General features: G+C 51.0%; 1 protein-coding gene across 7 annotated transcripts; it reads right to left on the bottom strand.

The window, feature by feature from the left end:
* Positions 1-134,325: 134,325 nt before the first annotated feature.
* SEPTIN9 (septin 9) lies at positions 134,326-268,420 on the bottom strand. Of its 7 annotated transcripts, none has more exons than XM_039562214.1 (12): positions 268,345-268,420; positions 240,804-240,860; positions 188,019-188,675; positions 152,562-152,753; positions 148,640-148,768; positions 148,184-148,265; positions 147,348-147,485; positions 142,159-142,276; positions 139,734-139,829; positions 138,815-138,911; positions 137,254-137,305; positions 134,326-136,466 (listed from the first exon to the last, which is right to left on the bottom strand). In XM_039562214.1, the coding sequence occupies exons 1-12, from the start codon at positions 268,403-268,405 to the stop codon at positions 136,331-136,333; spliced, it is 1,815 nt and encodes a 604-aa protein (XP_039418148.1). In that variant the 5' UTR covers positions 268,406-268,420; the 3' UTR covers positions 134,326-136,330. The 7 variants fall into 7 exon arrangements, with proteins under 7 accessions (XP_039418148.1, XP_039418150.1, XP_039418152.1 ...); XM_039562216.1 differs by lacking the exon at positions 268,345-268,420 and adding an exon at positions 264,113-264,530; XM_039562218.1 differs by lacking the exons at positions 240,804-240,860; positions 268,345-268,420 and adding an exon at positions 229,845-230,865.
* Between the last annotated feature and the right edge of the window lie 19,334 nt (positions 268,421-287,754).

The following is a 287,754-nucleotide window of genomic DNA, read 5'->3' as shown; positions in this document are numbered from 1 at the left end:
ACACACAAACATGGGATGGAGCATCTTTCCCTGCCCAGTAACTCCCCTAACAGCATCCAAAAAAAGGGAAGAAAATAAACCTGAGGCTGCAAGCTGCTCTGCCAGCCCTGGTGCCATGTGTGATCCCTTATGGCACAGTGGAGCTGGCTGAGGGCTCTGCACTGGCTTTGGCTGAACCACAACCAAGCCAGGCCAGCCCATCTCCTCCCAGGCAGGTCCTGCACAGCTCAGCATCAAACACACAAGCAAATATTTCTCGTGGCTGTCATCTGAAGGAAAATCCCTACCTGCTCTTGACTCCTTCAAGGGCTGCGTCCTGGTGAGGGCTTAGCTGGTGGTTTGTCCTTTGCTGGAAGATATCAAAAACAAAGAACAAGGGCTTGCCAAACTGCTTTTGAGCTAGAAAGGATGAAACGCTCCTACAGGGGAGAAAAGATGCATTTTGTGGTTAATTTCATGACTCTCTCATTCATTTCATTTTCTCCTTTCACTCATTGCACGCCATACACACTTAAAAACTTGCAAAATTCTCTCCACCCAGTTTATTTGATTTTGCCAATCATCAAACTCTTCCCTCTCCATGAGCAAATGTACTGCTAATTAGGACAGAGGAACAGATTAAGTTCAAATGAGTAGGTCTCCCTGTTGGTGTTGTTGCTTTCCCTACCTCTCTGCATCCCAAAAATCAATGCAAATCTTTTGGGGAATTCAAGCAAATTTTCATTAACATAGATAAAAACATGCTTCTGAAAAAAGATATATCAGAATTAGAAACTGTGTGAGAAAAGGAGATTGGCACAACGAGAGACACAGAAAGTGGGGATGCAAAACACGTGTGCGTGTTATCCAAACTCTGAATTTCCTGGCCAAACTTGTTTTGGCTAGTGAAGGGCAGAGGTGTGTGAGGTTGGTTTGTGTGTCCTTTCAGCTACAGATGCTTCCAGAGAACGTCCACTCAGTGCAGAGAGGCTTAGGAGAGTTCATGGTGATGTAAAATGATGCTGCATCAAATTGTTTTTATTTAAAGGAGTTTCAAGGGAACCTGGAGGATAAAACCACAAAACCTTCGCTGAGCTCACGCTGTGCTTTATTTGCCCCACTTCTAAAACTGAGCACTGCCATCAGGTGTGATCCTATTATTTAGGGGAAAAGCCACTGTGCACTTGTCCAAGCATGGGACACATGCAGGAAACCCCCTCTGACTTCTGGCTGAGGACCCTGGTCACCATCCCCTCAACACATTGAGAAATGTGCCAGTGGTCAGTACAACCAACCTGCTGCCCAAAGGAGATATCCAGACTTAAACCCTGCCATGGAACAAATACCTTGGCATAGGAGTGAGCTTTTTGCACCAGATGGACCCCCTGGTCTCTTGGTAAATCCAGTTCTTAGGCTTTGCCACAAAGAGGCTTAAAATTAATTAGCAGATTTCTTTTTTTTTTTTTCTTAAACAGTTCTGCATACAAGGGGTGTGTGAGAAAGGACATTCATTAGGAGCTTTCCAGTGCTTGCAGGCCAAGATGAGGATTGGTAGTTTGCAAGAGAGTTACTTTCAAAACTGGCAATTTCAGAGTGTTAAAGGCTTGCAGACAAAAACATTCCCAACTTTCCCAGAAAGACAGTCAGGAAGGGGGAGGATTTCTGATTTTTCAAAGGTGACCACTCTTAGAAAAATCATCTGTCCCCTTTGGTCTTCCAAGGAGCAAACCACCACAACCTCCAGCTACTGAGAGCCGACTCAGCTGCTGCTGACCCTGTCCAGCTCCTGAGATTGTTCTGGAACAGCACCTGCCACAGCTGCTCCACAAACATGGGGAGATGGTGAGAAATCTGCTCAGTCAAGCAAATCACTCAAAAAAATACCCTTTGAACACTTGCTCCCGTATTGATTCATTTCTTAGCCTTGACAGAATTATTTTCAAATGGTAAATTGTTGGTGAGGCTTTGCTTAGAGTGGGGTTTTGAACTTGTGGTTTCCAGAAGCTGCGAATTTTCCCCCAAAAAATAACCCCACACGAGGTGCATACAGGTGATGGAAACCCTGCCAGCACAGCCCACCTTCCAGAGTGCTCACCCTCGCCACAACCTCATCAGGGGCCAACCAGAACCACCACCAACCCACAGCCTTAATTCACAATAATTTTGTAGTTAATGTTTCACAATTCACATTAATTTGCTAATAATTTTGAAAAAAAAAAAGCAGACACAGCACTTGGGAGGACAAGTTAAAGTTTTTCATCCACTCCCTAGGGCAAGAGAAGAGCCATCACTGTTGGACGTGAGCACCACAATGCTATTTAAAGTTATTTATCATCTCAGCCCTGTGCTGCCTCCCAGGAGCTTACAGTACCTGCCAGCACCTGGAAGAGGAGGAAATGCATTAAAAAACACGGATGAGCAAATACTGTGCCATGCATGGTGGCACTCCTTGGTCTTCTTCAGCGTTTCTACAAGAAGGAAGCCTGGTTCTGTCAGGCTGCTGCACTGCAGCCAAAGGAGTGTTTTCCCAGGAAAAAAAATCACCAGTCTGTGCTGCATTAGCAACCCTACCCTTGACTTCTTTAGCCTTTAGTAACTCCTACAAGTACTAATTGATTTACAAACCCCTGGTGACCAAACCCAAACCAAACAACTTTTTCCTTGTTGTAAACCCACCCTGCACATACAGGACAAGCAGCAAAATCCCTGAATTTGCTAGAAGACACTCTAAACTTAGTCTTGCTTTTATTATGTGCTTTTCCTCTCTGCTTTACTACTTGATATTTCTGGGGAGATTTCCTCTGGAAGGAGGCTCTTGTCAGTGTTTTGCTGATGGTGTTTTGGATCTGCTCTGAGTGGCTCTGTGTTTAAAGCTCTGTCAGTCTGCCCGCTCAGCCATGCTCTCCCCTGTCTAGCTGCTCATGCAGCACCAAAAAGGAGAAATTTAAGGGGAGCTAAACTAGTTAGAATTTGAAATGTTGTTTTGAGGACTCAAGGAACTGGAAACACAGGAAAACCTAAGCAAAAGAGGACATAATTTGTAAAAGAAGAAATCATCCGAGGTCGGTAAAGCGGATTGCAGACCTCCTCCTGCTCCGGGTTTGGTCTGAGATGGCAGAGCAATTTAAATCTCATCCTTTAAAACATCAGGCAGGGAAACCCTGTCTTTACAGGATATGAGATTGCACCAATATTTGGAAAGAGAAGTTCACGTGAAAAAGGTGAGTTCCCACGGCAGAAATCATTCCCCATTCCTGCCAAGGCCCTAAGAAAAATATCAGGAATGCCTACAGCAACCTGCAGCACCAATGTTACTCCACTGACCCAGCTCTTAACCTCAATTTTCTATTCTGTCCTAACAAAGGTGGATTTCCTGTACAATAACCTGAGGATAGGAGAGATGGGGGTATTTGCTCTAAGGAAAGCATAAAGAAGATAATATTACCAGGCTAGACTACATCCAACTATAACTGTTCAAGTATTAAACCCATTTTTCACCAGCAGGAGTGTTATCCAACAACGTGAGAAATACAAGCAGGAGGAAATATTCTCAAGTGAAGGAATAGATGGCCAAAGCCTCAAAGTTTGGTAAAATGCTTTTCCACTTCATGTCCTACAAGCTGTCAGCACTAGGATGGAAAAGCACAGAGAGGTAATTGCAAAGGACACTTCTTCTTTCTTACACTGTCTCTGTCTGTAAGGCAAGAGGATGGCAAGTTAATTAATTATCTCCAGCATCAGTTTACTTGAAGATCTTTTTTTCCAGCAGCGCATCAAAGGAGACTGATAGAAGCCTTGATTAGAGGGATAATGAAGGAAATCTCTAATAGATTATATCATTTCTTGCCCGTCTGCAGCCATTCGCTGCTTCACAGGGCTGGGATTCATGTCTGGAAAATATCACAAGCATGTAAATCCACCTCCGATGCAAAATTTATGGAAAAATTCGAGTAATTGCATGTTTACCATATTTCTGTCAAAGGTCTGGGAAAAAAGATATCAGATCATCTGACTTGCTATAGAGCAGAGATTTTCCATGTGTCCTGTTAGGGTCTCTGACTCCTTGAGGATAAATCCATAGTTTGAAGTCACATCAGACATGGAGAGAGAAAATTTATTAGATAATACAGAGCAGGAGGAGAGCAGAGAAGCAGGAGGAGAGCACACATTGATGTGTGGGTACGAGGGACAGTTTGATGTCCACCTTGTTATCTGTCCCCAGAAGCCTTTTCCTAACAATGACCATTAGCAAGGGTCACAGGTGAAGTGTTTTATCCCTTTTTTTTTCTCTTTCTAATCTTGTTTTCACCTGCAACACCACATCTCACCCAGTCCTTGCTTCAGACCACCAGGAGCCTTCGGAGGGCAGAGCTGGTTCCCACCGCAGAGCAGGAAACTTCGGTACTGCTGAGTCCCAGCTCTCCATCCCTGCCACACCAGTGCCCCCCAGTTTCCCTCTGCATTTGCAGTCCCTGGGGGATTTTGATGCCGTTTCCCTCTTCCCCAGGCTGTGCACGCACTGCCAGAGCTAACAGCGAGGGGAAATGAAGTGTCAGGTTCTGATGCACCGACACACCGAGCTGATTCCTATCTCACACTGATAAACCCCAAGCCATTCCCAACGAGTCCCAGTGGCACGTTTAAGCAATCCATTTCTTTTAAGATGAGACTGAAGATTCTCCCCAGGTGCTGTTTGAAGCTTAATAAACTATTGGTGGCAGCAGTTTCTCTGACCTCTGGATGCTCAGGCACCCCAGCACCAACACCTCGAGTGAGGGGTTGGACAAAGCACTGTGGTAACAAAGGGATTATTAATTCCAGCAAAGAGCCACCCATCAGAGCCATCCTGCCCTCTCACCTGCATCTCCACCACCCTGCTCTTGTCCTGGCCAACAGGTGTCACAGAGAGATGCTCCAGCCCTTGCCCTGAGCCTCTCCTGTCCCCCACAGCCAAGGGCCAGGGTAAATGGTGCCATGCAAGTGAGCCGAGGCAACAGCAGAGGGGGACCAGAAAGTGTTTTATGGGGTTAAACATCCCAGTCTGGAGTAAAGCAATTTCCTTCGGTCTCCTGCCATTTCCTTGTGGGGGCTTATCATCTCCAGCTGGGACAATATAAAGGCCCATTTAATCGAGATCCATTTAACACTGAATCACGCTAACAAGATTACTTAGCCAGGGCTAATTCTGCATTTGCTGAAGTGCAGTATCCAGGGTGAGTAATCTCTGTGTGCTGGTGGCAGGTTCAGAGACAGGTTAGCCACTGGCTTAGCATCCCAGACAAAACATGGAAAGCACATGGGGGACCATGACAATGAAATCGCAGCCCCTTTAGCCCATCGGGCTCTTTCCTTTCCCCTACTCGGTGTGATCAGTGTGGAGAGGGTTTCCTCATTACCCCATAGGATCCTAAGAGGGGAATTATTTTCTTTGTCCTCACAAGCAGCTGAGCAGGCAATACAGCAAAATCCTCTTCAGTCATTATCTGTTAAGTGCATGGCATCCTTTTGTGAGTTAAATGACACAGTATTTCTTGCATGGGACTGAATTCAAAAGGTTTTGCCTTCCATCAGGAGATAACTCAAGATTTGAGTGCTAATTGAATACATTTATATGCACACAAGTGATAGGCATTCATACAATTTTTTAAAGTAGATTCTCACCATTCAGTCATTTAAAAATATAGCACTAAGGACTCTATTATTTATGATTATTAAATCACAAATCGGAGCAGCAAAATACTTCACTCAGGGAAAATGTGAAGAGGTTGTTTCAGAGGAAAAATCTCCTTTCCAGAGCTCACAGCACATCATCACAGGAGGATGCTGATAACCAATATTGTTTTACAGCTAGGGCTCTCCAAGTGACTTGCTCAGGTAAATGGATTAATCCTAATCACCCTTTCCAATGTTCCCAAATCCTCCAGCTGGTCAAAGCTGAGGCTGACATGTTCTGGGGAGCTATCCACTTTTTTGAACACCCTGACTCATTATGTCGTCAGAGCAGGGTTTGGGACGTCCCTATCATTCCCTCCTTGCTTTCAGAAGATGGGTCTTGTTGTCACTTCAGGGGGGATTCATCTCACCTGGTGTCAGAGGTCCACAAGACAAGTGTCTGTACCGGAGAGAGCCTCTTAAATGTGTAAGTGGAGAGAAATTGCAGTGATTTGTCTGACCTATTTTAGGCAACCACCTCCAGATGAGAGCAATTGCCTGCTGGAGGTGCCCATTTCTCTCCATTGATGGTAAATGAGCTCTGAGTGCTCAGTACAGATGCCGAGACCTAGGTGCCATCAGGTGAGATGGATCCTATCCACAGTAATTGCAGCCTTTCAGAAGGAGAGACACTTCTTCTTTTTATTTATTTTTTTCTTATTTTTCCCTAAGGAGTTTATTTTTACCGTTTGAGGAATTGCCCAAGTTTTCACTTCTCTTCTTTTTGTCTTTTGGTCTTTCTCTCCCTTTGGGCAGGCAGTCCTCAAGCTGTGTCAGCTGGGCTGTTAAAGGTGGTGCTGTGCGAGCCCTGGGTCTCTCCTCCCACAGAACAGAGCAGGGCTCATGGTTTTATTTTGCAACCCAGCCCAGAACATCTTTTGTTCAGGGCTCAGCATGTCAGAAATGGTTCTCCATAGGCTGGGTGCAAGTCCTTCTCTGGTGTGAAGGACACAAGCTCACGCAGGATGAAAGGACAAGGCCAGAGATGACAAGATGACCTCCAAAGGTCCTGTCCAACCTTGTGGGATAACCCTGCTGGTTTCATGGTTCTGTGAAAAAGGAAAAGCCCTCCAGAGCAATATCTTCCCACCAGGTATGGAGATCTCCATGCTCAGGGTGCTGGTGGGGACATGTTTATCTCCTGGAAACACCCAGCCCCTCAGCACTGGTAGCCAGGTGCCTCCAGGAAGTTTTAATGTATAAAAAAATCACCCATGGAGCTGGGGGCCTTTAGGGTATGGAAGGAGCTGGGCAAAAGTTGTCAGTATCATCATTTATATTCAGATTTCTGGGTTCACTTGAATGCAGCCCACATCCCCTTCTCAAGAAGTGACTTAGACCCTCAGAAAACTGAACGTCCCTTGACAGGGGCTCTCAGCCCCAGGTGGGCACAAACCTGCAAGTGTGTGGTGCCTCTTCATGTGCCCCATGCCCACCAGTTCCAGGAGGAGACAAAATCCTGACATCAGAGCTGGATCCCAGCCAGGTGCTGAGGTCACTTGTGAAGCTGGGGTTTCTGCTGTGACTTTTTGTTTTGTTTTTTAATCACAGTCTAGAGCTCAGACCAGACATTTGCACCCCTTCTCCCTCCCTCCCGTCACACTCAGGTACTAAACCATGCCCGTGGTCTCTGCACACTGGGAAGGGGGTTGGCTGGTCAGCTCTGCACAGGGAATTCTCATGTTTGGCATCCACCTCAGTGCCTGGGAAATGACCAAATGGATTTTGAAGTCCTGTAAGTGAAACAGGCAGGCATGAGGAGAAACATGAGAGTCTGAGGTTTATTCCCTTGAAAAACAGAGTGCTCAGTCAAAACATTCAGCTGCCCTCATGACTTCGTCCTCAACATCTGAAAGCAGCAACATGTTAAAATATACCTCAAAAGTATGTTCAAGTCACACTGGAAATTCAAGGGACTACCTTTAGCAAGTGCTCAGGTTTTCTCCAGCTTTACAAAAGCAAAACCTATCTCACTTATATTCCTTCAGAGAGCAGTCTGCTAACCAAGGGGTTGGATTATGCAAACAGCCCTGTGCCTTGGACATTTTGGAAGGACCTGAGAGTCTTGAACTTGATTTCCAAGAAAGAATTTCCAAGTGCTTTCCAACTTTAATGGTGCCTAAAACAAGTACACATAAAGTAAAGGCACAGACTGGCACGCCGCAAGTTTGAACCCAAAGCTTTCTTTCCTCAAGTTACCTTTTCTGAACCTCTCAAAAATAATCTGCTGGCTGCAGGTTGCTCCATTACTTGTCTTGTTTTGATATCATGCCATTATCTCTAATTGCTGGGGTTTGAAAGGCTTCAAGTCCTGCCTCCATGTGTGCCATGGTGTGACTACCGCCCCTTGATGTCACTGCTTGGGCAGCAGTGCCTGACCACGGAGGCAAAGCATTTTCCTCCCAGCAATAGGACCGAGCAGACTCCATGGGAATCGTTATTAACTTGCCTTTAATTACCAGCTAATTTCCTCCTGCACAGCCAGCAATTTCAAGCTCTGTGGAAAGTACAAGGAAACAATAACAAGGCATTTCCCAGCAAAAGGAGCATAAACAAACGGGCTAAAAGCAGAGATTCAAAGGAGAGCAGCGTATTTAAACAGTCCAAATACAACAATCTGAGAAATTTTCCTGCAGAAGAAAAGCAGAAACCTTTCTTTTTTTTTTTTTTTTTTTTTTTTTACTTCCCAGCTAAATATTTCATTTTTAAGACCATCCAATTTTGCTAAGTTATAGGGAATACCTCATGAGTGTTTCTAATAGGAACTGCCTGCACCTAAAATATGCAGAGCTTACCACCTCTCCGTAATAAGCTGGTGCTGGAGGTTGTTCAGCACCTCCTGTGCTGCTCAAACTGTACTTAGCAGCTGACAGACAGCAAGGAGAGCTGGAGGAGCGTGAAGCCTTGTTAGTAGCAAGGTTTTCCCAGCTGAGGCTCATCCACGCACTGATTGGCAATTCCGAGCACGGAGTTTGTCCCGGTGGAGCCTCCATATGTTTCTTCCCCTGGAGGAGCGATGAATGTCAATTCACCCCTTGGGGTGCGTCAGGCGAAAACCCTCCCGAGGGTGAAACGAGAACTGACAGCAACCAGCCACAGGTGCCCCGACCAACTTCCACCCACCGGCCGGCTTTGCCAAGGCTCTGGGAGAAAACGGGGCTGCGCCTGTTTGTGTTTGCGTGCACAGCACTGGTGAGTACATGCCCCTCTCAAAATCAGCTGTATGGAAATGAGAATGAAGGTAACACACTCATAAAACTGGGAAGTGAATGCTCATGCTGGTTGCTCATCAGAGGGGATCTCCCCAGAGTTCACGGCAATGCCCTGACAAGGTGACAGCCGCGGTGAATCGACGGCTCCGTCCCGTTCTGTTCACCCAAACACAGTGCAACACATTTCCCTCCCTCGTGTCCATTTCTCATCTCAGCCACTTCCTCAGAGCATTCTGCCAGCGGCTCTTGACGGGCTTTCCAGAACTTAATTAAGCTTCAAGACACCTCAGTGAAGTTCACTAATGTAATTAAGTGAATCTCGCAGATGAGTAAGCTGAGGAGAGGTGAGATCAAACAGCAGAATGATGGAGGAGCTGTTATCCGATGGCAAAGTTGGTCACAGGGCACAGAGACCTCACCCCTGACATCCTACAAAAATCACCACCTTTCCCTTCCCACGTCTGTAGCTGATTATGCCATGATTTTCTCCTGGAAAGGGTAGTTTGGACCATTGTCTTAACAAGAAAAGCAATTTCTTTTGACAGGAAGGCATCAAGGTAGAGCTGCTGCCTCTGTGTCACACAGGGGTGTTTCTTGCAAGTATCAAGTCCCCAGTTATTATTTTATTAAACTGAGTTCCGAGTTTATATATAATATTCCTGGAAAAGTTCAAGGCCAGGTTGGATGGGGTCCTGAGCCACCTGAAACAGCAGGGAGTTGGAATGAGCTGAGCTTTAAGTTCCCTTCCAACCCAAACCATCTATGGATTCTATGATAATTCTGCCTGTACACGAAATGATATGTTTTATTATTAATTAAGGTCACAGGAAGATGTAGTTCAGTGGCTTCTATCAAATAAACTCTTTGAAATTATAGTAACTGTATAGATTGTATTCAAATCATTCTCAGATTGTCTGCGTGTGTCCTAAAACCAGTCTCTGGCGAGATTTCTTTCTTTAATTTCAAAGTAACCTGGACGAATGATTAAAAGGAAAACCTGAATCTTGCTACAACCTGAAGCATGACTTGTGTCATAAGTTTACAAGGATTAATATGGACTTGAAGAAGAACATGCACCTAAATCCCTCCATGACTGGAGCCTTACTAAGCTGGACCATTCACTTGGGGTTTTTGTCCTGTAAGCTGAAGTCTACAATGACATATTGGGGTGTACTTCATTAGAACGAAGTATTAGGGTGTAAAAAGGAACAAGATGGAAAATTTCCCAGCTTGGACTCGAGATGGATCTGTGATGCATCACCTTCCTACAGGGACTGTCCTTCAAAACAGCCTTTCCCAGGAAGTTCAGCATATTCCCAGTGACTAAAGATCTCTTGCAAAGGGTTTTCTTCCTCTGTGCCTGTGTCCAGATGAGATTATGCTGCCGTGTCCTAAGCATGGTGGCCACTCATCACACCGGGAGCTCAGCCCTGACAGGCAGCACTTCCAACACCCTCTCCCATTCCAAAACGTGCAGAAGCCCACAAGAAGAAATCACTGCTGTCACAGCTGTCAATGAGCTTTCAGCACCTGCAGGGCTCTTGCTTGGCTCTGTGCTTGGCTCTGGCCTCCTGACACAAGCACTGGGACTGTCTGGGAGCAGCCCAGAGGCCACTGGTTCTGGCAGATCACACCAGTGACTTCTCTTCCCACCCAGGCACTGGTGACAGCATCACCTGACACTCTTCCTAAATCTGCCAGAGGGGAATAAACCCACATGACTGTTAGAAAATTCAGGTGACACCACTTTCCTTTAAAACCCTTGTTTCCCAGTGCTGGGACTCCATGGAAAACTACGAAGTGATGGCAGCTCTTGGGACCTAAGCCACGCTGATTTTTTTTCTGTTTTGCCTCATCTATTTCTTTATACTTCTCCGTGTCCCGAGTGACTCTGACACAGGAATTCCTGCTTTTCATTTTTCTGCTGTACAAGATGTCAGCAGATAACAATCCATGCTTCGCTGGTGCCATTCCATAATTGAAAGAGCCAGCCATACATCAGGCTCAGAGCCTGCAAACCCCATCAATAAGTACTCTATTACTTGGGCATAATTTTCCACCAAGCCCTGGATGAGACTTCACAGGCAGTAGGGTGATATCGCTGAACCCACACTTTGCTGCAAACTGGTTAAGATAATGTCTACTAAACTACAGTCTATTGTCACAAATTAGTTTCTCAGACAACCAGCGTCTAGCAAAAAATGTACTTAATATGCAAAGCTGTCTGTTCAGATCTATCTGTTTTCCAGGGAAGCCACCTCAGGGAAAAGAGAGCTGAAGTCCAAAATAACAGCACACATTTATTTCCAAGTCAACATAGGCAGATCTACACCTTTCTTCAGGAACAAATTTTTCCTGTGTCACCAAGAGGGTTGGTTTTTTTTTCCTTGCTTGACTTATCCTGCATTTTCAGCATGTAAGAGAGACCTTCACAGCTTCTGCAGCCTCACAGATTGTGTGAGGGCACTGTGAAACTAGCTTGGCCTCTCTTTTTAGATTTAATTCTCTGAGCTTTTCCGTGGCACGTTAAGAATCAGCTTCCTGGTCCATTTCAACAAAATCCTATCAAGTCCCAAGAGTTCCCCCTTTAAATAAATACCAGGGGCTTGAGTTTTAATTACTTTCTGCAGAATCCCCTTATCAGCAGTAGCTTTGACAGGCACAGGCTATACATTATCTGGAAACACAACTGAGATCCCTAACTCCTTCCATGTCTTTAGCCCTTGAAGCTCATCTCATACCTATTACGTATCATGCCCAGGAGTGCTGCCAGAGTGGAGGCTCTGATACCTGGATAGGCAGCTCTTCTCCCCCATAGCTTCTTATCCCAGAGGCTCCTTGCACCCTTCCCTTGTTGCCAGCACAGATAAATTGCTGATAGTAAAGCTGTGCTGGCTATCTGTCCGCACACCAGGCACCTTCCAAAGGTGTTTTTTTCTGGCACAGAACATAATTTTCGTTCCAGTTTGGTCCATAATCTTTGGGGCTCCGCTGGCGTCTAGAGTAAGGGGTTGCCTGTGCAGGTTGTGAACTCCCTGCACCAGCAAAGGTGTGTGGCAGCAGGAGAGCAGCTGGGGAAGTGGTGCCTTGTTGAGGTTCAGTGCAGCCACATCTCTTTGTTTCCCAGAGTAATTGCAAGAACCAGTATAAATGATTAAAACAGAAGAGCTAATCGTAAGGTGATTTTGAGTTCTGCATGGAAGTTCAGGTCCTTTAATACATTATCTCAACAGGATCAACCATCCTGTAGTCCAGGAACTGCCTCGTAAAACCCAGAGGCAGCATGTCTCGCCCTAAAATCACCAAAATCTGTCTGCTGCAGTGCAGGCATGATGATTTATTGAAGTATCTTCATTATAGATCTATTTGAATGCATTCTCACTTTTATCCTTGCAACCCCCAGTGAGAAGCTCTGCACTGCCCAGTGAGAATTATGTTTGGCTCTTTCACCTCCTGCACTGTTCCCTTGTCCCTTCCATCCCTCACCTGCACAGCTGGAGTCTTGTCTGATTTCCAGCCTCCAGAAATCGCTGGAGACAGGAGCTGTAACCTAAAGCACCTGTATCTATGATCAGCTATTTTCAAAGGCTCAAAGGGCTCTGTTCCTGAGCAGGACAATGCCTAAACTCTGGCTGCAGTGCACACTTGCTGCTTTTATGCGTGGCAGAGCTGTACCTGCCCCGGAGGGCACCCACCTACTGCCTTTTTACCATATTAATAGTCCTCCTTTCCTTCAGTTCACCTTCATGCAGGAAATGAAGTAGCCAAACTCACAAAAGCAGGCAGCAGAGCAGCCTCAAAGCAAAAGTAGACATAAAACCCCATTAAACCTCATGGTTCAACACAGAAACGGAGCGAAGGGGGGACCTCCCAGAGTCCTGTGCTTGATTCCAATAACCATCCATAACTACCCCTAAGGATAGTTTCTAAAGAGGGGAGAGCAATAAACAGCACTTCCCCTCTTCGTTACACAACTCCAGCAATAACTATGATGAATGGCAACGAACAACTGGGTTTCATTGCTGGATTTCCAGGCTGCGGTGTCCAACAATAGGAGCATAATAAAGACAGATGGCAGTGGATTAACTCTTCTCGCAATGCGGCCAGCGCTGGTTGTTCAGCCGTGCTCATCCCAATCCAACAACAGCCCCAGCCCTGTCCAGCAGCAGGAAAATGCTCCTTGTTTTTGTGCAGTGTTAGGTGCAATGGGGATGGTGAAAGACAGAGGGATTGCTCTGACCAGAGAGCGGAGCTGAGCAATACACAGCAATCCTGGTGTTGTGCTCTAAATAAGCAGAAAAATCAAAGGAAATCCAAGTGGATTTTCCACAGAATATTTCTGCTCTCTTTCAACTGATGGTAATAATTTCTTGGCTTATTTTTAGTTTGGAAACCTCAAAAAGAAAAAAAAAAGCAACTAAACAAACCACTATGAAATTGTTGCTGCTTAGATGCAAAAGGGATTGTTTTTTAAAAGTTGCTATATTCCCCCTGCTCAGTTTTGCCCATTTGGAATCATAGAATCATTTGGTTTGGAAAAAATCCCTAAGATCATCAAGTCCAACCATTAATTAGCATAAATAATGGATAGATAAATAAATAAATAGATAAATAAATAAATAGATAAATAAACAGTAATTATTCAATTATAATACTATAATAGACAATATTAAAATAGCGTATTTTGCACTCTTTTTCAGTAGGCTTAATACGGTGCTAATAGGTGCGTACTGGATATAATTTTAAGATTCCCATGAAGTTTTGTGTCAGTTCAAGCAACAGAGAAGAAATAGGGCCTAGGAGGGCTGAGGAGGGAGGAGAGCTGGGCTGTGCCCACAGCCCCAGCAGCGCTTTGCTGGGTGCAAACGTATGAAATTCACTCTAATATTCAGCATTAAACGGGTGCATGCACTGCCAAAATTAGCAGGGGAGGGGTCTCACCGCAACTAATTAATTGAGTTTGTAAAGCACTTGGAGACCTTCAGATGGAAGGTGCTAAACAAAGTGAAAATTATCATAATTTCTGCTTAAGTGAAACTGCCAAGCAATGCTGCTTCCATCACTCACTGCAAAGCCAGGTCCTGCTGCTGCTTGCAAGTCCACTGCAGCTAAATTCCTGCAGATGTATTTGTTATTCAGGAGCATTCGCTGGGCTGAATCATTTTCAGATGGAGTTTTTGGGCAGCATGTTTGATTTGCCCATTCATTATCTGTTGCTCCGGATGTGTGACGGGCTCCACAAAGCAGCGTGTTGCTGTTTCCGCCTGCTGCCTGAACGGCAGAAAGTTTATTAGATGGGGGAATAATGAATAACCAATAATGAGTACTCCTGTTTACATGTGAGTACAGATGAGCGTGTGAAAAGCAGTGTCTCTCCCCACTTCCCTGCCAACAGATCCCCATTGATGATGATGTTTTCCAACAGGGAATAGCAAGCAGACTCAGCCAAATATCTGGTCATTCACAAAATCTCGTTTGACTCTCTCACCAGAATCACTACATGCCTGCCTGGCACGTGGAGGCGGCTGCTCTGGGGTTGACCTGTTGTCTTTGCAAACACAAGATGATAAAAGATTTAATGTCTTTGTCTTTTAGATGTGTGTTAACCAGTCATGTGGCGCTCTGGGTTTTGTGGTGTCTCTTGGGCACCAGCAATTTCTTCCTACAGTACAGGACAACTTCTGCTTCTCTGCAGCACCTCATCTCAGCAAACAGGACTCCTGCAAACCTCATCTCTGCTCTGCTGCAAGCCTCAAACTCCTGGCAGCGAGTCAGGCCGAAGTCCAGCTGCACCAAGCACCCCAAACCCACATCCCCCCGGAGCTCTCCTCCCTGCTGAGAGCTGGAAAGCTCAAATTTACACAGAGCCACTTCCTCGTTTCACTTTTTGCTGACCGTGTGACTCCCGGTTGCATGTAATTATTTTGGTATGCTGGTGTTAATGATGTGTCCAGTTCACTTAGCCTGTTCATCAGTATTGCTGGTCATTTGCTGTTTCTTTGTTTCTTGCCTCCCAAAAGGTCACTACATCATCAGCAAAACCAAGCACAATTCATCCATTATTTATCAAGCCAGGTTTACTGCTCACCTGTCCCTGATTTCAAGGCCACGCTCCATCCTCCGTCTCAGACCTACACACACCTCACAGCCCACGCCTGGGCCATGAGACACCTACTGGCATGAAACACCTATTAAAGAGAAATTGTGACTCCTTGGAAGTGAATCTTCTAGTGCTGCAGACAGGGATTTGGTATAATTTTAAGCCATTCTGCCTTTCTCAACCTCAGGCCCCCAACCCCACTCCTGCTTTGCCTTCTATTGACTGGAAAACGATTTATAAGTGACTCTATGCAATAAAGGACCTGCCTTTTGCTATTTGGCCTGAGTTGTGACCTGCTTTAACCCTCCATCAGTGAGGGCTGCCTACATCTGTTCCTCCCCCAGCCTAACTGGCTGCTGAGTGCTCACCATGGCTTCCTGCACCGCGTTATTGACATCTTCCTCTGGAGCAATGTCATGGAATGGCATCCCTGAGAGAAGCTTACAGATAGTGTGAGAGGCCCTGTGAAAAAAAAACCAGGGATGCCCATCACAGCTCTGCCCCGGACCACCAGCACCTTCCCAAGGTGAGTGCCCCGTGGCCCTGCAAGAGGGATCTGCAGCCTCACAGCCTCTCCAGGACACCAGGGTACAGGTGATGCAGAATATTATCAAAGCTCCATCTGCCTCCGGGGAGTCTTTTAAATCCCAGCCCCTGAGAAGAGCAATAACCTTCAAAAAAACCCAAAAAACAAAAACCAAAACCAAAACAAACAAAAAAACCCAACAAAACCCACACGGGACTTATTACAAAGGGGAAATTCTAACCTACAAATAAAGGCAACAAAGAGGCAGACCTCTGCATCCCGATGGCACCTAGCGGGCTCAGAGGAAGGGCTGAAGGCGATGCCAGCGCTCCGAGCTCCGCGGGAGAAGCCCCGGCGAGGTCACCCCGGGGCAGCGCGGCTCTCCTGTCCCCTGCCCTGTCCTGGCTGATGGCATTTGTCACCTCTCCTGCTGCCACCGAGAGCCGAGCCAGCAGAGGGAACGGGGAGGAGAGCAACGCCACTCTCTGCTCGCCCCTATTTGTCCTGGTTATCAGACTGGAAAAGATCACCAATTACCCTCTTCCCAACCACCACCGCTCCTGCCAACAAAAGATGAAAAGCACATTTATTTCTCTTAAGTGAGATCTTTTTGTGACACATAAGGACCCTTGTATACATGACAATTACTTGTAAAAAATGTCTCTCTGTCTACAGCACATCTGTAAATGGATTTAAGCCCATATAAAGGATGTAAAAATGGCAATAACCGCCCCAGTGCAGCTCCCTGGAAGCTCTCAATGGTTTTTTTTTCACATATATAAAAGCCAACACAGAACAAAAAGGCCTGCCAGCAAAGACAGGTAGGCTCGCCTTTCCACACCTAACTAGGGAAACTTAATTTTATTTATTTTTATTGACAATTTCAACAACTATTTCTCAATCATAAAAGTAAAAAGCACAGGCTCAGCTAGTCAGCCCATCATTTCTATTTAGCTTTTTATTTGTGCGAGGAACTCTTTGGAGATGCAATATCTTGTTTGCAGAGACACCCTAGTGGCAACACGACATTACTCAAACCACCACATTGTGCACACACCGCAGCCTCCTCCTTCAGCACCTCCAGCACTGTGTGCATCTCACCCTGCACCCTGGGGCTCCTCTGCTCCCCCCACGTCCCCAGCCTCCCCCATTACTGCCAGCTCCTGGCCGTGACAGTTGGGGAAGATGAGCAAAACTTCGTTTAAAAACAAATGCTCTCATTGCCTAGCAGGTAATTATTGACCATTATATATTATATTATATTATATTATATTATATTATATTATATTATATTATACTATATTATATATTATATTGTATTATATTATATTATATTGTATTACATTATATTATATTTTTCTATTTTATTTTATTTTATTTTATTTATTTTATTTATTTTATTTTATTTTTAAATTGTATTATATTTCATTTTTTCTACTTTATTTTATTTTATTTTTTCTATTTTATTTTATTTTATTTTATTCTACTTCATTTTATTTTATTTATTTTATTTTAAAATTTTATTTTATTTTGTTTTATTTTATTTATTTTATTTTAAAATTTTATTTTATTTTATTTTATTTTATTTTGTTTTATTTTGTTTTATTTTATTTTATTTACAGATGCCCCCTGGCTGTTCTGTCTGCCTCCCTGACCATCACAAAGAGCGCTGGGGGATTTATTCATGCCCGAATTACAGACAGGACACTCATCCTTCCCTGGCCCAGGGGTTTCTGAATCCCAGGTTTCACAAGCAGCCAAAGGACGCATATAGGAATGAGATGAATCCACTGGGATTTGCCAGCTGAGCAATCTGGCTCCTAGATCCCAGCAGAGCTGTTGGGAGGTGGGCACCTGCCGTGGAAATCGATGGGATCACTGTGGCTTTGGGTGTCGTGGTCCCGTTGCAAGGCCGGTGATGCGCTTGGTCCCTCGGTGCCCCTGCATGGCTGGGGGTCAGCAGTGACCCCAGGCAGTGCCCGTGGCCCAGGGCAAGGGAGCAGAGCAGGGGGATCCCTGTCCCGGGCCATCACATCCAATGCTTTCACTCGGTTTCCATCCCTAATTTAAAAGCAGGGACGTGGGATCTGGCAGGGCCACGCTGCTTGTGGGCAAGGCTTGTGCTGCCTCCCCGGGGCGAGCACTTTGGGCCATGGGGGATAACAAAACCTGCTCCCTTGGCCTCACATGGAAACCACCCAGCCCCGGCTCCTGTTTGCTCTCCCAGCCCAGCAGCAGCTCTGGGTGTCAGGTGTCTGTGAGCCAAAGGCTCCCCTCTCCGTGGCACGCTGTTAAAAGCATATGCAATGAGCCTGCACCTTCTGTTCACACTCTGTCAGTAATCCCGGGCAGGCAGGTTTGCTGTTAACCTTCCTAATGGAAACCCTGCTCAATGGCTTGCTGGCTTTGCCTCAGTTCAGTATTATCTGCAAAGATGCAGACTGTTGATTTGTGGGCATCTTCTAAAGTGAGAGCTGCAGAGGCTCAAAAGGGATGATGCAGCCCAGAGCTGCAGAAGGAAGGTGGTTTTTTGCCCAAACACAGGCCAAGGCAGTTATATATAATTCCTACAGAAGAAATAATTCGCTTTAGCTGGTTTGGGGAGAGGGGAAAAAAAAGAACTTGTCTCAGCTTAATTACAAATTTACTTCTTTCTCTTTCCTCTCTTGCCATCCCTGCCCCTCACCCCCTGATAAAATGAGGGTAAAAAGCCCTGCAAATGGCAATATCCAATATTCATTAGTGGCTTGTGAGAGAGACAGAGAGACACAACTCATTACTGGGTTCTTCACCTTTACCCTTGACAATGGTTATTTACATAATAACCTGACCCTTAGGTTACTCTTCATTAACAAACACATGTGCAAACATAGAAGCAGCTGGCTACAACTCATAAATATATATTGTTAACCTTGGCTTAGAAGACTTACTTTCACTTACTAAAGAAAAAAAAAAAGAGAAAAGGAGACATTATTTTGCATAGCCATTATGTTATAACCTCAGTAAATGGTACAATGAGCCAGAGGCTGCTGTGTTTGAGCTTGCAGGACACGGCACCGGCGCTCCTGCTGCTCCCACATCCACTCTCCAGCAGATTTGCAAACCAGCTCGTGTCTTGTCCCTGTCTGGAGCACTTCCCCCTGCCCTGTGGGCATTGTCCCAGCTAGGGGATGAAGCAGAGACCACTGGCACTGGGAGGGGAATTAATCTGACTCTTCCATTCCCCAAATCATCTGATGATGTCCCCTGAGCTAGGCCGTGGTGGGGTAGAGTGCAAAGCTGGGATGAAGTAGGGCAGGACCTCTCCCGAGTGAGTTCAGCCAAGACGAGCAGTGCCATTTAACCCTCTGAGCGAGAGTTTCACACTCCACATGGAGATATTCCCATGCAAGATCTTGCAGACCAGGATTTAGAGCTTTGCTTCATCTCTCTGAAGGCATCTAGAAGCTTCTGAGCCTTCCTTTCCATCATCTGGCTCTGGGAGCCAACCTCCAGAACTTGGGGGTCCTGTACCATATTCCCAAAACGCTGGCCCCATGACTTTGGTTCAGGCAGAGGTTTATGATTTTCCAGGAAATACTTCAGTGGCCACATATCAGACAGTCACCCCCAGAAAAACAAAGCACCACCAACACCACACATGGAGAGCAGCTTTCATTTTGGCCATGGCTTCATGCACATCCGGCCAGGTGGTGCCACACACAGGACTTGTCCCTTTTCCGAGCATCCTTGTCTGCGAGCTGGCTGCTGACAGCAGGAACCTGGTGCTCAAGCTCTACCAGTGGGCCAAGAATTAAGCATTTTCAGAAGGGCTTATATTTGTTTTCAGCAGCAGAAGTTGCTCAGAGGAGCACATCCTCACCACCCTGCACGTGGAGATGTCACAGCAGATCTGTAGGACCGTGGGTGCTCACTGTCTGCTCCTGACAGAGGCCAGCTGGGATCCCAGCACCACCAGCTCCCAGCAGATGTGGGATGGGCTCCCTGGGCCCCACTGGGGCCACCCTGAGTTTCAGCTCCTCTCAGCCGTGATAGTCACTCTCTCCAAGCCTTGCCCAGCCCCAGCTCAGATGCCAGAAGGACACACTTCAGAGGCTGTGAGTGGAGAGAGCAGCAGCTGTGGGTCTGCCTCGAGTTTGACATTTGGGAAACAAAGGAACTGCTTACTGAGAACTTAAATGAGGATGAGGTGCAGTCGGAACAGAACTACATCTACTGCTTACAGAGTACAAATGTTAATTGTGTTTACATATCCAAACCTGAAATTAACAATTAAGCGTTTGCAAAATCTCCCAGGAAAGGCAAGCCCTGCTGTTCCAGGCACTCTGTATTATCCAGCACAAATCATTCCGAAGCCTCTTTACCTATGCACTCAGTATTTCCAAACCAATTACTAGCTCAGAGTTTGCAAAGCAGCCTGACACTTGGGGTTTCAGACAGGGACTTCCTTCAGTCCCACTACCAATCCAACTATGTTTTAATTTAGTGAAGAGGGAAAGCATATAATTTTTTAGCTCCAGGGAAGCCAGAGGCAATCACAAATATCCCTTGAGCTGAGTCAAATTCTTCAGTTTAAAGAAGCAGCCCATTCTATTGCAATAATTGGACTTTAGTGTCCCTTTCGTTTAAAGGAACAATGGCTGATCTGGAGAGCTGGTGGCTTGGACAGCGGGCACCTCACCTCTGGGACCCGAGCCACGGCCCTGACTGTAATTGGATGAACCCAGAATAGCAAATGCCCCACTTGCATGGCAATAATAATAATAATAATAATAATAATAATAAACCACCACCACCAATAATAATAGTAAGAAGCAGATGAACACACCAGAGATGCCCCCACATCCGACATCTGGGTGATGCTGGGTGCAGTTTGTTAGCAGCCAGCATTTGGGTGGTGCCACACCAATTCAGACCTTGGAGAAACACAGCCTGAGGCTGATGAAGAAGAGGTGGATGAAAGCTGGAGTCTTTGGGAAGGCCGTGACACCAGCCAGGCCAGACACTTAACCCCACACAACACCTCTGCACCGCTTCAGAGCCAAAAGGAAAACATCTCCAGCTGGAAGGAGTGGCCAAGAGAGATGTCCTTGGAGATTGAACGAGCAGAGGGGAACTACTGTTCTGAGAAAAGGCTGAGAACTCCTATTAGGGTGGAAACTCAAGAAATTAAGGCCCTCTTGCAATACCAGGCTGATCTCCAGAGTGAAGAACTCGCCTCAAGCACCCTGCCAAGCAACACCAGCACACCCCACCTCCCACAGCAGAGGCTTTAATTGCTCCAAGAACCGTGATTGGAGCGGTCTGGTCCCATCCCTGCTGGCGCACCAGGGACATGAAGTGCCCGGGTTGGGGTCCCATGGGGAGACCCTGCAGTGCCAAGGGAGGGGGTGGCAGCTCTGCCCAGCCTGCACCAACAAACCACACTTCCCCCTGCGCCCAGCAAACGTCAGCCCAAGATTAGATGCGGCAGTGGCACTTATAAATCCAAGTTAGAAAGTGCCATCATGTATTTTTAATCCAATCGCCTCGTCACCGCATAATAAAATGAAAGGATTGCCGAGTTTGACTGGCATTTGTAAGTAGCATGTGAAAGGGGCTAATAGAGGGAGAAAATTAGCTGCATTTATCATCTTAACTACATTCGTATTACACTCACGAGCCAATTGTTTAAAAATTGGGCTTTTAGAGCAGGTCCTTTTGAAAGTTTAAGCATTCCAAACAACCGCGATTTATTCTCAGAACAAACATTACCTTAGAAAAGATCTATTCTGTAGCTTTTGTGAATTGTAAAAGGGATGGACTTTGTTCCGTGGGTTTCTGGTAAGTGCAGTCAGCACCAAAGACAGTCAAAACACAGGATTTGTGTTCTTCACCGAGTGCTGATATTTGGAGAAAAAAGTGTAATTGGAACCCATTTAGTGTTTGAAAAAAATCCCACAAAATCTTCGCTCTGAAACAGCCCTGAATTTAAAATTTTCCAAAACATTCAGAAGTTGAGGGGAGATTTTTTAAAATTTTGTTTTACCATTTTTTTTAGTACAATTTTACATTACTGCTTAACATTTTAGTGGCAGCGAGTGGTTTTAATGACATTACAATATAAGGCTTGAAACCCTGTAGTATTTTTGCTTTTAAATCAGCCAGATCATCTGTTACTCAGCCCTGATTGAAATATATGATCTAATTCTTTGAAATTCCCATTTGCGATGTAATCAAAAGTGATAATTGAAGGAAAACAACGTGAAAATCAGGAGAATGAAAGCACTCACCAAACTCACTGTCACAACTGAGCAAACCTGACCTAGGCATGTAGATATTTCAAATGGTACTAAATATGTCTATCTCACAATTGACTAAACAATTAAAAACATTAACAAAATATCTAGTTTTAGCTCATATTGTGATAACTCAGAAGTTGTTCAGCATGCTGTCATGATATAAATATGTATTAAAAAATGTCATGGCTCTGTGTAAAGTTAACGACCACAAAATATCAGGATTATCTAAAATTATGCTTTGTTTCACAGAATTTTTGCACACTGAAAAAAAGCAAAAATGTTTCTTTACTAGTTTTTGACTATACCAAAACAATGCAAACTTGAGATTAAGGGAACAAAAGTTTCCCCAAGATTTATTGCAGGTGTTTGTGCAAAGCTCCTGCAGCCTGTACTGGGCTCCATGTGCAGCTGCAGGACCCGGATCCCACAGCTGAGTTACCTGTGGCCCAGCCATAGCATGAACATACAGAAAATCTCCTGCTTCCACCGAAAATTTCCACTTCTGGAGCCCTGCCTGCTGTTCTCCCACCACAGTCCCCAGGGCAGTTTCCTCCCCGGTTAGTTTTTATCAGCCCTTTGGATCCCAGGGTGACCTGAGAATTTATTCTGTGGCTGTCTCTGCACGTTGGCAGCAAGAGCATCAGGAACCAAAGTTTCCTTGGCTGCTCTGCTGATGTGAACTCTGGGGAGGTGGGGGTTGATGGCATCCAGGAATGGTCCTGGCAAATCTGCCGTTTCAGGTTTCAGCCAGCTGACAGGCGGGTGCACCCTGACACGGATCTGGGTGCTTGAGAAGAGGTCACAGACTCCTTTGCAGAATTTGGGGTCTCACCAGTGCGATGGCACCTGAGGGTGTGCAGACAAAATCCTGCAGGAGTTACAGCGTGGCTGACACAGGGTCACCCTCCTGAGATGCTGTCACGTCCGCCTACCTTCCTCTGATGTCCACCTCCCCTCTGGTGTCCACCTATTCCCCCCCTCTGATGTCCACTTCCCTCCCCTCTGATGCTGTGGGTCACTCGCTCCCTCTGTGACCAGCAGCCCCTTTTCTCGCAGAGATGTGGAGCAGAGGAATGCACTGAAGGTGTCAAGAGAGTGTAAAGGAGGGTAAATACCAAGAAAAATTCAGGAAATAAGCCACGGGTCTCAGGACCAAAGCCCTACAGACACCGTGAGGTCTGCAGGGCCCTGGTCAGACAGGGCTGGCCCTTCCTATTGGAGAAGATGGCAAAGAGCCGTGTTCTTCCCGCTGCTCAGCGCTGGTGGAACACCGAACCCCAAATGCAAACTGCTGCCTCTCTTTCCAGCCTGACCACCTCGACCTCTGCCGCTGCAGCTCCCCTTCACTCTCTCCCTTGTCCCCGTCCCAAACACTGCTCTCGCAGCCTCTCATTCCCACTCGGAGGCTGGGTGTTCTCATTAAGCCACCGGCGGCACTGGAAGTGTGCAATTAGCCCTGAGTCATCGCCCGCATTCATCTCCCTCGCAGCCGCCGCCGTGCTCCAGCGATAGAGATGTCGCTGGCAAGGCACAGCATTTCAGAGCGGCTTGCTGGGAGGAGTCCCTGACCCGCTCGGTAATTACTCATGCTAACAGCTTAACTAACATGCAAATTCCTCTGCTGACTGACAGGTAAACAGTGAGCTGGCCTGCCCGGCTTTGGGGGGAGCGGAGGGGGCAGAGTGACATAGATGTAAAAGCTTGTGTCAAATTCCACATCTAACGTGGCTTCAAAGTGCGACATGATTCATTAGCCTTATTTCATGCCTAGGATAACAAAGTTGTGGTTGCTGTGTTAATTGAGGAGGGAGGAGCGGGAGGGACTCGCTGGCACAGCAGCTCCGGGGCCACCCCTGTCACAGGGATGTTGGGCACCGTGACTGGCACCTGGGTGGGCGTTTCTCTGGCTTTGAAGGAAAGGGACCTCTCTCATCTCCTGCCAGATCCAAGCAGCGTGCTGGAGAGGCTGGAAGATGCTCCAGGGGCTGTTTCTCCTCCAGAATCCTCCACCCCTCCCTGCAGCCACCGCTCACTGCAGCTCCCAGCAGCAGCAAACGCTGCTCTGCTGCTCGAAAGCAGCAAAAAGAGGAGGCAGGTTTTGAGCAAAAAAATCTATAACTCTTGCCATGCTGATCCTTGCAGCTCTGCTTACCCCTCCCTGTGGCCATCAGCTCTCCGCTCCCTCTCTCTTTTAACACCCCGAGCACTGTGGCCAGCCCCAGGCTCGTGAAACGAGCCCAGCTCTGGATTAGATGAAGAGGCTGATGCAGCACTGGGGCTTATGGCAGAGGAGGTGAAAGGGAGGAAATTGCAAACCTGAATTTAAGTTATGCTTTAGAGTGATCTAACACAGCCACTAAGCCCGACAGCTCCCTCATTTCCTGCTCCTCGCAGAGTTTCTGCCCTGATGTTTGTTGACGCTGGCTCGTGTCCAAGAACCTGAAGAAATTGTACAAATCCTCCTGTGCCACAGTGCAGCACAGCCTCTGAAGGCTAACAGGGTTGGGAAGGAGTCAGACAGGCGAGAGCACTTCAATCAGCATCCTTAAAATGTGGGGGGAACCCAGAGCAGGACAGGACCTCACACACAGTACCCAGCAGTGGTGCCTGGCTGCCCAGCACCAGCTCAGGTCTGTGGAGGGAGAGGAGGATGAGGATGATTTTATTCTTGCTGACATTGTGCAGGGGCTGGAGATAGCACAGGTCAGGTGCTGTGGATCTGAGTGACCCCAGCAACAGAGCCAAAGGCTGCTGTCCCCCTTCCTTGAGCCTTCCCCAACCTTCCCACCGACATGGTGAGCCCAGGCTTTAACAGAGGAGCGAAAATAAGGGGCTTGCTCAGGGCAGCACAGCTCAATGCCCCATTTCCCAGCCCAGTGAGACCCTGAGCTAACAAACTGCAACTTAAACATGACTTAAAGAAGGAGAAAATATCTGAGAACAGAACAGCCCTAAAGCAATCCCAAACTTCACCTGCTGCCTGCAGAGGAAAGGGGCACCCAAGCAGCAGCCGCTGGGATGGAGCCAGGGCATTCCCACTCCATGGGGGCTGTGGAGGAGCTCTCCAGAGGGGCTGGTGGGCTCGGGGGCTGCATGGCACTGTCACAACCACCACTGTCACCTACCCACACTGGACAGATTTAAAAAATGTGTGGGTATGGCACCTGGGGACATGGGTTAATGAAGGGCTTGGCAGGGCTGGCTGAGTGGTTGGACTCGATGACCTTATGGGGCTTTTCCAACCTGAACTACGATTCCATGCACTGCCAGCCTGGTGCCAGAAGCCTCTGCCACTGGGCTGGATCATCCCTCCCTACAGCCCTCTCCCTGTGTATTTATTTCTTTCGAGTGGCTGTCAAAAACATCTGCCATAGGTGGGGATTTGAGGGGGATGGGGAGAGGGGAGCGAGCTGCCCCGCTCTCGAGGCTCCTTGCCACAGCCACCGTCTTCATTTTAATTTTTTTTATTTATTTATTTTGGTGCAAACCTCCGGCGTCAGCGCTCTGCGCAGAGCCTGCTTACAGCTCCAAAAAGCACCTCTATTATTCTCAGGCCATTTGGTAGCAGTTGCCATGGAGATCAAAAGCAAAATGGCATGCAAATCAACACGGCCCCGCGCTCGATAACAACGGGAAAAGGGCAGCCGGATGAAAAAAAAAATCCACTTGAAATGCTTCAACCTACATTGCTGGCTGTGATTAGATCTAGAAGGCAAGAAAAATACCCCAATGGTTACAGCAAAGGACTCGAAAACACAACTCAGCCCCGTGGCCTGCGCGGCGGTGTCAGCGGGGACCCCCCCACGCACGCACATGCCCCACGTCCGCACACATTAAAGCCCAGCAAGTTCTTTGTGATGAGAAATTTATGCAATGATTTGCCCCGCTCCCCTTTTGCCTTCCGTGCCATCCGTGCACAGCCACCAGGTTCCCGGTGTTTATCAGGAACCTTTGGCACCACTGGATTTTAACTGAGTGCCTCTCCGGGGATGGGTGACAAACGCTGCGATTCCAAGCTCTGCTGGCCCTTGCAAGTCCACTTCTGCCCAGCTGAAATGTTGCCTCCTGCCAGCAATTCTCCCCTGCTCGGGAAAACAAGCTCCAGGCAGGCTGGGAGAATGCACCAAATGTTAAAATCTAGCACCACCCTCCTGTTTGATTCACAACTTCTACCCCGAGGTGTTGCAAGCAGTGAGAGGAATGGAGGGGTGTGAATGCAAGCCTTCAGAAATCAGATTTTTGGGTACCCTGGGGCTGGCTACCTTCTGATGTGGGCCGGGCATCATCATGAAACCCTCACTCCAGGAGCACGCAGGACCCCAGCCCTGCCGTGCGCAGGGGGAGGATGCTCATTTAACAAGCAGCTCCTCAGTATTTTGTTTTCTCCTCATTGTTATGGGCAAACTCATGCCTTCACACAAATCAACCCTGCTTTGAAGACAGAATTACTCATTTTTCACAGGCCTGCCCACAGCATTACAACTCCGCTACTTAGTGCTTCAGAAATATGAATGAATTTATTATCCGCCACAACAGGCAGCACTCACACCACAGCCCTTGTTTGTACAGGCACAGAACAAAGGCTCAGGAGAGAAAAGCATCAGGGATTTGGGATGAGGATATTCGGGGTTTTTTCCAGGTATGGAGCAGCATTAGACAGCAGTACACGTGCCCAGGGGACACGTCCTGCCAGCTTCATCCCCAAGCCAAGAGCCCAGCAACCCAAGCCGAAAAAAAGGGAACACATAACTGAGTGCCCAGCGGTGGAGTTTGGCCAAGGGACTTCAAATGTGTCATGTGAATTTTGATTTTCCAAAGGCTCCAACTTAGAGCAGGCAAGGCTTTTCCACAAAAGTCAGCTCCTGCCCTGTTCCAGGAAACCTTTCTAAAATATTTTGGGTGCATTTATGCCCAAGGACCTCAAAGACTGCTGGATGTGACTGAGCTCCAGCAAAGCAGCTTGCGAAGGGAAGGCTGATTCCTCCTGTCCAGCTGCAAGGTTTGTTTTCTGGAAGAAAACGGTGCGAAGGAGAGGGAAGGATTATGGACACACAGGATCCTAGGGGAGACTGAAACCAAAACAAGAGGAGAGGAGGTGCCCTTAGCTCAAGGAAGAATTTCTGCGTACAAAGGGCCACAGGTGCTTGTTGTTCAAGGGGGACACATCACCATCTCCTGCTGGTTACCTGAACTTTGCCAAGTGCCATAAATTCCTGCTCTATTTCAGCCAGCTCTTTATCAAACCCACATGCTCCTCTGGCCTGTGAAAACTATCCTGGGAGAAGTCAAACATGCAAAAGCTGCTGCCTTGAAGGCTGGTTGGTTGATTGCTTTCTTTTTTTTTTAATACTTTTTTTTTATTTAAAGCCAGACTCACTCCTAGCAGGATTCAGACTCAGACTGTTTTCAAACTCTCTTTCCATCCTGCCTTTGGGCCATTCATTTTCAGGCTGTTAAAGCTTTTACAGCAGGGTGTGAGTTTGTTCCAAACAGCACATTTGGAGCAATTCAGAACTGCATGATTCTAATGCAAAAATCCCATTCCTCCATTTTACAATGGCCAGAGAACTTCTCTGAGCAGTGTTGAAAACAAATTTTTTCATGGACTCACAGAAGGGCACTTCAGGATCATCTCATTGATGACGTCCTGCAGGGACACCTTCTACTAGACCAGGTTGCTCCAAGTCCTGTCCAGCCCAGCCTTAAACACTTCCAGGGAAAGTATTTCTGGGATAAAGCTTTCACCCTCAGTCACTTTTTCCTCCCCTCTGGAGCTCCCCACTGCCACGAAGCTCTGCTGCTTCCCAGATCCATCTTGTGCCTCCTTGCACCACCCCTCCAGGGCCCTTTCCACCTCCTCAAGGGCATTCTAAAACCCAAGCCAAGCCTTCACTTGCCACTGCCTTTGCACTACAGAAGGAGCTAATTGGGAACCATCTCCTCAGCCTGCCCTGAAGCGTCGTGGTGTGAGGAACAGGCACCTTCCTAATTACATTTATTCGCAGAAATCAAAAGGAGAGGGAAACAGTTGAGTAAAGGTCACATTGATAACACAGGCTGAGAGTCTGTGGATGTGTATTTTTCATTAGAGACACATTTGACTGAAGGGGACGGTTCATTTTTGGAGTGACAGAGTTTCTCTGGGAAGCCATCAATACCGCTGGACAAATTTAGCTATTTTTCTTGTCACAGCTTGCTGCCTGCTGGAAATCTGCCTCCTTACCCAAAAATGTCAGTACTACTGCATGCACTCAAGCTTCTTACGTGACCAAGGTATCAGAGAAGAGGCATTTCTGCCTCCATCACAGCTATGAAATTCCTGCCAGACCCTATTTCTGCATCCAGTGGGAACTCCCACAGCATCCCACACCCACGCCCCAGCCACTCCAGGGCTGCTGCAGCTCCAGGAAGAGCCTTCAGTGGATAAAACTGACACTCTTTGGGATCACTGCCACCAAAATAATCACCTGGGGATAATCTCTCAAGGTGCTGGGTCCGTGCCCAAACACTGGAACCTTCTTTGTTGTCACTTTTGGGACCAGCCAGCCCTCTAAACCAGAGGTGAGCTGAAGGGACCTGGGCTACAAAAGACCACTGCAGCTCCATTTTTCTAAGCACAAAAATGACAGTAAGATGAGGTTTAGGAACCTATTTATTGGATTTGGACAGCTGCTAATACCAACAGGAATACGATGACCAGTTCTGCAGCACCCCTCCAAATCCCCTGTGCCACACACTCTGAGTTTTCCCACACATCTCAAACTTGCAGCTTCCTCGACATCTTCTTTTTCCATTTATTCCCATTTTTTCCCTTTTCTTCAAGCCCACAGTGCAGTACCCTTTAAACCCAGTTCAAAGCTGGGTGACCCTGAACTGGTGGGGAGGTGCCCAAACACCACAAGAGGTACCAGAAAGCTTCTGGGGGCTGCTTAACCCAGGGGCTACTGCAGGCAGGCAGCTCTGCCACAGCTGTCTGAGCAACACATTTGCCAATTAAGTTAATAAACTCAAATCCCTCCTATCCACCAGAAAGGGCAGAGCAAATCCAGGTGAGAGAGAGTGGAGTCTTACAAGTCTCCTACGTGTCACACGGCGGAAGAACAAAGGAATAGGAAAGAAATAAATGGGAAAAAGCTGTGAAATCCACTACTAATTACCACGAGGTACCAGGGGGCTCGTTTATACCTTGGCCTGCTGCTCTGTGAGGAGGAAGGGGGAGGTACACCCAGCAGTGGGTACACGCTGTGGCTTCCTGCGAGGAACTTTTGGGAGCTGCTCTGCAGTTATTCTGGAGGACACACAGCTAAAATTCCACCATGGACCCACCTGGCCCTGCTGGGGCCTGGCTGTGCAAGGAGCTGAGCTTGGGTGCTGTGGGTATGAAATTAGTCTTTAGGAGTTAAAGCTGGTCCTGGAGACCCCCAGAAGGAAGATATTCGAGAGAAACTGGCCCTTAGAGTGGAATATTTGAGAGTGGAGGAGCAGCTGATGTGACTAAACCCTTTGCTTTTTCCAGCTGAGTTAATTGAAAAACCAAAAAAAAAAAACCCAGCTAGACAACAAAAACCAACCAACCAACCAAAACACTTCAAAAAATTAAAAAGGGAGAATTTTTTCTTGTTCTTATGCATCCAGGCTCTGCCATGGGCTGAGCTGGGTTGAGCTCATAGCTCCTGACCCACACAGAAACCACAGAGGCAGCTCCAAGAGCCTCTGGCTGCTCGTGAGCATCGTCCGTGCCCAGGGCTGTGGGGTTGGTTTGGGTCCCCATCACACCTGGGTTTGGCACATGGTGATGTCTGGTGATGCCCCTGCTGTCCCCCACTGAAGGAAGCACCATCCTCCTGGAGAAGCCACCAAGAAAGAGCAGCTGTCTGGGGACAGGGACATCCCTGGGGTGGACAAATAAGAGCTGCACAAACACGACCCACCTGCAGACAAAGGCTGAATGAGCTGGGTTTGGTCTACAAAAGGCTGAGAGGGGATGGGATAATCCAGGCTCTATAATGAAGCCAGCAGGCAATTGTTTCTCATGTCCTTAGGGGCATCACAAAGTCATCAGCTTAATTTGCAGGAAGGACTTAAAGGAATTAAAAAATATATACAGTACAGATTTGCACCTATATGTTAAATATATATATACTTAGTGCCTTTTCACCTGTACATATTAACTGTATAATTAATAAACATAAAGTACCTTAATACCTCAGGATGAATAATAAATACATTTAATAAATGTATAATTAATGCATCTTCACATGCACGCACACATACACATAAAGGAAAGCCCTTTCTGTCTGGTGGCCCTGACTAAGTCCCAGAAGCTGCTGGGGAGGGAGAACTGTGGGAGCTGCTTTGAAGGTTTTTAAGAGCAGGTGGGACAAAACCATCTCAGCAGTGCCCCTTCTGAGGGCTGAGAGCATCTCTGGAGAACAATTCTGCTTATGCAAATTGCAGAGCCCTGCCCCATCCCAATTTGTGGTCCAGAGTCATTTTTTTTTCCATTTTAAAATTTTTTTCTTAGAAAGAAAAAAAATCCAAACCCTAACAAACCTCAGCAAAGGGCAGCAGTGCCAAATACCATCTGCAGCCAGGTCACCAGGGTTGGACTGGGCAGGGAAAAGCTGTGTATGGACAGGGCAAACACCCGCCTCAGGTGTAGTGGGGAGAGAAACAGCGAGCCAGGGAGAGATGAGATCATAGCCCAGAGAAAAGGTTTTCCTGCAGAGAGCCTTTAGCCAAGGGCATGCAGTGATAGGACAAGGGGTGATGGATTCACACTGGCAGAGGGAAGGTTTAGTGGGATAGTGGGAAGGAATTTTTCCCTGTGAGGCTGGAGAGGCCCTGACAGAGGTTGTCCTGAGAAGCTGTGGCTACTCCGTCCCTGGAAGTGTCCAAGGCCAGGTTGGATGGGGCTTGGAGCAACCTGGGATAGTGGAAAGGAGTGAAATCAGATGATCTGTAAGTTCTCTTCCAACTCAAATTATCTATGATTCTTTGATCTACTGCTGTGGAGCAGCACTGGACATATTCCCTTCCCCAGGCTTCTCCACAGGGTGAGGAGGAGGAAAACGGGGATGCTGGGGAGATACAACCTTACATCACCCCAAGGCAGGACCAAATCCAGCCGCAGGGCAGGGGAGGGGCTGGTGACAGAGGCACCAACAGGGAAGGGGTTACCACCAACCACCAAACCCCAAGAAGAGGATGCTTTGTGGACAGAAATGGGATCAGGAATGGGCTGGAAGTGAGGAAAATGCTGCCCTGGAGTGGGTTGACCCCATAATCCCAGGAAGGGCAGAGAGAATCAGAGACAGCAGCTCTCTGCTTTAGGGAGTCATCCTCAGGGTGAGACCAGTCTGCCTCCCTTCCTGAGCCACAGGCAAAGGACCTAATAAAGACTGTCAGCACCTGATGGGTGACTGAAATAGAGAACAAGATACTGTAAATAATGGCAGAAAAACACTTCCACACAGGGCAGCGGGGGGGGGGGGCGGGGAGCGGGGAGAAAATTTCAGTAAAATATCTCCAACCTATTGGCAAACCGAACTGAAATGAGTCAGGAGGATGGCTAAAGCATGGGGCTCATATATAACAGCAGAAAGTCCCATATTTATCAGGAGATGTGAGCGATTTGCAGCATGAAGCAGGGACATCTGTCAGCTCTATGAGCTGCAATTAGCTGCTACTCTGCTACCCAAAAGAGGTCACCCAAAACTACGGGTTCTCCTTCCTAACAGAAAAACTCCTGGGCTCTGCATTTCCATTAAGAGCAATTGCAAGTTTGGTCTTCAGCGTGATTGAATGATCTGGAGGAGTGATGGCCTTTGTGGGTCCTGCAGTTTGTCTCGTGGAATACCAATTACAGTCATTTTAGAGATACGACACAGCCCCGGCAGCTCAAGGATGCTGGGCTCTGCCCGAGGGGGCCGTGCTGGGCTTCGGGGGGTGTGCAGGACTGGGGGGAGATTTTTTAAATTTACCTTTCGTTAATTAGTTCCACGGCTTACAGCACCACTGTGGGGAGCAGGTGCTGTGGGAGGTGTACAGCTCCAGCCCATCCCCTGTGCTACCCATGGGGCCTCCAGTCCCAGCACATCCCTGATCTCTGGGGACATCCTCTCATGCCAGGTCCCATCCCTGCCAGCACCGTCTGGGTTTTACAACCTAAACAGTATCTGCAGCTTGATTTTCTGATCATTTTTATTTTCTGATCATTGGGGCCCCTTTTCCCCAACAACCCAGGCAGCTTCCGTGCCACAACCAGCAAGCAAATCTCTGACAAATAATTCACACCACAGGTTTCACTTCTGCTCGGGAGGAGCCTGTGAGCTGCAGATTTCTCAAGCTGAGCTGAATTTTCCCTCTAATAATTTATGCAAATATTGCTCAGCCTGGCAGCAGCTCACAAACTACGTGTTGCAAGATTCTGAGCGCAGGCAGGGGCCCTGGGATGTTCCCCTGCCTGACACTCAGGAGCTGGTTTCCTGTGCTGATATTTGTGATCAGACTTTAACCCTCACATCCCACAGGTGTTCTGGAGGAGCTGAGGGCTTTTGCTGCCTTCCTGCACAAAGTGGGTGTGGAGAATTCTCAGCAAACTCTCAGAGGGACCCCAAACCAGGAAAAAGGGCTTCTCTCCTGTTCTGAACCGCTAATTTATAGAACCACAGAGTGGTTTGGGTTGGAAGAGACCTCGAAGACCACCTAGTTCCAACCTCCCTGCCGTGGGCAGGAACACCTTCCACTACATCAGGTTGTTCCAACCTGACTTTGAGTGTTTCCAGGAATGAGGCCACCACAGCTTCTCTGGGCAGTCCGTGCCAGGGCCTCCCCACCCTCACAGGGAAGAATTGTTGCTCTCTGCTCCCTCCCTTCTTGCTCTGTTTCCCTGCCTTTTGCTCCTTGTGGGCACCGGGTTCCTGCCCCACCTGCAGATGGGACTGCATCATCTTCTTCCTTCTCTCCTTTCAGGTTACCCACATATCAGCCTCACACTTTACCTGCCCTCAGCAGGAGTCTCCGCAGCATTAGGATGCTCCTAACTGCAGCAGGGGATAAAGTCATGAGCAGACCACAGAGGGAGGGGAAGGGGGTGGGGGATAAAAAGGTCTCTTGGCTCCTGTGCTGCATCAGGTGGTGCAAACAGATGTGCCAGGGCTGCTGCAGAGCCCAACCCCCCTCCCACTCCCATCAACCCAGCCCTTGTCTGCAACACCTTTTAAAAGCAGCTCTCGCCACAAATCTTCACTGCCTACATCAGTTATATCAAATTAATTCAATTGAATTAATAACAGTAATTAATTCATGCATATTAGCATAACACCATGCATCATAGATGGAGGCTAATAAATGCAATACTGATTTTCTTAATCGACTTCTTCAGCTGCCATGTGTCATAGTCAAAGGGATGCTGTGGGGTCTTCCCCTCTTTTCCATATGCAGGAGAGAAAAAAAAAGCAACCAACAAACCACCAAAGGTATTTCTGATTCAGACTGTACATCTACAACAACAACAACAACAAGTGTGGGGTTTGTGCTCTTACCTCCCTGCAGCCCATCCAGGCCACAGGCTGCAATCTGGGGCTATTTCAAGGCTACCCTGCAAGTGTAAGGCTCTGTAAGGAGCACTGCCCCAAAAGCAGGGAGAGGAGCAGCAGCGGCCAACGACCACTGTAATAATCATATATCTGGATATTATTTTCTTCCCTCGCACATGGTTATTAAGAGACGATGCGGGTCTTAAAGCTAGAACCTTTTGCTCTGGGAAAATTATATGTGACACTTTACATACGGATTAGATAATTAATGTATGTCCTGATTTCTTCCACCATAACATAAAAAGGGCGAGAGCAGCGCTATAATTCCAGATAATTAAGGAGCGATGGAGTTGCAGTGGCCTCCACGGCAGTGGGAGTGCTGCCCTCTGTCATTAGCGCTGGAGAATCCCTCTCTGTTCTCCACACCTCGCTGCCGGCTGTGTCCTCCTCTCCAGGGGCCACCCAGCTATGGCCCCTGCTGTCCCTGACCACCGCCACCAAATGCAGCCCCGTCGCTCTCCTGCCATCTGAAGGTGCTAGGAAGAGGCAGGACCCTGAGCTCGCAGGAGCCAAACTGCAAAACAACGGAGCTGGTTTGTGCGTCAGCAGATGAGCCCATCCCATGGAGCGTGGGCAGCTCCTCACAGCTGGGCACACGGGGTTTGGAGCGAGGGCAGCACCTGGGCGTAGCTTCCAAACCTCCGGTGTCCTCAGCAAAGAGCCCAACCAGTTCATCTCCTACTTCTCCCATTATCAAAGGACACCAGGAAGGACAGGTGTAAACCTGGGCTGGCCACGCCAGAGAAATGAGTGCCACACCAGTGCTGAAGGGAGCTGCAAGCTCCCAAAATTGGGCTAGCAGGCGGTCCTGATGGGACCCCAGTCTGGCAGAGGGCAGCTGTCACCCGTGTACCTCGGTGGGGACTGCAGGGCCCTGCACCCCTGCGCTGGCACTGGAGTTCTGGTGCCTCTGTAGCACTGGTGGACAGAGTCTTTGGAGACACAGCAGAGCAGGGCAGATCCCTCCCAATGCAAAAATGCTCGTACAGAGCCCAATTTGCATTAAGCCCAAACTAGTTTTTCCAGCGAGGTAGGCGAGACGCACTCATTTAATGTAAAGAAAACGCAAGTCGGTGCATGGGGACAGAGTATCTTTTGAAATCCCTGCAGGACCTCCCTGCCTGCTGTGATCAAACATTAAAATCTAGAGCTGTCACTAAGCAAAACAAACACAAACTGTCTGTGCTTTCATCTGCACAGCATCCTGCATCCTGCCCCGCCGACTGCTCCTGCCGGCCCCAGGGCTCCTGCAGCCCGCGACCGTGCCAGGCTGGGGGGACAGCACCCGAGGCACGCCACAGTGTGATGTTAATGTGCTCTGAACAGCCAGGTGTTTCCCAGTTTGTTCTTTCAGCAGGAAGCTGCTGGCCTGGTTTTGGCTCGGTGCAGCCTCTGAGGGCTGTGGGTGCAGCCTGGCTGCCTGCTGTCCCCAAGGAGGAGCAAATATAAACAGCCAAGGGACAAGAGGGGCAGCCGCAGGTGAGAGATGAAGGTGCAGGGCTGTGTCCCCCTGCACTGGTCGTGCCAAACCTCCCCTTTTCCTGCGCAGCTAAGCTCCGCTCCCAGAATGAAACAAACCGAAAAAACTACAGGCGAAACCCACCCGCCCCAACTGCAGAGCTCTCAGACAGGCTGCTCTCATTTCCTGGGGCTTGAGCACACGCTGAGGAGTGAAAAGCTCGGGCCTCAGGTGAGTAATTGTCTCTTTCGGGCTCCTCGCTCGATCTCTGCCACAGCCTTTGTTTACCCGCGCGGCTGCTCCTCAGCACATCACTCAGCGCGTCTCAAGTGCTCGCCGCTCTCCCTGCTCCCCAGCATCCTGACAATTCTGTATTTAAAACACTAATAATAATCAAGCCGTGTTATTTTTTCCTCCTTCTGCAGCATCTCCTAAGGCTGCGAAGGTCTCAAACGTTTGACCGCGAGCCTGATAAATGCTTGCCTTCAGCGATGCACTTTCTTGTAGCGCCTCTGAAATATGTATGCACATGTTATGCGGTGTGGATGCATATCAATGCCATATCTACCTTTGCATATTAAATCATCGCCACATCTTCTCTGGCAGTAAAATATGCAGAGCATATGCTAAAGACAGCATCTCCCCTGCCTAAGCACTGCAGCCCTCCCCCTGCGCACTCTCCCCCAGCACGGGCTGAGATCCCAGGTATTTCAGCCCCTCTCTTTTGTTCTCCTAGGAGAGGTATTTATTTTTATTTCCACCCCACACGCTGCTTTCGCTGTTTTAAGGACTCCTGTAACTGCCTCCTTACAAATATATTCCAGCTAGAGCTGTACCCTAACTTCTCTCCCCCTTCAGAGGGAAGACAAATAAGAGACACTGTGGAAAAGCTGCCTGAAATAACAAGCCAGCAGGAGCATGGGATTGCCTTCCCTGTATTTACCCTCTCCCACTGCACAGTCCTGCGGAGGCAGTCAGGGATTTCAGACAAACCTCAAACCCTGCCATCACTGCAGCCCCATCTCCTGCTTTTACACCTGAGCAGTCAAACCTGGCTGACATCAGATTTGAGTCACAAAAAAGGCACTGAGAGATTTTTGATGAAGAGTGGGAATATTCGCTTTGATGATCACTGGGATAAGAGCCAGAAATAAGAATAATCTTTTGGGAGGCATAAGCCAGCTGCTAGATGCTGGGATTAGGCAGAAATCGCTTGTCAAGATCTGCTCCTTGCAAGGAGCCTTGGTCCTGCTCTTGGCAGCCATGGAATTGTGCTATGTAGTGACTCCAGAGCCTCTCCCACTATGGGGTTTCCCATTCTGCTGATTTTATAAAAATGTTAAAATTTACAGTTGGGCCATTCAAATTCACAAACAAAACATGCTCACTTCCCCTTTGGAGTCACGAGAAGTGGTTTCCCCAAAATAATCCCATGGGCATCTAGATCCTTGTGTGCAGGGGTGCCCGACCTGGAAGCAGGAACTGTGCACCATGGAAGTAAATGGGGCCTAAGTGGCTATTCTATTTTTACAGATGTTATAAAGCAATTTATTATTGTTAGTAATATCCCAGGCACCCAAGCCAACAAATCCTGCAGCCCAGTCCTGGGGTGAGGCAGGGAGCTGTCATCTTTGTTCACACCAAAGCTCCCGGGGTCCTGGGGCCGTGGCCAAGCAGAGGGACTGGCTGCTCTGCCCTGCACACAGCTCTGAAATCCTCCCCTACTTCCCTCTCTCTGCAAACTAGGCCAAGGATCCAGGCTCTCCTGTGCCACCCCACAGCTGAGCTGGCTGGTGATCAGCCCTCCTGCTTTCTCACCTGCTAATTCTCCTCTCCTTCCTGGGGGCTTCTGTCAGGCATTCCTCTTTCACACTAACTTGGCTCTCTCCTCCTCCCCCCACCTTTCACTCACCTTAATTTTGCAGATTTCAGAGAAGAAGTGAGGAAAGCTGTCACTGGTAAAGGGAACTCTATTAGAGCAGAACAGCATGAGCCCTTTTGTTTTTGCAGGGGATGTCAGAAGGAGCAGGATTAGTGAGAACCGTTTCCCCCTCAGCTCCCAGGTGGCTGCTTTCTCCTGCAGGTACTGACCTGCTCACCTTTCCCTGCTCTGCAGCAAGAGCCCCTGGATGACACCTGCAGGGACCTCCCAAACCTGGCCCATCCCCACCAGAGAGCAGAGATGCTGTGCTCAGTAGTCCCACGTCTCGTCCCCATCACGCAGCGCAGCGCTGGGGTCATGAGCTGTGCAAGGCATCAGCCTCTCAACTCTCCCTCCTGGCTGTCACCACTGTCATTTTCCAGGAACAGAGGGACCAGGCTGATTGTGTCACCATGTCACTGGGCTCATTTCTACCCACAGCTGCCTGCTTTTCAATTACCACCTGCCCCAGGTCAAAAAGAGCTTGACCTGTCTCACCCAGTGAGAACATGCTCAGCTCTGACCTGCGGCACAGGAACAATTCCTGCAGCACAGATTAACAGCACAGGGAGTGCTTTCTCTCCTGCACTTCTGTAGAAAGGAAAGTCCTGTTAAACTCTTTCAAGAGATCAAGGAAAGTCCAGAAAGGCTCAAGCCTGAAGCCCCCAAGCCCTCCAGTGGCACTCTGTCCTACAGAAACCACAACATGGAATAAAAGCTCCCTGACATCATTTTGGAGCCTCGATCCTCAGTTCTGGCACAAGTCAGGTCAGCCAGAGCAGGAGGTGGAGCTGCTGGAGAGAGTCCAGAGGAGGGAGGCCACGGAGATGCTCCAAGGGTGGGAGCCCCTCTGCTCTGGAGCCAGGCTGGGAGAGCTGGGGGTGTTCAGCCTGGAGAAGGGAAGGCTCCAGGGAGAGCTCAGAGCCCCTTGCAGGGCCTAAAGGGGCTCCAGGAGAGCTGCAGAGGGACTTTGAGCAAGGGATGGAGTGACAAGACAAGGGGGAATGGCTTCAAACTCAGAGAAGGCAAAGTTAGATGGGATATTGGGAAGGAATTCTTGCCTGTGAGTGGAGTGAGGCTCTGGCACAGGTTGCCCAGAGCAGCTGTGGCTTCCCCATCCCTGGAAGTGTCCAAGGCCAGGCTGGATGGGGCTTTGAGTAACCTGGGTTAGTGGAAGGTGTCCCTGCCCATGGCAGGGGGTGGAAAGAGCTGATCTTTGAAGTTCCTTCCAACCCAACGCATTCTGTGATTCCACAACTTCAGTGCTGCCCACCCAGCCAGGTGTCCCCGAGCTGTGGGGTCAGTACCAGGCTTGTGGCAGACCCTGGGGATGTCAAGCTGAACCAAAGCCAGGAAAAATGCAATCAGGTACATTTAAAAGCAAGGTGTGATGCCACCTTTTCATTTGCTGGAACTGCACCACACAGAGCTAAACTGGGGTACCCAGGCGTGCTGAGGACAGTGGCAGCCCAATGACAGCCAGCTCTGGATCCAACAAGGACAGGGCAACCATCGGCTAAACCCATGCTGCTGGCACAGAGCTTCAGAAAATCAAACCTAGGGACAAGCAGAGATGAGAAACAGACACTTCACAGCACTGCTGCAACAAATTTTAGGAGGAGATGGGCCAGCTTCATACAACTGTCTGTCTTTACAGGAGGCTAAATTAAGAACTGCCATAGAAGAAAACACAAGTAATTGAAACTGCGAAATCTCTGCCAGTGTGGCCAGTGATCTTCATCTGCTGTGGCACCACGAGGATGGGCCTCACCCAGAAGGCTGCCTCTTCACACAGGCTCTGCCAGGAGAGCAGCAGTTTCCCCTGGGCATCGCCAGCACAGCCAGGACTGTCCCTGCTGCAGCAGCAGATCACAACCTGGGGTGTGGGAGGATGCAATGTCCAAACCTGTGGTGGGCTCCATCCCTCTCCTGCCTGTTGCTGCAGCTCCTCACAGCCAGCTCTGCCTGCCCTCCCTCCCCAGCCACCCTCTGAGCTCTGAGCATCGGATTTGTGCCCCTTTCACCAGGAGAGAGATTTTTCTCTAGCGCTGGTGCTCCTCTCCATCTTTCAGGATGAATCATTGCTGGTTTAAGCACACAGCAAAGATTTATGCAGTAATAGATGTGGGGAATAGCTGTGGCTCCGGGGTCTCAGAACAATAATACATAATTCAGAAATTAATACAGGGTAGCAAAGACAATGGGATTTGAAATGAACATTATCGGCCAAAGCAAAAGGAAAACTCCACAGGCTCGTCGTGTGTAGATGCTTCCACGATCCACACACCCAATTATAACTTTAGCTCTTACAAAGGGAACTGACTTAAACCATTAAATCTTTATTATTTTTTTCCCCGTGGTGGGAGGGGGAGTGGGAGTGCAGATTCCTTAAAGATAGAGAGTTTAAATTAAGCTTTAAAACTGTGACTGAGCAAGATTTAATACTGACAATTAGCCTGGACAAACAGTTAATCGTCCTGCAGGCATAATTTATATATTCTCTGTGCAACAGGGAGAGAATGTCAGCACATTGCACTGCAAATTAGTGCAATAAAAGAATCTCATAACCTCTAACAGCTCTGCTGTCTGACAAAGAGAGATCATTCCTCCTCTCCCCATGCTGTTGCCTAGCCGCACTCCCATCACCCTGGGCTGCTGCTCTTGCATTTTAGACCCTATTTCCCAGCTATACCCCACTGCCCAGACCTTCCTGCCAGCCACACCACTGGTGGAGAGCTTTGCCAGGGCCCCTGGAACGAGCCGGGTTGGAGGTTTGGTGAGAAGTAGGTAAAAAGCTAAACAAGCATCTTACAGGATGTGGTGATGATTCCAGTCCCGAATTTAAAAAAGCAGTTAAACACGAGCCTAAAGGCAAAGATAGGCCTGGGCTGCAGCTTGGGGCTTGACTGAGCAGAGCCAGACCCAAATTCAGACAACATCTTTCCAAGGTGGGCATTAGGCAGCTTGGATGTATGCCAGGGTGGTGGTGGTGAGGAGCCTGTGTGCTTCCAAGTCAGGCATTTCAGGTAAAATTTACAACTGAGACCAACAAACAGCACACTTTTTTTCCAGAGAGCATTGCCAGTGTCTGGACCACTGTGATAAGTAAGAAAAATCCCCAGTAAGGATCTCTCCAGATGTTTTTATTTGGTAAGGACACATGGGCTGCAACACTTTTTAGCAGACCACGGTGTATCTCATTTTTTATATTCTCATGCTAAATCCCCTTTAGAAAAAGTTAAATATGCTCTCAGTGTTCCCCATAGGTCCAGTGGCTATGGCTGCAACCCATATGTCGTATCACCACAGAAAGAAAGCAGGAACTCATCATGAAGGAGAAAAGAAAAAGAAAGAACCCTTTAACAATATAGCCCACATCCCATATTATTATTTCAAGAGTGTTATTTCAGTGGAGGCTTTCATAATGACTTACTGACCTAAACTATTAAAAACCATCCCCATGTCTGCAGTGGAACAGATGAAGTACTCCAGAAATAGCTACAATTCAGTGATACATATATTATACACTCTGCAAATTTGTTGAGGAACTTTTATAAGAGGGCTATAGAAAATTAAATTAATTATTAATACAGATCAGCAATATCTTTTCGCTCATCTGCTCCTGTAATACCATACAGGTGGCCTGTGCTGTCCTATTCTTCCATGCAGAATTTTCCCTGCTAAAATTCTTTTGCCTTTCTGTGCTAAAAGAGCCTGTGGGAGGCTGCTGTACGCAAAGAATTTGTTTTAAGAAAGGCAAAATGTTAGATCCCTCAAAATCAGCTCCTAACCAGTGGGAGACACAGAGATATTGGCCAAAAAAAAAAAAAAAAAAAAGTCTTGTCTTATTCAAGTATATCCTTATTTCCTGTGAAATTAAATTTGCATTTCTTTGGGGGTAGAAGAAAAAGGAAGCGGGGAATTAAAGTCCAGAGAAAGCCAGTGCAGTGCAGGGATAAAATATAAAACTCTACTGGGACTTCCAGCTTTTAGGCACAGCAGGAAACTCAATACAGATTTACTTAAAATAGGTTAACAAGGCAGTTTGCCATCATCTTCTTTTAGCACTAGAGGACTCTGCTTTCGAAGGACACAATTAAGGGAAAGAGGGAAGAATCAGGGCTCGGTGGTGCATTGCCAGCGTTCCCTTCCACTGCAGTTGGAGCAAATAAAGTCTTTCTGCTTCATTTTAGTATCAGAAATATGAGAGAACAGGCAAATAGGGCAAACCAGCACAGGCCTGTGCTCCACACTTCCCAAAGATCTGGTCCAGTGTCTGCTCTTGAAGGCCTGAGGATGCTTGAATAGGAACCACAGGCAAACACAGACCATAGCATCATCACAGGCTTCAAAGCCAGCCCAATTTCACATCCCTCTGTTCCCTCTGAGAACATGCACCAGTGCTGAGCAGCTAAAAACCCAACACCACTGGTTAGCTACCAATGATGTCCCAGAAAAAAGCTTTCTGGGTGCCTGAGGAGCATGGCAGCTCCCAGATTTGCACTCTGTGACATCTGTGCAAGGCAACGTGTTTGCACAAAATGCTGAAAACACAACAGGTTCTCAATGCCATTTCTCTAAAGACACCAACAGCTCACCCTGAGGAGCACACACACACACCCCCAAATGCTCACATGAACCCAGTACCAGCTCAGCCGTGTGGCTGTATGAAAAACATGCCAAAACACATTTTTAATAGGCAGTTTAAATAATCTTAACTGGAGGAAAAGACCCAAACACACAAAACACTTCTTGAGCAGTCATTGCTATTTCTTAGTGCCGTGGTGAACTGTTTTTTCACTGCAACCAAAATCTCATTATTGCTGCAAGCTCAACCCAAACACTGACCTCACATGTCTGTGCTGACAGCTGTTGATACCAATGAGAAAAAAGAAATTTTGTTTGCATTTGTTTGAATCTTTGACCTAAATGAAAACAGCAAATATTCTTCAGAAACAGCTAGATGGCTTTGTAAGGTCATTTGTTTCCCCCCGCAGCTCAGTCACCTTCCTCTCTGGGATCACAGGCAGGGCAGGCTCAGTCCTAGGGCTGTTCCTCATGGGAAGCCTGGCCACTGCACTGCCTTGCCCTTGCCCATGTCAGGGCCTGCTGGGAAAGGAAAAGTCCCCAAAACAGCCCTAATATCCTGGAATAAGAGGAATACAGGAGGAGCTGGAGTCACTCAGTGTCTCTGCTGCTGAGGGACTGGGTGAATGTCTGTGCAATGAGAGCAACTCCCTCATCCCAGCGCTGCCATCCCATTCCATCCATGCGGGCTGTCCCTGTCCCTGGGCAGCAGGGCTCGGGCCACTGAGCAAACTGCAGCAGCTGATGAGGCTGAGGGAGCTCATGTGAGGACACAGCTCCTCTAGCACCTGCCCAGTGGAGGTTTCCACTCAATGCCAAAGCCAAATCAATCCCTTTCACACGGAGCTAGAACTGCACAAACAAGTCCAGGACATTACAGAAGAGTTTCCTCCCCTGTGGTGCACAGGTTGTCCATAAAACCATGCCAAACAACCCACCCAGCAGTGGGTCAATAGCTAGATGGGGCATTGTGGAAATGCAGAGCCCCTGGGCACAGTGCCTTTCAGAGGCACAAGGGAAGGGCAGTGAGAGGGGCTGACATGGTCCTCTGCACCTCTGACCCGGTCACCTGCACCTCTGACCCAGTCACCTGCACCTCTGACCTGGCCACCTGCACCTCTGACATGGTCATCAGCATCTCTGACACGGTCACCAGCACCTCTGACATGGTGATCAGCATCTCTGACCAGCTGGGCTGGGCTCAGGACTGCTCTGGGAAAAGTCCAGAGCTCAGCCCCACACAGCCGGGTTTGTAACAGCCTCAGGGTTGGAGCATGACCCAGAGCCCATGACCCCACAGCTGTGGGATGGCAGCAAGCTTTTACTAAAGATAAACTGTTCTGGTATGTCAACAGCTCTGCAACCCAGCAGGAACAAAGAGGTCTGCAGCAACCACCAGAGAGACACAGGCACCAGAGATCAGCTCTGCAGGACCCCACAAGCTCACTTGCATCCCAGACTGCCTCCAGGTTTATGGGAGAAACAAATATGGAGGAGTTCTTGTAAGGAAAACAGTCACTGAAAATTATTGCTGATTTATTTCCCCGTGAAAAGATGGCATTTTGTAAAGCCTTCTGTTCAAGAACAGCCCAAAATGTCAATGAAACACATTTAATTCTCTCACTTACGATAATTATGCGTCAGTTTGTCTGTTGTGACTAGAGTGAACCTACCAAAACAGTAGGTGAATAGTAGGTGAAACGCTGCTGTTTTTAGAAGTAATGGCATCTACTAACTACTGATCAAAACAACTTATTGTCTTCTGCAAAGAGTTACACCTTCTGTAACAGACATCTGCCAGTTTGATGACATGAAATGAAACATGGAGATATGGGAGATGGATAATAAAAGCATAAGGAAGACAAATTGAATATTCAGAATGCCAGAATTTCATTTTCAATTTTGAAACAAATTTCTCAGAATTGAATAATTCTGAGGAGCTTAATTAAAAAAAAAAAGAAGTGCTTTTTCAGTGAAGAAATGAACAGAGTTATTTCTGGAAATAGCTCCATTTCTGATGAGATACAAAGTCAAAGTTTTAGCCAGACTAAGGTGAATTGTTGGATGTTAACTGGGGCAACCTCAGGGGAGAAAAGGAGGCTGAGGAGAGACTTTATGGGTCTCTACAACCACCTGATAGGAGGTTGTGGCCAGGTGAGGGCCAGGCTCTTCTCCCAGGTAACAGGACAAGGGGAAATAATCTCAAGTTGCACCAGGGGAGGTTTAGGCTGGACATCAGGAAAGACTTCTTCTCCAAAACACTGTCGAGCACCAGCAGAGGCTGCCCAGGGAAGAGGTGGAGTCACCATGATTTAAAAACTGTGTAAATGTGGTTCTCAGGGACATGGTTTATTGGTGGCCTTGGCAGTGCTGGCTCAGCGGCTTGACTCATGGCCTGAAAGGTCTTTTCCAACCTAAATGATTCTGTGATCATGTAGTTAAAAGCACCTGATTACCACAAATGAGCTGAAGGCCTGGCGAGCACCAGCTCCTCGGGATGGCTGCAGGTGCTGCTAATTAAAGTCCAGGAGCTCAGCCTGGATGTGCAAAGTGGCTTGCACAGAAGAAGTGCCTTTCACACCTCGTCACTGTGCATTATAGACCTGTTCCAACAAAATTATCCCTTCAGCATCCACTGTGTTGAACGAGGATTCACATTAGTCATCCCCGAAATAGACAGCAGTGAATGGTCTTTATCCGCTTAATGAGGGTGGTAATCACTTTATTCCAGTGGGTACAGTCTGTAGCCCACATGCACAGTTCGTAGTACTAAAAGGATCCTTCTCACCCTTCCAACTTCCAGTGTTGGTTTCAGAAAATGCAAGTAATTTTTAATAAAAACTGGGCTGCTTCAACCACAACTGCTTTTCTTACAGTTTATTGCAGCTCTCTGCAAGTTTAGTAAAATTAAAATCTGTTGGATAAACACACCTCCTGTCCTTGATACCTGCTGCTGGTTTATTGTGAAGCATTTTACTGCAAAGATGCTCTTTGATGGTCCCAAATTGTGACACCAGAGAGCAGACAGACCTCAGAAGAAGGCTGAGCTCCTCTTTGTGTCCCTCTGCCACCAGTTCCTTCGTTATTAAATGAAATATATTCTGAAAGGTTTCAATTTGGCTGCAACACAGCATTTGGACCCATTTTAGGGCAGGTTTTTTTTATTTTGCTCACAAGACTTCTGATCTTTCAGGAGGTGTAGAAGGATGAGAGTACACACAGCTTAACGACAGGGAATTTGCAAGGAGCTAAAAGAGAGGAGGGGGAAATAGGTCACATTTTTAGGCTTAGTAACATTAAAGGTGCCCCTTTAAGGAGTTAGTGCTAATGAGCCAGCAAATTATTGCGCTGGAGTCAGAACTGGCCTTCTGGTTTTGCAGATCCGGAGAACCAATCTGGAGGTGCCCAAGTGGAAAATGATGTGGTTTGTGGAGGTCACTATTTCAGGTCAGTGTTTGTGAGGGCTGCCTGCAACCGCCGGGGCTGCCCACAAATATATCACAGCTGAAGTCACTCATGGCGAGCGGCTGCGACCTTTGCAGAGATTGCAGAGCAGCTGCAATTGCAAGGAAATAGGCTGGGAAATGGGCTGGGAACGGCAGCCGGGTTTATGCGGGGCTCTGTCGGCACAGCAGGGTCCTTCCAGCAAATATTGCCCTGCCCAGGTTCAAGGTGGAGGGGAAACCACCACCCCCCTCTCCCGAAAGGCTGTTGCCCCCACAGGTAAAGCAGCAAATGGACAGGCAGAGGGAAAAATGGGATCTTACATGAAGGGGTTTTTCTTCTCTGAGCATCTCTAAGGGCAGAGCTGGGAAAGGAGCCTCCTGCCAGAATAAAGGCACTGGAGGCAGTGTTGCTTTGCAAGCTCCAGTCTGGTTTGCTTCTCATTAGAGCACATACATCTCAGTGTTTTTACTCATTAGTGTTTTACATCCCTCAGAAAATCCATATTTTGCACTAGCTGTCTCAGTGTTTAGTCTCTTACATTTCCCTGCCTGAGTTTTCTGCCTGTTCCCCGTCTTGTTAATTCTCTTCTCTGTTTTCCCATCTGCCCTGATGCATGAAGCACCTCTGAATGTAGCAAAACCTGCCAGGAGGGAGGCAAAGCAGCCCTTAAGAGCAAGGCAAATCCGTGAATGGCTTGGAGTCATAGAATCACAGAGTGGTTTGGGTTGGAAGGGATTTTTAAAGGCCAACTGAGTCCACTCCCTGCCCTGGGCAGGGACACCTTCCATGAGACCAGGTAGCTCAGAGCCCATCCAACGTGGCCTTGGACACTTCCAGGGACAGGGCAGCCACAGCTTCTGTGGACAACATTTTCCAGGGCCTCACCACCCTCACTGTAAAATCTTCTTCCTGATATCTATGGGATATAGGAAAGGAAACAAAACCAGTTTCATCCCAGCTGCAGGATCATGCCTGCAAATCAATGCCTTCTGCAATAGGGACAGGGGCAGCTCTCCCAGGCCCACCTCGAGCTCCCCAAGCCCTTCAGAGGAGCCTTAGAAAAAGAGGAGCAAGGAGAAGCCCCTCCTTCCCCAACACGGGAGGCCACTGAACATTTACATCATTTCTTGTAACAGGGGGGGAATTACAGTGGAAACTGAGACACAATTAATTACCTGTTAACTGGAATGAAGGACCTTCTGCTCCCAGTATCTAACCCGGTTTAATTATAGGTGTCTGGAGCTGGGGAGCTTGTGTGTGTTCACAGGTGGGGTAGGAGGTGGTAATAGGGAGCTCACCCCCCCACTCCGTAATCCTGCCTCCAACCTCTCCCTGTACCTGTTTCTGATATGTGCAATAAGCATGAAGAAGGGCTTTAGATTACGAAGAGGGACCTCCCCCTCACCTTGTAATTACCAAATTAACACATTCTAATGGGTGAAGTACTCCAGCAGCAGACTATGATTAATGCACAAGTCCAATTAGCCGCAGATTCTTTCCCTCTAATTTTAGCCCACTTAAATAGCATGAGACAATCTGTAATGTCTCTGGGGTGAGCCTCCCCTCTACACAAGCTCCCTCCTCTGCCATTTAATGAAATCTCTGGTGTTTAATGCGAGAGGCAGCTCAACTCTGCCACTCTGCTGGAAGCCTTGTTCTGGCGCAGCACCGGCTCGGCTGAGGCGCGGGCGGGGGAAGCTGTCTCCATCGAAGACAAAAAGAATACCTCGCCTCAAAAACATCACCTGATGGCAGCTTCTCTGCTGTCACACCAGGTGGAGAGGCGGGGACAGCTAAAGAGAGACCGAATTTAAGCTCCCTAAGAATGCTGCTGCTGTCCCCAAGCCTTACACCCACCAGGAGCCTTGCTGGCAGCAACCCAGGTATTTCTGAAAATGACTACTCAGTCACATGGGTTCCCAATCTGGCCCCTATCTAAACACAAGTTCCTTACTCCAGCAGCACTATAGATATACCAATTGTTAAAGCTCTCATTTCTTTAAGAAAACACTTGGATTCTTTTCCCTTCAAAGAAAAACAGGACAAATTCCTCAGAAATGGCCTTTGCTGAGCCCCATTTTTGGTGTCAGAGGGGTTTTCAGTTGACCCCATGATGGTTTCACTGGTTTAATAGAGAAGGAATCCAAGGACAGAGGAAGAGAAGGAAAATCAACAAGAAGCTCAAAATACTGTGGATGGCGTGACTGAGCCCAGGAAGGAAAGGGAAAAATGGTTCTTTGTGCCAAAGCTGGAGAAAACTCAACCCAACACTGGATGGCAAAGCAACCATTTCTAGTAAGAATCCTTGCCCAGTGAGGAAGCCTCAGGAAGGTGGGACACTGGTGCACCCCCACTTCTGGCATCTGAATGCAGCCCTCCGAGGAGCAGCCACGGAACCCTGGGCGGGAGGCAGGGTCTGCTCCAAGGGGAACAGTCCAGTGGCTGCTTGGAGAGGATCCCGTGTGCCCCTTCTCCAGTCAGGGAAGCACAAATGTCAGCTGCTGCTAAGAATTGAACAGACTCATCAGGGGAATGGCTTCAAACTGCCAGAGGGCAGGGTTAGATGGGATATTGGGAAGGAATTCTTCCCTGTGAAGGTGGTGAGGCCCTGGCACAGGGTGCCCAGAGAAGCTGTGGCTGCCCCTGGATCCCTGGAAGTGTCCAGGGCCAGGTTGGATGGGGCTTGGAGCAACCTGGGCTACTGGAAGGTGTCCCTGCCCATGGCAGGGAGTGGAATGAGATAATCCTAAAAGTCCTTTCCAACACAGGCCCCTCTGGGATTCTAGGAACTGCCTGCTGCTCCTAAGCCATTACCTGACAAAGGGGATCTGCAGTGCCTGGGAAAGACCAACACCTGTGAAAGGAGCAATGGCACAAAGTTTCTGAGCTATTTGCAATATCCCCCCATAAGGGAAACATTAAAATATGAGAAATATTCAAGGAATTTCTCTCTCCCAAATGGCAAAAAGAACAGGTTTCTGTCAGGCTGCTCATCACTGGTGCTCCCCAGTTTGGTTGGGTTTTCGCTCGATGTTCACCAACGACGTAATTTGAGTGGGAAACAACAGCAAACATTTCCCACCAGCCCTGTGGACACCCAGAAATGTGCAGAGTCTCCAAACTGGGGGATCCATAACATTTGAAGCTGTTTCATGAACTTCACCCGCCGTGACAGGGAAAGGAGGACGGGGCTTCTGCAGAAGGAAAATGCAGGTGACACTTGGCAAGGTCACACGGCGAGTCTGTGCCAGAGAGAATCTCCCCCCAGCTGCCCTCCTGATGCTCCTCTCTCCACCCAGCATGGAACAAATCTTGCCACCATGAACAGACACATCTCTGTCTCCTGCATCAACCTTCTTAATTTAATCAAACACAGCCTCCTGTTTTTATTAATAAAATCCACTACAGTAGCAGCAGCAGGTTCTCTGCTAAGCCACTCCCAGCACTGCCCTTTTTGGCCATCTTTTTCTAAGACATAAAGAAATCTAGTAAAGCTTTCTAAGCAGATGATGTTGTGTACAAAATATTAATGCTGCTTATCCCTAAATTGATATTTCTTTGAAGACTTCTAATAAAGCCCAGTTCCTCCAGAGCCTTAACCATGACAAACGTCAATAAATGTTATGAGTCCCTGAGGCTGAATTTTAAAGGAGCATTAAAGATTAAAGAATGCACAGGTCAATTACTGAAACAAGCAAACGACTTTAGGAGTAATTACATATAATTTTGCCTTGTTTATTTTGCATTAGTTATAAGTGTCCATAATCCTGTGTCCCCCCCCAGGGTCTCTTATGATTTGGGTTGAAAAATTCCTTCATCTCTCATTTGATTTTAAGCGCAGTTGCTGGGGCCAAAAAGTGGTTTTAAAATGAGTTTTCAGTGCTATATATATCTATGTATATATACACACACACCCCCATCCCCTCTGCTCCCTCATCTATCCAGCCCACGAGTTCCTGCCTGTCCCAAGGTCCCTGGGGCTGTGTCCCCGTGTCCCTGCTGGCACAGCCCATTTGGCTGTAGTAGACCAAGCATTTCTCCCTTTCAATACCTGCAGAAATGGCTAAAGATACTAAGCAGTGTTTTTTAAGCTGGATTATTCATCCATGAAGCACTGGCACCTCCGTGTAAAATGGGTTTGATGAGAGAGGGCTCAGAGCCAGAGCTGCTCCCCCATCCCTGGGTTCCTCTGTCCCCTCCAGCTCTGTGCGCACACATTACACTGAACTGCTTTAACTGGAGTTTTAATGCTCTGAGATCTGGTGGCTCCCAAAGAAAACCCTCACCTGCCCATGCTCTGCCGGTTGCCATCATCTCCATTAAAGCCTTGCCCAGGTACCAGCTGTTGGCCAACCCCAGGCTCCCCCAAACCCCAGAGCAGGGCAGGGTGGGCCCTGGAGAACCCAGAGGGGCTGGGAGGGGACCAGCAGGAGATAAGAAGTGCTTGCACAGGGCTTTTGCCCACTTTTCATTTCTTCTGTGACTCTTAGATGGCACTAGATTAGCAAAGTATTTACATAGCCCTTATGAAGTACATTTGGTGTTCGGGGCAGAGTCAGCATCTCTCATGTGGCTGCTCTGCCTCTAATGTCATTTTATAGCGTGCCTGCCCATAACAAGGGTAATAAAATAAATTTGGGAGGGGAGGCGGAGGTTGAGGAACACATTATGGAGGAATGTGGCCCTCTCTGCAGCCAGCAGGAAGAGGAAGCTCAGTAATGGACATGTCAAAATCCTTCTGTGCCAGTTAATATACGTCCAGAGTTACACTGATGTTTTATTGCACTCCCCACATTCAGCAGAAGCCCATTTCTTTTAAGTGATTTTGATAAGCTGATTGATGCAGTCCCTGTTTTTCTCATATGTGTGTGTTTGTAAGAACCCGTCTGCCTGATGCCATGGGCTTCTATCTAATAAAGGACCTATAATGTACTTATTTTCCTCGACCATGACTTTCCTCCACTTTCCCCTGCAATTTACTACTTTAGAGAAATTTAATCTGCTGCTGAAATTTACTGTATTATTAATGGAGAGTCAGCGCACAGCCTCACTGTAATTAAACTATGCACCAAAAAAAAAAAAAAAAGAAAAAAAAATCTCAACCCAGCCGGTGTTCAAATAGCATCGAGGGTTTCACTGGAACTACATGAAGCCAAGAAATGCAAAGCCAGGCAGGATATCTTTGCTGGTTATGGAGCTCTCAGCTACTTTTTTGCAGAGCTGAGATGGGAGGCAGGTTGCCAGCCTTCCCAGCTTCCAGGGGAGTAGAGAAAACTCCTCATTGCAGGTGCCACTCATGCAAATTCTGGGCTGAAAGAGGGACAGGCTCTCTCCTTTTGCTTAACAAAACACCTTGGCCCCTGGCACATAAGTTTTGGAAAATGCTGCCCCAGGAGGCTGCAGAGGGAAGAAGAACAGTAAAAATGGGCAAATTCACACTGAAGGAGTTTATTGGCGGCTTAGATGATCCCGATGCAATCCCTGCTGCAGGAATCTCTTCAGCTGCCGGCAGAGCAGACAGGACAGGAGCACTCTGCTGGGACCAGCACCTCCAGACTCACAGCATTCACAGGTGGCTGCAGGACCTGCAGAGTTGCTTTTCCAGGCTTGCTCTGAGCCCGAGGCCAGGAATGATCCTCTGTCTCTGCCCAGGGATGCCGAGGCTCAAGAGTTCAACTCTGAGGCACAAAACTTCCCTTCAGCAGGAGAGACAGACTGCCCCTTTGCCACCACCCTGACACAGGGAAGGGCTTCACCTGTGCCTCTGAGACTCCATCCTGACACAGGGAACCTCACGTACCTCATGTTCCCGTGCAGCACGGCCAAAACTGAGGTAAAGCGATGCCAAACTACCTGAGAGGAGCTCATGGAAGCTCGTTCAGATCTCAGCTAATTAAAGGATGGCAATAAACCCCCAGGAGTGGCTGGTCCGTGCCTCGGGGTGGCACCCAGGGAAAGCTGACCTGTGCCAGGTCCTGGATCACAGCCACGGGCAGCAGGAGAGGGCTCACTTTAGACCTTGACACATCAGGGGCTGCTGGGCTGAAAAGGGCAGGATATGACATATTTTCCTTGGTTTTGGTGGGAGTCAGGAGCCCCAGAAGATCACCAGACCACTGTTTGAAGCTCTCTCAATTTAATGAATAAGAGAAAACAGGGCTGCACCGATTTTCTTAATTTCTTTTTTTTTTCTGGGTGTCTCTTCTCATTTGTCAAACCTCCAGAGCAGGATTAAGCCATAAAGAGAATATTTGGCAGGAGACATGCAGAGGTAGGGACAGAATTTCTTGGGAAGAATGGGAAGGGTGAGGAATGCAGCAGGAAAACAAAGCAATGTTATCTCTGCTCCTTTCACCGCGGGTTTGTTCTCTTCTGGTTTGTTCCCTCGGACTCTGCACTCCAGCCCAACACACCTGTGAAAACAGCAGCTGGGCAGCCCAGAGCTCAGATGTGCCCTGGCTGCTGGGAAGGCTGACCACGAGTGAACAAAAGAAAGGAGAGAAAGGAATGCCCGGAATTGCTTTTATGCAGGAGCTCCAAAGTGCTGGGAAAAAGTGCCAGCGTTGAAAACCTGCAAAACACTCGAAATTCCCAGGGAAAAAAGGTACCCCTGATGCCTTGTTTTATACAACTTGCTGAGCAATTTACGTGTGGTGTAACCCAAAAGTTGGAAGGGTACAAATCTGGGGGTTTGAACAAAACTAGACTCAATTCCTCAGCAAAAGAGCCCCTTTTGTGTCAATTTTAGGGGTATACACATGTCCATGAATACTCAGAGCACCCCGAAACTCAGTTAGAAACAAGACACAAAGCTCAAGCATGTTTGGCAAGGACAGAATCTCCACAGATTTCAGATGTTCAGTGCTAATATTTCCCTGTGAAGATTGCAAAATGGGTTATTTCAAAACTATAAAAAGCTGCAATTACAAGTGGTTTCCTCAGTGGAGAATCAGAGCTGCATCCCAAGCTGAAGGATCACCTCTCCCTTGGCCAGGCTTGGGTTCTGCTCTGTGTTGTAGATGGACAGGAGATTTTCAGAGGCATTGGACACCACAGTGTTCTGCCTTTTCTTGTTTTCTTTGGGGTTTTTTTTCTCTGTTTTTTTTTCCTCACTGTCTAGAACAAAGTTTCCTCCCCTCCCCAAGTCTCCTGAAAGGTAATTGAACTATTTTGCCCCATCTAAAAGAAAGCCACACATCTGATAAGAGCTGAACTAGAGCCTGTACAACTGCAGGCCAAGATTTTATACTCCAAATTGGGAACTGTTAGACAATCTTAATTTTATCTTGTTCTGACCAGCTCTGCCCACAAGACACCGCTGCATGCAGCATGCAGGTACTAAGGAAAGGCACTTTGTAGATATTTTTTTTAGCAGAAAACTCATCAATGTGATCTTCTTGAAAACATGATGCTATGCAATGGCAGTGGACACACGGAGAGGAGGAACACAAGAAACATCCCAAAAGCTGAAAGACTCTCTACATCCCTTCCAGAAAGATTTTCAATTCCCTATCTGAAAGCAGGTGGAAGCTGAAAGGGCAAATATATAAAATAATAATAATTTTAAAAATTCCTTGTTTGTCTCCCTTAGGGTTGAAAAGAGAAGGAAATTTGATGACTGAAAGCAGCCTCTGGACTTGGTAGTGAAGCTCCTTATTGGTATTTATTTGCCAGGCTGCAGTCCCCACGTTTCCCTCACTCATTTGGGAAGGTTTAGCACAGTGTATTTGTGCAGGATGATTGACTACAGGGAGTCTTTGTTGTACTATCTGCTGTAATTATTTTAATTCAAACACATTCCCTTATAGGACTGACATCATAAACGCTGTTTTCTATAACAAATAGCTGTCAAGGCTGTCAAGCAGATCTGCTTACTGTTTTATATCATTACGATATTTAATTTCAACTCCGCGTTCTTTGTCAAATGTTCTCAAGAATTCCTTTCCCCACTAGCAGATCAGACAGACGCCTTCGGTTCCCAGCAGATCATTCTTTAGCGTGAGGTCAGGGAAAGAGGGACAGGGAATTTGCAGGGATATGCCCACACCCCAGTGGGAACTCCTGGCCAGTTTTAACTTCCCACGTTGGTGTGCATGGGGTGTTATCAACCACCAGGCTGGTTGGGGTTTTTATGGCGTGCTCAGACTCAAACCTTCTTCGTAACAGGATCACAGAGAAGCCTTTCTATTATCAGGTTATAAACAGGCCCAGGAGCTGATAGGAACAGGCAGCACTTCATTCCCAGCTTCTTCCTGCGTTTCTCATCGATCTGACTTCCAGCCTTCCTCATTAAATGAAAAGCTGTGGCTCAGAAATAAACACTTCATAGCCCTCAAAGGAGAGGGGCAGTGGTGTGGACCAGAACTACCACCAGAGCCCGGTGTGTTTGGCTTAGAAAAAGTCCAGTTTCTGTGTCTGTTGCTGCTGTAGCTGCTCTGCCCTGACCCCCAAACTGGCCTGGCCAGCACCTGCTCTGCCTGAGCCACCTCTGAGCTTGTTCCTGCCACAGAACCCAATGGGGAGAGGCACCAAGAGCCCCGAACACCGCATTTTTATCGCGGTTCATTGAAACGCAAATAATTTTGCAAAATAACAAAGCCAGGAGCTGCTCTGTCCCAGGAGAGGTTTGGGACAGTGTGTCCTCTCCCACAGGTAGCTTTCCTCATTTATTTGGAAGGGAAAGCACACAGGGAGGTGCCAAATGGAAATGCAAGGAGTGCAAAGCAAATCTGACCTCACCATCACTGCAGACAGACACGGAACCTGTTCTCTGTGGGCTGGGGGTGATATCTGACATGGGTGTTACATCCTGGATGCTCTGCAAAGCCATTTCCAGGAGCTCCTGGAAAACACACCTGAAACGAGGCTTCCAGAGGCTGCCTGGGTGTCTCAGTGCCCTTTGCACCTGCAGGTCCATGCAGAGAGGGGCACAGATGCCCATCCTCCTGCTCACAGCCTTTCAGGGCAGGAGGAGAATGAAGCAGAGAATTCCTGGGGTGCAGGACCAGCCCAGAGGGAAGGAAGATACCTGAAGAGAGGGTGTTCCAAAGGGGGCTGAGCACAGCCCTCCCTGCCCACAGCAGGCTGCCCAGACACCAGAGAACTCCAGACCATCCCAGCTGCCCTCAGCTCTGCTGGCAAATGTCCCTGTGTGTCCAGAGGGCTCCCAGCTCTCCAAGACAGAAGCCACCTTCATTCTGATTATTCCTACACGGTGCAATGCAATCCTAATTTTAGGCTACTGACAGAAATCAGAATTAATGAGAAGTGAGAGGCAGACATGGCTCAACCACTCTTTCCATGCAGAATACGACTTCCCCACACAAACACCAGTGCACACAGAGCCATAAACACAAACCCTGCTCCCTCTGAAGGACTCAGCACCAGCTCAGCAAACACATCATTTGCTCAGCTGCTGGGATGTGAGACTGCAGCCTGTTAGGGGCCCTGCACATGCTCTGCTACTTGGAGCTTATCATTTAATTAAAAATAACCCACAGGTTTGGGGGACCAAGGCAGTGATGTACACTGAGCTGCTCTCCTCTCCCTCCCCTGTCTCCCTCCAGCCCTCCCTGCCTGCCAAGTGCAGGTGTATAACACTGTAACCTTGCTTTCCAGCACACAAGTGCCATAAACCATCAATAAATTTTACTGACTTTCCTGTGACCTTCATGAGGACTGGACGAGCCACATCTCACACCAAAGATGGAGCTGTAAATATTTTATCTGTGCAGTAAACACAGTGCCGACAGCAGCAACTCACTCATGTCCCGGGGACTGCTCTGCGAGCATTCCCGCTGTGCCGAGATGGAGATTTATCTGCTGCTTCAGGAAGAACCTGGGCACAAAGGCAGAGCAGCTCTCAGAAAGCCATCCTTATTCCCAGCAGTTTCATGTCACCAGCAGCGGCTGCTGCCTCATTACGGAGCCATTCCCCGGCTTCGTGGGAAAGGCAGGGAACAGGAGCCAGGCTGGCAGGGAGGCAGGAGTGCTAAATGCTCCTTCAGCAAGGCCCTGAGCCAGAAAAACCCTAAAATATGCTGGAGTTTGACAACATGAGGTGCTATCGGGTTTATATCACCTGGGCTTTCCTCTGGTGTTAAGGTTTGAGCGGAGGGTTCCTCGTTGAAAATGAACTCACGTTTCCCCCAGCCACGGAGATCTCTTACAAGTTCAAAGAGTATTCCCACACAACCAGGTTTCTCATTGCTGCAGGTCAGCACAAGCTGACCCATCACCAGCAGGAGATTGGACTGCCCTCACCCTGCTTTGGGGGAAAGCTGCATCCTGGAGGTGCAGCACCTGCAGCCTGCACTGCTGCCATCCATCCCTTGGATCAGCTGCTCCCGGACTCGTGCTGGTGGGAATCAGAGTGATGCTGCAGGACACAATAACTGCCTCAGAACTGTCCCCCCAGGGCAGCACCGGGGCTCTGGGATGCTCTTAGTTGGGGATCCCCAGCACGTGTAACAGAGAAATGGGGTGCTGTGGTCCCAATGAGCTCTGTGGCTGCCCTCCAGTAGAAGGTGGCCAAGCTCTACTTAGCCCTGAGGATCCCAGCAGCTGGAGCCACCCACCCGCAGTGAGCAGCCATTCAGGAGAAAACCTTGTTTTATAAGAGATTTTTGTTAAGGAAACAAAAAAGCTCCTTTCTGCCAAGCCCAAGGGCTGTGGGAGGTGAGGAAGAGGAGGGCAGTGAGCCTGTTACCAACCAGCTCCCCTGCAAGGGTGAAAAGCAGCTCACATGGGACACAATCCACCTCCTTGCACCTTGCTCAGGGTTTAAAGCTGTCCCATGAAATGGTCTGTTCTGTCCAATTTTAAAGGCTCCCAAGGACACGCTCCTTCGAGGCATTCCCACTTCTCTGGCTCCCCAACCAGTAATTCAGCACCGTGGTGCCCAGACTACTGAGTTACTCTTCAAAAAGCCCAACACTCCTCAAGATCTTTGTTCTCCCCCACCACCATGTGCCCTCTGAGCCTCTGGCACACACACCCACCCTCCTGCTCGCCACCCACCCTCGGCATGCTCATGCCAGCCCGGCCGCGTTGTTATTCTCTAATATTTCTTAAGGCAAAACCACATCTACAAGACAATCCCCAAGGATACATCCCTTTGTTTTGCAGCACACGCTGCCAGGAGACATGCACATGAAATGCCTGCTGCTATAATTGAGCCAGGAACAAGCAAAGCCTCCGAGGGTTTCACTGACAGCCTCTGCTCCGGCTAGCCCGGCTCCACCGCTCCTGCTGCTGGCAAGGGATGGCACTACTGGGGTGGGAGGCTAAGATGGGCTACTGGCCTGGCTCCCATCTCTCCTGTCTGTCCTCAAGATGTCCTTCCTGATCCTGCTGGCTGCATCAGGTCCTAAATCTTCCTCTTTCTCCCCAGGTGAAACAGCCCAGCTTGCCCTGGCATGGCCTGCTCCTTTGAATCATCCTCATCCCTTCCCTGTGGAAAGGGGGAAGTAGAAGTCCTCCTGCTGAGTAGAATCTCACTGCAGCAGCTTCAGAGGTCAGGGGCAGCCCAACCTGTCCTGCAGCAGCTTGGCTGGGCTCATTTGTCCCCCGCAGGCCCCTCTGCGAACACACACACAAAGGCACAGCGCTCGCACCAAGCCAGGCTGCTCAGTTTGCAAAGGGTTACCTCGAGAGAGTAAAGGGTTCGTTTTGTCTGGCAAAGGCTCCCAAGCACCACCACCCCCCTCCCGATTTATTTCTGCAATTGTAATTAAGGCCCTGACAAAGTGGTTTAGCTGCCTGAGTCTTTTGTTCAATTTATTGATTAGCTATTTCTCAGAAGTTCATTACCATCCAGAGGCTGGGAATTGGGAATTGGGTCTATGTGGTTTTTCAAGGCTTCATCTCTGCTTCAGATGATTAAATGCAGCCACAACACATCCATCCTGCACTGAACAGCTCTGCCCAAGGTCAAACATTCATGCAAAACAGGAGTGCATATCTGCATGTCTAAATATCATCTGCATGAATTTCCGAGTGGATGTTTTTAAAGCCTTCCCAGCAAGTAGGGGGGGAAAAAAGTATTTATGGAGGTAAGGCAGGTCATATCTTAATGCTCTTAATACAATATCCTTTAATTATAAACTAGTATATTAAAAAATATCTCAAGATCAACTCCCTCAAAGGAGGAATGGGGGAGGTGGGAAATTGCTATTGGCACAAATTGGCAGCTCCTGCTCAGGAGCAGAGGGCTGAACGACTGGGTGGACAATTCTGCAGGACAGAAATACTGAGGAAATACTGGATACCACCATCCATCTTATACTGGGGGAAACAAAGGGCTTCAGCACACAATTCTGTCCATCAGCAATCTTCATTAAGTTCACTATTTATCACAAGCACAACACACCACACCCCCCCAACCTGCTGTCTTTCCTTGAGAGATTTTCTAGGCAAATGAGATGCAGCAGGTTTCATCCAGATTTCCATAGAGCATTTGTCATTAGCTAAGCTTGAGAAGACAGGATTTAGTAGAATCTGTGACATGGGTGAAAGTCTCAACAGAAAGTGAAGGGCACAGCATGAGGAGGAAGGAAATTATTGGTGGAGAAACCGAATAACTCTTCTTATTCAATGTTTTTTAGTGTATTGACCACAGCGTGGTTAAAATAAACACATACAAAGAAAGGTGCAGAGGGGCACAGGGCAGGGGCCAGGCAGGAGAGAGCTGGAAGGGGCACAGGTCACACAGGGACAGCTCAGGAGCAGGGTCAGAGCTGGGTAAGTGCCCAGTCAGGTGGCCAAGCAGGCCAATGGCATCTTATCTTGCACCAGCACTGATGTGGCCACAGGACCAGGGCAGTGACTGTCCCACCGTGCTTGGTACTGGTGAGGCCACACCTCAGACCCTGGGTAGTTTTGGGTCCCAGCAAGAAGGACATTGAGGGGCTGGAGCGTGTCCAGAGAAGAGAATGGAGCTGGGGAAGGGGCTGGAGCACAAGTTTCAAGACTGTGCTACCCTTTCCTGAGCCTCCTATATCCAAGGGACATGGTCTCCCTCCTCCTCCAGGCACTTACTCTCCCACCTCCCAGGGTTAAGACCAGACACAGAGAGGATGCACTGGGGATAAACAGGGATTTCTGCTTCTAACTGGGGATTTCACCACTTGGAAGAGCTGGAGACATCATTTAGCATTTCCAGTAGAGAAACGTACCTCTGGCAACTCTCATCCCTTCCGTCCAAGAAAGTCACTTGAAGAGGCACAGGCTGTGAAGGAGGGAGGGAGATTAAAGCAGTTTAAAGTGATGCAGCCATTTAAATGACAGAAGAAACTGCTAATAAATGTACTGAGGGTGTAAACCTTTGGGTGAGGAGCTCAGGAGCAATGCTGAGTGCCTTAGATGGGCATGGAGATAACACAGCTCCAGTGCAGAAAATAAATACAAAGCTGGACCCTGCACATCTCTGCTCCACAGTGAGAGGGAAGCCCAGCAGCCTCTGCCATTTGGAAATATTACCGGGTTCTTTTTCTGGAACATTAAGAAGTTTGAGCCTGGCATACATCTGGGACAAAGTTTTAAACTATATTGGGTCTGCAGCAGCATCCAGCTCTTCAACACCTGGCACAGGCTCCTTTTCCTGCACATTAGCAAGGAAGGTTCCTGCTTTAGTGCTCCCTCAATATCTGCTCTGCCTTTCACAGGCCAGCTCTGTGACGTGGTGAGAGGCGCTGAAAATAAAAGCAACCTCACTGAAAAAAACCAAGCCAACTCAATCACTAAGAGAGAAGGGGAAATAGTAAAAACTTTTTTAAAAGTTGCCAAAGAAACAACTTCTCATCTCAGCACTCTGCTCTTTGAAACTGTGCTCTCCCTTTTCCAAGCTTGTCCCAGCTCAGGAAGCCTTTAAAAAAAAAAAATCATTTTCAGCTCAAGGACAGGAGATGAGTAGTTTGATCAGTTCCTTTTTTTAAAAAAAAGATGCTTTGTTTTCTTCTCTGACAATTGAATTTCTCTAAAATAAATACCATTTATATTCAGACAAGACCATTTCCTGCTCCCCTTTTGAGTCAGCACCTGTGTGTGCAGCACTGTGATTATTATTTCCTCAGTGACACACTTGTCGCCAGAGTTGCTCTGTCTTGGGTGCCAGCTGGAGCACCAGGAAGCTCAGCAGGCTTTTACATAGGGATAAGGTGCTGGTTATGGGTAATGAGTAAGGAGAAAATAGGGGAGAGGATGCTTCTCCCCTCTACCTCCTGCATATCCTCCTTTCTGAAGATTTTTGTCTCCAATTTTCTCCCCTTGCCTTGGGGTCCCTTTCAAGGGATGTAATTGATATAGTCACTGAAAATAATGGAATTTATAGCCCAGGCTCAACACTATAAATTTAGCTATTACATTCCTGATGGGAAAATGAAGAACAAAATGAATTGAGACAGAATATTTGTCTTAATAATTGTCTCTTTTCTGTGCCGTATGTGTTTAATACATCTGTGCCTATATATGTGTGAATATATACATGCACACAACAGAACTCTACTTAGAAAAGGGGTTTTTTATTTGATTTTTGAGGGGTTCTCAGGTTTTTTTAATTCTTAAATGACCACATCAGCACATCCTGTGGCCAGGCAAGCGCAGTAAGAAGCCATCTGTAATTGAACAACAAGGTGAATTTCCATCCATTTTAAACAAGAGCTGTTTAAATGGGGGAAGAGCCGAACTTTGCATAATCCAGGCACAGCAGCAACCACTCACTCTGCACTGCAAAAACTACACAGCCTCTTCTTGGGGCTTTTTGGCTGTTTTTCAGATTTACTTCATTTTTAGCCAGGAAAGTCAGAGCTGAGCCAGCACTCCACTGCTCAAAGCCATTGCCCTGAGACTCTGACCAAAGGTTTCTCAGCAAAACCTTCCCTCTTCTCCACTCTTCCCTTCCCATCCCTGCTCCAGCTTCGGGAGTTTTGGGTAGGGTTATCCCAACCTTATCTCCATCCCACTGCAAATGCACCACCACCAAAAAAAAAGAGTGCATGTCCAGGCTGTGATCATTTGTCATTTAGATAGAGTCTATGATATGAACCATGGCAAACACTGTAATGACTAATTTCAAACATTTATTACAACACTTGAGAGACTTGAAAGCTCTCCCTGCTCTTGATTTTAATAAATGCAGTCTTGAAGCAGCCGCTTATCAAAGTGACACAAATTGTGTGGTAAATAGATTATGGCACAGCTGAAATACTGGAAAATGAGATCAGAAATGCTACTATCTCCCATTTAAGGCTTTGTAAGATGCTCCGATCGGGCGGATTCCAGAAAAGTGGCACGGGCAGAGCTGGCGGAAGCGGGAAGAAGCCAAAATGCCAGGGGATCAACGCGGGGCCGGCCGGCTGCTTATCACCCCCCACCATTTGCATATGTACAATTTCTTGCACATTAAGGGGTTTGTACACCAAAGGCAAGAGATACCAACAGGCCTCAAAGTCAACATTTCAGTGCCAAACCAAGACAGAGGAGCGGCTTCTTCTGGGAAGGAGTTATCACACCAACAGCCAGACTTCCTCATGCTGTTCCCTGCTCATTGTCCTCATGGAAGAAATAGAACTCTCATCAGCACTTGCCACAGTACTGAAAAGGGAAACATTTTGACTTCTTGTCAAATTGCCGCAGATTTCTGCCTGTAGATAAACTAAAAGCTGAGCTGGTGTTTGTTTTCATAAAGTTCTGAGAGGAGTGTTTTGATTTTGGAATATGCTTTGACCAGAAAAATTGGTGAAAGTCTGGAAAAGAGTTGCTTTGCTTTAAAAGAGCATTCCCAAAGGGCACAGAGAAGGGAAGTGTAACTAGACACATTTTTCAGCCAGCCACACAGGGACCCTGCAAGGCCAGCTGGTAAAGGAACATAAACACAAGAGACAGGAAAATTACCTCAGAAATGTAAGAACTTTCTCACCAAAATAGGATTCATTTACAGAATCAGCTGCTGCCAAATGTTTCTAGGTTTCAAAGAGAAAGAAAAAAGCATTAGGTATCTGGTATTATGGGATTTCTCATTCAATAGCAAACATTGTGGGTCAGATTATTTTTATATTTAGAGCTCTCTTCTACTGAAGCTGCCAGGCCAGATTGCTTGGGAGGGAAATGCACCCAGTTTGAGTGAAATGGGAAGTACCAGAATTTGGGGGCTCAGCTCAACTCAAGATGAACAGCAGAGTTACCCTCGAGGGTACCCCCAACAGCAGAGACCCTTCATCCCAACCAAAGGTTGTTTAAAGCTAAATTTTGAAGATCCCTCTGATCACTGAGCATTGAACTGGGAGCAGAGCTGAGCACAGAGACACCACTGGCCACCAGCAGTGGCACCTGGGCTACAAATCCAGGTATCTAACTTGGGTATTTTAAATCTGATGGAGAGAACAGCCCCCCACTGTGTTAATTTTGGAGGCTCTTTGCCTAAATCCCCCCAGCAATGCATCTTTGCCTCTTTATGGCTCATTCCTTTGAAAAGACGCTGCCTAAGAATAAGGCTGCAAGTTTTGAATATGCAAAGCAGGAATATTCCCTATCAGATATTCTTTTGCTCTATTCATATGATTGAAACTCCTGCTATGGCTCTTGCAAATCCAAGGAAATGTGTTTACAGTCTCATCAACTGAAAAGAATTGGATTCCCACGTTGTGGTTCAGGGGATTTTCTGGGGTTTCTATTAAACACAGCAACTCCGGCAGCACACGGCGACTTTAATAAGCGCCTGTATTGCAGTTCCTTATTAAAATACACAATTAAAACTAGACAAGGAAGAAAACACACATCCTTTCTACCTCCCCTCAGGAGAAACTCCAGAAATCTGGGGAGTGGCAGGAAACAGATTCAACCCAGACACCCGAAGTGCTCACCTGTATTTCTTTTGTCCTTGGTGCTGGGGAACTTTCATCCCCAGCCGTGAAACACTGGTTGTGCACAGCAAGGTGGAGGAGATGCTGGCAGAGAAGCATCTCTCATGGCACCTCCACTGCCACCACTGCTCTGTCACTGCCATCACTGCACCCTCACTGCCACCACTGCTCTGTCACTGCCATCACTGCACCCTCACTGCCACCACTGCATCTCCACCGCCATCACTGCACCTTCACTGCCATCACTGCACCTTCACTGCCATCACTGCACCTTCACTGCCACCACTGCTCTGTCACTGCCACCACTGCACCTCCACTGCCACCACTGCTCTGTCACTGCCATCACTGCACCTCCACTGCCACCACTGCACCTCCACTGCCACCACTGCTCTGTCACTGCAATCACTGCACCCTCACTGCCATCACTGCGTCTCCACCGCCATCACTGCACCTTCACTGCCATCACTGCTCTGTCACTGCCATCACTGCACCCTCACTGCCACCACTGCACCTCCACTGCCACCACTGCTCCGTCACTGCCATCACTGCACCCTCACTGCCATCACTGCATCTCCACCGCCATCACTGCACCTTCACTGCCACCACTGCTCTGTCACTGCCACCACTGCTCTGTCACTGCCACCACTGCACCTCCACTGCCACCACTGCTCTGTCACTGCCATCACTGCACCCTCACTGCCACCACTGCACCTCCACTGCCACCACTGCTCCGTCACTGCCATCACTGCACCCTCACTGCCATCACTGCATCTCCACCGCCATCACTGCACCTTCACTGCCACCACTGCTCTGTCACTGCAATCACTGCACCCTCACTGCCATCACTGCACCTCCACTGCCACCACTGCTCTGTCACTGCCATCACTGCACCTCCACTGCCACCACTGCTCTGTCACTGCCATCACTGCTCCGTCACTGCCATCACTGCACCTTCACTGCCACCACTGCTCTGTCACTGCCACCACTGCTCTGTCACTGCCACCACTGCTCTGTCACTGACACCACTGCAGCCACAATCATTGCTCCTACTGAGCCAAAAGAGGAGAGGAGCCATCTCTGGTTCTCCAGCCCCCATAGATCAGGGTTACAGACACCTTCCTGGGGGGCATTTATGCCCAAAGCAAATTCTTGAAGCACAGATTCCCCATGCAGAGCCTTTCCCCTCCTGCTGCAGCACGAGCAGGGCACACATTGGAGAGTTGGCTGGTGCGGGGCAAAAGCCATGAGCTTTCCCTAGAACTGAGAGAAGCTGCCTGGCAAAATATGGGCAGCTGGTGGCACATCCAGCATGGATGAGGCACGTGTGGCACAGGACTGGGCAGTTTAAAATGTGGTCAGCAGGGTTTAACCAAGGGCAGCCTGATTTTCCCCCCATTCCTTTGGCTAACAAATGTACTCATTTCTCATTCCTATCCAATGTCCCCAAATGAGATAACACATGTTCAGTGGGGATGGCTTGGAAAAATACAAATCCTAGAACCAAATAGGGGCCAACCTGGCACTGTAAACACCCCATGAAGATGCTGAGTTTTGTTTCCAGTTCTCTTAAGCAAAACAGTGGGAACCCCACACCCTCCTCCCAGTACAGCACTGGGGGCTCTTGTTCTCCCCAGCCAGGAACCACCCTGGGCTTTCCAACCCTGACATCCATGCTCTGGGTCCCATGGCCTTAGAGAAGGTTTTCATGCTCAGTCAAGGAACTCAGGCCCCCCAGTAGTGACATCCCCCAAACACCCCCCATTACTCTGGCAGCGTTTATATTTCTGCTTTACAGCCTGTAAACACATCCAGGGGTATTTTTGTGACAGAGCCCCACAACCACTGCTGCATGATAGAGGAGCAGCTCTCAGACAAGTGCAACAGCCCCAAATGTACTTTCAGTGGCTTTCATCTCTAAATCTCGAGCTGCCTTTAGGTGGCAGGTAGCTGTCACCCCTCTGGTGCAGGGGACTGCAGCAGGCAGAGGAGCACCAGGAAGGGCAGAGCTGGAGCTCAGCTTTCCCAGCTCCCCACTCAACCACCTCCCTTCTGCTTTTCACTGTCTCTCTCCTCAAGTCATAAACACAAGCAGCATTTCTGACAGGTGTTTCAAGCCCTTGCTGTGCTCGTTTTTTCCGCTTAAGGACTCGCAGGCAACAATTCACCCAGCGCAGATTCAGACGTGGGGTGAGTTTGTGACCCACTCCCCACTGCCCCTGTGCTGCTGCTGTGCCCAGCCCAGCACTGCCCATGGCAGGGTGGGCTTTGAGCACAGGCAGAGACCCTGGCAGAAGAAAAGACTTTGGGATAAGGAGAGAGATGCTCACACTGAGAGGTAGCCATGGCAACATACTTCTGCAGAGCAGGAGGCATATCTGCCAAGGCTCAGAGATTTGCCATTTGATCGCATGGATTTCCATGCTCTGGATGTGATCACATCACACAAAATCCAGGTCAGACTTGATGCCTTGAATAATTCTTTACCCTCAGGGGCACAGAACTGATGTAGGAAGCTGCGTCTCATGGAGGATATGGTAGGATTAAATAGATTATCTTTTTGGCCAAAAAAAAGAGGTGAGCTGCGCAAATGAAGAGACACCCAGTTCTGCTTTTATTGCCCAGGAGGCAGCAGGAAAGAGGCAGAACCTCAGAGCTGTGCCTGGAATCTGTGTTTCCTGGGGAGGAGACAAAGCAAAAGTCTCTAGAAGCAGGGTATAATCTTTCTAGCTAAAAATCCCATCCCCTCCTCCTCTTCACCTTCTCAGTGTTATCCAAAGATAGGAAGTGACCACATTTCCAAACTCACGGCAGTCCCAGCACCAGCTTCCAGCTTTTCACCCAGCGCTGCCTCTGAGCCCATCTGGGCTGGGCAGGCATCTGTCAAACCAGGGGTTCAGACCTTCCCCTGGCCCCAGCAATCGCCAGCAGCCATGGATGTGATGGACAGTGCCCACCCAGCAGCAAGCCCTCTTTGGGGAGCCAGCTCCTCTCCCTGCAGCCCTCTGCAAGCACAGGCACCAGCAAAGAGCAGAGCCACGAGGTGCCAGAGGAACCACCTGCACCAGCATGTGTTGGGGGGCAGGAAGGATGTGAAACCCTAAGGGGCAAAGGCAAGGAGAGAGACACAGAAACCACAGACTCTTCAGGGCTTCAGGAGATTTGTGGCACAGCCTGGATTGCAAATATTTTCCCTGGGGTTCTGCCACTGAAGCAGACCTGTAAGACTGGCAAGGGCTGTGTTTGCTCTGATCTGTGCCTGTGCAAATCATGAAAGCCAGGTCTGAAGCCCAGAAAGAAGAGGCAGCTTGAGAGCAAACAGCACGGAGGAAGATGTGACAAGTGTCTTGATCCGAGCAAGAGCTGCTACAAGCTCCACACTCCTCTCTGGGGAAGGAAGAGGCAGAGTTCCATGTCCCACTAAACCTCCTTTAGTTCCGTGTCCCACTGCTCAACCCCCTTTGCTCTGAAGCAATCTCCATCACCTGACCTGGGACAGGACTGGGGTAGCAGAAGCCACGGCTCCATGGAGTTGCTTTACCCCAGCTCAGCCATGTGTGCATTCAGATCTTCATAGCTGGGAGGAAGGCAGGAGCCTCATCTGAGTCAGAACTCAGCTGTGTTTAAAAAGAAAGGAAAAAAAGAAAAAAAAATAAAGGAAAGGGGGGGGGAAAAGAACCAAAGGTTTATTTCACATTTGGAATCTATTTTTTCCCTTTTATACTAGCAAACCTGAAACCCCTAGAAATCTAGATGTTCTCCACCTGGCATCTTTTAAAGCGTGTTCCCTTCCCTCAGTAGCTTGAGGGCTTTAACCTTTTGAAAACAACAGGTCCTGAGACCTTGAAAAGAAAAGCCAGCAAGGCAGAGCTCATCCTCTATTAGAGCAGAAACAGGGAGGGAGGGGGGATTTATCCCAATGATCCGAGTCTTTCAGAGAAGTTTAATTCACTCCCTTGTCAGGTCCTTTCTCTCTTGCCCTCCCCACTCCCAGCTCCCTCTGAAGCAGCCTTCCCGTCCCTTGCTTTTCACCTCTGCAGGCTTGAGCATGAGATAAACATGCCCTAATTATTTTCCTCTTGCACAGCTGAGCCCTGCAGCCCTTCATTTCCTTACCTGAATGCTCTCGCTTCAAGTGGGTTATATACGACAAAGCCTCTCGAGTGTATTTGTTGTGCAGCAGAACTCGGGTGTCACACAAGCAACTCAAACCCCTCTTTTCCCTGGCATGGACTAATAAAGGACATGAATTACTGGGGCCTTCTTACAGTCTAGGAGCCAAAAGACTGAGGGAGGGGAGGAATAAGGTCACAGATCCTCTTGGCTTCAGACAAATAGTGCAGATCCCGCTCTGGCTGATAGAGATTAAAAATTGCCTTCGTTTTTGTGCTCAGTTTTGCAGAGGGTCACGAAGAGCTCGGTGACATTGCAGCTGCCAGAACATAAACATAATGTGCTTCATCTCAGCAGGCATCTTGTTGGGAGGTTCTGCAGAGGACAGGGAGCAGTGGGAACAGGCACTGCACCTCCTGTCCCCCAGGGTGACACTGGGAGAGGCTGCACCTGCTCTGAGCACAGGCAGGTCAGCACAGGGCTGGGCAGTGCAGGCGTGTTGGTGCTTTGGCTGCATTCACTGCACCATTCTCAGCACACTTTCACAAGTGCTCAGTTCCAGAGCCTCCTGTCACAAGTGCCTCCAGGCACAGACCCCCAGCACAAAGCCCCTCCCTACAGACACCACCCCTGCTTCCACACACCAACACTGAGCGCAGGATGGGCATAGGAAGGGGCAGGGAGGGTCAGCAGGCATCCAAACCTTGCTTTATGCAACTAAACTAGAGGAGGAAAAACCACCACAATATCCACTTGAATACAGGTCCTTGAAATGCTTCTAATGTCACAGAATCATGGAATGGTTTCAGTGGGAAGGGACTGTAAAGATCATCTCATTCCACATGGGCAGGGATGTGTTCTGCTAGCCCAGGTAGCTCCAAGCCCTGTCCAACCCAGCCTTGGACAATTCCGGGGATGGGGCTTCACACCTGTGTCAACACCAGTACAAGGCACAAAAGGACAGGACACACTGGTCAGCACAAAGTAACCCTTTTTCTAATTTTTCTGACCCCCCTGGAGCCCCCTGAGTGTCAGGGAACTGCCTCGCCTGTTTTACACCACATAGGAACATGGAAACCTCTCCCAGTGAAGCCCCAAGTCCTCTCTTTCCTTGTAGAGTCCTGTGGCAAGGTGACCCCTTCAGGAGGTCGAGGAAGACACCTCCAAAAAGCACAGAAGCTGCAGAGCTCCTGCATTACTGATGCCAATAAAAGCAGTATCACTCCAGAGACGCTATCAACAGATATCTGTGACACAGACCGAGTGACAGAGGCCACCAGCACTTCTGGCTGTCAGATACCTCAACCATACCCCCAGTCTGGGAGCACACCGGTGTAGAGCTGTGCTGGCAGGTTGGCTGGGGGGCCATGAACTCCCCACTGCTGGAGGGAGCTGCTCAGCAGAGCCTGTGGGAGTTTGCTGGCAGCTGGTCCCACAGCCCAGCCCGGCTTTATCTGCTCCCCATCCTGTAACACAGCAGAGTGGAAACCTGGCAGCCCCCAGCTCTGCTTCCAGAGCTCACATTCCACGGCCTGCTTCTCCCAATTCCATGTGGATTTGGCAGTGTGGCTTGTAAGATCAAAAAGGTTGGCTGGGCTTTGCCCTAGCCCCCCTCTCTGCTTTGAACTTCTAATTATTTTGCTAATTCTGAGCCTAGTGCTAAGATGCTCTGAGCACACCTAAAACCTTCCCACAAAATCAAGCTGCAAAACGTCTCCCAGGATCTAATCCCCAGTGAGAAATACTCTAACCTTTCCCAATAACCACAAGCAGAGCTTGTCTAGTCATTTGCAATTAAGCTCCTGAGCTAATGAAGCTGCTTTGAAAAGAAAAAAAAATAGAAAAAGAAAAAGAAAAAACCCAACAACCTCAGGTCAGTCTAATTAAGAAATGTTGTACCTTGCAGTCCCAGTGTATCTTGTGGCACACAGCTGTGCATGCTTTCAGCTTTGACAGCAGAAAAGGTGTGATTATTTATTTATTACATGAATGCAGGGAAGCTTCAGGAGCAGGAGACGCTTGTGCTGTGAGGGAGCTGAAGTAGAGAGAAAAGAAATGACATTCAGCTGGAACCTGTAATTATAAGAGGGGATGTTGACCATAGAAAAATGCAATTGTGTAATGAATACTTATGCATTAGCTTTTCTTTGAGATTAAAAGTACACAATCGAATCAAGGCCAAAGTGGAGCTTGCCCTCAAGGAAAGGCAGTTTGGAAGACAAATGTAATTATGCCTCTGTCATTTGCAATGCTACAGAAAGTGGCTGAGGAAACTTCATGAGAAAGAAGTCTTAGGAAAAAAAAAAAACCTATTTTGAAAGAATTCTGCTCCTGATTTGAGTCTCTCTCTTTCCCTCAGCAAGGGAACGGATCTGTTCTGCTGGCTGCACATGCACGAGATCCCCCCAGCCAGCATCTGCTCCCAGCACACATTACTGATCTTGGATCTGCAAACAACCATCTTCCCTCTGCTTTTCCTGTGACTGAGTAACATTTGCACAGCAAGAACCAGATCTGATCTGCAAGAGCAAAATTTTAATTAAGTGCCTCGCTAGAAAAAAACCCCAAACCGAATTTTAGGAACTGGTCCAACACACTATTATTGCCTGACATTCCCCTGTCCCTCTGCACTGCATTAGCCCAGAGCCCTTCAGGACTGTGCCTGCACTGCATGACAGGATCCCAAAATTCCCAAGCATCCATCAAGGCAGTGGTATGTGTCACCGGTGCCTGAAACACTGATTCTCTGAGCTTGGTTGCTCTCTGCTCAACAAGAAGGAATGACAAGGTGTTAAGTAGCAGAAGTTGCAGTTAAGCCTATCTTTCTTTTTTAGCCAATTAGATAATTTTTACTATCTGCAGAAGACACTGGGGTTAGAGGGGAGCTGCCAGCACTGCTCGGGTACAGCTCATCTTGATCAGTTTTTAAAATTCTGGTTGTTAGCTGGTGAGAAGAGACACATCCAGAGTGACCTCACATTGCTGAGACACCCACTGAATTATCCCCATGGCTCAGTGAAGCGTTTGCACAGAGTCTCCCCACCCAAACAGCAACAAAAAGAACCCCCAAAACCCAAAAAACCAAAATGCTCATCCAAAATCAAACCATCCTAGAGAAACCCTCAGATCTTTTCTGGATTGTGCTACAGATTATACTTGGCCATAGGGAGCAGAGGGGCACTGCTGGGTTCACAGCTGCAGCTTTTGAACTTCTAGCCCCAGGTCCTCAACCCAAGGCTGAGTTTGCTGAGCCCCCACTGCCTGGCTGAGCAAGGGCTCCAGCACAACTCATGCAGTGCCCAGTTCCAGTGATCCTCCCCCAAAAAGGAGGCACACACCGCCCTGGAAAAACAGCCCCAAGAGCAGACTGCACCCGTCAGACCCACACCATGGACTGACACACCATCGAAATGCACTCCAGTAGTGAGGGAAACCCTCTTCTGATAATCATAACCTTCATCTCTGGGCTATCCTACAGCCAGAGAGCTCAGCAAAAGCCCTAAATCGGTGGGGGTGCACAAAGGGGCTCGAGGGGGAGGGAGGGGAGAAATGACAGGGAGAAGACAGACTCCTCAAACCAGCACATGGGGATTGAGGGGTGGAAGGAAAGGTAGAATTCAGACAGAAGAGATGCAGCCAAGTGTGGGAAAAAGGAGGGAAGAGTGGGGGAAATAAAAGATCTCAAGAGCATCCACTTAAGCTTTGAATTGCCTGGCTTTGTCTCTGCTTCACACAATGGAAACATACAGTAGCAACAGACAGATGCTGAGAGCTGGTTTGCTTCTCATCTGCAATTCCAAACACCCTGTCAGGAACAAATATTTGAAAAGACATCTATCCAACCATTAATGTATCTAGTGGGGCAAATTTTTTTTTTCTTTTTTTTCTTCTCTTTTCTTTTTTTTTTTTTTTTTTTTTGGAAAGAAAAATAATTCTGCATTCATCACAAAGATGATCACGCAGAGAGATGCCAACAGAAGCACCGGAGGGATAAGCAAAGTTTCAGGTCTTTCTTCAGGGCTGAAGACAGCTCACTATTGAGCTGAGAAGGTGCAGCTGGGTAAGTATTTGCAGTACAGGGAAAGGGAAAAAAAATAATCAGACAGCTGTATTTTTAACTGATCATGTGCTTGCTTCTGTTTCGTAAGATTTATTCCCTCATTAATCACTGCCCTCCCTTCATTCATGTTAAATATAAAAATGATTAGGAAAGATCCTCATCATGGTTAAAAAAATAATTAGCTGCTACATCATGTTGCACACATTCAGACAGAAAGGAGTGATTAAATTAGGAATATTAAAACCCCATTAATCTGTGTTCAACTTAAGCTCTGCTTGTTCATCTCACTGTGGCACTTATTATTTCTGACACTGAAAGATATTTGAATTACTAGCTGAAACAAGGTCACTATCAGAAAGATGTCAGGTCAGCAATTAGTCAAAGGTGGGAGAAGCTACCAGAACTGAGCTGTGCTTGACATGCCACAAATGTGTGGAGAAGTCTCCCCTTCCCAGGATCCCCCCGATGAGCAGGTCAGTGCTGGGACCCCGACGGCTCATGGGTGTGGATCAGCCCTGCCAAATCCTTCCTGCAGCTTCTGAGCTCCTAAGGCTGCCCCAAATTGCTGTGTCCCAGATTTTGGGAGGAGGGTTGGGCAAAGGGAACAGCCTGGAACTCATCCCTGGAGCTGTGCAGGGCTCCCCACTGGCAAACCTCAGCACAGCAGGGCTGGCAGGGCTTAAGGACAGAGCAAGAGGCACTGCCAGGAGAACAGAGCTTTAAATCTAACCCAGAGCTCTGATTCCAGCACCACGAACCACCTTATTCCCACCTGTGGGCAGCAGCATCTCTTGGTCACCTGGCCACACTCTGAGATGTTTTCTCCCTTTCAAGAAGGTAAAACTTCGCTTCTATTTTGGCCCACAAAGCAAAACAGCGAGTCCAGCATGAGAAAGATGATGAGAGGTGCAACAGAAAAACCCAGAAAAAATTCTTTTCTCTGGGGGAACATGAGCAAGCGCGGGAGCATTTGATGGCAACGAGAGAAGGTAGCCATGGATTCGTGTGTTTTGTGGACTTGGACTTGAAGAGTGGTCTGGAGGGAAGGGTACAACACAGGGCATTCACCACCACGTTGTGATCACCATTGCTGCTGTGGAGCTGGGAGCATTGCATGAGCAAAATGCCCCACGGGCAGCTGGCATTGGCCCCAGGGTGAGGATCTCCAGGGCTTCCAGTGTCCCATTCCAAGAGCAAAGAACCGTGTCAGCAAAGAGCTATGAAAACAATAATTGCCAATTTAACCTTCAGCTTCAAAAATGAAAATTTTAAAAATATATATTTTCTATAGAACTACCGGCTAGACTTCTTGGAGATCCCCAGAACTGTCACATAGGAACATTTAGGGTACAACAGGAGGGCTTTGTTGTTGCTGCAAGCCCCATTCACCATTTCCACCATGCTGGGCAGAGCCCTTTGAGATTTGTCCCTGGGAGCCAGGCATTCCCTGCCACCAGGCACAGATGAGGGAGGATGCAAGCACAGGAGGACAAAAGGAAAGCTGACAAGTCAGTCACATCTTACAGATGAGTTCCTAGGCTGTTTTTTCCAGCCACAGGTGGACTCAGTGCTTGGTGGTTGACACCTTTGTTATGTTTGCTATGCTTGCCCTCATTAAAGGGGGGAAAAAAAAGCAGCACACGAGACATTTTCATCCCCGGATCTCCCAAAGTCTTTCCTAAGCACAGTGCTCCAGTATACAAACTATTTACTCTGTACTTCATTCAGTGCTGACAAAACCACCTCTGAGCCTCTTTAGAAAGGAAACAGATAATAAATCAGCTAACAAGCCTGCTCTCTAATTGACAACACAGGAAGGAGGGAACGATGCCGCGTCTCCTTGTAACCGCAGGAAGAACTTTAGGGAGGCAGGATATAATTAATCGAGTTGGGATTTCACCAAGATCCCCTGGTCTTATGAAAAATGCCATAAGACATTTAATGGCCACAGGTGAGGAGAATCTTCGGTTTACATCTCATTTGAAGCTGAGCACACAGAATATAAAGCAATTTGATGCCACCCCCAAGCCCCGCACGAATTATGCTCTCCACTTTTCCATTTGCCTTTGGACGTCCCACAGTGCTCTCTCCACGAGCTGTGGGACCTCTCTTTGAATGAGGTGAACAGGACTGCTCCTTGTGACCACTCCAGTAGCTGCTCAGGGGAAAAATTAGCTGAATATGGATCTCTCTGCCATTTTGCTGCTACTTCATTTTACAAGAATGCAGCAGGGATGGGGGGAGAAAAAAAAAGTCGAAGCAGCAAAAATGCCCTTGCTAAAATATTTATTTACTATCAATAGTTCAGGATGTGTTTTGTTTAGGCAACAGCCACAACACAGCAGCAGGACACCCTGACTTGACCCAGGAGGGGTGGGATTTTCAGCTAGACACAATAGCAGCTCATTGATAGCCCCGAGGGTGAGCAGCGGTTTGCCATTGACTTCTCCAAGGGAAGAACTGAGCCAGCAAAGCACTTCCAAAACCCTCCTACAAATAGCACTGGCACCATGGGGCAGCCAAGTGTTGAACAGGCAAGATCTGCTCTCTTTTACTTTGTTTGAAATGACTTTGAGGTTCACCTACATGAAAAAACCCGATCATATATTGGCTATTACAGACCCACAGCAATCCTTAATCATCAACATCCGGGAGCTTTATTTAAGAAGTGAGGAAAACCATGAGGAAAGCTTGGGAACTCTCATGAAATTTGCTGCCTGGTGGGCAGCAGAAGCAGAGGTTTGCTTTGTGACTGAACTGACTGTGCCAGCCTCTCCCTACCCCTTTGATCAACGAAGTCTTGTTGGCAGAGCCATAGCTATGCTTAAAAGCTGGAATTATATTAGTATTTTATCCTAAATGCTGTTTGGAGGTGAGGGAATGGGACAGAGTGACTCTGCAGGGGTCTTCATTCATGTGGGACGTCTGTGTTTGGTAATTTGGGTGCAGCGTTGTGTGCACAATGTTGCTTCTTTTGCAAGACTAATTAAAAAAAAAAAAATCCTGAAGACCAATAGCTGGAAAAACTAAGAACACATCCAAAACCAGGAGTCATTTTGGCCACCAAGAAGCAGGCAAGCACTCCCCTGCCTCAAGTACTGTGGAATTAAGACACTCATAAATCCTTGCCCAGCGAGCCCTGGAGAAATAAAAGAGGCTTTAAATATAATCTATCCTACCACCTCATAGAGCAAGGGGAGCAGCAGAACGGAGCGTTAGCTGCGAGGAAAGGACAAACATAATTGCTGGAGTCAAACAGAGGAAATTGCAGGTAAATACCAGCTGGGTGAGACTCCAAAAACTGCCCCAAAGCCTGAGGTGGCTTGGGGGTGCCACGGCGTGGGGTGAAGGAAGGGGCCTGCTGCCACAGGGGTCAAGCAGAGCTGCGAAAGGCACTGCTAAACACACGACAGCTCGTTAATCAGAGCTGTGCCATTGAGACTGCAGTGCTGGATGGGCTTTTATACAGCTTTGACACTTAAAAATGGTGTGAGGAAATGCAGAGCTTGCCAGCTCTTCGGGCCTCCAGCCAGCACAATGAGTGGCATCTGCAGGGCCTCTTCCAACGTGCTGGCACAACGTTTTGGCACACGTTTGGCACGTGTGTCCCATGGCAGGGACCTGGAGGAGAGAGGGCTCAAAATGACAGGTCTGGCAGGGAGGAGGAACTGAGCAGAGCTGGATGCATAAAAGGAAAAATAATTATGAAAACTTTTTAAAAATCCACCAACAGCTGCACCAGCTCATCCTTTTGCTTCCCAGCCCAGGCCTGTACCAACCACGGTGTTTCCCGTGGCCTCTGGGCAGCACTCACCCTCTCAGCAGCTCAGGGAGGGCATTCCAGGGCAGGGAAGGGCAATCCAAGAGCAGCCACATCGTAAGAACTTTGTGTTGCCAGGGAAACAGCTCGCTTGGTAATGGAAGCATCATTCTGGGGTTATTTTCTGCTCCTCATTGCTTTGTGTCCCCACAGCCTCAGGTAACTAAATCAAGCCCCAGAACACAAACCACAGGTTATAAAGCAAAATGCAGCAGAGCCAACGCAGAGCAGGCAAGAGGGTGAGGGTGCACAGCAGTGCCAAGGCACCAGGCAGGGATGGGCAAAGTTTTGTCTTTAACACCTGGAGAACTTCCAGGGATGGGCAAGATTTTGTCTTTAATACCTGGAGAACTGCTCATTGCTATTAAATGAATCCTCATTCAGCAATAAATGAAACCAGGCTGTGAATGACCAAGCCACCAACTCCCTACAACCAAGTTGGTCTCATGCCTTCTTCTCCTGGTTTAATAATCGAAACAAAATTAATTATTCTAATAATATTGACTATAGAAACAACAATAACAATTGTAATGAAAAGGGGGGGGAGGAATAAGACCCAAGAGGAACAAGTGATGCCCAACAGAGTTGCTCACCCCCCCCTGAATGATGCCCAGCCTGTCCCTGAGCAGCAGCTGGGAGCTCCCAGCCAGCTCCCCCCAGTTTATGCACTGGGCATGACTTTCTGTGGTCTGGAATATCCCTTTGGCCAGTTTGGGTCAGTTGTCTTGGCCAGGTCCCTCCCAGCTTTTTGTGCAACTCCTCACTGGCAAAGCACAGGACACAGGTAAGTTCTTGAATTAGGGTAAGCACTACTGTGCAACCACTAAAAGAGCAGTGTGTTATCAACACTCTTCTCATGTTAAATTCAAAACACAGCACTGCACCAGCTAAGAAGAAAATCAACTTTATCCCAGCTGAAACCAGGACACACATGATCAAGAAGTAACCAACAGGTAAAATTCACCAATGCTTTCTGATGCCTTCCCTGGTGGGAGAGCATCTCCCAATTAGCATGACACACAGCAAGAGGAAAGATAATCCTCCAGGGGATCCCTTCCAAAGCAACCTCCATGCTCTGTGCTGCTGGCCTCATTCCCAGCACAGGGACTGAGTGGGGAGAGCACTGCAGTCAGAAACTTTCAACTTTAGTGATTCTGAAATTGTCAGTCTGGGGGTTGTTTGAACTGCAGCGACTTTTCATGTCGGTCAAGGTTTGGGGGATTTCCAGAGCGTGTCATTTGAGGCTCCTCTAAGCAAATTCATCTTGTCACTCCTACACGTGTGGGTAAACGGGCCCAGAGTGGTACTTGGCCTAATTTAGACCCAAACCACCCCAGCCAGCCCCTGTTCCCCTCTGACCCTGCAGAGGGGGAGCTGGGTGTGACCCCACACAGCAGCAGGGCTGCAGCTCCTGAAGGCTGGCAGAGCTGGGGGTCTGCAGGCAGTGGCCCAAGGCTGTGTCATCCACTGTCCTCAGATGTTTTCAGGTCACCAAATAGCTCCAGTTTCCTTGGAGGGAGGAGGAGAAGACAGGCAGGGATGTAGGAGGAAATTTGGGATTTTCTTATTACGTTTAAGTTATGTAAAATAATTTGTCATGGCTGATTTTAACCCCATCAGCTCCTCCAGTGAAGTGGCTCTGACCACGAGAAGCTGCACCAGAGGGGTTATTACAGCCCTCCTTTCAATTTTGGGGGCATCTCAGGACTACCAAAGCCACAAACCTTCGGTGTTTCCATTCCCCCAGGCACAGCACAGAGAGCTCAGCTCGCTGGAGGAGGGTGACCACATCCTGGGGTGCAGAGCCTGAGTGTCACCAGCGTCACTCAGAGCTGTGACAACAGGAAAGGAACGTGGGCACGAGGCCAAGTCACCCCAGCACCATGGGGTGGGACGGGGCAGGGACAGGATGGAGAGTTAGAACCACAGAGCAGGGGTTGGAAAGGACTTTTAAAGCTCCTCTTGTCCAACCTCCTGCCACGGGCAGGGACACCTTCCACTAGACCACGCTGCTCAAGAGCCCCATCCAGCCTGGATTTCAATGTTTCCAGGGATGGAGCATCCACAGCTTCTCTGGGCATCCTGTGCCAGGTTTTGAAGAGGCCTTTCTTAGTCCTTTCAGCCCCAGCAGGGACAGGCTCAGGCCACTCCTCACCAGCTCTGGTCCTTTGTGCCACCACACACAGAATTTGTGCTGCTGACGTGGCTCAGGTCCCTCCCTGGGCTCCCACCAGTGTCCCAGCAAAGCCCAAACAGTGCAAATCTGCCCTGCCATGACAACAAAATAATTTCTCCTCCCTGATGCAGTCTATTACCCAACAGGCAGAAACCCGTATTTTTGGAAATTGAATTGCAGTTTCTTGAATATTAAGAGAAAAAGTTATTCCCTTCGTTGAGCTGCGTTAATAACACCCCTGGTTTACAACTCACAGGGAGGGAACAGACTAAATCCTCTCATGGTGGCTTTCAGCCCTTGAGTTGAGACCCAGAGGGCTGATCTCCTCCTTGAGCTGTTCAAGGAGGCTGCATCAAACACCCAGAGAGGAGGCACCTGGCGATGGGAAAGGGTCTGGTTTTTAGAGGCAGGACAGACACTGGAGGACAACTTTTGAACCAGTAGCATCAGCTCACTGGCACCCAAAGACTGATCACAAAAGCAACTTTTAAGGAAACAAGGAAACAAAAAGAAAAACCCACTTTATCGTCCCAATATAATTTTGATTTCTGCCAAGGGACAACGGTCTGGCTTTACTTGTTGTAAGAACTTTTACAACACACAGGGGTTGTGTAAAAAGGATATTCCTTGAACAAGGACCAAAAAAAACCCCCAAACATACAGATATTTGAATGGGTTATCCTAACCCAAATCATGTCCCAGGATTTCAACTTGATTTTAAGGATCTCATACCTCTGTCACTTGGCAGAGGAGGACACTCACCATGTCTTGGCAATTTGGGCCTTTGGACAGAGGTGTTTATCTCTTTTCCTCTCTTTTTTTTAGCTTTTTTTTTTTCCCCAAGGCCCAAATTTCTTAAATCACGACTTTTATTAAACCCCAGCATGGTGCAGATCACAGTCATAATTCTTTTTCCCCCACCTTCCCACCACAAATCCATTCAAAGTGAGTGACATTTGCAAAGTGTATTTTCACGGCCCTCCGTAATCCCTTCAGAATATTAAGACTGCATTACTTTGTCTTTGGTTACATTAACTTCAATTTTCCTTATGAGTAAGTATTTGGCTAAAAATTAATATAGTGAAGTTGAAAAGAATCTTATGATAGGAAAAAGACTAATTTCATCTCTGGCTGCTCAGATACCAGAGTACACTGGGGTTAATGTAATTAACTTACAATTTTAGCCTAGGTTGTGTACATACACTGAATCTCCCTGCTGGAAACAAGATTAGATTTTATTACACTATATATCCTGGTTATCTTCACCATGCCTCCAATATTACTTCCCTCAATGACTTCAAGGCTCTCTGCTGCAATGAAAATGCAGAACCATCTGGTATTGAGCCCATGCAGTTTATTTAAGGATTTAATTAAATGCTCTAAATGGAGAGCTTCTTTGAATTAACATTTTAAATGTGACTTATTGCAGGTTTAATATTGTCTTAATGCCAACCTGGGAAACTCCATAGCCAAGTTGTTGACGTTTAAATTGAATTCATTTGGGTGGCTCCAGGGGGACTCATTAATTAATCTAAACAACTAATGGGGATTGGTTCTGACTTTTGATGAAGATTATTTACAGAGACAATTTGCAGTGAATAAAGAGTCACAGTAGGCAAATGTTTAATTGAATTTAAAAAAAAAAAAAGGACATCTCATTGTGTTCAATATCAAGGATGCATCTTGTGAGTAAGCTTTGAAATACCAAGAAAGGGACGATTGCTTGAAGCTTCCAACTGCACACTAATAACAAAGAGAATGGGTAATTACATTTGCCTGTGTAATTTGCAGCTTGTAAGAGGACAACAGGTCTGTCTGGCTTACAGTACACAGAGAAAGACCCTAATAGGGAAATATTCTGCTTCATGAAGACCAAGTTGCCCCACTCACTTTTACTCACGCACCAGGAAACGGCATTTTCCAACCAATCACTGCTGGAAAAACACAGTCAACTCCTCTCACTTACATTTGCAATAACCCAGAACAACTGCAATGAGCCCAGCAGAGCTGCTTTAATTTACAGCAGCTTAACCTATAACACCCAATCTTCCTTTATTCTCTGATTATATCAACTTTGGAATCAGTTATTTGCGCCTCCGAGCGCACCACGAGCCCTGCGAGCACCGACAGCTCCTTATGTGGTTCTTCTTCAGCAAGCCACAAGACCAAAACAGTTCCTGCTTCCCTGGGTAGCTGCACTCATTAAAGCAAACCTTCCCTTAGCATTTTCCCACTGTTGTTATCATTATCCCATCTCATCTGGAAGTTTCCAGGAATGCCAGAGGTTACCACCAAAGCAAAAAGCCCACAGTGGGCTAAATGCTGTGCACAATTGCACTGCCAGGGAAACACAGCTCCGGCCCTGCCACCCCAGCTCGTGAGGCCACCAACACCTCTAAAAACCTGTGATTTCAGACATTTGGAATTTTGCAGCTGTGTGTTTAACACAAAACTCCTGTGTTACCAGTGAGCATCGCAGGTGAGCACAGCAGAACAAGGTGAAGGTGTCAGCAGCAGGCTGGGGCTCCCCTGCCCAACACAGCCTCTCCCGTGTGATTTCTGCTCTTGCATGTTATGGATTGTCCTTAACCTACAGCCAGATTGATTTAAGACTTAAAAGTACAGCACTGAAAGGCAGGAGAGGTGAAGGACAGGAGAAATGAAGGCCAGGAGAAAAAGGGGTTGAGAAGAAAGCGCAACATCAAGTGCCACAAGTGCTACTACGATTTTTTAATGTGGTCTTTAACCACGCAGAGGAGTTTGAGGGAGAAATTACCCAGCCCCCAAACAGAATTATGTGAGCTCCAAATCACACAGCTGGGAAGCACAGCAACCACCAAAGATGAGGAACAGGGGTTGGCGCAGCACACACAGACTCTGCCTCTCCCACAAAGTTACTTGGGAGACTCACATCTCTTGCTCTGCTTTAATCCAGCCATAAAGGACCTCAGCAGTGGCTGGGACAGTCAGGGAACCTCATTCACACCCAACAGGCCAGATGGCACAGTGAGCACCTGAAAGCTTTTAGCTTTTAGCAGGTTGTGGGCACTGAGCACTACTGAGACTATCACGCACAAGAGTCAATCCAATGCTTTGAGCTCCACTGTCCCAAGTCCAGCTGCAACAACCAATTGAAAAATAGAATCTTGGTTGGAAAACAACTCTCAGAGCACTGAGTCCAACTGTTGACCCAAAACTGCCCAGTCCATCACTGAACTGTGTCCCCAGGTGCTCTCCCTTTCTCCACCACTGTGCATGACAGGAGTCCTGCTTCACACTAGCAGTGCCCAGGGGGTTAAACCAGCCCCAAAGGCTGTTAATGGGGTTCAAACCAGATAAAACCATTGTGGACACGCTTCCCCTCAGGAGAGGCAGAGCCCAGGCTGGGCTCACAGTGCCAAGCAGGGTTATCCTATTGTTTTCCCCACACACCCCAGTCTGTGCTGCCCGAGCCCAGGGCCGATCATTCTCTGACCTCTCCCTGTCAGAGTTGCATTTTATTTCCAGTAATACCACAACCTGTCTTGCCTGGATCCAAGAGGTTCCAAACTTCTTTTCTTTCCGAGGCTGGACACGTTCTGCATGCTAATTTGGGAGGCAATTGAGGGGGAGGGCACATTAAGGAACGGCACGTAGCCATTAAGCCAGGGAGACTAAAGCATCCTGCCTCGCTCAGCACGGCTGGAGACTGTCTAGAGCATCGCCAGCTGCTCTCAGATACCTATAGTGGGGCTCTTTTATGCAAACACCTCCAGTAACAGCTTTTGTGGATCTGACAGACAGAGTGGTTAAAAATTAGGCATTCGGTGGGTATCCAGTGGAGAGACATTGTACAGCACATCTGAAGAGGGGAGTCGCACTCGGAAGGGAAATTCTGAATTGTCTGAAGGGGAAAGGCTGCTCAGGCAGGCGGGACAGATCCTGATGGCAAATCAAACCGTGCTGTATCACCCATGTTATCCCTCCCCATCTTCCCAGGGATCCAGCTCCATCAGTGTGGATTCACAGACAGAAGGCGGTCACATCCCCCAAAAAAGCAACCAAGGCAGATATTCACTGCAAATGCATGGAGGGATATGGTATTTTCCCCATCAACTCTCAAAATTTCCTACAGAACCTCTCCTGCTTTTTTTTTTTTTTTTAAATCACTGACCTCAGGGCTCTCTCAAGGTGGTGTAGCTGTTTAATGCATTTTATTTTCCCCAGGATTGCTTGCTCTCAGTGTGAAGAGTGTCAGTTATTTTGGGAAACCTGAAATCAAGTGGGCGAGTGGTGGAATTATTCATGAGGACACCATGAGGAGGGAGGTTACCTCCTTCACCCCGACGGGAGGCCGAGAGCTCAGCCATTGTTTCAGGCTCAAAATGAAAAGGCAAAAGTTTGTGCCCCCTTGAACCTGGACAAGGCATTAGGAGCTGAAATTATAGGGAAAAGCACAGCTGGTCCATCACTGGAGGAGGGAGCCGAGCTCTGGCAATGCTTGAGGCTCCTTCCAGCCCTGTGCAGCAGAGGCTGAGGTAAAAATCAAGCACACACCACAATATCCTTTAGGTTTGAGCAACCCACCCAAAGCTGGGGTTTGCTTAGTCTGAAGAGTTGTGTCCTGCTTTAAATACCTGCTCTCCCTTCCCAGAGCATCCACCCTCCCATTTCACCTCTGGGCATTGAGGTTTTTCCTCGTGCTGATGTGACTTAAGAGTAATACCTGCCTTCTGAAGCTTCTCTTAGGTGTGATGCTGTTTTCCCACTTTTTCTACTTTTCTGTTTTTCTGATTTCTCCAGGTCTGCACCTGCCTGTGCAAAAGGTACACCCCACACGTACCCTTGTCAATGAACCACGTGTGACGCACACAGGACAGGGGCCAAAGCTTCAATGAACAGCTTCTCTCTCCAAGGCCTTTAGGAAAACAGTCCTTTAGCAGCACTGACTCACCTCAACCCTTCTAAATTTAAATCAAGAGCCATTTCTGCCTTGCAACTCTGCCAGACCAGAGGGTTTGGCTCAGCCCACGGCAGGAAGGACCGTGAGTGGCAGAACCATCCACCCAGTGGAGACTGGTGGCTGCGGGGGGGTCACTGGAGCAAAGGAAACATTCTCTGAGCAAGAATGGTGGGGGGGTTGTGTTTCTGTGTTTTGTTGTTTGTTTTGTTTTGTTTTGTTTTGTTTTGTTTTTTAAGCAAAACCCTGTAGTTGCCCCTTATTCCAGTAATGATTTCTGATATTCACTGCATTTCCTTTTGAACCATCTTGTTGCTGTAGGGAACACCAGATGCTCTGGCTGTGCTGCTGTTGCCTAGGGACAGCCTTCAGATATCTTGTTTGATTTTTCTGCTTCATTTATCATCAAATCAAAATCTCTTATCCAAACTTCCACGGACTCCTGTGGGCTTTGGTACCAACAATTAGCAGCATCTGCTGAGGGGTAAACCACACTGTTCCTGTCCAGGATGGGAATGGAATGGATGGGATGGAGAGCTGACAGATTAGGGACTGACATTTAGGTTACTGCAAAATACGCATCGAAATAATATACATCTGTGTTTTGTATTTTGTATGTGTAAATACATCAAACATATAAATGCACATAAACACTTCTTAAAACCCCTAAAATCTCGCCAAGTGATGCTCTGAGAAGCCTTGGAGTGCAGCCCATTTTAACTGGAGGCTGGTCAGACACAGATGCATGGGTAGAGGCAAAGTTTGACAGGAGAGCTAAAGGGCCTTCTAGGCAAGAAGGACTGATTTAAAGGAGCAAACTAAATTTGGAAGTGAAGTAATAGAAACTGGCACAGGAAAATGCATTCTCTTTCTTACTCCCATTTACACTCTTCTGTTATAAATAAGGTTATTTTAAGCAAAAGAAAAGTTCGAGTTGTCACATTGAAATATTAGATGGCGAAGCCTTCCCTTTTGTCCCCGTTTGGATTAAAATGTGTCTTTCCACATCCCACACGGAACAGAAACAGTAAATCCGGAACATTTAAACAAATATTTGCAAGGTGAGGGTGGTATTTTTTTTTAAATACTTGTCCTACTCCAGACAGGACCCACAGACCACACAGAGTGTCATAAAACACCATTTCTTTGCTCCTTCTCCAAAAAAAGGAGCAGAAATGTGTGTTACCAAGGGAGATTTGGGTAAGTCAAGGAGAACAGGAAAGATTTACACTCCCAGATGCAAAAACCAGACCAAGATACCTGTACCCATTTCCACATATTGCACCAAAGAGCTGCACGAAGAGCCTGTCACGAGGTATGACCTTAAATTTGAGTTTCAAGCAAAGCTGAAATCTGTTTTGGACACACAACAAAAACATCACCTCAGTCTGGCTGCCTCCAGATCATCCCAGTGGTGGTAAAGACTCATTTTTGTCAAGCAGGGCACAAAGCTTTGTTTGTAAAGCAGAAGGCATCAATGCAATCGTTAAGAGGCAAGATTTAGTCTGGGAATAAACAAAGCTAAAGGACTGACCTTCTGTCTCTCACCGAGATCCTGACTGTCTTTGGTATTAAATTCACAGGCAGAATCTTCCGTGTCCTGGAAAAAATATATAAAAAGGGCCTGAGTTTGTGTTACTCCTAAATTTGATACCTGTTTGTGTGCCTGTGTAGTGTAAATATTGTTGGAACAAAGAGAGTTTCAGCTTTGTGCTCAGAGTTTCTGGTAACTCAAGTGTGGGTGAGACCAGAAATGATTAAATAAAAGTTTCCAGGTTCTCAGCATTGATACGAGTACACAACAAAAGACATTCAGCCCATTCTTGGGGGACTAAGTGGTTAGAAACACATAGAAAAAGCCTTAAAAACCAGAATAAAATAAAAACATTTTCCTCTCTAAACTTTCTCTTAAAAAAGACAAAACCGAAAAATGTGAGATACCTGCCACTTTCTGCAGCAAGGAGTGGGACAATTTTTCCAAAAACTTTTCTAGTCTGTCGTTTCATCAAAACCTGAGCAGCCATTAACACCTGAGGATGCTCTGCAGTTCTGCAACCTCTGCTCTCCCCAAAAGCTTCCTCCTCACCCCTGTTGTGTCAATATCTCTATTTCAGAGATGCAAACTGTGAAAAAGGAGGTTCACTCTCCTGTGAGAATTTAAAGGGTTTAATATAAAGAGACACATTAAATAAAGCAAAGAGGTACCAGCCGGGTGCCTTGGCGCTCTGCCAGGAGCACCCTTGATGCTCAAGCTGAGTCCTTTTTATACCATTTTTACTGTCTGTTCTCTATTCATATTCAAACTTTTCCCGGAGCTGTTCTGCATGGCCACTCCTTGGGTCCGCCTTTTTAGAGCATGCGTGTTCTTCTGCCTTGCGGTTTTATTTCTTTTGATTCTTGGGGTTGGGCTCGCTAGGTAAGAGTCGATGGTAGGGTGGATCTCTTAATTCCTCAGACAGTCAGGGCTGATTGCAGCTTTGGCCTCTTTGCCCCCCGGGCAGAGCGGTGACAGCGGCTCTGGGCTCTCCTGGCCGCCCGTTCTCCGGGCAGAGCAGCCTTTGGGCCCTTTTGTTCCCTGGACAAAGTGTTGATCCGCAGCTTCTTGGGCCTCATCCTCTGCTCGCTTGGAGGTTCTCTTACTTGCTCACACTTGCTAACATTCTTGCTAAAAAGAGAGAAAACTACATCCACAGAGCAAAAAGCATTTCTAACATTATGTAATATCTACCTCTATACTTGCGAGAAGCCAATATTATATGTTTGTAACACAAACACAGATAGAAAGAGCTACTTTCTCCAAATACCCCCCCTGGCAGGTAAGGACTGCCTCGAGAGCAGAGCCTGGAGCCGCAGTAAAGCAGCTCCAGAAAATCCTTGGATCTTTGAGGAATAGCCGGAGGTGACAGCGGGAAGGCTCCAGAGAAGTCCTGGGGAATGGAGCCCGCTGTGGCAAGGATAGCTCCTCAAATCACTCTCCCGATGGAAAGCCAGCGTGGTGCTAAAAACCCGAGTTTTACACTGCTACCTGGAGCATGAAATAACGTCCCCGTGGAGGGCAGCAGGTTCGCACAGCGTGACGGAGAGTCGTGAACGGGATTGCCAAAGGTGCTTCTCCGTAAGGCTGAACTCCTAAAAATTACTGAGGTGCTTTAGAGAGATCCCACTTCACAGGAACGATTCCGCAAGATATCAGTGTTCCCCTCGGTCCTCGTGGACTTCGTGGTGACAGAATAAACAGCCTAAGAAAGCATCGGCTGGTAAATTGTTGTGTGATTGCCGGTGCCTGAGGATAACGTCAGGACAGTGGCCAGACTCTCCTCGCTCAATTCTTCATTTGTCTCAGAAAATATTCACAAGCTGCTCCGGAGTGAGCCCAGATTCCTCAGGATTTGTGAAATGCTGGTGTTATTTGTTAGACATGCTCCTCAGGCAAGCAAGGGAAGCTGCTAAGGGAACATGAGGTAGGCTTTAAAAAAAAAAATAAAAAATGCATCCAAAATATTGTTTCTACAGTGTGCACTAATTTTTCTTCACTGTGGCTATGTTTGGACATGCTGCCCTAGGCACCTGTACACGCTGGGGTTTGCACAGGGGTTTTCCCCTTGATCTCCTGGCAAATAAAGTTTAATACGATGGAAGATATCTGCCGGCTGTTTGCATTCTGAATACCCAGCAGCGAAAGAATTACTCCGTGCCAAGCGAGACACCTTAAATACTACATTAACGAGTAGTAAAAACTCTGAATCTGATGTCGGGAGATGGGGCTGGCTCTGTTGTCCCTGGGCCGAAAGCTCGGAAATTCAGCCCAGGAAGTCCTGCTTCATTCGTGCGAGAACTGGTCTGTACTTATGTTCTTTAGGAACTCGATTATCACCCACTCCCTTTTCATCCTTCTCTGCTGAACTACCCAGGGCGGCGGATTACGGGAAAGGGAAGATGCAAAGCGGGAAGTCATCAGCATTTGTTTCTGGAGAAGACAACTGAAAGCTGGCAAGGCAGAAGGAGAAAGACGCAGCGCCGAGACACAAAGCATTCCAAGACAAATGCCCATTACCCAGCACAATGTGCTACTACTTTCTTAGCAACACGCGTCACTTGAGTTAATTTTCTGAAAGCAAACAGACTGTCTCAACAGCAGCCTGATGGTCTCAGCAATTCGCTTTACAATTACTCACTAAACTACCTTGATTTAATTATTCAAGAAGAATCTCACTGCCACTGAAAACTACTTAATTAAAAACACAACTTTAGAGCAATAAGAGAGTCACATTATATTGCATTTGAAATAGATTTCTTGCTGTAAACATGCGCAGTTCATTTTAACCAGCTTAATGTGCCAATATATTTGGAGTCCCAAGGATTTCAAGAACGGCTCGAGCACCAGTCATCATCCAGGGGCTGCAAACAACACTCATGAGCTTGTTCTTGCTTGGAGCAATTCCACTAAGATCAAATTAAGAAAAGCAGCGCTGCGACAGAGATGGTGTAGAGCATAAAACTTGATGCTCGGAAAAGTCAGAAGCTGAGAAATGAGGACAAATTCTTATCCCGCTCCATTGTTCCTGTTGGAAACGACACAACTTCTAATTTTTTTTTTTTTTTAACTAACTTTAGTCAGGGGTTTTGTTTGTCTTCGCCCAGGAGAAAGGGAACGGAGATTTCTTTTTAAAAGACTCTGTTCCCTGGCCGAAGCCTGATGAGTTTAACATCTACAGATTGAGGGTATCACAGAAGAGACACAGGAGATAAGCGACCATTAACGAACATCAGCGCTCGAACCCCTGGTGGGTCGGAGGCACCTGGTCTGGGAAAAGATCGATAAGAGAACCAAGGACGAGGACCTAATTAGCACCGAAGGCGAAGGGATCAATGACCAATAGGAAACCAAATAGTGAGAATTGTGTAACTTGGGACCAACGAACACCGAACCGACGAATCTCTCTGGGTTTTGGCTGTATGAGTATGTGGGAAATCTGGTAAAGAACCGTGTGTGATGGAACGATTTTCTCTGCACCAACCCAGGCTCTGTGCAGATCAAATGATTTCTGTCGCATGTCCCGGCCAGAACAACATCCTGGACGGAATAAAGTAATGCCTTGATTCTGTAACACCAATAAATGTTGCTGGAGAGTGATATGTGGAAAAGACTCCACTACTGGAATAAGCGGTAAAGTAGGTATGTTTATTCCAGCGCTGGGACACACGGGGGATAGCTCCTCCAAAGCCGTGCGTGCTGACAGCTGCATTCAGCTTAGTATTTATCGGGTTACAAGTTCCATATTTCACGGAGTTTCCCAATACGCCTATACATATTCATCACCCAGCCCCGCCCAACCTCGCCTCGTATTATAATGAGCCCAAAAATCATTTACATCCGCGTTGCGCCTGCAGCAGTGTCATCCCGCGGTCCTGGGCAGGGGTCTCTGGGATGAAGTAAGAGTCCTCCTCAGATGAAATAAAGGGTCTTCCTCCTCCTGAACTTTTCACCTTGCTTCCCTGCGCATGCACTTTATGTCCCTGGCCCAAGTCCAAACTTCAAGGCCGGTTTGAGTTAGTTTTAGGTTAAAAACAGGATCTTTGGTCAAGATTCCTTTCCTTTATCAATGGTCTTCTATCTTCTCATCCTGCTTTGGTAGGCACAATAAGTGTTGAGGCTTTGGTAGGCACAGTAAGTGTTGAGCAAGCTGTATGCATTGCTTTTAACAAAGCTTCTTAGCAAATCATTTAACCTCTGCTTCCCCCTCCTCCCCCTGATTCAGAGAGTTTTTGTTTTTCCACGCAGTTCCGGTGACATCCCCAAGCACCCCCACTGTGCTCTCCTGCCCTCTTAGTGCTTCGAGAGCTCCACAGGTGAAGGTGCAAAACTGTGTCTGGGGCCACCCACTCCATCCCCACCAGCAGAGGAGGCCCTGCCCTGGTCCCAGCTGGGGCAAATGCTGGTGATGTGACCCTGTCCCCCACGCTGTGACCCCCCTGTGCTCACTGGTGTCTCTCTGTTACACGACAATGTTGGGACACTTGTGATTGCTCTGTAAAAGTGCCCGTGTCCCCAACAGCTCCTCAGGACTACCTTGGGCTGAAAGCATCAATGTCCAGACTTGTTTCTGCGCCTAAATCTCAGCCCTGAGAGTCCCCAGGATCTTCTCAACAGCTGGGGGGGACATCCAGCCCCCATGTCAGCTGCTGGGAGCAGCTCACGCCCTCCAGAGTGGAGATCTCTGACTGAGGGCAACTGACTGAGAGCAGCTCCCATTTTTTATGAATTTAGCATTTTAATGGGTATCATTAGACACTTGCAGGAGTCAAGAGCAGTCTTTGAAAATTTGGTGGTTTTTAACCTGTGACAGAAGGGGTTGTGAATTAATTGGCTCAATTTCCATTGGGATGGAGATGGATAAAGCTTTGAGGGAAGGAGCTGTTAGCTGCCTGTAGCCAGAGGGACCAGGGGCAAGCAGGGGTGGCTGCAGACACCAGCCTGACTCATGAGGACCTTCCTGAGAGCACTGGCTGGATTTAGGCTGTGCCAAGCAATGTAGGAAAGCCTCCGAAATCACCAGCATTCCATCTCCTGTTTAGTTATTCAAAACATTTCTTCTTCCCCCTAACTAAGAGGTAGCGACTCCTTTGGTTTTAATGTGTTTCCAGTGCAGCTGAAACTATAGATGTATTTATATATGAAAAAATTAAATGACTGCCTTCTTGAATATTATCTCCCCGTTTATTGTGTGCCCTCTCTCCCCTTCTCTTCCCAGAGAGACCAACCATCACATGAAAATGCTTTTCATCATCTGCAAAATTTGATGCCCAAAATAGCCCCATGGTTGCCCTAGCAACAAGCATTTATTCCCCCTCCCCCCAGCATCCCCCCCTTTGCATATTGCTGCATATTTCTATCATCTCTTTCCAGGCACAGTTCATAAACACGGCTGCATAATAAAGAATGTTATCACCAATGACTTACAGCCCAGCTGCTGCAAATAAGATATGAAGTGGCAAGGAAATACAATTTCATGCAGCTAGGACAACAGATTGATTGGGTGCCCTTCAAATTTGATGCCACTTCTTTAAGTCTGTCCAAATTCAAAAAAAAAAAAAAAAAAAGTTAGTTTCCCCACCTCCCCATCTTTCCATGGTAGCAACAGACAATAAAAGTGGGAGATAATTCACTAGGACACTCATTATGTCTGCAGCAACCTTGCCCTGAGAGATTGACAATTTAAAGAGATGTGCTTCTTTTGCCTGCCACCTCCTCTACTTTTCCCCCAGCTGCCCTTGTTCATCAAAAGTCTCATTCCTCCAGTTTGGTTGCCTGCTTAATTCAATTATCTTCCCTTTCAAATTATTATTTCTGTTCAGATTATGAGCCAGAAGGTTGTTACTGATAGAGACAAGCAGCCCCCTTAAATTCATTACCACCATCTCCAAAATTTTGTCCTTGTTTTTATTTGGTTTTGGTAGCACAAGAGGAAAAGCCGCTGTCCCACAGCAATCCCATCAAAGAACACCCCGCCAAGGACAAAAAGAGGTGGGCTTGTAAATTCCTCCTCACTCCTGTCAGTTCTGATGGGTTTGCTTTCAAGGGTGTGGAGATCTGCTTTGGAGGCTGATGTGGATGTGCAGGGAGCACCTCGTGATGTCGTGGTGCCAACGTGTACCAGAGCAGGGTGAGCACCTGCACAGAGGAACTGTGCTGATGGACCTGGGTGCTCCTGCTCACAGGACAGAGAACACCTCTGCACGCAGAGAACTCCCCATGCAGGGTTTCTCCCACATTCACCTCTCCTTTCTGTCCCCTGCCTCCCCTCTCCTGTACTAACAGGGCTGCATGGAATTCTTCTTCACCCCTGAGTGTGAAGGTTGTGGTGCCCGTCTCTGAGCCACTGTTCCTTCCTTCCTCCCCCTCGTGGCATCCCACAGGAGCTCTTCCTCTGCATGGAAGGTGTGCCTGGAGCAGTGCTGGCAAGGATGGGGTCACTCTTTAGCGGGGACCTTGGCACTGATCCCAATTGTAGGGGGAAGAGCAAGACTTTGAGGTGTGTCATGGGTGCACAGAGACCTCTCTGCTTGGAAATGTTCAGTGAAAGGAAATCTGGTTTATTCCCACTTAGCAAAGAGAAGAGAGAGCCCCATTGTACATGTTGTGCAGCCTCTGGCTCCAAATTATCTCTAGGATTAGTTAACGCTAATCAATCTCCATCAATCAAATAAACCACAGAGGAGGAAACTGTTCCTTGCAGAAGCCATTCTCTCAGTGCTCAACAGCAGCACCAACTGCTCCCAAACTCTCCCAGGGAGCCCTGGAGTAACTCACGTGCATGTGGAGACAACACGAAGGCTGAAGGGAGCATTTCTCACAGCCAGGCTGACCTGCAAACAGTGCTCCCTGCCCAGGAGCACAGAGATACGGAGATGCTCCCTCATTTTTTCATGGATTTTTTACATTTTTTTTTCCCCAGAAAGGGTGGTAAAGCATTTGAATGGACTGTGCAGGGAAGCAGTGGAGTTACCTTCCTCAGAAGTGTTCAGAACCTACATGGATGTGGCCCTTGAGGCCATGGTTTAATGCTGAATGTGGTGGTGGTACTGGGTTGACAGCTGGACTTAAAGATTTTAAAGGTTTTGCCCAACTTTAATGATCCTGTGGCTCTCTGGCTGTATCCAGTGTAGGATCCCATTGCCTCTCAGTTCCCCCTTCCCCAGCAGAGCATTGCAATAATGAGTCTAGAACAAGGTTTCAAGCACAAACAGCTGATTTGTGCAGTGAGCTGGATCGGAATCCTGGCAGCTTGCACTCACTGGCCCTTAGGATGTTGTGCTGCTTAAATGAGTAGGACATTTGCCAGCTCTTCAGATGGAAAACATGAAAGCATCTCAGAACAGGATTATTACTATTATTAAAATGAGAGATGAGGTTTTAAACCCAGAACTGCAGATGAGGAAAGTTAAAACCATTTTCCATCTTGAAATACGTTCAACGATGGAAGGCTGAAGTCAGCATGAAAGCAGCGTTCATGGGTCACACAGAAGAGTGTGCTGGGAAATGGCACTGGAAGAGAGCACAGCAAAGTTGGTGGATTTTTGTAAGTTTTAAAGCAGAGATGAAGAAAAGCAGAAAATGTGTAATACGAGAAGGAGAGATTTTTACAAACTAATTTCTACCGCCTCCTTTGAGGCGTGAGCAGTTCTTTAATCTAAGAAGGGTCATTTCTGTGTCATTTTTCTGCCCTAAGTGGAGGCCAAGTTCAAGAGAACTGTGTTTCTTTTAATTTCCTTTGGATACAAGTACTCGGATCCAAACACCCATTTATCTTTCTTGACTCGAGTAAATAAATTGGAAAAAAAACAACTTAGTGTGTCCCATAAATACCCCATAATACAGCGGCATCCAACATCACCTTTTTTTTTTTTACACCTCGAACCTTAAACCCTTCTGACACCATAAAACACCGGCGTCCCCCATCCCATGATTGTTTCCCATAATCTAGGGGAACATTAAAGAGAGAAAAATCGTGCTGAAAAATGACATCTTATCTATTTCCTTCCTTCCTGCCGCCACTCCGTGCTTTTGTCATCGCAGGTCAGACACCTGCTCCCCACATTACAGTCTGAGGAGGTGATAAATGCTCCTCGGAGGCGATTACGAGTGGCCGTATTCACCGGGTGTCAATCTGGAACAGACATCTCCGCTCAGTTGCCATTCTTTGTCCTGCCAACAAGCCCTAAAAGCGGGAGAAACAGGTAAAAAAAGAAAGGAAGTGACAATTTTTCTCTCCCTGGAGGGGAGAGCCACTGCCAGGGCCTTACGGGAACCTCGGGGTCGGAGCGGGGATGCTGCAACCAGCACCACTCTTACAAACTCTTGTGAGACTGGGGGCTAAGGAGCATAATTCGCATGAGGTTGGGTCTCCTGGATTTGGCCATGACCCCCACTTGGCTCTGGATATATTTACCCTGGCAGGACAGCCAGGCAGGGAGCCAAATTGCACCCCAACCTGACTGGCAGAGCCCAGTTTAACCATGGGGGCACCAGCGACGGGCAGGCCTCTGATTGCTGACCTTCCCCACCTTGGGACTGGATCACATCCTCATTTAGGCAGACCTTGGGCCACCCCAGCAGGGTTGAACAGGTCAAGGAAGGAGAGTTTGGTTTTTCCCTGCCCCATCTGAGCAGGCTGTGCTCATATCCTGCTTCCAAAGGAGTGGCCGCAACACTGAGCATTCCCCCTGGAACAGGCACAGCTCTGACATTCTGCACATTCCAGGCTTGCCACAGGTCTTCATCCTTTCTTTTGGGGCTGCTTTTGGTGCTTGGATCTGTCCGTGCCCATTGAAACGTGTGCTACACCACAAGGGCTCTACCCTGCACGTCCCTGTGAAGATGTCCAGCTAAAAAAACACCTGGAGGTACCTGGTGAACCTCAACACTGAAAAATACAGGAACTCAGGAGTGCTGATGGCCACCCCTGTTCACAACCACCCCTCTGCCCTCCAGCCTAGAGATGGACAGCGTCATCTCCACGTGGATTTGCTTCAGACACTCGGGAGTGGCATCACATCCCTGAGCACAGGCTGAGCAGAGCCTCTGCTGGGCCAACAAACCTCCAGGACATCCTTTTTACGTTTGAATCACTCAGGTGGGAGTGATGCCCTCAGCACAGCACCTGCTGGTCCCCCAAGTCACTCCACCACTTCCCAGGTGGGGAGGACACACCTCAGGAACCATCTTTCGAGTTGACAATTATGCTGTGGCTCCGCAGTGCAATTATTCATAAATATTTATACACACACATGCACACTCTGTTCTGCTTTTGTGTGACATAGAGGGGAATTTTGGCTCTGTTCTCTCTCCCTCACCTGGATTTGCTCTGCCCTTTCTGTTGGATACAAGGGATTTGATTGAATTAACTTAATTGGCAAATGTATTGTTCAGACAGCTGTGACAGAAACGACTTTGTGCATTAGTCAGGAGGTTAAGTGGCTCATGGCAGCTCCCAACACCTTTTTTTGCTTCCAGCCCCCCTCTACTGCCTCCGAGTCGCTGGGTTCGGGAGCAGTTTTAGGGGGCAGACAGATCTGCTGTGTTGTACATCACACTTGGCCACACGGTCAGAGACGCCAAAACCTCTGGTCCCTCGCCTTGCTCCCAGCCATGGGCCACGTCAGCTGCTTTGGAAGTTGTGCCTACATGGCATTTTTGCTGAAAAGAGGGAAACTGCACTTCTGGAAAAGGCACCTGCAAGCCAACATTTCTGCCTGGTCTTTGTCTCACATGCAGTGGCTGAACTTGGCCTGTCTTGCAGACCTCAGAGCGTTGCAGGAAGGCTGTGAGTGCCCATGTCCTGCGCTGCTGAACAAGCTCTTCACCCATCACCTCAGCCCTGGAGCTCAGGTTCCTCCCATGTGACTTGAGGTGACTGTGACCCAGGTTCCTCCATGGGAAACAGAGCAAGAACCATCTCCAGAAGGACATCCAGGTCTCCAGACAGGATGACTTGTTCTTGGGCAGACCTTCCTCTCTCCTCTCTGACTCTCCAGCAGCTGGGCTGATGGGGTTCTCAACTTCAGTACCTCAGCTAAGAGCCTAAATGGACCAGTTGTCAGCAGCCCTCCCCTTTCTCCCGTGAACTGTTGCCTGTTATTTATTGCATTTTGCACAAACTACGTAATTTTACACATTGGAAGCCTACTGTTTGCATGAGACCTTCCATGGAAGTATTCACACTTTGGCATCCTTTGGACTCCTGCAACTAGAAGAAAAGCCAAGGAGAGGCAGGTCAGCAGCAGAGGGAAGCAGGAGAATTTCTGGGGATGCTGTGGGACAAGTCAGGACACAAAACGGGACAGCCATTTCACTCTTGTTCTCGTGGTGAGCCAGGCCCTGCAGTACCACGATGCTGTGATTGCACAGCAGCCACTGCTACAGCAGTGGGAGCCAGGCTGTCACCTGGAGTCCCTGAGAGCAGTGGTGGCCGTGCTGCAGAGGTGATGGACACTGTCAGCACACGTGTGAGGCAAACAACGCTTTGGGATGTCACTGCTGCCTGTGCCACAGGGATTAAAGTGTCTCCTCTGCTCACAGCCCCCAGGGCTCCAACACCCTCCGGTGCCTGGCACCTGATGGAAAGCCAGGAGTCTCCAGCTGCGACCCCACACAGACCTGACAAACTCAATGACTGAAGCCCCTCAGAAGTGTGGTGACTCTGTGGGTGCAAAGAGAGACTGCAGCGATAATCCTGGTGTCACCTGAGAAGAGGCTCTGCCCCAGCTGTTGTTGTCAGCCAGTGCTGCCAACACTCAGATGGGACCAAATTCCCTCTCCTGCACAGAGGAGGTCACCTCTGGATGACTGGCAAAGCAAGGTGTGGGAGAAGCTCCTATTCATGGCTTCTCTGCACCCTGAGCATCCTCTGGCCAGGCACTGGTCCATCACCCAGAGGGGCAGGAGAGCCCTTCCCCAGCACCACGGGCACTCGAAAAACACATTTAAAGCTTACAGGCAGAGAGAGAATGGCAAATTTTCATAACCATTTTGATTTCTGCTAACTGAAGCCAGTGTAAATCTCTGTTTTTTATGAATCTTACTTACATTTCGTGCCTGACTTGTGCATAAAACTTCCCCAGATTTATACAAGCCAACTCCATAAGTCATCCCCTTCCCAATCGGGCCCTATATCTTGATGACCTTTTAGAAACCAATGACTGCTTTCCTGTTGTTATCCATAATTGGAAAAGCACTAGAGATAAGAAAATTTATGGCAATGAGTGATCTACCTGCAAGAGACAATAAAGAACGCTGGGCGGTGAAAGAACGGGAAGGAAAAATCCCACACACGGAGCGGCGCGGGGAACGCTCAGATGCACACACAGCTCCAGCTGAACTTCCCCTGTTTTAACTGAATCCCTCTCTCCTTGAGCCCTCAACTCCCCTGACCTCACAGCCTTCACCCCACAGGACAGATGCATCCCTGCATCTGAGTTTTCTTGGAATTTTCTTGCAAATCTTTTGGTTTAAGGTGGATGACGCCTCATATAGGAGCGGGTTCACTCCCCAGGTGGGTAATCCCATCCACACAATCCCATCCCTCTAGGAAAGCAACCCAGGAGTGCAGTGTTCACACTGCTATAGGTGCGAACCTATAGCCCTACACATCACTTTGAGGTTGATCACAGAGACGTTAATCACCTCACCACCACCCACAGCGATCCCTGCCAGCAGGAATCATTCCACATCAGCATCACTGAACTGCTCCCGGGCATCAAAAGCCCCATTCCCACACCGAATCTTGTTTTGTTTTGAAACAAAGGCAGAAGTTCACTTGCTGCCACATCCCTTCTCTGGCACTGCACAAACAGACTGGGGTGTGAGAAATGGGAGCTGTCTGTGAGGCACAGGTCCCAATCCTGGTTGTTCCCAAGAAATCCAGGACATGCCAAGACTCAAGAAGGGAAATACTTCAGTCACATCCACTTTCAAGTCAGAGTAACCCAGGCGACCTTCTTGTCCCTAGGAACCAGAGGTGCTGAAATGAAAAAGAGCATTTTCTAGTGCAAGGGTGAGAAAACAGCCACCAGCAGTACTGACACGGCTGAGTGTGGAGGGGAAGTCCAAGGTTTGAAAAGCAGAGGGATGAAAATCTGCAAACAGGCAAATAATTTGTCCGGCCTTATCTAAAAGTTGCCTTCAACCCTCCTGCAAGAGCAGGAGACTCCTACGAGAGGCAGCCAGGGTTCAGGGGTGCTGGAGGGGACAAAAGCCCCCTTATTCCTGCATTAGCTGTAGCACACATCCAGGCAGCCTTCAGGAAATCATCCAGCCCTTCCTGCTCTCCACATCTCCTACTGAAAAGTGGTGATAAAGGAGCAATGCTCAGTCCCTATCACGACAGCATTTTCAGGTAGCTGGATGAGAGTTGCTAAAGCAGTTAAAAAAGTGGCTTTCAAAAGCTCTGCTGTCACTTGAGACACACAGATACCATGACCTGCACCCTCTCTGATTGCTGTACAAGTGTTTGTGCTGCCCCAGCTTAAAATGGATTCTGGCCACAGCTCAGCTTTCTTATTTGCAGTCAGGAGGATTACACAGAACTATCTGCAATAATTAACTCCCGAGAGAGAAGTTAAAGTGAAAACAGTAGGAGCAAGCAGCTCAGAACCAGAAAAAAAACCCCAACAAAACAACAGATGACAAATTCCTGGCGGGGGCTGGGATGAGGAGAGGCGAACAGAAAGGAGGAGTGGTTGCCATTGAAGAAACCCTGGCAGGTCTGCCCTACCAGCCTTGCAAATAAAGATCTCTGCAGCTCCAGTGAAGGTCGCCAGGTCTGTGCAGCCCAAGGCTGCTCCAGATGCACCCAGTTTGCAGCTTTTGAACTGGTTCCCACCGAGCTCTGCCCCTTTTTTGGAGTTTTTTTTGGGGGGGAATGAGGTGGTGGCAGCTCAGGGCTGAACATCCCTCCCTTGCTGGGGTCTCCTCCAGCTGCTCTCCTCCGGCTCTGCTGAATCCAGTCTGTGCCGAGGACATCTGTATTTTTGGATTATTCATTATGAATTGATTAGTTCATCCCACAGTCACCCTGATCATATTCTTCCTATGTACTAACATCTCAATGAATGAGCAGTCAAGTAGAAAATGAATGCATTAGTGCCTGATTGTATTACTAAGCTCTTGTATATGCTAATGAATGCAGCAGGGCTTAATTCAGCCCAAGAACAAACAGGTAGTTGCAGAGTTAAGCAGCACAAGTGTCCAAATAAGAGTAAAACATCAAAAAAAACCCCTCTTAATATCTTTTGTTGTTTAACATTCAAATTAGCTTTGGACACGACTACTTGTTTGTGGAGAATTCTTTTGTCTGGGTATAGAGACATTTTCCTGCTAGGATTTTCACAATCATCACACTGAATCAGCCACTTTCATCCCTGGCAGGGTAGAATTGATTACAAACCACCTAGTTAATTAAAAAAACCAGCTTGCATTTAGACCTGCTTTTTAGCAGAAACTAAGCTCAGAAAATTATTTTTTGTGAGTCCACTGGAATTACTATTTGCAGTAAAATATTCCAGATGAAGTTCTCTGCTGGGAACAGAGAAATGAAACTTTTTTTCCCCTTCCTTTTATTTTTATTTTTCATCATATTCTGTATGAGATAATTTCCTATTTCTACCCACAGCAGCTACAATTGTACATACAGAAAAGAAAAGCTCAGAGAAAGCACAAAAGGAATGGGTACATTTTCTGAGCAGGTTGGCCAGGCAGGAACTTTGTCCTTGTCCATTGACTTACTGCGTGATGCAGAGAATAGCAGCTCTCTGGATCACAATCTGTTCATCAAAACTTTATGAGTAATAGATGAAAAAGTCTGGAAAATTTCCACCCAGGCTCAGGTTTGGCTCCCTTGTTCAGAGCAACCAGCACAGCTGCAGACCTGCAGAGCCCTGCAGTCCAAGCACACGTGTTGCCGTGGCTTTTGAGGGGCAGGGAGCACACAGACCTACTCGTGCTCCCCAAATTTACAAGGATATTTACTCAGGGAGCTTTTCAAAAGGATTTCTAGCCAGGCTCAGATGGTGCAAACAACCAGCATCCTAACAGGTCCCCATTATCCCTTCTAGCAGCTGGTTACCATTAAAATGTAATAGGGACAGTAGTAAAAAAAACCCCCACATTTCTTCCTTCTTAGTAAGAAAAGAATCACCTAAACCACAAAAGACTCTGCAGCAGCTGTCAGAACAAGGCCTGACAGCACCTCCCTCCACAAAAGGGTGGGCACTGACCCCTCCAGAGCCCATGGAGGTGACAATTGAGAAGAGCAGCAGCTGTGCCCAACATGACCTCAATGCAGCAGGGTGACCCAGCCGTGAGGCTGCATTTCTTAGGCAGCCTTGCTGGCTTAGGGGCTCGCATGAAAAGCCCTAAGAAATCCCTCCTGGATTGTACTCCTCTTGACATTGTTCCTGAAAGGGCCAGCAGTAGGCAGCAGGGTTGCAGAGAGGCCTGAGCAGGGCTGGCTGCTCCATTAGGAGGATTTGGGATCCCATACAAACCAAAGCTGTCAGTGGTGCCGGGAGGCCGAGCCCTGGGACAGCAGCACTGACCCTCGAGCATCCTCATCCTGCTGCTCCCTGCACCAGAACCAGGCATGCCAAGAGCCACACGGGCACAGCATCCCCCTGCCACTGACCCAAATCCCTCTTGAGGGATTGCCCCTAGCAGGGGAAATTGGCTGCTCCTTTGACTCAGCCATGGGCATCTCTTCCCAATGTCAGCCCAGGGAGATTTTAACTTCCCCTCTCTGATGAGCCTTGGCTGTGTGGGGGTGGCCAGACCCTGTGGCCAAAGACCTGTCCTCCCACAGGCAGTAGGACACTGTGGAATTGAGCACTCAAATCCACTCAGCAGAGTCTAAATTAGAGCCTGCAAGAAGTGCCTGTAACAACCTGAGTGCAGAACACTGACTCATCCCCGTGTTTTCCCCAAGCACAGACTGTGGCTGTTTGGCAATAGACCAAAGAAAATGACAGTATAAACTGCCAGATCCCAGCAAATCTCTTCTTTTGCTTCCTCTGTTTTTCACTTCCAAGAGGAAGAGCTGGTTTAGTTGCTATCCCATAGAGAAGCCTCATCCTCAGGTCTAAATTTGGCTCTCCCATCTTCTCTTCAATAGGCAAAGTGACAGAGGGATTGGTCTTGTAAATTAAAGACTCTCTCCAAGAGTCAGTCAGTCCCATAGATGCATTTGGGGTCTCCTCAATCAGTAGAAAGACACGTGGGCTTTGCATCCTGGCCCTGGGGAGCACGGTTAAGGACTGCTGGGGTTTTGCTGGGAGGTCCCACCACCACCACCACCCAGGAATCCTGGTGGCTGCACCCAGCTTGAAGGGAAGGTTCAGCACTTGATCCACTCCACAGGCACAGGGCAGCAAAGGCTCAGAAATGCTGCATTCATCAGCCACTCCCTGCCTGGAGAAGAGATGTGCAGGCTTAAAAAATGCATGGTAATGGTCTGACTTAAGTGCAGATGAAAGCTTCTGGGCCCCAGCTCCCAGGAGAGCTCTGCAGGAGCAGCAGGAGTGGCCACGGTTCAGACTTCCCTGAGGATTCCCAGAAATAAAACTGAAAGGATTACCACAGAAAAGAACTCCAGGTGTGCTGCCTTCTCAGGGGCTGGGGCAGAATTACTCCTGAAACAGGGTGTTGGCTCAGGCCAGCAGGAGAGCCAGGAACACCCCTTGCTCCCTGCAGCATCTGTCAGTCCTGCTGGAAGGCCAGCAGAGATCCCGGGTTTGTAATTTGGGCATGTTTCCACTAAGAACCACAGCGAGACCATTCATTCCTCTTATACAGCCCACCAAAGAGCCATTTGTGATAATGACCAAACTTGGTTTCATCTTGGAAATCTTTAATAGGCTCCTGTATATTATTGAGGTTTTAATGGAGCTAGGAGAAAACCAGAAAAAATGACACAGACGATATGAAGATGCTGGTTTTGTTTTCTGTATTCAGAATAAAACACTATTTTAAATCTTTTGTCAATATTTTCTCTGCTTCCCTGCACACTCAGAGAAGTTTGTATTTATTATTTTGGATTTTTCACCGCATCTTTTCTCTTTTCCTTCACTTTTTTTTTCCTTCTTTCTACAGCCATAGAAGAAAAAGAACACAAGAAATAGGAAAAAGAAGCACTGATGACCCCATTGCCATTCTCCCAGGATTAGGTGCTCCTCAAAAATCTGGCCTTTTGCTCTCTCCCAAGGGCAGGGAGCTGCAGAAGGCAGCATGCCCCAGCCCTGGGCAGGGAGGAGGATGTAGTTCATGAGCCGTGTGACGAGGAAGTGGCAACATTTGATGGGACATGATCGGGAAAATCATCTGGTCTTTCCAAAGCTGGACTCCTACTGGAAGAGGGTCACCAAACCAGTTCATTTGCCTTCCCTGGAGAGATGCTATTCTCTCTTCCTGGTTGAGGGGGGATCTCCAGGTCTTTATGAAGGAAAGGGACAAGGAAAGGAGGATGGGACCCTCCAGGTGCCCCTTGACATAGGCACACAATGATTTGCCCATCTCAGAAATATTTCTCCTCACCCAAACAGAACCTACCTGGTAACTCTATAGTCCCAAAACTTGTCCTGTACAAACAGGATAAGCTTCTCCATAGAAATTATCTCCTTGACATTAGCTGGGTGTTCCTGAGCCAGAGGAACAAACTCCCTGGAGAACGGTGATAAAACCTCTCCAGCTGCCAGCAGCGGCCAGGTTATCAAATGTTTATGGTAATCAAAGGCAATGGTGATTATATTTGACCCCAGTGGGTGAGCACCAGTATCAGGAAACCTGGGCACAAGTACTCATGATTATGAGCTCCTGGACTAATAAAGCCAATTAGATATAAACAGAGCCATCAGTAGCAAATGGAAGCAGGACCTCTGTTCCCAAACACACCTCTGCCAGTGGAGTGTTTTGATCTTTCCGAGCAAAACTGCTTCAGATAAACAAATTTGACGAGCACATGTTTTACTCAACATGTGCAACTGAGGGGATCTCCAGTTTTACCTCGTGTCTCCCAGAGAAAGGAGGAATTATGAGGTTTTACTCTTGTGAGTGTAACTGCCTTGGAGGAGACCCCCACAGAGATTAGAAGTTTTATATTACACAAAGCAGCAGTTTCTAATGTAAGGAAAGCCTTGTCTTGCTGCACCAGTGAATAAGATACACAAGCAAGCTGTCCTGTGAAATCTGCAGCAATTGTCCAAGCAGTTCAGAAAAGGAACACAGGGCTGGGCAGAGTCAGACAAACAGGCCTGCAGACAGATGTCTTGTATTAACAGACAAAAAAAAAAAAAAAAAAAAAAAAGGAGGAATATCAACCAAGACAGTGTGGCCTAAGAAACAAAACAATCCCCAAAACTATTTGTTTTAACCTGCAAAAAGCACCCCTGCAAGTGTCCACACACAGACACCCAGCCCTGGAGGTGTTATTTGGAACACAAGTTTCCACTATAGAGATCTCTAACCCACTTCCCAATATTTCCAGTCCCTACATACTCAGTTGTATCCAGAAGTCCTCACGTGGATCTAAAGAACACCCCTGCCTTACCCTTGCACTGCTCAGAGTTGGAAGGCCTTGCACATTACTCGAGGACTTACCTTATATTGTCCAAAATAGGAAAACAGTCATTAATTTTGTTGTTGTTGTTGTTGTTGTTGTTATCAGTCATGTTTAGTCTCCAGAGCTGCTTTTCACGACCTGTGGGAGCTCATGTCCTCGGAAGAGCTTTCACAAACACAGGGTGGGAAACGCCTGCTCAGGATTTTGTACCAATGCTCTTGGAGCAAAACACTTTGCTGAGGCAAGAGCTGGAAAGCAGGAGAGAGGCAAAGTGAGAGGATCATCTGTTTTGTCCAACAAGATCAACTGACTTCATCCAAAAGAAAGAATTGGGACCTAATGTTATGGCCAGCAAGCAGGGTTCAGTCCAAAATAACCACAGAGTGATGTCCAACACATGGACCTACCTCACACACTCTCAGGGGGTGTTCCTGATGGTGCCAGCACCAAACAGGACCTTGTAACCCCACGAAGCACACAGCCAGTTCACTGGAGAGTGAACCAAAGGTGAAGGTAGCCCTTTCTTCAGGTCTCATGTCCACTGCAGGCAGCAGCACAAGGGCCACACAAGGCTGGCCATGACAACAGGAGAGTGGGGAGCCCAGAAAGTGCTGGACACACTGTATTTGTGGCAGAGATGGACTGTTGCTGCTGTTACCTGTGCCCAGATCAGGATCTGAGGCAGCTCAGGTGCCTTCGAACTCCTTTCCCCATGGTGCTCCCAACACACACAGCCAAACCACTCGGCTGGCCAGGGAATAAGCACAGAGGTACTTGTCCAAAATTTGACCAGGGCCCTGACCCCAGCTCACACAGGAGCCACTTCCCAGCCCTCCAGCATCTTCCTGAGTCTACTGAAATCCTTCAAAGTCCAGCCTGGACAAAGGCATAACCAACAGAGGCTGGGAGCCAAGAAGAGGAGGCCAACAGCTTGGGCTGTTGGAAACGAGGACACAAGTTGTTGGTGTTCTTCTGGCGTGCTGTTTTTATTTTTTCTTCTTTTTGAGGAGCTGTAGTGTCATCTTGTTTTATTTCCTGGCACTGCAGGCTGCTGGCAGGATGACTTGGTTGCCAGGGAAACCGCTGGGAAAGTGCGCGGGGCTGCTGCCCGCAGCTGGGCACCAAAACCGCGGCTGCCAGCGAGGATCCCGCTGCCTCCAGCCCCGCTGTGCCAGGCTGGGGTGGAAGGAGCAGAAACAGCAGCCAGCCAAGCATCTGCTCCCACACTGCCCAGATTAGGGGCTGATCTAAGTCTGCAGAGGCGGGGAGCAAGCCCTGCACAAGGATCAGGATGTGCAGCCAGCCCTCGCCCGCCAGCAAGGACAGGGTTAGCCCAGTGCCTAAGGCAGGCTCTATTTTTATTGTTTTTTATTTTTAAATCACTGCCATTAGGAGAACTGTTATGGTTGGCAATTTGCAATAATCAATTTGAAACCACAGTTTGATTAGTTAATGCACTTTCTGCTGTTCTCTGCTCTTAATTTGATTGGGAGGAGAGAGGGGGGATTTTGTTTCCTGGTTTGTGACAGTGCTGGTTCCTGTGTGTGGTGACACATCCCTGCTCCTCGCTGTTCCTGTGGGGCTGTGGCATGTCCCAGCCAGGTACAGGGCAGGCTGGGTGTCCCCTGCCTTCTCCAGGCAGCCAGGACCATCCTTCCCCTCACACCCCTTGGGTTTGGCCAGCTCTTTCTGCCTCCCCAGCTCCACACAAAGGGCTGCGGGCAGGTGGGTAGGCAAGGCAGCTCTGGAGCACAAAGGAAAGCTGAGCACCAGCTCCAGAAATATCTGTAATACACGATAATATCCAAAATAAACTCCAGGCAGGCCCTGCTCTTCACACTTGCCTGTAAGACATGACTATCCGGAAGGTTCTCACTTCAGTGCCTACACATTATTGCCACCAACAGCAGAGAGAGTAACGAAGCTGGAGGAGCATTTACAGGAAGGAAGAGAAGGAAATGCATTTTTCTCTCCCTTTCATGATCTATCCAGACTCCAAATACCTTGCTATAATCCTTATTTTTCCATGGAACCTGCCCTACCTGTTAAAGCAATGCAGGAATCCCCAGTCAGCTCTGTTAGAAGCAGACACAGGTGTGTCCATGCTAATGCACATCTCCTCTCCAGGGTATCCCATGGCCTTGCTGGTATTCCAAACCAAGGCTGGCTGCATGGCTCAGGTCCCTCCACAAGCCCCAAATCCCAGCAGGATGATGCTAATGCTGAATATCAAAGAGACAACACCCAGCCTCAGGAAATCCCAGTCTGGAGCTGCAAAGTACCCAGCAGCTGTGACTCCAAGGCTCACAGGGACCTGGGCAGCCACAGTGCTCACAGCTTCAGGAAGAACTGTGTCAGCCACTTTGGAAAGGCCTTTCCACCTTAAAAATGACACTATTGAGACACAACAGATCTTTAGCAACCCCTCCAAACCAAGTCAGGTCTGAAAAAAAGAGTGATTCCTGCTTGAGAAGAAAAATGAACAACAAACCAAACCCCTTTGGACTTGCATATCCCAAACTGTAGAGGGGGGGTACCCCAGAAAATGATGGGGAAGCTCCAGGGCTGTGAAGGTGTCAGAGATGCTGAGTCTGTGCTCAGCACTTACAAACCCCAGATCAGACTGCTGAACAGAGTGGTTAGCAGAGAAGCAGGGGGAATATTCCCATCAATTACCTTTTACTACATCCCCACCAAGGTGACTCAGGCATTGACAGAGCCCAGGGAATCCCAAATTGCTCCTCTCCACAGCAAACACTGTAACTTCCAAGAAGTCAGCTGGGGCCACCCAGCTCAGAGCTATTTTCTGCCTCCATCACTCACGCTGTCTCTTAGAGCTCTTCACTGCTGCTCCTTCCTTTCCCTTCCTGCTCACACTATTCCCATTCTAGGCAGCTTCCTCCACCCACCTCTCCCCGTCCCTAAATCTCTGTATTTGATGATCTGTTCCCATCTCCTCGGTTATTCTCAGCACCGTGTACCAAAGATACACCCAGCAGAAAGGCTGTGACGTTCCACTCTGCTGCCCTAAGTGAGCAAGTTTATCTCTGTGCCGTCAAACGGAGAGGAAAAACCCAACAAATCCATTTTTTTAGAAGACTTTATACATCCCACCGGCTCGCAGAGCATCCTTGGGAGAAATCTGGATTGTTGTGACTGACGTTACCTGGTGCAGTAATTAGAAGCTGTATTTACAGCCTTGTCACCATTTTAATGCTGTTTTGCATCTGTTGTACTCTCACTTAGAGAGTAAATGTAGTGGGGAACATCTGTTTCCTGCTGCTGGCTCAGGCGATGTCCCCGGCCAGCGATTTCCCCTCTGCTGCCATGGGCTGTAATTATTTCAATTACCATGGCAGGGACGTCTCCCTGCAGCAACAGGTGCCAGTCCCAGGCCAGATTTCTGAGCAGAGTGGAGGTTTGAGGTGACCCCTCTGGCATTTAGCTCAAGGCACCCCCAGGACCCCTCTCAGCCTGCAGTCTGTGCTCCCTTTCCCTCCAAACCCCAACCACTGGTGTGTTACTTGATGGGTTTGGTCACCTCACAAAAAGGGATGAAGATAAAGCAGAGACATTTCACTCCTTCACCTCTCTCTTTATCCCCCCTGAGATGCCTGGAGCCCCAGGCTGGAGGATCCTGGCTCAGGGAGTGATGAGGCCCCAGTTAGCTTTGAAACTGTACAGGATTTGCTGCTGCAACTGAATGCATTTAAGACAATGGGGGCTAAGATTCGTCCCAGGGGACAGAAGGAGTTGGCTGATGTTGTTGTGAGCCCTCTCACAGTTTTCTACCAATGCTCCTGGGAGCCCAGAGCAGTCCCAGTCAACTGGAAGCTGGCAAATGTCATTCCAATTTTCAAAAAGGGCAAGAATGAAAACCCTGGTAATTATAGGCCTGTCAACCTCACATCAGTGCCTGGTGAAATTATGGAGAAGATCATTCCGGGAGTTACTGAAAAACACTTGAGAGACAATTCAGTCAGTGGACAAAAACAAGGCTGATGAAGGGACAGTCAGGCCTGACACTTCCTGAATAGCCTTTCATAACAAAATTACCCAGCCAGTGGGCAGAGGGAGGCAGTGGGTGTGGGCTTTGGGGATTTTAGCAAAGCTCCTGATGCTGCCTCTCGCAGTAACCTTCTGGACAAAGTGTCCAGCAGGCAGCCAGACATGTATGAAACAGCTGGTGAAGGGTCAAGCTCCAACAGCAAATGGGGCAACATCTGCCTGGTGGCCAGTCAAGACTGTTCTCAATTTTAGAGCCCCTGCTCGTGTTCTATTCAGTTTCCTGGACAGGGGAGTTGAGCACAAACTAAGCAAATTTGCCAACAGTGTTATATCAGGAGGGCCAGTTGATTCCCTTGAAATAGAGAGGCCTTGTGGAGAAACCTTACTACAGCAGAGCTCTGGGCAATCAGCAGCTGAATTAAACTTAACAAGTTCCACATTCTGCACCTGGGACTGTGCAAACCTGGATGTGCATATAGGATGAGGGACAAGAGGCTGGAAAAACTGGCTTGAAGCTGCATCAGGAGAGGATCATATTGGCTGTGATGAAAAAAATTTTCACTGAGAGGGTGGTCAAGCCCTGGAGCTGCTCCCCAGGCAGGGGGTCAACGGCCCCCAGCCTGCCAGAGCTCAAACAGAGCTTGTGCAATGCTCTTTGATATGTGGTTCAGCTTGAAGGTTGCCCTGTGTGGAGCCAGGGGTTGGACTCTGCTCCTCATAGGGCCCTTTCAAACTTGGGGTGTTCCAGAATTCTCTGCTCCCACCCAGCTTAGAAGTGCATTGGCAATTCTTTGAGGGTACATGACTCCCCTCCAGTGAGCAGTGCCATCAGCAGTCACTGCACTGTGCTGAAGGAGGGTCTTCGATGCAGCAAATCACTGCTGGATTGGTTATTCCTGGGCACATTATCTCTTTTTTCAAATCAATTAATCCATTCTGACCCTGCATCCAAGCCAATGCCACCCTGAGCACACTCAGCCTGTGTCACAAGAGGACTCCCCCACCAGCACCACAGGCCTCCAGTCGCCCCTTCCCTCCCCCAGAGCCTGCAAATATCTGTAGAGGCTCTGCTGAAAAACACATTTCCGAAAAGCCATCCCCAGCCCTGTCTGTATGGTGGATCTAAATCCACGATCTTGTTTTGCTGTCTCATTCCCAGCCCACCCTCCCCAAGTGTTCCACCTGAGGAAGGTGGAAAGCAGGGAAATCTCAGTCCCAGAGCTGCCAGAGTTTTCACAAAGGAGCCAGGCTGTTGTCTGACCTGTCTTCCAAGAGGAAAACTGCAGCCCAGAGAAGGGAAGTAGCTGACTCCTGTCTGCCCAAGCTCACCCAGAGGGTTTCCAGCAGCCTCAGAGATGAGACCAAGGTCTCCCATCCCTGGCCCATGCCCAGAGCCCAGCTCCACAGTTTTCCAGGCAGCTGAGCTGGAGGCTAATGCTGTGTCCTTTATCTTCCCATCCTCTTCTCTGCACTTCCCTAGCCTAGTCCAGGAACTAAAATTGCTTTTTGGCCGCATCTGCATCATTTTTCTAATCCAGACACAATCCTCCTCCTTCTGGCTTCAGCTCTTCCAGGCAGTACTGAATCAGGCTAAACCAGCACAAGAGCACCTGCTTGCTCAGGGTGGAGTTGTGTGGTCACACTGGGACTGGATTTCCCAAAGCAGGGCTCAGACAGATTGGTGAGGCACAGGGGGAGAGCTGGGTGGCCACCGTGGCTGGAGAGGGCAGCCTGGGCTTGCACTGCCAGCAGGGAGGTGGTATCAGATCGGAAAGGTTATCGTGGAGCTGAAAGGTCAGCCTTAGGTCGTGTTTGGGAAATCAGGTGCTTTTCCAGCACCTGCCCCCACTAGCAAAGGGTCTGCTCCTCCCTCACTCCTCACAGCCCTGCAACACCATGTGGGGTGAGGAAATCTGCCTGCACAGGACTCTGTGGCCAGATCAAGTACCAAAGCAGATGTGACAGACCTTCCTGCAGCTCCAGGATTTGCTTTCCACGAGCAGTCTGTAGCCAGAGCCTTTCCTGATTTAGACTCATTGTCCTGGTCCAACTTCCCCAGTTGAACTGAGCTGTTCCAGGCTGGGGCTGCCTCCCCATCTCTGCACATCAGCCCTGAGCACGACAGCTTCCCCAGGGCAGAGCTCTCCAGACAATTCCACACCACAAACCACTGTTAGTAAACAGCAGCAGCTTGAAAGTGCCCCAGGAAAACCACTCTGCTCCACAGTACGTTTAAGGAGAGCCAGGGTTGTGCAGGTTTTTTGTACATTAGAGCCAACAGAAGGTTCTTAGCTTATTTAGGTCAATTAACTACAGCTTTCAAATTAAGTTCTCATCTCATTTTACAGACAAGCTGTAAGAAAAGCGTAAAAAAAGGGTCAGCTGAGGAGAGCAGAGCCCAGCGTTTCCAGACAAGTAATTTAAACCCAAAAGGGCAGAAACAAAATTGACACCACAGGAGAGAACAGAGACCACCTAAACAGCGTCTGCTGCTTCGCCCACTTGCTCTTCCTTTGCTCTGTGCACCAAACTCGAGCCAGAAAAAGGTGGAAGAAGAGGCAACGTGAGGAGCTGTGCAGGGGAAGCCATTTGTGGCACACACCACCACATTTCATTGGTCTCCCGGAGCTGGGAATGATGGTCCATATTCTGGAGTGCCATCTACTGGCATTTTTATCTCTTTGCTGTAAATTAAAGCCAACCCTGGCGTTAGAAGAGCGGTCAGGTTGCAGTCAAGCACTTGAAAAATGCCAGAGTCCAGATAACCCCAGCCCAGTCCCCCTGTACAGGTGCATCACAACACACAGTGGAATAATAAGATCATGGAGCACTTTTTTTCCTGCAGGAAAAAGCCCCTTTCGTACACCAGATGGATGGTGCTCTCTTAATGATCAGCTATTCAATATTTTTCTTTATCCTCATCCTTCAATGTGTAGTCCTGTGTCCTGGCCATGGCATGCTATTGAAGTCCTGGGCTAAATAATGAGCTATTAATTTTCTCCTGGGCTTTCACAGCATTTATTATCACAGTATCTGAGTGGTTTGCAAACATTAATTTGCCTGAGAGCAGCCCTGTGAGAGAGTGGAATTATTCTTGTGCAGATGGAGAACTGAGGCACAGAGTTTAAAACCAGAAGGGTACCCTGGGGTTGGGTGGTCGAATTGAGACGCAGAAAGGACCCATTTCTCAGAGCTGTACGAGTCAAAGCTTTTTAGGGCACCACATCCACAACCTCCACCTTTGGCTACGAGTCCCCAGCTTTCCCCACCCCATCTGGCACCACAGCTGGGAGCCCAGCAGCTCTGGGCTCCATCTGAGATGAAGCTTCTCCACATTTTGTCTGAGACTGCTGCAGTCCTCCAGGCTGCCCCACAAGCTCCAGAGAGACCCAGCCCCCCAGGAGCAGCACAGCCCTCTGAGATGGTCACCTCTGACCACAGCCTGAATAGTCACTTCAACCTGGAGCAGCCAAATTTATTGTGGATCTTCCCAAAGCCCATCCCTTCCCCATAAGCATTTCCTCACACACCTCTGGCAAGCTGAAGATTTGGGTTAGAAGACCAGAAATCACAGCAAAAATGCGACAAAGGAGGGGAGAGCAGGAGCAACACAGACAGACTGGGGCCCTGCCACCAAAGAATAACAGTCCCCGTGCATTCGGAAGAACCCATAAATACAGGACTAAGGGAGACAGCAAAAAGCTCATCCATATTCTCCATCCAACAGGAAAAAGATGTTATCCCAACTCTAAACCCAGTGAGCAGCATGACCCAGCCCATGTGGGCGGTTACACCAAGCCCAGACCAAGGGAATGGTGGTCAGGGTGTCACAGCAGCTCTCCAAGCTTCAGAAGATGCAAAAGAGACCCAAAAGAGAGTCAGCAATTCACAGGTGAGGGCAGGGGAAAGGATAAATCCCTTGTTGACACCTATTACTCCCCATGCAGCCCTGACATCAATCAGGCTGCAGCCGCCACAGCCACCCGGGAGAGGAGGAGCTCAGGCAGTGGCTGCCCTCGAGTGTGGAGCTCAGACCCTGCTGCTTCACATCCCCACGTTTTTGGTGGAGGTAGAGCTTCAGTTCCCCAGCTCCAGGGCTGGTGAATCTCATCATGGCCAAAGCAGCCATTCACTCTGCCCTGACAGGGGCGTTTCCAGCCCCTGATCTCTTTTCATTTCACCCAGAAGAATCACAAGACCATTTTGGGGACTAGAAGTCAATGCTTTCTGTCGTATTTCAAGAAGGAAGAACTACTCATTTACGTCATGACAATATTATATTTTCTTTTTACTTCTCACCCTTTCCAGTCCCTTACCCTGCCTAAGATCTTATTTGCATTTTTGATCAGACCCATACACCAAGAGAAAGCCCTCAGGGAGCAGGTTGTAACAGTGCCCAGGTCCTTTTCCTGGGCTGAATCAATTAATTTACACTCCCGGGAATAAAATGGATTTTTCCTGGCAATGTGTACAATTACTCCCAGTTTTCATTCGTAAGAGAAGGGGAGACTGAGGCTTTGAAATGCAAAGTCCTTTGTGCAAATCATCATCTCCAGAAGCAAGAGCTTCCCCCTGGCTCTGCGATCCCAGGTGAGGCAGCATCTTACCTGTGAGGGAAGGAGCTCTGCCTCCTGCCCTGGCCTGCCCACACAGAGTCCTCCAGGCTCATCCTTGCCCTGGGTCCCTGGGGATCAGTGATGGCTCTGCCAGAGGAGAGGAATGAGATCCTTCAATACGGGACCAAACCGCCCTGTGCCTTCCCAAAACGCTGCAGCATCCCATAAAAACGGGCACGTGGCTCATGTTGCCCTTGCAGGGCTCTCCCAATTTACCTCCCTTAACTCCATGCTTTTATCATTTTAAACTTCTGCCTCAGAGCTTGAGCCCACAGGGCTCTTAACTACACTCCCAACACGAAGCAGAGCAGTAGAAAAACCTGGAAGGGGACTGTCTGGGGGGTTTCAGCCCAATTTGCTATTTTAAGATTCTTCAGCTCAGCTTTTCCCCTTTATCATTACATTTAGGTTTGTTTTCTTTTTTTTCTTGAGTGCATAAACATGGGTGAAATCCATCCTGAGCTGGCAGCTGGGAATAGGTTTTCTCTTACCTCACACTGGAAATGTTGTTGCTTTATAGGAGAAGAGAGGAAGAAAAGCCTGGTGCGGTCTAATACCTCCTGCAAGTGGCAACCAGCATTTTATGGACCCCAAAAAGCTTCTTGGGGGTGCCATAGATAAAATGCTTTTCCAGGTCTTGCCTTGCATGACAGCTGAGCCACTTCCTCACCTCACAGCCCATGCAAAGGCAACAGTGCTTTTAGAAATGTCCAACTTGGTTAAAAGCATTACACTACAGCCTTGATAGCCTCCAAATGCAGATGCTGCTGATCAACCACACATATTGTCCCTTTCCCCTCTCATCCTGACTTTTTAGTTCCTCTCATTCCCTCCTCCCTGTGCTCTCTCTTATTTCCATGTCATGCTGCTTTCCCCATTTTTCCTGACTCTTCTCCAGCAGCCATGGAGGGTTTTTGAGGGTTTTCAGGCTTCCTTCCACCTGAACAGCTCCTCTCCCAGTCCTGTCCTTTCCCAGAGACACCACCACCTTCCTCCCGTGCTTTCCCAGGTGCTGGAAGCTTTTCCCAGCAGCAGCACATCCACCAAGCTGCAGGGAAGAGCTGCCAAAGGCAAGGCTCAGCAAGAACTCTTAACCTAAAACCCACCAGGCTGGCCACAGGAGACTCCCACCACGGTTAACTTTATTTTATTATTTTATTTATTACTGATGCTCACGAGGGCCAAACGGAGCTCCAGGAAGCGTTTCCTGCAAAAGCATTGCCCAGGGAGCTGAGATAACCCTGGCTGGGAAATTTTGGAGTTTTCTGGTGCAGCCAGCCCTGAGCAAATAACCCAGAGCCTCCCTTCCCCTCCTCATTCCAAGCTGGAAGAAGCTTTCCAGGATTTTTCAGGATCTCTGTGATTCACCTCAGAGGTAGAGGAACTTCTCTGCATTAAGGGGTGGTCCCAGAGGGAAGGGAGAGCCGCAGGCTGCAGCACTCTGTGTGTGCCTCACTTTTCCGCTCTCAAGACCTAGGAATGATCCCAGCCACCCCTGCAAGGGACTGTGATGTCTCTGGGTACAGGGAATCCTTCTCCACACCAAGCTCCAGCCTCAAGGGGAACAACATAAAAATCAAGTTCTCCTCCTCGGACCAGCTCCCCGTGCAACCCCTAGGTTGAACTCTGTAGAAAATAGTTAATTAATCTCTCTGGCTGCGGCCTAATTCTCTTTTCAACATGTGGCTGTCACTTCCCTGTCATCACAGCTGATTTACAATGGGGTTTAATTAAATCCTCCGTACATTATTCAGCATTCTCTGAAGACAACACCAAAGCAGCCAAGGGTATTTAAAATGTCACCTGCTGAGACGTATCATCTCCTCCTAAATAAATATGACAGTGATCAAACTTTGGCTAATTACAGTGACTTCGTTATTTGTTTGTATGTTTTAATATTTAATTGCTTTCGTGTTCATCCAATTACAAAGCAACAGCAAATAGAAATTAACTTTTTATCAGCGTGTTCCCAGCCCAGCTAATCAGCACTTCAAAGGCCAGACACAATAGGAGGCCATCCAACCTGAGAGCGCTTTACAATATATTCTCTGCTGAATGGACCGTTCTATTAAATTAAGGGAGAATTGTGTTTGTCAGGGCACTCCCAGCTCCCACCCGGATTCCCTTTATGTGGCCATTTATGGGCCTCGTTGCAGCATCCTTGCAGCAGGACTGTAAATTGTTTGTATTGCTTGTGGGGCTGTTATCCGCTCTGCCGCTGCCCGAGGTGACAGTGGGTGGCTCCGTGTCACAGAAAATCCTGGGAAATCGCTTCCCTTTGGAAGCTCGAGCACTCCCTTGCACGTGGGGAGCAGAGGCAGCATCACACAGCGTTTCCTGTCTGGAGCTACAGAGGAGCTGAGCATCACTTTTCTCCCCCCTAAATCTGAACTTTCCAGTGCAGCCACCACAGGTGCCAGAGCACCCCCACAGCATGCAGTAACTTTAATTTCACCCTCATTCCCTTATGCCTGTTGCAATTAAGCTCGGCTTGGCAAGGGGAACAGGTCCATGGACTCCCACTGATGCCATGAAGATTTTTTGCCTTTTCTTTTATACCCCTGTTATACCTTTTTACAACTTCTGTATTCTTAGTGCTTTTTGCCTCCATTCTTGGACTTGTTTGTCAAGCTAAGAGACTCAACATTTTAGAAGCTTCGTAGCCAGGGATCAGTGTGCCCCAGAGCCCAAGGTCCTCTCCAGAACACATTCTGTAAACTGAGATAGAACCATCCAGGGGAAGGTTCCTTGGGGAGGGGGGCTCACTCGAGCCTCTCATTGGGGAATCTTTGATAGATCTGCTAATTAGTAAAATCTATAATGTTATACCCAATGTTGGGGGGAGACACACACATACTTGGCGGGGTGCATCTCGATGCATATGACCTGGACGTGTGCACCTAAGGATCCTGAAAACAAATACCAAGGTAAAATCCCTTTTCCCCTTCTAACCGTGTATGACTCTTGATTTTAAGACCAGGAAAAGGCATCACCATCCTTGCTGAGTCTGGGAGACCTGCACCCATTTTAGTGACGAGCAGGGGGAAAACAGCAAGAAAAGCTGGAGGATTCACAGCTGATAGAAACAAAACTATTTCTGCCAGTGCAACAATCCTGTTGGCGAGCAGCAAACTATTTATATTGTCAGAAACTCGACGAAGAAAACAAGAGGTTAAGTGTAGCTGCTTTCCCCCCCACAAATCTCCCAGCAGAAGTGGGAGCTGAGTGCAGACAGAGTGATTTAGGGTCACAGCAAACAGATAAATAGCACATATGCCAAAGAGCAGAGGAGAAATAGCACTAGACCAGCACATGCATAAATGAGCCACAGTAAAGACCCGCTCTGCACTGCCTTAGTCCGGCATTTCTTTGTGTTGCCCCATTATTACCGCTCAGAGAAAACCAGGATTTTTAGTCACCACAGTGAAATCCTAGACAAGAGACTAAGAATTGTGCCATCAATTAATATGATTTTAGGAAGCAGTCTACATAATGATAATAAAGCACAACCTCCTTGTTTTAAATATTCAAATGTTCAAGCAAACAAACCTAAGCCTAACTAGGCATCCATAAACCCAGGCCTGGCAGAGGTGTCTCCTTTGGAAGCACACACAGATTTTGATGTTACGGCCCAAGCATGCCTTGCTGGGTGTTGCAGTTTATCAGAAGCCTTCCTTCCTTTGTGCACATGAAGAAAATAAAGAAGACCACTCGCACAGCTGAAAATGGGATGAATTGAGAGGCTTCTTGCCACACACGCTGCTGTTTCTCAGAGGGTTGTACCCAACCCTCCAAGCAGTAAATTAAAACCTCCAAGAGCCCAGAACAGCCACAGCTCCTTCACACACATTTTGGGAGATGCCACAGTCCCTCTCACACCTTAATTCTTTCTGTTTACCCAAATCTGAGAAAGAATAATTCTATAGAAAATCTATTTCTCCAAACTCCACTGCGGCACCAAGACTCATCTCTGTCCCTGGACCACCAGGAGATCTGGTACCCACAGAGGCACCATCTTTCTGCAGAGGATGCAGTGACAACCTCACATTGAAATCCTCACACTGTTTAAAAAAAAGTATTCTGGGGGGAAAAACCAGTACTTTTACTAGATGGATTTATTTTTTCTTTAAAACATACAAAAACAACCTCTGTTTTTTCCCCAGAGAAACAACTCTATGTTTAATTTTAGGCTTCTCTCATAAAATATTAAAGGAACAAAGAAATCTGTTTGAAATACTTTGATTTTATTGAAATTAAATATTTAATTTGACACAAAATATTGTTTCAGATTTTATTTTTAACCTTCTAGAGTGGTTTCATTTGAGAAATCAAGACTTGCAGAGGTTTTCATGCAAGCAGGAGATCTGCCTTCTATCTCCAGGAAGGACTCATTCACTTAATTTTTCTCCACCACAGTTATATGGCTCATTAAAAAGATACAGAAACACTGGTCTCACACCAAGGCTGGAGCTGAAATAACTTTGACAGGGTCCTTTGAAACAGCTGAGCAATGGTGAGGGAGAGATTTGGGGTTGGGAGGAAGAACACTGGGAAGAAATGCAGAAATATGCACGTGGAGAAAAACAGGTATTTCCCACTTTGATGAAAAATCTGAACATTTTGAAGTCTATGCACAAAGACTTCAGCAAAGTTGACTGCCAGTGACATGAGACAGGGAAGCAAATAAAACCCCACCAAACTCCCAGTTAGATCTGTTTGGCAGCACAGAAAAGAAACTTTCTGTACAGAAGCAAGAGGATGGGAGGAAGTGGTCTAAGGGATTAAAAACACTTCATTCCAGACAAACTCCTGAGATACAGACCTTTCAGTGAGGAAATCAGGAGAAAATATCCTGATTTTCCTGGCCAGTCCCAAGAACACCCAAAACACTGCTCTCATCCTACAAGAGTGATGGGGCAGAGGCTCCAAGCCCTGCTGGTACCAGTGTGGGGGTTTGTACTGGAGAAAAATCTATCAGTTCATTCCCAGCAAAGCCCTGTTTCGAATCATTTCAATATCCTTTGTCCTAAGGGGAAAAAGAGTTGGAGAAAGTCCTGAAATCATGTTTATATGGCTTCCAACATGCAATTTATTTTCTTCCCTCGGCTTGGAGGGAATTTGTATCCTGAAGCTTAAGCTGACTGCATCTGTCCAACTCCAGCCAAAGCACAAACCCCAGGCTCAGCTCCCAAACCCAGCCTGGACCAAATCAAAGGATTCAGATGGCACAGCCTGTTCACTCTGGAACTTGCTGATATTTGGAATTATGATTTACCAGCCTCGTCTGGGCCAACAACAATACTGATATTATTATTTCAGTATCTACATCTTAAATGTTTTCCAGGATGGCAAATATATCTCCTGCTCAGTTTTGCTGCTTAGTTTCTGCATTTTTCAGCTCTGTGATAGATGGGGTGGCTGAGTACAGGGCATATCTCCAGGCTTCTGAAGCTGTCATGTCATCAGAACTCAAGAAATAACTCCGTGCTGGGGACAGCACAAAGAATCCAGTCTGCCCACAGCTTCCCATTTCTCTGCTCCCAGAGCTGTTAAGTTTTAATTTGGTCATTTCATAGAAAAAAAATCCCAGAGCCAGAAAATTACAATAGAATTTGAATTTTCCTTCCCTAAAGCTATGCTGGACAGGACTTGGAGCAACATGGTTTAGTGGAAAGAGCCCTGCCCACAGCAGAAGGTTGGAACTAAATGACCTTCAAGGTCCTTCCAGCCCAAACCTTTCTGTGATTCCATGGAGAATCAAGTTTCCAACCTTCCTAGCTGCTGAGGATTATTTCAAAAGGCAACACTAAAAGCTGAAAATCGAGGAGAAAAAAAGAAAAACAGACCTATGATGGTGGGAGGAAAAAAAAATCCAAAAGGACAATCCACAAATTAAATACCAGGAGCTGTTTTAGGTCAGCATGACTGAAGTGTTTAGTGTGGGTGTTCCTGAGGGATTATCCAGGACATTTGGGATGGGCACTGGGGTTTGATAACTCCTGGGCATGCAGTGGGAATGAACAACCCAAGGCAGGATGGCACTGGATGTGCTGAAACTGGGGCTGTGGAGAAAGCTCCAACAGCGTCCATCTCACACAGAGGGGGAGAAATGTATCAACTCATTTTTGTTTGCTCCTCTTGTGTTTCCATCCCCTTTTTCACCCTGTTCAGGTTTCTTAGTCAGGCCAAAAGTGTGAAAAGCAGCTTTGTCCAGATGCAAAAAGCTCAGGAAAACTCCTCAGGACCCTTCTGCCTTCCACGTGTGGGGATCCCCCTGCTGCACACAGCTCCAGCTGCCCCAGCCCATCCTCCACCTGGCACCTGCTTCAAAACAGGGAATCTCTGCTTCCCTCCACCTCCTGGCAGGCTCGGAGCTGCCCCAGGGTATCCATGGGGAGATCCATCAGGTGTTTTAGGATGAACAAAGCTTCTGGATAAAGACAAGGATGGGTGGATCACCAGAAAAAATCTGTTGAGAGACAAGTGGTGAGCAAGACAGTGCCACATCCTGGGAGGTGTGAATGACCACGGGAGATATTCCAGAACCATCTGGACACAATCTTGTGCCTGGGATGACCCTGCTTGAGCAGGGAGGCGGGACCAGATGATGCCACCTGGGGTTCCCTTCCAGCCTGACCCATCCTGGGATTCGGATCTCAGTGGCAACTGCACACAAGGAAAAGCTCAAAAGGGGATCCAGGAGCATTGGGCTGCTCCAGGTAGCACCCAGCCCCTCCAGCATCAGGCTCTGATGGGGCCCTGTGACATTGCAAAGCTTTTGCAAAAGGAAATGCTCGCGGAAAACCCCAGACAGGAACAGATTGATTTCCAACACACACAAAATTATATAAAAAAAAAAAAAGAAGAAGAAAAAAAAAATCAAAGCCGGCAGCTTGCACACAAGGCTTGCATTTGTAATTCTGATTCTCTAATAGGAAACAGCTCCCAGCTGGGGGAGGGGTAGACAGGAAATATTACAGCAACGTTATTTTGTTACACTAATTACCAATAATGGCACATACTAGACTACCAACCACAGTCAATTCATTTTAAAAGCTATATAATAATGTTTAGGATAAGGAATTAATTTTTATAGCCACTGAAGCAGATTTACTTGTACTGTAATGCTGATTTATTAAAAATTAAATTTCTCAACTCCAGAAGTTTCCTTGGAGAGGCTCAACAGGACCTGAGGGGGGACGTACCCTGCTGCAAGGGGAGAATTTTGGCAGCATTAATGTTCAGGTCAGAGTGCCCAGACCATTATTAACCCTTCAGCACACATGCCTGTTTGGATGTGCCCACCTTCATGGGCAAATTCAGCCTCACAGTGTGCACACAAGGACCCAGCAGATGATGTTTCCCAAGTCAACTGATTGTGAAAGGATGGGGCTTAATTTATTTTTTTATTGTATCGTTTACAAAGGTAAAATTTCAGTACTACAAGGGTTTGTTGTTTTTTTTCCCCCCAGTGTAGAGAACTCCATAAAAGATTCATAAAGCGAAAACTTTGATGTATAGTCAAGAAGATACAGTCATTAATTTATGAAAATATCCCTGGTGTCAATTATTGGCTATGAAGAGGCTCAGATTGTCTCTTCCCCTTCCATGCAGGAGCTGCTGGCTCAGACTTTGTACAGAGCCGAGAGCAAGGCTGGGCTTGAGCACAAGACCAAACAGGGAGAGTCCTCAGCAGGACTTCAGACAGGGACTAAATGTGATCATTTCTAACAAACCATTTATGAGATGATTGGGATAACTTCAGTTGCTTCACTCCTGCTCCTAAGTTTCCATTGCTAGAGCCATGATCATCTGGATAGGAAGTCTCCAAGGCCTTCTCCTGCAGGTATGTTAGCTGGGCTGATCTTGAGAGAGTTTCCCTCCAGCTCTGGAGATCTGGTGGGTGGATGAGGATGGGAACAAAAGGGATGGCTGGGCTGGGCTCTGCATCCTCCAGAAGGAGGTGATGCATCCATTCCGCATCCAGGGAAGGAGCAGCCACCGTGCACCTGAGTGCTTGGGATGCTCAAATCAAAGACAGGGAGGCTAGAGCAGATGGTGGGAACAGAGGCTTGGTTTTTCCGATCCATCTCTTTTGAGTGTGCAGGGAATTTTTTGGTGTCTCACAAGGGCCACATCTGCATGAACCACGCCAAGGGACTTCTGATGGGAGCCAGTCGTGGGACCTTCACCCCTAACAAAACCCAATGGAAAAATGTTCCTGCTGTCCAGCCAGCCCTGAAAAGTATTCAGGAAACACCCACAGACGGGCACCCACCAGGGAGCCTTTCAGGGCACTGGTAAAGGACTAAGCTGTGTGCAGCTCCTCCTCATCTGCATCTTGGAAAGGGCCCCAGCCTGCCAGTCCAGCTCTTGCCATTGCTACTCCTTTCAAAGGAGCCACTTATTCAGCCTAAGCCTTCCACCAGCCCCAAGGACAACTGGCAGCCCAGCCCAGCAGCCAAGGCAGCCGTGGGGGGGCTTGCAGTGGTTTCTAAACATCGTCTCTGCACCATCTGATCTGTGCAGGCACCACACAAAAACCTACTCGAATTCCTTAGGAGAAAGAACAACGAAGCTGGAGCTGCTCCAATCCCCGTCCTGGCTGGAAGCAGCTCCAGGCGCGCAGACGCAAACCCAGCATGGCAAAGAGAATTTGTCTGCTGCCGTTCCCGTGTTTGGTGTTGTGGGGCTGTTTTTGTTTTCTTTTGTTTTTTAATGACACTTCTAGAGATCCCACCGCTTTAAGTTCCATCCTGGGAGGGAGATGCAGAGGGAGGAGAGTCATTAGCTTATTCCTAACGCCTAGCGAGGGCAAGGAGAAGGGAGGAGGGGTTTCCTATGCTAATCCTGCACAGGGTGATCTCCCACCGATGCTTTCCTGTGCTCCAGGATAAATGAGACTTCCCTAATTCTTTCCCCGCTGCAAATAGACAGACGGGGAGCCTGCACCGTGCGGCTCGCACTGCCCTATCCATCACCGTGTTCCGACTGCAGGTAGCGGTGATTACAGCTCATTATGGGCAATTACCACCGCGGAGCTCGTAGGTGTTTCCCCCCAAGAACTTTCAGCAGCTCCAAAGCTCTTTGAAGGCTTCTCTGTGAAGAACGGATGAAGGAAATCCCTCCCCCTCTGCCCAGTAGTCAGATCTTCCTTCCAAAAGCCGTTGCCATCAGACACCACAGCATAATCACAAAAAATAACTGGGAAAAAAAAATCCCCAACCGCGCGAGCCCGAAGGATCGGCGATGCACCAGGTCTGTCCTCTCGGCACGGCTGGTTGATGGGGAACGCGTCTGCTCCGAATGACTCCTCTTTCTCTCTTTTGCTCCTCAAAAAAGCTTCTCCTGTGAGCAAGCCGGCCTCCCCCCGCCCCTCCTCCAAACCCATAATGTAATTCACACAAAAAACCCGCACACAACAGAAAAGAACATGTACAGTGGGTGCTTTTCCCGCATACAAAGTACCACGGCAGTGGACTGAGGGATGGACCCTTTGAGAAATTCATATGCCAGCCTTCCCACTATAGCAATTTCATTCTGTCTTTGTAATTGTCTGATATTACATTGTTCCCTGCCAGAAGATTAATTAGCTAGTCTTACCCTCCAACATACCATCCCTCTGCAACCCTCAAGGAAGCTGGAGTGGTGCCAAGTCGCACGGATTTGCTATTCTGGCTGGCAGCTGCTACTGTGGCTGCAAAAAAAAAAAAACAAAAAAAAAAAAAAAAAAAAAAAAAAACCAAACTGGGAAGGAAAGGAAAGAAAAAAAAAAAGCCTCCTTTTGTCCCCGAGCAGCAGTTGCTGTGCCAACTGACCCCCACACCCCCGGCCCTCCCAAAGCCACCACCAACGAGGCGGCCAAGTTTCAACGCCATGGGCCGGGCAGTGGGGAAAAACTAAAAGAGTGGCAGGAAACGGAAATTAAAGATTTAAAAAAAACCCCAATCAAGCAAAAAAAGCCCCCCCACACCCAACGCTGAGCGCTCCCCACACCCCGAGGCCCCATCTGATGTCATTACTCACGCATGGCTGTGCTGAAAGTCACGCGGGACACGCGCCGTGGGAAGGGCACGGGCAAGGCAACATCCCAACATCAACATTCCCACATCTGCATCCCGACGTCAACATCGGCATCCCGACATCAGCATTGTCATCCCACCATCCCCAGAGCCACCTTCACGCCTCGGCCCACCCTCAGCCCGTGTCCCAGAGGAGAGGGCAGAAGGGAGCATCACTGGCCGTGGTGGCTGTGGGGAATCACCACCCCAGCCGGGGCTGCTGCCGCAGCCGCTCTTGGCAAGGAGCCCGGCCCGGCACCGCGGTGGATCTGCTGCTTTTGTTCCCTCTCCATCTTCCCTCCTCGCACACACACACACACACGGCTCTGGATCTCTCCATCTTACCCTAAACATGGTGCCCAGGCAGGTGGGAGCTGCGTGGGTATGAGCACAACACATCCATGGTCACCATCCCAACAAGCCGTGGGCGCACATGGGTTTTCCCTCTTTGTAGAGGGGAGGAGAGCTCAAAAACTGGGAGGTAAAAACCTGAAATACAGTTACCTATCTAAACTCTCATGCACATCACAAGACCAGCTGACAAGCACATTGTCTTTCCTTCCAGACAGTCCTCCAAAAGTTCTATTCTGCTAAAATCACCCCAGCAGTCCATGCTTGCTGGTTGATTTGCTGGTTTGCCCCATCAGCACCACAGGGCTCTCCAGCCACATCCCACCAGGGCTGCAGCACAGCGTAGCAAGATGTTTACAGCAGAGGAGACACCACAAGTGCCAACAAGTTGTGTTTAAGGTAAAAAACAAAGAAAAGGAGAGCAGGACCCTTGCAACACCAACAGACACAACTACAAGCAGTGAGGGGTGTACTGGACCCTGTACAGCCCAGTGGGGATTGATCCCCAAAACCACCTGGCGGCTTTGCCTCCTGTCCCCCATCCAGCTCAAAGGGAGGCCAATCTGCGATAGATTTTTTTCTTTAATTTGGGCAGCTGTTTGCAGGAGATCACCCTTCCTCCCCAGCACACACAGGGGATTGGCACGGAGACAGGGAGCTGCGTTTGCTGGGCACCAGAAGCCATTTGAAGCCACCCATTCCCAGGCTGTGGGAAACGAGCCCATATTGTCACGGGGGCTAATTAAGCTCCTCCACTAAGACAGCAGCTCTAGACTGTCTCAGCACCCGCCTTTGCTGGCAGCCCCCCCTCCTCGGGTGCTACGGAAACGGGAATTAAGCGGTGATGAATGCAGTATTAATTAATTAAGAGAAGATGCACATGAAGGGGGTGGGAGGCAGGGGGTCTTTGCGCTGTGGAAATTACCCAAGGAGGGGCCGCTGTAAATTTGTTTTTTATTGTTTTTGCTTGGGAGAAGGCGCCAGGGGGGGACCTGCGTGCCCGGGTGGTGGGAGTGACCCGCTGGCACCAGACCCACCCGTCCTCCATCTCCAAGGAAAAGAGGATTTCCCAAAAATACGGCAAGGGAGGGAAGAGGTGCCGGCGGCTCCACGCCGCCATCTTCTCCCACTGCGGAGGCCGAATGCAAAATCGATTTTGCACACTCCGAAATGGCTGTTCGGGAAGGGGTTTCTGCTCTGGAGAGGTTAATGGGGAAGCTCAACCCAGCTGATGCTGGGGGGATGGATGCTACTTTTCAGTTTGCATATCAAGATTGTTTACACATATGATTAGCTAATATATTAGGCATCTTAAAGGAGAGAAAAAAAAAGAAAGATGGCAAAACGCATTGTTTAGTTTTGATTTGTATTCCTCACCCACTCTCTCCTTCACAATGCACCACCCAGAGAAGAGCAAGGACTTGGCCATCACTGCCAACAGCTGGGGTTTGGAGAAGGGAAGCAAATGGTTAAAATTCCATCAATGACTGCAGTGTCCAGCGTGATTTGGCACATGCAGCCTCCCATCGGAGCACATCAGGTAAATGCTGGTCCCCATCATGAGAGCTGGGGCAGCTCAGCCTGCTCAGAGGTCAGTTTTGGGCGGGTACCCAGCAACCCAGGGTGGGCAGACCCTGAGCTCCATGGGAAGGACAAGATCCCCACGGGAAGCCTGCTCTGCCCAGCCTTGGCCAGTGGCAGCAGGGGTGCTGGGGACAAGGGAGTGTGGGCTGCAGAGCCCACATGCAATGGGAATTGTTCAGCACTGCAGCTTTTTCTCTCTGCATGGCTCTACTGCTGGGGGCTGGGTGTGGTTTCGAGTCTCTTTTCTATCTCAAGGCTGGAGACAAACACCCTGGAGATAATCAAGGCTTTATTTTACTACCAGCAGGGGCAAAGAAATTCAGCTGCAGACCCAGCTGGCACTGCCCTGGGCTAACAGGACAGGTACCACTGTTCCCTGATCCAGAGACCTTCTGGGCATCTCCAGGACACCCCTGCCAGGCATCTCAAATCCAGACCTGACTGTTTTCTAACTCCTCACATCACACACACTCCTGGCAACACAAACCAAAGGTGTGGCTGTGCTTCAAGCAGCTCCACAGACCCATCCCTGTCTCCTAGGTTATGCCAGGGTTTACCTGAGCCACCAAACAGGCTTCACTCATCACTTCTCCACACAAACTTCCTCCTGCATGAGCTCAGTGGGATGGTGGGCTGGGAAGTGTTTTAGGGGATCACTTTTAAACACCAGGCTGCACGCTCAGAACCTTGTGCTGTTCCTCCAACCCAGAGCCTACACTGCAGGCTCAGTTCCTGCATCCCTGTTTCTTGGACCAGCTTTTTGGGATCGTCCAAATACAATTCCCTTGTGCATTTCCAAACACACCGGCAAAGCTCTTCCAACTCACCATCCTTCTCCTCTGCTCCTTTTTTCCCTGCTACAGAATAATCCCTCCTTCCACAGCCAGGCATCACAGCAGCCACCACACCAGCAACTCAGCTGCTCCTCTCTCCCTCAACATCCTCCCCAGCTCTCACCACCCGGGGTGTGTTATTTATACAACATCCCTTAACATCGACTTCTTCAACACAACTTTTCCTTTAATTACTTGCATTAAAAATAAAAATGCCAACCTATGCGAGCAACCGCTCTCATTACAGTATCAGTCCTCCAGCTAATTAATATCTGTTAGCTTTGGCTTATGTACCAGGATGCCTAAATCCAAAATACACAAAGCTGCCAAGTTACTTTGCAAACAGGAGCGCTTGCCTTGAAGAAAGAATCACGTTACCCAACTTGCTTCTATGCAATCTCACCATAACCTTTACTTTCAAGGTCTTAGAAGAGAGAAGGAAAGTTCATGCAGCTCAAAAGAGACTGCAGTGAAACCAAAGGGGAAACCCAGAGGAAAGCAAAGAGAAAGAGAAGAGAAGCGGATCTCCAGAGGAAAGAGAAACACCATCTCTGTACCCACTCTCTTATAGTCACACAGGCCACATGGGAAAGATTGACTCTAAGAAAAATCCTCTCTCTCAGAGCACAAACACACTTCTCCAGCCAGCAGAGAAGGAAAGGGAGCTGAACACAACCAAGCTCAATCACACCAGCAATCACCTCCCTTCATGGTGCTGTGTGACTGCAGCAGGTCTCAGAGATGCTGCACAGGCAACAACAGAGCCAGAAGTCCCAGGAGAGTTTTGTAGCCTGGTGACAAATAAAGGAGCCACCCCAGGGGTGCCATGAGACCTGGCAGGGTGGGAAGGCAGGCGCAGCCCTCCTGCAAGCCCCCAATAGTTCCTGACTGTCAGCACATCCAGCACAGCCAAAGGCAGCGGGTTTGGAGCTGATTAAAAACAGAAAAGCCTTATGTAAACTTAATGCATAATTAACCTGAGTAACGCACTCGCAGAAGACATTATTGAGGTCAGGGAAGCATTAGAGCCACAAAAACAACTCCACCAGCAGATGAGGGATGAGAACATCCGCTGTTAAATTATTTGAATACTCCTCTAGCACAAAGGATAAAACCTGCTGGATCCTAAGCAGGACAAGCCTCCCCTCCAGGCAGACTGTAGCAGGTTTCTTAGATCCTACTCCAAAGCACTGGATGGGAAAGGCCAGAAAGGAGAGCCTGAGGTGGACAAGTCCTTCCAAGACTTCTTGTCCATGTCAGGTGTCCAGCAGAGGTTACAGGGGGGATTCCTGCCCTACAGGGTGTGTGTGTGCCCCTGAGTGGGCACAGGGGTCTGCACGAGTCACCCTTGGCTGTGCTTGCACTTAGCTGAGACCACCAGCCCACACAGGAACGATTTGTCTCAGCCCAAGTGCAATCCTTGGGAGGTGAATGGTCCTTCTGAGGTGCCTGTCCCAGGGTGATCCAGCCCCACAGGTGCCCTGGTCACCACGTGAAGGTGGGAGATGCCTTGGGGTGCTCACCAAGCTGTGCTTGTGACACACCCCTGAATCCAGTGGGCTCTTGGGCTGTGGGTACCTCTAAACCTTTACAATTCTGGGCAAGGATGGCTGGAATTGCTCCCTCTCCTCTCTGTTTCCATTTCCTGCACTTTCCTTTGCCCCTTCCCTGCCTTAACACCACTGTCACAGTTCCACGGTGCAGAAGCACCTTTCAGACCCTCCCAAAGGGTGTTTGGGGCTCCAAGCTCCCAATGATCTTCCTGATGCCAATTAAAACAACAGGAAAGCCTCCCATTTGCCAGGCTCCATAAGCAAACACCCACAGACATTGCCCTCCCCTCCATTCCTGGCTTGCTGACAGCCACAGCAGCTGTTCCACATTTCCCACTTTTAAAAACTCCCCTTAAATCAAGATCTCTTTTGCCAAAATCCAGTAAAACAGACTCCATGAAACATTTCATGGCAACCAAGGGCTGCCTTTCCCAGGCTGCCCCTCTCTCAGAAGATCACGATGCAAACACTCAAGGCTCCCCCTGGAGAAAGCCAAGGGCTTGATTGGCAACTCTGCTCCCACACATCCCACAGGCACAGCACCTGCTTGGGATTACCACGGCACCTCAGAGGGATTTGTGGCAATGGATTCACCTGGGATGAGCCCTCTCACCCCCACCTGCCCTTGGGCAATAGCTCTGATGCTTCCAGCACACACAGACTGGGGGCAGTGCCAGCAGCTCTGTGGGGCAGTGCCAGGCTCTCCTCCTTTTCCAGACAATCCAAAACAATAAACCAGAACGTCCAAATAGTTCATTTTACAGCTGATTTAATGATAATTGATAATGATAATAAGCTTGGACTCCTTGTATTTGCAGAAAACAAGTATTTTAAGCGTGCCAGGCTTCACTTGCTGAAGTGCCTCTCTGCCCCTCCAAGGGCTAGAAAGGCTCCCTTGGGAAGGAGGGAAGCTCTCAGGCCACCAGGCTCCAGGAGAAATGTGAACACCAGCTGCCCATGACTCCTGATGAATACAGCAGGAATGACAAGGCAGAACACACTTAGGGACAGGTGAAACCCAGCCTGATCCAAACTCAGCTCATCCCACCACATGGCACAAGGCAGGACAAGGCAGATGGAACCCTGGAGCCAAAGGGCTCAAAGACTGGATCATTCCAGCTGGTCCACAGTTAAACCCTCAGCCCCACAAGGGGGGCAGGCACACCAACAAGGTGATGGACCACACGTGGGAAGGCAGTTGAAGGGGAAAATTATCTGGTGACAGCCCAGGGAGCCCACAGACCTGCGGTGCTGGTGACAGTCAGGGCATATCCTTAACAGCCTCCAGAAAAGCCAGGTTTCCATCTGTTCCCATTAATGCTCGGAGTCTGCACTTCCACTGCAGGGAATGAAAGCCTGGAGCAACCTGGTCCTTCAAACTGGCCAAAGTCCTGCAAAAGCAGGACACTCATCACACATTTCATCCTTGTTTCCTTCATCCTCTTGCACAGGACCTCCCATTACACTTAAAGAGGGTTTGTGGCATGGCTGTCATGCAGATACCCATTGTAAACTGCATGGAAGAGCCGTGACGAGCACAGCATCCGTGTCTCTGTTGTATTGCAAGGGAAAACTGACTGCTGGTGGCAGCACAGGACCTCTGGGATGCAGTTCCCTCACCTATCAAGTGACAAGATAAAACAGCCCTTCCTCAGTTCACAGAGGTGCTACAGCTCATACCTGACACCTGCAACATCCCTTGGCAACCCCTGGAAAAGCCATTGGCACCAAGGGGAGGCAAGGTCACACTCTGCCACCTCTCTCTGCCCACATGCAGCAGGCTACTGAGGCTGAAAATGAAACCATTCCCACTTGTCTTTTGTTGCTTTCCAAGTGACATCTTGCACACTGGCTGGACAGGGGAGGTGGCACTGTCACCAGGAATAGCTGATTGCCTGGAGGAACCTGGACTCACTTTTTTAAAGAAGGGTAACAATGCAAAGACACTTGGTGACATTTTCCCTTGTTCACACGGAGAAAAAACTTGCAATCTCAGGCCTATCTGCATGACACAGAAATGTCATAAAACTGAGGATCTGGAAGCAAGCAAGGGAAAAAGAGAAAGAGCAGTACTTCGTATTTTGAGTTTGGCTCAGGGTAGCCTCATACAGGAGGACCCATTTCCCAGAGCTCAGCTTTAGTAACTCCCCACAAGACGGTGCCACCCAGCCCTGCCAGGCCCTCACCAGCTTGCTCCAGGATGGTTTCAGCACATTTAACACATATTTAATAGCTGGAAACCTCTCTGAACCTCCAGCCATTTCGCTGGTTTCAGCTCTGCTGGTGGATCCTTCGGTGGGGGTCTCTGCCTCCCTCTCACAGATCTTTTGTGCCACCTCCACACCAGCCCTGGCACAGCTGCTGACGTACCTGACACACCCCATCAGAAAACCCCTTCCCTTTCCAGGGCTCCATTCCCCAGGGTGTGCAGCTCATCCCCACAAGGTGTGGGATTGCCAAAGCAAACTGGCCCCTCAGCTTTGGAGAGCTGCCAGAAATCACGTGCTGCCGACTGGAAGGAACACAAGGAGCACGGGAATCTCATCCAAATAACCAACACCCATGTTCCTGTCTCAGCTTCAGCATCCCAGGCTGCTCCTCGTGTTCAGACCAGCTATCTTTAAGCCCCTCTGACCTTCTCCCCTGCTTTATTTTTGAGCACATGGAGCTTGCCCATCTTTGGCAGAGAATTTCCTTGGAACTGTTGATTCCTCATCCATCTAATTTAAATTTACCTTATCCAGGTTGTGGCCAAGGCTCTGTGCCAGTGACTGCCCATGCTGGTGGCAGATCATTTGTTCTAGTAACCCCCACGCTGCTGGCCCTACACTGAATTTCCTTCCAGTTCAGCACAGAAGAAAAAAACCAATGTCCTGCATCCCAAACATATTTTGGTGGGTGATCCATGCACATGAAAGTCCCACAGGATGGCAGAGATTGGATAGCAGCAGCTGGATTCAGAGCTCGGCAAAGATGAAGATGTTTTGTGCTCACTTTAGCCATTCTTATTTACACCCCCAAACGCAGCACCTGCTCTCCTGAAATCCTACAGCCTCTGCAAATTAAGAGACAGATTGTTCCAGCTCCCATCCATGCTGCTGCTGTCCTTGCAGAGGAATTTTACACCCAAAGCTTTGGCAAAACCATCCAGTCTGGGCTGTGCCTGCCAGCCATCACAAGGGAGGAGTTGGGCCAGGATGTCTCCCCCATGTAAAACAGGATCACTGCTCAAGCAACCTCCTATCAAATGGGAACCTGCCCATCCAGTGGGTCCTTCCTCCCTCATCAGAGGGTCTAAAACTCACCAGGATCAAGGGCTCTTTCTTTGCTTGCCCCTGAAAACCAGGGGGAAGCTGCAGATATACTACGAGCACTCAGGAGGAAAAACACTACAGCATCTAAAGGTACTTTAAATGATTTAGATACAAACTTGCCTGTAATAAGACATCTATTTTGGTTAATCTCTTAGTTGCAAATCTTGAAACTCTTGAACCTGCCTCAGGCTACTGTCAGCAGCACTTCATTTAACACTGCTTATTGGGAATAACTGCTATTTCCCACTGTAACCTCCAAACCTCTTAAAGTCTCTCTTATTGCTCTGCCCAAATATACTTGCCTTCAGGATACAGGGGTTTTTTTCTTGCTAAGAACTGTTGAGATGATTTGAACGAGCTGAATCAGAGGAGACTGTTTCCCAGGCAAAGCAGCCAAGACTCAAAACACCATCCCTGGGATATTTCTGGAGCGATTCCTTTTTTTTTTTTTTTTTGGGCATTTACTCGGGTTATGAAATCCAACGGCTGCACTTTGATCATTCCTCACAAGCCAAGGAGTGGAAGGGATGGAGGGGTGTGTTCATCCTCCAGGAAAGTCACCTGGGGGAAGAGATCTCCATCCCTGCCCGCACCTGGGGCTGTGGAGACCATCACCAGCTCACCATGCCCGTGGTCAGAGCTCTCTGAGGAGACTGCTGGGGGCTTCTGCAGCACCAATGCAGCTCTTGTGCTCTAAACTCAACCCTTTTATTTAATGGGGCTGCAGAGCCACGGTGGGCACCAAGCTGTGACTGTAGTCCCACCCACCCCAGCTCAGCAGGTTTGATTTTAAACACAACCACTCGGGCAGCTGGACCCTGGACATACCCAGCACTGTCCTGATGGGTGCCACAGCTCCAGCCCCAACAAATCTGGGAATTGCAGCAGTCCCGAGGCAGGGGTGAGGCCCCTCCCTGTGCTGCAGGGAGCCACTGCCCGCTTTGTTGCCATGCGGCGGCCACACGAGTCCCCGGGCAAGGGCAAACGGAAGCACAAGAGCCCTCCAAGTCTTTTAGATACGGCACTTAACTACAATACAGGATTTTCCAGCCCAGGCCTGTGTCTGGGGCAATCACTCATCACTGCAGGTCTGCAGACCCCAGCGCAACCTCAGTCGTCACCTTCCCTCTGCTCACTGGGAAAAGCTTTGGTCACTAAAGGGTTTTGACCCACGTGGAGCAGGACACAGGAATGAGGGACCAGGACCCCAAAGAAAAGGGACAGACCTGACTTGGGATCAGTTTCTATTCCCATCAATGTGCTTGAGAAAGTAGCCAGCATTAAGGGATTACAGCTCTAGGGGTTTAGAGACACACTCTCACATCCATCTGCACCAGCTTTCACACAGAAATCCTGATGGAATAAAGACCCAAACCAGTATGAAATATGTGTGTATAAGCTGTGATAAATAACAGCCTGTCTGTACAGGCTACAGGGCCCTCTCTGCTCCATACATTCACCCTGGTTTAGTAGGGATGAAGCCACCAGATAATCCAGTCTCTGCCAAACCATAACCAGCACAGCAAGAACCCACGTGCTGACTGCAGGGCCAGATGGGTATCACACTCAGAGCACTCAGCTTTGGCACACCACAGTCCCTGGAAAGCTGCAGAGGCCAAAACTGTGTTTCTCCAGCCAGTGCCCAAAGCCTCTGCTTCCCTGTGTCTCCCTGCTCTCTTCTGATCTGGAGCTGGCCCTTAGCCTGAGCTCAAGTTGCAGAAAAACACTCCACCAGATATAAAACAACTTTTTCCCCTTCCCCCTAAATATCCCTCCTTGCACAATCAAAACCAGACACTGACACCCCACTTTACCCCTGCTCAAGGCAAAGCACTCACGGGGAGGTACCTGCACAGCCCTGGGCTTTGGGAGAACACTGGACCATAGCACACAAAATTATATGTATAGTTACAGCAGAATAAAAACCCCTTGAACCCACTTCTCCCCACATTCCAGCTCGCACAGAAGTTGCCAGCAGGACAGAACCATCCCAGGAGCTCCAGATCAGGCCAGTCCCACACATCCTAACTCCAGGCAACGCTTCCTCCCCCAGCACTCCTAAGAGCAAACAGCTGCTGCTTTTAAGCCCTGCGGAGGGTTTAGGAGCGGAGCACCTGCACCAGCAGCTGATGGCACTTACTGCTCTTCAATTAAGCTAATTTTGCACCCGAGGGGAGAGAACTGCGACTGCTCACCAGGACACCCCGCTCCCCCAGCCCTTGCGCTGTGACAGTGACCTGCAGCAGGTACCGGAGGTGCCTCGATGTCCCAGCCAGAGCAGAGAAGCACCAGGGTGGCTCTGTGAGCACAGGAGGGTTCCAGGAGGAATCCCTGGCCCCCTTTTCACAGCACAGCCACTCTCCCTGTGCTCTGACTCCAGCAAACACAGCCCGGTGTTCCCATGCTGCACTCACTCCCCTCACTGGCACTGACGATGCAGCACAGTGGCCTGGCTGACAGCAGCAAAAAACCTCTGTTTAAAACAGCTTTCTCCTGCAGCAGGAAGCACTGAGAGTGTGGTGTGCTCTGATAAACATCAGAGGGGCCAGACTGAGGTGGGAGAGGTCCAAGACCAGAGCTTCCAAACCAGCGGGAAGCATCCCAGGTACCACCACCAGCACAACCCCAAATCTGCCCGCTCCTCCTCCATGAAGTGCTCACAAAAGGAAACCTCAGACATCCGTGGCCTCTCCTTTCCTCCACAGGGCTCAAATGGGGATTGGTGCCTCCTTCTGCACATGCCAGTGGAAAATCCCCATTGCAGCCAGCCCTGGGGGAGGAGCTGAGGGACTGAGGGTGCCAGTCACATACCCAGAGGTCTTTTTAGGGCACAGAAGGCACTTCCAAGGTGTCACCCCTGGTCTTACCCTCACCCAGAGATGGGTCCCTCAGAGCTGTGCTCGACATCCATAAATCTTCATCGAGGGACAGATGGTCATTAGAGATGCTTCTTCCAAATCCTTTGTATCTTCATCCATCAGTCAGCTCTGTCTGCTGGAGAAGGTCCCTTCCATCCTGGAGAGTTTCAGGAGTAATTTTCAGCCATCTCAGCTTGCCCAGTAATTTTGTTCCTTATTGAATATTGCTAATGACAGGGTTTTAGACTCTCGGCCGTACATCCACTTTCTGTTCCCGTATAAATTTTAATCTGTCTTCCCTCTTCCTTCTAGACAAGTCTTTAAAAAAAATTAGTGGAATAAAAAGGAAATCACCAAGTAATTGAAAAAGAGCTGCTAAAAAACAGAAAGGAAGGAAAGCTGAGGAAAGTTATAATGATTGAAAAATTCAATAAAATTGGAGGGAAGCAGGAAAAATTCCAATTTTTAATGAAACGGATGGCGAGGTGTCACTGGGACATGGCAGCAGATCCCTGGAAGGCGAGCTCTGTCTTCCCACCCAAAGTCAGGCTCCCCCTCTATGTGCCACCCAAAACCATCACCCCCCTCCCCTCCCCTTAACTAGAGGTGCATTTTCTCCTCTCCATTCACCCTCAAGCTAAATCTTTTCAGCTGGTGCTTTCAAAGCCTAACCAATAAAATGTTGAAACATTTATTTGTGGGGAAGAAGTTTTCTGAAGAAAGCAAGCGCAAAAGATGATGTTTTACCAAAAGCTTCGAGCAGAAAACGGGAGGCTGGAGTTGAAAAGCTCATGCAGATGAATCTTGAACGGTCTATTCTCACCATCATAATGAGCACATGCATGATTAATGAAAATATTTATCCTCCTAGCCCACTGCAGTGAGTTAATATTTAATCCAAAGTCCACGTGAAAGCCCAACCTCTCCTGGTTCCTCACCTACCTTCTCGTTTCCTTGGAAATCTCTGAACTCTGCCAGCTGACCTGAGATTTGGCTCTTTGGGGCTGGCTTTTCCTGGCTTTCTGCATAAGTACCACAACTTTTGATCCCAAAAGCGCCGTCACTTGGGACCTACAAGGTTTCTCAGATAATCCCGTGGAGCCGGTGCTTTGTAATGTGCCTCACTTTGATATTCAAGGCAAAGCTGGACGGCCCACACATGAAAAGACATCCTTCCCTTTCTTCCCAGGCTTAATTTCATCTGCAAATTAAACATATCGAGACAGATATTTATAGAGGAGTGCCCTGATCCCCCTGAGAGGCCCATGGAGGCTCCAATGTGTAATTTTACTTTAGGAATATGATTTTAATCTTGGCTTTCTTTTGAGGTGGCAGGAGAGGAGAAGGGCAGGGAAGGGGGAATGCTGGAGGTGGGGCTCACTGAGCTCTGCTGCCCCACAATTTGAGCGCTGGGCTGATGCAGTGTGGCGTGGGTGGATGTACACAGGGGGTCCAGGCTCTTGCTGCTTCCCTGTCCTTGTCCTCTGCAAAGCTGTTTCAGGACATGGGCCTTGAAAGGTGACAATTTTTACTTTTGAAAGAACGAGGTCTGTAAACTTTGCCAGCAAGAGCTTTCAGCTGTGACTTACAAAAGAAGCCAAAGCCAAACCAACCTCTAAAAATGGTGCACAGATTAAAAGAACTGCTCAGCCCTGGGTCCTGATGGTCCTCTGTGAGGAGGAGCTCACACAGAGTCATCCATCTCCCTGTATCCCAGCCCTCCATCCCACATTTTCACTGTGGGCCACGCCCAGCACTAAAAAAAAAAAAAAAAAAAAAAAAAAAAAAAAAAAAACACAAAGAAAGAACATTTTGGCTTAATTCATTTACAGATATGCCCTAGAGCAGAGGATAAAGCACTTTTGTTTTCCAGTTAAATATTTCCATTTTATCTTCTTGTTAAAGAGTAATTCAATGCCATTCTTTTGGCCGGCATCACTCACTTAAACATCCTCCTGATGGGAAGAGTTCAGGGGAGGGAAACTTGCAGGAAAGGTGGTTTCAGTAGTAATAAGAAGAGGGATTTTGGCACATTTCTGCATGCTATGAGGTATGTCTTTAAGCTTCAGTAAACTTTTGGAGTCCCTGGGAAGACGGTAATGTGCTTTTGAAGGAAGTATGACTTATGAAATTGCAGTTTTTAGCTTAGCTGGGTAATGTTAATGAGAAAATATCATGGGCTGTGGGTGGAAGTCTCCAGAATCCCATAAGTCAGGAATAAATTATTCTGTTTTCCTAAATGAAGCGGCGCCGTGCAATGCTGCTCCTAAATCAGGCTGATGGTGAGAATTATTTATTAATTTGTGCAGGACCGGAGAGAAGCTCAGGCAAATAAATACAAACTAAAGTGCGTGAAAGAGTTACAAACTGGGGCTTGCTGTGGGCATGGAAGGAAAGGCTTTGCTGAGGTTGTGAGAAGGAGCAGGAGGGTTGGGGCCAGCACCTTGTGTGATGGAGGCAGCGTCAGGAGATGGAGGTGGAGGGACAAATCCTCCTTTCTGCTGAAGCCACAGTGGAGATGATCAAACCCCCCCCCCAAGCTTTCAGCTGCAGTGCAGCAGCTTCCCCGTAATTAAAGCTGGAGCTCTGCAGCTCTGCCTGTGCTGCTGCAGCCCGGCTCACACATCAAAGGGAGATGTTTCCCAGGAGGACAGCTCCCACTCGGGGAATTCAGGGTTTGATGGCCCAGGAAAGTCCCTGAACAGCAGCTCACACCGAGCAGGTGATGCCGCATCCCCCTCAGGCTCCTGGTGCTCGGTGGTGCCCTTGTTTGGGGCAGCACAGCTCATCCCAAGGCTCCATCCTTGCAGCAGGGGGTGGCCCTTTGGGGCTCCCAGCTCCTTTGGGCTCTGCAGGTAGCACACAGCTCAGCTTCCCCTCCTGCCAGCACCTGGCCTCGTAGCCAGAGAGGATTTATTCCTCCCTGAGCAGGTCTCCAATGATGGTATTAATCAGGGAGATGGACGAGAGCAGCCCCGTTTATTGTGCGCTGTGGGTGAGTGATAAGTCTGCGCCGGTGCCTGGGATAGCAATCAGGAGAAGGGAGCCAAAGGAAGAGGAGGGGAGAGCAGCATTGTGGGTAAATATGTGCGCTTCTGGTGGTGATTACCCTCCAAGTAATTAGTTTTTAAATCAGGCAGACGTTTCGGGAACTACTCGCTATGAGCTGCTTTAATTATTTATACTCCCTTTTATTCTTATTATTGATAGTCCTCCTCTTTGGATGGAGGTGCTCTTTGGAACCTGACCCATCTCCAGCCCTCCCTGCCCCAGCAGCCGCCTCCTCCAGGGCTGCCAGGCACCCCCAGACCCCGGCTGTGCTGGGGGGGTCCCCTCACCCTCCCAGAGCCAGGCAAGGGAAGCGAGGCCCCATCCTTGCTGTGAACAGCCCTGTTCAGATCAGTAATTAAACTCTCACTCATCTTCATTTCCCTCATTTGTTAAAGTGAGGCCACTCAATAAGCCATTAGTGCAAGGTCCTTTCTGTCAGCCGAGGCATCCTTAAGGCCCATTTTCCTTGGAGACAGCTGGGGACGGTGTGGGCAGGGGGAGCAGCCCCTTGCCTGCCCCCTGCTCTGCCCATCCACCCCCTCCCAGGTCACTCCTGCCCTTTAGCTGAGGCTCTGGGGAGCCAGGGGGAATTTTGCAATAGCCTGCCCTTCCCCCAGCTGGGATTTTTCCCACAGCACCACACAAGTTCCATCAGAGCATCTGGTGTTTTTGCTCTCCCTTCGCCAACCCCACCTCTCCGGAGCTTCCTAACATCTGGAAGCCATTCCCTGCACCATTCCCATGAAGGGACCTCCGACCCGCTGAGCTCCTCCTCTGGGCTAAACAAAAGCTGCCCTTACTGCTGAGCTGGGGAATTTTGCCTGCATTCCCCTCTCTCCATCCACAACCCATTTCTCAATGTGTCACCAGGACAGCATCTGTCTGGAGAGCCCTGGAGCATCCTCTGTTCCATCTCCCTCCATGGACACACTCACGTTGCAGAATCTGCCTGGAGAGCCCTGGAGCATCCTCTGTTCCATCTCCCTCACATGCTCAGACACCAGCACTGAGGAAAACTGCAAAAAAACCCCAAATCCCAGCACAAGATGGGGGGAAACTGCTGCAGATTCCCCCAGGAGCAAGGCCTGTGGTCCATGCTTGTAGTTAGTACAACTACACGTTGATTTTCCCTGCTCCCTCCCTAAGAGCTTTTGTTGTGGGTCTTGCTCTGGTTACAACAGTGAGAACACCTTGACTTTCCTGCTTCTCAGCCTGGAATCATCTGTGAGCTGTGGGGGTGAGGGAGATTTGAGCTAAAGCAACCACAGAACTGCTGTGCAGCACCAAAACTGGAAGGGCATCGCTAGGGGTGGGTTTGGCACTGGAGCAAAGGGAGGGGGCCATCACTGCACACCTCACAGATGCCACGTGAGGTGAGACAATTCACTGCACCAGAACCCAGGTGCCAGCAGAAAAGCAGAGTTTAAATGTTCATAAGCCTGTCCTGTGCTCTAGACCCCTGCAGGAACCCAACCCCACCTGAGTGCTGTCCTGCTGGGTTTGTTTTCATCCTCTTCCACAAGCACAGAATCCAAGAGGGGCTGAGGCTGGAAAGGAGCTCTGGAGGTCACTTGCTCCAGCTCCTGCTTAAGCAGGGTCGCTTAGAGCTGGTCACCCAGGAGCGTGTCTGGGTGGCTTCTGAGTTCAGTTACTTGGTGGCAAAAATACAATAAACAGGTCAGACAGAGATTAACCCACCAGAGGGGCAGTGCCAGCTGTGACACCAGGGAGAAACGTGGTTTTCAGGAAGGTCCTCCAAGTGAAGCCAACTTCCAAGGGCATCCCAAGGCTGACCCTGCAGTCCTGAAGGTTTTGAAGACCATCTGCCTGTGGGGCCAAAGCCACATTTGTGTGCAAGACCAGCTCCTGCCTGCCCTTGAACTAGGGGCAACCCACTTCTCCATAAAAACACCAGGAAGCACAGTGGGAACAGCTTCACCATGGAAGCAGAGGGATGGGACCCACCTGCCTCCCTCAGGATCATGCTGGCTCCATCCCAAAGGTGCTCAGCACAAGCAGCTCCAGCGTTTTGTAGGGTACCCGGGGCAGGTGTCTGAGGTGGGATGGGTCAAGGGGGTCAGGAATTATCTTTCACCCTAAACAGGTTCTGGGGCTGGGCTCTTCCACCATCCCCAGCCCCATGGGGTTCGTGCAGCAGTGATTACACCACAGCTGGGAACAGACATTTCCAAACAAGCCTCCTCCTATTTGCATTCGAAACATTTATTTTGGGAAATACATATTAAACACTATTATTTATACAAAAATGGACTAAATTTTCATAATGCTTATAACCCCCAAAAGGCCATTTTAATAGATCTGGATGAAGGGCTTTTTTATTGTATTATTTTCTTTTTTTTTTTCTTCCAAAAAAAAGTCAGGTTACAAAGGAGAAAGCGGCGTGTCTTGCTTGGCCCAGCTTGAGATATCAACTAGAGGAAAAAAAAAGTTTTAGATGGCATTTGCAGAAGTGCCTCACCACAAGAGATTTTTCTCCCCTTTCAGTCTTTTTTTAACACTTGAAATATATTTTTTTTTCAGTTAATACACGTTTTTGTTGTTTTTGCTAAAACATAGCAAGTCAGCAAGTAGAGAGTTGCTGTTCCCCAGCAGCTCCGTGGGGCTGGTGTGGAGGGGGAATATGAGTGAAGGGGAGAAGGGATCCTCACAATGCACCCCCCTTCCCCACACCCCTTTGGCTGCTGGGGGGGACATGTGGGGAGCCCCTGAAAACCTGGGCATCCCCAGCAAGGGGAGAGCAACCTCCTCCCTCCTCCAGGTCACCTGTGCTGAGCCAGGCTCTGTCCCCCGTGGGCTCTGCAGGTGCCTTCCAGTGCTAGAGGATGGGGCACGCTGCCACGTCAGTGCGTGCCCCCAAAAACGGGTGATTTGCAGGAAGTTTTTTTCCCTTCAAGAGGATTTGGAGACTGGTGGACAACAGAAAGGCCAGGGGAGCTGGGGAGAAGGGGGCAGGACTGCAGAGCTCTGCTCCAGGACCCCCCTGCTCCTGTGTCACAGTGCTACCTAACGCTTGCAGGGTCTGATTTACTGGAGACACACAGAAAGAGGAGGGTCTGGGGGCAGAGCAGGGGGAGCAGCACCCACAACGCTCCCCAGCACCCCCCCCATGGCTGCAGGGCTCGGTCAGCACATGCACAGACCCCCTGCACAAGGACCAGCAACACAGAGGAGGACGTTCCCTGGACACACATCACACAGGGGACCCAGGGAATGAACAGGAATGAACAGATACCCAAGGGCCTCCTCTGGCGTAGGAAAAAGCCCAAGAATCACCAGGGTCAGACAGGACAACCCTTTACCTCCCACCACTGCTTTGCAGAGACACAGTTCCACACTCAGCCCCCTCTGGACAAACACACTCCGAGCCTTCAGCGGACAAAGACCCACCCAACTGAATGACAGAATAAATACACAAGTGTTCCCAGGACACCAGCCACAGCTCGGGCCCGAGGGAGAGGGAAGGAGAGTCTCTACAGAGATTCACAGCCTTCTCCAGGCTGCAAAGACAGACAAGGCAGACCCTCCCTCCCCTCTCCCACGCTATTGCAAGGTCACAGTCTGAAAAGGCACTTCTCCCAAAGCAGGTCACTCTGCCTGGCCGGGGGTCGGTGACAGGCGAGGTGACACCTAAACACTCCCAGTTTATTGCAGGTAGACAGGGTACAGGGGCCGGGCTGGGGGCTGGTGGGTCCCAGAGGGCTGCAGAGGGCTCAGAGGAGGCGGCAGGAGACAAGGATGGCACTGTCTTGCTCTCTTCATCCCACCGTACCTTGCTTCCCAAGGCTACGTTCACCAGGAGGAACCCTCGCCTTCAATGGACGGAGAAGAGCCCCTGCATGGAGGGGCTGGAAGGGCTCCCAGGAGACCCCAACCCCGCTGGCCCCACAGATCTGCTCCCCAGGGTCCGGCTGTGAGGTCAGAGCTGGGCACAAGCGAGAGCCCGACCTCCACAGAGGGACGGTCCCCGGCCCAGGGATGCCGCTCTGGGGGCCGAGGACAAAACTCATGGCACAAAGCGGGGGGAGAGCGGCCACCCCACTCCACGTCTGGTTATTTGGTCAGTTAACATGGCAGGGGGTCGGGGAGCAGGGCAAGAGGGACAGTGGCAGAGGATTTATATAAAAATAAAGGGGGAAGAGGGGAGAAACAGCGAGCGTGAGCGAGCGAGGTCCTGGCTGCGGGGCGGTTACATTTCGTTGGCCACCAGCTCTTTGTCGGCCACGCCGTTGGACAGAGAGCTCTGGCCCTCGTTCAGCCTCTTCACCCTGTAGGCTTCGAAGTGGATGTTGCTGGTAATATCCTTGATGTTCTGCATGTGTGTCCTGCAGGAAAGGGAGACAGAGCAATCACGCCTTACTGGGCACGGCTCAGCCGGCCCAGCCTCTGCACCCCAGCCACGCCCCAGCCTCAATGGCCCCTCCTGCCCTATTGGTTAATGGGGCCTTTAGGGCACAGGAGGGAAGGAAAGGCAATAATGGGCAGCATTATTGGGCAGCAGGAGCAGGAACCTTCACTGGTGCTTGGGGACACAGGAGCTGTGGCTGTAGAACACCCACCCAGGGAGATCCCGACGCTGCCAGTCCTGGGGTGAGGTTCTGTAGCCCCACACACCAATCTGCCAGCAACAGATCACATGTGCAGAGTTCACCTTGCAGCCAAACTAGGGAGGAGCCCAGTGCCCCCTCTAGCAAGCCCAGGGGGCTCAGCCTCCCACTGCCCCACAGTCAAGAGGGACCAGCCATTGCCCAGACCCCACAACGATACCCCAGTGGAGGGTGACGTCTTTGAACTGGGGATGAGACCTGGCACTGGTGAGGGATCACTAAGGCCAAAAGCTGGAGCCACACTGCCAGCAGTCCTGGAGTGTGTCCTGACCCCTCCATCGCTCCTCTCCTCCTCTACCTCAGCACAAGAAAAGCCCCCTGAAGCCTCATCCCACTGAGTGCGGCCACCCCTCCGAGTGGCAGAGGGCTGGGAGGGAAGGCAGGGATGGTGGGGTGAAAGGGTGGAGAGATGGAGCAGCAGAGCAAAGCAGCAGCTGCTTCAAGGGCTGTCCCCTTTCCCTGGATGCCACCTGGTGACCAAAGGCTCTGGGGACAGGGCACTGACCTGATGAGGAGGTCCCGCAGGTAGGCGAACTCACAGTGTGTTGTGTTCTCCACTGGCAAGAGAGAGAGACCCATCAGTGTGCACCCATGGCCACCCCCAGGGCAAGCAGGGCCTGGGGGCTTCCCCAGCGTGTGGAGGGCACAGATGGGCACTCACCCCCCGGGGTACAGGTGCAGGACTCAGGAGTCCTGAAAGTAAAGTCCAGTAAAGCTGGCAGCAGCTCCCTGCCCCAGCTCAGCCCTGGTGAGGTCTGAGTAAGCATCCACAGCCCCTTCCCAGTGTGTCCCACCAACAAAAGGGAGCTCCCAGCAGCACGCCCAGCACAATGCTGGGACCCCCAGAGCCCCAGACAAGGCAGGGGAGGGGCACAGTGAGCTTTGCAGTGAGCACCAGGCGTGTCTCCACAGAAGAGTTTCATCTGTAGCTGGGCCATGAGCATCCTGCAGCACCCCAGGCACGCTGGTGAGGGCTGCCAGGGCTGTGCAAGGACAGGGACTCCTGCTGGCACAGGCTACTGAAGCAGGAGTGCTTGCAAAAGGGATGCTGCTCCACCACAATCAGTCTGACAGCTGCTATTTTACCCCTAAATGTACTCAATTTTGAGGGTGAATTCCTTTTTTTGATTTTTTTTTTTTTTTTACCCAATCCTGTACATAGAATAGCAGGATCCTTTACGTTGGAGAAGACCTCTAAGATCATCGAGTCCAACCATTGAACACCATGCAGGAATGGCAAAACAAAAGCAACACTGCTGTGCAAAGGCTGCCCATGGCCATGGCTTTGCCCTGGGGGTCTCCCTGTGCTGGAGGCAGCTGCCACAAGCAGAAGGTGAGGGTTTAATGGATCCCAATGAACTCGGAACGTTCAGGGAAACGGCACGAGAGGGCAGCAGAGCTTCAAAATACACTGATTTTCCTGGCAGCTTTGTTAAACCATCCCTGAACACAGGATTCCTATTAAAAAGACTCATAAATGAGAGGAACCTGTGAAGTGAAGGGGAGGAAGATGAGAGGGGTGGCACTGGAGACGAGCCAGCTGGCTGCCAGGAACCACGAACAGGGAAATGTGTAGATGTGCTGGAGCCAGGAGCTTTCATCCAGCTTTTAAACAACGATTGTAAAATGGGGGAGAAAAAAGGGACACACTCATGGGAAATGGAAGAGGGAAGAAGTCCCACAAGGGCACCAACCAAAGGCATGGTGGAGGGCACAGATGCCAGGGGAAGGTCCTAACAGGGGCTTGAGACACAGGGATGTCACTGGTGTGCCCTCAAATCCTGCTGTCAGGCATTTAACTGTGCAAGAAGCACAACCCAGGCCACGAGACCCCCAAGAAATGTCCCCTCCAGCACTCAGCAGCCCCCCAAGCCACACAAAGGCACAGGAACCCAGCACGGGATGATTGGCCAAGGTGTTTCCAGTCCTCGAACACCAGAAAATGATCTTTTTTTGGAGGAGCAGGGAAGCACCACATAGACCTCAACTTTTACTGCTGGTTTTGGACCTCATTGCCTTCTGCCAGGGCAGAGATGGGCTCGGGTGGGGAAGCAAGGACAAGGTACCTTCAATGGTGCCCCACTTGGTCTTCCTCCCAAGGATTCTCCTTCCGTTCACCTGGTACTCCTGGTCACTGCCCACCACTGCAAACGGGATCATTTCCTGTGGAAAGAGTAAAACCAGGTTATGTTTTCTTCCTGACAACTGGCCAGGAAACCAAACCAGTGAGCAAAGTCCCATGCTGAGCTGTTTCCAGGAGGGTTTAATGGGATGAGCTGGTCTGCCCCTGATGTTCCTGAGCAGTGCTGCCTGCCAGGGTCCACAGGCAGCACAGGGCTGGGTACCAGCATCTCTCACATGTGTACCCAGCCTAAAACCAGCCCAAACCCAGCCTAGCCCAGTCCCCCACTGGCAGGCGCCAGGTACAGCTGAAGCAAAGCTATCTAAAGCTTCCCTGGGAATTGCCCCCAGCATCTGGCAACCTGTGGCCAACTCATTTCTTGATCCAGGTTGGTGTCTTTGAACTTCAGAGTCCCTAAAAGATTTTTTTCTTCCTTGAATTTGTCCAATCCACTCTAGTGTGCCAAAAAATTGCTGGCTGATTCCACTAGCATGGAATTGCCAGCTGCAGGCAGCCTACAGGTAAAATTCCATCCCAGTGCTGGGAAGGCTGCTGCCCTAGCCAGGGATGGGCAGGCACCTCTGTTCCCTGTGCCTGGAGCAGAGGAAGGGGCCATGGACCCCCTGCTTGCTGGTGGGGATGGAGATGGGGAAGGAGTATGGCCAGGACACCTCCCCCACAAGCCCTTCTCACCCTCTTTCCACCCCTGCTCTGAGCTCTGGCAGGATTCCTGGTGCTGGGCAAACCCCATGGACAGGGCACAGCAGTTTTGGGGAGAAAACAGAGGCCTTTTGGAAGGGACCCTTAGGACATCACCAGCCCCTGGAGCTGCAGGGCCCATCCTGCACAGCCCCTGCACTGACCCGGAATTTCTCGTTCACCAGCCGATCTTCAGAGTCCTCATCAAACTCCTTCTGGGGATACACGTCGATCCCGTTGGCCAGGAGATCAGCCATTATCTGGGAGGGGAGAGCAGAGGGACAGGTGAAGGACAGGCAGGCACAGCAGCTGCACTCCCACCACGGCAGCTGCTCCCAAAAGGGTCTCTGAGCCATGTCCAGCAGCAGCATCTCCCTCTCCATCCTAAACACTGCCCACCTGGGGGACAGAGAGCTGTGCTCACCTGCCACACACCCACCAAGTGCTTGCCCTGGAACCTCTGCAAGAACCTGGTGCCGAGGCGCAGCTCAGGCAGAGAGTGAGATGAAGTTACATGAGCTGGATGTTGTTTAGGGATTGGAAAAGACAACAGGGCAACCCAAGCTGCCCAAGCAAAGGGGAACGCAGCTGCCAGGCTTGTAACACAAAGGTAAAAAGCTGCTCTCTGGTGTTTGTTTAGACTCCTTGGAAAAGGAATTTGATCTGAGGGGACAAGGACACAGATTGGAAGAGCAGACTCGAAGGACTTTGCCTCTGTGCAAGGCCAAGAGATGCTGAAATCTGATTCCTGGGTGGAGGCTCAGCTCGTGGGGAGCTTGGAGGATCAGCCTTCTCCTACAAGGCTTTAAACCCAACCCAGCCTGGCACCTACTCCCACCACTTCCTACAGCAATAACCCCACACCATCCTACAGTTCAGGTTGGGAAAGGAGTGGATCCAGCCCAGGGAATGCCCCCAGCCAGGCTCCCACCCCCCACCAAATCAACACACCGGGTTTAGGCGAACAACCCAACAAAGCCCGCTCCAGGGAGCACATTCCACTCACTCAGCACAGCACTGGCACCAACCTGCAGCCAGGCTGGTGCTTCACATCCCCTGCCCACGCCATCCAAGCCCAAAACCTATCACCTCTCTGAACCAGCTACACCCCCAGATGCAGACAGCGCTCTGCTTTTGGAAGTACACACGCAGCCACACTGGCACGAGTGGAAAAGGTCCAGCCTGTGCCCACCTGGCCTGATTTGTACCACCTGCCCTCTCATCTGCACCAGAGAATCTGGAGCTGGGAGCATGAGGAGAGAGAGCAAACACACCACGTGGCTACGTGTTCTCCCTCCATCCAAAAGGATTTGGGGGGAGTCTGGTTATAATCAGGAAGCAATCAGAGATGGGGTGAGCTCATCCTGTGCTGAGCCAGAGCAGAGCAGCAGAGCCAGGCACTGTCCCCATGGTGTTCCATGGTAGCAGCAGCCGAGGGTGCCCAGGTGACATTTGAGGTCCCGGACTCACTTTGTAGTGCCAGAGCCAGCTAGTCACCTGCAGACACAGGGGTAGGTGCCCCTCTGAATGGGGCCAGCAGTCTGCAGAAGCCACCACAGAGAGCAGATGTGGCACCGTGGACCTGCCCCTCCGTGTCCCCTCACCAGCTCCTCACAGAGCTCTGTGCAAACAGCCTGACAAGCCGAGCGAGCCCAGCCTGGATTAGCCCTCAGCTCCATTCCCAGCCAGCTTCTAGCCAAGGAAACTGCTCACAGAGTTTGGATTCAGCCCCCAAAACCAGACTGGGTATTTCAGTGCCTGATGCTGTTCAGCAAGAACTGGGAAGACACCGGTGTGGGAAGGAGTGGCTCACCCTCTCCTGCAAGGAGCTGTGGAACCACTCCTGGCTAAGGTGTCATCCTCTCCATAACCAAAGAAACGCCCCTAAAACTGCCCTTTTGGCAAAACCCCCTTTCCCTTCACTTCCCCCAGTTCAGACTCAGAGATCAAGGAGCTTGGTGTTTTTTACTTCTGCAGGGAATGCTGAGGCCACCACGCCTGCAGCCACATCCAGCGCCCACACAAACGGATTTACAGTCCCTTACTAAACCCCCAAATGGACCATCTCCCCCTCTCAGAGCACAGCCCATGCCTTGCTGTGGATCCAGACAGCCCCTCCTCAGCTCCCAACCACGGGAATTTCATACCTTGCTTTCCTCTTAAATCTTGCCCAGCTGGGCTCAGCAAACCCAGACGTTTTTGCCTGGTTCCTGTATCAGTGCATGATTGCTGCAGAGGGAGCGTTTTCCAGCCCCTCCGTGCAGCACCATCATTCCCAAAATAACAGAAACCAGCCTGAAAATAACAACAACAATAACAAAGGAGGCAGGAGAAGCAGGCCCGGAGATGTAGAGCTCCAAACTTATCCTGTGCTGACAGAGATCCAAGAGAAACACAAGGAAGTGCTTGGAGAGCAGGCCTACCCTGCGGCCACGCGGGATCGCTCCGAGCTGCAGCCGGAGGAATGCGCTGGGCTCCTGGCCAGGCTCTGCCTGCACAGCCCTGCCGGGGGAGCCACGAGGGGGACAGGGGGACCAGGGGATGGGGTACCAGGGATGGGAGCCCAGGGAAGAGGCAGCAGCCCCGTACCCGTTGTTTGAAGTAGTCCCTCTCCTCCAGCGTTAACGTGTCGGCTTTGGCGATCACCGGGACGATGTTGACCACTTTGCTCAGGCGCTTCATGAACTCGATGTCCAGCGGCCGGAGCCTGGAAAACAGCAGGAAGAAGGGGATTTGCACTCTGAGGCTGCTGCAATCCCCTGGCAGAGAGGGGCATTCAAAGAGCAGACAGAGAGGGAATCACTTCCTTTCAGATAGGACGAGTAAAGGCATTTTCTTAAAAGCACAACAGTGCAGAGAGGGTTTGAAAACGCTTTAAACATTTCCCTTTCAAAGCTCCTGCTATCGCCTGTGAACCCTCACAAAGCCCCGTGAAGTGGCAGAGGGCTTTTATCTCTGCACGGCCACACAGGACTGCGGGAACTTGCCCAGAGCTACTCGTGTCCTTGGTGGAGCTGGGATGAGAGCAGGGTGATGATGGCTGCCGGGCCAAATCAAAACCTGCTCCAGCTCTATCCAAGCTGTCAGCGACCATCCTGGGACAGCACAACACAGAAATGGCCACAGGTGACCGTTCCTGCTCACGCTCCCCTCTGTGCTGAGCACCAGTCCACGGTTACACACAAGCTGGGACTGCCTCTCACATTCATCAGCTAGGATTAAAAAAAAGCCCTGGAAATTCTCCAGGGGCTCTCAGAGCACAGAAGAGATGCTGCTTGTTCCAGAGGGTGAGAATGTCAGAAAATCTCTACAACAAAAGTCTCAGTAGAGGAAAGCTGCAGAGATTGCATAACTCAGTGATCAGCGCCTTGGGAAATCCCTCCTGAGCTGACAGCACGGACACGGCGCCAGTGCCACACTGTTCCACATCCCAGCCCTGCAGACAGCGATGAAGGCACCTGGCCACGATGCCCCCTCACCCCTCAGTCCTTCCAGAAGGTGTTTTAACTGCTGGGGGTCCCAAACCAGGAGAAAACCCTCCTTGGGACACCTCCAGTTGCTGCAGTTCCCCCTTGGTGGCTCTGGAGGTGATGGGGACATGCAGCACAGTTGAGTAGATATTGCCTTGAAAAGGAAACCTGGAGGTCCCAGGGTCCAGGAACACCTTTGGGGTAGGAGCCTGTTTGAAATGGGCCCTCACTGAAGGGCCAAGAGAGCACCCACTGCCAACACTCTCAAGCCAAACCCCAACTTGGTCTCCTCGGGCCCTACAAAGGGCTCAGAGACCCCTGCAGACCCAGCCACAGGAGCGCAGAGGGGAAGGGACTGATCCTGCTCCTCAGCAGCCACCAGGCAGTGTCCCCATCCCAGGGGGACACCTCTGCCTGGCCCCAGTGCCAAGGGAGGGACATTCAGCCCTAGAAAGATCCACTCAGCTCCAGCTGATGTGAAAACAGCAGCTCCAGGCTGCCCAGTGCAGCCAGCACTGGTGACCCAGCTGAACTCTCCCCTGGTCAAACCCACTCCTCTCCCAGGGATGGAGCTGGACTGCACCAGGTGGATCTTGTCCCCACACACCAACAGCACACACACAGCCCTGAGCACGTCATTAGCGCACGGACAAACGAGGTCCTAACACAAACACAGGGTCACAGATCACCCTGGGCCCCAGGAAAGAAAGATTTTGCCTATTAAAGGGAAAAAAGAATAGAAAAAAGCACAAGGAACCCCCCATGGACACATCTAAGCTGACTTGCTGCTGGCAAACATTGTTTGGAGCTCTGCATAATGTATTTCCCAGACCTCCAAGGAAGTAATGCAGTTATGCTCCTTTCCCAGCAGAATTCTTTCCCCTCCTCTCTCTTTGCTATTTTCCAAACAATTTTTCTCCTCTAAAAGCTTCTTCCCCACTGAGCCTGTGTTCCTGCCTCTTTCATCAGCTTTTCCTTTAAAAACCAGGATGCATATAGAGTGAATGCAGATGAATCCACAATCAGGCAGACGTTTGAGTTTCTGCTCAATCTACACATTAAAAGCTCAGTTCCGATCCCTCCGATCCCTCACATATCTGGAGGATGCCGAGGATGCCACAGTGAGCCAGAGAGGAGGAGGCAGAGCCACAGCTTGCCCACACCCCTGGGCACACCCCTGCTGTGTCCAGCAGCACCACCCAGGCAGAGTGACTATGTCCATCTGCACCCAGACACCCCTGACACAACTTTCTGCTCCCATGGGCTCCTGCAAGTGCCTCATCCATGGAGGTCACCTCTCTGCACCACCCTGAGAACACCAAGGGACTCCCCAGCAGAGCAAACTGCATGTTTTGAGGGTATTCTGCAAGTTTCTAGATATTCTATCAACTTCTTCTAGGTAGCCCCTCCCAAACCTTACCTATGTGAGAGAAAGTTCACCTTTTCACTAAGAACAATGCCTGCCTGTAGCTACACATCACATTCATGTGAAGACACCAAAGGAAAATACCTGGATTAAGGTGATGACAAGTGCTATTTGCTCCAAGCACACCACCGAAGAGAAGGGAAGGCTCAAGAAAAGAACTAATCTATTTTCTTCCCCTTCCTCAAATGGTCTCTGATATTATTAACTTATAATTAGACACACACATGCTCTGGGCTTTGCTGGGAAGGGTGGAGGAGCTTGAAGGGGACTGGATGGGCTGAAGCAGGAGATGCAGGATGGGCTCCAGCCACTTCAGCCTGTGCTGGTTGTTCCCTCATCCCCTCCTGCTGTGGGCCTGGGGGAGGCTGTGCAGCTGGGCACGCCTTGCCAGGGCTGGGCACACATTATGGTGGCCAGGACACACATTATGGTGGCCAGGACACACGTTATTTCTGCCACTGTGCACAGACAGGATCTAAGCAGAGGCTCATTCCTGTTGGCTCCCCTGAAATGCTGTTACAGGAATCAAAACCCACAGTGAGCTGCAGAGTTATTTCCTTTTGGTTGTGCCCCAGATCAAACTAACAGCAGGAATCAGAGCTGTGTGTTGACCAAACACCAGTGAGGACCCAGCAGCTGCCCAGCCCTGCTCCAGGAAGCTGCTGGGCACCTGAGAGGGGCAGCCAGAGGGGAAAGAGGGAGTGGGTGGCAGTCCCTCAGCCACCAGCCCTGGTAGAGGCAGGAGAGGTGCTGATCAGGCCAGGCAGAGCTCCAGAGCCATTTCCGAGCTGAACAGAGCTGTGCAGGGGTCAGAGCAGGGATATTTATTGGGTGGCAGAGCCAGGCTTGAGCAGCTGCAGCTGAAAGCCCCTGCCAGCACCATCCTCAGCCTTCACAGGCACGGTTACATGGGAGTGTTACAGGCTGTGTGTGAACTGGGTGGGCTGCAAAGCCTGTCCTGAACTCCCTTGTGAACTCCCTTATGCAGCAGAAACTTCTCTGCTGATTAACCCTGAGCTGCCTGGATGGGACAGCCAGACTGAAACAGAGCCAAGCAATCCTCTGCTCTGGCCTCTGAATCTCTGCACCTGGTCAACTTTACTTTTTTTTTTCATCCCTCACTCCTTTTTATTTAGGAAAAAGCAAGCTCTCACCCAGTGCCCTGTCAAACCTAACCCAGCTGCCTGCCACATCCATGTGCCAGGCAGTCCTGTGCCCCACCCACCCACACCACCAGGGAAGGACAGATGGACACGAGTCACCTCTGCTGCTCTGGCTGCCACACCGTGAATATAGCAGTTCCCAGGCAACACAAACACCCTGTGCAAGCACATCCCCGGAGGGCAGCACCAAGCATCCAGGATGGTGAGTGGAGCACGGTGGAGCTCCCAGAGAAGCAAAATTTCCCATCAACTTCCCCCTCCCAGTGGGGCTTGCCCCCTTCACTCATGCCTCAGGTGGCAGGAGGGCACGGGTGAGCCGGTGACAGCGGGGACAGCCCCAGCCGGGCTATCAGGCTGCGGGGAAAGAGGATCAGGGCTCAGCAACAACGGCCCCCATCTGCCGGGCTCACTCGGATATTGGAAACACATGTCTGCTGGAGAGAAGGAAAAAAAGCAGCTGAAAATCCACACAATTGCTGTTGGCCGGCGGGTGAGAGAAACCAGAGCGCGGCTGGAGAGGCTCCGCCGGGGGACACGGCAGCGGGGCTCCACATCCCTGCCTGCCCTGCCCGGCACCCAACACTCCCTGCAGCCTCTGAGCATCAGATGTGTTTTCTAAGAGTTAAACAGAGCGGTGAGGAAAAGCTGGAGCACAGCTAATGCTGCAAGTCAGACCTGCCGAGGCAGGGGCTGAAGATCTGGGCTGAGATTAGTGGGACCAACACGTTAGGCTGGCCTAAAAATGTCATCTCCCTTTGAAACCTTCTGTGCTTTATTGTATTCAACCATAAATGTTTCGTCAGCCCCTCTGCTCCTGATCAGTTACACAAGAGGGGCATAACTGGCCCATGCAGTCATTTTATTCCAGTGAAGGATGCATTTTTGGTCTACCCACTGACAGAAGCAAAACAAAGTCTTTTCTATTGGAATAAATCTCCGCATGGGGAAGTGGAAAAGGCTGTCATGAATACAGTGCTGGAGGCTTAAGTTTACTTTTGAAAACAGACCCAAAAACATCCCCAATGCAGACAGAGCCAAAAGTGGAAGGAATTGACACAAATCAAAAGGAAACTTGGGCCTCGTTTCATGTTGTGATACTTTAAGTCACATTTTTCAAGACATTTTAAGTGCCCCAGATTTTCAGGGTGGGCTGTGTGCCTAGGAGGGGAAAAAAGAAAAAACAGAAAAGGGAAAAAAAGAATAGAGCGAGATCTGGGCCTTTTGATGTTGTCACTTGAAAAGTGCCAGAGCCAGGAGAACTCTGGGCTGAATAAACAGCATCCCACTTGCAGACTAGTCAAACAACCTACAAAATACCCTTACAGGGTGAGGGTGTTCGCTGCCTTGACAGCACAAGGAAAACTGGCTTCTCCCCTTACAATGTCAGGGGCAAAGAAAAAAAATTAATGTTCTGCTTGCAAAAGTAGCCTCTCCATCCAATTTGAGACCTGGTCCATCCTTGGTGTAGCAAGCCAGGTGAGCACAGCAAAGCCAGCAGCTCCCTGGAGCTCAGAGATGATTTCATGGCCCCTCAGAACAGGAAACACCGCATTTCTCTGGGGTACAGCAGCTCTGTTACTGCAAGGGCTCCAGATGATACAGCCCTAAAGGACAGCTTCCTCAAGTCCCAAAAAACATGGGAGGATCTCAGGGAGAACTGCCCTGATGGGAGACAGGCAGGGGAAGGCTGAGGGGTGGCAGGGACAGCGGGGTACGTACGAGTGGCCCGTGGCTGGGATGAAATAAATACAGCAGTGCACCCGCGTGTCAGGGATCCGCTTCTTCCGGTTAATGTTGATCTCCTCCTGCAGGTACTTCTCGTACTGGTCATTGATGAACTTCATGATGGGCTGCCAGCTGCAGGGAGAGAGGAACACGGGGTGGTGGGGTCGTGTGAGGGATCTGGACCACCCTGACCCTCCCACCTGGGCTGGCTGCGTGAAGCAGAGCCTGCAGAGCCAGGGACACTCAGCATCTCATAAATCACAAACCTCACGTGTTCACTGCTTAGCAACTCCATGCACTGCTGCAGGAGGGTATTAACTGGCTGGTTTAGACAAGCAAGTGGCTAAATGTGCTCCCTTCTCTCCTTCTGGACCTGGCTGTGGAGCAGGACAGGGCTGAGACCATGTCCTGGCCCCTTGCACGGTGTCATGGCACAGGAACACGAGCAGAATCAAAGCCCACAAGCCCAGCTGGTGGTGGGGACAAGGTACCTGCCATGGGCCAGGGAGCCATCCTGCAGAACCAGACACTGTGCCAGGGATCCCGGGCAGAGTTCAGCCTCCAGAGCCACATGAGCGGGGTCTGGGGACTGGCCCTGCTGGCACACAGCTGCTCCCAGCCACAAACAAAGGTTGTCTCATGCCTGGAACAGCAGGATGTTTGTGGCTCTCCCAGGGAGCATGGCACTGCGCTACCACCACAACAACCTCCTTCCTGCTGCCCACGGAGCAGGGGGGCACAGCGCCAGGCTACAGCTCTGGGCACGGGGTCAGGAGGTGCTGGGGCTCTCCTGCCTTCCCCCCTGCACCCAGGGCAGAGTGGCAGCTCACCAGTTCTCGTTGTTGATGTGGTCCCCAAAGCCCGGGGTGTCGATGACTGTCAGCTTCATGCGAACCCCCTTCTCCTCAATCTCTGAAAGAGAGGAAAGCTGGTGTGTGAGGTGAGTGTTGATGGGTGCTTTGGCCAAGCCCATCCTCCCACAATCAGCTGCAGAGCTGGAGCTTGCTCCCAGGGGAGAAATGCACCTTCACAGCCCCATATCCACCCTGAAATGCCACCCCCACAGCCACCTCACTGGTTCCTTCCAACAAAATTAACTCAATGCCGATTAATAAATAAAAAAGAGACGTTTTCTCAGCCCTGCAAGCATCTCTGGATGGTAAAAGCCCGTTCAGAGGGATGGGAGTTGAGGTTTATGGAGGTCCACAACCCCTGTGAGTCCCCAGAGACACAAGGCAGAGCAGGACCTAAAGGCAAAGCAGCAGGTGGGACCTGCAGAGCCTCACCGTGAGTGATGGATTTGATTTCAATGGTCTTGGGGATCCGCTCCTCAGAAGTTGGCTGTACAGATTTCCGGCTGATCTTGGATTTGAAGAGAGTGTTGATTAACGTGGATTTCCCCAAGCCGCTCTGACCTGGAAGAGAGCAGCATAACCCAGAGTCAGCACTCCCCCATCTCCAGGCTGTGCTGTCAGGGGCCAGGGGAAGGGGCTGCTGACAGACTCGGGCTGCACTGGATCTGCTGGAGGGATGGAGAGAGAGAGGGACGAGGAGCAGCTGCTCCCCTGCAGCTCCCCCGAGCCAAGGAGCTCGAGTCCAGCCCAGCCAGGAGGATGCTGCAGGTAGCAAAGCCCCTCCCTGGCTCCAAAGCAGCTGGTTCCCTGCATCCAGGCAAAATCCCAGCAACCCCGAGGACAGGCAGACAGTGCTGGGGATGTTTGAAGGGCTGTGGTGATGCTCAGCAGGGCTCGGGGACCAGGGAACCGCAGGAAGAAGCATCCCAGCTGTGCCTTCACTCTCCTGCAGTCTCCTCTGTCCAGCTCCACAGGGAAGGCTTTGGAGCAGCTTGGCAAGCCTTTATCTGGACAGGACTAACAGCAGCAACAATCCTACAAACCTCAGCCCTGCTGCATCTGCTGCTGCTTCCCTGACAGACTTGCTGCTGCAACCGGCCCAGCTGGCTGCACGCACACAGGTCCACGCCAGGAGCATCTCTGAATCCCACAGACAACACCCCAGGAAGCACATGAGATTCCACAACTTCAGAAAACAGCTTTTAGAGAAGCATTTTCATATCCCAGAGCTGACACTGATCTGTGTGGAAAGGACACCAGCAGCTCTTGACTCTCCAAGAACAGCTGTCCCATGAGCGTGGAGAACAACTTTTCCAGAGCAAAGAAAACAGAATTAACTCCTCAAAACCCAGGGAGCAGATGCTCTGTGCCCCCTGCAGAGGTCCTGCACACATCACGGGGACCTCACTGGCCCCATTCTGCCAAGACATTTGCAGACAGTGATCATGGCATTGCCACCAGCACATCCCTTGTCCCACAGAGTGTCCCTAAGCAGAGTCAGCAAGGGTTTCACCCATATTCTTCAGGGTCCTGGCCCATCCAGGCCACCAAAGCCAACAGTAAGGCCAACCAGCACTGGGCATCACCTCCTGCCATCACCCCACTCCCTGAGCAAACATGAGTTTTAGAGCTGAGTTTGCAGCATCACCAATGGCTGCAATCCAGCACAGGAGAACTCTCTGCCAGCCACTGTCACTGCTGGACTCTGAGAAACACACGGAGCACTGCGGGTAAGTGCTCCCAGCCCTCTGCTGCCTGAAAACAAATGGGCAGGCACAAACAGGTCTGGAGCTGGGCATGCAGAGCCAAACCAGAGCTCTCACTGCACCACTGCTCATTGTGAAATGGAGCACCTGGGGAGAGGGGAAGGCTGGGTGACACACTGGGGACGGGTGAAATCAGGTGACACACTGCCAGAGCTCCAGGCAGTGGCTCTCTGCATGTGTCTGTCCAAGCTGCTGGAGCTGCACTGCCTGGAAAGGCACCAGAGGTGAGAGCCACCAGCAGCCAGGATGTGATGTCCCATTGGCACCACAGCCACAGGCTGACCTTGCTGAGCCATGGTGGGGTGCACCTGGAGACCCGAAGGCTGTGGCACAGGCAGCTGAGCACAGGGCAGAGCCCCCTTCCAACAGCCCTGGTTTGCAGTCCACTGCCTCTCCCAGAACTGAAATCCAGCAGGGAAAACGCAGCTGAGCCTGGCCACCTCTGCTCTCCTTCTAGCTGCTTTGCACCGAAAACAACGCAAAAGATGTGCTTTAGGGTTGGGATCTTTTAAAGTTTAGACATTTTTCCTCATCTCTGCAACTTTAGAGGACAAAGGGCTAAGCTGACCTCAGCCTGCAGCCCCCTCTCAGAGCTCTGGTTGGGATTGTGAAACCTTTTTTTGAACAGGGACCTTGCTACAGTGGGGAAAGAGTTTTCACAAAGCTCCACCACAGGGACATGGTGAGGAGTGACCCCCACATGGCAGCGATGCTCAGTTCCCACCTCCCCTGCAGGACAAGCCACCTCCCTCCTCCCTGCTCTCATCTCCTGCCTGTAAGACAGAGATTGGAACAATTTCAACTCAAGGACTCACAGCTTAGGCTGGCTGGGAATAATGGAGCTAAACCCATCCCTAGGGAAGCACAGCAGGAGGAGGGCTGGCTGCTGCCCCTTCCCCGAGGTGCTGCTCCTCCCGCATCCCTCCCGCGTCTTCCAGGAGGGCCAGAGCTCGACTTGTTTATGCTGCCCCGAATTCCCAGCCTGCAACCAGCCAGCCCAGCGCCTGCCAAGGGGAGAACAATGTTTTCCAGGCGCGCCGCAGCACGGGCCTTCATACCACACACAGCGCTGCCAAGGCCCAGCCATTCCTCAACATCCCTCCCCGCCTGCACAGCACACAGCTGAGGTGCTGAGGCAGCACAGCCTGCTCCTGGAGGGATGGGAGCCTCCTCTGGCAGGGAAATGGGAGCTCAGCACAGGCAATCTCACTTGCAGGCTCCCAGGACCAGTGCAGTGATTCCTCTGCTAGCAGCAAAGAGCTGGAGTTGTTAAAATGTCTCCCAAGAACTCGTTCTGCACTGCCCAGCCTTGCTGTGGTCATCCAGCCTGGGGAACCTTCCCCGTTAGAGGGAATGGAATCATCAAGATGGGAAAGGCAGAGCATCCACAGAGCTTGTTGGAAAGCTACAGCACACTGGTGTCTTTAACAGAAGAAGTAAACTCTGGATCAGCCCCTTCCACAACCCCAGGCAGACCCCCAGGACACCCTGTGGGACATCCCACAGGCATCACCTGTAGCCTTACACAGCTCCTCCCAGGAGATCCCATGACCATGCTGCTGGTCATTGCCTGGGATTTACTCTCCTCATCCCCCTGCAGCTTCCCTGGGGCATTCAGGCAGGGAGAGCTGCTGCCTGACCAGCCCAGTCCCAAGGAGCACAGCCCAGCTCACACTAGGGGCTCCATGGGACCAGGTCAGACATTAATAGCTGGAAAAGAGCAGAAAAGCCTCATTTCTTTTCCATTTTCCCCCTTGGCCAGTGTCCCACAGGGTCTGCCCAGCTCTCTGGTGCGCCCAGCATTCTGCAGGTCAGTGGCTGTGCCATCCCTGGCTTTGGGGGCCTGGGGGCTGCAGGAGCACAGACCCCCACAGCTGAAGCTGCAGCCAGAACAGCAGCGATGCAGCCAGTGGTCAGTAGCCCAGGAGAGCTAATGAACAGGAGCTTGTGGGCAGCAGGATCTGGGCACACAACCCTCCAGCCCTCCCTCCTTGCATGTGGACACCTGCTGGGACACTCTCATCCCTGCTGTGCCACCCTGCAGGGCCCCAAAGGAGCCACCCAGGCCAAATGACTGAGCCCTGTAAACCCCTCCTGTTGGTCTTTATTCCCTCCAGTAAATCACTGCTTTTGGCATTTCTTCCCTGGTACTTGTAGCAGGGCTGCCTGAATACAAAACAACTCACAAACAGGAATTTTATCCAGATCACTGGAAGTACCAGTAAGGATGAGGGCTCTGGAATACCAGCAGCAGTGCAGCCCCTTGAGCCCTTAGTGTGGCCTCTGACTGCTCAAACCAGAGCAGGACTCCTGGGACACCCCTTGAGGTGCTTCCCCCTGGGAGGTGCCCATGGATAATGCACCCCAAGATGAAGGAGGAAGAGGAAGACCATGGACCACATCACATCAACAGCTTTAACTCCAGATGAACTCAGGCCAGCTCCTTGGCAGCAGGGTTTGCTGACTGCCAAGGCAGAGTCCCCAGTGCTGACCCCAAGGAGACCCCAAAGAGGACAAACATCACTGTGGGACAATGACAGCACCCGGCTGAGCACACTGTGGGCAGCTGGCACGAGGGAACCACTCACCCACGACCATGATGTTGAACTCGAAGCCCTGTTTCATGGCTTTCCTCCTCAGCTGCTCCAGGATGGCGTCAATGCCCACGTAGCCGAAGTCTGCAGCCGGCTTGTCCGGCCGCGCCGGCGCCGCCTGCTTGGGGCCGGCATCCCGTGGAGCGTCCGTCATGCCGGGAGTGTGGCTGGGAACGGCCTCTGGACCTGCAGGGGCACACATGGGGTGGTCAGAGGTGCTGCTCCTGGCAGGGAATCACAGGAGCTGCCTGCTGCATTCAAAGCAGGAGTAAAGCATGTGTAGAGATTCAGGGTACCAGCAGGCCGGGAGGGAGGAGGCGTGTGGGATCTTCCTCTACAATAATTACATTAAATTTGGGATTTTCTTCCTCCATTTGCTGTGTTCACCTTGATCCCTGCCCACTCCAACAAACCTGCCACAGCAGGATGCTGCTGTGGGGGTGTGAGTGCACCAGGTCCCACAGCAGCTGACCTACTGCCACAAAGCAGGACCCAGCACCCAGAAAGTCCTCGGCCCACGTCTGGGAGTGACAAAGGCTTTCAGCCCCACAGCCCTGTGCCTGGGCACTGCTGTGGGACTGGCAGACCTACACATCCCGCTCCTCCACACCACTGGAATTACAGCACTGTGCAGACTGCTGATGTGAACAGCTCAGCCACGTTCTGGGTGGGAGCTGGATGGCTTTGCAGACACAGGGAGCCCTTGGCATCCTCTGCCACGTGCCCTCCTCGAGCTCCAGCTGACGCAGATCAGAGGCTGCCGGCCCTGGCTTGTGGAAAACCCAACATATTTGCATCAAGAGGAGTTGTGCCAGACAACGCCCACGCAGCCACCGAGCTTCTGTGATCTCGCTCTCCTTCTGTCCATATCTGCTCAGAAGCCCAAACCCATCAGCCTCCCTCAGAGACAGGGTGCCTGTCTCCCCTGCAAGATGCTCCAACCTAACAAAGTTCTTCAGAAGAAGCAAATGTAAAACCACTGCCTCAGCCAACAGCTCGTAAGAAAAAGCAGGGAATTATCTACTCCCCCAGGCACCAGGCAGGAGCATCGGGAAGGACAAAGTGCCCCATGTGCCCCGAGGTGATGCAGCCTTGTTCCCTGCCAGTCCCAGCTGCTTCCAATCACCCACAGCGGATACAGCAAATACCCCGGGGGCAGAGCGTGCACAAGGTCAGCCCAGTCCCCTGCAAGCTCCTGGAGGCACCAGCCACATGCAGCACTGCTGCTCCTCTGATCCAGGCAGAGAGGGAGGTTTTAGGAAAACACACTTCTAAGAGCCCTCGCCACCCCAGGCTGCTGCTGCTCAGTGCCTGCAGCCACCAGCCTAAGTGAGCATTTTGTTGTTGCTCAGTGTTTTGCAATGCTTATTTATTATTTTTTAATCGTTTATTATTATTAAGAAAAACATCGTTATTTGCAAAGTCCTCACGCCTCCAGACAGCAACACAGCTCTCAGCTCGTCTCACCCCAGTTATTCCTGGCCTTTGATGATGTGTTGCCTGCTTTTCTCTCCCTCCCTCTCTCTGTAGGAGTGTGGCTGGGCCAAAGGGGCTCCTCCAAGCACAAGCCCATCACCCCTTCTCCTCTGGCCGTGTCAGACCTGACCCTGCTGGAGTCTGTGAGGTGGAACCACTCTCTTCCTGCAAGCACAGCACACTTCCACGTGCTTAATATAGGCCAAGCAGAAAAAAAAAAATTAAAAAAGGAAGAAAAAACAAACCTAGAACTAATCCCAACGACTGTTGGGTCCCTTTGAACAGTTTTTTCCAACCCTCGATCCCGGGCTGCGTAGCTGAGCATTACTCACAGAGCTGCTGGAGAGCAAACACGCTGTTCCTGACACTCATGGGAGCATCCAGGAACACTGCACAGCTGGAGCTGCACTGCCACTGGGAGCATCCCACTCCTCCCAGGAACACTGCACAGCTGGAATTGCAACTGCCACGCTGCCCCTCGCAAAATCAACCAGCCCAGCCCGCCCGAGGCCTCACCACAAATCCCAAATTAGCCCCGTTCCAAAGTGGCAAGGCCAAAAGCATAACACTAAAAAAAAAAAAAAACAAACCAACAAAACGACAGCTAAATCATGTGGAAAATATGCTGCCACCAGCAGCAACACCGGGTTATGCAATGGGTTTAACTCCTCCAGGCACCACTTGTGTGCACAGGACAGCCCCAAGGATGGGATGGCAAACTGGGACACTGGGGCAGGTAAGGTGCAGAGAAATTAAGAAATTAAATAGAGCAGAAAGCCACCCTCCACTTGACAGAGGCCAGGAGCATCTCCAGCACCTCAAGGAGCAGTTGGCAGCATGCAGAGGGGCTGACCTGTCCCCAGGCAGGGGGACATGCAGGAAAACTGTTCCCAGCTCAGGGAGCAGACACTCTGTGGCCCTCAGGGGGAGAAGGAGGGCTCAGGGCTCCCCAGACTCCAGCCAGACCAAAGCCACAGGAAGAGCAGCACCCAGGCTGGGCAGTCCATGTGCTTCAGCTGGTCTGTGGGGAACTGGTGATTTAAAGCACCTGGGTCCTGACTGGGGAAAAATACAATAAAAATCAGTATATTGCAGCTAGGAGTGTCTGCAGCACAGCAGGGACGCAAAGCCCCCCATGCCACAGCACCATCAGCAAACTCCCCAGGGAAATGCCACAACTCAAACATGCAATTTTTGTTTCAGCTTCCCAGCACTGAACTGGTCTTTTCTTAGCAAAAACTCCAGTGTCACACTCGGCTCCAAGGAGTTTGTGCCAGCAGAAGGAGGGTGCAGCCAAACCACAGGAGCACTCGGTGGCACACAGGGATGCTGTGCTGGGTGGCATGCAGCACTCCCAGGAGTCACTTGTCTAAAACAGAAAGACCCTAGAAATACATTGGAGCAGAGCAGTGGATGCCTGGGATGCTTCATGGGCACATTCTGCATTTGTCTGACCTGCTGTGCTCTCTGAGGGGACGGTGTCAAACCTGTGGTGCTGCCAGAGCCAGTGTCACCGAGCAGCCGCTTCCGGAGCACTGCAGGGAGGGATGGGTTAATAAATACCAAATGCTATCTGAAATCCCTGATTGCCACAGAGTCCCTGCCAAGAGCAGGACCAGACCTCACATGGTTCACCATTGTCACCTTAACCCAACTGTTGTCCCCCACACAAGGGGACATCGCTCTGCTGATGGGGCAGAGAGCTCAGAGCCTGCAGCTCTCTCCCACTCAAGGGCTCCTGGATAAACATCAAGCACATGGGAACAAGTGCCATATTTAGGCCTCCTCTGCCAGGGAAACCCTGTCCATGTGGGCACAGGAGATGTGGAGATGGTCAGGGCAGCGCTGCACCAAGTGGGGACAGAGCCAGAGCGCCGGCTCGGGCACGGCTGACTCAGGACAGCTGTTCCAAAGTTGATTTTGCCAAAGACTCGGGGCTGTTGCTCTGTAATTGATGCATGTCAGACACGAGCCAAAGCCAACATCTGCGAAGCAGCAGATGAAAGGCACCCTGCAGGGAGGGAAGCCCCTGGGAGCCCCCCGGGGACCCTCCTGCTCCTCCAGCCAGCTGGACACCGTGTGCCGTGGGATGGGCTTGGCCAGGGGCTGCTGGACACGCTGTGCTGGTGCCACGAGGCTGCCACAGACCAGGACACTGTGGGCAGGGCATGTAAGGACAGCCACGGGCTCCCCCAAAACCCAGGGGCTGGTAATCCTCCCTGAGGATCTGGGATAGGGATCTGCAGGAGACTGGGGCTTCACTGCAGACACACAAAGGTTAAAGAACCCCCGCAGGGGCTGAACTGGGAATGTCTCATCCAGCTCAGGTCCTGGCTAGACCCAGCAGCTCTGCTGGCGATCTGGGAGAGCAGAGCTGGTCCTGGAGCAGGGTTGGTCACAGACCTGGTGCTCAGTGGCTGCACAGAGCAACTGGAGAGGGGCCAGGAGGCTGCACCTGTGCCATGGCTGCCTGTCAGCAGACCCAAACCATTGCACACTCTATGGATGCAACAGACCCAAACCATTGCACACTCTATGGATGCAACAGATCCAAACCATTGCACACTCTATGGATGCAACAGATCCAAACCATTGCACACTCTACGGATGCACGCACAATCAAGGGCAAAATGGCAATGTTTGGGAAGTAAATCCAAGAAACACCCCTCGGATGCCAGAAGCACCAAGCACTGGTCACCTTTCGATGATGCTGCAACCAGTTCTGCAGAGCTACAAGCACCCAGAAGATGAGGACACTGTGGAAAACTGCCCTTCCCTCCACACAACAGACACTGGAAGTACTATGGGCTCCCAGATTTGTGGGATGGATTCATGCAAACACAGAGAGCAGGTTCAGAGCAGTGCACAGTGGTGTGAAAGCACAGCCTGGGCAGCTGAGTATCCACAGATGTTTTCAAGGGAGAAGTGTGAACCACCTAATCTTTTGATTTTTGGGAGCAGCTCTCTTGGAGAATCGTGCCTGTAGGGTGTCGCAGAGGCATTTTTAGCTCCAAAGAGTGAATCTCAGCTCCTGGTTAAGGACAGCTGGCTGTCAGGACTGCAGCCCACGTGGCCTCCAGGGCCTCTCCCCTCGGCACACTGAGCAGTGACCACAGGCCATGGAAACAGATCCAACCTGCGGAGGAGGTGGCAGAGCCTGTCCCTTCTGAGGGGACAGCAGGAGTCAGGAGGGAGGGAGTCAGCAAAGCCAGGACTGGATGCAATCCCAGCATGGCCCAGGCACTGGTGATTTTTTCAGCTGCCCAGTCACTGCCACCACGGGATCCCCTGGTGCTGAACGTGGCAGGTCCCTGCTGGGTGTGCGGGTGCCAGGGAATGTGAGGCACAGCTCAGTCCGAAGCTGGGGTGGCTCAGGCTGGCACAGAGCCAGTGCCACAGACCCTGCAGCACCAAACTGTAACCAAGGGATGTTCCTATTATTCAGCTCCAATCACCAGCACCTGACAGGCCCAAGCTGGAGTCTGTCCCTCGCATCCCTGGGCATTGGGCTACAGTTTCAGGCTGGCTGCCAGCCCAAGCCCACCTACCAACCAGTTATGTTTCCTTCTCAGCTTGCATTTCCACCTGGGTGCCAACAAACACGACCCAGAAATAGCAGAGTATGCTTAACTCCTCTTCATTTGACCAAATCCACCCAAGAGCTGCCAGAGAGGTGGCCGGGTGCACTCCTGATGCTCCAGGCTTGAACCCTTTTACTCAGGTGGGGAATAAACCCATTTTCAGAGTTTTATAAAAGGAGGCAGTGATTCCTGCTGTGGTGTGAGCGCTTCCACAGGTGACCAGTCGGGGCCACAGCCCTAAGCCACAAGTCATGGGCACGCATCACGTGCAGGTCGAGCTGTCCCCGCCAGCCACGTGCGCTTCCGTCCTCACTCACTGTGTGCTCTGTGTGCTTCCCCTCCTGCTCCGGAAGCCCAGCAGCCCCTGCCCTCTGCCGCTCAACCCTCCCGGCTCTTTTATTTACAAGAGATGGATGCTTCAGTGCTCCCCATCACTGCTTCCGTTCCCGTCTTAAACCCGCTGGCTGCTGCAGGCTCTGGTCACCAGCGTGTCTGGGCTGGCGTGCACGAGCCCATCCCAGGGGTGAAAACGTGGTGCCAGCTCCACAACCTCAAACTGCTGCCTGCTGCTCCATTGCCAGCTCCTGTGCTGCCCGGATGTGGCATGAGGCTGACCACCAGGCTGACCACCACCCTGCCCTGGTTGGACACGTGTAGCTTTGGCAGCACAACCCTAGTCCGACATGCTCATTTCTCCAAGCATGTGAGACAGCAGCTCTAAACCACTTGCAAAGAGTTCTTAGACTGTTCTCCATGTTTGAAAAGGAGAAGATGATCACAAACAACCCCAAGTCTTGGCTTGGGCATACAGAGGTCTCTGGCCATGCAGCCTCACTGATCTCCCACTGTAAGGAGCTTCCCCCGGAGCTGGAGCAAGGCTGATCCCAGAGCAGCCCTGCCTCACTGGGAACGCCCCATTGAGAGGAACCTTCCCGCACACAGATCCCAGCAGAAGCTGCTCCATCAGCTGGCCCCGTGTAGCCCATGCACAGCCCTTGCTCCCCGCAGACAGGCTCAGGGTGCCCGTGCCCAGGAGGGTCCAAGGACACCCACAAAGCTGATTCCATGGGGGCTCCGAGGATGGCATCCACTCCCACCCCTGTCCACCCACCCTGGACAATGGTACTCAGCACAGGGGGGACATGGGGACCCTCCCCAGCCCCCAGCCAAGAGAAAGCACCCTGTCACCACTGCTCTGCAGAGCTCTGCGCTGTGAAAACAAAGAGCCAGGCAGCGCTCCCCAAACTCAGCTTGTCCAGACAACACTGCAGAAGGAATGAGTCCGGCCAAGCCCCAGGAACGGGCCCCGGGCACGGCTGAGTGTGCCCAGGGCTGCCGAGCCGCACTCCGGGGCTGATGCCCGCGTCCCACGAGGCACTGAACGCAGCTACGGCAAAGAAAGGAGCGAGCCAGAGGGATTCACATCCCGGGGGTTGCAGTTCAGGTTTCCTTTTTTTTTTTTTTCCCCCTATTTTTTTTCTCCCCTTTTAAAATGATTTTTTCGCTTGGTTTTGTTCTTTGAAGGGTAGGGTGGTATGGATTTTAATTTAGTTTCTTTGTTTGGTCGGGTTTTTTTGCTTTCTTTCGTTACTAAAGGCAGCTGCGCCCCAGACGCCCCGCGAGCCCTTCAGCGGGGGCAGCAGCCGGAGCAGGGCGAGCAGGGCAGGGGACAAGGGGGTACCCACGGGGACAGGGCAGGGGACCAGGGGGTGCCTCCCAGGCAGGGGAGGGTTTGATCTATTGATCTCTATTGATCTCTATTGATCTCTATTTCTCCCGGACAATGCCGGCAGCGCGGCCAGGCGGTGCCGAGCAGCGGCCCCTCTTGTGGGGCACAGCGGCGGCAGAAGGGGGCCGGGGGCCGAGCCCCCCTCCCCCAGCACCCTGTGCCCCTGGCCCGGGGACCCCCTGCCCCGGCGGGGAACCCCCACACCGCGCCCCGCCGCCCTCCGTGGGAACCGCGGGACCCACCCCCCGCGCTCTCAGGCCCTTCCCCAGGGTAATTCACCCCAAAAAAGCACTTCCCTCCACCATAATTCCCCCCTCCGCTGCCCCCCGGAGCCCCCGCCCCTTGGGCACCGGAGACTCACCCGCGGCGGCGGCGGCTCCGGCAGCCGGTGGCTCCCGCCTCCTCCCGCGCTGTCCTCCGCCTCCTCCCCCATCGCCCTTCCTCCTCCTCCTCCCCCATCACCCTGCCTCCTCCCCCTCCAGCCCGGCCCGGGGGGATGGAGCCTCTTCCCGGGAAGTTGCTTCGCCCCCGGGCGGTTTCCATCCCCCGCCGCTCCCGGCCCGGCCCGGCCCAGGGGGGCCCGCAAAGGGTGAGAGGAAGAAGAGTTTGGGGGCACGGCACGGCCCGGGTCCGCGCAGGAGGTGCGGGGAGACTTCCACGGGAAAGAGAGAGGCTGGGACAAACGGGGCAGCCCCAACACGAGAGGAACCCAGTGCTCCAGGGACAAGGGCCACTCTCTCATCCACATCCCCGTCCCTGAGGCCAGGGAAGCCTTTTGCTTTCTAGCATCCCGAAATTCTCCAGCAGAGCCCCAAAGCAGTGCTGGCGGGTGTGAGCGCTGGGAGTGTGGCCTCGGTTTGCTCTGGGCTGCATCTCACATCTGCCAGGACAAGATGTCAACCTACCCCCATGGGCACGGCTGCTCTCTAAAATGATGTCAGTGAAGCTGAATGAAGATACTAGCTGTCTCCACAAGTCCTTCCTGCCTTATACCTTGATCCCAGAGCATCCCCACCACCTCTCTCCCACCAGCAGAGGGGAGGGCCAGCCACAGGAGGGAAGCTGCCATGTCCCTCCAACACACACCCTGGTGTGGGGTGAAGTCCCCTCTGTGATGTCCAGCAGTGGCGGTGGGACTCTCTCCTGTCACAGCCAAGAAGAAGCCAACCTCCCTCTTTTGGGCTCCTGGGTCTGACACGTTCCTTTGACCCACCCTATGACCTCAGGACTTTTTCCCTGCAGTTCCCAGACTTGCACTCCCAGAGAAAGGCCTGCAGGTGATGAAAGGGTTAAGACAGATGTGCACATCTGCAATTTTCAACACCCAGAGGACTCCATTTCCCACCAACAGCCCCTGCACAGCCTGCAAGCCCAGAGCTAGTACTCGTATTTCCTTTTTGAGCTGTTACCAGCATCACCAGCCTCTGGCTAAGCTCCTGCACTTGATGCCAGCCCTGCCACCTGTGCCCGTGGCACCACAGCCCCCCTGCCCTGTCTCCTGCCTGTGGCTCTATCGTGGCTGTCACCTTCCCTCTCCACTTCCGGACCACCAGCAGTGGCAGATCTTCCTCCAACAAGCACTGCCACCACACACCATGCTGGCAGCAGCCCCTTCCCACCCCACCAGGCTGGCAGCACCCCTCCCGTGATGCCCAGCAAGGCTGGCATAGGCTGCTCTGCAAACGATGGGTGCTCGGGGGGCAAGACCACATCCCCCCCCCACTTCAGCAAGTACCACAAATACCAATTTCTGAGAAACCTTTACCCAGCACCCAGGCAGGAAACCCAGCCTCAATCTGCTTATGCTGCAGCTGCGTGCAGCTTTCTGCCAGATTACACCACTTTTTATGACTTATTAAAGCTTTAACCCCTATCAATAGGCATTAGTGTTTTAATCTCTCTAATCTCCAGGAAAATCCAATGCTAGATGCCAAACCGGGCTTGCCCGAGTAGCAGCTGGGTCTGTTTGTAAGTCGCTCCAGCCTTGTTTTAGCTGGAGAAAGGCAGGAAAAGGCTGTGCCCAGCTCACTTAGGTGCTGTGCTTGCACAAAGATTAAAGGGAGGATCTCAAGTGCATGTGGGCTCTGCAGATGCGATGTGCTCTTCCTGTCCCTGCCATCAAGTTGGCCACATCTGTGGCTCTGCAGGAGTTAAACATCAGCACAGGGTTCATGTGCCCAAACCAAGAGCAGCAAACACAGGTGAGCACATCGTGCTCAGCCACGTGAACCAACTCCTTGCTCCTTGGAGTTAATTTTTTCAGATTGAAATCATGGGCATACTTTAGTCTTGCCTGTGAGGGAACAAAAATAACCATAGAAAAGTTCTCCCCATGGTCAATGAATCTCTGCAAAGACATTTCACAGAATCGCAGACTGGTTTGGTTGGAAGGGACCTTAAAGACCATCTAATTCCAATCATGGGCAGGGACACCTTCCCCTAAACCAGGTCCAACCTGGCTTTGGACAATTCCAGGGACGTGGCAGCCACAGCTTCTCTGAGGACCCTGTGCCAGGGCCTCCCCACCCTCAGGAGGAAGAAATCGGAGCACACAGGAACTCAACACTGTGTACAAGTTGTTTCCCAGATTAATTAATAGAAAATATTTTGTTTCAACTCTTATCCTTCCCAGGAGCAACAGGTGGTGAGCGAGCAGCTCAGAAGGACAACAAAGTGTCATCCTTGGCCCCACAGCAAGTGCAGCAGCCCTTTAGTAGCACTGCTGGTCCCCAGGATGGCTTTCGGTGGCTTTGGGGTGTTTGTGCAGAGGTGGCACTCACAGAGTGACAAACAGCCACCTCTGGGATTTGTTCTTACAGGAGCATCTCTGTTCCTGCAAGAAGAAAAGGTCCCTGTGCTTCTCCCACTGCTCATTTCTGGCTCTGAGCACAGGCAGGACCGACAGGCAGAGGAAGGAAGCAGCTTTACCCCTACAGTGAAGATGAACTGGACAGGGATTAAGTGACTCGCCCAGGGTCACACAGAAATCTTACAGCAGAGCCAAGAACTGGATCCAAATCCTCTAATTAAGGGTTTTAAAATCACAAACTCATTGTTCTTCTCTTAGAAAAAACTAATAATCAGAGTTAGGAGCAATTCTAAAGAGGCCCATTGCTGTTGTCAGTTGTACCGAGGGATTTGAACTAACTACAGATCCAGCTTTTAGTCTTGCAACTAATCTGAAATGTTAAGGAAGATTCCTGCCTGGCTTACACAATCCAATCTGTACTGCTTTATGGGACATCCTTGTAGTGAAAGAAGGTCCCCATGTCACAGCCACACCCTGCAGGGCTGGTAGGGCTGACTGGAGAAGGTGGTCCAGCACTCATGCTCAGGGATACAGCAGTGAGGGTTTCAACAGACCCTGAGTTTTGGGAACAATCCCAGCCACAGTCCTTTGCAGCAGAGAACTGCCCAGCAGTGGGGCTGTCCCCCAGCAGCACTGCAGCTCTCCCCTGCGCCGGGCAATGCTCTGCCCTTGGCCAGCTCCAACCATAAATCCCCAGCTTCGAGGAATAACCAGGATTAGCAGGTGAAGGCAGCTTCACCAGCACTATCCAGCCTGTGGGCAGACCTGCCAACAAACTCACTTCATCCCAAGCTGCCCAGCACTTAAGAAAACATCAAATCCCTCGGGCACAGGCAGCATGAGCGGGATGTTCTCTCGCAGGAATGCTGAAGGGACATTTCCAATTTTACTGCACCTCATCAGTCTCCAGTTAAAAGTGCACTATTAGGGCTTAGGAAATAATTTTTATTCTTTCAATATTGCTGCAATGCTGACTACCTGCCAGTCCCCAGTGACTTTGACAGACAGACGGAAATTCTGCCAGCTGTATTTATAATCTCAGATCAATAGCAGAATGAAATGCAGAGACCTTGGTGAAGCACCAGCAAACTCAGTGGAAAGCAGCATGAGTGAGAAAAGGACAAGAGCTTGAAGATCACAAGACCAAAATTTAATTTTTTTTAGCATTGAAAGAGACACCATCACCTCTAGCAGGAACAGAAAGGATCTCCCAATGCCAGGAACATCTAAAAACAACCCCAAAGCTTTTCTAAGAGCCTGAGTGCAGGTCTGCAAGTGTTACCACTCAGGCAGAGCTCTGGCAGGCAGCCACCACAGTCCCTGCAGCATGTGCAGGGTAACTCCCCAGAACATCTCTAGGACCCACAGGTCAATGACATTTCCTCTTCTCTGGCTGTACCGAACTCCCAAGTCGATGGATTATGCTGGTTTTTGTCTTTAAAGCTACCTGGTTTCTGGTATTGAACAGCTCCTCTGAGCAGCCCATGTCAGACAGACCTCTGCAGGTATCCCACCAGTTCCTTCATGAAAGAAGCTCTTTGGTGGCTTAAATCTCCCTAGAGAAGGAGGGTAGTGGAGCAGCAGTAACATGGGGTGCAGGCACTGCCAGGAGCATCCCAGAGCCCTCCAGAGCTCAGGGACCAACCACCAATCAACCCCTCCACGCCCTGGCCAGGAGCAGGATCCAGACCCTCCAGCATCACTGCACCGTGGCTGTTCTGCTGAACCCACATCACACCCAGGACTGTCCCAGCTTCCACCACACCAAAACCCAGAGTCTCCTCCAGCTGGACATCTCCAGACTGCTCCCACTTTCCAGGAAGGAAGGAAGGAATGATTTCACACGCTGTCACCAGCCATCAGGAGCAGCTGGCACTGTGTCCTTGGCATGAGTCACCCACTCCCTGGGGAGGCCGTGCCTCGGCTCCCGGTGTCACATCCCAGCAGTGTCCATGCAGCAGCCTCCCTTCCTCTGGCACATTCCTCCTGCAGAGGATCTGCAGCTCCTGCCTGCTCCCGCGAGGCAGGAGGGTCCTCACTGTGCTTGAACAATCCACCATTTTCCAGCAGGGAACAGGCTTTGCTAGGAAGGCACTCCACAGTCACAGATATTTGGAAAAAGCAATAAAGAACCCCAATCCTCCCAAATTCCTTTTCCCTTTCAGGGAACACTGGTTGGGGCACTGATGTGCTGGTTTGGACAGACACAAAGCACTCTCAGCATCTTCCAGGCACTGCTGTGGCCTCAGCTCTGAGCACAGGTTTTGCTCAGCAGGGACAGGTCTGTCCTGGCCCCGAAACGCTGCTGCTCAGATCCCTGGGCCAGCTCTGCAGATGGCACAGCCCAGCCATGCCCAAGGAAACACACTTGGCTCCTTTGGCTGCTTAGGAGCAGTGCTCACCCCTCCTCTTCAAGGGCATGATCTGCTCCCCAGACATCCACAGAGTATCCCAAAGGACAAATTATCCCTAAAAGAGGTAAAGCAAAACTCTCTGCATCTCAGCCCCCCCAGCATCCCAGAGCCCCACTCCACCAAACCCCTGCATCCTGCCCTGTGGAGAGAGGGGGAGCAGATGGAGCCTACACAGAGCTCACACACCAAAGGGCACCTCCCAGAGCCCCAGCATCCTCCTTCACCACCTCTGCTCCTCCTCTGCACGGTCAAAGCAGACCCGGCAGCAGAGGCACAGGATGAGTTTGGTGAAAATAAATCACCTTTGCAAGGGAGAGCAGCAAGGAGTGAAAAGTTCAACCGCCCGAGTCACCCCAAACTTGCTCAAGTCGTTCAAACTGTTACACCCCAAAGTGGCATCTCCTCTCTAGATGGGGAGATGGCCTGGCAGTGGCACAGGGACATCCCTGGGGGTCACAGCAACCCCTGGTACAAACCAAGCTGCAAAGAAGGTGCTGGGGTGTCCTAATGGTCCCTGCAGGCCACGTGCAGGGATACACGTCCCTGCAAGCTGTACATAATGGGCCCTTCTCCACCCTTTGTCTGCTGCCCCTTTTAAACCTATAAACACCGTTTGGAGGTAAAGAAGAAAGAATTTAGGGCATCCTAACCCTGAAAAGAAGGAAAACTCCATTCAAGCTGCCGGGCTGTCTCCTGCAGCTTAATTAATAACAACCCATCCCCAGCAAGCTGCTGCAACGCCAGCTGTCTCCTCGGATGGAGGTGCCTTGCTCCGAATAATAGCGCTTTGTGTTTTGATAGGAAAAGGTCAGGAGGATGGGGGGGAGGAGGAGCTCGGGTGGGAGGGAAATGCGTCGCCGCCCTGCAGTTCCCGACGCCGTGAGCGAGTCCCGCTCGGTCCCCATCTGCTGCTGGGTCAGATTTAGGAGATGGTGGCACCCCTCCATCAGCCTTGGGGTGATCATGTCCTAAAACTCAGCAGGGAGAGGGACACGGGGAGAATTCAGGCCTGTGGGCTGCACTCCTCCACTGCTGGGAGGCCTGGGGAGCTCCTGATGCCACTTTGACATGGTCCAGGACCCCCTCTGGGGAAATCCCTGCTCTGCTCTTATCAGGAGGCTCCCTGATAACAGCACAGGATCAGCGCTGCAGGGAGCCAGCGCTGTGTGCCCCCGGCAGCTTTTCCAGGCCACCAGAAAGGGATGTTCCCTGCTACCATTTGGCTTTTGCATAAACAAACAAGCCAAGCCAAGGCTCAGAGCAGCAGCGGATGAATCCAAGGTGATGCAACAATGCGCCACAGAGGGGAAACAAAGTAAAATGGACCCGAGCCCTAGGTGTGAGATGCCCACAGCCACCAGACTCCAGGGCATGGCCATGAAATCACCTCCATTTCTTCTCGGCCACAGAGCCCAGCACCGAGTAGCAAACCAAGACACCTCCTTGGATCCTGGGCACCAGAGCTGAGGGCTCCTGGGATCCCTGTGGGTGCTCTCTGCCTGCCATTGCCCTGCTCCCGGCTGGTTATCCAGGAAAAGGGATGCTCCTGCCGCAGCAGGCATGGCTGGGCATTGGTGCCCGGGGAGCACCACTGAACACGGTCAGTGCCCTCCGAGGAGCACACAGGCAGCTCTCGTGCTCCGCCAGCCGGCCTGGCCTCTGCTCTCACCGTCACTTTTGCCCCCTCCTTGTCCCACCCAAGTCCCTCTGTGCCATCCAGGCAGCCCGGGGCTGCCCCAGCACGGAGACATTTCTGGTCCCAGTGCAGGACTGGGGCACAAACTCCCATCCATCTATCTTGGGGAACAGAGACTAAAAATGGCAAAGAAAGGCAGCAGCAAGCAGCGTTAGGGCAGCTCCCTGTCCCACAGACATGTCCCCTACCCAGGCACCAAGGCTTTGCACTTCATCCCCCAGCTGTGCAGGGGGAGGACACAGCCCACAGTGCCCCTGCTTCCACCCCAGGAAAAGGTCCCTGTTGCTTAGCAAAGGGCCATTCATCACCAGGACTGTGTGGGATGACAAAGGGTTAACCCACTGCAGCTGGGCCAGAAATACCATCCAGGACAAAGAGAGACTTCATGTCACCCGCATCCGCCCAGCACGAGGAAAAAGGGGCCTTAATCCGATTCCCAAAGAAAATGTGGCTTTTACAGCCCCGCCTGGCCAGGCCCCTCCAGCAAGTTTTGCATCTACAGCAAGAGTTAACCCAGTCTGAGTCTGAGAAGGGGCCAGAAAATAGGAAGGGAAATCACTTTTCCACAAGTTCGTGAGAAGGGAGAGCTGGCTGGAGGCGGCTGGACCCAGGCAGCATCCCTGCAGCAGGACCACAGGGGCATGGATGTTTTAGGAAAATCTGATGGTCCCAAAGCACCCCTAGAGCAGCCAGACCTGGGCAGGGGTTTTCAGGGGATTTATCAGGGACTGGAGAAAGCACCACTGCTGATTTCCCACCGGCTGCACCCCTTCCTAGCGATCACCAATGGCTCAGGGAGGGAGCTCTGAGCACGCCAGCACTGCCCGATATTTTGGGGATGATAAGGATGAGCCTGCAGAGATCTTCAGGGCATTAATGCAGAACTCTGCCTCGTCCCCACAAGGACAGGGACCCCAGGGAACAAAGCCAAGGATGCTGCTGGGAAGCAGACAGTGCTCACACCCACTAGATGTGGATGAACTGTCTCTGCCTTCATCTCCCAGCCAGGCACACATCCCACAGTGCCACGTCCATGCCCGAGTCACAGCTGCGGCCCCGTGGCAAGTGGGGTTTGCCAGCCTGGCCACCTCTACCCTGTTACCTCGAAATGCCACATGCCCACTCCCATCCTGATTTTTGGATGGACACTTCCAGGATGCCACTGAGCTGTATTTGCAAGATTAACTCTTTTACTGCCAGTTTGGTGATTACTTTTTAACAAATCAGGTAGCTTTACCATACTCTACTCCACCAAGCCCAACAAATTTTAGGGATAAATGAAATAAAGTCCAGTTGAATTCAGCCATAAGATCACAGCACCCAGCAGGCTCAACCCCAGGAGTGACAGCCTTCCCTTCCCCAGCCCAGCCTTTCCCCTGTGCTGGAGCAAAGCTCAGCCATGTTACCCAGGGAGCAGCAGCTCCAGCCCGTGTTTCACCCAGCCCCAGCACAGCTTCCACAGGGCTGCATTCGGCATCGGGGCCATAAGGAAATCACAGCATTTGAAACCACAGGCTATAAAAATTCCACCGTGCTCAGGGAAGGGAAGTCTGGATTCCCCACGGAGAGGCGTCCAGGAACCGCTGCTGCCGGGTTATTGGCCACCAAGCCATTAGACCGTGCCACATGTGCATACCTCGAGCCATGGCCAGCACGACCCAGTGAGAGGGTACGTGCTGAGGGGCTGTGGGGTCAAACACATTCAAACACCACCATGGAGCTACCCACGAGCCCCACGGCCACACAGGGGTTTTGGTCTCAACATGGGAAATCATGGATGGCAACTACAACAGCATGGGAGAGGTCACAGCTCTATCGCAGTTCTCTGTGTGTTCCAAACAGTTTTTTTCTATCATGACATGTCCTTATCTGCACTCAGGAGGCCCTTAAAGCAGGGCACACACCCTGGACAGCTGCACTCCTCCTGGATGCTATATCCTACAATCTGGAACCACACCTGGACAAGGCAGCAGCGTTTAGGGGTTCCCACATAATCACGATTCTTGGTTTTTTGCATTTTTACCTTGTCTCAAAACCAAAGCTCAGCCCAGTGTTGCCTGCACACACAAATACCCCATTGCCTGGCTCACTTACCTCCCAGGGGAATTTAGTCCACCCACCCAACAGTCATTAGCACCAGGAAACCCAGGACTCTCAGCCAGCACATGTCCAACAGCAGCACAAAATCCTCTCCCACCCCAGAGCTGCACCACCAGTCTGCTCCCTCTGCCGCACCCACCATCCACAGCAGCAGGAATTCAATAAAATTAAGCAACTTTAACCCAAAACTTGCCTGGCGCTGTGGGAAGCTGTTCCTGTACTCCTCTGCTCCGCGTGTTCCCACAAGCTGACCCTGGAAAGCAGCAGCAGCAAGCCCAGTGTGCCGTGCAGGGCACGCAGCTGCTCAGCTCATGGACGAGATATCACGGCTGGATACCCGTGGCTCCAAAGAGGGAGTTTTGGGACAGATGGAATGACCTGCTCTTTACAGAAGGATGGACACAACACCTATGAAATCCCCAAGAAATCCTACATAAACAGCTTGGTGTATGCTGGAAGGCACAGCACAGGGCAGCAGTACCGGCCCCATTGGATCCCAGCTGCTCCCCTGGCCCCGATCTGCTCTGGCAGAGCCGAGATAGTCTCAGCCCTGAATATGTCAGCCCAGATCCATCCTGGATGCTCCTTCCCTAAATGAAGTGTGGTCACACTGGGATGGATATAAAAAGCCTAGCCTGAAATCCTCTGGCGTGAAGCCTTTCCTGCAGCCCTGGCTGCTTCCAAGGGCTGTTTGACAGGGAGACATTGGGATACAGAGAGAAAGAACAGTTCCTGGGGGTTCACACTGGCACAGCCCGGGCTGCCGTGCCCAGTACCCCCAACCTCTGCCAGACTAAGGCAAGATGGAAAACCTCTGTGCTTGGCAAGTCCAGGGGGCCCTACCGTGTCACCTAAACATCTGTGTCACTGTCACTGGGCCATCAGGAATGGCGAGGCAAGGATGCAGAGGGGCTGTTCAAATTATTAAAAAAAAAAAAAAAAAGAAGAAAAAGAAAGAGGAAAACAAAAAAAAGTGAGGCTCGGAGCTGGGCCAGTTTGCAGAGCTCCAGGGCTGCAACATAGCCTTCCCCATCCCCATGGCATCCACATCCCTGGAGTGTCATCATCCCTTTGGTGTCCCCAGCCTTGTGGCAGCCCCACTGTTACAGTGTCCCCATCCGTGTGGCATCTCCACAGCCCTGCCCTTTTTGGGGGGTTGGGGTGTCCCCAGGGCTCTGGGTGATCCCAGCGCACCCCACAGTGCAGAGGAGATGTGTGCCCTGTGCATGGGCTGTAGCTCAGGTTTGGGGGCTGCTGTGAGTGCTGGGGCAGGATGAGCAAGAGGAGGGGAGAGCAGGAGGCTGTTTTTGGGGAGCACTTCCCACAGAGGCACCGAAAGCCATGGAAAAGGGCTGGAGACAGGAGCCCTGCACCCACCAGCACACACAAGGACGCTCAGGAGGTTTTCCCCAGTGTTCATCAGGACAAGGGGCCATCAAACACCAGGAAGTTCCTTTTCCACATCAGCTCACAGCCAACTTCCAGAGCAGAAACCAAGGAGTGAGGCCACCCTGGGCTGCCAGCCCTCCCTTACGTCACCAGACACACTCCCCCCGATGTCACAGGAACGCATTTGCCAAAAGTAACGTGAGAGCATCTCCTGCAGAGCCCTCACAGCCACACATCTGCCGGGCTGGCCAGGCTGTGGCAGCCCCTTCCCACCACCTGCGCAGAGGCAAACCACACCCGGCCCCTCTGGCTGGGGCAGGGCTCCCAAACTCAGCACGGAGCCCACCACAGGCAGCACCCCGCCCCTGCCTGGCACTGCCAGCAGCCAGGCCCCTTTCCACCACAGGGCAGTGGGAGCTGGGTGAGGACAGCCCGTCTGCACCGGGGTCCCATCCTGCTGGGAGCTGACACCCCAGGGAGCCCCCATGCCCTGGATGATGTCAGGGCTGCTGCCACCCCATTTCACCCCCAGGAGCTGACGCCAGCCTCTGTGACTCCCCTGTCCCACTCTCTGCCTGCTCGGGCTGTGGTGCAGAGGCTCAGCCCAGCACATCTCATCCCACAGGGAGCCTGAGAGGTGGCAGAGCCGGCTCTGCCTCCTCCCTTGGCACAGGTCCTGACAAATCACTCCCCTGTGACAGTGCCTGCATCACGTCCCTGGTATTTTCCCCCTGCTAAGCCACTGCTCTATTTTTCCCCTCCTTACCCTTCAAACCCCCACGTACTCATCGCACGGCCACGCTTAACTTCCCCACTCCACAAATCCCCACTGGCACGGCTGTGGAGACCCCAGCACAGCCCTTGCCACAGCTTTTTACTCCCTGAGGCTGGGGAGAGCTCAAGCAGAGACTTACTCAGCCAAGGATGATGAGGAGGACAATGCACGCTGCCTGGAGCCCTCGAGAGCCAAGGATGCTTCAGCACCTATTTCAGCTGCTGCCCCAGAGAGCCTCCCCCCAACTTCTGGAAAGTTCTGCTGAATTCCCGTCGAAAAGGTCTCACAAAGCAGATCCCTCCTGGCTCTCTGCCTCCCTCACCACCAGACATGAAAAGCACTCGAGTTTCTCCCCGGGTAACGCGGGTAAAAGCCTCCAACATCAAAGACACCACACAAGAGTTCTCGCCCCCCCATTCCTCCCAGGCACCAGTGCTGGGGCTGCCTCCCTTAAAAGCACAGCAACCTCAGTGGCTGAGGCGCCAACTGTGCTGAAACCACAGTTTTGGGGGTTTTTTCTGTGTTTTTTTTTCTTTTTTTGTTTTTTAATCAACCACAAACTGGGGAACTTGGGGGCAACATGACCAGCATGGTGCTGGTGGGGTTTTGCTCACTGTCTGCTGTGTGGCCAGCCCAGAAAAAGGGGAGCAAAAATATCCCTTGTGCCAGTCCTGTCGTTGCCCAACACTAAAGGAAGCCACTAAGTGTCCTGAAGCAAAACCACAAGCACCCTCCAAGCGAGCAGATTCCCATGGACTTCTCAGCAGCCTCTGCAACTCCTGTCCCCCATCTGCAAAACAGAAACATCATCTCCCCCCTGCTTTGCGAAGCACTTTGATATCTGCACAGCCAAGCAGGGCAAGGGAGGGGTGTTTACCTTCCTGGAAACAGAAAGCGGCATTTACACCCAAAACAACAAGACCTCGGCACAAAATTCCGGGGCAGAGGGAGCAGTTGCAGACGCAGCAGGAACAGCCGCGGATTCAGAAAATGAGGAGGACTAGAAAATAGCTTCAAACACCGCAGGGATTTCAAAAAGTCCTAGGAGCACATGGTTTCTTGGCCCGTTTCGGAGTGTTCCTCATCCCTTCATCCCACACAGCAGTTGTTCCTGCCAGATCACCGCCTGCCCGGGAATGCTGGGTTCATTTTATTGCTGGAGCACGGAAACAACCTTCGTTTTCGGGGGGGAGGTGGGAGGGCTGTGCCGTTTAACACTTGGCTGCGTTCATGCTGTGATTAATATCACCCGACGCACAGATACCAGATGTGCTCAGGGCAGGCTGGAGCGTATTCTAAATTGCACCAAGATGGAATTTTTGGGCAATTTTCAGGGAGTGCTGAGGGCAGGCACTGATGGGAGAGCAGAGATTTACACAGATAGGCAAGAAAAGAGAATTCTGTGGGGTTATGGCGCTGGTCATAACCCCTGGGCCAGCAGCAATGCCATGGACTGTGATTATAATCAGCACCCTGTCATTTTGGGGGCAATCACTGCAATTCCCGTCCTTTTGTGGGTCCAATTTCCACACGCCTACAGCAAAAAACACTTCAGCTTTACCCCTGCTTCTGCTGATCCCACGGAACTTTAGCTCCAGGAAGGCATTGCTGGTGCAGGAACAGCAAACACTGGTAAGGTTGGACCTCTCCATGCTGCTTCCCCAGGGTCCCACTGCAAGCCTGCTCCTAAGCAAATCCCCCAGCCAAGAGCCTCACTCCACCAGCAGCTTCTCCCCACCCCTGTGGGGAGGAGTGCCCCGGGGTCACCTACATGGGTGTCCCTTTAATTAGAACCAAATCCTGGAGCAGCACTGGAGACTCATTCCAGCTTTTTGGAGGCCACACACTGCCCTGATGGACAGCTGACCTTGATCAGGGCATCACACGGTTCTACCATGCCCCAAACCCTCACCATGGGGTTTCAGAGACCTCTCTCCTCTGTGCAGGGTTCCCTCCTGCTGATCCCACCCGTGGGCCATGGCTGATGTCCTCCAAAAATGAGTTCAGGCTGTGCCTGGACCTGCTGGTTTTCTCTTTTCTGCTTTGCCCAGATTTGAGAGCTGAAGTTTGGGCCATTCTCACCTCCCACAAACCAGGTCAGCTCCACATAGAGGTGGCCAGGCTGCTGGTGACATGACTGGTGGCAACCATGAGCACCAGTGCAACCAGGGCTGTCCCACAGGACACAAACTGGAGAATAAAAAGAGGGTCCAGGGCAGAGTAAAACAGTGCTAGCTGTGTCTTCTGCTGTAGGCATGAAAAGAAGCAACAAAAAGGAGCATTCCTTCTCCCTGAAACTCCACGGACATGCTTGCTGCCAACAGGGAAGATGTGGGAGCCTGTCCATCAGTCCAGACAGGACCAGCAGCGACTCTGGGCGTGAGAAATCCCAAATTCCGCATCCCACAGGGCTGCCTTTGTGCTACTGCTGAAATGGTGAGGTCTGGTTGGCACCTAGAGCCTGGTCTGGGGGTTCATCAGGGCAGGAGGGAGCAGCAATTTTCTGTGGGCTCCCAGCTGTTGGTACAAAGGACTTCACCCAAGCGGAGTCTCTCTCTGTTCCTCCTCCGTTTTTTCCCACCACGGGTCCGTGCTGTGCATACAAAAGCAGTGCTGAGCTGTGAATTTACACCCAGAAACCAAAAGTAAAAGATCTCCGTTATTCACTTCTATGAGCAAAGGTTAAATCCTAGCAAATACATCAGCTTTTGTGGACAGGACAAGCATTTGGCAGCCAGCAGGAAGGAACAGGAACGTGGGAATTCCTCCTACGACTTGGCAACAGACTCTTCCCCCAGCACAGGAGCTCTCTGGGGTCTGCTCAGCCTCTGCCAAGCTAAGAAAGCCCCTCATTCAAGTGCTCAGTAATCTCACAGGACATCCTGTAGCTCAAGAAGGAGTTTAAATGAGGGGCTGGATGGATTCTAGCTGCCTAATTGTTGGAGAGAGCAATAGAAAAGGTGGGGTGGCAGACCTGGAGCTGCGATGTCCTGACCTGCTCCTTGGAGAAACACCTCATCCTACTGAATACAGAAGGTGTCTACAGCAAATCAGCTCCTGAGCCAGTTGAGATGTAGCACGGTGTCTGCCTGCAATGGGCTCCACCACAACATGAAAGAAGCTGTGTTAGTGTTCCCTGGGAGGTCTAAGAGGGGCGTCCTGCCTCTTCCTGCCTCACCCCAGCTGCTCCCACCATCCCACTCCCCATGCCAGAGCACATCTTGGGGTTTGATGCTGTTCCAGCATCAGGGTGATGGGGCAGTGCCGTGTTCAGAGGCACAGGAGAGCCAGGACATACATCCTAAAAGGTATTTAGGCACCTAATTCCAATTAGGCTGTAATGCTCCTCAAGAGATTTCAGAAGATAGATAGATAGATAGATGGATGAACCAATATTTGAGAGATGTTTCAGGGCAGACCTGCACCACAATCACACCAAGTGGGGAATGAAGCACTCAGCACCAGGTCTCCATCACCATCCACCCTACAGAGCATTACATGGACTGGGACCAGCACTCAGACCAAGGGCAGGTGTCCATACACACGTGACAGAAGCCAGGGAAGCTGCATTTGCTGGGGAAGTGGAGAGACCTGAATTAGAAGGTGCTGCTGCTGAATAAACTCTCAAAGAATCATCAGGAACCATCACAGGCGTTGCTGGGCGAAGCCACTTCTAAGAAAGCAGAGCTTGGCTTTAGGTATGAACAGAAGAAGCATTTCCTCTGAGCTGCCATGCACACTTGGTGCATGTTTTTGGGGTTCATTTGTACCTGTTTGGCTCTGTACACCTAATCCTCACCTTGACAGCATCCACAAACCTAACACGGTGACAGCACGTCATGCTTCCTGGAGATCTTACACAGGACATGTTCAGAGCAACTCTTCTGGACACAAACCTGCAGGACACCAAGGATCCTTGTTTCCATTTCCTACAAGGACTAGAGAAAGTGTCAGGGGGATGCTCCAGACTGCAAATCCCATGAGGCCCCCATGAGCACCTGAGGAGGGAGCAGCACGTGCTGCCCCACAGCAATGGGTGTCCCTGGCTCCGGGGCACTGGGTGCTGTGCTCCCCACCAGCTCCCCAAACCCTCATCTCAGCCTGGCCAGCACAGAGAGACCCCCAACATGAGCCCCACCACCCCATGAAATCAGGGCAGCCCCACTGCCTCCCAAACACCAACTCAGAGAAACCAGGGCAGCCCTGCCACCACCCAAGCTCTGCTCAGAGCCTCCTACCCCGCCGTAATCTGAGATAAAGGCAGAGGTTCTGCTCTGTGACACTCGCTGCCACTTAAAGGTCATGGGCCCCAACGGGGTTTGAGGTTTTCAGCTCAGCAGGATACAGCTCTCATGTCTGACACCCTCCTAAAGCTGAGAGCAGAGAGTGCTGCTGACTTCAGCCTATTCCTGGGGGCCTAGGTCGCTCCACAACCTCGGGTGCACACTTGGGGATCTATCAACCATTACTCAAGTTTTTTAACCAGAAGAAAAAGCTTTATTGAGGACTCCAAGACCCTGGATTCAGAGTTTGGGACCATTCAAGCAAAGGTTGTGGTGGAAATCTATTTTCTAGATGAAGAGCAATAGGGAAAATCAGCTTTTGAGGCAAAGACTGGGTGCTGGATCCATCCCTTGAGGGATGCAGGCAGGTCCAGCACAGACCCTGCTACATCCCTGCCCTTCCCGTCCCAATCCATGATCCTGCAGAGCACATCAGGGCAAGGCAGAACCCCAGTCTCACAGAGACAGGCTAAAACTCACTCCCTGGGCTCCAGATTACCCATTCATCTCAGATTTAAGACAAGCTTTAAGAAAGATTTAAGACAAACTTCGGCTTCCCTGCAGATCTGTGGTTCAGCAAGTCGAGCACTGCCCTCTGCCCTGGACAGAGCCTTTCAAGGAGCTCTTTCCAAACCCCTTCCCAAACCTTTCTGTGCCTCTCCCACTGCTGCAGCCCCAGGCTCCACGTCCCTCTGTGGGAGCCGTGGGAAGGAGGGCACATCCCACACAGGGACACCCCGACCCGCAGTGACACAGAGGGAAGGGCTGGCAGGGGCAGACTGAGGGTCAGCCAGCCAGGAGAAGAAAAATAAATCCCCCATGCAGGGATTACAGAGCAGCACCGCTTCTTCCTGCAGCCCCACAGCCCCACAGCCCCACCACAGCTGCTCAGCACACCCTGGGGCTGCTGGACTGCCTGAGGGGCTCCAGGACACTCCTGGGGAAGGATGCTCCCTTTTCTGATGAATTTTCCCTGTTCCCCCACCCCACCTGGAGCCCTGTGGACTCAAGGATGCTGTGTGAGCATGTGCCTCACCAGCTGATGGGGCAGGGAGGTAAAAGCAGGCTTCAACCCAGCATCATTTGGGGCAGCAAAGCCTTTTTACACACATCCCCTGCCCCACATTGTGCATGACCACCCTGCTGGTCCCTGCACAGTGTGGCAGCCACGGGCCAGTGGGGATGACTCCAGGGCAAATGGGGATGACTCCAGGGCAAATAACTGCATTTCTGTCCCCAAACAGCCCCAGCAGTCCTCCAGCCCACCCCTCCTCTCCTGCCCCCCATACCCTGCAGCGGCAGCCCCAGGACTGGCTCCCACTCCCTCAGCTTCACCAGCGCGTTGTCCAAGAGCGCTGGGCACCTCCGGTGTACTGCAGGCTGCAGACACAGCTTTCAGCCAGCTGTGACTACTTCTGGGATTTAAATCAGCCTCATCTTCCCCTCCCCCAGGTCCGCAGGCCAAAGCTTTCCCAGGAAAAGCACCCCATGGAAAAACCTGGGAAAACAAACAGGGTGTGCCTCGCCAAATCCCGAGCCCCAAGGGCTGCGCTGCTCAGGGCTAAGGGGGGTTATGTGCCATGGGGAAAGGTGGGCGTCAGACACCGACCTCCCCAGGCCCAGAGCTGCCTCTGAGGGTGGGACTCACCCCTCCGGATCCCTGCTCTGACAGAGCGGCGGGGGCTCCCACCATCCCACATGGAACAGCTCAGGAAAGGAAGGGGTCAGGGCGGAAAGCTTGGGAGGAGGGTGCTTGGAGCACAGCATAATGCTCCATTCATGGTGCACCCGCCCCAAAAAGCACCCACACGCTTTGCTGCTGCTCCTGCAGCTGGAACACACCTCCCAAAGGGACTCAGCTCCCAGCACGGGTGCAATTTTTCCTCCATTATGAGCAATTTTAGGATTCTCAGTGACTGCTGGAGGAAGTGAGCGTGAGTGAGCTCAGACCAGCCCAAGCTCTGACCCATACTCCTCCTCTTGCTCTGCCCACCACCTCCACCTCATTCCTCCTGCATCTGCAGACTCCCAGACACAGCTCAGGTATTTTTTTTTATCCAGCTGGTAACATTCTGAATAAAATTCCCTAAATCTCCATGCTCCAGCCAGCAAACCAGGGTTTGGAGAAGCTTTCTATACCAGGGCAGTAACCCCCAGGGAGCTGAATTCCATCTGAAGATGTGACAGCCACCCCAGAGCTCCAGCGAGGTCCTCCCTGCCCACGGGACCCCATTGCTGCCCGCCCTTCCCCACGCTCCTGCTCACCCATACTCCCAATTTCTGTCCCAGCGCTGTCCGTCTGTCCTGGACACACAGCAGCTGCTATTCCCTGCCTGGCCAGGTAGATGGTGCTCAGCCGGCACCGAGTGGGAATTCACCCGCGCTGGAGGAATTCCGTTTTCTCTGATTAAGCCAATAATTCAGCAGTGATTTTCACTGATGGATGAGGAAGGTCCCACTCCAGCCCCAAACAAACGGGACCAGCTCAGATCCAGCTGTCCCAGACTTTCACCTTTCACTGCAGGCTGGGAGGCGGTGAATAAACTGCTACAAACATTTCATCAGAACCAGTGCTTTCCCAACTCCCATTTTCCGCTGAAAACTCACTCTGCTGACACTTCGCTCCACACCTTCGACCACTTCTCCCCACACATTTCCCACAAAACTGAAACACAGCAAAACCCAGAGGAGCAAGAAGCAATTTGCCCGTTTTTCCCCCCATAAAGTCAGGGGGTGGGGGTCGGGGGGCACCAGCAGGGCCCCTCATCCTGCCGGAAGCTGCCAGGCACAAGCAGCAGGGGGAAGGGGTGTCCAGGCTTTCCATCTCATCACCTCAGGGTCACCCTCCCCAGCCAGGCCGGATGTAGGATGTCTAATATTTCTCCAGTTCTGTTTTAACACTCACACCATCTTGGGAGCAGGAAGCTTAAGCCATTTCCTGCAAGGCATTGCTCTGCCCTACAAATACTTTTCAGCTTTGGTGCAAACTGTTTTAAAACTGAGCCTGGCAGCTGGAGGTGTGAAATCAGAGGAGGGGCTTGTCCAGGGAAAATTCAGTTTGTGAAACCTATCCAGTCCCTGCTGCTGCCGAGCAGCAAAATAAATATTGCTGCGGACAATAAAAGAGAGCAATTAATCTTGCGTGTCTGAAAAATGAGAAGGAAAAGCAGAAACTCCAAACAATGTTCTCTGTGCCTCTCCCAAGGGACACAACACTGGTCCCCAGCAGAAAGCCACAGCCATGTTCCCCCTTGTCTCTGCAGCCACGACTTGAAGCTTTCCCAGCTTTGCTCTTTCAGTGGAGCCCAAATCATGGCTTTGGTTTGCTTGCCCTTCAAACGACTGTCCCATAAACAATCTGTCCCACACATGGGCTGAAATAACCCCAAAGAGACCCCTCCCCCTCCTCCAAGTGGAGGAGAAGACAAATGCTCATTCCCTGAAGCTCTGCAGAATATTTATGGGCAGTGCCAGGGCAGAGCTGGAAACCCCACAGACGCTGGTGAGCAGAGCTCAGCCCCATGCCCACGTCCCCCTCGGCACCGTCCCCACACCACCCTCAGCCAAGGAGGGGGACAGATGGATGGCAGCTCACCTCCTGCTGCTGTCCCTGGCTGCTCCAGCCCACGTGTCACACGTGAGCACTCGTTATCTCCTCTCAGTTCTCATTCTCCAGGTGACACACAGGGACAAAGCCATGCCCCAAGGCCCACGCAAAGGGCTCTGCTTCCCCTGAGCTCCCACTCACAGGGCTGCTCCTTCCCAAGACTTTCTGTCCAGAAACCAAAGGCACGAAGCAGAAAGGAAACTCCAGAGCTCCTCCAGGGCCCTGCAGGAACCCTTCACCTCCCAACCTCAGGGCGTGCACTCCTGGGCTGTAAATAAACTTTTATTTACTACACAAAGTAGGCCAAGGAGGACTGTTTCCCTGAGGAGTGGTGGGAGGAACATCAGTGTTATGGCAGGATCTCAGATTTCATCTGACTCCACAAAGCAGTTCCTGGAGACCTCGGCAGGAGCCACACAGGGCATGGCAACACCTCTCCAGTGGCCACATCCCACCCAAATCCTGACTACCCTCACTGCCAGGTCAAACAGGGATCTCTCAGGGGCACAGCTCTGCCCAGCCACCCTACACCCAGCACTGCCAGGCTTGGAGAGAACAGGGCTGGAACAAATTCACCTCCTGCATCCTGCAGGGCAACACACAGCCAAGGTCCAGCCTCCGCAGCTGAACCATGACGGACTCACTGCTGCCCACAGGACCACCCACACCCCTGATGTGCTGCCTTATCAAGGTTCCCATCACATCTCAGAGCACTGAACTACCCAAAGCCAGGGCATCACCCTCAGCACTCAACTGCATCTTCTCGTCTCCTCCAAGGCCACCAAAAGGGGTGGACAGGGGGTCTCGGGGGTGGGGTGACCCCAGGGAGGGCCCCAGCAGCCTGTGAACTCGGCCTCCCACTTCCACCCCATTTATCTGCACGCTGGGAGGCAGGAGGAAGCAAGTTCAGCCAGAGTTTGTCTAAACAATTAAGTTTTATCAGAAAAGCTGCTCAGATCTACTCCTTTTTCCCAGGACATCGCTGGACAATTCCAAGGTAATCTCCATTCTCCATCCAGTCTGCACAGGATGGAAGCAGGGGAAGAGGACATGAGGCAAAGAGCATCCAAATACCCCTGCTCCTCCCTCAGTACCAGCAGCCTCCAACACTCCTCAAACACCAGGCACAATCCATCCCACACCTGCTCCCACACATCCAAAGTCTGCCTTCCAAATCCTTTTTTCCTCTTCAAACTACGAGTTTTTCAAATTTAGGAGTGACCAAGGTAGACTGGAGAAGGTTTTGATACAGAAACCACCTGATACACTCCCTTTCGTCCTGGACAGGTCAGGACCTCCCTTTGTAGAGACACTCCAGTGACCTGGGCAGTGGCTTCTCCCACCCTGCACAATCCCACAGCACCTCTGGGAGCAGGACCAGCAAACTCTTAATCACCAGCTGAACCTGGAAGAAGAAAACCCGACGCAAGGACTAAACCTCAGGCCCACGTTCACTGGCTCCTGGTTACAAAAGAAGCAGGAGTGGGTAGAGGGATTCCTCCAAGACAATGAAGTGGGCAGCAAAGGCAGGGCCCCAACCAGGCTCTCCTGCCATACAAACTTTTGCCATCTCTGCAGCGTTCTTCTGGCTCTTGGTCCATGAACTGATTTCCACTGTGGATGGGAGGGAGTTGCCAGTGGATGCCCTGAGACAGAGCATGAGCCTGCACATTTGTAGCTTCAGAGGCTGTAACCAGGGACTCATCCTGTACCTCCATGTGCCAGAGCTTCAGAGAAGAGTCCAGAGCACACCAACTCTTCAGTGCATCAGCAGAGAACAGCACAAGCTCCCAGGTCAGAGCAAACGCTGAGCAGAGTGAACAAAATTCCCCTTCCAGAGTCATAACACACAGGGGAAGCAAACAGAGGCAGGGGCTCCAGCCCCATCTGGGTAGGGCAGCTCCTGTGATGTCCCTCCAGATCTCCCCAGCCCACATGGAACACACCCCAGGTGCATTTGTGCTGGAGTTGAAAGCAATGCCCTACAGTTCAAGACTTGTGAGTTACCACACAGCTGTGGCTGAGAAAGCTCCTTTCAAGAGCTTACGTATCATTAACTTTTATCGCTGCCCTCTCCTCCTCAGCACCACGTCCTTTTGGATTCCCATCTAATCTTCTTACTCTGAGATCTCCACAAGCTGAGCTTTTCTTTGAAAGAGGGAAGGAATGTCTGGCCCACTCCATGTACAGCAAGAGAGGAGGAAAGGGGGGAAGGCAGAGCCACCATAAAAGACTAAGGTACTGTGGATAAGCATCAAAGAGAATTTGACACACACACTACAGCAAATGATCATCCACAGCAACAGAACAACCAGACCAAGCCAGGTTGGCTGGGGGGCTGTCAAGCACTCATAATAACAAGGGATTAATGCCTCAGCCACTTCTGTCCTGCTGCAAATCCCTTTTCACCTCCCTCTCTGATTCTGGGAATAATGCAGGAGAACACCTGGTAAGACCACCTGACTCAGACAAACCCTGGACACCTTCTCAAGGGTTGAAAAGCTAAACATAAACCCAAGGTAATGCTCATATTTGCTAGAGCATCATCAGCCTCTGAACTTCAAGGTGTTGAAAGACACTTCATTTCAGCCATCCTTCATTGCTGTCGGACAAATGCCCTTTGCCATGCAAAAACCAACATACAGCTTCCACACAGAACAAACTGCAGGTGATACAAGTCCAGCAACCCCAAATCCGCAGGCTGTCACTCCTGGGCTGGCACAGCAACCTTAGATGGTTTGCTAAAATTATTTGCTTTTCATAAATGTATAAACATCTGCAAAGTTTTGTTCGTTGCAAAATGTTTTGGACCAGACCCTTGAGTCCAGCTTTGTCTTCCAGTATGTCTGGTGCTACCTTCATGCCCAAACCAAAATGATTCAAGAGGATGAGGTATTGATGCATGTGACCCTACAGGAACCCTGGGAACTTCCGTGCAGAGACCAGCTCAGAAGATCAATGAAATGAGTGACCCAAATTTAACCAACCCAAAGGAAAGCAGCTCTCTCCCCACATCCCTCCTTTAAAACCTCTAACAGATGTAAGGAAAATTGGGCCCAAAGAAGTCTGAGCACAGGCTGCCATCCAAGACCAGCTGCTTTTTCCATTTTTAGCCACATACACTTCAGCTTCATCAAGGCATTTTTGACAATGTAGAAGTGTGTCTGTGTCTGTTTGTTTGCTGGAGGAGTAAAGAACACAACTGGCTTGCTGTCAACTTATCTTTTTTGTTCACAACAACGTTTGATCTTCTCAAAACAAAGTTATCTCTCTATAATCTCCTTCAGTTCCTCTGACACAGTTTATGGAGTTGGCGCTGCACCCAGCCTATGGTGTCCCTTCAACCACTGGCCAACAGAAACATCTCAGGCAGGGACGGCAGTCTAGAAATAGCTTAAAAGAGAACGATTCCTTAATTACAGAAGGTTCATCACCACTGCCATCACTTCCCTCCCCCGGCAGACAGCAGAGAAGTCACAAAACCAGCGGCCAGGCCTTACTGCAGGAGATCAAAGCAAACTCTTTGTTTTATCTTGGTCGAGATAACGGATTTTATTTGCCTTATCAGCCTGTAGGATGATTAGCCTAAATGTGGGAAAGCTGGAGGATCCAAAGGAGTGGATGGGTGCGGAGCATGTTCCCCAGCACGACTGTCATGGGCTCCAGACATGCAAATACCACAAGATAAACAGAGAAAATCTTGGTTCCAGTTCCTACATGCCCCCCTCAGCCAGGGCTGTGTCTCCTTTTGCCTTTCAGCACCACTTGGATGAACACAAATCCCACGGCAGGCAGGAGCACTCACCCATTTCTCAGCCAGCAAAGGCACCTCTGTCCAGGGGCTGCCCCAGTTTTCATCACAGAGTGCTCAGGGCTCACAGCCCAGCTGGAGCACAGACCCCATGAGCCACAGCCAGGTGAGCCTGCAGTCGGTCACCTCCTGCCTGGAGCAGGAGGCTCCGACCTCTGCAGACACACATTCACCCCAGATCCTTCCTGCAAGGTTCAGGAGGTGAGGAGATGACATGGATGCACAGCCTCACCCACAGACCCAACCCAGCCATGGAAGAGACTTGCCAGGTCACTCAGCCCAGGGCCAGGGTCACTCTGCAGCTCAGCACGGAATCATAAATTGGTTTGGGTTGGAAGGGACCTTACAGACCACCCAGTCCCACCCCTGCCCTTCCACCATCCCAGGTTGCTCCAAGCCCCATCCAGCCTGGCCTTGGACGCTTCCCAGGATGGGCCAGCCACAGCTTCTCTGGCACCCTGTGCCAGGGCCTCACCACCCTCACAGGGAAGAATTTCTTCCCAATATCCCATCTAACCCTGCCCTGTGGCAGCGAGAAGCCATTCCCCTTGTCCTGTCACTGCAGGCCCCTTGTCCAAGGTCCCTGTCCAGCTCTCCTGGAGCCCCTTTAGGTCCTGCAAGGGGCTCTGAGCTCTCCCTGGATCCTTCTCTTCTCCAGGTGAACACTCCCAGCTCTCCCAGCCTGGCTCCAGAGCAGAGGGGCTCCAGCCCCTGGGGAATCTCCATGGCCTCCTTTGGACTCTCTCCAGCACCTCCGTGTCCTTCTGATGTTGGAAGCCCCAGATCTGGATGCAGCATCCCCAGCTTCGCCTTCTCCTGGTCTCAGACGTGACGTGTGGCAAGGAAAGGAAGTGGGAACCGTGGTGTTTCCTATGGGAAACTATCCCTTTGCATAATGAAGCTCCACTGGGGAGGTCGCTGCTTTTCCTATGGGCCCGCAGGGACTTCCAGCAGGGCAAACAAATCCTCCTGGGTCTGGCTGGCTGCAGTGGACAGCCTCACTTCCTGGGATGTGTCCTGCCCAGCTGGAGCATCCACTTGGGACAGCACCCACACAAACTGTGCCCACGCAAAGAAGGGATACATGCATGCCAGCATGACCAGAGATGAACACAACATAACTTGGGGACAACATTCCCGGGGGGCAGAGACATGCAACACGAGCACCATCACAGCCACATCCCCCAGCCTCCTCCTGGCATCCTCAGTGCCCTCAATACACCCCAAAGCACACCGAGGAGCACTGGCTGCTTCCTACAGCACAGCGAGGGAGGAGGAGCAGGCAGTGCCCTCGCCGTGCACGTGGTGCCCTGGATCAGGCAGTGTCTCTGTGATGGGACACATTCCTCTCCCCCACACATGCTGCTGCTCTTCTTTCCAAGTCACTGGTGTTGCAGTTCTAGATTTTTCCAGATTATCTCATTTTTGGCACCTGCGTTCACAAACCAAGACTCAGCGTTTCCCACTCAGCCCTTCCATTTGGAATCCTGAGCTGTAGGCACTTTCCCATTAAAAATAATAACAAGAACAAAAAAAGACTGCCCGTAACCTAGCCTGAATGTGTCAGCTGGTTTTGGAGGAAACATTTCCCTACAGCTTTAATCTCTTTGTACAGTGGAAGAGCTGGAAACGGTGACTCACTGCATCTCCACTCAGCCCCGGGCTCTCCATCCCAGGGAGCATCGCTGTGTTAAGAGTTGTCCAAACCCCTCTAACCCTGGCAGCCCCACACTTTGGTGTCACCCTGGCAGCACAGGACAGAAGAAAAGTCACCCCAAGGCTTGTTTGGCTTTGCTTCTCCATCCCTGGGTGCCCATGGCAGGATGGAGGCTTGAAGCTGGTAGAGGGAAACTGGGCTAGAGCTCCCACCACAACTTGCCAGCACACAGCAACAGGTCCCTGCTTTTCACAAGGACCTCAAAGTTTCCTTCATTCTATTTTTAAGTGGTCTTTAATTGTTTAAATTTTAGCCCAACTCTATGGGAGTTCTAAAGAAAAGTCTTTCCGTAAGGGTTCAAGCTGGAAAAAAGAGTGAAGGAGTTGAATTGCTTCACTCTTCGGATGCTGTCCTGCTTGTTCTGCAGCAAAACAGGAGGGGGGACTCTGCTGAGTTTTAAGAGGCACCTGGCACCCTGTGTGGCTGTCCCAAAGTGGCCATGGGACAAAAACACCAACTGAGCTGAAAGCTCAGAGATGGTTCGGGCTGTTTTGCATGGTGGGAGAGAGGAAGGTCACGTCCCTGTTTTAGGTGAATGTTCCCATTATTCATTGTATCTGCTTTGATTTATCTAAACAAGCTCCAGAGCATCCTTGCCAGGAAGGCTCACGGGGCAGGAGCAAGGGTGGGACAGAGCCTGCCTGGCTGGCTGGGTGCTGTCCCCAGGAACAGGGCAACCACAGCAGCTTGTGAGGAGACAAAAAGGAGCAGCAGATCAAACCAGCTTCCACTTATCATCTGGGAGTGCTTCCAATCCATCACCTGACATCCCAGAACCGAGCCATCAATACAAACAGGTTCAGACTGGGGGAAGTAGAAAGAGATTATTAAACCAAAATGGAAACCATTAACTTTTCTGGGGCCAGCAATGCCTGCCCCTCTCTCCAAGCCTGACCACCACACATTGCAAGGAACAAGAGAAGGCCAAGATGTTCAACCAAACAAGCACAAAACCAGAGATGGGAGGCACAGTGGAAGGTGATGCTGTGGCAGGAGGAAGTGACAGGATCCCCCATGATGGATTTGATGTAGCTTTTCCTGAGGATTTGCCTGTCCCTCATCCAGCTCATGTGAATGCCTTGAGATCTCTCCATTGCAGAGGGCAGGTGGATGTCTCTGGATGAAGCACTGCTGCTCCCACAGTGATTCCCTGTTCCTCTCCTCACAGGGATGAACCAGCTCCTGCCACATTGGCACCACATCCCTGCTCAGACCTGCCCTGCCAGCACAGGGCAGGAACATCCTCCCTCTGCCAGCTCCATCCCAGGCCAGTGCCCTGGGACTGGGCGTGAACTGCTGCCCACGGCAGGAGCCTGGGAGAGGTCAGCCCCACCCACGGGCGGCCAGATTTGGATATTCACATTTGGTAAGTCCTGCACAGCAAAGACAGCCTCCCACAGTGCCCAGGGCTGCGGGTTCAGAAACAGCCCTTGCCCTCACCTTGTTCTTATGGCTATTTTTAATTGCTTGTGCCTCTTTCTGCCCTCTACATGTCCTCCCCTTGCCTGCACCCACTGCACAGCCCAGCTCAGATTGCTCTGGCAGACTCCAGCTATAGCAATCCACATCCCCTGGTTATCCCATCACATTTCCCTGTCCCTGCTGGGGCGCACCAGCCACGTTGGGGACACAAAGTCTGCCTTTGCAGTGGCACGTCCCACACGGGTGGGTGCCTCTGTCCCACCTCCCTGTCATTAATGGCCCAATTCAATGTTACACCAGCACAAAGGAAGCAAACGCTCCCCAGGGAGTGCAGGAGAGAGCAAAGACTCAGAGAGGGAGAACATGGATGGGAAGGAATATTTCTTGCCCCATTAAACACTTCCTGCCCTCCTCCCACCTCGGGAAGCCCAGCTCTGGAGTGGGCTCAGCCCACACCGCCAGCCACGCCGCCCTAATGAAGTTCAGCACTGAAATTACTCCTTTCCTCTGTGGTTTGTTCTGAACTGCCAAGCTCCCTGGGACTGTTATTCTCCTCTGACCGGCCTCTTCCTGCACTACACGCTCTCCTGCATACCTGCAGCAGCAGGACGAGGGGTTAAGAGCAAGGCAGCTGAGCCTGACAGCTGGGGAAGGCAAGGCCCAGCACAGCAGTGAGGACAGCTGGAGGCAGATGCCTGCATCCCCTGCTCAGCTGTTTGTGCTGGAGAGCCACCAGCAACTGGATCCCGGGGCGTCCAGTGCCACAGGAGCACCTCCTGGTGACCCAAACCCTGGAGAAGGACTTGCCACACGTTGTCTCTGCTGCAGACATGGGAGAGGCAGAGTTTTCATTTGGGGGGGTTGTGGGGGGGCCAAAGCTGCAGTGGAGCTGGAGAGCATTGGAGACATGCCTGCACCCACCCATGGGACATCCTGAGGGTCCCTGTGCAGCCACCCCAAATCTCTCTGTGTTCTTGCACCAGCAACAAGGAGAGAGGCCACCCACGTGCCCAGCATCACCTCAGGGTGGGTGTTGTGGACCAAGGGGAGGAGCACCCCAAAATGGGGTCCTTGGGCAACCTCAAGCCATGGCAGTGGGGCAGGAGGAGATGATCAGGAAGGGGACACGTGCTCTGGCAGTGACCCTGGGCTGTACCCTTGTGCTGACACATGGGGAAAATGAGACAGAGCCCTCATGACCCCTCCAACTCTGTCTCCTGGCTCTTCGTGGCAGTGGGGTTGGACCTAGATGATCTTTAGGGTCCCTTCCAAGCCAAACCATTCTGTGATGATTCTTGGAGACATTTGGACTGAAAGCCCCTTTTGTACCAGGCCAGGGCTGGCTCATGCTGTAAGGCAGACTCCAGACAGCCGGGCTCAGGGGTAACACTCATGCCAGCAGCTGTTCTCCCTCTCCCCTAGCCCTGGGCAGCTGGAGGATTCAGCAGCTCAGACACTTTTCTGCTCTTAAAGTGCCCAACCATCTGTGGGGTTCAGAGCTTGGGACACCCAGAGCAGCCCAGACCCAGCAGGACGAGGCTGAGCACCCACCCATGGGATAGGATGGGCCTCCTGGGCACCACATACGGCAGCTTGGGACAGAGAGGGGGGCTCACACAAACCCCATCCTTGGGCTGGGGCTCAGAGCTCAGCTCTGCCCAGCTGGAGATGGCCCAACCTGTCAAAAAACCCAGCTCAGAAAAGCCACACCTACACCATGCACAGTAAGAAAAACCCACTTGAGCCCTGCAGGTTTGACATCAGCTCCCCTGCTGACTCCTGACTTGGTTTTAAACCAGCACACACCACAGCCTGGCCTCTCTGCAGGTCTGTGTGACCACGAGGCAGCACCCAGAGAGGGCATGGAACCCCTGGTCCAGCTCCAGGACCAGGCACGGACCCCCAAGGTCCTGGCTCAGCCACCCCACCCCATCCCACAGCCCCCGGAGAGAGGCACAGGGTGGGGAGGGAGGGGGTGCCCTCCACCCAGCCACTGCATCCCTCACAGGAGAGAGCTCGTGGGCAATAGAGAGCAGAAAGGTAATTAACGGGTCTGAAAGGAAAATCTCCAAAATGTTATGGAGAAAAAATGACAGCTGGTGAGGGAGGGAAGCTGGCTTTAATATGGGATTAATTGAAAACAAGATAGAGCTAATATAAGCCAGGTCTCCAGTTCAATAGTGGCTCTGATCCATGATGTTTTTGGACCTTGGCTCCAAGGTCAAAAAACCCTGACTTCTGCTAATGAACAGGCGGTTCCTGCCCCACAACCATAAACAACACCACCAAACAACGATATCCCAGCAACACTTCCAGAGCCAGCACCTCTCCCACCCCTCGGAGCCTCTGCAGGGCTCTGTGGGTCTGCACACAGGGCCCGAGCTGGCAGAGCTGTCATTTCCTGCAAGCACCCAACCTTCTTGCGTTCCCTTTTTTCTTTCCTTCCAGGCTCTATAGCATTTCTTATCGAACCCGACAGCTCCTTCAGGCAGGATAAACCCAAGGCTAACAGCCACGAGCACGGACACATCTGAGCACAGATCCCGGAGCAGCCTCGAGAGGCGTCGCCACGGGAGATAAAAGAGCAGCACACAGCACTCGGTGACACCCGAGGCAGGGACCAGCCCGAGGGCTGTACTCACCTTCTTCTCTCTTTGGCGGGCTCTCCACGGGCACCGGCTGCGGCTTTGGCTCGGCCTGGTGCGCCTGGGTGGGCAGGGCAGGCTCCGAGCTCTCGGCCGGCCGCGCGGCCGGGGCCGGGCCCTCGGTGGCCTTGGCCACCTGGATCTCCACGCGCCTGGGCCCCGCGTCGGGCACGGCAGCGTTGGCTGTGTCGGCTCTGCGCTGGGACATCTCGGGGATCTTGGAGGCCGGCGCCTCCGCCCTCCGCAGCCCCGGCTCCTGGGGCTTGCCGAGGGTGATCTCAGTCCTCCTGGGGGTGGGCTCGGGGGGTTTGTGCCCCACATCTGCTCGTTTGAGGCCGAACCGCGACAAGCCCGAGGTGGAGTTCTCCACCTGCTTGGATGAGATGTCAATGGAGATTTCTGTTCTTCTGGACACCGGCTCGGGCAGTTTGGGTCCAGAGAGCTCCACTCTCCTCAGAGGGGGCTTGGGGGATCTTTGCACTGTGGGCTCCGCATGTCGGGTGGATGGCTCCGAATTCCTGGCGCCGAGTTCCTGAAACTTCTGCGTGGAGCTGGACACGGTGGACCGGAGGAGGGTGTTCGGGGCCCGTCTTTGTGGGGTGGAGGAATTTGAAGACTGATCTACCTCCTCGACCTCAAAGGATCTTTTCAGAGCTGAAAAACATGAGAAGTAGTTCAGGATTTAGTTACCATTCACCTGAGTGTCTCCAGAGATGCTTACAGACACTGCACAAGGCTCATAACTCCATTTCTGCTCCTCCATCCCAGCATTCATCATCCATTTAAGCAGCTGGGGATCGAAGGCCAGGCCCTGCCTCTCCAGACAAGTTAAAAACCCAGTAACAAAACATACCAGAGCCAGGAAATTCAGCCCCAGAGTGGAGATTATCCTCACACTGCCCTCCATCCCACACTCAGAGGGGAGCAGAGGGTCCCACCACGGTATGGCAGAGCAGGGCACTGGATTTGGGGGAAGACAGCAATCCAGCTTCCAACACTTTGCTTTCCCTCTCACATCCAAAGGATTCACAGATAAACAGAGGCTTTCCTGTGAGCACTGCCAGCAAAATCCGAGTTGGGAACAGGGAAACAATCCCAGGAGAGCACCAAACCCATATAAATGCAGCAAGAAAACCAAAGGTGGCAGCCACAGAAGCTCATATCCTTAAAAACAAACGTAGAGACCACGTGAACCAAAGACTGAAATGTTTTGAGCACATGGACTTGAGACCCTGATACAAGGAAGGGGACAACTGACCCCTGCTCCACACAGGATCCAGCCAGAAAAAAAAGGCCGAGCTCCACGGAAAGGGAACCACTGCTGGATCCAAATGCCATGGGCTATAAATACCCTCTGTACCCCACAGCACCCAGACAGGCACAGGGTCAGGGTAGGCACAGCCCTGGGATCCCAAAGAAGCCTCCATGAGGTGAGGCTGAGCTGGTGTGGTGACAGCCCAGTGTGGTGACAGCCACGCTGCCGATGGCCAGCATGAGCATCAGCAATGAGTCCATCCTTCCTTTACATCAACAGAACAGCAGCAGGGAGATTTAGCCTCTAAAAGCCTGGGCTTGAGATCCCACAAGACATCAGGATCCCAGGGAGACACTGGAGCACAGCCTTGCCTCATCCCAGGATGTCCTCCCACCCCTGGGGTGGAGCTGGAGAGGAGCCACCATGCAGGAAGCATCTCTGCTCCAGGGTTGCTCTGACCCCCCTGGGGACGTGGGGATGTGGCACAGCTTGGGGACGTGGGGACCCTCTGTCCCTCGGGCACATGCATTTGCTGGACAGGAGCCCTCGGTCACTGCTGAGTCCAGCCGGTGGGACAAGGAGGGGGACCCATCCACGTGGCAGCCACCCAGCTCTGCTCCACCGCCTCTGCTGACACCAGGCGGGGCAGCAGCAGATGTGACCTCCTTTGTCCGGCCAGCAGGGGCTGGGACAGCCGTGGTCACGTCCCCCGGCAGCAGCACAGGGAAACCAGAGGAGATGGTGAGGCAAGCAGGGCCCTCGGAGCTGGGACTCACGTGTCAGACAAGCCACAACACAGGGAGACTCCCAGGGGTTGAAATGTGAGGATAAATACCTTGGGCTGCTTTCCCCTTTTGGGGGGAATACCCCAAAACTGCTCTATATGAACCCCAGGCTGCACAGCCAGGCTGGATGGGCACTGAGGAGCCTGGGAGCAGGAGCATCCCCAGGATTTTCCATATTAGTGACCCAAAAAACCCTCTCTGTGCTCAGGGACAGACAGATGTGAGTGGACACACACCCGCATCCCCCAGTTGTGGGTCAGACCCCAGCACGGGAACTGCTGGGAAGCAACAGGAGCCTGGGATGGGCTCCCAAGGGTGGTGTCCCAGCTGGTGTGGGCAGGGAGGGATGCACAGAGAGATCCAACCTCAGCGTCAGCCTGATGGGAACAGCAGCACGGCTGCTCTGTGGTTGTGGAGAGAGGGAAGCACCAAAGCACAACACTCACCCCCCCGTAAAACCCAGGAAGGGTCCCACAAAGGGCACCTTGTGACAAAACAGTCTGTCTTGCATCCCAGAAATATTCAGACATGGGTAGAAGAAGGGAGGGAGGCAGTAAAGAAAACTAAAGGTGTTTTTTTCTCAGATTTATCTGTTTTCTGACTTCTGTGGAGCTCTCCCAGCCACGCCATCACCCGCTCACAGGGGTGGGATGCTCCCTGCAGCAGTCCCTGCCCTGCAGTCTGTGCTTGGCACAGCTCATGCACTGCAGGTCTGTGTCCAAGCCCCAGTTCTCTGCATCCCCAGAATAATTAATCCAAAAAAAGCCCCACACTTGAGAGCTGTTTCAACGTGTTTGAACTCTCAGGTCTCCAACCCGGAGCTGGAGCTCAGACCCTCCAGCACAGGTTTTCTACAGTTTCCCTTCTCCATCACACACTTAATCCAGAAACTTACATTTTAGCTATTTTTTTTCCCCAAAAAATCCCAAGTTTGAACAATGCACCAGCCAAGCCTAGTTTGCATTTTGCTGGAAACAAAGAGAGCGGAAGGGACGACCCGACAGGGAGCCCCTGCCTGGCCTTGAGCAAAGCTGGGTGGGCAAGAGCAGCAGAGGACACAGCACTGCCAGGCACTGGCAGCTCCCTGAGGGATGGAACCACAGCTCTGTCCACATCAGGCTCTTAAAACCCGCCTGTCACTCCTCCAGCCAGCTCAGTCCCCACCTCTTCCCTTCAACAAGCAGCCCTATAACCTCATGAGAGACGTGTCTTGAGGAACAGGGTAAATGCTCTCAAGGAACCCGACAGCAAAGGAAATGCTGACGAGTATCTTTCCTTAAAGAACACTGCCCTGGAGATCCCTCAACGCCAAGTGGTTTGGGGATTTCTTTCTGACCTGCTAATGAGCTTTGGATACAAACAGCCCTGCTGACCTCCAAGGGCTCCTCGCATGAGCAGCATCCATCATCTCCACTCCTCTGAGCCCTGCTGCCACTTCCTGAAGAAGTGGTGGGTAACCCAATGGCAGTGCTGACCCACATGGCCCTTTCTTTGGACTTTAAACCCCCCAAAGTGCCCCACACCCAGGGTAAATCTGTTCAATGCCACCCATGTGGTCTTTCTGCTGGAGCACAGCCAGCCCCTGTCCTTATCAAAGGGCTGGACTGAATTACAACACCCAAAAATGGCTTTTTTCCAGGTCCTTCAGTTGGAGAAAAGAGAAAAAGGTCAAAGCCCAGACACAAAGGGGTTCAAACAGCCTTAGGCAGAGCTGCAGAACCATGATTACAGTCTCAGGACAGCCAAGGCCTCCAGATAACTCCTCCCTTGTGCTGAGGGCAGGAAGGGGGTACTGAGGGGCTGGGCGAGGAACCTTCACCCCAGAGGAGAGGTAGAAATGGCTCAGCACAGATTCTGACAGCAACATCATGAGGAACCCCTGCTCCCAGTGGCATTCCCTCTCCAGCAGGGTCACCAACTTGCCTGGGGACAACCCAGGAGCTTTCTCACCCACGGCTCTGCAGGATGGGGCATCCATCTCATGGTTTCACGGGGATTTCGGTACCCAGCTTGTCCTGCTGGCACATTTGGCTGCTGCCCTGAATTCAGCATGGTCTGGAGAAGGTCAGACATCCCAGGCATGAGAAAGGAGAAGGACTGTGACCAAGAGGGTTTGTGTTTCCACCTCAGAGACAGAGCCCCACTGCCACGAACACGATCCTCGGGAATGTCACCTTCAGCAATGGTGGCCCTCAAAGGGACCGAGCATGGCTGGAGTTCCCTGCTCAGCATCGCCTCTCTCCTCCTTGCATGAGAAGAGAGAAGGACCTCAGGAAGCACAACATCTCTCAAAAAAAGAGAAAAAACTTATAAATAGTGTGTCCTGCCCAGAGCCAGGAAAGGAAAGTAAACAGCCTGTGCTCCAGATGACCCTCCTCCCGGCTTCCTGCGGGGAAGTGTCCGTATTCCGTACAAAAACAGGAGCTGAAGGCAAGGCAGGGCTGTAGGGCCCCACACAGGCAGCTGTGGCTAATTCTCCATGTCCCCATGGGCTCCAGGTCCCTGCCATATTCCTGAGAGCCCCAAACAAGGTGTCCCTGCCCTGAGCAGGGCCTGGGCTGGCCACGCTGCAGGATTGTCCCCACTATCGTATTTTCCAGGCACAAGCAGAGCTTCCCCAGCCCCACCAGCAGCATCCCACTGACTGGCTGGTGTCAGAGGAAGCTGGCAGGGAAGGTGGCAGAGGTGCTGAGCACCACCCTTCCTTCTCTTCCTCTGGAGGTGCACGTGGGGCTGGGCACAACCTGCACTGCCTTTGGCATGTGCTTCCTTTCAACCCATTCCAGACCCATCCAGACATCTCTGGCTCAACCCACCACTGCTGAAGGCAGCAGCTTTTGGGCAGGGAAAGCCCAAAATCCCCTAAAATGAGATTTCCAAGTGCTTCCTATCAGATGCAACCTCTGCAACAGCCCACCACCACCACCATGTCAGGGTTGGGAGCCACTCACTGCGATGTCCCTTTGGGACTAGAGCTTTGCAAACCTCTCAAGGTCATGGAGTTTTGCTCAGCACCACCCAACTCTGCAGGGCTGGCTTCAAAAATACCACTGCTAATCCTTCTTTTGGATGAGGGAGGCACGGGCTCTCCGAGGCGGCTCTGCTGGCTGTGCACGAGGACACACACTCCTGAAAACCCAAACGTGACACATGCCAGACAGGCACTTGGGGGCAAGAAATGTGTGCCTTCATCCTGCTCAAATGCTCCCCAAGCTGGCACTGGGGATAAAAAAGAGACAACATTGATTTCTCTTTCTGTTTTATGCAGCAGTGCTGGGGGTGGCTGTGCAGTGAGGCCACTGTGTCCTCCCGGTCACCCCCCAGCCAGGTCACACGGCATCAGCTAAAGCTGCTCTTTAGGGATTCTGTCAACTGGGAAGAGAGGGCAGAGGTCTGGTTCAAATCCCAGCAGCTCATGCAACAGCCAAGAGTCTTCCAGAGACGTCACAAGCGAGTGGCACTGGGTACTCCCACATGCACAGCTCTCGGAGAAGAACAGGCCCTCCTCGGGAGGCCCAGGCAATCCAAGGGTGCGCAGATGCCATGAAGGGATCTGGCTCCTGCACAAGGACTCCACATCTCCCAGCTGGAAGCACTGAAGCACACAGCATGCTGCCACCATGGCTCACCCCGCCTGGCTCCGGGCACCCCGCGGGGGTCAGCCAGGGAACATCTGCAACATCTGCTCCTCCTCTCTTCCCTGTTTAAACAGAATATCCCACTAACAGGCCAGGGGAGGCTTTATACAAGGAAACATCTATGCACAGAGCTCGGGAGGAGACCAAAATAAACAGCAAGGGATGCTGACTCCTCGGGGACCTGCTTCCCAGCCGGAGCCTCCAGCTCTGTCGCGGCCGCAGCGCCCAACTGCTTCCCATTAAACATCCTGTGCCCCTCACGTGGTCCCCGTAACCCAGGGGTTACATTTGCTTGCTTGCTTAAGCACAGAGAGCTTTCCTTGGGTTTTTGGACACATAAGAGCCTTATGGGGCCGGGGCAGCCGGCGCCCCGTTATTTCCCACCACACAATGGCACCGTTTGAGAGCGAGGGCTCGCTCTAAACTGCTACCAGATGGTCACCTCCTGTTCCCGGGCAGGAAAGGGGGGAGGCTGCAGCTCTCATCTTTCAAGGAACCCTTGGAAACCCAACACAGCATTCACTGCTCACAGCCCTTAAAGCTTCCCAGAGCCCTGTCACGGGCAGCAGGGTGCTCACGGAGCTTTTCTGGGCCAGGCTGAGAGCAAAGAGGGTTTGGCCACTTTACCATGGGGCCAGCTGGGTCTGGCTGATCCAAACCTACCCTGGGTGATGCCACTGAAGAGCTGCCACCACCCATACCAGAGATGGGTGCATGGGAGTGAACTAGAGGCTCAGTTATGAGGGCAAGTTGGGTGTTCTGCACATACCTATGGGGTGTATCCACCATGTAGTAACCCTAAAGGTCCCACAGCAGAAAGGGAAGGGAGCTGCACCCCTGCTGCAGGGCCAGAGCAGGATAACTCTACCCCATCCTCAGCAAGGTGCTCCCAAGTCCACAAAGCCCATCAATGGGATCAAAATCATGGGTCTGAGATGGAAAACCCCTGGTAGTGCAGGCAGCAAGAGATGCTGCACATGCTGGCAGGATTTTGTGAGTACACACACAGCTTCGAAACAGCCCGAGAGACTCAGATCCCCTCTCACATCCACAGAAACCAAAGCAGGAAATTTTAAAAGCACATTTCTCAAAGCTTCTGGTGATCTAACATAAGAAAGACGAGAAGTAAGGGTTGCTGAATCCCCTCCCTGTTCTTGTGCCAGGAGGCTTCGCACCTTTCCCTTACCAATAAACCAACCTTGCTGCACTACATATAAAAATAAATATATATACACACATATATATATATATATGCAGTGACACTCTGCTGTTGTAGCCTGACTCTCACACTATCCTGAGTAAGTTATGAACAGTTTATGCACAAATAAATCCTTTCTCTGACTTCACAGACAGCCTCCAAAAGAAGTTGCAGTAGATTGCACGGTCTGACACAAATTACATGTACAAGACAAGGCTGGCAATGCGCTGTCACTATGCAGGGCCTTCCTGAACGGTGTAAATGGTACCAAGAGGTGAGTTCTGGTGGAAATTTGGGCATAAATGTAAGTTCAGGGTTCTGACATCAATCAAAGCTTTCCAAGCAGCATTTCTCTCACTCACAACAAGGTATAAAACAGCCTGAGGCTGATGCAGCAAACCTCTCATTTCCCAGAAATGAACATGCAAAAGCAAAGTCAGGACTAAGAATAGAAAAAAAAACCCCAAAATCCACACTCAGATTAATACAAAATCCCAGCTTTCCAGTCTCTACAATGCAGTTCTCAAAAGATTTGAGCTTGATTCTCTATTACACTTGGGTTTACATAACCATTAACTCGCAGCAAAATGCTTCCAGATATATTTTACATCCCTTATATTCATTTCATACTTGTACAGAAAATTACATAAAACACAGGGTATCCAGCCCAGCAGATTGCATTACTGGCTCAGCCACGGGCTCACTCCAGCTCCTGTCTCCGGTCTGTGCTCCAGTTTCCTTTCATAAGGGGAGGAGGAAGGAGAGAAATAAATCTTTTCTCTGCCTCCCGTGGGGCTGTAGATTTGGTTTGGTTCACTAATATTTCTAAAATGCCTTGAAACGATTACCCAGAGACAAAAGTATGATGCAGATGGTCTTGCAGAGCCCAGCCTGCCCCATGCTGGTGCCACAGATGCCATCCCCAGGAGTCATGAATCCCAGTGCCCACAGAAGGGACATGGAGAGTGACTCGGGTGGGTGACCAGCCTGGGTGGCAGGGACTGGGTGATTAAATCAGTGAAGTCTCCATTTGAGAAGATGCTTTGATGGGTGGTGTTGCAACATACTGGTTAAAAAGCAACAGAAAAGGGGTAAATTGGTAAAAAGGGCAAAGGAGGGACCCAGGAGCCACTCAGCCCTGCAGTGCTGCCCACTCCTGCCCGCACTGCTTGCTGACTGCTGCTGTCCCTGCAGCCAGCTCTGATGGCTCTCTTGGAGGGGACACCCAGCACCGAAGTGCGAGCTGTTGTCCAAACCTGAGGGCTGGCAGAGAGCAGAGCAGAGCCCTCCTCCTCCCTGGCAAATTAAACGTGCTTTGAAAAATAAAATAAAATCCATCCTTTTCACATTTCCCTGTATTTTTGCTTTCAGTGGCCAAGATGAAAGAAAAGCTGAGGTCCCAACCACAGCCCTCACCATGCCCCTTGTCTCCCAAACCAGTGCAGCTGACCAGTGCCTCTGCCCTCACCTCTGACCCCTGCCATGACTCCCAGGGCTGGGAGAGGCTGCAGAGCCCGCAGCTCACCCTAGCAAGGGGCTGGACAGTTTTCTGCTGCGTGGGTCCCAAACTGCCACCTCTACTGCCCGGAGGATGGTGGCACAGACTGATGTCACAGTGTCCCCTGCCCTGCAATCCACAGGAGGCTGGCACTGACTGTGCCTACACCTGGGCAACAGGCGGGCACCCCACCCTGAACTGCCCTGGCCTGGGTGCCAGCAGCACTGGGAGGACGCGGGGTCACACACCACCCACGGCATCTCCCCTTTTGGCACACAAACCAGCCAAGAGCCAGCTTGGAGCGACAGTGCCCCTGGGCCACAACTCTGGAGGTGTCCCCAGGAGACCCAAGGGCTGAGCTCCATCCAGCACCCTCACAAAAGCAATCAGGGTAAAAGCCTGAGTCACAGCCATCAGGAGATGAGAGCTGTTCAGAGCAAGTTGGAGGCAGCAACAAACCCCTTCTTGCCCAAGGGCTACTCCTTACCTGCACTGTTTGTGGCAGGGAAGGGAGTGAGGAGGGGTCTCCTGCACCAAGGAGGGCTCTCCCACACTGGCACCTGCACAGCAGCTGGGTACAAACTGCTGGTGCCACCAGAGGACCAAACAGTACCCTGCAGGTGTAAAAGGAGAGGTGGCCAGGACACAACACTATCCCTGTGCTGAAGGGCATGACAGCCCACAGAGAGCTCCCCTGAGGGACCCTGACCCCCAGCAGCCAGGCACAGCCCCACCAGAAACTGAACTCAGACGCACTGACTCATTTTACAGGCTTCAAATAAGCTTAACCAGGATTTAGGGTCACTTGGCTTCTTGTCTCCACGTTGCATCTCTAAAGAACAAAGAGGTGCCAGAGCTCACTGCAGCAGGAGGGGACAGAGAGGCTGGGAAAGAGCCTGCATGACAGCCCTGCAGAAAGATGCTGCCTTAAATATCAGAGTCAGAAACATAAATATTTGGAGTGATTCTGAAGCCACCATTATTGTCTTTGGATTTATGACATGTCCCAGTCCAGGCTTTTGCGGCTGCTGTCTGTCCTGGCTCCTGGCAAAAAGGGCTGAGCAGCTCCCTGCGAGAAGGGGCAGCAAACCAGAAACTAAACCAGCACCCAGTGAGGCCATGGGGCACCCAGAGGTGCCAGGTTAATGACTGGCGGTAATTTAGCCCCAGGTTTGCTGGCGGGTATTGGCCAAGAAACAGAGCCATGGTCACTCAGAGCTATCAGGGCTGACCCAGCGTGTTCCAGAAGTGCTACCTACTCACTCCACTGCCCTGAACCACCAAGAGGCAATGAGCAAAGAGAGAAGCATTTTAGGTGAGTCCCTTACTAAGGGAAAGGTGCTACCAAGATCCCAGAGCCTGGGAAGAGCCAGCATGGTGTACGTGCTCCGGCCCCTGACTCACCTCCAGGCAGCAGCACTACGCCTGCAAAACCAGAGCAGCTGCCCTGGCTCCTCCTCATCCCCTCCCTGTCCCTTCCCACCCCAGCTCCTCTGAAAGGTCTCTTTATGACCAGCACAGTGCTGTGCTCGCTTTGCCCAAGGCTGGTCCCATGAGGACAGAGGAGCTCACCTGTGCCAGCACTGGGAGCCCTCCCTGCTGTCACACAGCCAGGGACGCTGCTCCGTGCCGCAGCGGGTGCCCGGCCCCAAGGACACACAGCTCCTTGCATCACATGGCTGTAAACAACAACCTCTGGATGATCCTACAGCCTAACCGAGGCCAGAGGCCATCCCCAGAGCCCAGTTCACACGGACACGGAGATCAGTGTCCTGTTCTTCCCTTTCCCACTCCCTCACAACCTTTTTATTCCCAAAGAGTAAGATATACACAGGGAAAACCGCAACCCATAACAGCAGGTACCCACTGCTGCGACCAGGCAGATGCAGTTTTTTGACTCTGTGGCTCAAAGGCCAGTTCTGCAGGGGAAGACATAAAACTTCCCTTCCCACAGGCACCTTCCTCTGGCTCCTTCCTCTCCCACCACTGAGGACTTGGCAGAAAATTCCCCTCCAGCCCATCCTTTTGTCTCGGACTGAGAAATGTAGATGTATAATAAGAGAGAAAACTCTCTGAAATGGCTGTAAACCCAGCTTTGAGGGTATCAGAGGTGACTTTGCTGCCTTGGAGCACCAGCTACATCAATGAGTGGCTCTAGCTTTGCCCACACCAAGCTGGTGATGAAGAGCTCTGGAAGAGACCAGCTGCAGTGCCGCTTTTTGGGGACAGCCCAGGAAATCCAACAATTGAGGAGCTTTGCTTCACTCCTAGGGTTGGGATGATCCAAGATGTAAATCGGAAAGATCTTTTTTGCGTTTCCTTTTCCAGGCATTGAGCCCCGGCACACGAGGGACCGTTAGTCACACGCTCAGCTCCCAGCCCAGTGCTCATCCTGCAAACCCTTGGGCCGGGCTTACGGGACTGATCTTGGACCTGAGTGAGACACTCACATAAACACGAGGCACCTCCCATCTCCAGGGCTTTCCACTCTGCTCAATTCAAGGCGCATCACCCACAGAGCGTTGTGACCGTCCCGCTGGCGCGTTCCTGCTAATATTAGCCCGGGGCTGAGTCCCAGCATCCGCAGCACGCGGCTGCAGCTGCTCCCCGGGGCAGCAGGAACGCTGGCCCTGCACAGCCCGGGGATGCACCACGGCCACGTGTCCCACAGACATCCCGGGCATTCGCTCAAGGAGATTTTAAGGACGAGTCCATGAGTTTTGTGCACGTAGAAAAGCCTATTTATAATGCAGTGCCCTCCTGAAAATGAGCTGGGTGGTGGTTTTTTGGTGGCACTTAAAACTGGGACATAACTTAGCACAAGTTTGTGTCTCGTTGAGACAAAGTCTGCTGTTGAAATACTAAAAATACCCTGCGCTGGGTGGTGAGAGAAGTAGTGTCTGAAAAGCATGCAATAGTAAGGAAGAGTAAATGGATAAAATAGCCAGAGAAGCCTTCTGATCAGCAGTGGCATGTCCTGGCAGGGCTGGACGCTCCCCACCCAGCTCCACGGCACTGCCAAGGCTCACCCACCAGCCAGCACACGCTGCCCAAGGGAGCTGGGCTCTGAGCAATGGGAAAACCAGGGATTAAGAACCATGAACAAATGCTGTCTCACGGCTTCTGCCAGAGCAAAGCTGCCAGCCTGTGCCCCCACCAGGCTGTACCCCCAGACACCACACAGAACCCCTCTCCACACACTTAGGGCCCTGCTCAGCATTTCCACCAGGCACAGTTTGCACCCACTGCGACAACTTGTGTTTCAACATCACAGGGAAATGAATCTGGTGTTGACTGACAGCATTGGCAAAGGCAAGGAGGGTTTGGCATCACTGCTGCCAACTCACCACCAGCAACTGCCAGCAAAAACGTGCCTCAGTTACCCTGGGACATCCCACCAGGATGAGGGACCTTAGCAGATCTCTTCTGTCTTCCTACTAGGCAGCAGATCCTGAGTGCACAGTGCTTTACACCTCTAGCAGGAAGACGAGTACCACACTGTGGGATTGTCTTTGTGCAGCATCACAACCAACCAAAGCTGTGAGCAGGAGCATCCACCCCCTCTGCAGCGGAGCACCGCGGACCCCAACGCTCCCACATCACCCGGCCTGGGCTGGATCAGGGAGGTGTGGGGTACATGGGTTGTTAACACACTGCACAGACATCTCACCAGGTTGATTTAGCACTGCAGCTTCCCTTCTCTGCAGCTCAGGGTCTGTGCCTGAGCCCCGGGGAGCTGAGGGACCCGCAGCCCCCTCTGAGGCAAAGGTGAGCTTGGGAAGTGCTGCTTCAACCACGGCTGTACCAGCCACACTCCTGAAAACCTGCCAGAATCTATAAACCCAGGGGCAGAGCTATTATGCTCTGTAAATCCTGGCAAACCACAGCCCTAGTGATGCTCTGCCCCACTAGAGAGGAGGAAGCTTTTGTCAGTCAAATAAGGGGGATTAGAATCATAGAATGGTTTTGGTTGGAAGAGACCTTACAAATCATCTATTTCCAACCCCCCTGCCATGGGCAGGGAACACCATCCACTGTACAAGGCTGCTCATAGTCCTATCCAACCTGACCTTGAATGCTTCCAGGGATGGGACATCCACAGTTTCTTTGGGGCAGAAGTCCCTGGACTTTTCTAGTGCCCTCCCCGCAGGAGCTGTTGGTCAGTGCAAGATGGGCACTGTGAGCATCCCCACCACAGCATCGGGCACAAGGAAGAACACACTCTGCTGTGCTTCCTTCTCACATGTTGCTTTGATCTGGAAACTAAACTTCAATCAAGTACCTGGCACTGTTTCCCTATCCCAAAGGGCCCTCACACCCGCCCCAGGCTCACTGAGGCTGCAGCTCCCTGCCTGCTGCAACACAGCAGGGACAAGAAACCAGGCAGGGATGCTGCGAGGAAAACAGGCAGGAACAGCCAGGGTGACTGGGGAGGGCAGGCAGTGTGTGACTGGCGGAACAAAGAGGGCTCTGGATGATCTGGTGTTTCTGCTCCATGGTATTTTTGGCAGATCTTTCCTGCTTGGCCAGGGGCTGCGTGGGGTTGAGGTACCCACCCAGCAGACAGGAACACTGCATCTCCTGCCCTACGGGCTAGAGATTAATTGCCTGCTTTTTGGGAAGCTGCTGTGCAACCCTGAGAGCTAATTAAATTGTGAAACAGTAGCCCAGATCCCTGCCCAAGGGCAAGGCCAGACCTTTTGGCTTCAGATGCAGGGAACTTTCCCCAGCCTCTCCCTCTGCACAGGCAGGAACTATAAAGTGCTCCATAGACTGAAAATAAAGGCACTGCGGAGCTGCTCGGTGCCACCGAGGAACACACACAGCCCAAGCAGGCAGCCCCGGGGCCCACAGCAGAGCCTTTATCGTATCCGAGTAGGGAATTACTCATTCTTCGGAGATTTAAATGCAATTGGGGCAGCGAGAGGGAAGCTGTAATTACATCAGCGCTCGAAGCCCTGCGGTGGGGAAGCTCACGCGTCCCTCAAGGACAGTCACAAAGGCGCCCTTGAACCCCGAGCACCAAAGGGGTGGTGGCATCGGGTCACCCTCTGCGTCCCAACACTTGTTAGTTCCAATCTCCCTGAGGGACGTGACTTCCCTCAGCCTCCCGCTATGCCCTCCACGGCCAACTGCAGCTGGAGCAAACCCGCAGGCTGGAAATAGAGGAGCTGACCGTGTCTAAACCCTACGACAAGGACTGCAGAGACCCCAGCTTTGCCACCCGTTTCCTGCCTGACCTGGAAGAGGAACCCTTGTGCTCTGAGCTTCCTCGGCTTCCCAGCAGGAAAAACAGCGGAGCGCTGCTTCCCGAAGGCCAGGCTGGGTTCTCCAGGAGGAGGCGGAGGCTGAGCCTATAGCCGTGCACACGCAGCCCCTGGATAAGCTTTCACCGCGGCCCCCACATCTCCGCTGTTTCTTGTGGGTTTTTTTTTTTTTTTCTTTTTTTTTTCCCCTTCCTTCTAGAAACCGCTGCACAAAGCTCCGCTTGGGCCGCTGCCAGGACGTGTGAGTGCGTAGGGATGGAGCTGCTCTTCCAAAACTCTGCTCGGGAAGATGAGCTCCCTCGAGCCGATCTCTCAACGCCTGCTTCAGGCACAACCCCCCCAGCCCTCTTCTGCCTGTCTCTGACTCCCAGACCCATCTGGCAGCAGCACGCTCCCAGCTAGCGCATTTTCTTGCCCGAAAAAGCAAGAGTAGCAGGCAAGAAGAGGCAGGGACCAGGGGAGAAGCCGCCCCGGTCCGCACGCCAAGGGGGCTGCATGGAGAGCCTCCATCAGCGAGCGAGTCAACGCTGCGGGCCGCTGGAGCTCTGCCACGGGACAACTGCAGAGCTCTCTAGGGCAGGCAGCTCCCGCTACGGAGATACGTGAAACTCGGGATCGTTACCCACATCCCAGCTACTCCAGGGCTGTGTTTGCGCCCCAAAGCTGGGAATCAACAGAAGGGCTCGCGCTTGCTTTTTTTCTGACTTTCAGTCTGGTCAGGCGGGTGTTTTCAGCTGAAAAAACCACATAAATTAACTCGGGAAGGGCAGGAAAGGAGAAACATCCCGTAAGACCCTGCTTTGGCAGATACCACCGGGCGCAGCCGTTCCGGACAAAAGGCACCGACAGCCCTGGGGATGCCGCCTTGGGGCATCCCGCTCCTTCCAGCCCTCCCTACCCGCGGGGTGCCACCCCCGGCCTCGGCCAGGACCCCCTCGGGTACCACCGGGGCGCCAGCGGCGTGGGGAGACTGCGGCAGCCGAGCCCGGGGGAAGCCGAGCCGAGCTCTCCCCGCTCCTCCGCGGCTGCAGCTCCTCTCGGCTGAGCCCCAAAAGCGGCTGCTCCTGCCGCGGGTGCCCCTTCCAACCCCCGCGCTCCCCGGCGCGCTCCACCGGCGGGGCCACCCACCTTCGAAGTCGGAGATGATGCCCTCCAGGTGGGCGCTGACGGCCGGGTCGGCCATGGCGGGGCGCGGGGCGCTGCCCCCCGGCTCCGCGGTGCGCGCTGCGGCCGCGCGAATGGCGGAGGGCGAGCGGCTGCGGCCGCCCCCCGCCCCGCCGGGCAGCGAGCCATGCCCCCGGCCCGGCCCAGCGCAGCCCGGCCCGGCACGGCCCCTCGCCGCGCACTGGCTGCTCCCCACGCCCGTCACGCCGCCCCCTCCGCCGCGCCGGCCCCTCTGCGGGGCGGTGGCCGGGACCCCCGCCCCGCCCCGAGGGGTGCGAGGGGCACCCTCACAGCCCCCGGGCACTGCCGGCAGCGAGCGCGTCCCGCATCCCCCGGCCCCGCGGGGCTGAGCGCCCCGACCCCGCCGTGCCCCTCAGCGCGGAGCCCCGGTCGGGGGGAACAGCCTGGGGTAACGACCCAGCGCTGCCCCACGAGGGGTGGGACCAGCCCGCACGGGTGGGTCACTCCCCCGATGTTCTCCAGCATTGATGAACCTTTCGCTGCTCGGTTTACCCTTGTTTGGAAAGGGACAACTTGGCCACGCTCCGTTTTATAATTCAAAATCAAACCAGCGCTAGAACCAACTGTGCTAACCCACCACTGCCAAATCCGAGCAGCCTGCTCTGGAAAACCAGCACTGCAGCAGCAGAAGGGGCTGCAAAACTTGCCCCGATGTTGAGCCCCGCGCTGAGCACTCAATGCTGCCGCAGCTCACTCCGCTCCAGCCCGAGCCAGCGAGGCAAACGCCAGCTTTGGGCACCGACACCAGCCCGGGGCACCGACACCAGCCCCGGGCACCGACACCAGCCCCTTCCGCGACACTGCTGCCTCTTCCCCGCCTCTCACACACTCTCAGGTTGAGCATCTCGCTATCTGATGCTTCTCCCTTCCGGTGTTGATTCAGATCCTGCCCTCTTGACCCTCTTTTCATCCTCCCCGCCCTGTGTTTTAATAGAATCATTTTAAAGTGATGATACCCACTGAAATGTGTCCAGGCGCATCAACAGGAAAGGAAAAATGAATGGGTTGGGCTTTTAGCCCACTTTGGGTGAACCATAAAGGAAAATTATGCAAAAGAGCAATACAGTTACTGCCTGTTACTGCAGAAAGTACAAGTTTCACCACTGATGTCACCCTTTTAATTTCACGCGTTTGAAGTCTGCAAACACCACAGCCTCCCCCAGAGTGCACATGAACCAGAAAACGAAACCAACAGCACCGATTTCCCAGACTCAACAAGCTCCAGGTTTTCCATACTGTCCAAGGAAAGGCGTTACTTGAAAACATGAGAACTGTTTAAATAATCTCGAGAACACACCTTTACAACGGAAGTGTGGTATTTTAAGGTGGGTACAGTGGGTTTCCTTCCCTCTGGCAGACAGCAGCGCTCAGCTCTGTCATTTCTTGCTCTCCTCGTGGTGTCAGAAACCACCGTACCAGAGCAGCGCAGGGAGGAACAGCTCTGCATCTCTCTGCATCACAACTGGAGCCAGAAATGCCTCCCTACGTGATACACTGCCAGTAAAGCTCCTTGGTGTCATCCTGTCTGAACACCATCAGCTGTTCCCGGTGGCTTGGAGGAGAACAGGGGTGACCATGGACCTGTGGCTCCCGTGACACTGAGCTCAGCACCTGGGTGCCAGGTCCCTGCTGTCCCCACAGCAGCTGCCACCCGGCGCAGCATCGCAGAGGGCTGACCTGCCTCCTCACCGGCATTGATTTTGGAAAGAAAGTGTCTTTATTTTTCTCTTCCCCAGCGCTCACGTGCAGGTCACATCCGCAGTCTATTTCCAGCAGCTAAAAATGTAACTGTCAATAATTAACTTTGTTACTGAGAGGAAAAAAAACCCACTTTGTTAAAAACTATGGTTGACTCGCGCACTGGAAGAACAGAACCTGGGTCAGCCTTTGTATTACAAAGTCTGTTAAACATCCTGACTACAATCTCATCACAGAGTGGTAGAATGGGTTTAAAGAGGGAAAAAAATGAACTAAGCAACACTAACTAAGAAGAGTTAAAAAGAGCAATATGGGCAATCTGAGGAAGGACCAAGGGCATTTTTTGATGTTCAGAGTCTCCCACCTTACAAATCCCATAAGATTCGGTGTGAGAGCCCCTGCTTGGAGTTTGGTGGCACTCTCTGAACTAGGTCACACAGGGATTGGTGTGATGCTGTGATGGGGGCCCTGCTTTTGAGGTCAACAGGAGGCAAGAAGAAGTAAAACACTAGAAAAAACCCCAAAACATTGCTTGATGGACTGTGGTGGGGAGCATCACAATGACGTCTCACAGAGCTGGTGATGAAGCTCAGAGCATTTCAGCAGAAGAGGTTGAGGCAGTTTGGGTCAGTCCCAGCTCCCTGGGTCACTTTGCATTTCCCAAGCAAAGGCAATGTTATCATCCTGGATCTAATAAAAGCTTAGCAAATCAAGCAGCCGAGAGGAGAGCCCCAAGAAAGTGTGAAATAAAATATCCGGGCTATAAGCAGGAGTTCCTTTTCATTAAAACCAGCTGGGTCATATTGCACCCATGTGCACCTAAGGCACTGGGAGGGGGAGAGAAAGATGGAAAATTACAGCAACTAAAGAATAACAAGAATATCCAGAGCTCTAACAGTAAATATTTAAAGCAGCAAGGTATGTAAACAGCTCACCCCACAGCACAGACCCCAAGCGCCTGCTAGTAGAAGAGGAGCAAGTTTCCACCAGGGAGATAAGCCCATCCTTCTCTCTCTTGGAGACTTTCTTGCCCATTTATCTCTTTGAGCCATGTCAGAGGCACAGCTTTACAAGAGCATCACACCAGAAAAATCACCCCCTTGCCCAAGCTGCACACAACCAAACCCCATTTCATCTGTTTTTCTACCTGCATCCTCAACCCAAAAGTTTACATTTAGCTAAATCCTTCTTCTAGAAAAGCAGGCAACCCTGGGAAGCTGAGCCCCCATCCCAGAGGGATGGAGAACCTGCCTCGTCCCCTGGAATTGGCTTTTGGGGTTCCCTGTCAGCACAGCACCAGTGTGTGTTGTACTGCTCAGCCAAACGCAGTTTTGGCACAGTCCCTGCTCTGCCCTTTCCAGGTGGATCGAGGAGATTGAGGACCACGAGACTTCTCCTGGTGACGGATCTCCCACACTGATCACATCACCTACACTCCCTTTGATAAAGTAATCAGGTTCTGTTCCTTCTGTCCTTGTGGCAGGTATTTTCTTCAGTCACTTATCTGGCTTTCCTGCTCCTGGCTCCCGACATGAGCAGGGGTTTGCAATTACATTTTAATTTTTATCTTAAAAGAGATGGAACTCACTTTTCAAAAGAAAGAGGCCAGATCACATCTCTTCTGTCACTTGCTGCTCCCCTTGCTCACACAACCAAGGGTCTCACTCACTGTTTTTACCGTACCAGTGGCCTCACCTCAAGCTCCTGGTTTGATAAGACCTTTGGGATACTCTACACAGCAGCTGCTGTCCAAGATAGAATCCCTGATCTCCAAAGCTCTGGCTGCAGGAGAATTTTAGGTAAATATTTTCCTTGCTGCGTTACATTACAGTAGAAATATTTCTTGTTTCCTTACTACACCAGGCAACCACTCACTGTCCAGCCCTTTCTCCTTCACCATTATTCTGCTCTTCAGATGAGCAAGGAACTTCCTGCAAAGTTGTTTTATTGGCCTAGAAGTGATTTCCTGCCCCCAGAAAGGCAGTCTGTAAAATCTGCTGATCACTCAGCTATACATACGAAGCTAAAATTGGATTGGTGCCACGAGAGCTGGCAGATGCAAGAAACTTTAACCCTTTTTCTCTGAGTGCTTCATCCCTGGCCTCTCCTGCCCTGCAGCAGGGATGTGCCTTGAGAGCTTCTCCAAATCTCAGCTCAAAGTCCTCCAGAAGCAGCCAGTGCTGGGCACAGCCTCTGGCCTGGCATGGGTATGGGGGATCACAAAGCAACCAGACTTAGAAAGTCACTTTGAGGAGAAGAAAAATCATAAGAGACAAAAAAAAAAACCAAACAAAAAAAAACCAAACCCAAACAAGGAGATGGCACATATCAGCCTTGAAAGATCCCTTAACAAGCTAAAGCAGAAAAGGGACTTTCCTATCCAAACCCATCTCAAACAGCACCGTGCAGTTTCCTTGCACGCTGCTAAGAATGCAGTTTTTCAGGCAGATTTTCTTCCTCCCACAAGTAAAGGTTTTTCTGAACCCGACAGCTCTTATCAGTCTTGCAATCTGCTGCAGTCATGAGCATCAGGCTGGGTTAGACGGGGCCATGAGTCATTTTGGTTACCTGAGCCTTAAATTATCTCCTGCACAAAAGTGGGTAATTCATTCAGAGGATCTTCCCCTTCCTCCTCACATTTTAATTAGGAAACAAAACTCTTCATTGATTCTGGCCTCTTCTATAAAATGCCTCGAGACTTACCCACCAAAATTACATGGAGGAGGAGCAAAATGTCATTATTATTAACCACTTAATGCTCCTACTGAGAGCCAAATACCTTCTCTTGCTGGTGATCACAGGTGAAACCTCCTTGCCAGCCTTTACAGGAAGGTGCAGTGCATGGGTGGAGGCCCTTGCACTGTGAGATGCCAACCCCAGCGTGCTCAGGGCATCACTTCAGGCAGCTCTGCTGCACCATCCCCTTGGCAGCACCAACACAGCATCACAGGGAGAGACAGATTTATCATAACCCAGACGAGGCAGATTTTAAAGGTGAGGGAATGGTGAGTCACAGCTCTTCTCTCCAAGCCCAGCATAAAGGCTGTCGCCATTACCTTCCTCTCCACTCCTCTGCTCCCTGCAGCTGCTGAGTTCCTGCGCTGCTTCTGCCCCAAAAACCACCTCTGCTTCCAAACCCACCTGGAAGAGCTGCAGTCATCTCCATATGACAGGTAGGGAAACTGAGGCACGGGACAGCTGTCACTCAGAATCAGGGAGCTGGCAATTCACGAGAGCAGAGCTGGCAGTGGCAGGGAGCAGTGCTGGGAGCCCCCAGCTCCTTGGGAAGTGCTGCTGTCACTGCCTGGGGACGAGGGGACTCCGGAAGGAAAATCAGACACGGCTCCCATCACCTCCACCCATGGTTTCATGGAGATGACGGCACGAATCCAGCCCTGATTACGCAGGAATTGTCACGAAAAGAGGCTCTTTCCCAAGATTCCAGGATCTTCCTGCTTCCGAAGGGTAGGAAACACAGGGAGGACGGATGCACTTCAATACTAGTCACACTTCCCTTCCTCCACAAGGAAACCAAGAGCATGGGAAAAGCTAAAATAATTCAAAATAGGTTTGCTAATTTGAGATTTCTGGACAATGAACTGATTTTTTTATTTTTATTTTTATTTTTAAAGAAAAGGCTGCCAGACCTCATCCCTTAGTGCCATGTACCTGGGGACCTGCACAGAAAGGGTCAGGTATCTTTGAAGACTGGATAACAGAAAAAGGACAAAATCTGGAAGAATGACAGATGGGCAGCACTTAAAGGACTTTTAGTGAAGACTTTGCTCATGAAAAGAGCCTCAGCACAAAGGACCTCACTGCCCCAGTAGGTCCCAGCATGACCACAAGCCACCAACGGAGCTAAAGTCACAGAGTTAAAGCGAATGTCTCTTAAAATGTATTAAATGAGAGACTTTTAGCAGCAAAGCAGAAATCACCAGTGCTCTATTATGAGCCATCCTGGCTACCCAGCGCCTCTCACACCCCACAGGAAGGTGGAGAGGGGATGGGGCTGCCAGAAGCATCACCCGCAGATGCACCGCAGGGAAGAGCTGCTGTGGGCAAAGATCACCGTTGCCAAGGGAACAAAAAAACCCCAATCCAACCCCAAATATGGTTATGGTGTAAAAGGATCGATAAGAGTGGAACTGAGAAGATTTTACCAGCTAGTGATGGGAGGTATAAAGAGACTGATGCGAAATCGAGGGAGCAAAGGGCCAAAGAGGTTTCTGCTTGTAAGAAATTAAATATGACATGAGGAAGGAGAAGGTCCCTGAACCTACAGCTTCTCAGATATTCACTGCACAAACAGGGCATGCAGCAAACTTGGTGTTCTGGGACAGCCTGGAGCTGAGATTCCCCAGGGAGCTGCGAGGGTGGAGGAAGAAGCACGGACAGCCACAGTCCCTTCTCCCCACCCCCAGTAGGGACACAGCTATGAAGATCAAGGCTTGCCTCCATGTCGGTTTTAACCCCATGAAATCAGCACACAGAGGAAGTACCAGCCTGTTCTTGGACAGGACAAGGGATGCATCATGTGTGGTGACACTGAGCAGGGCAAGGGGAGGACCAACACCCACCCTCTCACCCTGCTAACCTGGAAATAGAGCCGAGTCTGTCCTGGTCCCACTGTGCTCATCCTTGATGGTCCCCACCACCTCCCTGGGGATTGATGGGGTCACCCTGTGCTACCCCAGTGCTAAGGTGGGAGTCAAGCCAGGGACCTGAGAGCATAGCTTGCCTGCAGGAGGGATGCTGTGGGTCAGCACCCTCTGTGCTGGGCTCCAGGGGCACATGGCTGGGCTGGGGGGCACAGCTCTGCCTCCTCCAACACTCTCCCATGGACTCTGAGCCCACTGACCCGAAGATCTGCCTGCACAGGTTGAGCTGGCTGCAGTCCCATCACCTCACACCAGTGCCGTGGCCCAGCTTGAAGCATTTCATGACGAGACGGTGATTCCGGCTACTGTGTGTGCTGAGAGCCTGGGAAGGGAAATGCTGCCCCGAGCCTGGGCCAGGCACATCATCCCAGCCACCCTGGACTCCTGGGAGGGCTGTGGTGTCCCCATGCCACTGGTGGAGCGGGCTGGCAGCCCACGTGCCTGGGGAGGGGAAAGGGGAGGGAAGGGAAGCACAACTCCCTGGTGCTGGTTAAACAGCAGGGGACACTTGAAGAGGAAGGAAATGGAAAGAGGATCAGGAACTGCATCTGCCTGAACCTCAGGCAGTTAAAACAAACTCACACTCAAGCTCTTGCTCTTCTCAGTTCCACGTCAGACTTTTCTAAGAACCTGGGAGGTGCAGTTTGGGATCCAGGCAGAAAACTGACTTAATTGCTTTAATTATTTTTGGAAAGTTAATTATTAATTACTGCTTTTTAACATTAAGGCCAAACAGGCACAGAACTCAGTGTCTCGTGACAGCACAGATGTTTAAATAGAAACAAGAGGCTTCAGAAACCTTGCTCATCCTTAATGAGTTTAACACACACACAGGGCCCTGCACGTTTCCTTTGGAAAACCTTCCTGCGTGGCTGACTCCAGAAGGAATTGCAGTGCCTGGACCTTGAGGTAGGGAGCACCTTTTCACTCCTTGCACCCTCATGGTGGCTGCAGGGGGAGGAAGAGAAGGTGAGGGTCAGTCAGAACACTGAACCCCCTGGAAAGAGGCCATTTCCAGCACTGTCAACTTCCCAGCAGCCCCTAATTAGGGAGAATTTGCAGGAATAAATAAACTGGCAGTGCTACATGCACTCCAATTCCAGATGTGCATGTCTCATGTTCACGTGGTGTCCAAGGCAGGGCTGGAAACTCCATCCCCACACAGCAAGGGGAGGAGGCCAGCCCAGCCCAGCCCCTCCGCAGCCCCACGGGTACAAATCCCACGCCATCCTGCCTCCCCCACACATCCCAGCTGCCCTGGGCACTGTCCTTCACCCCTCCAGTGCTCCCCATCCCTCTCCCATCACACGTGGCCACCAGCCCTCCATGGGACCCTCCCAAGCCCACTGCAGAGCTGGGAAATCACCTCTTGCAGCCCCTGCCTCCGCTGCTCCCTCAGCTGCCTGCTCGCGACCTTTTCAACCCAAAACTTTCCAGTCATAAATATACCAGCTCCATGGCAGGAAACTTGCTTTTCTTATGCTTCTCCCCTGCTTCTCAGAGAGCCATTTCCAGCAGCTCGTGCTCCCTGCGCCAGCCCCCGGTTGTTTCTCCCCGCTCCTCCGAGATATTTCAGGCACGCAGCAAAATCTGCTGCAGCACAAAGACCCTAAAACTCCCTGTAAAGGCTCAGGAAGCACCACAAGCTGCAGGTCAGGCCTCAGGAGCAGCTGTACCTCCTGATCTCCCTGCTTACCAGCAAAGGTTTTATCATTATTATTCCTTTTTGACATAAACCAGTTTGATAAGAACAATTCCCAGATGGAGCCGCAGCCCCACGCCCACTCACCTTCCTCTGGGCAGCGTGGACACGGTGTGGGAGCTCACTGCACAGCAGGAGGAGGACACAAGGGCAGGGGGAAAGGAAGGAGAGGAAGAATGAACACAAATTTTCCTTTCCTTTTAAAGGTTTTGGCAGATGGCAGCGAAAGCACCAGTGGGGATGCTGAGGTGTGATCAGCAGCATCCCCACAGCACCGAGCACCACTGGCAGCTTCCTTTTGCCCCAGCTCCACCACGCAGGGATGGCAAAGGTGCACAAGTGGAACTGCTGTCAAGGTCCATGGGCTGCATGCTCCTCTCTCCATGCAGACAGGAATTTGGATGCCCTGTGATGCTCATGGCTGGGGGAAACACCCTCAGCTCATCTGCTGCTGGGGAGAGCTCGGCAGGTCCAACACATGAAATCAGGCAGGATCGGTGCTGTTAAACTGCTGGGCTCCAGGAGTCAAATGGGAAAGAGAGGGACCAGCCTGGGGGACCAGCTGCCCTCAGCAAGGGCAGGGTCTGCCTTGGCTTTTACATCTCATCAAACCATCCTCCCAAAAAGTCTATTACAGCCCTCTCAGACTCGCACAAAAGACACATCCAAGGTAACTCCCCCACTAAGCAGATCCCAGTATAATCCAGCAGGATCCCGTGGCTGACGGAGCTCAGCTATGCTGGGCACCACTAAAGCAGCAACCCCCAGCTGTGGGTTCGAGGGATCTACCCCAGATATAGGAGACAGCTCAGACTCTGGTTGTCTCTCCTGCTGGAAAAGCATGGCAAGGGGGATGGCAGAGCCCCCTCTAACCAGGTCTCCCACTCCACACCCGCTTTTGTTCCCCAATCCTGCAGATACCCAGCACTGCCAGCTCAGCATCTTCTACAGATGCAGAAGTTTCACAGCTGATTTAAAAATCTGGAGTTACAAAAAAAAAAAAAAAAAAAAAAGCAATGAGTCAACATTTTGAGGGGAATTTCCTTCAGCTTCCTCTCCCTTTGCCCTGCTCAGCCCTGCTGCCTGCCCCAGCCCCTGCCTGTGGGTTCCCTGCTGCAGGGCACCTGTTCCTGCTGAGATTAAATCGTTGCTGCAGGACAGAACTGATGCTGTCACCACCACCCCCAGGCTCACCCTGAGCAGGACAACACTTGGGCGTTCCCCTCCAACCTGCCCCAGTGCAGCTTTCCAAGAGCCACAACTGGCACACGTGGCTGGGTGACGCTGGGGGTTTCAGCCTCCAGAGACAAAAGAGGGTTGAAAAAATAGAAAAAAATCAACTTGGAGACGTGCTGCAAGCAGGCCAAAAGCAGGGGCCATCCAGCTTTTCCCTAAATGGGAAAGAGGCCCGTGAGCACACTGGAGGCAGAGCACCAGCCACGGAGAGAGGGCACCAAGCCAGGAGGGAGAGGGGGAGATTTCCAGCAAGCAAGGCAAGGGGAGAGAAACTCCCCACTGGCAATCCCCCAACAAGCAGTAAAACCGTGGGGATGGGCTGAGTTTGGGGGTCTGGAACAGGGCAAAGCTCAGCACCTGCGCTGCCACCAGCCGTGGGACACGGCCCTTCCTGGGGCAGTGGCACAGAGCATCCTGCTGCAGGCTGCTGGGCAATTAGCTCTGGCACCCGTGTTTCTCCATGAGCACAGAAAGGTTCAAACGCCCTGAAGGAGCAGAGCTGGCCCTGCCCCTTTGCAGTGACAGCCAGGGCTGGGCTCTCTCTCTGCCCATTTTTTTGGTGCCCATAAAGCACTGTGGCCAAGCCTAGCAGGGGAAGGGGAACAGGGCAAATTCCCCTTTCCAAGGAGCTGTGGTCAGTGCCATCACACCAAGCCATGCCACAGGGAGGTCATGTGTTATCTCTTCTGCCATCTCCAGACTGCAGGCACAGCTTGCCACCCCATCACCCACACCACTGCTCTTCAATTACCATGCTGACTTTTTTTATTCATCTTACCAAGTGCCCATAATAACCACACCGGGCCAGGGAGTATTGGACTTGATGTTCCACCAAAAGAATTAAACTGCCCTCTTTTACGAGAAGTTAAAATAAGGTGGAAACTAAATCTGAAATGTTTTTCCTTATAAAGGAATGACAGGAGGAAAGAGCTGGATGCATTAAGCATCAGCCTCTCTCGTTCAGCAGGGACTGGCAGTGTCTATAAACTCAGGGGATGTTGTTATTTACAGACAGTAATCACAGACAGACCAACACAGTCAGGTTTACTTTGACACAAAGGAATAAACTGCCAGACCTGGGCTCTGTCCTTGAATACCTTCCTTCTCCCCACACCTCCAGAAAAAAAAAACACCCTGCACCACAGAACCCCCAGTTTGGTTGGTTCAACAACCAGATGCCATTCCTGAGAGTCAAATAAAACTGCTCTGCTGCCTCCTTCCACTGCTGGGGGCCCTGGGGAGCTCTCTCCTGCAGAAACATGTGCCTTGGCATATCAGCAACACCCTCCTGCAAGAAGGACCTTGACCACTGCAGGGACGCTGTGTCCCACCAGCTCCAGCCACAGGTGTGCACACCCCAACCAAGGACCTCTCCTCTGCTCTGCTCCACTTCGGGAGGTGCTTTCCACACAAAACTTCTCCACAGCGCTTGCCTGTAGCTTGGGAAAGCATCTCCTGCCAGCTGGAGGCCAGACAGCAATCCCTGCACTGCAGAGAAGTGCTAACAGCCCAGAGCAGCTCCGGGCGCTCGCTCAGAGCCAGCGATGGTGACCCAGGAGGCAGGAGCACGGCTGGGCTGTCCCCGTCGTCACCATCCCCTGCACAGCCCAGGCACTCAGTGAGGGCTGTAAGAGAGATGCTCTCGTGCAGCTCTGGTGAGCCAGGCCTCGTGGAAGCAGCCAGAGGCCAATTTGCACATAAACAGCCAATTAGCTGGAGAAAGAGATGCCCACTTGGTCGCTTGCCAGTCTGGAGACAGATTTAAGACATGCGGGAATTCAATCTCCGGCCCAGATATCACTGTGGCCAAACAGGCCACCTCCTTTACTGGCCTCTGGGAGAGCCTCTGGCAGCACAATAAAAGGAGTATTTAGCAAAGCTACAGACTCGCTTGAAAAAACTTGAGGCCGATGAGGCATTTTGCAGCCAAGCTTCGTATAAACACATTGATAATGCTGTTAGCGTGGGGCTGGGAGGAGCGGGGCTGCACAGCAACAGCAGGCCCCTCTGTGTGCCTCAAGAAAGCCCCTTTCTTGCCATGCACATGTTTAATCCATGATCTGCGTCTGCTGCCAGCCACAGTCACACCAGAACCTGCTCACCTCATCTGTCTTCTGCATATCCATGGATGTGGGCGAGGCAGGAGCGCAGGCAGAGCTGCAGGGCTCACTCACAACCTCTTCTCTGGTCTCTGCTGTCCTGCTCTGCGGTGAAACACCCACCCTGTCCTCACTGAACACCTTCCTCAGGGTTTAGCACACAGATGGAGGCCTGTGGTGTGCAGCAGCCTCAGCATCCTCAGGTCAGAGGTGGGGAAGAGCTCCTGTGTGAGCAGCTTTGATGGGGCTCATCTCAAATAAACTGTTAATAAGAAGGTCCATTTCTGTGCCGTGTCATGGAATCATGGAATGGTTGAGGTTGGAAGGGACCTCTAAAGGCCATCTAGTCCAACTCGCTGCAACAAACAGGCTGGTCTTCAGCTAGATAATATTGCTGAGAGACCTGTACAGCCTCTCGCAGGGCAGGGAGACTGGGGGACAACCTAGCACCAAAACACAATGTCACCTCTTGCTCACAGAGACCCTCCTTCAGAGAGGGGCTGTCCCAGCTCTGTGGACAGGAAACAGCCTCACGACCCACACCAGCAGCAGGATCAGAGCGTCCTCGGCCTGCTGAGGACTTGGGACACTTGGATTCACCTTTGGTCACGTTGGTGCAGTCCCAGAACAAAGCCTGCGTGCCTATCCCTGGCAGATCTGCCTTGACGTGTCCGTCACTCTGATTTGTGTCGCTCGGCAGCTTTGCTGATTGCTTGAGAAAACGCAGGTTTGTGCAGCTCCCGGTCCCTGAGCTCGGCCAGCCGTGCACTGCCTGCAGTCATCTCCCAGCTGCAGGGGACAAGGACACGAAACTCTCATCCTGGCACTCAGGAGACAAGGGCAGCACAAGTCAAACTCCTGGAAATGCACTCGTGAAGACATTTTGAGCTCAAAGAAACAGCCCTTCCCCCTCAGCTCCGGCTGCCACCCCGCATCCCTCACACCTGTCACCATCCCAGAGTCATTCCTGTGTCACCATCAACATTTTATTAAAACTACGGAGCAAGCACTCCAGGCATAATGAATATTCATGCTGCCTTCCACAGCGATGAACTGGGGTCCCAGCACAGCACAAGCTCTGCAAAGCCTTCCCTACCCTCTCACAAGGCACTAAAGCGTGGGAGTTGAACAAGGATCAGTATTATCCACTAAACCACAGGATGAGCTTTGCAGGAACTGGCAGGCTGGATTGTTTCCAGTTGCTAAAGAAGGCAAACAGTCCAGCCCAGCTCTCTCATGCCAGATGTGTGGAGTATTTGCAGACCTGAGAATGTGAAGACATCCCGTCCCCATCCTGGGAACCAGGCAGTGCCCCTCACACACCCCCAGCAATGCCTGTTACTCAGAGGCAGAGGGGCACCCTCAAACAATTCTCTTTCTTTTCCTGAATTAGGCATCAAAAAAGCATTTTGAAGACAGTGGTTTCCTTCTAGGTCTTGCAGGCTGATAGAGAGAAGAGCTGGCAAAACTCAAGGAAGGCTGTCAAAGGAATAAAGCAAAATAAACCCCTCACCTTAGAAGGAAATAGGCACAGCCTCTGACAAAGGAATAAAGTAAAATAAACCCCTCATCTTATAAGGAATCAACCACAGCCTTTCTACACTGCAGCACAGCCTCTGGCTTTGCCTGGGAAGGGCTGACTGGAGCTCACATCATGCAACAGAAGGATGGTTGCTGGGGATGAACTGGGCATCTTCCAGGGAGAAACATCCCAAGCCAGACACAGTTCTAGGTGTTCCACACTGTCTGGAGCTTCCAGAAAAGTTTCCCACCCCAAAGACAAGGACCTCTTTGCATCTTATCACCACTCCTGATCTTCTACATGATGATAACTCTCTTTCAACCACATCCAAAGACAGACTCTATGCCTGTATCTTTCCTCTACCACAACGGCTCCCCCAGCCCATACCAGTCACACAAGGATGAATTTCCAGCCCCAGCAGATTTTCAGCATTTACAGGATGTCCTTGGCCTGCGTTTCCCTTCGGTGCTTCTCCTGAGGGAGCAGTGCAGCTCTCCTGGAGCAGCACTGGAAGATCCCACAGGAACAGCCATCAAGCTACCCAGAACTCAGTTTTGAGGACAACAAAATCTCCCAGCCTGGCACTGAAAGGGCCCCACTATTTGTTAACTGTGCCTTTGCTTGCTTTGCCTCTGACCCTCATAGCCAGATCTGGGAGCTCCTTGCAGCCAAGACCACTCACAGTGAGAGCTGTCTCAGCTCGAGAGCCAAGGAAACCCCTGTGGATTACAGCCTGTTGCTGCATGTGTTTTCAGAAGAGCACAGAGTGTCAGAAATCACCCAGAGGGCCAGGCCCTGTCACATATGATCCAGATTTATTGCTCCCCTCCTTCCCCAAGGGACCTGGAAATCTCAGAGTGCCCTGGCTTCAGGGCAAGCCCATGAACTGCAGCTCCTTGAAGCCCACGTCCTGCTGCTCCACTTTCCCGCTCCACCCAGCCCCAGAAGCTCCCAGAGGTGTGGCATCCTCCTTTGCCTGCCAGTTCAGAGATAAACCTCCACTCCTACGCCTTCCTCGGGAGAAAAACCTGATTGTGGCAGAGCGGGAGTGCAGCATCCCAAACTGATGGAAAAGCCACATCTGCAAGAGGGCACCGGGAAGGCACAGGGAGGTGAGAGACTCAGATGGAGCCACACAAGCAAATCCAAACTCCTGAGGATGACCCTGCTGGCCTTTTGCTGTGTGGGGGTCAGCTCCCAACACCTTCAGCAGCAGTGGGCACTGGCATGGCCCGAAGCCACCTCACACACCCCACAGCGGGATCCCGATGGCCTTGCTCTGCCTGACGTGGCTCCCATCCCTTCCCGATGTGGCTCCCATCCCTTCCCAACCTCACAGAGCTGCCACAGCTTCTGGGGCAGCTCAGCCTCTTGCAAGGGACTGTCAGCAGTTTGCAGATTGCCTGTCCCAGTCTTGTGTATGAAAGAAGGATGTTTATGTAACCCTCGGAAAACGCCAAGCGCAGCAGGATTGCCCGGGAATATGCGGTCAGCTGCAGGAGCTGGTGGAGCTCTGGCAGCCACGTCAGCCCAGAATCTCTGCCCTTAACTCACAATAATAAAAGGGCAGCTTCCTATTTAATGGAAAACAGCAAAGTCCTTGCAATGCAAGATGTTCTTGTTCACAGCAGATGCAGCTGATGAGCGCAGTATTAAATCCAAGTGGACACTTCCAGCGCTTCCTGAGCTCCCCACAGAGCCAGTTCTGCATCTCTGCTGGAAAACACCAGGTTTGTTCGTTGTTGTTGGTTTCTCTTCATTTCTTTTAAAGCCAGTTTCTTTTCCAAGCCAGTAACAAGACTGAAAACCAGGCTGGCTTTATTGCTTAAGTCCATGCAATAGCAGTGAGAGGGCTATGAAGGGAATGTTTTTGATAGGTTATTTTGATGATGGATCTGACATATCTGCTTTAAAAAAAAAAAGACAATCTCATTCGACAGCAGCAGTCTGCCTTGGAAAGCAGCTCTACAAATATTGGCAGCTCCTGATGTTAATTAACTTTCCTAACAATGAGAAAAGTACTAAAAGCATCCAAAAGGCAACGAAGAACAAGTCAGGAACCTGGGAGTCAGCATCTAAAGGAGCTGCAGGGAAACATCTGACAGTCACTGGGAGCTGAGGACCTCGGACAGGCAGAGGTGGGAACAGCAGAGGTACCTGGGTTTCGGATGGAGGTGATGCCTCCACACCTCTTGCCTCATCTTCGCCATCCTCACACAGATTACCACACTCCACACATCCCCAGACACTGCTGACCTCCACAGTTCAATGCAATTCCTATTAATATTTAAGCAGAGAAGGAAGCATGAGAGACAGTTCAATTAACTTAAACAGCTTCTCCCAGAGGCAGTGAGGGAACAGTCCTGCTTCTGCTGGTCCTTCCCAGCTGCAAGAAGATTGTGCATCAGCCCCTGAAGGGATGCAGGGAGAAGCAGCAACCTGAACTTCAACTCAAAACACAACATGAACTTCTGCTAAAGTTCAGGCAACCTCTGCCCCCTCAAGTTATCCTTGGGCTCACACCGGATTTGATGTCAGCAGCAATGGAGTTTGAGGGGAAAAGCTGACACTTCAGATGCACTTGTGTGTCAACAGCTACAGCTTGTTACTTCATGGGGAAACCTGTGAGCAGAACGTCCTGAGCACAGCCAAGGTGCCTGTGGACAGCGTGTCCAACACAGAACAGGATTCCACATGAGTTATGTCAGGCAATATTCGCTGCTTCTGGGACACAGAGGGGCTCCCACCAGAATGAGGGCACTGACAGCCACCAAAACAACCTGCAGCCTTGTACCAGAGGGAGCTGCCAAAGAAATGGAGCAGATGCTCAGGTTCAATGGATAATTAGTGCTGCAGGGTGACTCCTTCAATGCAGAAAAACGGGGGCTGTGCTGTCGACCCATTGTTTGGATTCACATCTCTCTGTGAGTAACAAGCAGCAAAATCAACATTTTCTTGTTATCACAGAATCACAGAATGGTTTGAGTTGGAGGGACCTTAAAGCTCATCTTGTTTCAGCTCCTCTGCCATGGGCAGGGACACCTCCCACTATCTCAGGTTGCTCCAAGCCCCGTCCGAGCTGGCCTTGGACACTTCCAGGGATGGGGCACGCACAGGGTCTGTCAGAGCAGCAAATCTTGGGTGAGCAGGCAAACCTGAACTTTACCAGACACAGAGCAGGGCCCACGTCTCTGCTGGCCTGCACTGGGAAGCTGCACACACAGAGAGGAGGGGGAGGAAGGCACGGAGCCAAGAGAGGGAGAGCTCAGGCTGAGTCCCCACCCTTGCTGCTCAAACCCTCCCAATACCCCTCCTGCTGCCTCTTAGGCCCTTGTCTCAAAAATACTCCACCTTCTCTTCCCACAGGTGTGCAGCACTTGTATCATTCCCACAGCTCCCTCATAGCCCTTCAGCCCCCACGACCAAGCCAGCTCTGCATCACCCATTGTCACACATCCTTGGTCCCCTGTGCCACTGCCTGTCACCTTCTCACCCTTGTGCAGGGCAAGAGAAAATTTCCCCTCCAGCTGCAGACCAAAGGCCACTCTCTGAGCCGTCTGGAGACGAAGAGGGAGCTGTGGAGCTGCGACAGAGGTGAGTAGAGGACACCAGAGGTGGGTCTTGCCCAATCTGGGGATCAACCATGAGATGAAGAGCAGTTTGAGCATCCCAGCTGCTGCACAGCCCTGGTGCCCAGGTGCACCCACGGCAAGACAAGACCAGTGCCACTTACAGCCTCTGCTGTATCATTTCAGAGCAAGGCCAGGAGCAGGATCCAAACCACACACCTCCAGCAGTGCTCAGGGCACCACGTGAGACTCAGCAAAATCCCCCATGGCCTCGCAGCACAGCCAGCACAACGCCTGAGAACAGAGCCCAGCACCACCAGTAACACCAGTTACTGGAACAAAGAGTTACTGGGACAAACTGATGAGCAAAGGGGAGAGAGCCCTGGAGCACAACCTGCACTTCAACAGGCCTGTCCAGTGAGTGTCTCAAGGGCTGCAGAGGTACAAGAAAAGGCTCCAGGAACAGCCCTTCTGGATGGAAACACCGCCCACAGCACTCGGCTCTGCTGCGAGGGGAGCGGGGAGGGAAGGGTTTCCTGGTCCGTGGCCAACACCGCTGTTTATGGAGGATATGCCTTCCCCAGGGTGTGTTTCAGCAGAGAGCACGAGACTCACAGTTTCATAGTTCACTTTCCCTCTCCACCCACCGGGAACTTCTCATATTCTCTGGAAAAAAAAACCCACCTCCAAAACAACCAACAGCTCACCAACCTCAGTGGTTTCCAATCAGGCTCCCTTCCCTGAGGAGCAGCTGTCAATACAGAGACCAACCAGGGCTTTCTAGGCAGCTGAAGTCAGGTTTGACCAGTTCTCCACTTGAATGGATCAAAGAATGCAAGAGAAGGGAGAACTGGGAAATATTTTAGGCGCTGAAGCCCTCTTCATGGCCCAACAGCTTATCTGCTCTCAAGGTTGCCTGCTTTGCCTCTATCTTGATAAATCTGTGAACAATTAAACACGAACCCCCCTGGTGAGCGCTCCTGGAGTGGCAGCTCCAGCCCTGTCACTCTACGGAGCCAAGAAAAGCCACAGGGAGAAGGAAAACAAGCAAAAATGCTCAGTGTTTCAGGGCTGGGGAGGGAGAACCGGGGGAAATGGTGGGCCCATACAGGATCATCCTCATTTCCAGGGGGAGAGAGGGCAAAGTTTAAAGGCGTCAGCAGAAAACAGCAGGGAAAGGGTGACCAGGTTTGTGCTCTTCTCCATCTCCCCAGGAAACAGAGGAGATCAGACAGCTCTTGCTGAGGAGAGGGGCAGAGAAGGGACACATCAGCTGGTGTTCAGTGGTGCTGAGGCTGTGAACGTGGCCCTGGAAGCGCCAGCATCCCTCCGGAGGAAGTTCTGCCTGTGCCAGCCACACCTTCAATGCCTGAGGAATGGATGTTGCCAGCAGAGAATAAACCCCATGCTCTTGCTCTTTGGCCCACAGCCCCCAGCAGAGACAGATCCAGTGGGAACAACTCGTGTCCACCCACACCCCAGCCCCACACCTCCAATTAGCCCCAACCACTGCCCACACCCCAGAGGGAGCCTCGCCCCAGCCCGGCGTGGGGGTGCTGACACATCCAGGGGTCAAATCCCCAGCTTTATCATGACAATATCCCTTGCAGCTTCCTAGCAGCAGATCCTGAGGTGCCAAGGAAAAGCGGAAAGTATCCACCTCATTTTCCATCTAGGAAGTGAGAGCACACGTGTTAAATGATTTACGCAAGGACACGGAGCAATTTAGTGGAAGAGCAGGAAGAGGACTCCAACAGCCCCGCTTTAAAGTGCCACGAGATCATTCCCTCCTGCTGCTGCTTAAATCCTGACTCACTAGTAAATAAAAGCTGTGCCAAAAAGCAAATCTGTTCAGGAGAGGGGAACCCCGATGCCTTTAGGAGAGGGGCACCCCTGTGTTTTTAGCACTGTAGTGATACACTGTCCATTTTACTGAATAAAACGCCTCCCTACAAGCACATAAATCAGAATTTACTGTCCTCGGCTCTAAACCTCAGTAGTTCTTTGCTTTTTACAGCCTGACACAACCGTTCAGAGGTGAAATTCAAGCGGACGCCTAGAAAGGGTGAAGGGACATCCCTGGGGCAGGTGAGGAACGACGCAGGTGTGGGCAGGGAGAGGCTGGAAGGAGGCTGGAGTAGGGATTGTGGGCACCCTTCTCAGCTGCCGGGGGCTGGGCAGGGAACGTGGCAGTGCCCACCTCACCCTGCCAGCCCCGAGGGGGCATCCACAGCCCCCACAGGGCCACATCGCCGCTTCCCGCGGCCGTGCATCCCTGTCCCGCACCGGGACCCGTGTCCCACGAGCTGTCGCCCTCGCCTGGCCCGTGGCACATCCCTGGGGCTGGGGATGAGTCAGCGAGAGGGACAGACTCGCGAGCCAAAGAGATGACGGCCGAAGCCTCCGGGGATGCTGACACATCCGCCCTTCGCCCGCTGGAAACCAGGGGCCGGGATTGTGGGATCCAGCTGCTGAAGAGCAGGGTGACCTCAGAGTGTCAGCCAAGGGATCGAAGTCACCTGAGATGGGACAGGTTTCCTAGAGGCATCCAGGTGGGCAGGGAAGCCAGCCAAGGTGTTTCTTATGCAGGGATCCACACACACACATATGGGCTAAAAAGCAACGAGGGGTTTCTGGATGTTCTTCAGAGGTTTGCAAAGGTCAGCTGAGGCAGCTAAAAAAGCCTCTTTGCACCTCCATGGTGTAGTCAAGGAAACAGGTCTCTGGACTGGAAAATGGGAGATCCAAGGCTGATGCCCTGTGCAGCCCCAGGCAATCGACTCTTTACAAGCCACCTTGTGAAGAGACATCACAACATTTCTGTAAAAGTCAGCAGGACCCTGCCTCCAGCTGCACTCGCAGCAATCATCACCCAAACCCCCTGACCAGAGCTGGGGTCCCTGCAGCGCTGTCACAGCAGCAGCAGTGACAGAGAGCCACACAGAACCCCCGTGGGCAGCACAGCACTGCCATGGGCTGGGATGAGCCTCCCAAGCCTTGATTCCCCCCCAGGTCAGGCCGTGGGTACCAGCACCACAATTCTCTGTATTTCCAGCACCATGTAGATGAGAAGATTAGGAAAGTTCTTTGCTTACAGCCTGGGGAGAGCCAGGGACCAGCAGCTCCAACAGCTCATGGGCCAGGCAGCACCAGGAGCTCCTGAGGAAGGTACAGGGATGCAAACCCTCACACAGGACCCTGCTGCTCCCCTGACCTCAAACAGGGGCCTGCTCGAACCTAAAGTCCAAGCCAGCACCTCAGAGGCACTGAAACACAGGGAGTTTGTGACTTGTTGTAGCTCACCCAAAGTCAGCAGCACAGGGACAAAATCCCAGACCCAGGCACCAAAACCAGCCCTGCCCACACCAAAGTGTGTCTGCCCAACACAGCTGTTCCCAGCAGTCTTTTTTCCTTCCTTTTTCTCCCAGGTAAATCAGAAACTGCCCCTGGGCTCAAACCCTGGGGCCAAGTCCTGATGCAAGCTCCCCAGCCTGCAGCTTCACACCACCCAGCTCCCCAGGAGCTGCTTCTCAGCTCCCTGGATGTCGTTCAAAACAAGCAACCCTGCCAGCTCAGGATTTTAACTCTCCATCTGTCCCCTTATACCACCCAAACAGATTCAAACCCACAGTTGCCCCTGACAGAGGCTCTGGCTTCGTGGGAGCTGCTCAGCCGATGTGGGTCACTCCATCCTGTGTTTGCTGGGTGGGTTTGGTGCTCCCTGGCACTGCCAGGGATCAGGTACCCAGAAAACACCCAGAGAACGCCCAGCACCCACCAAGCACACAGCCCTGCTCCCCAAGCCCCCCATGTCAGCCTCTCCCCTTACCAGCAAGGCCTGTGACACCAAGGCCCCTCCACCACCATGACTAAGACATGGAAGCAGAAAACCCTGGAAAGAAAAAAGCATCTGAAACTAATAAAGAACCCACATCCTGCAGCCTTGGGAAGGAGAGGAGAAAGTGCTGCATGCAGGCAGGCAGTGCCAGCTGGCAAGGGGTGGGCTGCCAGCAAGGGCATGCTGCTGGCATCGACAGATGCTGGCCCAGGCTGGGAAACTGTGGAGGGAAAACCCAGCTTTGGAGGAGTCAGGGAGAGTAATTTCAGAATATATGGACCAATTCCCTCATTAGCAGCCACACCAGAGGGTCCCTACACTTCTGTGCCTTGACCCAATGGGAATCTGAAAAGAATCAGACAACAAAAGCACCAAATTATGAGGATTTGTCTGCTCCATTGTGCCAGAGACCAAACTGGGATTGTCTTGATAATACGGTTTTATTTTCCAGACCAAGCAGGCAGCAGTGAAATGCAAACCCACCATTATTTCCACAGCCTCGTTTTACATCAGAGTCAAAGCTGCAACCTGGAGATGCTGCAGAGCTAGTGGCAGGCTCCCCCTCAAACCATGCATCTGAGCAATCACACTCATCCCCTGCCAAATTGGCTTCACTGGAAACCAGGATTTGCGTCAAGAACAACTCCTGGTAATGATGTGACCACAAAATTAATGCAGACCTGTTTATACAGCACTGACTTCACATGGGGAAAAAAATAATCTTCATTTTGATATGAGAAAGACATTTTTTACAGGGAGAACAATCAGTCACTGGAACAAGCTCCCCAGGGACATGCTAGAGTCCCCATTGCTAGAGGTTTTCAGGATGTAATTGAGCACTGTGCTAGATAATCTCATTTAGGCTCCCTTTCCCACAAAAGGCTGGGCCAGGTGATCTTTTGGCGTCCTTTCCAACCTGGGCTGTCATTCCATGAAAAAATACACTCTCCGATTTATTGTGTGATTATTTGCTTGTAAAACTAATGCATTTTATTCACCTGTAAACCCCTGCCCATTCTCCCCCCAAGCCACAATCCAGAGCTGTTTATAAGTCTCTAACAACACTCTTGGCATCAGCAACCCAAAACTCTGTTCAGCCTTACACTGAAGGGCTATTTCACTTCACCTGCACTCCAACAGCAGCTCCACCCTGCAGCACGGGCTCACAGTGCTCCTGTGGCAGGGAAGCAGCACCTGGGTACAGGATAAATCAATTTAACCACAGCAGCCTGAAGGGCTGGAGGAAAAGGGGGGCCATGTCCTGCTCAGCCACAGGGAAATTAAGTTTTCAGTGTTGGTTTAAGTTTTTCTTCCTTAGGAAGGGAGAAGATTCCCTTGCAAACAGACACTGCTGGGAAGAAGCAGTGGATAGAGCCCAAGAAACTTCTTTTAAAGGGGTCAAGAGCCATGGATATTGGTTAAGCACACACATGAAGGATCCATCAGCTGTTCAGAGCAGCTACCAAGCACCCATAGCCCACATGGAACAGCTCCAGATCCCACTCACAACCCTGTTTTAGAGACTCCCCTCACTGCGGGGTCAGAACAGCTCCGAGTTCCCACCTGCAATTCTTCAACCCCTTCACTTGATAGGGAGCTTCAGCACAGGGACCCAAACACCACATCCTCACCCAAAATCAAAGGGGAATGGCAGCACAAACACCTTTTCCCAAGGACTTACAGAACATCAGAGGCAGAACAAGGAATTTCCCCTACATTTCCTCAGGTGCAAGACTGCTCCTAACATGGGGCCCACGTTGATGCCACAGAGCCCTGAGCCCGGCACAGCACAAACAGCAGGAGGCATGCACTGCTCTCTCACAAATCCCTCTGTCCACGAGTTACAGCTGCAAATTCTGCATGGAAAAGCCAACAGGACACAGATACTGTGCTTCTGAGATCATTAAGGCAACACAAGACATGTGTTGACCCAGACATACTTCCCTTACTACGTACTCGCTTCTACTCAGCATTATGGTATGCTGGACCTTGGAAGAGCCCTGACTCGCATGAGAAATGTCCTCCCTCACCCCAGCAGCATGGGAATGGCTTTTCTGGGAGGCTCCGAGTCATCCAGCAAAGTAAAAATCCACAGAGGAGCTCCGGCCCCGGGGTTGGCCGAGTTCAGCAGAGCGGCTCAGAGGAGCGTTACCTGTGCTGTCAGGCCAGAGATGAGTTGTGGCCCACAGCGGGACCATATTTAATGGAGATGAGCAGAATTTCCAGCAGATTTAAGAGCAGACATCAGGAAATGGATAATGCTTCATACCTTGACATGCCTCAGACAGCTGCGGGATTGCGTCCGCTGGCCAGGCGGGAGCCGGCAGCCAAAGGGGCTGGGAGCAGCACGGGGCTCTCTGCGGACACAGCACCTGCAGAGGCAACTCCAGAGCCCCAAAAAACCCAGACCCTTCCCTGAGAGACCTTCTGTTCACTGAGCCAGAACCTGCAGCCACAGGCTGCTACAGAACACGTAGGGTGAAAAACGCTCCAACGAGAAACTCGGGTGAAAAAAGGTGCAAATGGTTTTTACAGGGCATCACACACTGCAGCAAGAGACAGGGGTCAGCACCAGGCAGGGACACGGGCAGTGGGACACTGACAGCAGACAGAGGGCTAAGGACAGATGGGAAGGTGTCCCTGTGTGCCAGGGCTGGGTGAATGCAGTGGGATCTGACAGGGGGTGGAAGCACACAGGCTGTAAATGCACAGTCTGGTGTCCCACGTGTGGTGTGAAAGCCAGAGGAACAAGGAAAATGTCTGGCAAATAAGGTGTATTTCTGTGAGAAGACCACTAAAACGAGACATGTCCACAGCTTTTTTCTGCCATTTCCTAGGAATAACCAAGGAGCCTGAGACAGGAAAGATAGCTGAAGCCATCAGAAGAACCCTTAACCCCTCTGCCCTGACACACACCTTTAGGAGGTTAATTTCTATTAAAAAAAATGGAGAAACAAGTACATCCCCTCACACCTCCAGCACTTTCCTTTCCTCTTTGTCAGTCCAGCCATGTGATGCTTCACAAGGTGGCTCTGAGGGCAGTGGAGATGCTCTGTCATGTCTGCACAGCTCCTGCAAACACACACTGCAAACAAGATGATGGATAAAACCACGTCAAACTAAGAATATTACACATAAACATACCCACAGTGGATGCAACTGAAAGATTCAGAGCGATCACCAATGGGTTAATGAACCCTTTATCTTCTTGCTATGCACCTACAGCCCCCATGCCTGGCTCTGCCTAGCACATGGCACTCACTGCAGCCAGGTGTTATAATCACATATTCATCATCATCTGTTAACTCTTAAAATGAGTTTTCCCAGTGTAATTTCAAATAATTTTAAACGGATAATTTCAGTGGGAGATCAGACCTCCTTTCACCCCACCATCCCAGGAACCAAATCCTCTCTGCTCAGGGAGATGCAGACCCTTCCTTTTCTTTTAAGAAGAGGCAAGAGGCGCCGCGGCATCAACAATTAAGGCTTTGTAGAGAGATCCGAGCTAGTCAAATGGACCAGCCGCTAGGGAAAGACAGGAGAGCCATCTCCAGGCCACTGCCACCAGCGCAACCTGCACTGAGGGAGAAGGGGCAGACGCGAGGGACACAGCCCAGAGCACAGCTCCCAGCCCTAAAACCAGAGGAGAGGCATGCCTGGAAACAAATCCATTTAGAGCTAATGTTCCTCATGCTTTCATAGCTTTCAGAAATGTGTGAGAAATGAGTTAACTGGATTAGAAGACACAAACATGTTCTGTGAGATTGTGTTTCTCCTGCCAGCACCCACAGGCACCACCCGAGACTGGCACCTTGTCACAGAACAGGCAGCCCCTCGCTGCCCCACAGCTGGCAGCAAACCACGCACAGACCCACAGCCTCACCCCACACCTTCCATGCCTTCCCCTGAAGCACGAGGTGTTTATCATGCCCTGGGATGGGACCTTGGGTCAGGGACACGGCTCTGGGAGGAAAGCCTGAGCTCTCCCTGGGCAGAGGACACCCCAGGGGACATGCCCAGCCCAGCAGCTGTGGGAAAGAGACCTCAAAGAAGACGCCAGGCCCAGTTCCCACCTGCCCTGGAGTGCCCTCCTCCCATCCAGCAGCCCCACACTCAGCTCAGGAGTCAGCTCTTCCCACCCACAGCTGAGGACTAATTAAAAGCATGTTTAGGGCCAGAGCAGTGACTGGGACATGGCCCCCAGCGTGGCACGGATCTGCTTTCATCCGAGTCATCTCTCAGTTAGTCACCAAAGCCAGGGCCCAGCTGTCCTGCTGGCTGTGGCTGAGCTCTGCTCCCTGCTCCTCTCCTCCACCAGTGCAGCAGGGCCAGAGCCCTCGGCCCTGGGGCACCCTTGGAGCACATCGAGGGGAGCAGCTCCCCCTGAGCACCCATGCTGGGCCACGGATCTGGGAGTCAACAGCACAGCCTGGTAATATTAGAATCACAGAACCACTTGGGCTGGAAAAGACTCCTAAAATCATCGATTCCAGCCATTAATTGTCGCTTCTGTGCCCAGAATCTCTTCAAGAACAGTTTTCCCACACGTGGTTTATCATTCCCTCCACTACCCCAGCTGAGCAGCTTTCCCTGCCCATGCTGACCCTTTCAAGCAGGGACCCGTGGAGCAGATCAGAGACCAGACTTTCAGGCCATCTATTTCCCCACCCCACACTTCATGCCAGAGTCACGTATCATAAATGCCGCTAAGATGGTCTGCACATTCCCAAGGTCCCACACGACGTTTGAGCGAGGGCAGAGCGGCTGTGTTCATCATCCTGGCAACCTCCTTGGGAAGGCACACACCACTCTTTGTACACCTGGCCCAGGTCATCAGGCACAGCCACATGCCCTCCCTGCATCCCTGCCCACGGCTCAGCCACATCTGAGCCACCCATGGAAAGCCAGTTCCTGGTCAGTGGAACACGTAGGCACTTGGACATGGTTTTGTAAATGCTGCTCCTGCTCCAGGGCATTAGCAAGAGCTCCTGCATCTTCACACAATGGCATTCACTCCTCTGGGGCCTTCCTGCCCGCAGGGTCCCTGGGTGCTGCACGCCCTGGGAGCAGTGACAGCCAGCCCAGGCACCAGGGCTCTGTGCTCCTCGCACCATGTGCAGCCTGAGGGCTGAGAGAACCCCACCTTTCGTGCTCATTCAGAACAAAAAGCCCTGGATCACATCACTAGGGAGTCACCTTTCTCCCCAGTGACCCTTCGCAGAACTGCCCAGCACCTCTGTGAGGAGGACCCAGCACTGCACCAAGGATGGGACCAAACCCCCCCTTGTCACCCCCTTCTCTCCCACATGTCCCTGCCCAGCGGCACAGGCTCTCCAGCCCAAAGCCCCGGGCTGCTGAAACGCCCACCAGGCTCTGAGTTACAAGCAGTTCTCAGGAATGCTTTGAAGTGGCTCAGACCAGAGGAGAAAGCACAAGCAAGAGAGATGGACAGAGGGATGAGAAGGTGCCACCCGCACTCTGAAGAGGTGGTGTGGGGTAGACGATGTTCCTGCAGGTAAATCCTTATCCAGGGGCACCGGGTGCTCTCAGCACATCCCTGGACGGGGCACGGTGGGTCTGGAACAGGCCAGCCATGGGAGCAGCCTTCCCGGGCCACAGCTTCGCTCCACCCTGGCTTGAGCGCTTCCTCTCGTCCCTGTGGTTTCCCTCCCAGCGCCGATGCCCAGCGGCCGGCTGGGAACGCCCAGGACAAGGGCCTGGTGCCCGAGGAGGGTGAGCTGAGCTGTGCTGTGGGGTGGGTGGGAGGAGGGAGACCCACCAGAGCTGCCAGTTTGGGCACAGACAGCCCCTCCCTCGGTGTCCCTGTCTCATCCTGCTCACCCTGCTCACGCACACAGAGGGAGAGCCCCTGGGTGACACCACGCAGCCCATCCCAGCAGCTCCAGGGACCTGGGAGCAGTTCTTGGAACCACTCAGACATGCACCACTGGGCGGGAATTGCGGGGAAACTGGGGAATTAAATGGAGTTATTCATTCCTCTGCCTACCCCCCCCACGCACGGGCAGCAAGGTGAAGCCCACGGCGCTGCTCCAGCATAAAGCAAGGACCAGCCATGGAACACGCAGGCAGCTCCTGCCCAGCCAGGCAGGATGGGAGGGCAAAAACCCAAGGAAGATACTTTGGCAAGCAGGAGAAGCTCCACCACAACACAACACACAGGCACACGCACACCCAGGAGCCAACCTTCAGAGCAGAACCGCGTCTCCATGCCAAGAGCTCGGCTGTTTTCCTCCCTCTCCCCGGCTCGCAGCTCTGAGCTAACAGGCTCAGCATTCATCCCCCCGCGCCGTGCGGCACATGGGAGCGGAGGGGGGGGAGAGAGGGACTCAAATGAAATACAGACCTAGAAAGCAGTTTCTTTTTCCCCCCTGCTTTCCCCTTTCCCTCCTCCTCCTCCCCCCCCCCCCCCCGCCTTCTGCTGGAATCACCGTCTGTCTCGAGGGCTCAGGAGGATGGAAAAAAAAAAAAAATAGAAAAAAAAATGCAGAAGGGAAGCATTGCAAAAAAAAAAAAAAAAAAAAAGGAAATAAATAAAGGAATCGGCTGAAATCCACCCGGAGCGGGGCTATTCCTCTTCTCAAAGTACAGAAGCTGCTGGAAAGGTAGGAGGGCAGGGGCAGAGTATAACATATTAAAAGATCAATAGCCTACCTGAAATCCGGTCCCTCTCCATTACTACGGGATATATTTAGCATCCGCGTGTCACGGCCGTCCCTTTTTTCGGTGGCGTCCCCTTCTTTCCCCCACTCTCCCTCCCTCCTTGCCTTGCCTCCTCCTCCTCCTCTTCCAAAAAAAGCTCTTTGTCTGGTCTAATTTCTTCAATCTGTTGCAATCATGAATGCATCCAAATTACCACATTTCCATGTGCTGATCATATGTTTGTGCTCCAAACTGAAGTAGCTTTGTCTCTTTGAAATGAGAAAGAAGAGCAAGAGAGAAAGAGAAAGGAGGAAGAAGAAAGGAGAAGGGGGTACATGACCCGAAAAATCCTGTAACTCCCTGAAATACTCCACCAGGCGCAGGAAAACTGGAAATCCCGAGTCCTCTGTAAAAGTCTTAAAGCTACAGCGTGCGAGTGTCCAGGGGAACGCTCCAGCCTCCACAGCTCCCTCTTAATATCCACCAGGAGATGCTTAAGGAACTTGGCTCCTCACAATAACAGAGCGAACAACTCATCCAGCTTCTCAAATCTCTCCCCACTTCCCCAGCCTTATTTTCCTGCTATTTCCTCTATCCCCTCCTCCTTCCTTGGCTCCAGCATTTTAAAAGAGCGCAGATCCTGCACGCTCCCCCCTCTTCTGCCAGGTCTGAAGTTTCGATTCATGCATAAACTATTCGGCTGATGAAGGCTGACTTCATTCCAAGCACAGCATCATGGGCGGCTGCTGCTGCTGCTGCTGCTGCTACCAGGCGGGACCCGAGCGCGGCATTCCCTGGTTCTGGGCAGCCCCTCGGGGGCTTCCTCGCCGGCCCTGGCACCGAGCCCCCGCTTCTCCCTCCTCCCCACGGCACGGCAGAGAGCAGCAGGATATCGGAGCCTGCCAGAAGCGGTAGAGAAAGTCTTTGCCCCGGGCAGGAGCTCTCGGTGTTGTCCCCGGTGCCGCGGCGGGGTTGAGGTGGGGTTTGAGAGCAGTTTTCCTTCCCTGTGATGCCCGGGCAGGGCACGGGGGAGCAGAGGCAGTGGAGGAGCCCTGCAGAGCCTGGTGCCCGATGCTCCTCTGCCCGGCGGGATGGAGGGATGGATGTGTGGCTGCAGAGATGGGCTGGCCCACACGGAAACTTCCACTTGGCCGCCGGCCCGGGCAGGCAGCGAGGACACGGCGTTAGCACCTTCCAACGGGGGCTGCCCAGTGCCCAAACACTCTGCACGGCCCTCCCGAGCCATCCGACACTGATTCCTATTGATAATCCCCCAGCTGGATGCAAGGACACATCCTCCATCCCCGGAGCTGGCAAAAAAGCATTCAACCCCCATCCCAAGGCAATGCTGGGAGGGGAGGCACAGCCGTTCCACAGGCCAGGTGTGCTGACAGGACCCTTGTGTGATCAGCATGGTCCACGTGACATTTTTTTGCCCCCAAAATGCTCACAAGTTCACATGGAAAAACCCAACTGTGATGTCTGTGACACAGCCTGGCACTGCTCTCATGCCATGGGCAGAAGGAGAGGTCGTTGCCCAGCTGGATGAAGGGCAGGAAAGACTCCAGGATTAGAGGCACTGCTGAAACCTTTGCACAGCCTGGGCCTACATCATATCACTTTTTAATATTGAGGGTCAGCAGCTGATGGAGCACCAGCATCCCCAAATCAGAGGGAGGACCACAGCCAGCACCCAGCTGTGGGGTCAGCAACAGCAGCAACCCCTGCACATCCCAGCAGGCAGCAGGGAGCTGGTGGAAGGCAGCCCCAAGAGAGCCCAGTCCTTCGGGAAGTTTCTCCCTAATGTCTCTCTCTCCCCCAGCGTGTTATTCCCCGGGCAGGGAAGTTGAGATTCCTTCCCAAAATTCTGCTCATTCACTGTTTGCTAGCAAAGCTCTGCATGTTCCTGCTGCCAGGGCCCAAGGCGTTGGAGGGGACAATGAGCAATGTTTTCCCATTGACAGGCTCAAACCACGTTTCCTGCCCGAGACCACAGAGGTGCTGGACACAAAGCAAGGACACGGGGGAGCTGCACAGCCCCACGGAGCACAAACCCCACTGCACTGCCTCCACCAAGCAGCCTCGGTGCCAGGCTCCTGAGGCTGAAGAGGAAGGGAAAAACCCCGGGGAAGTGTGGAGAAAGGAAGAAGGTGAATGGAGAGGAAGAAGGGATGGGGGCAGCGCGCATTTTAGCCTCCAGACTTTAACCCATCAAGACCCAGGTGGCTAGGAAGGATAAAGTAAAGGCACCGTTCCTTGCAGGGCAGATCACCAGGAGGCACTCCGGGAAGTGAAACCAAACTGTGGCTGATGCAGTGGAACTTGAAATGCATAAAAACCTCCAGGTAGCTGCTTTCGTTCAGGCCTGAAGTACTCATGCAAATTTTAATGGATTCACTTTAAAGGTGCAGCCGCCGGAAGCAGTGCTCACAAAGTGCTAACAGGCAGATAATGGGGTGCCTGTGATTGAGACAGGGGTACCCTGTGCTGCTGATGTCAACATCGGGGTTTGCTCCCTTCACAGGTGTGGTTCCAGTGGCCCTCACGTTCCAGGGCTGAGGATTCCCCATTTTTCTTAGTTTTTGAGAAGCTCCTCACATGCCTGTTCAAATGGGTGGTCAGCAGTCTGTGCACTGTACAAGTCTATTATAAAGACAATATATATTCCATTTTCTAGTAGTACTGCTAAAGGGTGGGGGCAAGTCAAGCACACCCAGATTTTAGGAAGAGGACAGAGAACTCTCTCCCCAGGGCTGCCTTCTTGGGATTCAAACCCCCTAGGGCTGACTTTTGGGAAAGCCACAAGGAGACGGAAGAGGCAGGAGCGACTTTAAGGAAACCACTACCGTCTGCTGTAAAACCAACCCCAATTTCCATTTGCAAACAATGATCTGACACAAAACAGGAGCCCTGCTGTGCTGCCATCCCCTGCTCGAGGGGCTGCCACAGGGTGCACACGCTTTCCCTCACAGGTTTGGACATCGGCAGCCAGCAGGAAGCACTGCCAGGTGCAGAGAAAGCAAGGAAGGAAACCACAAAGAAGAAAGCCAACCGAGCCCTGCTCCAGGCTCAGCTTGAGCCTTCTCTCTCACACACCTCTGCGAGGCTCACCCAGCAACACCCCAGCCCTTTGCCAAGCCAGAACCTGCTCGTTGTGCATGAACAGAGATAAGCAGGGACTGTGGCCATGGCACAGAGCCCAGGGCAGCAGCGGGCAGCCAGGAGGGGGTTTAGGGCTATTGACTCTGTCACCAGCCACAGCAGTGGGACAGACGCTTGCAGGTATCCAGGTAGGTCTTATTTGCCATTCCTTGTCTGCCTCTCCAGTTCTATGCTGGGATTATGTTCCTGGGGCATTTCATCTGACAGAAGAGCTGTTTTCTTTCCTGCCCAGTACAGTGCACAGCTGACCACTTCCACCAGGGTTTTAGCACATCTGCCAGGTATCACCTCATAGCCCCAGCCCTGAGCTGGAGAGGATGAATGCTGCAAGTCCATTCAGGGGTCAGAGGTCCAGGCTGCACTGGCAAAGGTGCAGGAAGCAGCTAAAACCTCCAGGACCTGGAGAGGCAGGAGAAATGGGGATTCAACTGGTTCTTTCAAAAGCTGTGTCAGCTATCTGCAGCACTGGATATCTGGGAGGAGAGCGTAGAGGGGGGACAGTGTGGCAGAGCAGAGCATTCCTAAATCACATTATGTTTAGTGAAGCATTTTCACATGAGGAAATACAGGTCCAAACTCAATCAAGTGTTACCCCATTACATTCCCTCTATGCCTTTTACCCCCAGGCTGGACCCAGCCAGCAATGAGAGTATCTGAGCCTCCATGGACTGTTTGCTCCAAAAACCTTTCTTTTACATTTATATGAGCCTTAACAATGGGGAAGAAAGAAAATATTGACTAAAACTGTCCCTTTCATTTGGAAAAAAATTAAAACCAAAGCAAGAAGATCCTCCTCTTTCTGAGGGAGGTACTCACACTCTCAATGCTGCTGCCCTGCTCTTCACCAGGTGTTTCTTTGCCTCCATCCCCCTCTTCCAGCTGGGCAGACAAGGAGCTGCCCTGCCCTGGGCTGCAGCTCTCAGCTGCTCCACATGCACTGCCAAGCACTATTTTGCCACTCCCTGGCTATTTCTTATGAAAACCTGTGTTTGTTCAACACAGGGGAACACAAATCACTCAGATCCTCCTGAGTTACTACCTTTCCTAAGCCAGAGACCTCGCCCAGGACACAAAGCTCATCACCACGCAGAGCTGGGGTGGCAGTGGCAGCAGGCGATGGCTGTGGCAGCAGCAGCACCACACGGCCCCTCCTGCCCCAGTCCCACACAGCCCCCTGAGATGATGCCCACCGTGGAGGGGACTTTGCTTTAAGGACAGTCCCTGTTAGAGCTCTCCTCTGTGCTGGCTCAGCCTGAAAGCCCCAAACTGCTGGAAATCCCTTGCTCCTCCCCAGGCTCTCTGCTCACTCTTTCACACTCCTGTGCTGAAGAATTAACAGCAGCTGGCAGGGCAGAGCGAGAGGCAAGGCAGGACTGGACACTGCTCACCCTCCTGGGAGAGCATTCCTCTCCCCTCTCTCTGCTGCACCTGATGCCAGGCTCTATTGAAAGGGCTCTCAAGGCTTCCTCCAGAGATGTCTGGTGCTGAGGTGAGAAATAACCTTGCTCAAGGACTGCTGCTCCTGTTCTGGAGGAGCCACACTGCACTTCTACATTCCCTTTCCTCGGGGGAACCCTGCGGACCTTGTCAGCACTCATCAACAAATCCATATCACGCTCCAACGTGGAAAATTTTTATTTTAAAACACAGTCAGCAGCTCAGGCCCCCAAACATCACAGAGCATTCAAGCCCTGGTCGTTCCTGAACCACTGATTTATATTTTGCTGTCTCTGGTTTCCTCACAGCAGAGCGCACAGAGCCAGGTGCTGTGGGGAAAGCATCGAGATCTACCTCCTCACCTCCGATGTTCAGGAGCCTTTGGGGACTCAGTGAGATTATACACAAGACTGGAGATGAATCAGAGGTGCTCTAAGGGAGCAGGACAAGCAGCCAGTGCTCAGCACATCCCCTCAGCAGCAAAGTGCCCAGGGCACCCAGTATCACCCCAGGATTTCTCAGCTGTGTGCTCAGGCCCCTACGCTCCCTCACTCCCTGTGAGTAACACACAGCTCTGCTGGGAGCACACGGGAGCCCCACAGGACTCTGCCAGGCAGCTCAGAGTCCACGTGCCAGCATTACACAAGGCCCCTGTGTGTGTCCATGCAGGAATCAGGCACCTGAGCTGGGAGCAGCCTTACTGCTTTAACTTCTTACTGCCCGGAGCTGGGATCACCTGCAGAGCTCTGCCTGCAGAAGGGACTCTCCAGGCTGGCTGGTGACCAAGCTGCACCCTCTGCTGCTTTGCCCTCGCGAGGAGAAAGGCCATGTGTGATGAAGGGGACACGTGTCAAGCGAGGGTTTGTCCCCAGGGAGCCCGAGGGGAGCGGGTGGTGCACGGGGACACTGTGGCAGGAGAGCTGCACAGCTGGGGTGGCTGGTTTGGTGCTTTGGACAAAGGGGAATAGAGGCTGCCCGAAGAAATTCATATGACCTCATCTAAGGCCACATCCAGAGCGATGAGGCTGCAACCACAGGCTCCTGTTAACCCCTGAGCTGCTCCACCGCAGTGAAGGCACGTCTGTGCTACCAACACAGGATCACAGAGTCATTGGGGTTGGAAAAGAACTCCAAGAGTTCATCGAGTCCAACCATTAGCTCAGCACTGCCGTGCTCACCACCAAACCATGTCCTTGAGTGCCACACCCACACAACTTTTGAACACTTCCAGGGATGGTGATTCCACAGTTCCTTGGGCAGCCTGTTCCAGTGCCTGACCACCCCTCCTGTGAATAAATGTTTCCCAATATCCAATCTAAACCACTCCTGGTGCAACTTGAGGATGTTTCACCACACACCAGGGAGGTGACATCACACTGCATGCTGTGCAGCCCCCCAGCTTCCAGCTGGACCCTAAGTGCTGTACTCCCAGCCTGGATCCCAGGATGCCAGCGGGAAGCTGCAGACAGATGCAGGACAAGCTTGAAGGACCAAGGTTTACAGGAGCTTCCCAAGCTCGGTTTGCTCAGAGGCCACGCTGACACGTGGAGGGCTGTGCTGTGAGTGACAGTGCCCACATCTGAGCTGCAGATGTGTGACAGTTCTGACAGCTCTCCCCTGAGGAAAAGCCCCTCACACACTTAATGGTTTCCATAGCACTCTGAACTCGCTTATGTAACAGCCATCATGCACGCTCCAGCGGGGAGCCCCCGGCTCCTGACATTCCTCTTGTTTATCTCCGCTGTTCTGGTTAACCCACAGCCTCACAGAAACCACTTTCCAGACCTGTCCTCTTACAGACTCCAGGCACAAAGAGAGGAGATGGTCCTCAGGGCGAGGTACTAAGTCAAGAGATGGAAACAGCAAGATCTGTTGTCGTACCTACGGTGAATTTGGAGCGTCCCAAATTAGGGAACGCTGCTGAAATCCTGCTGTCCTTGTTAAAGCGATGATGCCAATTTAAACTCTGCCCACAGCTATGGGTGTTCAGCTCTGCCACCCACCTGGCCTCGCATCTTTCCATTTCAGTGCCCATGGGGAAGGATCCCCGGACTCACAGGCAGTGCTCAAGGCACAGCTTTCAGGTTCTCTGCTGCTCCATTTTCCCCAGTTATGAAATAGGAACATCCATAACTGTTAGAGGGAAAATGCAAGGCTTGATCAGGGAAAAACCAAGTAAGCCAAGAATTATCTGCGCCAGTCTTGTTGAAATTTTCATGTAAGACTGTAATATTTTTATTTTTATTAATCCCAGGTACCAGAGCCCTCCCGGGTGCCCTGGACAGTGTGGCAGTGAAGTGACAGTGGGGTTAGTGGGGTCCTAGAGCTTATGCCCTGAGCAGAAGCTCACAGGCTCAAACCACAACCACCACCTCACTCCTCCTGCATCTCCACCTCACACTGGCCCACCCACTGTGGCTTCTGGCCCATCTACCACCATCAACATAATGGGTGACCAAGGGACTTGAGCTGATACAAACAACATCTGGGTGGGAGTCCCCCCACTTTCTACCCAAGAGAAGCATTTAGACAGCACGAGACAAGCTGTCCCTGCAAAGGTCCCAGTGAGTGCCCCTTTCTAGCACAACCCAGGGAGCTGGCCTTGACTTCCTGCCTCTCCAAATTATGCCCTGCATTTCCAAAAAGCGCCGAGACAAGTTGTGGCTGATCCTCAGCCAGCTGCTGACGAGGCAGAAGTGGGACCGCTGTGCTCTCGCTTTTTGGATGGAAAAGCCCTGCCTGCCCTGGCAGGCTGCCCCTACTCCAGGCAGCCTCACAGCCACACAAAGGCTGAAACAGGAAAGCTGAGGCACCTGCTCCCCTCCCACCCCTTTGGGACCTCTCGTGAACAAAGCACCTGAGCCACAAATAGCACTGGGCCGGAGCAGTGCTGCTGAAACACAGCTGGAAGGCATCGTCCTCCCTGCGCTCACCTACACAGGAAAAACGTGCTGTTTCAGCTAAATCAGTAAACTCTGCCTTCTCATGGACCCTCTCCTTGTGTTACCCTTGCCAGGGAAGTTCCTTCCTCTTTAGCAAAAACTGAGTTGTAGGCTGGAAACAAATCAAAGCACAGAGCACAGCTGGCTGCCCGAGAGGAACACGATCCCGGTTCCTTCCACTCCAACTGCTCTGGGCTGTTTTCTGGCTGAGCTGTGAACACACCACTGCTCCACATGGCAAATGTCAGCAAATATTTCCCTCCTTCAAATTCGTCAGGTACAGTTGTAGGAAAATGAAGTGGGCGTAACTTCCCTGAGATGCCATTCCTGACTCGTGCAGTCAACACGCTGGAGGTGTGGGACACCATCCAGAGGGACCTGGACAGGCTGGAGAGATGGGCCCAGGTGACCCTCAGGAAGTTCAGCAGGGCCAAGGGCAGCGTCCTGAACCTGGGTCAGGGCAATCCCAAGCACAGGCTGGGCAGAGAAAGGATCAAGACTATTCCTGGGAAGAACTGGGGGTATTGGTTGATGAGAAGCTCCACATGACCCAGCAATGTGTGCTGCTGGCCCAGAAAGCCAAACGTGTCCTGGGCTGCAGTGCAAGAATTGTGAGCAGCAGGTCGAGGGAGGGGATTCTGCCCCTCTATCCACTCTCTTGAGACCCCCTCCTGCAGAGCTGCCTCCAGCTCTGGGGCCATCAACACCAGAAGGATGTGAAGTGCAGGAGAGAGTCCAGAGGAGGCCATGGAGATTCTCCAAGGGCTGGAGCCCCTCTGCTCTGGAGCCAGGCTGGGAGAGCTGGGGGTGTTCACCTGGAGAGGAGAAGGCTCCAGGGAGACCTCAGAGCCTCTTCCAGTGCATGAAGGGGCTCCAGGAGAGCTGGGGAGGGAACTTCTGAGTCCCACCCCAGGGGTTTACCTGGGACTACACAGCAGGTTTGTCCAAAACCAATCCCACAGCCCCAAAGCCCTGGAACTGCTGCTCACCGAGCACTGTTGCATTCCTGTGCCACACAACCACTTCCAGAGGGACAAGAAAATTTGAGACACAGAATGAAGTTTCCAAAAGAGGTCAGCACCAGTTCTGCAGGCGCCTACCCTCACTGCACAGCCCAAGGCAACATGGGGAGCCTGCCTGTGGAGCTCTCTGGATCCCAAGAGTTGGTGGCTGTGGAAACACACGTCACCCCTTGCTTTGTTTAGGGTGGCAAAGAGCCCGAAGCAACCGAGCCCCTTCTGCAATGCTTCACTTGCAACCACTGCTCACTCATCCCAACCCCAATTTATCTTTTACAGGAATAAAAGCTTCTGGGTGCAAGGCCAGATGTGCAGAGGGGAAAGTTTGGACCTGAAACAAGGGGAAATTGAGCTGCAGTTATATGGAGTCATAAATATTTACTGCAATGTAAACTGAAGGACTGAACTACTCATTTGATTTTTTAACTGGAAAAAAAAAAAATTAAAATTTACAAGGTCTCTCACCAGAAAAGTAGAAAAGTGTATAATTAGAGTCTAAGGAAAACAAGCTTGAACAAATGTGCTGTGTCTGTCAGTGTGGATTCTCTACTCCCCAGCTCCCTCTGGAGCTGTACCAATTCCCCCTTCTGTCCTCGGACGTCTGTCCATGAGAACAGGCGGTGCCAGGGCTGAGGCAGCAGCTTTGTTTGTGCATATGCACAAGATAAACACGCTGCAGTTCAAAACTACCAGCTCTGCACTGGTGGCCGAGTTTTGAAGCATCAGCTTTAAAATGGAGACCAGTCCTTCCGGCCTCTTGCTGTTGTGAAGCTTTACCACTCACAGGACACCAAGACTCCCCAGTAATTATCACTCAATGCATTTTTGCTGCCACTCGACATCAGTTTGGGGTGCACTGGCCTACTCTGACCATAATTCCATCCTCCCACTGATGGTGGTGATGGTACAAGGCTGTGGAGCTCCAGATGCCAGCAGCAGGACAGTGTCACAGCGTGCCAGCCTCTGTCACCCTCATCTGTGCCACAAATACCTGTCCCTGTGCTGGTCACCAGTGCTAAGGAGGGCCAGGCAGGCAGTGTCCCAGCCCCCAGGGTGTTCCAGTGCACTTTCAACCAGACATCTGTGACTAATCCCCATCCCACACGTGCTGAGGGCTGCATCCAGCACAGCACTGAAGTCACTGCTCCAGGAAGGCATCCCCAGGGTGGCTTTCTGCTGCCACCCACGCCGAGGGAAAAGCTGAAACCCACTGTTTTGATAAGTACATCTGGGAGCTGAGACAGGATATGAGGGCTGAGAAGATGAATTGGAACAGCAAATCGAGCCCGGAGGGAACAACGGAGTGACAGAGAGACCAAGGGGACAGGAGAGGATAAAACCTGAACCGAGTGTGGGCAGAGCAGGGTGCTGAGGAGGTGAGTGGGGTTTTGGGGGGGGACAGGCAGCAGAGACAATGAGCAGCAGAGAAAATGAGGCAGCAATGGTGAGGTGAGGTCACCCAGGGTGGAACCAGGTGATCTTTAAGGCCCCTTCCAACCCAAACCGCTCTGGGATTCTGTGACCTCAGAGAAGGAAACACAAAGGAAGATTTCGGTGGCAACAAAGCACCTGGTAATGCAGAGTAATGTCTGGGATGTGCATGGCACCTGGACATGGAGAAGTGATGCTTCCCACAGGGGTTTGAACCAGGAAGCAGCACAGGCTCATCACAGGGGCTACCAGAAAGAAAAGCCCAGAGCTGGGCTGCCTCAGCTTCCCTTGGAGTACTTTAGATGAGAACAGTGACATTTTTTACTTGCAGACAACCACCAGGGACAGTCCCTGGGCAGCCCCAGCACGTGCCACACGCAAACAAACAGAGCCCATGGCCTCAGCTACTCACAAGCACTGGGAATTCCACTGCTGCTTTCCTGAGGCTGGGAAATACCTTTTTCAAGAAAAACAAACCCTCCCACCTGCTTCCTCCTGGATCAGAAGCCACTTCCAAAACATTAAGCTGCAATTAGGGCTGTAAATTTAGCCACAAGCACTTATAATCCATAAATCTGCACATCCAATAAAAAATAACAGCTAAGGAGAGTCCGAAAGAGCTACTAATGACTAAAGCTGGATTTCAACCACAAGCCACTCCTGCTTTCTGTTGCCCTGTGTTAGACCCCTTGAATTGGGTTGGGGCTTGCTAATTACTGTCTCTGGGCCCATTATACAGTGAGGAATGTTTTATATTCTCTTTCTTTTCATAGTTTTTGGGGGCTTTTAAAAAATACATATATACCCTGCTCTCCTTTTTCCGTGTACTGCTTTCTTTCTCCAGCTCTGCATTTGTCAGCAGCAAGCTTTGCCTTTCAAACCATGGCAGAACATGTGATTTCTGAGTTTCACCTCCTGCATTCCCTCTATTTTTTTTAATTGGATGAGGAGGTTTCAAAGAGAGAAATTCACACACTTACTCGGACTCGTCTGGTCGCTGAGCCTCCGAAGTCTCCCGCTGGAGGTCCGGGTGATTCCTAAAACAAGAAGAAGGTTTGAGTTAGGAGTCCACGTGAATATGGGGTGTGGAGTTACCTCCCTGCTGTCACTCTGCATCTGGCAAGGCACAGTTCTGTCGGGAATCCGCTCTGTGCAATCATCTCTGGGGTCCAAGGAGAGTCACACGTTATTTTAACCAAAAAACACCTGAGGAGAGACCTCCACCTTTCCCTGAAGATGTCAAACATTATTATTCAAACACACCAAACCCACAAATGCATTTAGGGTTTCCAGATACACCAGAGGGAACTTCTGAAATCATGACGTGGGACACTCATGTTCACCTCTCGCTCCAGGACAGTTTATCCTAGAGAGAAGTGCAGCATTTCCCGAGACAGACTTCCTCACTGGGAGAGGAGAGCACAGGAATTTAGGGATTTGCATGAGTCCTGCACTTACAGAGACAGCTGGTTGGATGGGCTGCACCCACATCCCGAGAACTCATCGTGTATGGGAACCCTGCTGTGGGGCCAGAGCAGCTGGAACAGGAGAGGCACCTCCACTCCCATACCCACCTCAGAGAGCCCTCAGGTGCCTGCCTGGCTCCCAGACTTCAGGCAAGCCAGTGGCACCTGCTGACTATGACAACACTTCTAACCCATCAGCAACTCAGTTAATTCCTCTGCCATCCCAGCTGCCTATTTGTAAAATGGTGATTGTCACTGCACTCGCTTCCCAGGAAGCTGAAAAACTCAGCAGGAACCTGAATTCCCCTTAAGAATTCCCTCTTTGACTTATTTAGTTAAAACATAGCCACATGAAACTGTATATGGATTTTTGCCTCAGTTTCTGGGTTTTCACCTCAGTAAAAGTGGCCCCAATAAATGCAGTGAACCAGCTCGGGTGGGATGCTATGTCCTGGAATCCTCCCAGATGTTATGATGCCCTGGTATGGACATTCCCAGAAGGTCTGGTAGCGCTCCAGGCTCTGGGAGGTCCTGCTGGAGGAGCAGGATGGTGTCCAGGATGGACACCAGCTCCAGAACATCTCAGGCACAAGAAGCTGGAGCTGCCAAGCCATGGAAGCTCCTCAGCTCATTACAAACCCTGCCTCAGCACACAAAAGCCTTGGGTCAGGATTTCTACCTGCAAACAGGCAAGAAACCCCCAGGATCTGGAGGTGGTGATGCTGTTCATTTATATTATTTCAACTTTCTTCTCACCGTCTACCAGATCTGTTGGACAGGAAGCAAAGGGACTAAAACAGCATCAATTTAAGATGCAGAACAGCCCTACATTGTGATTTGCAATGGAGTCACAACCTTACAAACCTTGTCAGCTAGGAGAGTGCATCATACAAGGAAAAAAAAAGATTTAAAAAGAAATATGTATATAAAAGGCAGGAAAACTTTCATACCAGTAAGCCCGGGGATAGAGGGAGGGAAGGGAAAAGAGCTGCCTGGCAGCTGGACATGGAAAAAGTGTCTCATGCTCAGAACCCTGTGCTTGTGTGTATATATTTATATATATCTATATATTCACGTGTGTGTTTGCTCCCTCCCTTTCCAACATAAAAAGCCTCTGTGCCTACAACGTGATGTGGCTGAACCACAGGGTTGCTCCTGGGGAAGGGCGACACAGGGAGAACCCACGGGCAGCACCACCCAGAGCCATCCCCCCCCTCGGCTCTGCCCCCAAAGAGCCAAAAATAGAGCCAGGACTGTCCACCCACACACAGAAACACCCAGCCTGTCTGCTCGAGAGCTTTACCTGCATTGCAACGGGGCAGATTGATGCTACCCCCATCACCCAGCCTCACTTTCCATCACTGACAGCAGGACAAAGGCTGAAGCTTCTGGGAACTTGTGCATTATAACCAGCATTTTAAATTTTAAACATATTTCTGCTATTAAACCCAGTCCCTGAATCTTTTTCTTAATGATTTTCTCCTCTCTGAATGTCTACTGCTTCTCTGGATGCTAGCAAGAATGAAAAGCTGTATCTCCCCTGCTGAACAGATTTTTGAGCAGCACTTCTTGAGCCAGGCTGCAAGAGCAGCCACATCCCAGCTCTGCCCCATGCAGAGAGACAACACCTCCACGTTCCCTCCGTGCAGGCAAGGTGCAGTGTTGAAATCCAGCCTTTAGAATTGCTCAAAAACCAGAGAAAATCATCCCTGATGGGTGGCAGGCTGAGGAATGCAGATATGCAGCCATGCTGAGCTGGTTAGAACAGCCTTTCATGTTCAAAGCCTTCATTCAGTCTGCGGCGAGGCAGGACGGAAGCTGAACGAGGAGCTTACAAGCTTGGACAGGATTCCATATAGGAAATAGGCTTTATTCCCTCCAGTGGAAAAACACACACAGGACTTGGAGCATCCAGCACAGCCACCCGAGCATCCATGCCCTGGCTGAGCCTGTGGCTTTCATGCAAACCTTTCTGAGGATTTGTTTACGTGCCCTGTCTCCTAGGTTTTCTCTGGGGAGATGGAATTGCCATTCACACCCTTTTTTCCAAAGGGGTGGTCAAGCTGAGTTGACTTGCTCTGTGTTGGAGGCAGCACTAGGAGGAGGTTTTTCTGACAGCTGTTGTTTCACTGCCTGTTAACAACATTAATAATACATAATAATGTTGTTAATCCCCTCTCAGCCAAAGGGAAAATGAGCAGCAAATACGAAATTCACCCAGGCAGCCCAATACCTTAGGAGAGAATCTAGAAAGAGGAGGGAGAGCTGCAGAGTCCTAGCCAAGCTTGCTATCTGGGATGCCCCACTGCTCCTCCACTGAGGGAGGATCCAGACACAGTCCTGGAAAGCAGATAAACAGCAGGGAAAGCTGGCAGCCTGGCAAGGCAAGGAGAGAAGATCTGGCAAAAAATTAAAATAAATAATGGGAAAGCAACAGCTAAAAATATGCTGCTGCCATGAACACACTGCCAGGAAGCCGGCGGAGTGGGCAGGACAAGAGAGCATCAGCTGCTGAGCGTGTTCTGGGGTTACCTCTATTTATAGCCTGGGAGCAGCAGTTTGAGCCCCACGTTTGAGCTGTGAGACGAAAATCAAACATTTCCACTGCAGACACAGTGTCTGTGAGCCTTCCCTCTCAATGCCGTTCAAACGCCCTCAAGCCATGCTGGAAATGCACTGGGCTAAGAACCATAATGCAATATGCTTTATTTAGCTGAAAGTGGGAATTCTTCCCCGTTTTCCCAGCAGAACGAATTCAGAACGGAAGAGTCCAGCAGTTAAAAAGCAGCCGGTCCAAGAGCGGCTCATTCAAGCCGGCGGATGTGCCTCAGCAGGACAAAGCCCTGCTCAGCCTCACCTTGGCTCACTCGCTGAGTAATAATTTTTCATGTTTTATAATCAATGACTAATTCCCTCCAGATCCACGGGCTGGGGCCATATGGCCCAGCAGAAAAGCAGCAGCACCCAAAACCTCTGGATTTCACTGGGGTGTCCTTCACAACTGACAAAGTCCAGAATCGCTCCTATGACCGTGTCAGTGCCAGGCTCACATTTAAATTGCTCCCTCCAGACAATATTGGACCAAGTTTTCTACCATTTCATGCTTCTTGCAGCTGCTGATGTAACACGGGATGGGTGTAAAGCATCCCAGTATTGAAACGGGAGCACCTTCTGGGTGCAGGGGATGCAGACAAGGGCAGGGCAGCAGGGGGATGGAATCCAGCTTGTATGGAGAAACATCCAGTGTGACTTTTCTGGCTGAATCTGAACCTAGAGCTAACCAGGGAACTGCCAGAGATGTTCAACTCCAAGTGAAGTCAACACATACATTCTCCAAAGCATGCCAGAGTTTTTGGAGGAAACACCCCAAACCTTCTGGATGCATAAAACAGTGATGAGAGAGCCCACGTGAGACTGATTTTCTCCTCACAGTAAGCCATCCACACTGCTACACTCACATGATGTAAAATTCAAAAGCACAAACGAGCAATTCCCATTATCAACAGAAACCACGCAGGGAGGACAAACAATGGAAGATGCAGCTCAGGAACTCGCTCTCTCTATGCCATCCAGTAAAAACAAAAAACAAACAAACAAAAGAACCCAAGCCAAACAAAGGTGGTGATGGAAAGGGATGGGCCAAACCCAGCAGGAGCCATCCCACACTGTGCTGGAGTCAGCAAAGCGGCACCAGCTCGTCCGAGCAGCCAGCGTGACCCTCGCTTCTGTTCCATGTATTTACTGCAGGGTCTGAGGTCGGAGAACGCAGCTTCCTTCTGCACCCAGCACAGCACAGCAGGGTGCCCAGACAGCACTGGAGATGTCTCCATCCAACAGCAGTTTCCTGCTCTGGACATATCCCCACTCCTGGCTTCCTGGGGCGTACAGCTCTGAACCAAACCATGGAGCCATCTCTGGAGCTCAGCTCCAGCGCTGGGCTGGTGGGGACTCCTCAGCAGAACAACTCTTCAGAGGGGTTACAGCACCCACACGCCACCAGCAGCTTCTAAAGCAAAGGCTGGCAGGGTTGACTCTCCCCAGGGCAGGACCTGCAGCCCCTGTGTGCTGTGCACACCCAGCCACCCCTTCCCCACCCCATCCTGCCCTCTGCCATCTCCTCAGGCCCTCCTGCTGTCAGCAAGGGAGGATAAAAAGGGCAGCAAGGATGTCACTTTGCCCTGCTCAGGTACCAGTGCAGACTGCTGGACAGGGTTTTCCACTCTTTGTTCATTGTGCAAGTCCACCTCAACACTCTTAGGGCCGCACAGGGTGTGAAATCTCTCTGCTGTATCCATGTCACAGGTGCCATCCAGAGAGTGGCAGGAGAACTGCCTTCACTGACAGCTCCATTTCACCCTGCTTCACACAGACAGGCTCTAAGAGCTCCAGGGATAAAGTGGCTGGAGAAGACCTCACCAGCAGCAAGGCCTGGAGCTACTAGCAGGAGGAAAACCCACACATGGGCTGATCCACACTGCACAGACGCTGCCTCTGTGGCTTCTCTGACGCTCCAGCTGCTGGAGGCTGGGTTGAAGAGCTTTAATGCTGACACAGGACATTGCCTTTGCAGGTAGAGACTGCACATGGAGGTGCCACTGGAGACAGCTGGGGACGCAGGGGCTCAGGGGAGCCAGGGGCTGAAAGGGAGGGACACCCGTGTGCAGATTAGCAAACTAGCAATTGCTCTGAGTCCAATGAATCACACAACTACAGCTTCTCTTCCATTAGCTTGAAATCCACTTGCAACATTAACCTCAAAAGGAATACAGTTAAAAAAAAAAAAAGGGAAAATATTCATGTTCATTTCCAGTACTAATCAGAAACATGCACTGAAGAATAAAAGACACTTTTCCAGATTCTGTGTAACAGAAACTCTTTACAAAGAAGCTGAACACAGCTAGGAAACAAAAAAACCAACCCAACAACAACTTCAACCCTAGTGCACGGTTTCATTGTGGATCAGATATCTCTGGCAGGAAACTGAGCTTTCACCAGGATGGAGGGATGCTGGTGGGATGGAGGGATGCTGTGGCCAAGGGGCACTGATGGCAAACTCAGGAGTGCTCCACTACCTTCTCCGACACAGCCCAGATGCACCAACAAGCTGTGTCCATGTCAAAGCTGAGCATAGACAGCCTAAAACACCACCAATTTCCCTCACGTGGGAGCTGGAGCCACACAGCCCTGCTCATCAGCACAGGGAGCCATGAGTTCACACTTAGAAAGAACCCAGCCCGAGGCTGGAGGTCGAATCACCCTCAAGGAAACCATAGGAAAATTGGCATTAGCAAGATGCCTCCATTCCTGCCACAACACTCCTGTTTTGGCAGGTGCCAAAGGCATTCTAAGACTAAAAAACTGTTCCAAAAGCTTGTGCTGGTGATAAGGGGCAGCAAGACTCAAGCCTCAGTGTTTGCAATGTTGGAAAGGCTTCCCCAAGGCCAGCAGTGGTCTGGCCACAGCTAAGGGCTTTGTTAGGTAGAAGGACCAGCGGTGGTAGGGGCTGACAGGGCACACAGCACTTCAACCTTGGCTCAAATTTAGGCTTTGATCCAAATTGTTAACTCAAATTAAACTGCAGTAATTCTCAGGAAATCAGTTGCTGCACCCACTAAGCTTAAGACTAGAAAATTGCCTTGGCTGACCCGCAAAACCCACAGCACACACTTTTATCTGGTCAACATGGATTCAAGCTCATGCTTGAACTAAGCCTTGGCTTTTTGGAGATGTTCAATCTCAGCATCAAGATTAAAACATTGGAGTGATCTCAAGCGCTTTGGCAAGTTGTTCAAGAGCTAAAATGGCCTTCAAACAATGCAGAGGCTTTTCCCCATGAGTTTATTCTGAGGTGAGTAAGCTCAGTCCTCAGATATTCACTTCATAGAAATGAAAAGATCATTTCACTACCCCTCGTGATCATCTGCTCTTTACTGACCACAAAATCCTCACAGCTGATACTCATTCAGAGATACGCTGGACAATCATGAAAGCACTAAAAAAAAATTAGCACAAGCAGTTTCTCATATGAAAAAAAGTGTGCTAGTCATCAGCTGTGATCCTGGTGGTTCCAGCAACCCGGGCGGGCAGCAGCGAAGGTGCCACATCACCACAGCAGATGACTGGTGCAGATGCACATTTGCAGCACCAGTGTCCACACAAATTGGAAGGGACTGCAAAAATGGGCCTTTTGTACGTGTGGTCAGCTCTGCTGGCTTAGGGGATTCTTGTACTTAGCAGCAGGAGGCAAGGGAAAAGGGTTTATGTAGGAATAGAAAACTGCTCTTGTGAAGCTCGACTGGTTGGGGATGGACCTGGTAACCACTGTCAAGTCTAAAATCCCTCTCAGTTCACTGTGATGTTAACCAGATTTCCAGAGAAGTCTTGTCCCTCTAAATTTACCCTGTTTTCACCACGCTCCTCACTCTCTCACATGCCTTATCTGTCAAAATCCAAGAGAGAGAGAAGCAGGACCCAAGAACGGGAATTCAGTGAACAGGTGCCTTGTGGCATTTGCACTAAATGAGAGGGGTTTGAGCTTGCAAAGCCATGGCAAGAGCAGCTTGGATCTGGTCCCATTTCTTCCTGCAGAACCTGTAGCATCCCAGCAGAGGTGGGAAGGAGGGAAGGCATCTGGACCCATCCAAGCTGCAGCCTTGCTCAAAGAAGGAAATAATCAAAGTCTTACATTAACCAGCTGCCACAAGAGCGCCAGCAAGCTAGAAACGTGTTAGTTAATTAACATTAATAACACAAAAGTCCCCAGGAGCCTGCATGGACAAGGGATAAGGCTCAGCACACAGAGCACTATGGAAACAAAGGAAAAACAAATAATTACCACTCTTCCTTTGCCCTCCAAAACCCCCCCAACATTTACAGCTTCCAGCCTCATGAGAGCACCTCGCTTTCTTGGGTTCATCTGGCAATGGCCATGGATTAGCTGGAGAAAACCATGGGCAGATTTGAAGGAGGGGAAAGGAATTTTAAAACTCCAGTGTGGTATTTCCATATGGATCAAATACTCCCGAGCCACCCCGCAGCTCTGCTCCCCACTCCCACAGGCCTGCAACGCTCTGGCTGTGACCACACAGGAGAAGTCGTGGTGCAAACATCCCAGCCCAGCATCTGGCTCTCTGCTGTGCTCCAGAACTATGTGCAGCTCCAGCACATGAAGCAGCAACATGGTACTTCAGATTAAAACCAAAAGAAAATTAAAAAGTCATCCTTACTTAGATCTTAAATCAATTTCTTGCCGTCTTCCTATAACCTCAATGCAATCCACATTTTTTTTCTCAGCCCCAGCATTTACTCAGTGACCGCTCTCTGCTTCCCTGCTCGTTTCACACACACACAGAACTCCCAAACTTGTGTTCCAGAGGGTCCCCCTGGCAACAAACACCACTGGATTTATCATGGGAGCCCTGCAAGCCTGGGGCTGCCATCGGGATGGAACACAGACCCCTACTGCTTGCCAGGCTCTGCAAGGCAAATGTTGATTTTTCCCAGAGAGGGGTGGGGGTGTACAAAGGAGAAAAGCCGAGAACAAAGAGGCGGCAGCGCAGTGGCTGAAGGGCAGCAGGCGACAAAGGGCAGGGGTTAAGAGCTCTCCTGAGCCTGGGTGACCCACAGGGTGACCCATCAGGGTCCTTGTCAGAGGTGTGCCAGCAGCTGGAGCAAACAGGACACCCAGAGCAGACCCAGACACTTTGGAATGCCCTGCTCTGGTGAGCACCTCCTCATCAGGGCTGGAGCAGATACAGGGTTTGAGACCAGTGTGTGACTCTGCAGGTGCTGCAAAGGGGAAAACTCAGCCAGGGATTTTCCTTAGGTGCAAAGCCAAGTCTCGCTCCAGACTTGGACAAAGTCTTGTCCTCTTCCTTCCTGCCCTACGAGAGATGCTCCACTGCAGCCAGGCAACATCTGGGTCAAGGAACCAGCACCAGGCAAAGGAGCAGCCAAGAGGACACGGTCACTAAATCCCTTCCTAGCCAGAAACTCAAGTGAATATTCATGGTCAAGATGCACAAACTGTCTGGCCATTCGATCGAGAGCAGGCAACCTTGGAAGAGCACCAAGATCAAGCAGACAATGGCCACTTTTCTCTCTACACAAATATATATATTCTCAATATACTTTAGGCTGCAAACTCTACCAGAGCCCTTCCACTTGAGCAGCCCCAGCGCAGCAGGCACACCCAGCACCACATACACACAGCTCACACAGAGATGAGTCTGGACTGCTTGGGCAGCTCCCCTGGGGTACTCTGATACTGCACAGAAATGCCTGAAAGTCAGAAAGCCCAAGCTCCGAGCTGTGGCTCAGAAACAATCTCCCTGCATAGCCCTACACAAAAAAATTAAGCTCAGAATGGCAGTTTCTCCCTTGGGATGTCACACATGCACATTTATCTTTGACCCCAATGCCAGCCACACCTTGATTCTCTGCCCCTGCCAGGCTGATCCTGCCCTGGGCAGATGCTGAGGACCAGCTCGGCCATGGGGCAAAGCCAGCTGCAAGCAGAGGAGTCAGGAACTGCTCAGCCACCATCAGGACTCCAACATGACTCTCTGCACGTAATTTTCCTCCTCCACATACTCTTCCCTGCCTGTAAAACGAGGTGTCAAACACTTCCCCTGGTCAGAAGAGCTGCAGGGATATATTATTTAATGTTTTTACATTTTAGCTGTACTTTAAAGAATGACTCAGACACTATCTATAGATTCCTGAGATAATGTCCGCTGTCCTTAAACGGGAGAGAAGGGAAATTACAATTTGAGGCTACAATGAAGCCCTGGCCTCATACAATTGAGGGTTTTCTCCTATTAATTCTACCTCAGAAGTAGCCAAGGCAACCCAGTTTCATAAACTAATAACATTCTTTGGTGTTTTTCCTTGTATCTTACAATTATATTTAATAGTGGCCGCAGCAGGGAAGTTGGAAGACAACTTCAGCCAAATTTAGGCCATATTTGAGTGCCTAATGCTGCAGATCAGCTTACACTGGAGTTTGCAGAAGTGCCTTTACAAACTGCAGCAGAATTCCATCTGGATCTTACAAGATGCTGCGCTTAGACTCTCAAGCCACTCGTGTAGTTGGTTTTGGGACCACGGTTGGTCTTTCTGTGGGTGTCTGACTTGGAGATGGAAGAGAGAGCTCTGTCTGTGAGGGGCCAGTCAACTCCATGATTAAATTTCTTGTGTGCTCCCCTTCTGCCCCACAGACTCTCTCTATAAACCCTTTAAAGGCATTTAATGAAGGGCCAGGTTCTCACAAATCCCCACGGTCCACGCTGTGCCCCAGAACCCATCAGAGACACCCAGCACAAAAGCACTAAGTTCATTTAAAAACAAGATGAAGAATCAATATGCAAGTGCCTGTATCTTATTGGGCTGTCCTTTAAAATCTTTGTAAGGGACAAGGGGCAGGCACTGATCTTTTATCTCTGGTGACCAGTGAGAGGACTCAAGGAAACAGCAAAAAAGCTGTGCCAGGGGACGCATAGGTTGGATGTTAGGAAAAGATTTTTCATCCAGTGGGTGGTGGGGCCCTGAACAGGCTCCCCAGGGCGGTGGTCATAGCCTCAACCCTGCCAGAATTCAAGAAGTGTTTGGAAAATGCTCTCAGGCACAGGGTGGGATTTGGGGACTGTCGTGTGCTGGGCCAGGAGTTGGACTCCACGAACCTTGTGTGTCCCATCTCGGAATATTTTTCGATTCTATGAATAAAATAATTCTAGACCCAATTGTACCTTTCTGCCAAGCCATGCTCTCCAACAGGCAGCTCTAGAGCAGAGCAGCAGGAAAGTTAGGAACGGGTTCATTTAAATAAAGCCCAGATATAGAAACCACCTCTTGATGCTACTCCATGGTGACACACACCCCCCTCCAGGTACCAGGTGGTCCCAATGCAACTCCTTCTTCTAATGGGGTTCTTCATCTCCCAGCAAGGGCAAAGCCAAGCACCTGGCACCACCAAACAGCCCAGCCCTGGTGAAAGGCAGAGTGAAATCACTCCTGGCATAGGTGAAAACCATCCCAAGTCACGGAGCAGTGCCTGCAGCCTCTGAGGAAGCCTTTATAGAGAGAAAGAGGGCTCACACACGGAGGCACAAAGCCCATTCTGTGGCTGTGGTGAAAGGCAGCATTGTCCAGGGAACATGGCACGCTCGGTGTAACGGAGCCGGCAGCGGAGCCCTGGGTCCCATCCAGAACCGCCCCGAGTCACTCACCCCAAGAGCCCAGATGTTCAGTCTCCACTCTGCAAATCCTTTCCACAAAGAGGGCAGTTGCTGCTACTCCTGAGTGACCCAAACCCCAGTGCACTGACCCTGGCACTGCCGAGCCCCTGCGCGGTGCCAAGCGGGGATTCCAACAGGGTGAAGCTCCTGAACGGGCACCTCGTGCCATGAGGAATGAACCACACAGTGAGAAACCTGCCCTGGGGCATGCACAGCCTGCTGCCAGCCAGATCTGGAAGGTATTTCCCTGTCTGGAGGCTCAGGTCACTCCTGATGACCTCGACACCACTGCTGGAGTTCATTACATGAGCTGACCTCTCACAAACGGCATCTTCTGCAGCCTGAGCACTCCAACACCTCTTGTCCAGAGGGGATCCATGGCACTGCCACATCCCTCCAGCCCAAATCTCCCTCCAGCCTCTGTAGCCCTGGCAGGAGCATCACCCAGGCTCCCTCCACCACTCCCTCCCTTGTCCAGAGCTGCAGGACTGACATGGGGCCACGGGAGGATGCTCTGGGGGGGTGTCAGAATTCCAGCCTTATCTCCAGAGGCTGAGATCATGAGCAGAAAATGTTTCTGTGTTGTCTCAGCAAGCTTCCTGTTGGCACCCCTCTTCCTCTCCCCAATGAAGCACCTCTCTGTGAGCAGTTTCGGAGCCAGAAAAGAACATCCACTGGCCCAGGCCAAATGTATTTACCCGTGCCTGAGACACCAGATTTGTGACAGTGCCTGTCCTTAGCATGACCCAGCTGCTCCTCAGCCAGCTGCACCCTGAGCAGGTCAGGGCAGCAGCCCCAGGTGCAGCAGGGATGCTGCTGCCATGCCAAGCAGTCACCACACGCTTGTCACTGGCTGCAAGCTGGCAGCTCCCTGCTTTAGTGCCTGAAGGAAGGATGCCCACTGCCTGGGGTCATAACCAGACATCTCCAGAGGGTTTGACTCCTCACCCCACCAGTACCTGGAAGCCACAGCCACCAGGAGCTGGGCTCTGCAGCACTGAGTCACCCCCAGCCCCAGATGGAGGGGGCAGATAGGGTGAATCATCTGGCTGGAGAGAGGTTGCAGGGACCAGCTCTGATTCAGAGATGCTTTCAGATGGCTCAGCTCAGGCAAAATTAAATCCCACCTTGTTTTTTTCCAGCCCTTGGCCTTCAGCAATACAGGATATTAGCTCCCTCAGCTTTAAGATCAGTGTGTGAATGAGTTGCCAGAATAGGAAGCACTTTGGTTATCTGCAGTCACCTGACAAGAAGCAGGACTCAGGGCACACAAACCGAATGAGACAGCGTGTTCCTCTGTCTTTCCCAGGGAAAAGGGATATTTATCCACAGAGTGAATCCCCTGGAAGGGCCCAAAGCCCCTCTGTGGGCTCTGCCCAGGTGATACAAGCACAGATAAAGTCACTGCCAGACAGACCCGTGCTCCATGAGAAGGTGACGTCCATGTCCCCCTCCAGAGGCAACTGTCACCCTTCATGCCCTACGTCCCCTGTGCATAAACAGAGCACTGACCTCCAGGGCTCCTGGGCATCTGTCACCATCAGTTTATTCCACGAGAAAGTGAAATTAAAAAAAAAGCCCTGCAGCTGAAACAATGTTTAATCTTGCAGAGATTATGATGACATGATTTGAAAAGCAGAGGAGGCTGTTAAGCCCCCAAAGCAGAGGTCTCTGCTTGGTTTTTAGTCTTATTTTGCCCATAATCCATAGGCAACAGGACTTGGCTGCTTCCAGGGTGTTCTGAGGAGCTCTGTCAAGGCAGTTTTTAATCCAAAGCCCGACCTCCCAGCTGTGTTTTACCTAAGGATACACCATTGGTTAACCACCAGAAATGGGAAGAGAAGTTATTAAAGATGATGATGATCCCAAGTGAGGATGAAATGTTAGAGATTATTAGAATTCAAATTAATCCCGATACACTGGAAAAGGACAACAACCAAACAAAAAGAGGAGACTGAGGGGAGTGACCACTCACTGTGGTCTTTAACATCCTCCTGAGGGGCAGGTACCAATCTCTTCACTCTTGTGAGCAGTGACAGGACTCGAGGAAAAGGCTGGAGCAGAGTCAGGGCAGGTTTAGGTTGGATATGAGGAAGAAGTTTTTCATCCAGAGGGTGGTTGAGCACTGGAACAGGCTCCCGAGGGAGGTGGTCACAGTGCCAAGCCTGTTGGAGTTCAAGGAGCGTTTGGACAATGCTCTCAGGCACATTGTGGGATTCTTGGGGTGTCCTGTGCACGGCCAGGACTTGGACTCAATGATCCTGGTGCGTCCCTTCCAACTCAGCACACTCTGTGATTCTGTGAAAAAACTCAAATAGGGCACAGTGTGACCAGGCAAGGACCAGCACAATTTAAAGCCTAATTTACACACCAGACTCAAGTCAGTGGTTGTGTGAGATTCCTATAAAAGATTCACATCCCACGTGGGCTGAATTGCCAGGCTGTGTCATCGTCAACTGGAGGAATGGCTGAGGGTGGCAGGCACTCCAGGCAGGTGTCTGTAAACGTGGGCTGGACCTGACAGCAGAGCGAGGGGTGGGAGACAGGCTGTCAGAACGGTGTGAGACGAGCAGCAGCGCCCAGGCTCAGCGCCAGGAGATGCTCTCCATTAGCACTGCTCCCTTTGCAAACCCCTCCTGCTGTGCTCTGGCTCCCCAGTGGGCACAGAGAGGCTGCAGGTGCCAGGCAGAGCAGCTCCGGTCCAAGGGTTTGTTTGCACTGAACCAGCTCCTCTCTCTGGAACTCTGCTCCGGCTCTAGAGTGCCAGGGGAGCCTCCTGGAAACGCCCCACATCCTGCCCCGAGCAGGGCTGGCTGGAGCTCCTGCAGGGTGTGTGCACAAGCCAGGGTTTGCCGTGGGTCTCTGAGCACCCTGGAAGGGGACGAGGTGCCACCCGCGCCAGCCCCGCGTGACAGGCGGGTGTTTGCTCGGAGAGAAGCGCAAACAAACCCACCCCAGCAGGCTCCGTGCTCCCCCAGAAATCCAAACAAGGCCATCTCCAGATGGGAAGCAGGAGGGTGTGAACAGTGCTGGGGAAAGCAGGGCCTCTTTGGGCAGCCCCAGCAAAGAGGAGGGGGGTGAGGAGGGAGGAGAAAAGCCACAGCTCGTGGGTACCTGGGGACATCTCTGCCAGCACAGCTTCTGCTTTCCCACCTGCTCCTGTGAACCCCTGACCTGTGGAAAACACTGCTCAGCCCTGCGTGCCTCCCAGGAGCAGCCTGTCCATCCCTTGGAGGGGCTCTGGACACAGAAATGCTGCCACAGGGCTGGGAACAAGGACACTGCTTATTTTTACCCAGGACTAAGGTGAGGTTTTGCTCCTGGCTCAGCAGGAGCTGTGTGACCATGCCCTGTACCAATCTTCCAGATCCTTCTCCTGTGTTACAACCTCTGCCAGCAGCAGCCCAAAAATCATCCACCAAGGAAGAGGCACAGTCTGTGAAAGGGTTTGATGCAAAAACCTGCAAAAATAAGCACCCAGCACATGGACATGGGAGGCTTTTCTGCCTCATATCCATTCCCATACTTGTATTCAGGGCCCAAAAGAGATGAAAGGCTCAGTAAGATCTGAACATTAATCCATACACATGTTCTGAAACATCTTTTTACTATTCCCTCTCCATCACAGCTCAAGAACAGGGCTCTCACTTTTCCCACAATGATCTCTAAAAACTTCACAGAGCCAAACACACAAAATAACCACGAAGCCACAGACACCCTCCTCCCCTCTCCCCACCACGTGCACTGTCCAAAAAGCCCGAGATGTATTTTAAAACACTGATGCATGATGAGGATTTCCTGGAGAGTGGCTGGTCCATGAAGGACCACGCAGAGCAGAGCAGCTCTGCCACAGAGGAAGCTCTGAAACCTCCACAGATGGATCAAACTCTCAAGGGCTGAGCTCATCCTTCCCAGGATTAACTCATTGCTCCCAACACTAACTGAGGGAATCAGCTGTCAGGCCATTTCACATCACTGCTGGGAGGTTTATCTGACAAAAACCCACCACGGGAAATAACTCACAGCTTCTTGCTCCAGCTGCCAAGCAGGACGAGGAGACCACCCAAGCCATGACATCCCCAACAAGCCACAGCACCGAGAGCCTTCCCAAGCTCTCAGATGTAGGACCCTGCAACTGGGGCATCTCACTTGTCAGAACAGCAATTTGGGAAAGCGTTTACAGATGTAGATGGAGCTGGATGGAAATTGATGTCAAAGGGTAATTAGCTGCAGTAATGGCAGTCCTGCAGGTTGTGTCTGAGCTGTTCAGTCGATAGCAGCTCTGAGAGTCACAACTTACCTGCTAAAAAAACCCCCAATAAATTAAAAAACAAGCACCTGAAACCCCATGAAACCCCTCGTTCTGGTACAGTTTGGGCACAACTCAAACCCACATTTTTCAGCATTATAACCAGTTCTATAAAACACGCTCTAAAACATGTGAAGGCGGGACACCAGAGGGGAAAAAGCCCTTCACGTGGCAGAGAGGGCTGCAAGAGCACACGATAAAGGTCTGAATTTAAGGATTTCACAGTGTTTCTAGCAAGTGACCTCAGATAAGGGCACTGCAGCACATGTGACTTCTTCTATCACCAGAACACTGAAAATCAGTGAGCTTGAAAACCTTCCCCACAGCAAAGAGGAGGAGGAGAATTAGGCTTGGACTGGCTACATCATCAACTTTCAGTGCTCCAAATTAAATTCCACACTGGCAAAGAATTATGTTCCGTCCTCATTCCTACTGATAAAAACGTACCTAGATTTTGCTTTTAAGCTTAAAATTCAATTGAAAATCTTCTTGGGAGAATGATGGAAGCTGAAAATGAGGAGAGCAAAGCCTTTCTAGGGTGCTGGTGGCTGAGTGCTCTATCACAGACCTGGGCAGGCCGGGGGCTCCCACCAGCCAGGGTGCATGACAGCAGGGATGGGTGACACTTGTTCTTCTGCAGCCCAGAGCTGGGCCTTTCCTGCAGGCAAAAAAAAGCCTCCAGCCTCTTTAACTCCCTGCAACAACCCCCTGCCACCTCCCTGGGCTGTCCTGTGCAAGTCCTTTGTCCTGACTTGTCCTGCTCCAAGGTCTGTTGCTCTTCTCAGCAACTTTGCTCTGTACGTGCCCAGGCACTCCCAGCTCAGCACTGAGTCACGGCACAGCAGCAGCAGCAGCTGAGGGCATCTCCTCCTGGCTCCCTTTGTTTATTCTCCCGGTTACACAAAGCTGCAGGCAATCCCCATTTCCCTGGATAACATCAGGCCAAAGCAAACACACCCTCGGGGGCTGCTCCCGAGGACTTCCAGCTCGCTCCCCGCTGTCCGAGAGTCCCTGGCATGGCCACCACAGCCTGTGAGGGACGTGACTCTGGATGAGCTGAGGGAACAACGCAGTGTCAGGGACCCTCTGTTCCCCAGCAGCTGCTCGGGGCTCGGCCCCATGAGGCCAAGCTCGTCCCTTCCCAAAGGGAGCCAGTTCGTCCCTCAGCACTCTCTCCCCCGGGAGCTGGAGCCCAAGCTCCACTATTCCCTCAGTCCCCAGAATAGCAATACTCCCACTCCAGGAAATTATGGATTTTCTTGAGCATTACTGTGACCTTTTTAATTTCCATTCTGCCTTCAGCTGTCTCCTCCCCTACACTCCTTCTCCAAACAAATCTCAAAGCTGTACAAAGTGTTTCCTGTAAATAATACTCATCTGGCATGGACAAAGGGAAGGAAAAAAAACCTTTTTGCTGCTAGTTCCAACTTGCAATCATCCCTCCAGTTTAACTTCCATCTGCTTGACCCGGGAACAATGAAGGCAGCACAGTGTTTGAGGGAAATGGAGGGCACAGTGACATGCTCTGGGCATCAGATTTGAACCTGAAATGAGAAGTTCAGCTCATGGAAATCACTCATGTTGTGCTTCAGAGTGTACAGTGCAGTGATCAATGTTGAAACTCGGGCAAGAACTTCCCAACGAGCCCCTTCCTGCCCAGCACAGCCAGCTGTTCTCACAAGTATTGCAGCACTGGGCAAAAACTTTCCTTTCCCAATTTCGGGTGCCGTCCCCCTTGGATACCAACCCCTGCTCTAAAGAGGCCTGAATCCCTCTGAGCCCTGGGAGAAGCTCACCTGAGGAGTGACACAGCAGGAAGCAGCTTCCCGGGCAGCTGTGAGTGCCCCTCTCAAGCAGAAACCTTGGAAGGGTGCCTTGAGCTGTCCTTGTCACCACTCAGTCACTGAGGCCACTGTGGGAACGGGCTGAGTCACCAGTGGCTGTGCTGCCTCTCCCACCACACCACTGCTCATGGGATTCCATAAGGCTGCACAAGCTCAGCTGCTTTTCCTGAGGATGCTGGAACCTGGCAGGAAGGGGAACTGCCTGGTGTGGTGTTACACACACTGGCACAGCCAGCTGGTGTCACCCCAAGGGACAGGTGTCCCCTGCAGGTCACCTCTGCCTGCTTTCTGTGAGCCCCCTGGCCTCACACATCCATCCCACGGGTTAAATCCTCACAAATCACTGCAATACAAAGCCCTCTCCTCTTCCACAGCCTTTTCCTTGGATTTGGATCATACCTTGTGCAGCAAACCCCAAGCCACCCCTCATCGAAGAGGTACAGGCTGGCCTCACGCAGAGCACCCCACTCACTGTCAGCGCTGCTTTTGGGGATGTCCCTGCAGCACCTCCCTCTTCCATGTGCCACCACTTCTCCTTGCTCAGCCCAGGTGGTCCCAGGAAGAGGATGGGTATTTTGGGGAAGCAGAATTCACGCCACTGGGCCCCACAGGGCCTTTCACTATGTTCTGCAAACGTCTGCATGTTGCGGTTTGTTATTTGTCTTCCTCCCCAGGCTGGATTTCCTTGCTTCTCCAAACTATCCTCTAACAGATGTTGGGATGTTTTTCCTACCTGGAGCAAAGCTCTACCCCTGCCCACACACGCCACCAAGCCTGGAAACAGCAGAACACCCAACCAAACCCATCACACCAATCTGGCCACCCCAGCACAGCCCGACGCTGCCATAGGAGGGTTTTTCATAACAAGGTCCCATCAATCATCACGAGCCCTCGGGAACATGTGATGGCACATTGCATTTACATCCATGGCAATATATTCTGTCAGCACAGGAGGAAAATAAAACAGTTGTGCCTTTTGATTGGACTTCTCACGGTCCCACCTCGGGTTTTGCAGCAAGGAAGAGCTGAGGAAAGTTTGCCAGGACTGATGCCAAGTGCCATCAACAGCTCTGGATATCTGCTAAGCCACAGAAACCGACTGTGAGGCCCTGAAGGCAGCTGAGAACTGTCTGCCCAGGGATCAAGATGCTTTCATCCAACAGAGACTCCAACAGTCTGCAACACTCAAGAAAATTACAGGCTTTCCTACTGCAAGAGAGGACAGGCATATTAGAAATCTAATTCTCTGAAGAATACGACTTTTCCATTTTAAAAGCAATCAGAAGAATGGTTAATTGTTTAAGGTATTAACTGTGCAGTGCAGAGCTGGGCAACGCTGCCTCTTGGTGACAGTGCTGGTTTGGGAGCATGGTCTGCAACACTGCCCTATTCTTATGCCTCTGCCACCCAGCACACAGCAGTCATCGAGAAATTCAGGGATGTGGGGTGGGAAGGACATGCCTGCTTTTCCCTGGATCCCCTGGCACTCTGGATAAAGGTACCTGCTCTCTCTGGGCATCTTTGAATGGTGCTACAGCTCAAACAACAATCCCAGGGCACTAGCCAGTGGGAACATCAAAAGTCACTGTCCCCACATGTGGGCAGCAATGGGGAAGTGGCTCAGGCAGGGACAGAGAAGGAGACAGCTTAATGTGGTAGATCAAGTGGTTAAAAAACTAAAATGAAGGAGGTTGGGGGAAAAAAAACATCAAGACAGAATGTGTGAATGTAAGCAGGCACCATGGCTGCCCCTCACTGGTGTGAAAACGTGAGAGATGGGTATGGACAAGTTGGAGATGTGGTCGCCCAAAAGTGAGCAAGTGTTTGCCATGCAGGAACAGCATTTTGTTTGTTCTTTTCTGTGGGGCTTAAAGCAAGGATGAGGGGCCATGGATGTTTGGTATCAACCAGCTTTCACATGGATCTGAATGATGCAGATCATCCCTGGCAGCTGACCCAGCCAACCTGCAGAGCTTGCAGCATCCTGAAAATAATGCAAAGCCCTTTGTCCATGCAGCAGCCTCCTGCTGTTTCAGGATTATCAAAAACCAAGTTCATTTTGTAGTCCTTGTCATTTTCCTTCGTGCTGTTTCAGCAACACCAGGTGACACAACACCAACACAAACCCACACCAAGAACACCTTCCACAGCCTCAGGCAAGGGACTGGTGTTCCGGGGGCATCACGCTCCATGATGGCACTGCCAGCACCACCATCCTGCCCCTTCCCTCTACTCCTGGGCTCCAAAACTCTCTCCTCGCCCCTTTTTTCTTCCCTTTCACATCCCCCTCACTCTCACTGGCCCAGCAATGCAAGTTTTGGGGAGTAAGAGCTAGCTGAGAGTCTGAGCTGAAGAACAATGGTTTGTTGTCTTTTTTTCTTTTTGTTTTTCAAAACAAACTATTTTGAATTTCTGTTGCAAATGACAATCTAAAATTAAATGAATTTTTTTGTTGGATCCAAGCAGTATTTTTTCCTTGATATTGCAGTTTGGCCAGCGAAGTAGAGAAAAGAAAATACAAAAAAAAAATCAGGTCTGAACAAGTCTGTTCATTTTTCCCCAGCTCAGACACAGACGGTGCCAGCTCAGTGACAGGAGGTGGGGTCGGGTTCAGGAGCAAACAATAGGCACCGGGTCATCCCCGCCCCACCCAGCAGCTTTTATGGCAGGGTGCTAAAAAGTCTTTGAGGGAACCACACCACGTCTCTCCTGAGCAGTATCAAAAAGATCCAGTCTCAGTTTTTCCAGGCCGTTTCAGACCAGCTGCAGCCATGTATGGACCGAGGCCTCCCCGACAGACAGAACTTGGCCAGTTACAGCCCTTGAGGATTATTTAGGGTTGGCCAAGTCCATGCACTGTTCTTCACTGTGCTTTGAAGAGCCCCCTCCCTCTGTGCTGGGTGAGGACTCGCTGTGTGTGGCACATGTCCCTGTGCTGTCACAGCTGCACGCCACAGCTTTGCCAGCCCAGCAAGAGCTCCCTGCTTCTCTTCACTCCCTGGATGTACTGGAGCACAAACCAGAGCCCTTTGGTGGGGCACAAACCCCCCCAACACCTGTACCTGCTGCTGCCTGGGCTCAGATCCACAGGGACACAGCATCTGCAGGAGCCATGTGGTGTCAGCTCCCAGGACAGGACAGGTCTGGGGCAAGAGGGGGCCCTGGGACACTCCAAACCAAGAGTCAGAGGAAGGACAGAGCTGTTTCCCCAAAGCTTCCCAGCTGAGATGGGGTCACAGAGTGGTTTGGGTTGGAAGGGGCCTCAAAAACCATCTAATTCCAAGCCCCTGCCACAGGCAGGACACCTTCCACTAGACCAGGTTACTCAGAGCCCCACCCAAACTGTCTTGAGCACTTCCAGGGATGAGACAGCCACAGATTCTCTAGACAGCACCAGCAAATCCAATTTGACTTACGTTCTATTTCCCATGTTTTATAGGGAATCATTTTACGAGTCACAATATGGGAAAATCCTCATGCAGTGATGGAATCACAGCTCTTGCTGTTACTCCTGTAATTTTTCCTATAGCTTTAGCTCATACATGAAGAGTTATTTCTCCCTAAGTGCCTAAGCAATAAATTAGGAGTCTGCAGTTCAGGTAAGGGTGGGTGACACATAACCACTATGAATAATTCTGTACACTGTAATTCCGGTGATCCTTACTTTAGTGAGTGCCAGCATCTCAAACCTGAAACTGAAACCACCCTTGGCCAAAACCACTTGCACCATCCTTGAAAATACCTATAAATCGTCGTGTCATTTATCACAAATCCTGTCTATTGCTTCTTCGGCGATGCAGTTGGGCTTGAGTAATGGAAAGCGAGAATCAAAAAATCCTTAAAAAGTAGTATTCCCGGTCAAGTTTGCCTTTAGCAACTGAAATAACAGACATCCCCAAGGCACACATGTAAGAGCTGGCTTCAGTAAAAGTTATTGCTGTGTAAAACCCATGTTTCACGCTCTCCCCTCCTCCTGCTGCTGCTGCCAGGAGTTCCAGGAACAAAAGCAGTGCCGGGATGAGCCGCACGTGCCCGCGGCTACGGCACAAAGGTCTGACCGAGCCTCTCTGCTCCTAAGAGGTGAGGCACCCCAAGGTAAACGCTTCATCCCAACCCCACCTACGTGGCGTGTGCTCAGAAGTCGCAGCAGATGGGTTGGGATCGCCCCTGAAGTGCTTTAGGGAAGGTAAATCTTGCCTGGGGCAGGGAACAGCCCGGTAACAGGAGAGCGCTGATGTGCCCACGGAGGAGGATGGAGCTGGAGGTTCAGCCCAGGGAAGTCAAGCAAGATCCTTCAGCCGGGTTCAGGGGGGACCCAGTCCACAAAACAGATCCAGAATATGCCAGAGAGGGAGAAATCAGGCCAGGGAGGGATGTTCCCTGGCCTCAAAAAGTGTTTAGATGTTCGGGATTTTTTTTTCCTTTGCCATCATTTGCCGGAGTTTCTCAACCAGGCAGCGTATATCCAGCCTGCCAGGGGCTGTCAGCATCAGCTTTTGCAGCTAAGAAGTCACTTTGTCACCTCACCAGCTCCTGTGACAGACAGCAGAGAGCCCAGAGGCTCTGCAGCACCCTGTACATCTTACATCTGCGAGAAGCAATCAGGATTCCCAGTGAAATTCCCCAAAGCGAGGGCCCATTGCTGTGCCCTGATTTGCGAGCACACCAGCCACGGAGGGCTGGCTGCATCTCACAGAGGTGGCAGCTCCCCAAGGTGGCCCACCCAGTGCTGTGGGTGATTCCTCCACCTTCATTCACCCTCTGCCCGATAAATCAGGGAGATTTATCGGCCCCGGCACAGCACGGCCGGAGCTGCAGCGCCCAAAGTGAAGCCTTTGCCACCCAGAGCAGCTCAGCAGCGCTGCCTGTGCTCTGTGCAAGGTGGGAGGTGTTTGTAAGGAGTGCAGCTGTCCTGTTGCTTCCCAGTAGTGGGTTCTGGGAATGGCAGTTCAGTTCTTTTTGTTTAAATAGCTGCACCGTACCCAGGGAAATCTCAAAGCAGCGTTTCCAAAATACAACCCCAGACCCTTGGAAACAAAGGAAATGCCCAGGTGGCAGCTCAGTGTACCATCGAGTGTAGGAGGGTTTGGGCACCGACCAGAGACACATCAGGGGCTTTGCAGTGCCCCAGCTCCACTCTGGCACAGCCCACCCCAAACAAGCAAAGCAGCTAAGGACCCTTGGCCTCATCTGCAAGGAGTCACGACACCGGCAGCTTTTTTGTGTGGCAGCCAGTTGTATCCAGACCTCTCCTCGCACTTCTCCTCCCTGCTCCAGGGCTGCTCCAACCGCCTCAGGAGGCCACAACAAATAACAGGTTTCCCTACACACAGGGTACAACCATTAGTACTCAATTTAATCCATTACAACATGCTAATCATCACACTCAGACTGTCTCAGGTTCCCGGCACACAAGCCCTAATAAACGCTCCCGGCAGCCCATTTAGCGACGCTAAAGAGAGAAGAAAAATGTGCAAGAGAGAAACGTTGCTAATTAATTTTAACAACAAACAGGCAGCAGCATCACAGAGTGAATTTTCTGAGTGAAGCCAAACCCCCAGCTCCTGTGGCTCATGAGCTCAGGCAGAGTCCTGTGACCATGCGTGACACCAACACCCCTGCAGGGTGGCCAGACCCGTGGCTTGGGGCATTAGGGGGAGGCTGGCATGATGACACCGTGTCCCCACAGGGGCCAGGCCGAAGCCAGGGCAGAACTTGGCTTGCAGAGCACGGAGCCACAGGCTGGTGCCTGGAGCAGAGCAGAAATCAGCTGCAGAGCAGAGTCCAGCAGCTGGAGGAGCTGCCAGAGGCCCCTGAGCTTTACGGGGTGAGCAGGGGACCTTTTACAGGAGACGTGTCCACTCTGTGGTGCACCAGCCACTTCCTGGGGCAGGATTTCACAGGGAATTCAGAGAGCGACACCAGGCATGGTTGCACACTCTGTGTCAGCCGGGGAGGAAGGAGCCTGCACGAACAGAGGGCGCAATGCCCTCACCCCATAGGGCGAGACTGGCAGAGCCAGGACGGGGAGAAGGCAGAACAGAGTCCCGCAGCATTAGGGGATCCCATCTCTTGCACCCCGTTTGGAAATCCCGGCAGCCCAGTGTCACGCACACACACACACACACCACCGTCCTGGTCCGATGCCACGCTGCCACTCGGCGCTGGATCTCACCCCGTGCTGGCACAGGTGCCTTCAGATAACAAGGTCCGTGCCCCCAGTGCCGGGCTCTGCCTGGAACAAGCTGCCTCGCTGCCTTTGCTTTGCTTTTTAAGCCTTTTCCACTTGTTTATACACAGTAAACCAGCTGCTCACTCCTCCGCAGAGCGCTCGCAGCCGGGAGGGCTTGTGCGCGTCGTACTCCGGGGTTTTTCAACCTTTTTCTTTTCCCAGTACACACACAAAGGGCGAGGCGAGAGCAGAGGGAGGCTCACCTGAATACGAGGATTTCTTCATGCCGTCGCTCCGGGCTGTGACATGGGAGCAGGGGCGAGGCCGGGTGGGGTGCTGGGTCGCGGGGGTGCCACGATCCTTTTGTAGGCAGGGCCGGGGAGGGGACGCGCACGGTGCCACCACATCCGCGCGTGGCTCCGGCCGAGGGGCAGCCCAGCGCTCCCAGTTGTTAGCGCACACCTTTCCCAGCCGCACACACCGGTGCGGGCTGTTCCAAGTCTCCTGGCACGGGCAGGGGAAGAGCGGGGCTCAGCCTCCCCCGCGGCTGCACCTTAACCCCCGCGGCACGCAAATCATCCCCGGGGCTCGGCCCTGCCAGCTCCCCGCCTTGGAAATCCCGGTGCGTTTCTCCGCTGCAGCCAAGGGAAGGGATGGAATTTCACGCCTCCAGCCCGGCGCACCCCACGGATTTGATTCAGCCCTTGGCTGCTGAAGCAGCTCAGGTCAGCGCTGCTCTCCCGTCTCTAGTTCAAAGTGCATTAGTGACCCGTGAAAACGCCTCTTTCCTCTCCAAACTCGCTCGTTCAGGGCTCATTCAAAGCTGCAAGCCGAACAAAACGTTTGTGCAGACTCGCACCTCGCTTACTCACTGCTGCGGGGGGGAGCAGAGAGCCACGGACCCCAGAAACAGCCCCCAGACATCGCCCCAGGTGTGGGGAGCAGGATTTTACTATTCCTTACGTGCCAGGAGGGCAAACATGCTCCGGATCACCCCCCTTCGAGACGCAGGTTGGGCAATTAATTACACAAATGCAATCAGCCGGAAGCATTACAAACACAGACAGGAAGAAAGTCATAGCTGCTCTTAATTTGCTCTAAGGGCACAGGGAAGTGCAGGAGCCTGAACTGCTGGAGGAAGGGCCAGGCTGCTCCCTGGAAAGATTTCCACAGCCCCTCAGGTGGGTCACCCACACACAAAGGTGCAGAGCACAAGTCCTGCTCACACGAGAGAATTCCACCAGCCCTAAGGCATGGGTTCCGTAGGAAGGGCTTTCTGCTTGGTTTCAGATTCTTCCACAGTAGGAATGAAGTTTTCTGTTGCCAGCCCTAACCCTAGCATTGCACAGGGACAGAGGAAGGAGGTAGATGAGCTGGATTAAGAGGATATGGTCCTATCAGCATTTCTTACCATTTCTCAGCCATAGATTATCCCCTCTGTAACAGATCTGAGAAAATGGATTGTCCGAGCCTCTCTCCGGCTTTAGAGCAAAACTGGAAGAGCTGGCTGAAGTCATTGGGGGTTTCAGTGCTAAGCAGCCAGACTTTGCACTGGAACAGCTCAGGAGCACTCCATATTCTCAGGATTGTAGCAACAACAACTACCCAGGGCTGCACGACAGAACTACATCTGCTGGGGTCTGCAGGGGGGAGACGTTTGCAAAAACTGTCATCAACAAAACTTTCACCAGAAAAACCCTCCTGAACCACCAAAAGTTTGTTGCTTAATCAAGCACACATTTAAGGCAATAGTAATGATATATTACCCTTTCCACAGGTGCTTTTGAAACCATTAGTCACAATGCGTGGAGGAGGAACAATAGTGCAACGACTTGCCCCACCTCGTACACCAAGTACGGGCAAAGTCGGGAGCAGAGCCCGCTCCTGGTCACTGACCCCACTGTTCTGCTCCTGCCTGCACCTCTCTGATGGGCACGAGTGTTAAACACTCAGCTCTCACTTTACAGTTCAAAAAGCAGCTTTCCCTTCTTGATTATGGGGATATGTGCACGTGTGCCTCCTTTAGTGTGCAATTACACGTGCTCATGGGTGTGATTCAGTGGCTGGTTCTGTGTCTGTGTGATTACGTGTGCAAACGGTGTCTGTGCCATCGTCCCAGGGCTGCTGGGGAGCAGCGTGGTGGAAGCAGCTTGCTCGGAGCCGTGGCTGTTTGATCAGCTCCACTGCCCAAACACAAACAGCAAATTGTGCAGCAGGCGTCCTACTGCAGGGCCAAACAAACACGATGAGACAGAAAATGACTGAAGGGATAATTTTCTGAAATAGTCTCTGACAAAGAATCCTTTTCTTTGCCTGCCGGGCCTCAGAATTGCCCAGAGAATCAGTCGCTTGGCTCAGAAAGGCAGGTTAATGTTTAATACAATGCAGAGCCCACAGGCTTCAAATAGGTAAGTCATTTAGAGCTTTTTTCTTCTTCCTGCTCTTTCGTAAGACAGTGAGAGAATTTACTGCTCCTGAAAGTGAGGGATTTGGACTGCAGGCTCAGCCTGGCTGCAGCTCTGGCAGGCACCGTGTGAGCCTCGCACATCCAGCCCTGGAATCCACACCCATCCTGCCCCAGCCCCAAACATCCCCCTGCCAAACGCATCCCAGCGTGGCACTGGAGTGCCAGCACAGTGCTGGCAGAGGGACAGAGCTGGCCACTCTTCAGAGAGGCTGTGTCAGCCTCGCTTGCCCCCACCTCGGGACACACACAGCAGTGACCTTTGGCAGGATGAGCCTGGGCCGGCTGCTCTGAGCCCCGTAGCACCTGCAGCCACTGGGGCTGCAGATGTTGCACCTCCTGCAGCAGCTGCAGAGCCTGGCCCAGCTGTGGTGCCCTCAGCAGCCGGTTCTTCCTGCAACATGTGTCTTAGAGTTGTTGCAGGCACAAAAAGTGTTGACTGCAAGGGGTCTGTGCTGTCTCTCCCCCAGCATCCTCCTCCAGGGAGCCCCGTTCCCCAGCATGGGGGGGGGTCCCACATGCAGAAACGTAATCTCCCAAACTAAACACAGCAGTGATCAGAGGAGGGAGAGACAAGCACCGCCAGCTCCACACTGTGGGCTGAGGCCAGCAGCCAGAGGCCCAGGAAAGGGTCAGAGGGAGAGAGAGAACAGCAGAGGCAGCAGCACCCAGAAATGCATATTGGAGAGAGGAGGGAAGGGTACAAGTTAGGAAAGGATGAGCCCCAGAGAAAAAAAACCCTCATTACAAGGACTCTCACAAAGCGAGGCATTCGGGAACACTGAGCTGTGCCACTGCCTCCTTCAATCTCTCTGACCAAGCTTCTCTCACAAAAGGGGAGGAAGATGGAGATTTCCCAGGGAGGGGCGGTGAGGCTCAGTGCTGCCCTGGGGTTCCAAGGCATTGCCTGGTGGGCAAAAGTGGCTGTTATGGAGAAAACAGAGATCCCTGAGACAAAGAGAAGCGGGAATTTACACTGCAAAGACCTGCCCGTGTGCAGCAGAGCAGATCTGAGCTTGGGGAAGAGCAAGTCCGACTGACACAGGGGTAGAACCTCAAGTGTCAGGACTATAAATGCTCCCCATGTCCCTCTCCAGCTGTTTCTTTTACAAATGATCCTCCAAGCTCCTTTCCTGACCAAGCACTCTTTTGTGGCTGTGATGCTGGAGAGGAGATGCAGAGGACTTTTCCACCCAGCTCTGCCCCAGCAGCCCAGGGCCCAGTGCTGGCAGGCAGCCGCCAAACAGAGCAGGAGGGGAACGGTGACACTGCACCTGGCCTTGGGAATCCCTGCAAAACCCAGCGTGGAGAGCCCCTGGATTCAAGGGAAAGGAAGCAGGAGATCACCACACAGGAGATGAGACCTTGTTTGGCCAGGACAGGGCTGCCCTGGCAGGTACCAGGGAGGGCTTTGGGCACTGCTGCATGTGCAGTGGGGCTTGACTCACCCCAGAATCCAACAGCTGGGATTCTCTGAGACAGCAGAAAGGACCAGGAGTTCAGTCATCCCACTGGATCTGCTCACTCCCACTGGAGGAGCTCTGTGCCAGCAGAATGACTGCTGGTGGCACGGCCTGGCCCATGCTCTGTGCCCTTTGCAGGGCACAATTCCCATTGTCCGTGCCCAATTCTCATTGCTGGTGCCCAGGACAGCAAGATGCCTGTGAGAAAGGACAAAGGCCTGACAACCAGCACTGGAGACTGGCAGGATCTTCCCTTCTCTCTGCCACCTTCCTGAGGAAATTAAACTCTCATGGCACTTCTGATGGCTCTGCCTTTCCCCTGCAGCCCTAGCTCACACAATGCACCTCTTGTGCCAGTCAGTTAATCCATACAGTGCACTGCTTACCTACATTCATTATCCTCATTTAGTTATTAAAAAAAGCAAACACATATTTTCATTTCTAAGCTCTGAAAAGGGTTGTCCAAACTGGGATTAAAACTCGGGGCTGTCTAGCTTGTTACTGCCTAGCTTTCCAGCTGCAGGAATGTTGGCTGCTCCAAGCCCAGGGGAGCCTTATAAAAACATACCTGCCCAGATCTTGGAGAGGGAGATAGGAATCAGCTCGATGATCAAAGTCCCTGATAGCATTCCTGGATCACACAGGCTTTGCAGAGAACAGCGTGCAGAGGTCTGCAGGACTGATTGGCAGTGACCTGGAACTGCTTTCCGCAGCAGCTTGGGGATAATTCAGTGGAATTCACATCCAAAGAGCCTCCAAGCCCTGACTTCATCTGTAGGCACATATGAATCATGTGGCTGCTCTGATGCAGCAGCCTGACTCTCAAGCTTGCAATTAGGAAATGAGGGGTAGGTTTTTGAAGTGCATTTGGGGTGATCTGTTATTCACGAGCACCAAACCCGCTGAACCGTGGAGACGGGGAGGTGGGATGCGAGTGAGAGCAGCTCACATGGATGGGGAATAATCTCCCACTGGAAATCATGGCTGAGATCTCAGTTAAGTCTAAGTAACTTAACACATGAACAGGCCTATTTCCCTGTCCTCAGTGTCACTGGGGACAGTGTGGCCACCTGTAAGTCCCTGTGTCCCCAAACGTCTGCACAAACCCGACTGCCAAACCCAGGATGGCCAAACACAAACAACAGCAATGGCATGAGCCACCACCACTGCTAAAACTTGCCACAGTCCAGTCCTCAGCCACATTTTCTTGCCAGTGGCCAGGATTTCATGCAGCTCTCTCCCCTTCTTGCTCCACAGTAGGAAAACACAGATGTTCAGCCTGTCAGCATCAATCCACAATGCTCAGATGCAGGAGGCCAGGCAGCTGTGGTGACCTAAAGCCTCATACACTCTCTCTCTCTGCTTTTTCCAGGGGCTGATTCCCTTGGTTAGGACACAGCACAGCCAGGCTTTCTGTGGTCTTAAGTGCACATGATTAAGAGGTAAATAATTTAGCCATGTGTTTCCTAACTTTTCTCCCTGTGATTCCATCTGACAATGAAGCACCAAAACCCCCCAGCATGAAAGGATCATCATGTATGATCTGATGGTCAGGCTGCTTTCGTTGGGCTGATGGTTATGGTAAGGAAGCAAATAATTTAATGAAACAATTACTCATATCAAATCAGCAGGTTTTGTTCTTTTCTTCTGCCTAAACGACGAGGAACCAGGAAGAATGTCCAATTACTCAGGGCGGAATTTCATTACCAGGATAACATCTGCTCAACCACACGGTACCTCAGATGGCCATTTTCATGGAATGGTTAGGGAAGAGAATACTACAACCTGAAATTAAAGTTGAAGAGGGCATTAACAGACAACAAAATAAAAAAATCAAAGGCAGTAGTCAATGCCCATTCAATAGAAGGAAAATCCCTGAATGTAAGGGAAGTCTAAATGAAAGGCCATAAGTGCTTTCCATTTTCAATAGCTCCAGTTTCTAAAAACAAAACTCTTCAAGGTGGCTCATGAGCTTACCCACATGAATACATCCCCCACCCCGCTCCAAGAATCACTGTAAAATCCCTGAGCTGCTTTCAGAACTGCCAGCTAAGCACTTCAGAATCTAACTGCAAGTTTGAAAAACAAAAGCAGGTCAAAGTCAAACTCTCAAACCCCTCACAGCTTAATCCATTTTTCACAAATAAAGAACCCTGGTTTATGGCTTTTATGGTCTGAGTTTGAGTTGAAACTACATGAATTAAGCAACAACCTCAGCTTTGTGCCTGTTGTGTCCTTCCAAAGTGGTACAGGAGGGAACTGGATCTTACTTGCCACCAAGTGAGAGGATCCCTAATTTTCATCCAACACCACACCTAACCCAGAGCAGGGCCTTTCCCCAGTGCCTGGATCACCAGGTGCACTTTCACAAGTGCAGTTTAGAGAAGTGAATACTCATCCCTAGGGATGGGGGAAAAGGGGAGCAGAGGCACAGTGCTGGAGCCCTGAAAAGCCAGGTTTGCTGGTGCTGCAGCAGAGGGAGGCACAGAAAGTGTGGGGGAGAGGGACCACACAGCAGCTCTCCTGACCTCCTCAGCAGCACAAACCAGTCTGGCTGCAGGCTGAGCACGTGCCAACAAGCCAGGCATGGCTGTTTGGCTGCTCCTGTGCCCATGCAGAGACATCCCTGGGTAGGCAGGGAATGGCACAGTCATGCTGCAAGCCGTGCTTCACTGTCTGATTCCAAATCCAGCCCTGAATGCAGCTCCCCATCCTGTGAGAGTGATTCAGAGCATTCCTACCTGCATGACCTTACGTTTGCCTCCCATGTCTGCACAGCAGAGGCACAAGGAGCCCCTTCCCCTGGCAGCTCTTGGTGGAAAAGCAGCCCCAAATGCAGAGGGGACTCTGCCTCATCTCTTGCAGGGAAAACACTGGACTGGAGCCATGGGGCCTGCTAGAACTGGGAAAGGGGAGCAAGGAACTGGAAAACAGAATCAACAATAAAAGAGCCCACTGAAAATGTGGATAGAGGAAAACCACTGAAGGATCAACCAGAGTCTGCCTATAATAACCAGCAAACCAATTACAGAATTAGGGATGATTTATAACAGACTGAAGAGCTGGATACTTGGCACGTGCTATGGAAAAGCTGTAAGGAGGGAATTCTGTATGCTGGCACTGGGCTCAGGAGCCACAAGTGATGCAGCCTCAGCAGTTCTGTCCTTTACAGAGCAAACTGAGCAGCATTTGGATGTCTTTTCTTATAGCTCTCAGCTTCCAGCTATAATTTGGTCCAGCCATCGATTCCAAGTTTTAAAAATCAAACCAAACAAAATTTAGTTATGCAGAAGGTTGAAAAAATATGAGGCCTGATTAATAATAGCCACTGTTTCCTCAGTGCTGTAACACAGAGCAGCTTCCAGCCAGCACTGGCAGCTCTTTTGGGAGGAAATTACTATTGTCCAACTTTACAGGTGGGAAAACTGAGACACAAAAGCACTGCAAAAAGCAGCTCGTTTAGCCCAGCTTTAGAGTTGTAGTCCTGGGCTGTTATTATACATAAAACTCTCAGTTTTCCTGGAAACTGGGGCAGGTTGATCTGTGATATGCTGTCACCCAGCATCAGTCATCACTTGTGTCTCTGCCTTGCTTGCTAAGGACATAATTCCACTATTACTTTCCTTGCACTGGCACAACTTCATTTCTCATTGCTCTTTATCTTCCATCTATGTCATTTACTCCAGAATTTCAAAGGGTGATTTTGCCATCAAACCAGCACCATAAACACCTGCCCAAGATTTAGGGGAGTGGAGAAACCAGCCTCTCAAACCCAAACTCATTTCCAATCAACTCACACATGAACAACAAGCCCCAAGCTGAAAAGTCCAATTTAGTTGGTACAAATACCTTTGGAAAGCTCCAGGGGATTCTCCCACTGACAGTGAAAGGAGCAATTCTAAAAGACAGAGGAGTTGCAACAGGCAGTGGCTTTAAGGGTAAAAATCAGCTTCATTTGAAGCTCTGCAGTGCCAGTAAGGAAGCAGCCAGGGCTGCCTTCACACCCAGCTCAGAGTGATCAATCACCATGAATCATCCCTTGAGAGAGGAGCAGGGAGGTGATTTAAACACTGAAACATGCTGCTGCTGCTGCTCAGCAGGTACCTGCACGACTGGGCTGACATACCCACCTCAGAGGGACTTCAAACAGGCTGGGGAGGCAGGGAGGGAGGCTGCAGGAGCACACCTCAAATCCATGCTCCTGCCCAGGCCCTCTGAGCCCCCACAAGGGACAGTCCCAGTCTTGCTGCTAGGGAAGCACCTTAGAGCCTGAATAAGTATTTTCATCTTACTTGTTTCTATAAAATATCCTTGTTTCTATAAAATATCCTCAGCTTTACAAACCGCGGGGTTTTTTTAGTGCTGACACTCACAGGGTGCAGACAGGCCCTGTAAGGCAGCACCAGAGATGAAGGGAGAAAACACAGCCACGCTGTGCAAAGCTGCCTCTCCCCTCACTGAGGAAGGGACAAGCACAGCATTAAGGGCAACTGGGCAAACAGAGCTGGGGTTGGAGTCCAGTTCTGTACAAACTGGCAGGAACTGCAAAATGATGCAGGGAAACTACTGCCCAAGAACAACAGAGAGCCGGGGTGTCAGCCCAGCCCCTCAGCCCTGCCAAGACAAGCCAGGCAGCATCAGAGACTGCTGCCAGAGTTTTGGGGGGCTTTGAGGAGTCAGCTGGGGCTCAGGCTGGGGCATGAATGGTTTCCTAACAGAAATGATTCAGAGTCTGGAGCGGTTTCAGGAGGAGCTCGCTGAGCTGGCTGGTGCCAGGAGCTCTGTGAATGTAGCAGCAAGGAATGCTTCCTCCCTCCTCATCCCCCGGCCTCCCGGCTGCTCCCGGGACCAGGCTGCGCAGAACGACTTGGAAAAAGTGGGTTGTGATCCAGAAACCCCCGGGGGGATCTGGCCTCCATCTCCGCACGGGCTGCGAAGGGAAACTGCACAGAGTAGCTGCAGAGACAGTCACCTGCTGGGAGGGTCGAGGCTCCAATAAACCCTCACCTCGCCCGTGGCCAAAGGCAAACAGCTCCATTCCGAGGAGGGGGGAAACAGGAACTATAAAAGGGGTATTACAAGCCCTAGTGCAAAAGCCTTCCTGCTGTTGATGCATTTAATAGCTCATATTCCCAAGAGGAGCAGGGACTGAGAGCAGTCCGACCCCACGGAGGGTTCCCATCCCATCCTGTCTGATGGGAGTTTTCACTCAGGTCGTTGTTGTCACTCCGGTTCTGTCCCACTGACACAGCCCCTGCTCGGTGTTGTAGTGACTGTCCAAGAGCTTTAACCCATTTAGCTCTGCAGCCAACCTCACAGGCAGCTCCTTTTCCAGTGAGGTCGTTCTGTGTGTACTGAAGACAACTACGAACATCACATTTTTGCCTTCACTCTTCTTTCCCTTTAATATTGAAGCTACAGGGAGTAACTAGAGGTGCATCCACCTGGCCATGGCTTTTAGCCATCATGTCTGAACAGAGCACACCAGAATTCTGAGGATAAACACTGCCTGTAAACCCTGTCTTGCTGTGGAGAAAAGCAGTAAAGTAAAGTAACAGTTTAACTAAACTGCTCAGAGATGCAGCTTCAGGATAGTGTTACTGCAAAAATACCTCACATTTCAGTATTTGCTCACTGATCTGAGCCCTGGTGAATTCAGCTCTCCTACTTCCCCCTTCAGGCAACTCATGAGTAGGAAAAAAATGGATGTATTAGGTAAATAATTCTTCCTGAAGCATTGAGCAGATTCTGATCTCCCCAGCCACCTGCAGTACCAAACCCTTCAAGTCTTATTTGTACTGCTTGGTCTTTGTGGCCACAGGAGTTTTCCCAAAGAGTCAGGCCTAAGGTTGTTAATTTTGACACAAAACACAGGCTTTTGTGCAAAAATTTTAGCAGTCACCAGATGGAGCTGTTCCCGGTTGTATTTCTTTTCTATGGGCTTTTATATCATGAAGAACTGTAGGGAAGACAGCCAGCAGTGTGGTGCCTGTCTTTGGAGAGGTCGAGCATAAATCAGTCTGATCACTGTCTGCGAATCTCTGAACAGAGCCTTTCTCCAGCCACTGCTTCCAAGCCATGCACAAGCAGAAGAACACACAACTATAAACGTATTTCTCCTGCCATTAAAGCCCAAACCATTTTTATAATAATTAATACTAGCAGCACACGAGCAGTGCCTCACAGCCCACCACTCTGATTCAAGAATTAGAGGTTGTTGATACCCACAGCCCCTCACAGCAACTTGGTTCCAACCCGGAGGTTTTCGAGGAGCAAATTTGTCTTGCTGCTGAGCCATGCCCATTTCATTGGCACTTCAGCTTATCTAACCACAAGAGCAGCTTGGCCAATGACAAATTACACTATTTATACAATTAACAGTCCTGGATGAGCATATCTCTTCCAAGAAACCATGAGCACTTACAAAGCTGTCTTTTTACAGCAAGGAAGAAAGCCAACGCAAAAGCGGAGCATGTGGCTGCCAGTTATAATTGAAATCATTTTAATAATTCATGCCTCATTACCTTGCCACATGGCAGTTCAAAGACCATCTCCTAATCCTTTAACCCTTCTCTCTTGCGTCCTTTGGTTTGGTTTCTTAGTTTAATCAGTGAAGAAACAAAATGGGGAATGCTCATCAGCACTTGCCCATGGGGAAAAAGTCCAACAGGGGCTGGCGAGCCTAAGATCTTAATCCCCTTCCTCCTGCCCTCCTCAGTTTCCTGATTTGATCTGTCACTGACAGCTGAACCAGTAAAGAAATTAATAAACTCTGTTAGATATCCCAAGCTGTTGACTGAAGCTAGAACTGCTTTATGGCATGTCTAGGTACAGCACTAAGGACAAGGGGAGCTCCTGGTATTCAGCAGCTTTATTATGGCCAGGTAAGAATTGCTGGAAGCAATTGCATCCTTTATCCTCTGACATCTCCCAGGATTTTTCCAGCTTTGAGCTGTCCTCTGGGTAGTCAGTCCTACAGCCATGCCCTTTCTCCTTAGCAGAATGACAATTGGAAAGTCAGGATATCAGAGCATTGTATTTTTTAATGGTTTTGAAGCTTTCTTTTTGCCCCCTTGGCCATTGAAGGAGAGAACACCTGATATCTATTTACTCTTCCAGTACTACGTGGGCAGATTGCAAACAATAAAATAAGATCTAATGTTATTTATGGCTTCAAGTATGGTCCTGTTCTCTCATGAAAAGGAAACAACCTTGTAAAAACACATTCATTTCAAGCACAGTGTGTATTTACACACAGGAAGGGTCCCTCCTTCACCAGTTTAACTCAATGTGGATGAGGGAAACCAAACCACGTACACACCAACACGCAGCAACATGTGCAAAATGAGAGTGCTGGCAGGAGATCTCAGCAGCAGAAATGCCAACAGCAGCAGAGACTATCACTCTATCATTTCTAAGTTATTACTCAACGTTACTCAATATGTTCCAGCAGGCAGGTACACAGAGCTGCAGATAAACCCAGCCGAGTGAAAGCCGTAGCACAAGGAACAGCACAAGCTCTGTGCTGCTGTCACCTCTCCTCCTGCACCCAGAGCTGAGCCCTGAGCCTCCAGCACGGCACAAACCCCATCTCCTCGGCAGCTGCCAACAAGCCCTCCCATGCTCCAGCTCCCACCTGCATCTCCACACAGGGAAGGCTTCAGAAGAGCTGCTGGCAGGGATGGAGACAGCCCTCAGGCTCCAGCTGCAGGAAGTTTAGGTGCTCACTGATTTTCAGTGGGTGTCTTGAGGAACAGATCTGGGTGCCCCGGCAGCAGAGCCAGCACAGGGTCACCTTGGGGAACGCTCCAGGTACACACAGAAGTCAAGCCCCAGGCGATGGAAACCTGCCCAGCTCCAGTGGCATTAGAAGAGGAGATTTATCCCTTGTGTTTTTAAGTCTATCAAAAAGGTTTGTCTGCTGAACACACAGAGCCATTCCCACGTTCTCTGCACCGGGGAGAGGGGGTTGACTCCCCTGCTCCCTCTGTGAAGTTCTCATCAGAGGAGTTGCTGTGCCTGTGGATGGTCTGGGTTGGAGTGTGGGGAGTCCCCTGTGCCTTTTCCCAGGCTGGATGAATGCCTAGCAAGAAAAGGGATCTTTGCAGGGAATTTATTAGGCAGCCTGAGCAGCACTCCAGAAGCTTTGAAGCCCTAAAATAAAATCTATTGACAGACCACTCTACCTGCAGGGAGAGGACAAAGGTGATCAAACACAGGTTTCTTTCACGGATAAGCTCTGAGCAAAAGCTCTCTGCCTTTAACAGGGAAAAGAGTACAATCAGTGTGACTCGGGGCAGAGCTGTGTGGGTGATGTGCTGCCCACAGGCAAGATGCTCAGCTGATGAGGCCATTTCAACCATTAGACCCCATCCAACTTGTCATGCTGCTCTTAAATGTTGCAGAACCAAGGTGCCCAGGTGGGTGTTTGCCCTCAGAACACCGATAAGAATTCTTAATTCCCCTTTTCTATCACTACTCACATTAACAAGCACTGCCCAGTGACAAAAAATGTTAAGGTTTTCAAGCACCATCAAATTGGATTTTCCAGTTTGTAGGAGAGGAAAAGTAAAGGTCACAGTGATCATTACAGCTGTCTCCTTATTCAAAGCAGAGCACTTTAGAGAAGAGTTTGGCCTCACTTCTAATCAGCATTCAGTGCTGAAGAGCTTGGGGCTCTTCTGGTCTGGGCAAAGGGCCAGAGAGTGAGTCTGAACAGAAAAAGTAAGTAAAGTCTGCTCTAATATCACTGAGCAAACCAGGTGAAATACAAAAAGTAAGTCAATTAAAACACAAAGCTCTAATTCAGTTTTCTGAATTTCAGTTTCTTTCTGTGTAACAGGATTAGGAATTACAGTAAAACAGGCAAGACACTGATCTTGAGTTTGGTGTTCAAGGAGGATACAAATGGTGCCTTGGAGAAAGTGCTGCCAACACACAGCAGAACTCAAAGGATCAGAACAGAGCTGTGGGTCACAGAAAGAATCAGAGAAGAAGTCCAAGAAGTTGCCACAGCCGTGTTCTGGACTGCTCTGAAAGATTACCTGCTCCCAAATTCGTCTTGTCTGAGAGCTGGCTGCTGATCCCTTCCCAATTCCCAGGCACACTGCACCCTTCAGTCTTCATCCAGCTTTTTACAGCTGAATCTCCTCCAGCTCTTCTCTTCCAAAACCACGTTAAAGTCTTTTAAGGGATCCCAAGCATTATCCAGTTGAACACAAAGGAAGAGAGCTGATCATGTCTCTCCTCCCTCCCTGGCCATCCCTTCCAGCCATGCTGCCAACTTCCAACACATTCTGACCGTATATTTAGTCTGCAGTAATTTGCTTTGCATTGTCTTGTGCGAGGTCCAAGCACAGGAATTACATATCCAGTGAGGCATCCAGCACTCTGGGAAACCCTGGAGTTTTGGAGACTCAACTCCTCACGCTGCTGCCAGAGGTTGAGAGACCTCGTGGTCCAGAGCACCACAGCGACTCAGAGGAGCCGAATGGCAACTCAGGGAGACAATCCCAAATCCCTGTCTGTGTGTGCTGACAGAGTGTGTGGTGCAGGGCGAGAGTTGCCATTAAACTGATCCAGGGAAGGGCTCAGTGCTGTGGGCACAGGGCGAGGGTCCTTGGCAGCCCTACCTGCCAGGGCACAGTCGTGGGAGCTTTGTGGCAGAGAGGCTGAGGCACAAGAGTCACCACTGCATCCTTAAAATGGCAAAAAACACCCCAACTGGCAAAAACCCATTTCCAACTCGGGCTCCTTTGCTTTGTCTATAAAGAAAAATTGAGAGGGGAACTTGGTTGGACAGAAAACCCTTTGAAACCAATGGCTGTGAGACACCTTCTCCTAAGGAACCCAAAACTTCTCATCTGTCCACCTTTAAAGGAGCCAAAGCTCATCACTAACTGAACATCTGACAAATGTTTCCAAAAGTACTCCTGGCCCAAGCAGTGTCACCGATCTAAGCCTGGAGCTGGAGCTAAACCTGTCAGACCAAAGCAGATCAAGAGCCTTGACGAACCACCTCCGTGACCCAGCAGAGCACAAGGCTGCACCGAGGCTCCAGACCAGCCCAGGGAGGTGGGAGAGGCTGGCAGAGCAGGGTGGAGCAGCAGTGGTGGCATTCACCTCCCGGGTACCCCATGCAGCAGGTCAGATTTCACCAACACTTCCAGAGCTCAGCAGAAGTCACTTCCCAAGAAGTGGTGATTCAGGGGCTGTTTAGGCTGACCCTGTCCTCTTCCAAGCTGGTGGTACAAATAGGGTGGGAGTGAGAAGCAGAGCCGTCACTGCCCCCAGCCCCAAAGATTTCCACCCCTGAAGCAGCACTCTGCAGGTGAGCCCAGCTCGGGCGGAGCAAGACCTGATGTGTAGGAACAGGATGCTGATCCTGGAGAGAGCTCCTTCTCTCACCACTGCTCCCTGCACAATCAACAATCCTAATCCCTGCCTGGGGTAGAAACAGCTTCTTTTACTCTGTTTTTCATCAGTCATTTAATGGTGGCACAATGAACACCAGGACTCCAGGCATTTGTGCCCCACAGGTGGAAGATGTACGAGCTGTAGGAATTATTAGAACCCACCACAGACACGGCACCTGCTTGGATCCCTGGAAATAAAGAAACAAAGGAGCCTTCACAAGGGTGTTGGTGATGTTGGGAAGCGCTGTAACAACTGCTGGAGGTCAGATGAAATGGTTTTGTGTCTGCCCACAGGCAGCGTGTCCTGGTGCCCACCCAGCTCCAGACCCCCTTCCTCCAGTACCAGGCCGTGATGCCAACCAGGAGCAAGGATAACCCTGCTACGGTAGGGAAAACGAAACACGGTGATTTTCTCACTAGGGCGCACTCCCCCACGAGCCTGTTCACTGTACAACACGCAGAAATTCCTGAGGAAACACCACCCTCTTGTGTCCAAAGTGAAGCGAGCAAGAAATGCTCCAAAAACGGAAAATAAAGGCATTCCACATCACCACAGCCGCACCGGGGCCGTTGGGGTCACAATTCTCCAACTTAGAGAAGTGGCCTCCACACTGAGGGCGAGGATGGGGGAGCTGCCCTCCAGAGCACCCGCAGAAAGGGCTGTGCCCCATTGTTACTGATTTAAATCCAATAATCAACTGTCTCAGTCCCACTTCACTCAGGATTCTAAGAGTTGTGAAAGGTGAAAAGCAGCGATTCCATGCAAACACAGGTCAAATAATTAATTAACATTAATTAACCCTGCATACTAGCTTTAGCACTGAGACCTTCATGGCTCTCACTTGCTCCTGGCATCAGCCTGCCCAGCTGGAACCACAAATCAGGGAAGAAATTAAATCCTCACAGGTCTGCTGCTGACACTGCTCTGCTACAAACAATTCAACCTTTACCAAAATCTGCCAGCTTGGTGTGTCACCCACCTGGGACATTTCTGGGCTTTGCCTCCAAGAACCTGAGGCACTCTGTGCTCCCAGAGCTGTGGGACAGGGTGGGAGCTGCCCTGGTACAAATGAGAAGGAGGATTTGCCAAGGTGCAGTCCTGTGACCTAAACTGGGCTTTCACTTTTAATTGAGATGTTAATCTGCCACCCAGATGCCACTTCAGACATGAGCTGTCACTACCAACCACAATTTCATGTTACATCTAAAAAAATAATTAAAAAATCTGCAAACTTGACTTGAGTAAGGCAAACCTGTTTCCCTTGGAGAAAGTTTTCTCTGTTCTCCTTTCTCCTCAGCAGGCCCAGGGCAGCTTCTCATGGGCTTTGCAGGGGTGGCATCTCTCCAGCAACAACTGAACCCACTGGGAGCTGGTCCCTCAGGAACACCAGCACTGCTCATCCCCAGCTCACACCACCACTACTGCATGTGGGTTTGATTTTTGGGGCTTTTTTTGTTTGTTTGGGGTTTTGGGGGGGGCACAGGGGTGGGGTTTTTTGTTGTTGGCTCTTTTTTGTTTGTTTGGGTTTGTTTTTTTTTTTTAATTTATTTTTGGTTTGGGGGTTTTTCTGCTTTTGTCCATGGCCATTTGAACCTCGCTGTTCTCTCACACACAGCACTAATTATGACAGCAACCCTTCATGGAGGATTACCATATCTTCCAAAGGCTTTTGTTGCCTCATTGGGGTTGCTCTGCTCAGGGTAGAAATTTTTCCCACCGCCCCATCCAGGCTTAGCTTGCTCATCCCAGAGTGCACAAGGTGCCATCTCCCAGTTCACTCCCCCTGGCATAATTCTGTCCATCTCCTTTATCCTCTTAAAGAGCCACAAGCAATTTAGCTTGAGGAAAAAATAAATGATAAATAGCAACAAGATAGCCAACGGCAGGCACGAGATCCACAATGTGTTTGTCATTCGGATTTAATCAAAATGTTAATATGCATTCAATGTTATTTGAGAATTTCAGATGTATTTAATACGAGAGGATTTGCATATCTACCACTGAGTTTTTAATCCTTGATAAATGTGTAGAATAATCAATTATTCAATGAACATACAAGAGTTGGCTGATTAAATCTCAATTATAAAGGCAAGTCTTACCCACTCTATTTATTATGACTGTTCTCTCAGCATTGCCTAATTAAGCCATATTTGATTATCGGGTGAAAAACATTTATTGCAGATATTGTGGCTCTGTAATTGATGCATATCTGTGGCCTGGCTGTTAAGCCCTAATAAATACATTTTAAACAGCTAATTATTTAATTAACAACACTCTTCCAGCTCAGCGTAAACCATTCTGCAGCCCTGCCATGAAAGCCCTGATAGGAGTGCAAGCACTGAAGCTGCTGCAATATTTTCACCCCTCTCTCCACGTGCCAGCATTGCTGGGATGCTCCCAGCTCTGCTGCCAGTGCTTTGAAAAGAAACTCCACCACAGGGGTTGGGATCCACCAGTCCAAACTGGGCTCTGCAACATGGACATGGACACCTGAACTGGTTGGTTGCCTGTCACGGTCCAGGGAGAGGAATAGGCACTAGCAGGGGATGCTGTAGGTTTGTTTGTAGGACACATCCAGCTCCTTTTATTTATCAGGGTTTTTTTAAATCTTGTGCTGCCAACATCCTGCTGCTCCGGTGGGTTTTAGAAGCAGCCTCGCAGGTTCACTCCTACCTTGAAGACAACTGAAGGTCAGCAAGAGGAAAGTACAGTTCAATTATATCACACATTCAGTCACATCTCCTGAACTTCATTTTCACACCCATTTCTTGAAAGGTTGACAGAACCTTCCAGGTCATGCTGTTTCTAGTCGCTACTCAGACCACGGCACATGAGGCAGCACTGTGCTGGTCCCCACTTCAATTAACTCCAATTAACAAGAGAGGCAAAAATCACAAGAGCTTGGCAACTCCTCCATGGCAGGAGCCCTTCTGCAGGAGATTTTGGACATCACCAGGTGTCTACAGTTCAGTTTCAGCTCCCAGTTCAGCAGCTGGAGATGTTCAAAAGAGAAGAGCACCACAGTGTGCCCAAGATTTGTTTGTTTTCCCTCAGCTATGAGAAATTAACTCCTCTTCCTTGCTGAGACTCTGGTACCAGAAAATCTACCAGAGAAACAGAGAAAATGGAAAGGAAAGGGTCTGTGGGAACTCTTTCTCCATAAACACACCCAGTCACAGCACCAGCTCCCAAATACACACATCAGGCAGGCTGGAAGGAGATTTAATGGCACTGCTGGAGCTCAGCAGCTCTGTGACTCTGGTGCTCCTCTGCAGGGTTTGAAGATGTGCAGTTTAGGCTACTGAGCTACTGTCTTTTCCTGTGATGTAAAATAAGCATTGCTCTAAGTTCTCATTTTCTTCAGATCAAATCATTCAACCTGCTCTAACTACCCAGCATTAAAAGCACTTGCCCGGCTCATTTTTTTAACATGTTGGTTAATCTGAAGCAAGATCTGCTAATGCAGAGCCTGTGGGATGTAATTGCAGCAGACACCAATGTAAGTAGAAGAAGTTAGAAGGATTTTTGCTAAGAACTACAGCAACAACCCCAAAGCTCCTCAGAGAGCCGGCAAAGCGAGCCTGCTGCCTTTCCCAGGCTGGATTCCTCATGGCAAGGGAGCTTGCAAAAATGCCATAACTTAATTATCCATCTGTTTATTATCAGAGAATTATCTGCTTCAGGGTTTTCTTCCCCTAGAAGCCAGAAATGGTGGAAATTTGCAAAAACAAAAATAATATCTGGAAAGCTGAATGCAAAGCCCCACAGCCAGCCCCAGCCAAAGCCTGTGAAGAACACAGGAAGTTGAATTGCATTTGGTGCTTAGGAAACAAACACCAGCCACCCCAATATCACACAGGGTTACCCACTGTCACTGCCCCAGCCCCTCTGCTGCCCCTCGCTCTCCTTGGGTCCACAAAGGGAGCACAAGAGGCAACAACAATCTGATCCCCTTGAACACAGGGATGCTGTGACTTCCTCTTCAAGTCAAACATCCTGGTTTATCTGTTAGTGAGGGATCCTCCTCAGGAGCTCTGCATGCTCCTTTGTAAAGCAATTATAAGTAAATGATACTTATAATTATAAATTATAAAGTAATTACAATTTAAATGTAATTTTGACCCCAAACCATTTTTGATCTCACAGAATATTAGGTACCAACTTCCATCTAACAGCCTCTGGTACTTCCTTTTTCTCCAGGTATAATGAACCTCAAAGTAATAACCCTGCTCTTCTCTCCCCTCAACCAGCCAGGCTGGTAAACTGGACCCAGAAGTTCCACCCACAGCACCTTAAGTATTACCATCTTCTCAATAGATTTGGAACCAACGCTATGTGCCTCTAACCCGGGTTCGACGGCAGCAAACAGCACACTGGCCTTGCAGAGGATGGCAAACACCTCTTTAAGCAGCCAGTCAGGTGCTTCAAAGTCTCTGAAAAATCAGGCAAATGTAACAAATCAAACCAGAACTGCGTGTAAAAATCAGTGCCAAATATCGATGGTTTAAAACTCAGTCTAAACTGGCTCAATAATTTGGTTTTTAACGGTGTCTCAGAAAGAATCACTCAAAGGAGAATACTCCCCTATTTTTATCTTGGAGGAGTGCGTGGAAGCTGTTTCACGCTGGGACTAAATGCAGACCCTTTGGGGTAAGGCAAATATTGAATAGAAATACAGGTACCTGCATCCTCCACCCACAGCTGATGGGGAGATGGCAGGGATTCCTCTGGAGTGGGATCATCTGCTTGCAGCTCTGAGCTGCTTTTTTCTGGGAGGAAGAGTCAAAGCTAAAGATCTATCATTAGGAGTTAGCTTCAAAAGAATTTTAATGAAGCAGAAATCCCAAATGTAGAAAATTAAAGAGCCTCCTGTTTTATCCCTGGTATCGAAATCCTGTAGGCAACATGAAAGTCCCTGAAATATTTCTAAGCCTGAATAATACAAAATGTACAGATGAGAATCTTCCTCTGATGAATATCTGATAGGAATATCGGCGTGGAATGTGGAGAGCACCTTCACTCCCACACACGTCTGTGTGTACGTGCAGAAAGCCCTAGAGGCTGACACTCTACCCAAGAGCCTAAAATGAAGGGATTTTGACAGGCAAAAGCACAACCATCAGCTTCTGTTTCCCTTTGCCAGCCAGGGAGCACAAACTCCTCCTCACTGTGATGTTCACCAGTCTCCCCCTTCACCCTGTTCCCCTTTCAAACCCCTCCACATGATGCATTTCCATGCTCTATGACAACAAAACATCATTTCCAAAGCAGTTCATTTGTCACAAACTGACATCAACAACACCTCTCTCGTAACAACCCTTTAGTGCGGCTGTACCAGCTCTACACCAGATTCACTGCCAGGCCCCCTCCTCAGGCAGCAGCACCTCAAGGTCCCTGACCTGGGCCAAACCCTAGTGCTGAGATTAGCCAAGGAAAGGGAGCAGCTTTGCTGTCCTGGCACTCCTGGGGACAGGCTGAGCTGTGAGCACAGCTCAGTGTCAGCTCCGACGAGTTACAGGGAAATGAAACTCGAGCGCAGACTGTGAACGATGCCACCAGCAGGAGGCTTCAGGGACAGATCAGGCAGACGCTGCACTCCTGGGATGGGCTGGACCTCGACACGGAGAATTATTTTGTGCGCTGGAGTTGTGCGAGTCCTTTCTAGGACCTTGCTGGCCCATTACTCTGCTTTAGCATCCTTCCTGGTGCCTCTTTGCACGCTTTAGGAACAGTCTGTGTCTTTCTCCATGTTCCTAAAACGGCCTGTTTTTATCAAGCCAGGGAGTTCCCTCCCTCATTAATGGGTATGCCCAGAGGAGTGGCAAGTGGTGTCTAATCAAAGCATAGGACCAGATATTAATAAAATCCTTTACACTGTTACACCGTTAAACACCACTATGTGATCACGTTTTCCTGTTAAGCATTGATGCCAACTCCTACTGCAGCATGCACCATTAAAAGCCTTTTAAATGTGCTTTCACAGATGTAAAAAAAGATGTTTGAGGCCACAGAATATTAAGCAGGGATTTCCTTCTTTTAGACTGGTATTTCGTTTTGCTCTAGCTGAAAAGAGTGCCAAAGTCACAACCCTTCTCCTCCTTTGCCCTCAGTTGGCCAGGCTGTTTGACAGTGCTAAAGGCAGTTTTAACCATAATCTGATGTAGTAACTTGAAGCACCTCAGAGCTAACACTTGTTGTACTTTGTGGTTTTTGAAGACATATCCTGTTTTGAATCAAAGGAAACAAAAAGACACAAAAGTGGGGAGGAAGAGACCAAAAAATAAAAATGCAGCTTCAAATTCTTACAAACTAAACTTGCTCCTGAGGAAACACGCTGCCAGCACAAATATTAAGGAAAACTTCACAATGCAGAGCTGAGTTTCTGAGGCACTGCCTTTTTATTTAAAGTCTTTCAACATAGATGAAAAGGCCACAACTATCCCGGGGGCTTGATTTAGGGCCCTCTTAGACAAAGGGCAGCCACAGAGACAGAAAGTGCTGTCTGGGGACAGATGCCAGCTGATGTACAAGCTGCAAGTCGCTGCACCTGAGGCAGCAACTAAACCACAGCAGAGCTCTAAAGGGTTGTGACATCCCCTCCTTCACTTGCTGGCTCAGCTGAGAGCACTTCCAGAGCGAGCACAACGCCAGCTCAGGGCCACTCTGGCTGCTGGATGTCCTGGGGACACTGAGAGCATCCAGTATCTTCTTCCCCAGCACACACTGCACCTTCCTCAGAGCAGGGTAACACCTGCACTCCCTGCCTTTTGCAGGCAGCCCGAGGATGCAGCTGTGAACATCTCCCACTCTTCCCAGGATGTCTTACTGTAGTGGGTTAAACCTGAGTTGATGGACAGTCTTTTAGACTAATGACACTTCTCACAATTTACATATTTAAACTGCACAGAAAGGTGGGAATTGCCTTTTGTCCGAGCTCAACTGCTGGAAGGTGGGGGGGCTCCGAGCCTCCAGGCCCCGCCAGGCCGGGCCGGGGCCACTGCCCCTTTCCCCCTTTCCCAACACTGCGGCACGGACCCTGGGTCACTGGGGGGACTGTCCCAGAGCAGCCGACAGCTAAAACCAGCCATGGACTGCTCACAGCTAAAACCAGCCATGGACTGCCACACGGCTAAAACCAGCCATGGACTGCCACACGGCTAAAACCAGCCATGGAGTGCCACACGGCTAAACCCAGCCACGGACTGCCACACGGCTAAACCCAGCCACGGACTGCCACACGGCTAACACCAGCCATGGACTGCCACACGGCTAACACCAGCCATGGACTGCCACACGGCTAAACCCATCCAGCGCGGCTTTTGGGGACAGGCGGGTCCTTCTCCTCTCCATGCGGAGCCGGCGGAGCCAGCGGGAGCCGGCGGAGCCTCCTGTCTGCAGCCAGCACACTTCGTGCTGAACTGAAGAGGACACCACGCAGCCAGCAGCACAGAGGGAGCGAGGCTTTCCCCACTGTAAAGCCTGAACAAGAACACTCTTCAACGTGGCGGCTTCAGAGTCAGAGAGGAAGAGAAGTGAGTCCTGGGGGACGGAGCTGGAAATGGCGACGGGAGAAAAGAGGGCGGTGTCGCGATTTTCGCACGATGCTTAAAAAACCTTCTTGCATGCCGTGGTAAGAAACTGTAATACCACAAACTGTTTGTCTCTTTAATCCGTTTGAAGAACATGGGGGGATGGAGAATCCTCATGTGGCCTGTGAAGATTGTGAAGAGTGCCCATGCCAGGTTATATAGAAGCAGTGAGAGGCTTTTAGAGACTGGTGGCGAAGAAAGCCTTTGTGTGCAGGCCAAAATAACTTATCCTTAAAAAGATGAATAACCCCATGTGATGGCCCATGTTTTGCAGTGTGAAGGAACTGTGAGATTTTTCATGGGAGAGATGTTCTACACACAGCAGATTGATTGTTTCCAGGTGGGTCTGCTGTTGGTGGCAGTTTGGGAACCACGTGCAACTGAAGGAAAACCCTTTTTTCCTTAAGCATAAGAGAGAGACTTTTCAAGAACTGGAACACTGACTAACATCCCATGTTCTGTCATCCTTTGTGCAAGTTGGGTAAAAGGAGAGAAGTGCTGAAAGGGGGGGGGGGGGGGAGGATTTGCTTTAATTTCTTGTTATTTTCTCTTTACTTTTAATTCTATTAGTAATAAAACTCTTTCATTGTACTGCAACTGTTTAAGGTTTGTGCCTGCTTTGCTTTTCTCCTAATTCTTACCTCACAGAAGGAAAATAAGTAAGTAATGAATATTTTGAACCAAAACCACTACACTTAATCTGTTTCCCGCCCAGTTTCGAACTCAACCCGCTACACTTACAAGTAACTCAGCTTCAAAGATTCACAGTGCACCTGCCCATAGAGCTCATGTTTCACACATTTAACCACACAGAACCAGGTTGTTTTCATCAGAACAAGCCTCTGCTGGAGTACAGCAGTGATGTTTCCATGCACCTTTATCAGCAGGGATGGCCCCAGAAGCAGCTCCCTCAAGGAGGCAAACCCCAGCTGTTTTCTCTCAGTATTTCTAACCCAGAGCTGTAGGACCTGCAGCTCCCAGAACACACAAAAACCAACCAAGAAAGCACAGTACTGAACCAGACAACGACTTTGGACAACTTTACCCCCAACAAGACTGAAACAGCACTTACCTAAAATTCCTGGTAACTGGCTCCACCAAACCAACCTCCTCTCTTCCTGCTCCTCTGTTTTACATCATGACTCCCTGCGTGCCTTAGGAAACCTCAGCTGCACTTCATTACCTGGCCACCTAAACTGCAGGCAACCTGAAGCAGGGAATAAGTTTCCTGCCTCCTGCTGATGTGAAATGGCCTCTATACCCAGCTGTGTAACAAGAGAAAATTAGAGTCACTTAAAGAGGACTATATGTACGGCTGAGCAGCCTTAAAATTTACTGGGGAAAACTTATTTCCAACAGCAAGGAATGTTTCAGCCAGCAAAAGACATTTCAGAACTCACACTATGCTGTCCAAAAAGATAAAAATGCTCTGTGGGTTGGTTCCCATGTGGCTCAGAGTGAAGAGTATTCCAAGAATATAGCAGCATTTTAGGAGGAACCTTGGTATGGACCAGCTGGGCCATGTAACAGCTGGCAGGACTCAGTGGCAGCTCATGTCACACCACAGCTCAGGGGGACTGGGGGCAGCAGATCAATGCTGCAGGGAAGTAACTGCACAGCTTTTAAACAAACTGAGTACTGGGTAACATGTTCCATCTCCAATCACTGATCTTCTGAGTCTTGGGTTTATGCCTGAAAGTGCCTAGTCCTGCAAGGGATGTCCCTACTTTCCCTATAACCCTTGAACTGTAACTGCTAAACATCTCTGAACCCAGCAGACAGATAGCTGTGTATGTGGGAGCATGCCTTTTCCCAGCCAGCAATCAGTTTTCAATAGCTAGAAGAGTGAATAAATAAAATAATAATTCAAGAAAACCCAAAGAAACAAAAAACCCCCAAAACCAAACAAAAACAACCCCCCCCCAACAAAAAAAATTCCCAAACCAGCAAGCCCACCCCTCCAACACATAATT

Source organism: Corvus cornix, chromosome 18 (assembly GCF_000738735.6).
Source record: "Corvus cornix cornix isolate S_Up_H32 chromosome 18, ASM73873v5, whole genome shotgun sequence".
Lineage (NCBI taxonomy): Eukaryota > Metazoa > Chordata > Aves > Passeriformes > Corvidae > Corvus > Corvus cornix.
The sequence above is the reverse complement of the archived record's forward strand: the minus strand, read 5'-3'. Positions and strand labels throughout refer to the sequence as shown.

Excerpts from the sequence above, each read along its gene's own strand:
- SEPTIN9 (XM_039562214.1), bottom strand. The coding sequence starts at position 268,405 with ATGCTATCAGGGACTTTGATCATCGAGCTGATTCCTATCTCCCTCTCC. Across the intron at positions 240,861-268,344 it reads CCTCTCCAAGATCTGGGCAG|GAATCACCCGGACCTCCAGC; the intron begins GTATGTTTTTAT and ends TTCTTGTTTTAG. Across the intron at positions 152,754-188,018 it reads CCCGCCAAAGAGAGAAGAAG|GTCCAGAGGCCGTTCCCAGC; the intron begins GTGAGTACAGCC and ends GTGCCCCTGCAG.